The 288,358-nt window shown below is 40.7% G+C and overlaps 7 protein-coding genes and 1 non-coding gene across 12 annotated transcripts; 7 read left to right on the forward strand and 1 right to left on the reverse strand.

Moving 5' to 3' along the window:
• The first annotated feature begins 9,685 nt into the window (after positions 1-9,685).
• On the forward strand, positions 9,686-114,934 carry AGK (acylglycerol kinase). Its single transcript, XM_003270821.4, has 16 exons — positions 9,686-9,785; positions 13,965-14,079; positions 51,360-51,399; positions 54,767-54,846; positions 60,464-60,539; positions 70,652-70,744; positions 73,602-73,634; positions 74,923-75,017; positions 81,148-81,217; positions 93,325-93,404; positions 96,389-96,446; positions 101,003-101,153; positions 101,568-101,665; positions 109,020-109,090; positions 111,286-111,370; positions 112,539-114,934. The coding sequence occupies exons 2-16, from the start codon at positions 13,979-13,981 to the stop codon at positions 112,674-112,676; spliced, it is 1,269 nt and encodes a 422-aa protein (XP_003270869.1). The 5' UTR covers positions 9,686-9,785; positions 13,965-13,978; the 3' UTR covers positions 112,677-114,934.
• DENND11 (DENN domain containing 11) lies at positions 112,138-163,758 on the reverse strand. Its single transcript, XM_030825899.1, has 10 exons — positions 163,387-163,758; positions 146,126-146,225; positions 145,025-145,183; positions 133,403-133,556; positions 125,895-126,033; positions 124,808-124,939; positions 124,525-124,675; positions 123,791-123,859; positions 116,222-122,494; positions 112,138-112,635 (listed from the first exon to the last, which is right to left on the reverse strand). The coding sequence occupies exons 1-9, from the start codon at positions 163,652-163,654 to the stop codon at positions 122,299-122,301; spliced, it is 1,368 nt and encodes a 455-aa protein (XP_030681759.1). The 5' UTR covers positions 163,655-163,758; the 3' UTR covers positions 112,138-112,635; positions 116,222-122,298.
• A 12,339-nt stretch (positions 163,759-176,097) lies between these two features.
• WEE2 (WEE2 oocyte meiosis inhibiting kinase) lies at positions 176,098-199,327 on the forward strand. Its single transcript, XM_030826141.1, has 12 exons — positions 176,098-176,852; positions 181,877-182,073; positions 183,878-183,923; positions 187,110-187,282; positions 188,965-189,086; positions 191,188-191,334; positions 192,001-192,108; positions 192,254-192,339; positions 193,091-193,261; positions 195,349-195,491; positions 197,578-197,720; positions 198,347-199,327. Exons 1-12 carry the CDS (start codon positions 176,511-176,513, stop codon positions 198,370-198,372), a joined length of 1,704 nt encoding a protein of 567 aa, XP_030682001.1. The 5' UTR covers positions 176,098-176,510; the 3' UTR covers positions 198,373-199,327.
• On the forward strand, positions 196,023-196,187 carry LOC115838168. The gene has a single exon (XR_004033207.1). It is a non-coding gene; the product is annotated as a U1 spliceosomal RNA (small nuclear RNA).
• Positions 199,328-207,727: 8,400 nt separating the features above from the next.
• On the forward strand, positions 207,728-220,489 carry SSBP1 (single stranded DNA binding protein 1). 5 transcript variants are annotated; one of them, XM_003270822.4, is made up of 7 exons: positions 207,728-207,910; positions 208,986-209,052; positions 212,033-212,093; positions 213,595-213,735; positions 213,935-214,022; positions 215,522-215,610; positions 220,339-220,483. In XM_003270822.4, the coding sequence occupies exons 2-7, from the start codon at positions 209,029-209,031 to the stop codon at positions 220,380-220,382; spliced, it is 447 nt and encodes a 148-aa protein (XP_003270870.1). In that variant the 5' UTR covers positions 207,728-207,910; positions 208,986-209,028; the 3' UTR covers positions 220,383-220,483. The 5 variants fall into 5 exon arrangements, with proteins under 5 accessions (XP_003270870.1, XP_003270871.1, XP_030681984.1 ...); XM_003270823.3 differs by having other exon boundaries at positions 207,736-207,817; positions 220,339-220,489; XM_003270826.3 differs by lacking the exon at positions 207,728-207,910 and adding an exon at positions 208,016-208,401 and having other exon boundaries at positions 220,339-220,489.
• A 13,596-nt stretch (positions 220,490-234,085) lies between these two features.
• TAS2R3 (taste 2 receptor member 3) lies at positions 234,086-235,174 on the forward strand. Its single transcript, XM_003270828.3, has one exon. It carries the CDS (start codon positions 234,142-234,144, stop codon positions 235,090-235,092), a length of 951 nt encoding a protein of 316 aa, XP_003270876.1. The 5' UTR covers positions 234,086-234,141; the 3' UTR covers positions 235,093-235,174.
• Positions 235,175-245,211: 10,037 nt separating this feature from the next.
• TAS2R4 (taste 2 receptor member 4) lies at positions 245,212-247,602 on the forward strand. Its single transcript, XM_030825900.1, has one exon. The coding sequence runs from the start codon at positions 245,253-245,255 to the stop codon at positions 246,150-246,152; it is 900 nt and encodes a 299-aa protein (XP_030681760.1). The 5' UTR covers positions 245,212-245,252; the 3' UTR covers positions 246,153-247,602.
• A 9,287-nt stretch (positions 247,603-256,889) lies between these two features.
• TAS2R5 (taste 2 receptor member 5) lies at positions 256,890-258,028 on the forward strand. The gene has a single exon (XM_003270829.4). It carries the CDS (start codon positions 257,029-257,031, stop codon positions 257,926-257,928), a length of 900 nt encoding a protein of 299 aa, XP_003270877.1. The 5' UTR covers positions 256,890-257,028; the 3' UTR covers positions 257,929-258,028.
• Positions 258,029-288,358: the final 30,330 nt, after the last annotated feature.

Genomic DNA, 288,358 nt, shown 5'->3' on the forward strand with positions numbered 1-288,358 from the left:
AGCTCAGTACCACATCCTCATTTGAGCTGTCCTGCCTTTGCACTCCCCTTGCTTCACATCATCCTCCTTGGAATTGCATGTCTTAATAAAGTAACAACACATGAGCCCTAACCCACAAACTCTACTTACTGAGGAACCCAGGCTGAGACAGCTAGCAATGTGCAAGGGGCATGGGTGAGCACGCACACATATGCACACACACACACATACACACCCTGTATCATACAAATACTATTGCAATGTAAAGGAAGGTTTGTTGAGAAAAACTTACAATAGTGGCAGCAAAGGGAGGAGGAGGAAGAGAGTGCATATGACATGATCCCTTACATTCTTATTTCATATTGAGGTGTTCTTGGATTGGGCACAGCTGGTCATACTGTGGAAAGTCCTGCAGGAATGGAACCCTGTCCCTTCTTTTGATATTTCTAGGGAAGTTGGGAGACAGACAGAAACACCTGGGATACTATGTGATGCTGGGAGCACCCACACCAAGGAAATGACTAGGATCTGCTTAGCTAGGGGAGTCTGCACACCAAGCCAGAGATTTTGCATTCTTCATTGAGCTGGCTCAGTCCTACCAACTCAGCTTATAGTTAAGCCTGCTAAAGTTGGAGGGGAAGCAAGTCACCAGAGGCCCTAAGCAAAAGATTTTTTCTCATCAGGGACAATTCATCACAATTTTCAAGGGGAAATAAAGTTGCTGCTGTACAATGAGGGCAGGAAGGTGAATGCATGAAACCCAGAAGAACACGCTGGGCACCTCTTTATACTGCCATATCCAGTGCGAGTGTTAATGAAAGACGACTACATTTCCAACCAGACAGGACCCAGAACTCAATCCCCCAGGAATGAAGATCAGATCCCCCTTGCCCCCTGCAAAAACAAACCAAAACAAAAAGCCTAGCTCGAGACCAGATGCAGTGGCTCACACCTGTAATCCCAGCACTTTGGGAGGCCAAGACGGGGGAATCACTTGAGGGAGGCCGAGGAGGCAGATCACTTGAGGCCAGGAGTTCGAGCCTGGTCTGGCCAACATGGTGAAACCCCATCTCTACTAAACAAACAAACAAACAAACAAACAAACAAACAAAAAAGGCTGGCCAGCTGAGGGCTGGCCTGAGGTGAGGAGGTATGAAATGAATTACAGAGGGGCAAGTCAGAATCACAGCCACAGCCCAGCAGCAAGTGGCAGAACCAAGAACTGTAACCTCCACTCGTGTTTCCCTTTTGTAAGGTCACATGCATTTATATGTTTCCGTTTAATTTCCTTTGCTTCCCTGTAAAATTTGCCTTTAATGTTCTGCAGTTTCAGTCTGATGTATCTGCTGGGTTTGTTTGTTTGTTTTGAGACAGAGTCTTGCTCTGTCACCCAGGCTGGAGTGCAGAGGCCTGATCTCAGCTCACTGTAACCTCTGTCTCCCGGGTTCAAGGGATTCTCCTGCCTCAGCCTCCCAAGTATCTGGGATCACAGGCACCTGCCACCACGCCCAGCTAGTTTTTGTATTTTTTTAGTAGTGATGGGGTTTCACCATGTTTGGCCAGGCTGGTCTCAAACTCCTGACCTTGAGTGATCTGCTCGCCTCAGCTTTCCAAAGTGCTGGGATTATAGGCATGAGCCACTGCACCCGGCCTGCTGTTATATTTTGAATACTGCCTCTTCCCATCTCTCTACTCTTTCATTCTAGAGCTCCTATTAGACATCTATTGGATTACATTCTGTCTTCCAGCACCTTAACTCTTATTTATATTTTGCCTCTCTTTTTTCTCTTCCTGCTGTATTTGGCTAATATCCTCACATCTGTCTTCTAGTTCAATAATTTTCTCATCAGCTATATTTAATCTGTTTCACTTATCACTGAATTTTTAATTTTAGTAACTATGCATTTTAAAAATTTCTGGGTGTTAGTTCTTTTACAAATTTGCTGTTTTGCTTTTCTTTGTGCCTTGTATTCTTCTTAAGATTAAAATTTTTTTTTAGTAATGATTTTGATCATTTTGAACTATTTTATTTCAAACTATAATTCAATTATTTTAAGTATGTGGGGCTCTAATTCTCCTATGGGTTTTTTTTCCTCACTTACTCAAAGTAAATCATTTTTTCATGTATTTTGTGATTTTTTAAAATTGTGACATCTTTAGAAAGGTTTTTTAAAAAATAGGAAAATCCTTTTTGGCCTGGTATGGGAGCATTCCCCCAGAGGCCTTTGTGTTTGCTTCTGTCAGACACCCAAAGCTATTATCAGTCTGGGACCAATTTTTATATTAACTTTCCCAGTTTTGAGACTTCTGTACCACTGAGATAACATGTATTCAAATCAGAAACCCACCCTAGGCACAGATTTGGTGTTATCACTTATTTGGGGACTCTTTTTCCACCTAGACCTCAGGCTGGGACACACCACTTCCTTGTCATCTTCCTACATTGGTGAGTAGATTTTTAAAAATTTTTTTCCCTAGTGATGTAGTCAGAGGTTTTACTTCCAGCTCCCTGACTTTGGAGGACCCAAGTTCTCATGTCTTGTGCTGAGACACAGCTCCTGGATTGTTGAGCCAGAACCCTCAAGCCAGGCAATGACATCATCGGCTCATATATTTCCATTTTAGCTTTCAGGTCCTGCTTATTTTCTGGCCCCATGGGATGAAGCTTCCTTTACAGCAAGTTCAGTTACGCCCTATGAATCCTCTTGTTATGTTTTAACCAGAATTTCTAGGTATTGGAATAGGGAGACTTTTCAGGTCTATTACCTTGCCAGAACCAAAATTCCAAAAAAGTCTTATAATGGTGGTGAGTGCCTGTTGTTCTCCAGTGTCCTATACTTAGAGCAATTCATGTTCTCACTCATAGGTGGGAATTGAACAACGAGAACATATAGACACAGAAAGGGGAACATCACATACCAGGGTCTGTTGTGGGGTGGGGGGAGGGGGGAAGATAGCATTAGGAGATATACCTAATGCAAATGACAAGTTAATGGGTGCAGCACACCAACATGGCACATGTATACATATGTAACAAACCTGTACGTTGTGCACATGTACCCTAAAACTTAAAGTATAATAAAAAAAAAGAAAATTCAGTTTTTATTATATGGTAACATATTAGGATGACACTACCATAATTACTGTTTTGTTTGAAATTTGGTTTCCTAAAAAAAAAAAAAAAAAAAAATTAAAAAAAAAACTGCTGGACTCCATGCTCCCGGAAATGAAAAAATGAATTACCAAAGTAAAAAACTGAAAATTCTTTCCATGTAGAATTTCCCTTTTCTTGTTCCAGGGTACTTAGAATTTGGGTTACTCCTGAAAACTAAAATTTGCAAAACAATGTTGGAGACCTGGCTCCATACAATCGATGTGAGCCCTACCTTTGTTCCCACTCACTGTCATATTAAACAGGCAGCTGGGAAGTGCCGACCAGGGCCTAGCTGGAGTCAGGAGGAATAAGTGGCAAAGGATGACAAGAGAAGTTACATTCAGGAAAAGGCAGGGCCCATATAGATCGTGGGTAACAATGGGCAGCACAGAGGGTTCTTATAAAACCTCATGCATTAATGTGAAAAAATATTCTCTCTCCTAGGAACCTGTTGGTTTCTTGAAAGGCCTCATTTACATGTTTCCAATCTGGTAGCAATAGATTCAGTGGATATTAAAGGTCATAATAAGGAAAGGATTTTAAGCATAAATATCACAAGAACACCATTTCATATTTTTTTCCTTAGGGGAAACAAAGTAGTCTAAAGAAGTATCTATACGCAAAAAATGAGCAAATAAACCAAGATAAGTGTTGAAAGAACTTGTACATAATTTTCCATGATCAAAGTACTGACCCTGGGGAGCATCTGTTCCCACAAGCAGGTTTCATTTGCGATGCTACATAGTAAGGTTACTAATGGTGATAAGGACACTATATCATTTTTTTGAACTTTTAACTCTATTTTAGTGTGAATGAATCTACAGAAAAAGAGCATAGCACAGGTCCAAGGTCCAGGGAAATGACTGGAGGATGATTTTAGGAAAAACCAAAGGTTAAGCATCCCATTGATGTCAACTTGCTTTCTTCTGTCATCGATTTTCACCCTTAAAACCTTGCCATAGGCCAGTGTTGTGGCTCACACCTGTAATCCCAGCACTTTGGGAGGCTGAGGCGGGTGAATCACAAGGTCAGGAGTTCGAGAGCAGCCTGGCCAATATGGTGAAACCAGTCTCTACTAAAATACAAAAATTAGCTGGACTTGGTGGCCCATGCCTGTAGTCCCAGCTGCTCAGGAGGCTGAGGCAGGAGAATCACTTGAACCCGGGAGGTGGAGGTTGCAGTGGGCAGAGATCATGCCACTGCACTCCAGCTTGGGCGACAGAGCAAGACTCCGTAAACAACAACAACAACAAAAATCACACAAAAAAACCTTGCCATCTTTTTTTTTTAAAAAATCACTGTCCTCGTGTTTCCTATCCACCAATATAGCCTATGGCTTGCAGTTTATCAAGTTGGGGCTCATGGCTCCAGGGAACAGAAAACCCTGACTCCACCCTAAACAATAAGGGGATTTATTATTTCACATAATAGGATGTCCCAGAGTTTGGGCAAACTCCAGACCTAGTACAACCATTTGGTTCCATGATGTCATTGAGGACCTGGGCTCTTTATCTTTTTCCTCTGACATTCTCTGTGAGTTGGCTTTGCCCCAGGGCTGGCTCCCTTCATGGATGAAGAATGACTATAGCAGCTTCAGGCATTACGTACACATGTATGATCCTATAGGAGAAAAGTGCGACCATCTCTTTCTCTTTTTTAGAAAACAGCTTTATGGAGATATAATCCACATACCATACGATTTTCCTACTTAAGCTTTATGTTTCACTGATTTTTAGTAGATTCATAGAGTTGTCCTACAACCACCACCATCAATTTTAGAACATTTTCATCTCCCTAAAAATAAATCCCATACCCATTAGCAATCATTTGCCATTTCTCCCCAACCTCCCCCCAACTGTAGTCGTAGACAACCTCTAATCCATGTTCCATTTTCATGCATCTGCCACTTCTGGTGGTTTCATGTAAGTGGAGTCATACACTATGTGGTCTTTTGTGACTGGCCTATTTCACCTAGCCTAATTTTTTTTTTTTTTTTTTTGAGATGGAATCTCACTCTGACACCCAGGCTGGAGTGCAGTGGCATGACCTTGGCTTACTGCAGCCTCCGCCTCCCGGGTTCTGGCGATTCTCCTGCCTCAGCCTCCAGGTGGCTGGGATTACAGGCATGCACCCCTGTGCCCAGCTAATTTTTGTATTTTCAGTAGAAATGAGGTTTCACTGTGATGGCTAGGCTGGCCTCAAACTCCTGACCTCAGGTTATCCTCCTGCCTCAGCCTCCCAAAGTGCTGGGATTACAGGTGTGAGCCACTGCACCCGGCCCACCTAGCCTAATGTTTTTAATGTTGATTGCCATTTCTTTCTTGAATTCTCCCTTTTAAGAAGGAAACCTTCCCTAGAGATCTCTCAGCAGACTTCCTTTTAAGACTGTTCTAAATCGAGTGACATGATCTATTCCTAATCTAATCATTGGAGATGGAAGAGGAATGACTGTGATTACCTAAAGTGACTGTAAACTAACCCTTGGCAAAGGGGATGGGGTTATCTAGTCACCTGCTTTGTAGTTACAGGCAAACAGGGGCTGGGAAGGTGAAGAGTGGATGTCTGAACAAAATTTAATTCCTGTTAGGAAAGAAGAAAGGGGCAATGGATGTTAGGTAAGGAGATAAAATGTACAATATACTTTAATGATACAACATAACAGTTAAGAAAGAAGCTAAGAATGGTGAAGGGGGCTCCACTTACCTTTGGTTTATTTATTCCACCAGTCTTCCTCCCTTCCTTTTTGTTTTTACACCTGTAAGCTTCAGACTCTAGAGTGGTGGGTTCACCAACCACTCCAAATCCTACCCCTGCAATGGATTTTATTATTCCACCAGGTTGAGTGAAGCTGACCAACTTTAGGGGCTTCAGGGAGGTGGCAAAGGCAGGGAGGGGGTAACTGAGAGGTGAGAGCCACACAATACCCACTTTCTAGGTAATCAATTGACAGCAATTCAGCATGCCATCATTGCTGTTCTAGCTGTATGTAGTTGATGTACACAACTGAGAGGGAGGTTGCAAGTATGAGAATTTTTTTATATACGTATAAAAAATTATATATCTCTATATATCTTGTCAATGAGCAAAAAACTGAAATGTGAGACTACCTTAAACCTCGATTCTTTCTCTCTTGTCTTATGTTCTTGAACACTCTTCCACAGTAGGGGGCAATCTGACTTGAGAGTGAAATACTCTTTCTTGTTGAATGACCATGGCACTCCTGTCTTAGTTTCTTCTCACCCTATTACTAGGCCAAGGTCATTTCCCTGTAACAGCCTTAATAACAGATTCTGAGCCACGACCAGGCACGGTGGCTCACGCCTGTAATCCCAGCACTTTGGGAGGCTGAGACAGGCGGATCACCTGAGGTCAGGAATTTGACACCAGCCTGGCCAACATGGTGAAACCCCATCTCTACTAAAAATACAAAAATTAGCCAGGCATGATGGTAGGCTCCTGTAATCCCAGCTACTTGGGAGGCTGAGGGAGGAGAATTGCTTGAACCCAGGAGGTGGAGGTTGCAGTGAGCTGAGATCATGCCATTGCATTCAGGCCTGGGTGACAAGAGTGAAACTCTGTCTCAAAAAACAGACAAACAAAACAAAACAGATTCTGAGCCAAGAGAATGTAACCTCAGGATTGGTTCTGGACTAATGAGAAGCTACGGGGATGGTCAGCCACCATATTTGGAAAATGCTAGAGATCTTGAGTTGTAAGTAAGAATCTTCCATTCCTGGGAGCTACTGGATGTCAGTCAGTACATTTGCCCTCAAGGGAACATAAATTCATTTTGTAAGCAACTGGGGCCCATACTTTCAATGTGTCGCTTATTTCAATATGCAAAAAGTATAGTATTATATGTGGCAATGTGTTAGATGTGAAAAGAGACACAAGCCCCTATCCTTGACAGTGCAAAATGTTCTTCTCTGAAGATCCCAGGCAAGAGCTGAAGACCCAGGCAAATTCCAAATAGCTGCTTGGGATGACTTTTCTGCTCCTTGGGAACCTCACTTAGCTGTTAGCGATAGTGAACAAAGAACATGGAAAAGGGAGTACATAAGCCAAGCCCTTCTCTCTGGCTGTGTGCATTTGGATCTGTCTTTGGTCCTCTCTGTGGCATGAATGTGCCATTGAGCCTCAGGGACTGTGCCCGAGGCACTGTTCCAGGCCTCTAAGGGCCAGAGTGTCAGGCCTGAGTCTTCTCTGGCATCTCAGATCCTTAACATGGATCAGCAAAGGAAGGTCTCCAGGACTCTCTTTGACTGAGAGGAAACTTGTGTTAGTCCTTGACTAAGAGTTTTGTTTTGTTTTGTTTTGTTTTTTTGTTTTTTTGAGAGGTAGTTTTGCTCTTCTTGCCCAGGCTAGAGTGCAATGGTGCGATATCGGCTCACTGCAACCTCTGCCTCCCAGGTTCAAGCAATTATCTTGTCTCAGTCTCCCATGTAGCTGGGATTACAGACACCTGCCACCACGCTTGGCTAATTTTTGTATTTTTAGTAGAGATGGTTTCACCATGTTGGCCAGGCTGGTCTCGACCTCCTGACCTCAGGCAATCCACCCATCTTGGCCTCCCAAAGTGCTGGGATTACAGGCTTGAGCCACCGCGCCCAGCCTAACAGAAGTTCTTGGGGCTGCCTAAGTCAGAGTGTCAGGTTCCTGTTGGGCTGCAGGAACCCATTCAGGGCTGGCTAGAGCTTGTGCCTGATTATTCTGGAATCTGAATTCATCCTAGTAAAATGGGATTTGGAAGAGAGTAGAACTGGTATATGTCTCCAAAACTCCAACCTACACATCTGCCTGCAGGTGTGTATTCAGATTTCCTTAATCTCCTATATTTCCATCCTTCTTCATCCTTCATCAAAGCTGACCTTTTCTTATTTGGGGAACCACTTTCATGCTGAAGCCCTAAAGCATATGCTGAGTCTGACCCTTGGAACATCAGCATCAAGTCTCAGATTTTTCTAGCCTGCAGGTGAGCAGTTCAGCAGCTTATTTCCAAACACAAATGCTTTAGATAGTTGGAAAAGAAGAACTGAAAATAATGGTCTTCCATACCCTATGACAACATTTTAGAACTAGAAGGGTTTTTTTTAATGGTAATGTTCTCAGTCCCTTAGTTTACAGGTGGAGACTCAGGAGAGAGGGCTAGAAAGTTCTTGCTACTAAATAGTGTGGCCCAATGGATTGGTGCACCCTGGCATAAGGAATATGTTTACTGCACCATAGCACCATAGCCTCATTGAATGTCCCTGCCCCTGCGTTTTTTTTTTTGTTGTTGTTGTTTTTTTAAGCATTCACCTAGGGGGACATAGGTAGGATGCATGTCTACACGTAGGAAATGCGCAGACTAGATAGCAAGCTCCATGGGGCAGGAACCATGCAGGGTGTTGTACCTGAGCATACCCCCAGTGCCTGTTGCAGGGCCTAGCGCACACTCAAATGTTGGTTGGCTGGCCAGGTGCAATGGCTCATGCCTATAGTCCTAGCACTTTGGGAGGCCAAGGCGGGCAGATCGATGAGTTCAAGAGTTCGAGACCAGCCTGGCCAACATGACAAACCCCCGTCTCTACTAAAAATGCAAAAAAATTTAGCTGGGCCTGGTGGCACACACCTGTAATCCCAGTTACTCGGGAGGCTGAGGAACAAGAATTGCTTGAACCTGGGAAGCAGAGGTTGCAGTGAGCTGAGATTGCACCACTGCACTAGAGCCTGAGCAACAGAGTGAGACCCTGTCTTAAAAAAAAAAAAAAAAAGTTGGCTGACTGAGTGCTGGAAGGAAGAAGGACCGAAGGACCTGGCTTTGTCCCCACACCAATCTGGGGGGCGAGTACAGAGTGTAAACTGTCTGGAGGTTGGCATTGGCTTAGCTTCTCCGTTGCTCTCTTGTTCTCTAGAATCCAATCAAGCACCTGTGGCCAGAGAGATGTGTGAGATGGAAACCAGTCCCACCAGCCCCTGATTGCACCCCCTCAATGCCTTCTCGCCCTGTTTAATGTCATGTCCAAACTCCTGGCCGCCGTGGCCTGTCTCCACCTCTCCCGCTTCCTCGCTGGCCTTTCTCCTTAGCTCTCTCTGCCTCATCCACACCGGCCTGCAACTCGCCAGAGTGCCCCAGGCTTTTGAGCTTTTGCACAGGCCCTTCCCTCTCCAGGCTCTCTCCCCTGGATCTTTGCTTCAGCTGCTCCCTCTTGACATTCAGGTCTCAGACCAATGGCCCCTTACTCAGAAGGCCTAGCACAGGCCGCCTAATTTCACACAGTTCTCCCCCTACCCGCCCTGCCTTCCATCACCCCGTTTCATTTTCTTCGTGGCACGGAGCACCATCTCCACTGGCCTTGTTCATTTCGTTAATTTTCCGACTTAGTTCCAGGTGCTAAAACAGTGTTATCTTGGCAGGCTTCCCATCAAATATTGTTGCGCAAAGGATGGATGGATGAAAGGAAGAGTGAGCCAATAAACGAGGGAACGCGGGGAAAGGCAGCCTCAAGGCGGAGGGCCCTGCCACCCCCACCGTCCCTGAGCATCCGAGCCGGTTCCCGCTAGCAGCCCCGCGGCGGAACCCGAGGGCGGCGGCAGCGGTTTCCCTTGAACGAGCCGGGGAATCTGGAGAGAGCACACAGGAAAGGCAGAGCCGCGAGCTGGACCAGCCGTGGTGAGTGCAGCGGCGCCCAGGCGGGGAGCGGAGTGCGGGGCGCTGGCACTGGGCGCGCGAGCGGGGCGGGAGTCGGGATGGAGGCCCGGGGCGCTGGGCGGAGGCTCTGGAGTCGCGCTGGGCCGAGAGCCGCGGGGACCCAAGCATCAGGGGTCGTGGGTGCAGGCGGCGGCGCGGCTTGAGGGTAGGGGGTGCGGGCCTGGCCGGCGCGGCGAGGGAGGGCCTCGCACGGATCCCATGGTCACTGCGGGAGTCAGCTGTCCTGGGTTCGAGTCCCAGAGCTGTCGCTAACTTGTGGACCCTCCCTCACTCCGTCCCTTGGGCTTCAGCATAGTCCTTTGCAAAATGGGGCCAATAGTATCCGATCCATTTGATGGGTTGGTTGGTTCATTCATTCTGGCTCTTTACTAGGTTCTGGTGCTGCAGATGGATAGACAGAACTTGCCCATGAGGGGTTCACTATCTAGTAAGAAAAACATTTCCACCTGGATGCTCCACAGGCGTGTCAAATTCAGTATCTCCTAAACCGCACTACTTTTCTCCACAAACCTACCACTCAAATCTAAATGACTGAAATCACTATTCAACCAGTCACCCAAGCACAAAAACCTGGCTTGGTTCCTCCTCTCTCACTTACTACAGTCAATGGACCACCAGCTGCTGCCAATTTCTACTTTCTAAAGCTTTCCAAATCCATCCTTTATCTTGGTTTGTTCTTTTAGGTGCCTAGAGATTATGGCAATAACTTCCTCATGGTTCTTTTTAGCTTTAATTTTAGCTTCTTCCAGTTCATTTTTCATTCTGCTATAAAGTGGTCTTTTAACAGTTCAAATATGATTATATCACCCACCTGCTTAAAGCCCATTAAAGGTTTTTCATTGTCTTCAAAATAATAGCCAAAGTCCTTAGTGTGGGTTCAAGGTCTTTTCTAATCCCGCCTGGTCCTCAGTCCTTTATCTCTAAACCACTGTTTCTCAAAGTCTGGTATAGTGGTGACCTCCATTACAACCAACATGGGAGTACTTGTTAACAAGTGAAGATGACAGCTTAATTCCAGAACAAATGAGACTCTTGGGGGAGGGGGCAGTTCCCAGGATTCTGTGTTTTTAACAAGTTCTGCACTAAAGGTTGAGAACCCCTGTTCTAGACACTCCAATTTTTACTCCGCTGTTGATGGAATTCAGGACACACTGCCCCAAAATATGACTTGTTGGCATTAGAGGAAACAACTGAAGCAGGAAAGTCACTTTGTGGCTTCCCACTTTTCTCCCCTGAAGCAGGCCATAAAAGAATTCTTTGACCTTCTTCTGTATAAGACCCTCCGGTGAGAGGTGCTTATCCTGTAAGTATAGGATCGAGGAAAGGAATGCCCTTATCTTTGAAGACACAGGTACACAGAGAAGGATCTGAACAAACGGGCCTTGCTAAGTTCTCCCCAGCGTATTACTGTTAGATCATACCCCCTTTTTCCAGTCATACTTCTCCATGGCTGTCCACTCTGCATCAAACCTAGCATAAAAATACACGAATTTACCTGTTTCTGGGTATTCATTTTCTTATGAAGGTTCCTGTGTCACCTGAAACTTAGGTTAAATAAATATGTATGCTTTTCTCTTGTTAATCTCTCTCGTTATAGGGGTCTCAGGCATGAACCTAATTCTCCCCTCAACTATCTATGTATGTTTCTCTCAACACACTTTACTGTCTTTTATGCCTTTGTACACTCTCAGTTTGGGCTACTGTAAAAAATAATACCAAAATCTGGGTGGCTTAAACAACGGAAATTTAATTCTCACAGTTCGGGAGGCTGGAAGTCCAAAGTTAAGGTGCCAGCATGGTTGAGTGCGTGGTGATAGCCCTCTTCCTCGGTTTGCAGAGATCTGTCTTCTTGCTGTATCCTCACAATGCAGAGAGACCATCTCTGTAGTGTCTATTCTTATAAGGACACTAATCCCTTTCATGGGAGCCACTCTCATGACCCAATTATCTCCCGAAGGCTGTATCTCCTAATACCATCTCACTGGGGATAGGGCTTCCACATCACCATTTTTGGGTAACACAGCATTCGGACAATAGCATCCACAAAACTCCTTCATTACTTTAGTGACTCCTCCTCATTCTTCAAGGCTCAGGGAAGACTTCATTGACTGTGCATCACCCCCTCAGCCCTAGACCAGGTTAGGTTCATTCTTGCAGACTCTCACAAAGCCTTGTGCTGACTCCTCGACATTTATCCCACTGTACTGCAATCATAATTGTATAATTGTGTTAGCATTGTGGGTTTGACAGTTGTGAGCACTTGAGAGAACGCATGAGACCCATTCTTCTCTGCCCTCACACCCAGCACAGAGCCTACCATATAGGTGTTTATTAAAGGGCTCTTGAATGAAGGAGTGATTTAGGGCCAGATGGAGAGGAGTTCAAGAATTAGTTGGGCCTTTGGAATCATGTGTCAGCCTGACAGTGTATGGGATTCACAGGAAGATGGTCTCCCTGGCACTGGCTTCACTGGTGCTTTCAATTAGGATGTTTCTTCCCTTGAGAGGAATTTTAACCAATGAGATTTAAAGGGAGTCATAAAAGAACTGGACTTTTAAGTGGAAACAGTTTTTTTTTTCTTGGTCTATATACCTCACTAACAGATAGTCATAAAAAATTTTGCTTAAATTTTTGTTTATCTAGAAAATAAGTTCATTTTCAAAAACTTAGAAAGTACATTGCGATTTTAAAAATAAACATCACCCACCATTCCACAACCTAGAGGGATCTACTTTAAAATTTTGTTTTTGAGCCAGGTGCAGTGGCTGGCGTCTGTAATCCCAGCGATTTGGATGGCCAAGGCGGGAGGATTGCTTGAGGCCAGGAGTTTGAGCCCAGCCTGGGCAACATAGTGAGACCTTGTCTCTAACAAAAAAAGGAAAGAAAAAAATTAGCCAAGTGTAGTGGTATGTGCCTGTGGTTCCAGCTACTTGGGAGGCTGAGGCAGGAGATTTTTTTGGGCCCAGAAGTTATAGTGAGCTACGATTGTGCCACTGGACTCCATCCTAGGTGACAGAGTGAGACCCTGTCTAAAAAAAAAAAAAAATTGTTTTTGTTTAATTGTATTGGTTTTTTTTTAAAATTTATACTCATGCTTGAACATAATTGGGATAATGCCAATTATATATGGCCTTTTATCCTGCTAATATTACTTAACATTATGTTTTGGGTTTTTTCCCCGTAAGTAAAAATTTTGGGTAAAAAAATATTTAATTGCTATTTAACTTATTCATTGAACAAATTTCTTAAACAGCTATTGTGTGCCAGATCTTACTTTAGGCATGGGATACAGCAGTGACCAGAACTCTGTCCTTACTCTCATGGAGTTTACATTCCAGTAGGATTAGGCTAATAAACGAGCAAATGAATATAAGCATCATCAAATAATAAATGTCATGAAGAATAAAGATATTCTATAATGTCACTCTGTTTTTTAGTAAAGTCTTCCTAATTTACCTTCTTTAAAGGAGTGTATGAGTGTCTATCATTTTATTGTGTCATCTGTGAATATGATCATTTAAAAATTTATTTTGGTCAATAATGGTAGTTCTTTGTAATATGCATGTCTTTGATTATTCAGGAAGTTGAACATTTTTAGATAGCCATGTACATTGCCTCTTCATTGAGTTTTCTATCCATGTTTTCTGTTTCTTTTCCTATTGAGGACCTGGTATTTTCTTCTATTTTGAACTCGCCCTTCGTATTATTATTTTTTGGGACATTTACATTATGATGGATAGACAAATGTATACTCTTAAACAGTGGTACAGTGAGGCTGTAAGGAGTTAGAAAAACCAGAGGAAGCCTGGAATTCCCTTCGTGTCTTTCTGCCCCTCCCTCTTCCTTCTATTGCAATGAAGAAAAAGTGATCAGAGAGGGAAGAAGTATAGGTTAGGTGGAAATACGTGAAGGAAGAAAGAAAGGTGGGTGGATGTGTGGGTGGATGAGAAGATGAAGATGATGGGAAAAGAAGGGAGAAGATGAGCTGAGGCCAGAGGAGAAGTGGTAAGGAGGAAGAGGAGTGAGTGGGAAAAAAAGGAGTGAGAGAGGATAAAAGAATGGAAGACAGAGTAATAGGGACATTACATGAAGACCATGGATAAATTATATTTTTTTCTTTTTCCGCCTCTACTAACCTAGCAAATCTCTAGAAGATGACGGTGTTCTTTAAAACGCTTCGAAATCATTGGAAGAAAACTACAGCTGGGCTCTGCCTGCTGACCTGGGGAGGCCATTGGCTCTATGGAAAACACTGGTAACTATCTGACAGCCCAATCCCACCTTTGCACCTGCAGCAAAACAGCCCCAAAGGGCCTCAGGTTAAAATCTTGCTCAGCTGTGCTTATCCCTATAAAACATGTGGTGTAAAAGAAAAATAAATGTTATTCAAAGCAAAAACAAAGACTTCTTGTAATCAGAGCTGGAACTACATGCATACTCATATCCAGTGGATAGAGAATAAAGTAAAGAGATCAGAAAGGAAGCTATTTTTATTCATTATATTTACAGTTGAAGAAATTAAGACATCCTAGAGAAAGATAAGTCCTTTCCCAAGTTAGTAGTGTGAACCCCCAAAATCTGACACAGGTCTTAGTCAATTTAGTAAATTTATTTTGCCAAAGTTAAGGATGTGCGCCTGCGACACAGCCTCAGGAGGTTCTGACATGTGCCCAAGGTGGTCTGAGCACAGCTTGGTTTTATACGTTTTAGGGAGATATGACACATCAATCAATATATGTAAGATGAACATCGGTTTTGGTCTGGAAAGGTGGGACAACTTGAAACAAAGGCGAGACAACTGGAAGTAGGGAGGGAGCTTCCAGGTCATACGTAGATAAGAGACAAATGGTTGCATTCTTTTGAGTTTCTGATTGGCCTCTCCAAAGTAGGCAATCAGATATGTATTTATCTCAGTGAGCAGAGGAGTGACTTTGAATAGAATGGGAGGCGGTGGGGCATGGTGGCTCATGCCTGTAATCCCAGCACTTTGGGAGGCTCAGGCAGGTGGATCATTTAAGGTCAGGAGACCAGCCTGGCCAACATGGTGAAACCCGTCTCTACTAAAAATACAAAAATTAGCCAGGCAGTAGTGGTGTGCACTTGTAGTCCCAGCTACTTGGGAGGCTGAGGCAGGAGAATCACTTGAGCCTGGGAGGCGGAGGTTGTGGTGAGCCGAGATCGGGCCACTGCACTCTAGCCTGGGTGAGGGAGTGAGACCCTGTCTCAAAAAAAAAAAAAAAAAAAAGAATGGGAGGCAGGTTTGCCCCAAGCAGTTCCCAGCTTGACTTTCTTTAGCTTAGTGATTTTGGGGCCCCAAGATTTATTTTCCTTTCCCAGTAGTAAGCAAGGACTGGAACTCATGTCTCACTGGCATTTTATTCCTTCCGTTTCTTACTATAGTCTCTTGATCTGTCATCAAGGGACACTTGCTGAATTTGTTCTTCCATCCCCTGTGACTATCCTCATCTATCCCATTAGCCTACATTAATTTAAATGAGAAGCAGACTTTCAAACCTTTTGTTTAAATAAAGAATTCAGAGGAGTCATGGATTTTATTAGTCTTCATGCATGGAGGGAGAAGAAAGTGCCAGAGCTCCTCTTCTAGTTTAATATGGTAATAAGATTTAAATACACAGAGAAGTTTTTGTATAAAAACTATACAAATTATGAAGACAGCCAATCAAATTGCAGTCTTTTGGAGATTAAGGACTACATTTTAAATATGTAGCAACACTGAAATCCAGATGTCTTAAATGACTGCTTTGTTGAACAGAAAACAGAACAGTTACTCTTTGAATTAGAAGTCTCCACATTGGAAAAGAGATTCATATTGATATTTTGTGAACACTCTCAATTCACTGTGAGAATAACTTTGATACAACATGATGTCTGCTTTTTTTGCAGCTGTGGAAAAATTGCAATATATTCCCCTTCTTTTCTTTCTAAGTATTGTCAAGGCCAGGCACTCAAATTCCATTAGCCAGCATCTAAGGAAAAAAGCAGACCTAAGAAGCTTAAAATTTGTAATTAAGAAAAGGGTGGAGCAGATATTTTAACAAATGGAGCATGGAATGTTTGGCTTCTCCTTTTTCTAACTACACTTCAGTCCTCAAGGCCCCTTTGCAGGAGCATCCAATCTAGGCCATGGCTAGGTCAGTCGGGGGAAACTCCCACCCACTGAGGATTACTGCTGTTTCTACGACTAGGTGAAGATTTGAGGAACTGTGTACTCTGTTCAGGATGTCTTTAGAGGAACCATGATAAGTTCTTGCCCATGTAGCCTTGAGACTTTAAAGAAGGACCATTAAGTCTTCAGGACTAACGGAGGCCTTGTTCTAAATTGGATCTGAAACAGCTTGAGCCAGAAGTGTGGTGGCAGCCTGGAGGCCTCATTTTGCTCTGTCTCCACCCTTGACATTCAGTGTTACTGCCCCAAATGCAAACTCCTGTGGTCCTATTGCTCTTCTTTTTCTCAGACTGTTCTCTTGCATGATTTGATACTATTTAGCCTTTTTAAAAAATTGTGAAAAAACACAGGACGTAAACATTTTCACCTTAACCATTTGTAAATCTGCAGTTCGATGGTGTTAAGTATATTCACATTGTTGTTCAACAGATCTCTAGAACTTTTTCATCTTGCAAAACTGAAACTCTGTACTCATTGAACAACTGTCCATTCCCGCCCCACCCCAGCTGTCCTTGGCAACCACTATTCTACTTTCTGTTTCTAGGAATTTGACCACTTTATATTTTGTGTCAGTGAGTCATATAGTATTTGTATTTTTGTGGTTGGCTTATTTCACTTATAATGTCCATAATGTTTATATTATCTTTACCTTTTCTTTTTTTTTTTTTTTTTGAGATGGAGTCCTGCTCTGTCACCCAGGCTGGAGTGCAGTGGTGTGATCTTGGCTCACTGCAACCTCTGCCTCCCAGGTTCAAGTGATTCTCCTGCCTCAGCCTCCCAAGCAGCTGGGACTACAGGCGTGTGCACCATGCCTGGCTAATTTTTCCATTTTTAGTAGAGACAGTTTTTTTTTTTGTTTTTGTTTTTTGTTTTTTGTTTTTTGTTTTTAACCATGTTGGCCAGGCTGGTCTCAAACTCCTGACCTCAGGTGATCTGCCCGCCTTGGCCTCTGAAAGTGCTGGGATTACAGGTGTGAGCCACCATGCCTGGCCTATATTATCTCTAAATGTAAAGATATATTCTTTACGTTTAAAGAGGTATGGCCTTTACATCTGTCAATGGACATTTTGGTTGCTTTCACCTCTTGACTATTGTGAAACATGCTACAATTAACTTGAGTGTACAGATACTTCTTGGAGATCCTGTTTTTAATTATTTTGGATATATGCCCAGAAGTGGGATTGCTAGATCATATGGTAGTCTATTTTTAATTTTTTGAAGAGCCTTCATACTGTTTTCCATTGTGGCTCATCATTTTACAATCCCACAAACAGTGTACAAGGTTTTCAGTTTCTCCACGCCCTCATCAACACTTGTTATTTTCTGTTTCTTTGATATGGGCTATCCTTATGGGTGTGAGGTGATATGTCATTGTGGTTTTGGTTTGCATTTTTCTAATGATTAAGGAAGTCAAGCATCTTTTCACATGCATGTTGGCCATTTAAAAATCTTTGGAGAAATGTCTGTTCAAGTCCTTTTTCCATTTTTAATTGAGTTTTGTTGTTGTTGTTGGCTTGTAGGGGTTCTTTATGGATTCCAGATACTAATCCCTTGTGAGATATAGAATTTGGAATATATTGTCTCCTATTCTGTAGCTGGCCTTTTTACACTATTGATCATGTCCTTTGATATATATTGTTTTTAGTTTGGTTAAGGCCCATTTGTCTACTTTTGCTTTTATTTGCCTCTGCTTTTGGTGTTATATTCAAGAAACCATTGCTAAATCCAGTGTCATTAAGCTTTTCCCTATGTTTTCTTCTAGGAGTTTTATATTGGGTCTTACATTTAGGTCTTTAACAGATTTTGAGTTAACTTTTTTATATGGTATAAGGTAGGGGTTCAGCTTCATTATTTTCCATATGGATATCTAGTTTTTCCAATACCATTTGTTGAAGAGACTGTCCTTTCCCCATTGCGTGGTCTTGGCATCCCTATTGAAGATCATTTGACCATATAGATGAGGATTTATTTCTGGGCTTTCTGTTGTTCATTAGTCTATATAACTGTATTTATGCCAATACCACACTGTTTTGATTACTGTTGCTTTGTAATATATTTTAAATTCAGTACGTATGAGGCTTCCATCCTTGTTCTTTTTCAAGATTGTTTTGGATATTTGGGGATTTCTTGAGATTCCATATTAATTTTGGGATAGTTTTTTCTATTTTTGCAAAAAATGCCATTGGGATATTGGGATTGCATTGAATCTGTACATTGTTTTGTAGAACAGACATTTTAACAATATGAAGTCTTCTAATTTATGAACATGGGATGTCTTTTTATTTAATTGTACTCTTTAATTTCTTTCAGCAGTGTTTTGTAGTTTTTAGCATTTAAGTCTTTTACCTACCTGCTTAAGTTTATTCCTAAGTATTTTATTCTTTTGATGCAATTGTCAATAGGATTGTGTTCTTAATTTCCTTTTCAGATTGTTCATTCTTAGGATATAAATATATAACTGATTTTTGTGTGTTGTGTATCCTACAACTTTGCTGAATTTATTAGTTCTAACAGCTTTTTTTTTTTTTTTTTTTTGGTGTAGAATCTTTAGGGTTTCTACATATAAGATCGTGTCATCTGTGAATAGAGATAATTTTACTTCTTCCTTTCCAGCTTGGATGCCTTTATTTCTTTTTCTTGCCTCATTGCTCTGGCTAGAACTTCCTGTGCTATGTTGAGTAGAAGTGATGAGTGGACATCTTTGTCTTATTCCTGATCTTAGAAGAAAAACTTCCAGTATTTCAAAATTGGGTATGATGTTAGCTGTGGACTCATCATAAATGGCCTTTATTAAGCTGTGATACTTTTCCTTTTGTTGCCCTCCCCCCATTTTTTTTTTTGCCTATATATCTCCAGCCTTTTCACAGAACAGTGCTCACATTCTTTATACCAAACTTGTTTTTACCCTGAGAAAATCTTACCCTGTAGTCTTCTTGAGTGGAAGCTGCCTTGTCCTTTCTTTCTTCTTCTTTTTTTTTTCCCCCATCAGGTCATTTTATTATGGTTTTTTACAAATTTTGTTTTATTTTAATAGTTTTTGGGGAACAGGTGGTGGTTTTTGGTTACATAGATAAGTTCTTTAGTGGTGATTTCTGAGATATTGGTGCACCCATTACCCAAGCAGTGTACACTGTACCCAGTGTGTAGTCTTTTATTCCTTACCCCACTCCCACCTTTCCCCGAGTCCCCAAAGTCCCTTATATCATTCTCATGCCTTTGTGTCCTCATAGCTTAGCTCTCACTTATAAATGAGAATATATGATATTTGGCTTTCCATTCCTGAGTTACTTCACTTAGAGTAATGGTCTCCAACTCCATCTAGGTTGCTGCAAGTGTCATTATTTCATTTTATTTTATGGCTGAGTAGAATTCCATGGTGTATATATACCACATTTTCTTTAGCCACTCGTTGGTTGATGGGCATTTAGGTTGGTTCCGTATTTCTGCAATTGCAAATTATGCTGCTATAAACATGCATATGCAAGTGTCTTTTTCATATAATGACTTCTTTTCCTTTGGGTAGATACCCAGTAGTGGGATTGCTGGACTTAATGGTAGTTCTGCTTTTAGTTATTTAAGGAATCTCCATACTGTTTCCCATAGTGGTTGTACTAATTTACATTCCCACCAGCAGCGTAAGTGTTCCCTTTTCACCATATCCATGCCAACATCTGTTATTTTTTAACTTTTTAATTGTGGCCATTCTTGCAGGAGTAAGGTGGTATCTCATTGTTTTTTTAATTTGCACTTCCCTGATGATTAGTGATACTGAGATTTTTTCATATACTTGTTGGCCATCTGTATATCTTTTGAGAATTGTCTATTCATGTCCTTAGGCCACTTTTTGATGGAATTATTTGTTTTTTTCTTGCTGATTTGTTTGAGTTCCTCTGTGGTGGAGTGCCAGTAGGGAACAAGGACCTCTTCTCCAAGGCCCTATGTGATCACAGAGGCTGCCTGCCTGTTGGGGTTTAGGTGCAACTTTCCCTACTGTGTCCAGTGCTGCAATTTTGTCTCTGCTGTGAGAAACTACCCACAAGCAGAAGGATCTGGAACTCAAGGCCTGCTCTTCAGATTCTTTTGTCCCATGAGGTGATTCCTTGATGTGGTGCTCTCCTGCTCCTCCTAGGGATGGGGCTTCCTGAGAACCAAAGTGCAGTGATTGTTACCGGTCTTCTGGATCTAGCCATCTAGCAGGGATAGCGGGCTCTAGGCTGGTGCTGGGGAATGTCTGCAAAGAGTCCTGTGATGTAATCCATATTCAGGTCTCTCAGCCATGGGTACCAGCACCTGCTGTGGTGGAGGTGGCAGGGGAATGATGTAGCCTCTGTGAGGATCCTTGGCTGAAGATAGGTTTAGTGTGCTGGCTTTCTCGAATGCTGGTTATGCAAGCGGTGAAGTTGTCACATGGATAGACTCAGGACGTTTGGTTAGCCAGGATGTTGCAGGCAGTGGTATTAGCTGTTGTTTTCTCCTTCTTGGGAGCAGTGTTACTCTGTCATGAGTTGCGGTAATGGCCTGAGTTGGTTAGCCTTCAGCCGGGAGGTGGCACTTGCAAGAGAACACCAGCTGCGGTAGTAATAGTGGGATTTGAACTTGCCCTAAGTTGGGGCAAGTATTCTGGTTTCTCAGGCGATGGGTGGGGTCATAAAGCTCCCAAGAGTTTCTATATTTTGTGTTCAGCTACCAGGGCTCGTAGAGAAATACCTTCAGGTGGGGGCAGGGTTAGGTGGGTCTGAGCTAAGACTCTCCTTGGGGAGGGCTTGCTGTGGCCACTGTGGGGTATGGGGAGGTGGTTCTCAGGCCAGTGGGGTTATGTTCCAGAGGGCATTATGGCTGCTTCTGTTGTGCCGTATAGTTCACCAGGGAAGTAGGAGATAACTGGTAGTGAAAGGCCTCATCCAGCTCCCACGCATTTAGTGAGGCTGGTCTCATTTCCAGAGTGCTCTGCTAACAGTGCCAAGTTTAGATCCAGGCAGCCTGCGCACAGAACTCAGACCTGCCCCAGGTCATAAGCTTCCCCGCTGAGAAAGCAGGCAAGGCTTTCAGGCCACGCTTCTCCCTGTCTGCTCACAATGTTGGTGGCTCCTGCAAGATATAGTCAGGGATCGCATCTTTGGGCTTGAGCTGGAAACTGTGTGCCTACAAGGTTCTGCCCGCTGCTGCTTCTACTTTTTTATTTCACAGAGTTCCCTAAATTTGTTCCAGCTCTAGGTAAGGTTAAATCCTTCTCCCATGATCTGGATTTTCAAATTCCCCAGTGGGGATATGTGTTCAGAGGCGGGTTTTCCCCCCTCACACTTTGGGGAATCACAGTTTTTTGTCTGTCTTGCAGCATTTGCAACAGTGTGTCGCTTCTTTCAAAGGATCTGTGAATTCTTTCAGTTTTCCTGGTACATTCCTGTGGTGGTTCTTGGAAAAAAAGATCACAGTGTGATTCTCCACACTGTTCTGTCTGTCCAGGTGGGAGATGCAATGCACATTAGCCCTGCCTTTTATCTGTCATCTTGCTCCCATCTCTGTCCTTTCAAATGGGATCAGGGTGTAAGGATGTTGGGATTCTCCTGGCCCTTCAGTAGCTATTCCAAACCATTTATCTTCCATCTTATACATCTTCCATCCTTCAAGACTTTTATCTGGCTATCTAATAAAACTAAATCTTCCAGCCTTCTGGGATCTCAGTTACATTCAGCTTAGGCTTTGGCGCCTGGCTTATCACTGTCATTTTCTTTCTAAGTCCTGTTATCTTCCTGGACACTGTGAGTGTCCATGTGGATGACCTACCTAACAACCTGCCCCCACTTTCCTTGACTTCTTCTGTATCTGTGACTTTGACTCACTACTCCACCTTCTTCCAACTTCACCCCCTTCTCATTGGTTGAATGCTAAACTTTACCATCACTTGCCCCTGTTCCACTTCTGAAATATGGAACTTCGGTATCCCATTCTGTCATTACGACCTTCTATTATTCCAGTTTTTTCATTCCATTACTTCTGCTCTTCAGTGTTATTAGGATTTCTTGTCCCTTGGCTCCTCTGTTTTCTTCCCAATCTATCACTCTTCCTTGCTTTTCATCTTTTTCATATCGTAGATTCCTTCATCCAACACATCATACGTTCCTCAACTCTATTTTTCACATGTCATTCTTGGGCTTTTTAAGCTCTCATTTCCTCTCGTTTTCACAACTAAAGGTTTGTTTTTGTTGTTGTTGTGTTTAGAGATGGGATCTCACTCTGCCACCCAGGCTGGAGTGCAGTGGTGTGATCATAACTCACTGCAGCCTCAAAATCCTGGGCTCAAGTGATCTTCCCACTTCAGCTGCCTGAGAAGCTGAGACTATAGGTGCATCACAGCACACCCTGCTGATTAAACTTTTTGAATAGGTTCTCTCTGCTTTCCTATCTCCCACTCATGCCACATCCTCTCCAATTTTCATTATAATTATTTTCAGCAGTTTTATTTTGCATTCCTCTTGACCACTGTATTAGTCTGTTCTCATGCTGCTAATAAAGATACCTGAGACTGGGTAACTTATAAAGGAAAGAGGTTTAATTGACTCATAGTTCCACATGGCTGGGGAGGCCTCAGGAAACTTACAGTCATGGCAAAAGGGGAAGCAAACACATCCTCCTTCACATGATGACAGCAAGGAGAAGTGCTGAGCAAAAGGGGGAAAGCCCCTTTACAAAACCATCAGATGTTGTGAGAACTCACTTTCGTGAGCACAGCATGGAGGTAACCACCCCCATGATTCAGGTACCTTCCATTGGGCCCCTCCCATGACACATAGGGATTATGGGAACTGTAGTTCAGGATGAGATTTGGTGGGGACACAGCCAAACCATATCAACCACTCAGGTTTAGACACAGTTGACTGTCCTCGAAATGCTTCATTTCTTTGTCTTTTGACTCCCAAATTCCTGTTTTTTTCTCCTCTGTCTCTGGCTGTTTCTTCTTCTTCTCCTTTGTTCCTTTTTTTTTTTTTTTGAGATGGAGTTTCGCTCTTGTTGCCCAGGCTGGAGTGCAGTGGCACGATCTCGGCTCACCACAACCTCTGCCTTCCGGGTTCAAGTGATTCTCCTGCCTCAACCTCCTGAGTAGCTGGGATTACAGGCATGTGCCACCATGCCCGGCTAATTTTGTATTTAGTAGAGATGGGGTTTCTCCATGTTGGTCAGGCTGGTCTTGAACTCCCAACCTCAGGTGATCCACCCACCTCAGCCTCCCAAAGTGCCGGGATTACAGGCGTGAGCCACTGCGCCTGGCCTCCTTTGTTACTCTTCTCTGCCCTTCTACTCAGGCATTAGAGGAGTAGTTCTCTAGGACTCTGCCCTAGGCCTTCTTCTCACATTATATCCTCTTCCTGCATGATCTCATCACTCATGATGTCTTCAGTTACCAGCAATATGAAGCCATATCCCAGATTTTTGTCTCTATACAGACCTCTTTTGAATTCCAGACCTGTATATACATTCAGCTACTTGTCTATTTGGATGGTTCACAGGTGCCTCAAACTTAACAGATGAAAAATAAAAAGTTTTCCTGCCAAACCTGTTCCTTCTCAGTAATTGGTACCACTCACCATCCAATTTCCCAAACCAGGCCAGGCTTGGTGGCTCACACCTGTAATCCCAGCACTTTGGGAGGCTGAGGCGGGCAGATCAACTAAGGTCAGGAGTTCAAGACCAGCCTGGCCAACATGGCAAAACCCTATCTCTACTAAAAATATAAAAGTTAGCTGGGTGTGGTGGTGCATGCTGTAATCGGGAGGCTGAGGCAGGAGAATCTCGTGAACCCAGGAGGCGGAGGTTGCAGTGAGCCGAGATCGTACCACTGCACTGCACACTCCAGCCTGGGTGACAAAGAGAGACTCCGTCTCAAAAAAAAAAAAAAAAAAATTCCCAAACTAGGAATTTAAGCATCATCCTTTATCCTCCTTCATTCCTTGCATCCAGATCATACATTCTAAAGGATGTTGCTCCCTCTACATCTCTTAATGTATTGAGTTTCTTTTTCCTGTCCTCGCTGTCATGGCTTTTGTCCATACTACTATTGTTGCCTGCCTGGGTTCTTAATAATAGCCTCCTCACTGTTCTGGCACCTACTTTTGCCTGTTCCTAATCTATTTTGGACACCGTTTCTAGAGTGATCCTTTGTAAGTACAGATTGCTATTGCTTTGGGACTCAAGCACAATATTCTTACCATTTCTACATGTGCTTGGCCCCTGCCTACATTTCTAGACTTGCCACATTTTATGCTTTAACACGTGGACCTTTCCGATCTTCCAAAGTGACATATTCTTTCTGTTTCAGGATTTCTTGGAATGTCCTTGCACATGTTCTCTGCAGAACATTCTGATTTTCTCTTCTTCCTTAGGCAACTATCATTTCTCCAAGTCTCAAATGTTATTTCTTTAAGCAAGCCTTCCTTGTCCCCTCTAGTCAGGATTAGGCAATCGTCTTACATTTTCTCCATAGTACTATGAACTCTTCCTATATATTATTCACTGCTATTGTTATTTTCTGTTGTTTGTTTCTTCTGTTATATCATAAGACTCTACAGGCAGGGGTGCTGTTTGTCTTGCTCAGTGTTGTCCTGCAGGCCCAGTACACAGAAGACATTTGACACACATTTTATTTATGAAAGATGGAACAAACAAGAGAATGAAAGGATGAGTGTGCAGAGGGCAAATATCAACCTTATTGATTGACCATCAGGAATTCACAAACCTAGGCTGTTGAGTCCTTCTGAAGGAAATTATGCCCTAAATTCATAGGTTACTCTTTCAATTTCTACAAAATTTATTTTGAAATACTCATGAATTTCCTTACCCACTCTATCTTCTCTATACTTATTCTTAGACAGCCTAACTCCTAGTTCAAAGAGAATATAAAAAACATGGGCAGTTACCCCAGAGTGCATATTGACATTCTTTCTCTCTGTCTCAGTGGCTGAGGCTGCCATCCTCCTGGTCAGCCCCTCTGACTCTCATCCCATTCTTTCACCTCCCGTTGGTTGTCCATTTCCTCACTTGTATCTTTAGTCTCAGACTTTCAGTTTCTCTCTCCCCTATTTGTCAGAATCTTGCTCATACATCTTCACTCAAGTCTGTATTCCCATGTGTTTGGTGACCTGCTCTCATTTTCCATTGACACCATCCTCAGAAGTGTACCTCACACTTGCAGTCCTACCTCCGTTTTAGAATAAGCTTAGTAAAATGACTTGTATCCCATCATCTGATTGAACCTGCTCTTGATGAGGTCATTAATGGCCTCTTAGTTGTTAAATTAAAGGGATACTTTTCATACCACATTTGATTTTCTTGGCCCTTATCCTTTTAGGTACCTTTAGATATCTTCCTGCTTTGTTTGTGCCTTGAATGTCAGTGTCCCTCATGTTCCATTCTCATTCTACACACTCTGTAAGGGATCACAACCACACGGTTGTTTTCAGGTATGATATATGGATTTTGGAGTCATCATATTTTTCTAGCCCAGATACTGCTTCTCTTGACATTTTGTATGAATAGAAGACAAATATTTTTTGGTAACAGATTTGTGAAAAATTGCATATTTTAATTTCTTTTTATCTGACCCCTTTTGATTACTGCTCTTAGTTTGTCTTTTGATATCAGATATTATTTATTTGGAGGTTCTACTCCATTTTTACTTATTGATAATTTTTTTTCTCCATTGAGAATTCCACCCCCTTCTTTTTCTCCCTTCCCCCACGTTTCAAAGAAAAAAACGTCTGTGATATTTTTCCCCTCTGCATAATTTCCCCACAGCAGGTTGCAGCAGTTGACAGGAGCAGCAGGGACTGCTCTCAACTCGAGAAGAGCAATTGCAGAGGAGAAAATGACCCTGTTTGCTGAAAGTAAAGACAGTTTAAGGATTGCTCATTCCTCTTCAACTGCTTTTACCAAGCTTTCCAGCTTCCCTGGGGAAGATTATGTTCCAGGTTGTTCGGTTTATCATGTCAGCAGTTTACCTGCAATAGTCTTTCACTCATTTCTGGTCCTTTTAGTAGCAAAGAGTCTGCTAATAAAAAGTATCATAAGAAAGGAGGCAGTGGAGTATAAAAGTTGTCTCTGGAGTCAGACTGAACTGACGCTTCCTAGCAATGTGACCCTGCGCTCTCTAAGCCTTAGGTTCTTCATCTGTAAAATGGGGATAATAATAATATCTCATTGGGTCACTGAAGGATTGATTAAGTGATGTAACTGGAAAGCTGTTAGCATCCTGTCTGCTAGATTTAAGGATTCAATAAATGCTAGTAATTGTGAGTAAACTTGATATAATACATATTCAGCCCTGTGGAAGTTAAAACCAAGTGCTGCTGGTGACTGGGTTGTGAGTGACTTGAGAGACCGCCAGTGGGAAGGGAGATGTGGATCTGCCAGGTGGTCTAAGGTCTGAGCCTTTTATTTATTTCGCCTTTCATATGTAACAAGACAGCTTGGAAAAGTATAGTTTCAAGACTGACCCAACATAACGACAAAAGAGGCCTGCCATACGTGGTTAAAAGCAGCAAGCCGTGTCGGAAGCCTTTTCCATCTGATTTGGGCTCAGATTACTCCTGCATCACTGGGGACCTTGTCCTCGCTCTTCCCAGCTCTGGTCTGTCTCCCCATAATTTTGGCTGGTGAGCTTTGGCACAACTCCCCAACTAACTCCCTTGGCTGAGCAGTTAACAATAGCTTGGCTCCTGCTTAGTTCTGGCACATGGTTCTCAGTTTACTCCTTTGGCTCAGTGCTTCTGACACCAGTTCTGCTACCCACCTCGGCCTGTGACCCAGGGCCATCCCATTTCTTTTTTTTTTTTTGAGACAGAGTCTCACTCTGTCACCCAGGCTGGAGTGCAGTGGCACGATCTTGGCTCACTGCAACCTCCACCTCCCAGGTTCAAGCAATTCTCTTGCCTCAGCCTCCTGAGTAGCTGGGACTACATGTGTGTGCCACCATGTCCGGCTAATTTTTTTTGTATTTTTAGTAGAGACGGGGTTTCACCATGTTGGCCAGGCTGGTCTTGAACTGCTAACCTCAAGTGATCCAGCCTCCTCGGCCTCCCAAAGTGCTGGGATTACAGGCATGAGCCACCATGCTCGGCACCTCCCATTTATTTCTATGGAGCATCTAGCTTCTCAGCTTAGGATCCTGGTACTTTCCTTTCCTGGAGATTTTAAAATCCACAGACACCATAAATTCCTTGACATTAAGCTTGCAGAGCAAGTGTGCTACTATAGCAATGGTCCTGGTCCTTGTGTTTAAGGGTTTTAATTAATATTGGAGTTTTCTTTCTCCAAACATAGGAACATTAATTTTGATTACTGTATATTGGCTTTTCTAAGCATTGGTGCAAGCCACCTTTCAAGTTCTATGGTCAAAAATAGTTTCTTAGAAGCAGTAAAAATAAATGGTTATGAGTTTGCCTGAGGGATGTGTTCAGTGTGATTTGATTTTATTGAGAATATACTACTAATAATAATGATAGGCTGGGTGCGGTGGCTCACACCTGTAGTCCCAGCACTTTGGGAGGCTGAGGCGGGCAGATCACGAGGTCAGGAGATCAAGACCATCCTGGCCAACATGGTGAAACCCCATCTCTACTGAAAATACAAAAATTAGCTGGGCGTGGCAGTGTGCACCTGTAGTCCCAGCTACTCAGGAGGTTGAGGCAGGAGAATTGCTTGAACCTGGGAGGCGGAGGCTGCAGTGAGCCAAGATCATGCCACTGCACTCCAGCCTGGGCAACAGAGCAAGACTCCCTCTCAAAAATAAAATAATAATAGCTAATACTTAATCAGTGATTGCCATGTGCCAGGCACAGTTCTGAGCACTTTACATTTATTAACTCATTTCATCTTCCTTATAACTCTATGAGATGGTTATTAATCTCATACTCATGTGAGATTCATAGCCCTATATAGATTAAGAAACTTAGGGGCAGCAAGATGAAGTAATTTACTCAAGGTCACGCAGCTGGTGTCAGAGCCATCATACAAAGCCAGACAGTCCTGATCCTAACCTCTCAAAATGGCCACTGTGTCTTAGGACCGTGAGAGAGATGAAGAACTGTAAGCTGCGATTACCTTCTATCATAAAACCCATTTGGAATAAGAGCAATTGTTATACCATAGTGCTTCAGAGGGTGAGCTTCTGAGCCAGGGGGGTCTGGGTTTCAGTCTTGCCTTTGCCACTTTCTGGATGTGTGATACTGGGCAAGTTATTTCATCTGTTAAACTTCACTTTTATTTACCTGTGCAATATGTCACAATATTAATGTGACACTAACCACTGCTCCTGGCACATATTAAAAATAGTACCTACTTTAGGCCAGGTGTGGTGGCTCACACCTGTAATCCCAACACTTTGGGAGGCTGAGGCAGGCAGATCACGAGGTCAGGAGTTCGAGACCAGCCTGGCCAACATAATGAAGCCACGTCTTTACTAAAAATACAACAAATTAGCTGGACATGGTGGTGGGCACCTGTAATTCCAGCTACTCGGGAGGCTGAGGCAGCAGAATCGCTTGAACCCGGGAGGTGGAGGTTGCAGTGAGCCGAGATCGCGCCATTGCACTCCAGCCTGGGTGACAGAGTGAGATTCTGTCTCAAAAAAAAAAAAAAAAAAAAAAAAGTACCTATTTTTATTAGAGATACATAAGGCACTATGTTCTATGTTCTGTTTGAGGGGTACAAAGTAAATGTTAAGGGTGCCTAAAGAAGAAAAAAGATTAATTTAAAAAACTTTTTACTATGAAAATCTTAAGCATATAAAAATTAGAGAATAGTATAGTGAATCCCCAAGTAACATTACTCAGCTATAGCAGATATCAATATTTCACTAATTTTGTTTCATCTATGACCTCTACTGTTTTTTTTTTTTTTACTGGAGTAGTTTAAAGTAAACACAGATATTATATCATTTTACCCATAAATACTGCAGTACCTTACTCCAATAGGTAAGGACTTAAAAAAAATCAGTGTCATTATGATTATCATGAACTTGAAAAAAACAAAAATAATAATTTTATCTAATATTCAGTCTGTGTTTCTATTTTTCTTATTGTCCCCAAATTGTTTTACAGTACATTTTGTTCAAATCAGTATCAAAATGAGTTTCTGTCTCTTAAGTCTCTTAAAGTATAACTCCCCTTCTTTTGATAATATTTACATGTTTTAGAAACTAGGTCTATGTTTGCCCTGTAGAATTTTTCATACCCTTGACTGGGCAGATAGCTTCTGCATAGCTGTGCAGAGCCATATGGGAGCCTGAGGCAAGAAGAAAAACCAGTGATACTGGCCCTGACTTTATTTAAAATTATGTTATTATATTCATTATAACTTTTTTGCATTCATTTTTGATTTTGGAAAATACATATTAAAATATTTATCTCCATTACTGTATTTTTTGGCACACCCTTAAATGGTGCCCTTGAGGCAAGTGCCTCATCACTGTGTTCTAGCCCCAGCCATGTGTTGCTTAATTTGTTCCTCTATCCCTCCTGTGTCTTGTCAGCTGGTGATTAGATCCACATTCTGGAGCTTTGCTATTTGCAGTGTGGTCCTGCAGCATAAGCATCTCCCAGGAGCTTCTTAGAAATACAGACTCTTAGGCCCCATCCTGAACCTACTGAGTCAGAATCTGCTTTTTAACCAGATCCCTAGATGATGCGTTTGCTCATTAAAGTTTGAGAAGCACTGAGTGGAGCCATAATTAGATTCCAGTGCAGTTTATTTGGCAAGGATGCTTATAGGCCTGTGGTGAATTGCTTACTTGTATAACTTGAAGAGGCATATATTGTCTAGGTGTCCTGTTTTTGGTGATGCTAAGATTGATCAGTAGATTCTCATGTGATCAGCTTGACCCATCCATGAAAGTTAAGAAGGATCACTTCTTAGAGTTCACTAGGGCAAAATGGTTAAGAAAGGGGGCTCTAGAGCCCAATAGTATGGATTTGAATCTTGACTTTACACAGCAAAGCAACCCTGGATAGTTACTTAACTGCTCTATGTTTCAAGTCTCTATCTGTAAACTGGAGATAATAGTAGTATCCATTTCATTGGTCATGCAGATTTTTTTTAGAACAATGCCTGACACAAAGAAAGCTCTCAAGCAGAAATAACACTTCTTTTCTTCTACTTCTTTAGTCTTTTCTCTCCTCGTCACAGAAAGCATCCTTACAAAGATATCATTTGAGTTGAGCCCTGCAGAATGAGTTGGACAGTATTCTAGGTGATATTAATTACCTAATTATAAGCAGGAAATGGGAATTCACTCCATATTTTTGGAGAGTGGGAAAGAATTAGACTTGACTGTAAAGTTGCATGGTTTCAAGAGGATGGGGGAAAATCCAGCTGATGGAAGCCTTTGGCTATAGGAAGTCTGTAGTATTTGGGGAACAGTGAAAATTTTTAGGGGAAGAGAATGTCATGAACAAAGTAGCGTTCAAGAAGTTTAATGCAGCACACCTGTGCAGGATACATTTGAAGGAAAAAATTCTGAAGGTTAAGAGTGCATTTAAATAGTTTACACAAAAGGTAATAAAGGCCTAAACCAGAGTGATGGCATTACTAATGGAAGAACTTATGGGTGGATGTGAGATCGTGGTAGTGTGAATAATACATGAGCACGGGTGCCAAAGGCAGGGGGTGTCTCTGCTTTGAGTTTTGCTGCTTACTAGCTATGTGGCCTTTATCAAATTAACCACCTGAACCTCTGAGCCTCAGATTCCTTATAAGTGTAATGGGAATAATTACACCTGTTTGGCAGATTAGTTGCAAGGATTAAATAGGTATGTCAAGTGCCTGGTACTGTGCTCAGCTTATAGTTAGCCCTCAATAAATGCTAGTTATTATTATTACTAGGTAGTTGACTGGGCATGTGGTTGAAGGAAAGGAAGGTAGTAGAAATGATTTTTTGGCTTCAAGACTAGGATAACTGGTGATATAGAAATAAAAAAGTTGCCAGGGAGAATTGGTTTAAGGAGGAGATTTTATATTCTGTTTTAGATATGTTGAGTTTGAAACCCCAACAGGCTATCCAGGGGGAAATGTGTTGGATGCCAGGGGTAAATTATGCATGAGCCACACTTGACTAGACTCATAGATTTACTTTTGGTGCAGATTATGGTTTCAATAATGGTTTGTGCTCCGTTTTTCAGTATCTTTGGGGTTTCTGACAAAGCAGATGTCTTACCTTGACATCAGTTCAGATTGGACTCTGACTTTGCAGTCAATGGTCTGGGGCCTAGCTGCTTCATCCACAGCTGAAGGTAGGGAGGTTTTGTTCCCCGTCATGGTTTTTCCTCATTTCAGATTCTGCTGACATTTTAAGAAAGCAGTTTGTTTTGCTTTTTAGCCATTTCAAAGTTTATCTTTTTCTCTCTGTGCACAGGCTGATGCTGAAATTGGGGTATTAATGGGTGCTATTTAAAGAAGCTCATTTATGGGCAATTAAATAACATGCCTGTCAGCCCAGATTTGATAAGGAATAGGGGAACCTTTTTAAATTTTTATTTTAAGTACAATGAAGTTTAATTATATTTCCTTTCTTTCAACTCTTTTGTTAGATTATCCAGAAAACAGATTTCTTTAAAAAAAAAAATCTATATATTTATTTTGCTTCCTCCTCTCTGTCTTGGGAGTGGTGGGCTGAGATGGGCAGCCAGTATATTTAATTTATATTCTGTTTTGTTGATTTCACATAATTTTAAGGGAGTTTTATATCAGTGGTTTTACATGTTCCAAGCGTTACAGAGAGAATAATCCAGCTGATGCTAAAACTAGCCCCTCTGTAGGTAGTAACTGACATCTCAAACATTTCATGTCCCAGAACAGCAAAAAGATTGACAGTAGTAGCTGCTAACTTATGTGTTTATAGGCCGGAAGTTGTCCAGATCTGTCATGTATTCCGGAACCCAAAGTAAATATCATTTCATGCACGCTATTTATAGAGAACAACTTGTGAGGCAGAGGGACGTAGGGACATAGGGACTCTCTCATTCTATTCTTTCTTCTGGAGTAGCTGTCAAGATCTCTATGCAATCTGTTTTCTCTCCTTTTTTTTTTTTAATATAAATAGATTTGGGTACCTTATATGTAATTGAGTCTCATTATATATATTTGTTTATAATTGCATATGCAAATATATAATGGCTGATGGCACAACAAGAACTAGTAATTTCGTTGCCCAGTAAAGATAATGTTACACAGTATATGGAAGAACAGTATATGGCATAAAGTATTTAAATTGGAGTGTTGGATGGAAGCAAATAAATGAAAAAAAGAGCAGAAAAATGGAAGAAGTGACTGGACTGTGAAAGAATGTCAGTGCTTATGATAATTAGGGGTAGAAATCATTGAAAAAATGGCTGGTGGTAGAAGCTCAGAGAAGGATGCCCATTAGTGGTACCCAGAGCTTTGCCTGATGGTGGTACAGTCTGGACTTCAGCATAAACATAGCAGCCAGTCAGAGGCAGAACTTTTTCCCCAGTGCCCACAGAACTCAGCTGACTAACGTGGGCTCCTGTGAATATTAGGAACAGAAATTGGTATCTCGTGGAGACCTGAGGCTAGGATAAGAGAGTGAAAATAGAAAAATTTCATGTTCTAACAGGAGAAAAAGTGAGCTATGAAGACAGGCTTCCTCCACTTCCATTTCTCTTGGTCAATAGAATAAGGGGATAAACTGCAGAACTATCCTTTGGTTAATGAAAAATTCTGCAGAGCAGACCAAAATGATTAGCTTAGTTATGTGAGAGAAGCCTCCAGGCAATACCATTTTTCATTAAGTCATTTCCCATCCCGAACTGGAGAGGGAACAAATTGTGTAGAGAAAATCTGAGAAATTAGAAGGTACTTGAAGTATTCACAAGTAGTAGCTTGTTCCACTTGAGTGCATAGAAGTGTAGAGTACAGTGGTTGGGATTTGATAAGAAGGGAAGATGTGGTTTTGGGATTTCTATACTGTATTTCAGGGAGCGAGAAAGAATAGGTACCAAACTGGAGCTTCACTGCAGCCTTTAGCTGTTATTTCAGGTGAGGTTATTAGGTTATTTAGGTTATTTTAGGTGAGGCTTCCCATGGAGGGCAGATGTGGTGTTTTGGCTAATAAGTGTTCTTGAATTAATGAATTCAAGTGGGGTTAGGTTTAGCTGGGCTTTTTCCTAGACCCACTTGCAGGAAAGAAAAATAGTAGTAATCACTATAGTGATAAATCATAAATTGAGGTGACCGTAAGTGTGGCATTTGCCAGTACATATGGCGAAACAGTGGACAGTGCTTTCTTGATTGCATTTTTGTCATTTGAGAATGTCTGTAGAGAACAGAAGAGAAGCAGAGTATTGAGGGGGAACATGCCATGTTGAGAAGCAGGAGACTTCAGTTCTAGGCCTAAACCTTTTAATAACTTCTGTCCAAGTGGGCAAATCACCAGGCCAGATGCTTTTACAGACTAGGTCAATTAGTTATTTTCTGGGAGCTCTAAGGAGATGACAGTATCCTGCTTAAGTGAACATATCAGAATCACTTGGCACTTAGAGACCTGAGCTTATAGAATTCCATGTGCTCAGTGTGTGTGCCCAAATGAGAATAATTGCTGTATTGAACTTTGTTACTAATGGGATATTGTCATATATTTGTTTCAGGGGTTTCAGGGTGTGTGGAGAGGTTGACAAGCATTGGACTAGATAATTTCTAAGGACTCTTCCAATCTGAAAAATTTAGATTTCCAGGAAATGGAAATTGGGCTTAGATGCCTTTTACAAAGGCCTTTTTTTTTTTTTTTTTGGCCTGGCTGCTTGTAGGGCTTTCAAACTTTCACAAAAAATAAAAATAATGATAGTAAAAACAGGGATTTTAGACCTGAAAATTGCTGTAAATATTTGGAGGCCATGGTTAAACAGTGGGCAAATTCATATCTCTGGGGTGAATCACAATCTCATGTAATGAGGTAAAACATATTTTGGCAAAAGGCTGCTGGGAGGATTGACTTTATTGAGACACAACATGCTGCAGCCCTGTTTGTGTTGGTTCATTCCTCATTCCTTGGAATAGCTATTTTGTCAATTTAAATGCTGAATTAAACAATTAACTTGCTAACTATGAACTTGAGTTCCTCCCTTCTTTCCTTAATGCCTCCCCACTTCTTGGAATAAAAATGCTCTTGGCTTGCTTTGTATTAATATTAAATATGTTGATCCTTGCCTTGTTAAATATACCACTAACTAAAGAACTTCATTCAGAGGAGCCATTTGTAAACCAAAAATATATAAATAAATTTTCAGTGCCATCAAAGAAATAGCACTGGAACATACATTTAATTTTCTCAGCAAGGCAATTTTTACTTCTATAGAAGGGTATGATTTGTGGATGGAGCAATGGTGAGAGCACACCTGAACAAGGGAGGAGAAGGGGTTCTTATTCCTGACGCAGGTAGCCCCTACTGCTGTGTCATTCCCCTGTTGTCTAGGGTTGGACCACACAGTCTAAGCTAATTCCGATCCGCTATTTTAAAGAGAGCAAGGGTACCAGCCAGAGTGGCAGGGTGAGTAGTTTGGCGGGAAGGGCAGTTACAGAACAGGAGACTCAGGATGAGTCAGGATGGAGCAGGTGACCAGGGGTAACTCAGGTCAAAGCAGATGACCAGGGGAACAGATTTGAACTACTGATTAGAACTGGCGGGATACTAGATACTAGATACTGGATACTAGAGTAGAGACAAGGGGCCGAAGAGAACCAGGAAATTAAACCTTAAAATGGAGAATCAAAGAATAAGGAGCTGAACATACTGACATACTGATTCTTTGAAGAGAAACTTGGAGTTCACTATATCTAAAAAAAAAATAAAATTCAGGCCAGGCATGGAGGCTCACGCCTGTAATCCCAGCACTTTGGGAGGCCAAGGCAGGCAGAGCACAAGGTCAGGAGATCGAGACCATCCTCGCTAACATGGTGAAACCCTGTCTCTACTAAAAATACAAAAAAATTAGCCGGGTATGGTGGTGGGCGCCTGTAGTCCCATCTACTCGGGAGGCTGAGGCAGGAGAATGGTGTGAACCCGGAAGGCGGAACTTGCAGTGAGCCAGGATCACGCCACTGCACGCCAGCCTGGGCAACAGGGCGAGAATCCATCTCAAAAAAATAAAATAAAATAAAATAAAATTCAAAGGTCTCCCCAGCCCCCTCAACTATCTAAGTGGACTCCCTCCTCAGCCAGGGCACACTGAAATTTAACCTGAAAGACTGGTTGGGGCCATGAAAGGAAGAGTAGGGGTCGGAGGGACAGGCCTCATTCTGTCTTTCCAGGGTTAACATCATTGCCAACCTTAAGGCTGATAAGAAACATTTACAATCCATTTTCTTTGAAGCTTGCTACCTGGAGGCTTCATGTGCATGATAAAACCTTGGTCTTCACAATCCCTTATCTTAATTCAGACATTGCTTTCTACTGATAACTTTCAACCAATTGCCAATCAGACTATATTTAAATCTACCTGTGACCTAGAACCACCCCCCAGTTCTGTTGACTTTTCCTTAGTTCAGCTAAAGACAGGGTCCTTGTCACTTGACCACAAAAAATTAGGCTTGCAGACAATTTGAAGGGTGAGAAAAATGGAATTTATTGGGCAAAAAGGCAAAAATAAAAGGAAACAGGGACTGTCAGCAGAGTGAGAGTCCTGCTACCGTAGCCTTCTTGCCTTGCAGACTGAATTCCAGGTTCCACCCCAGAACAGGAGAGGCCAGTCTCCTCCTTGCAAAAGGCAGGAACTTCCGGAGGCTCCACCCCAGTATGTACTCCGCCCAGTGCACAGGCCAATTGGGGTTTCTTGGGGACCCCTTTATACTTGGCTGTCTCAATTCAAGTTGTCCTGCCCTTCCAGATCGAATACCCCAACATAAATCTTTTTTTTTTTTTTTGAAACAGAGCCTCACTCTGTCACCCGGGCTGGCATGCAGTGGTGTGATCTCTGCTCACTGCAACCTCCCAGGTTCAAGCTATTCTCCTGCATCAGCCTCCCAAGTAGCTGGGACTACAGGTGCATGCCACCAGGACCAGCTAATTTTTTTGGAATTTTTAGTAGAGATGGGGTTTCACTATGTTGGCCAGGCTGGTCTCGAACTCCTGACTTCAAGTGATCTGCCTGCCTTGGCCTCAGTGTCACACATGTCCATGTGAAGAGACCACCAAACAAGCTTTGTGTGAGCAATAAAGCTTTTTAATCACCTGGGTGCAGGCGGGCTGAGTCCAAAAAGAGTCAGTGAAGGGAGATAGGGGTGGGGCCATTTTATAAGATTTGGGTAGGTAGTGGAAAATTATAGTCAAAGGGGGTTGTTCTCTGGCTGGCAGGGGTGGGGGTCACAAGGTGCTCAGTGGGGGAGCTTTTGAGCCAGGATGAACCAGGAGAAGGAATTTCACAAGGTAATGTCATCAGTTAAGTCAGGGACCAGCCATTTTCACTTCTTTTGTGGTGGAATGTCATCAGTTAAGGCAGGGATTGGCCCTTTTTCACTTCTTTTATGATTCTTCACTTGCTTCAGGCCATCTGGACGTATGTGTGCAGGTCACAGGGGATACGATGGCTTAGCTTGGACTCAGAGGCCTGATATTCCTGCTTTCTTATATTAATAAGAAAAATAACATAAAATAGTATTGAAGTGTTGGGGCAGCAAAAATTTTTTGGGGGGTGGCATGGAGAGATAATGGGTGATGTTTCTCAGGACTGCTTCGAGCAGGATTAGGGGCGGTGTGGGAACCTAGAGTGGGAGAGGTCAAGTTGAAGGAGGATTTTGTAGTAAGGGGTGATATTGTGGGGTTGTTAGAAGGAGCATTTGTCATATAGAATGATTGGTGATGGCCTGGATGCAGTTTTGTATGAGTTGAAAAACTAAACGGAAGACATAAGGTCTGAATAAGAGAAGAAAAACAGCTATTAAAGGACTAAGAATTGGGAAGGTCCAGGGCATCCAATTAGAGAGTGCCCAAGGAGGTTCAGCATAGCCCTGCCAGCAAAGATTATTTGTTTACTTTAAGGGGGAGTTAAGAGTGGCAGTTTGGGAATAGCACCAGGAGATATCAGCTGTGATGGTGTGGAGAAACAGTGTAAACTGGCAGCATAAACAAGAGCAGGGCATTTACGAGTAGTTGAGAACGGTGAATAGGAGTATGACTAGACAGAAGATAGTAGGGATGACAAGTTTTTGGGGCACAGTCCAAGTTGGGCTGGTGTCTGGAATGCAACTGGGGCCTAATAAAAAAGGAGCATCCTTATAGGAGCTCAAATGGGCTGTGCCCTGTGGCATTCCAAGGATGGGCCCAAATTCTGAGAAGGGAAAGTGGTAAAAGTATTGTCCGGTCCTTTTTAAATTGGTGGCTGAGCTTGGTGAGGTGTGTTTTTAAAAGACCATTAGTCCGTTCTACCTTTTCTGAAGATTGAGGTTGGTGAGGGGTATGAGGGTTTCACTGAATAACAAGAGCCTGAGAAACTGCTTGGGTGATTTGACTAGTAAAGGCTGGTCCGTTATTGGACTGTATAGAGGTGGGAAGGCCAAACCGAGGAATTAAGTCTTACAGGAGGGAAGAAATGATCACGGTGGGCTTCTCAGTCCCTATGGGAAAGGCCTCTACCCATCTAGTGGAAGTGTCTACCCAGACCAAGAGGTATTTTAGTTTCCCGACTCAAGGCATGTGAGTAAAGTTAATTTGCCAGTCCTGGGCAGGCGCAAATCCCCGAGCTTGATGTGTAGGGAAGGGAGGGGGCCTGAACAATCCCTGAGGAGTAGTAGAATAGCAGATGGAACACTGAGAATTGATTTCCTTGAGGATAGATTTCCATGATGGAAAGGAAATGAGAGGTTCTAAGAGACAGGCTTGCGGCTTATAACCTACATGGAAGAGGCTATGAAATGACAACAAAATAGAATGGGCCTGTGAGGCTGGAAGGAGGTATTTTCCTTGGTCTAAGAACCATTTGCCTTGTGTAGGAAGAGACTGACAGGTGGAAGTTTCAGTAGGGGAGTAGGTGGGAGTGACCAATGAGAAGGAGAAAAACTGGCTGTGAGGGACAGAAGTTGGAATGCTAGTGGCTTTTTTAGCTACCTTATCAGCATAAGCGTTGCCCTAAGCAATGGGATCTGACGCCTTTTGACAGCCCTTGCAGTGAATGACACCAGCTTCCTTTGGAAGTAAAGTGGCCTTGAGAAGAGTTTTTATTAAAGAAGAATTAATGATGGAGGACACTTGCGTAGTGAGGAAACCTCTTTTTGCCCATATAACAGCATGGTGGTGCAGGATATGGAAGGCATATTTAGAGTCAGTATAAATATTGATGCGTAGTCCTTTTGCAAGAGTGAGGGCCTGAGTTAAGGCAATGAGTTTGGCTTGCTGAGAGGTAGTGGAGGGGGGGCAGAGTGGTAGCCTCAATGATAGCTGTGGAAGATACTATAGCGTAGCCTGCCTTTGCTGGTGAGTGGCAATTAGGCCTGGTGGAACTGCCATCAATAAACCAGATGTGATCAGGGTGAGGAACAGGAAAGAAGGAAATATGGGCAAATGGGGTGAAAGTCAGGTGGATCAGAGAGATACTGTCATGGGGGTCAGGTGTGGTATCTGGAATAATGTGGGAACCCAGAATGAAGTCCAGGCCAGAAACAATGGTAATTGTGGGAGACTCAACAAAGAGTGAGTATAGCTGAAGAAGCCAGGGAGCAGAATATGTGTCAGGTGTGAGGAAGACAATAGATTTTGGAAGTTATGAGAGCTGTAGAGAGTGAGTTGAGCATAGTTTGTGATTTTGAGGGCCTCTAAAAGTATTAAGGCAGCAGCAGCCGCTGCACGGAGACATGAGGGCTAGGCTAAAACAGTAAGGTCAAGTTGTTTGGATAAAAAGGCCACAGGGCACGATCCTGGTCCTTGTGTAAGAATTTCGACCACACAGCCCTGCACTTCAGCTGTATGTAATGAAAAGGGAGTGAGTGATGAGTTAGGGAGAGCTAGTGTGGGAGAAGCTTCTAAAGCTGTCTTCAAGGAATGGAAAGAGGAATGGGGAAAGGATTTAGGATCTATGGAGTCAGCTAGGTTTCCTTTTGTGAGTTTATATAATGGTTTTGTTAGGATGGCAAAACCAGGTATCCAAAGGCAAAAGTGTCCAACCATGCCCAGGAAGGAAAGGAGTTGTTTTGTAGAAGGGGTTGGGGTTTGAGAGATCAGTCGGACACAATCAGCAGGGAGAGCACGTGTGTTTTTATGAAGAATTATGCCGATATAGGTAACAGATGAAGAAATTTGGGCTTGACTGAAGTAATGGGGGCTGTCTGTGAAGTCTTGTGGCAGTACAGCCCAGGTAATTTGCTGAGCCTGATGGGTATCAGGGTCAGTCCAAGTGAAAGCGAAGAGAGGCTGGGATGAAGGGTGCAAAGGAATAGTAAAGAAAGCATGTTTGAGATCCAGAACAGAATAATGGGTTGTGGAGGGAGGTATTGAGGATAGGAGAGTATATGGGTTTGGCACCACAGGGTGGATAGGCAAAACAATTTGGTTGATAAGGCGCAGATCCTGAACTAACCTGTAACACTTGTCCGGTTTTTGGACAGGTAAAATGGGGGAATTGTAAGGAGAGTTTATAGGCTTTAAAAGGCCATGCTGTAACAGGCAAGTGATAACAGGCTTTAATCCTTTTAAAGCATGCTGTGGGATAGGATATTGGCATTGAGCAGGGTAAGGGTGATTAGATTTTAATGGGATGGTAAGGGGTGCGTGATCGGTCACCAAGGAGGGAGTAGAGGTATCCTATACTTGTGGATTAAGGTGGGGAGATACAGAGGGAGGATGTGAAGGAGGCTTTGAACTGGGGAGAAGGGTGGCAATGAGGTGTGGCTCTAGCCTAGGAATAGTCAGAGGCAGATAATTTAGTTAAAATGCCTAGACCTAATAAGGGAGCTGGGCAGGTGGGGATAACTGAAAAGAGTGCATAAAAGAATGTTGTCCAAGTTGGCACCAGAGTTGGGGAGTTTTAAGGGGTTTTGAAGCTTGGCTGTCAATACCCACAACAGTTATGGGGGCAAGGGAAACAGGCCCTTGAAAAGAAGGTAATGTGGAGTGGGTAGCCTCCGTATTGATTAAGAAGGGGACAGACTTACCGTCCACTGTAAGAGTTACCCAAAGCATCTGTGATGGTCCAGGAAGCTTCCGAGGCGATTGGGCAGCGTCACTCTTCAGCTGCTAAGTCAAGAAGATCTGGGAAGGACTCAGTCAGAGCCTTGGGCTGGTTGGACAGTCCAATTTCCAGTGGGGTCCTGTACAGATGGGACATGGCTTAGGAGGAATCCCAGGCTGCGGACATTCCTTGGCCCAGTGACCAGATTTCTGGCACTTGAAGCAAGTTCCTGAAGGGGTGGTCCTGGAAGAATGCCTGGCCGCTGCGATTTAGGCATTTGGAAGTTCTTGTGTGCTGGAGATGTGGCTGGGGTTTCTCTCACAGTGGAGGCAAGGAATTGCAATTCAGAAATATGTTGCTACTTGGCTGCCTCTACTCTATTATTGTACACCTTGAAGGCAAGGTTAATTAAGTTCTGTTGTGGGGTTTGAGGGCCAGAATTTAATTTTTGGAGTTTTATTTAATGTTGGGAGCCAATTGGGTAATACATTGTATACTGAGAATAAGACAGGCTTCTGACCTTTCAGGGTCTAGGGCTGTAAAGCATCTAAGGGTTGTTGCCAAATGGGCCATGAACTCGGTTTTTTATATTTGATGAAAAAGAGCCTAAATGCTGACCAATTTGGGAGAGGTCGGTTAAATAAAAAGGAGTATTAACCTTGACTATGCCTTTAGCTCCAGCCACCTTTTTAAGAGGAAATTGCTGGGCAGGTGGGGGAGGACTAGCCATGGAACGAAACTGTAAGCCAGACCAGGTATGAGGAGGGGAGGTGATAAAAGGATTATAGGGTTGGGGAGCAGAGGCTGAGGAAGAATTGGGACCTGGATCAGCCTGGGGAGGAGGGGAGAGGTCAGATTGGTCCATAAAAAAGGAAGATTGGAAAGACTCAGCAATACTTGGGGTTGGGACTGAGGGGACAGGCGGGAGGGAAAGAAGGAAGATTTGGGACAAGTTGCATTGGGAACAGAGACAAGGGAGGGACCGATGTGTAAAAGAATGCCTGGACATCAGGCATCTCAGACCATTTGCCCATTTTACGACAAGAATTATCTAGATCTTGTGGGATGGAGAAATTGAAAGTGCCATTTTCTGGCTATTTGGAACCATTGTCGAGTTTGTGTTGGGGTCAAGCGGTATTGCAGAAGAAAATAAGGCATTTAGGTTTTAGGTCAGGTGTGAGTTGAAGACGTTTTAAGTTCTTGAGAACACAGGCTAAGGGAGAAGAAGGAGGAATGGAGGGTGGAAGATTGCCTATAGTGAAGGAGGCAAGCCTAGAGAAAAGAGATGGTAGAGACATGGAGAGAAGGGGTGAGGGTGCTTGCCCCCCAGGAAAGTGGAGAGGAAAGAAAGGGTAGAGACACAGAGAGAAGGGGTGGGGGGTGCTTGCCCCCCAAGAAAGTGGAGAGAAAAGAGAGGGTAGAGACACAAAGAGAAGGGGTGGGGGGTGCTTGCCCCCCAGGAAGGTAGAAAAGAGAGGGTAGAGACATGGAGAGAAGGGGTGGGGGTTGCTTGCCCCCCAAAAAGTGGTGCTTGCCACTAAGGGTGAAGGATCAAGGCAGGCGTCCCCACGGTGATCAGACACCTCTGAAACATGGGTGAATAATCAAGCAGGCGTCCCCGCAGTGATTAAACACCAAGGGAAGACTGTCTTCCTGCGTCCATCACCAGCGCCGGAGTTTTGGGTTCATGGATAAAACATGTCTCCTTTGTCTCTACCAGAAAAGGAAAGGAACCGAAATTAAGAGAAGGGAGAGATTGAAAGATGGCACCAAGATTGAAAGGAGAAAGAGGTTGACGGATAATGAGAGAGGTTGGAGAAGAGTAAAAAGAGGCCGCTTACCTGATTTAAAATTGGTAAGATGTTCCTTGGGCTGGTTGGTCTGAAGACCCGAGGTTGTAGGTGGATCTTTCTCACGGAGCAAAGAGCAGAAGGATGGGATTGATCTCCCAAGGGAGGTCACCTGATCTGAGTCATGGCACCAAATTTCACTTGTGTCCATGTGAAGAGACCACCAAACAGGCTTTGTGTGAGCAATAAAGCTTTTTAGTCACCTTGGTGCAGGTGGGCTGAGTCCAAAAAGAGAGTCAGTGAAGGGAGATAGGGGTGGGGCCATTTTATAAGATTTGGGTAGGTAGTGGAAAATTATAGTCAAAGGGGGTTGTTCCCTGGCTGACAGGGGTGAGGGTCACAAGGTGTTCAGTGGGGGAGCTTTTGAGCCAGGATGAGCCAGGAGAAGGAATTTCACAAGGTAATGTCATCAGTTAAGGCAGGGACCAGCCATTTTCACTTCTTTTGTGGTGGAATATCATCAGTTAAGGCAGGGACTGGCCCTTTTCACTTCTTTTGTGATTCTTCACTTGCTTCAGGCCATCTGGATGTATGTGTGCAGGTCACAGAGGATACAATGGCTTAGTTTGGGCTCAGAGGCCTGACACTCAGTGTAAATCTTTAATGTATTGACTGCTGTTATTATGTCTCCCTAAAATGTATAAAAGCAAACTGTACCCCGACCATTTGGGGCACAAGTCCTCAGGACCTCTTGAAGCTGTGTCATGGCTGTGTCCTTAACCTTGGCAAAATAAACTTTCTACATTGAATGAGACCTGTCTCACATATTTTGGGTTCACACATTTGACCTAAAAATTCCTGAACGCAAGTTGATATACTTTTTAGTAGTATAGGAGACAGTGCTGTACATTTGTCCTTTGCATTTGATAGTAGAATTTTTAGCTGTTTTTCTTTTGCTGAACTTTTCACCATCAGCAATGCAGATGTTGAAATTTTAATGCAATTGCCTCTGTGGCCCTTATTTTCACTCACATCTTCTAAGCACTCTAAGGGGCATTGAAATGAAGACAGCCACCACTTAATATATGGTTGTCAATAGGATTTCTTCCTGACCCTTTATGCTTTCATGACATTAGGAAACTCCTTTGTTGCACTGGGCTTGGGAGAGGAAGAAGATACAAATTTCTTTGGTAGCAGGTAGTACATGATGGTGTGGTTTGGAGAACAAGAAGAGATAACCTTCTTTGGTTAAATGGGGAAGACCAGACTGGTAGGCCCTAAAATCCTTTTAAAAATCATTAACATTTTCATTGTTCCCTTGGTTTTCTGACCTGTTACACTGCGTACCTTCTATCCAAATGGAGATTCTGTTGGCCCAGAAGATCAAGCATTCTCCCTTAGCAAGATGCATTTCCTCCTGCTGGATCAGCTGTCTTTCTGTCAGAAAGGCAGAGCTGGTCACTATTTTCCCACATATGATAGAGGTTCAGTGCAGCCATTATCTGTTTGGGTAGGGAGTCCGGGATATGGGGAGAGCTATGCAATATATAGTTTAGAAAAGCTGTCTCTCTCTGCACATACTTCTGAGATTCATTTTTGTCTTTGCTTCCATTTCTTTCATTCCTGTTGCTTCATGAGCAACCATGGGCACAGCCACTGGCAATATCATGATTAATTATTCTAGGAAGCCTGGATAAATTGAAGTGGTTGTTATAAACATCTAAACTTGGAATCTATTTTGTTTAAAGCAAAGACTGTGTTTGCATGCACCAAGGGAAAAGCTGGTGGTAGAAATTGCTGTACAGTTTGCCTCTAGACTGTAGTGGGAAATATTCTTTTTGGGAAATAGGATGGATCAATGTGGTTTTCCTCTCCATGTAAAGTTGCTATTGGAATAACAACTTATCTTATTTTGCAGTCCTAAAGTAATAAATAAAACATTTATGGCTTAGAATAAATTGAGAGCATCCCATTACCTATAGTAGCAGGCATGTTCTTATTCTTTTCAAGCCTCAGGCAGAGTGACATCAGTAGATTTTTTTTCATTTTCTAATCCAGAGCCTTCTAATTTCTTTCTGTCAAAGAACCTGCATTTTAATACTGAGCAGATCTGCAGGGACCCTTTTTGATATGACTACGTTTTGTAGCACCTCTTTTAAATTGTATTTAACTTCAGTTCTCAGAAGACAGCATGGTGTAGTGGAAAGAACATGGGCTTAGAATTTATAGAGTGTACTTTTCTTTTTGGTTGGCTTGGAAATGAGGTCTTCAGTTCACATTCAGATTCTTGACTCATTAGTAATCTGGAATTTTCTGATGTCCACACTCAGAGTTCTTCTAACTACAGGGCCAGTTCTTGTGGTGCTTCTTGGTGTGTCAAAAGGAACTCCCTGCTTAGCCTCTTTAGAGGGTACTACTTCCATTACACTCTACACACCCACACACCCTGGGAGCTTCTTGATCTGGTAACGTTTTTGTGCGTTTGGAATTTTTTAGTTTTTCATCCTGTACTACACCATAATGACTCTTACCCTTGCCCTTTGGTGATCATCACACTGGAGAACCATCCCCGCTCATCTGTGCTTTCAGAATGCCAAATCCTCATACAAAGAATAACCTTCAGTTTCTCCTGCAGGACAAAGCATGCCTGTCTGAGCACAGTGAGTCAATCTCTCCTGTTCAAACATTTGCCACTTATTTATTAAACAAGTATTTACCAAGTACCCTCTATCTACAAGAGTGTGCTGTGGGCTGTGGATGAGAAAATGGTGAATTATCCATGATTTCAAGAAGTCTATAATCTAGGAAGGAAGATAAGGAAAACAGTTTTTGTGTGGTGGGGTAAGGGCATGGGTTGTATTGTGCTTGGCCTTTTTTTAAAAGGGAAGGGATAAAATGATCAAATCCTTGAAGATGTAAAGTTTGTTGTGTCTCTTAAGAACAGCAAAACATGCAGTTTACGAAGAGCAGAAGCAGCATCAAGGGGGAATGGTGGAAGATAAGGAAAATTTTTCCTCAGTTATCTACCTGATTTTTCCTTTGACTTTCAAATGAAGTACAGGGTCATTTTATTTGAAATTCATTTGGTATTCTCTGTCAACTGTCCATGATCAGGGTATCTCTTCCTCCTACTTCTCACCCTACTCATATAGATCATCATATCCACTCTCATTCCTTCTATCAACATATAGCTAAGATTGCTATATGGAACTTCAGACCTGCATTTCCAGCTGTGGCCTAGACACCTCCACCTAGGTTCTCACCCCATCTCGGATAGACAGACCCAGAACTAAGCTCAGTTTCCTCTCTCTCACACCTGCACTTTCTACTTCATTCCATCTCTGTGAATAGTACTGCCTTCCACCAATTGCTTAATGCAGGATGTGGGCCCTATCTTTGACCCCTCACCTTTTCTTTAATTCCCACCAGCCATCCCTCAAGTTTACCTCCTGAATATCTGCTGAATCTGTCCTCTTCTCTGCGTCCCCTCTGCCACCATCCTAGTTCCAGTCATCATCACTGACTGTCACTGAGGGAGCCTCTGAAGTTTCACTAGATTCAGTCTTACCTCTGACCAATGCCTTCTTCACACACTGCAGCCAGAATAATCCCTCCAAAATGTAAACCTGGTCACATCAATTCTCTTAAAACCTGTTAATGGCTCCTTATGGCCCTTAGGATAAAATCCAAATTACTTAAATAGCTGAAAATGTCCTTGGTGACCTGGCCTTTACTGGCTCCTCCCACGGCGTGTGGCCTCCAGCTGTCCCGAACTACTTTCTCTTTCCTAAATTGGCCATGTTCTAGCACTTGCAGGCTTTGACATGCTGTTTCTCTTGCCTAGATTCTACTCCCTATTTTTGCCTGGCTACTTTTTATTTTTCCCCTAGATCTCAGCTTCAATGTCATATCCTGTAAAAAGCCTCTGATTCTCTCAAAACTAGGTTAGATGCCCCCATTATGTGCCCCTTTTATGGATTACCTAAAAGTGAAATTGCATCATGATTACCTGTTGAATTGTCATCGTTCCCTACTAAACTATAAACTTCACTAGGACAGGGAATGTTGGGCTTATTCACCAGCGTGTCCAAGACACCCAGCACAGTGCCTGGCATATTATTTATCAAGAAACACGTTTTACTATGCCACCAATATTTACCAAGAGCTGTTCTTCTTTGCCACTTGATTCTAAGCTTCTTCAGGGCAGGACTAAATCATATTTGTGTGCCATAGGCAGCACTTTGTGTTAAATGAGTTTGTTTCAACAAGTACCTTCAGAAGCATTATTGCACCTGACCTTTTAAAAAATATTATGTGAATATAAATTGAAAAATTTAAATAAGATGAGACTATGCAATTTAAAAAATGTGCTATAAAACATACAACTACATGAATAATTGCCCGTTGAGTATTGTCTGAAGTTTAGAAGAAAAAGCATCTGCTTAGGGCCAGGCTAGCATGGGTCTGAATTCCGACTCTACTGTTAGCAGAAAGGGGTCCCAATCCAGACCCCAGGAGAGGGTTCTTAGATCTTGCACAAGAAAGAATTCAGGGCGACTCCATAGAGTGAAGTGAAAGCAAGTTTATTAAGATAGTAGGCCAGGCACAGTGGCCACACCTGTAATCCCAGCACTTCGGGAGGACAAGGCAGGCAGATCATGAGGTCAGGAGTTCAGTTCAAGACCAGCCTGGCCAACATGGTGAAACCAGTATAAAAATTAGCTGGGTGTGGTGGTGCACACCTGTAATCCCAGCTACTCAGGAGGCTGAGGCAGGAGAATCACTTGAACCTGGGAGGTGGAGGTTTCAGTGAGCTGAGACAGTGCTACTGCACTCCAGCCTGGGGGACAGAGTGATACTTTGCCTCGGGAAAAAAAAAAAAAAAGAAAGTAAAAGATTAAAAGGTTGACTACTCCATAGGCAGAGCAGCAGCATGGACCACTCAGGTGCTTATACTTGTTACTTCTTGATTATATGCTAAACAAGGGGTGGATTATTCATGAGTTTTTTCAGAAAGGGATGGGCAATTCCCAGAACTGAGGATTCCTCCCCTTTTTAGACCATATAGCATAACTTCCGGATGTTGCCATGGCATTTGTAAACTGTCATGGTGCTGGTAGGAGTGTCTTTTAGCATGCTAATGTATTCTAATTAACATATAATGGGCAGCGAGGACACCAGAGATCACTCTCATCGCCATCTTGGTTTTGCTGGATTTTGGTCGGCGTCTTTACTGCAGGTTGTTTTGTCAGCAAGGTCATTATGAGCTGTATCGTATGCCGCCCTCCTATCTCATCCTGTGACTTAGAATGCCCAACCTCCTGGGAATGCAGCCCAGTAGGTCTCAGCCTCTTTTTACCCAGCCCCTATTCAAGATGGAGTCACTCTGGTTCAAACACCTCTGACACTACCACTTAGTAACTCCGTGTTTTTGGGCACTTCACTTTCCTTCTGAGTCTTGGCTTCCTGATCTGTAAAATGAGAATATTTTCTGTTACCTGATAATGCCTACCTTGCAAGGTTGTTACAAAGATTAAAGGTTTATGAAAACAACTGCCGTAGTACTTGGTACAAGGTAGTTGCTCTATGAATTTTAAGTTTTGTCTTTTATTCTGACAATGCTGATATTACTGAAATATTTTTGGAATTTCTTTGCTGAGATAGTTTTCAGAGCTTGCTGTAGATCATCAGACTATCTCAATGGGAGAAATCTTTTTTCTTTGAGGATGTGTTTGATTTTTAGGAATAGTCGGGTTCAGATAGCAAGATCAAGATGGTTAACACCATTTTTGATATTAAACAAAGTTAAGTATGATTTTTTTTTTTTTTTTTTGAGACAGAGTTTCGCTCTTGTTGCCCAGGCTGGAATGCAATGATGCGATCTCGGCTCATTGCAACCTCCACCTCCTGGCTTCAAGCGATTCTCTTGCCTCAGCCTCCCAAGTAGCTGGTATTATAGGCATGTGCCACCATGCCTGGATAATTTTGTATTTTTAGTAGAGATGAGGTTTCACCATGTTGGTCAAGCTGGTCTCGAACTCCCGGCCTCAGGTGATCCGCCCACCTCGGCATCCCAAAGTGCTGGGATTACAAGCGTGAGCCACCGTGCCCGACCCAAAGTTAAGTATGATTATAATGAGATTTTCTTTTGTAATATCAAAATTGGTACATATTCTGGCTCTCTTACAGGTGGCATTGACAGGATATTCCATTTGGCACATTAAATTCAGGGAATTAACTATCACAAAATCTTTTTATTTTGAATAGTATTCTGATAAATTAATCAAAATTAATAAACTCAGGAGAGCTGAAATCTCTAATAATATATGTAATCACAAGCTAATAATCAGAATTTTACTTCTAGCAACAAAGAACTTAGGGAAAAAAATGATCTAAGGTGCTACCCCATATTCTTGTGCATATTCAGGGCTATTGTCTTTTCAGCTAGGTCCGTGGAAATCAGTGTGGCTGAGCTGTGGCAAGGGTGATGTTCTTTACTAATCACCCAGGGGAGCCTGTTGCCTTTCGGAGACCTGTCCTTCAGTAGAGGAGGAGCCTGGAAATGGGCAGGATATAGAGATGGGATTGCAGCTTTTACAGAAGCATAGAGGGCTTGTGCAGAAAAATCCACAGGGTGAGTTTGTAGGAGAGATTGGAGGTACAAGGTAATTAGTCTACTAAAGGAAAGCATTGAAAGCAGTGGCAGGTGGGAGCACAGTCCGGAGAGGCTGGAAGCTGCGTTCCCAGGGCCTGTGCAAGTTGGACTAGGGGTCAGCACAGTCCAGGGGGAGGGTCAGTGACAACGCCCAGGTTACTATGAGGAACCTCATATTATTTTGTTATCCAGAGGTTACTGTGGGTTCAATGTTTTACCACTTCGTTGTATATAAGGTCATAAATGCAAATTATCCAATAAGCTATAAGGAGTTAGTGACATGTTAATTATTTTCAAGATATTTCGCTAGTTTCTACCCTGAATTTACCTCATCTTGTACTATATTTTTGTTGTTGTTACTGATGTTAGAATGATTCAGTGAGAGCATTTGATTGGGAGGGATGCAAGAAGAAAAGTGAAACATGAATATCTGTTATTTCCTGTGGGGAGTCATTCAAAAAAACTTGAATATTTGTGAATACTGGGTGCGGAGGAAGAGAAGGTTGCACAACACTCTTTGCCACCTGGGCACAGGGGAGCAGAGTCACTTAAGCCAGTAGGGACTGGGCTGACTTGCGCTGGATTTCACAAGCGGTGAGTCTCCTAAAAATCTTTGTTATCGAACAACATCAGCTTTTGGGGTACTGATGTCATGATAATTTCAGTAAAACATTGTTCTTAGGTTTTTTTTGTTTTGTTTTGTTTTGAGACAGAGCCTCGCTCTGTAGCCCAGGCTGGAGCGCAATGGCGTGATCTTGGCTCAATGCAACCTCCGCCTCCTGGATTCAGGCAATTCTCCTGCCTCAGCCTCCCGAGTAGCTGGGATTACAGGCATGCACCAGCATGCCCGGCTAATTTTTGTATTTTTAGTAGAGACGGGGTCTCACCATGTTGGCCAGGCCGGTCACGAACTCCTGACCCCAAGTGATCTGCCCACCTTGTCCTCCCAAAGTGCTAAGATTACAGGCGTGAGCCACTGTGCCCTGCGGTTCTTAGGTTTCAGATTTCAGATTCACAGCATCCATACTTCCCCGTGGATGGTGTTCTCTTAGTGAAGCCGCCTGCTTTGTGAACTTCAGGGGTTGTTCGGCAGCCTGGCTATGGAATCACTGAGCAGCAGCCTTTGACAGCAACTCTGGCAAAAGCAAAGCTTGCTTATTGTTTTTCATTCACTGTAAATGTCAAATCACCCAGAGGAGGCTGTTGCCTTTTGAATTACTGTGAAAATGCAAAATTTAAAGTTTTCAATGTTATTTAAAAAGTCTAGAAAGAGAATATAAGCAAAATAACCTTTTTTCAAGTTTTTCTAGAGATTGGTTATTGTTCATCTTTTCTGGGTGTTTGATTTCTTAACTTTTGTTAACCACGTTGAAGTTACTATCTTAGCAGTGCCAGCAATGTGCATTTGCACAAGCTCTTAGATGAAGATTCTAGAGCCCCGTAGGTGACTGGAGCCATTTAAAATGCTTTTATGGTAGAAACCTATTTTAGAGACCTTGATGTTAAATAGGTGATCACATTCTGACAGAATGCTTTCATTTTTGGAAGCCAAAATTTTGCCTCATGACAAAATTCTCCATTTATGTTTTATTGTCTGACAGTGATATAAAAAACAAGTGATTTAGATAAGACAGTAGCAGAAGAAACTGAACATCAAATTTACTTGTGGCAAATGACCTAATTTCCACTGGGTAAGAAAAATGCAGGATATGTATATTAGTTTTCTGTTGTTACCTTAACAAATTACCACAAATTTAGTGGTTCAACACACCACAAATTTCTTGTCTTGCATTCTGTGAATTAGAAGCCCAAAGCAGCTCTCACTGGGCTAAGACAAAGTGTGGAAAGGGCTATGTTCCTTCTGGAGGCTCTAGGGGAGAATCCTTTTGCTTTTCCAGCTTCTAGAGGCCACCACATTCCTTGACTCTTCAGAGCCTTCTTCCATCTTCACAGCTGGCAAGGTTGCATTTTTCTGACTATTCTTCCATGATCACATCTGCCTCTGATCACAACCGGGAAACTCTCTGTTTTGGGACCTTTGTGGTTAGATTGGGCCCATCTGGATGATCCAGGACGATCTCCCATGTCAGGGTCCTAAGTTTAATCATGTCTGTAAAATCCCTCTTGCCATGTAAAGTAACATATCCTCAAGTTCTGAGGATTCAGATGTGGAAATTTTGGGGGGATGTGGCATTATTCTGGTTACCATAATATGGAAATATTTAACACAAACTTTTATTCAGAGGGTGTATTTTTCAAATGTGATGATAACTTGTTATCAGGTTTTTTTTGTTTTTTTGTTTTGTTTTGTTTTTTTTCAGCAGAGTCTCGCTCTGTCGCCCGGGCTGGAGTGCAATGGCATGATCTCAGCTCACTGCAACCTCTGCCTCCCAGGTTCAAGCGATTCTCCTGCCTCAGCCTCCTGAGTAGTTGGGATTACGGGCACCCACCACCATGCCCGGCTAATTTTTGTATTTTTAGTAGAGAGGCGGTTTCACCATGTTGGCCAGGCTGGTCTCGAACTCCTGACCTCAGGTGATCTGCCCACCTCAGCCTCCCAAAGTGCTGGGATTACAGGCGTGAGCCACCACGCCTGGCCTGTTATCAGGTTTTTAAGGAAATTTCACTAGGGTGTTTTTAGAGAAGAGGTAGGTGCCTATATTAAAAAATTAAAAAGCTCACAAATTTTGTTTGGATCATAATCTATTAAAGCTAATGATTATTCTCTTTTCCTTCCTTTGATAGTGATAACCTACTAAGGAGAGCAGCCTGTCAAGAAGCTCAGGTAATACTATTTAATGTGATAAAATTAAGCCCCTCCTTATCTTCATTGTGCAGAAAACTTAAGCTCTTTCAGGGGACTCGCACAGCGTCTTGCATCTGTGCAGTTTGGCTATTTTTTTAGCACTATCAGGATGAATCACACTGGGAGCCAACTCTGTGTAGAACTCCAGGAAGTTAACCATCTGTTGAAGAGCAGTTCTGACGCCCACCCCTGTAGACTGTTTGTTTCTGGATTGGTCCCAAGAACACAGAACTGGACTGGTAGAAGCTCTGGGAATTTGTGTCTGCAGTTGTCTTTGTAGATTTGGCTAACCCCTGAATCATCCCTGATCCGAATAACTCCCAAGGATATCAGTTCAGAACAAGTGTTACCTCTAAAAGTCAAATCTTCTTAAAATTGTTTATTCATATTTTTAAAGCTCATCTCCAAGTTCAACTGATCCATATCATGTACACTGTTATATTCCATGAGATTTTACTTAAATATTCATTTATATGGCTAATTATAGCTGGATTATAAATCCTTTCAAATATAAGACAGCATTTTTGCTCCCCCCACTGCAAAAATGTACATTACACCTTGCAGGTGAAATTCTGAGACTGAGTTTCCTTTTTGTTTTGTATCATTTGAGCTTATGATGTCAGAAATACCAAAATAGAAACATGAAAATCAAAAGTGGCAAATGTGTGAAGCATTTAGTAATAGAAGTAGGTGGCAGACCTCATGTTTGTTTCTGAAATGTTTTAATGGATGACAGTGACAATAGATACTATAAATTAATTCCTCTCTTTAGCGATTGTTACAATAGATACTATAAATTAATTCCTCTCTTTAGCAATTGTTACAGTATATACTATAATTCTTCTTTTTAGCGATTATTATCTAGCTGTTCTAAACCTGTGTTTTACGAATTTGGTTACTTCTTTGTTTAAATGTATTATCTTTCATATGCCTCTAAGTTGCTTTAGAAATCAATTCAAATAAACTTTAATATTAAATTAAAGGTGATCCCCGTCCCAAGCCAGTCATTAGTGACTGGAAAATCCTCCTGGAGTACAGTGGTGTGATCTCGGCTCACTGCAACCTCTGCCTCCTGGGTTCAAGTGATTCTCCTGCCTCAGCCTCTTGAGTAGCTGGGACTACAGGCGCACACCACCATGCCCAGCTAATTTTTGTATTTTTAGTAGAGATGGGGGTTCTCCATGTTGACCAGGACGGTCTCGATCTCAACCTTGTGTTCCACCTGCCTTGGTCTCCCAGAGTGCTGGGATTACAGGTGTGAGCCACCACACCTGGCCCCTTTCTTTCTCTCTTTAAGGAAGAGTAGACCTGTGTGATTGTAGGGCCCTCCCTTTCTTGTTGAAAATAAATGCCTCCACCTCTGTTCTCAATTCTCTCTCCTCATACTTTTTCAGGGATGATGTTCCTTTAGTTATTTTCTCCTTCTCATGTATTTCTTTCTTTCTTTTTTTTAGATGGAGTCTCGCTCTGTTGCCCAGGCTGGAGTGCAGTGGCGCAATCTCAGCTCATTGCAACCTCCGCCTCCCAGGTTCAAGTGATTCTCTTGCCTCAGCCTCCTGAGTAGCTGGAATTACAGGCACATGCCACCAAGCCTGGCTAATTTTTGTATTTTTAGTAGAGACGGGGTTTCACCATGTTGGTCAGGCTGGTCTCGAACTCCTGACCTTGTGATCCACTCGCCTTGGCCTCCCAAAGTGCTGCAATTACAGGTGTGAGCCACCTTGCCAGGCCTTATTTCTTTCTATTCTAATTCTCCACTTCCCCTGCATGTTTAGTTCCTTCCATCTCACAAATGGAAGTGGATTTGTCCTTATAGCCTCTGCTAGCTAATTTTCCTATCTGTGTACTTCCTTTTACAGTCTAAATTCTTGAAAATATGATATTTAATAACAAATCTCACATAAACTTAATGTAGTCTCACATAAACTCCTTAGCTCACTGCGAATCTGAGATTTGAGTTGCAAGTAGGAACAAACTTTAGACACTAAGAAACGAGGGCAAGGAGGAATAATCTTACTACCATAGGTGTGGAATCTGGTAGGCCAGAGAGAATGGTTAGTGATATCATTTCTGCCACATTCCAGAAATAGTATAGATAGAAAAAGGAAAAATTATAGTACTTGCAGATTTAGCAGCAAAATATTAAAGTCTAAGTAAGAATGAAAACAGAATAGAAATTATAATGTTCCAGAAACTTTTACAAAGAAATAGTGTGTCTTTTTCTCTACTTCAGAAAAAAAGTATTTTTGTTTTTGTTTTTGTTTTTAAAGCAAGCAATAGACAATAATAAGAAAGGCTCCAAAATGAACTGTCAGGGACATAGCAGATTTAGAGTAAGTTATTCAATAAAAAATATTTGCATTACTTTTTTTCCTCCTCCTAGCTTTACTTTGTACTTCCATACTAGAATTCTGCTTTCTTGGTTCAGGCCTACTTCCACCATTCAAGACCCCAAGTTTTGCCCATTTTGGTACTTTCCTATTCTTATTCTTTTTGTTGACCATCATTTCCAATTCAGACATAATAGCAAGAGTTCCCATTCATTTCTCATTTAGACTCCTCACATCTAGTCCTCTGCCTTTTAATTCTACCTCATCCTTGATCCTCTCTTTAGAGCTTAGAAAGGCTTTGGAATTAGAAGATGTAATATTCCAGGCTTGTAATTGATCAACTTTGTGACTTTCAGGAACTTAATCTTCCTGATTCTGGGCTTTCTAATCGGAAAACGGATTATTTTATACCTCCTTGGTTTCTGAGAACTAAGAATAATGTGTGTAAAAATGTCAAATAAAAGGTGCTTGGTATATATTAGTTACGTTTCTTTTCCCCTGCCAGTTGCTGCTATTTAGTTATCATACAGGGTTGCAAAGAAGAGAAGGCAAATAGAGTATTCGGTTTATTTTGTATGTGTGTAAACATATGAAGATTAACTGGTAACACAAAGATTCTTCATGAACAGATTTTAGTGATGACCTGGAGAGAATATTGTACTCTGAAAACTGAAGACATAGATTAAACTTCTCTCCTGACAGACTATGGCCTTACTAATTATATGTTATAATAAACCTAGCTATATCTTATAGAGAAAATAAATGTTATTTGCCTCTAGTAGATAAAGCAGGATTTTTTTATTCCAATACAAAATACAGCTTATTGTCATTAAATAATGTTACTTTTTGTTGTTGTTGATGGCGTTTTCGTTAATATGAGATCATGAAAGAATATTTTTCCCCAAGGGTAGACACCGTATGTGCTGCAAGTACATATTTTTTGGAATGAAAGAATACATGTGACATTTACCAAATAAATGGACTTTTACTGAAAACTTTGCTCTTTTCTTTTTTAGGTGTTTGGCAATCAACTCATTCCTCCCAATGCACAAGTGAAGAAGGCCACTGTTTTTCTCAATCCTGCAGCTTGCAAAGGGTAGTTCCGTTTGTGACTTGTTATATACTTGGTTTTTCTAAGGGGGAAAGAAATAACAGACTATCAGGCAGCTAGTGAGATTGTGTGGAATTGGAAGAATTAGGTTTAGTACTCTTCTAGCAATAAGATTCATTTGTAATGTAGAAATAACAGTTAAATGAGAAATAACTATAAAACTAATGGATGCTTAGCAAACTTGTCTAATTGAAGTTTAATAATCATTCCAGGATTAACACCTACAAAGATGTCTTATTTGCTTGGAAGTAGTCCCCTTGGGAGCGACTGCTGTACTGCTAGGGCGTAAATCCTTAGGCCATCTCTGTCCACAGGATGTTCAGAAATGGCCAAGAATACTGTGGGCTTGGGAGATCAGAAATGTTCTTTCCAAAAGGGATGATCCTTGAGCTAGGCCTGGGAGGAAGCAGGCAGGAGAAGACTACCCATTCTTCTCAGCTGAGGAAACGGCCCATGGGGCAGGGGCCTGGAGACAGGAGTGACCTAGTTATGGCTTTGTTATAACACAGGACAGCCTTTAACTGATCTGGCTGGCCTGGAAATGTCATGTCGGAATTGTGGGAATTAAGGTGTGAAGAATAGTTGAGACTTGGGTGTATAATGATTTGATCATGGCAGTTCATTGATTATACAAATGAACCACACTAAAACGTGGGGAGGCTGTATGTGGGGGTGGGGAGTGGGTGTGTGGAGACTCAAAGTCTGTTAAGGAAAAATAGGCAAAACTTTTTTTTTTACAATGTTAGATGTAACTGTTATTCAATTGGAAAGGTGAATACAAAGACTTTGATGGCTTTAGAATAAATAATTAACATTTTATTTTGAAAAAAATAGAATTAAAGGGTTGAGTGTTAAAAAGTGATATTTCTTATGTCCCTAATGTCCAGAACAATTCTTTTTGGCTTTTTGGGAATCAGAAAATTAGTAGGCTGGGTGCAGTGGTTCACACCTGTAATCGCAGCACTTTGAGAGCCTGAGGTGGGCAGATCACTTGAGCCCAGGAGTTTGAGACCAGCCTGGGTAACATGGTGAAACTCTGTCTCTACAAAAACACAAAAATTAGCTGGAAAAAATACAAAAATTAGACACACATGGTAGCATTTACCTGTAGTTGCAGCTACTTAGGAGGCTGAGGTGGGAGGATCACCTAAGCCTGGGAGGTCGAGGCTGTAGTGAGCCATGATCACGCAACTGCAGTCCAGCCTGGGCAATAGAGTGAGACCCTGTCTCAAAAAAAAAAAAAAAAAAAAAAAGAAAGAAAATTAGTAAGTATGTATTAAATTGGATTCTATAAGATCTAAGTAAAATGACATTAAGGTAATAAGAACAACAACAAGAAAGATAGTTTGGGCTAATTGTAAGTGGTAGGCATAATATTGTCTGGAGTAAAACACAGGGTCTCTGAAGTCAGTTTTTCTAGTCATTTATTGAGAGGCAGTGAGTGTGACTTCACAGACAGGAGGACACATCCTGCTTTATTTCTTTGTAATTCAGCGGTTTAATTCAGATTGTCTAAACAGACTATTCTGCCTAACTGAATCATATCTGCTGGGCTTTGTTAGAGCCGCTTCCCTCCCCCATAAACGCACCAGTCATAATGCCTATTGATCATTTTTGTTTAATATCAATACTAAATCATACCAACAAATCAACAAGCCCTAATATAACACAGTCAAAATACCCAAGATAAGTAAATTGTCAGTGGTGGCCTGTGGCTGAAGATAACAGAGAACTCTGCCTGGGTCTGGGAGTTTGAGGAACCTGGTCTGTTTACTGTTTTGCTGCTTACTAGCTCTGTGATATTGTGGGAGTTAATTCACTTCTTAAATCCCCAGTTTACTCATCTGTAAAATCAGAAAGGCAATAGTACATACTTTAAAAATTATTATGTGGAATAGGGACCTTTGGTATTAAATGAGATAATGCTTATTAGGCACAATTTCCATTTCATAATAAGCGCACAATGTAAGAAATATAAACTGCTGAAATTGTTACTCTTGACCATGGGTTAGGTTCAGAACAGTCTTCACTTCACTATCTCATCCTTCCCATAAGCTCTTGTACCTCTCCTTTGGCCTACTTCAGTGTAACTGTTCTATTCCTTAAGAGACCTAATAAATTAACAACTTGCCAATTTCTTTTTTTTTTTTTTTATTACTCAGACTTTTTTTTTTTTTTTATACTTTAGGTTTTAGGGTACATGTGCACAATGTGCAGGTTTGTTACATATGTATCCATGTGCCATGTTGATTTCCTGCACCCATTAACTCGTCATTTAGCATTAGGTATATCTCCTAATGCTGTTCCTCCCCCCTCCCCCCACCCCACAACAGTCCCCGGAATGTGATGTTCCCCTTCCTGCGTCCATGAGTTCTCATTGTTCAATTCCCACCTATGAGTGAGAACATGCGGTGTTTGGTTTTTTGTCCTTGCGATAGTTTACTGAGAATGATGTTTTCCAGTTTCATCCATGTCCCTACAAAGGACACGAACTCATCCTTTTTTATGGCTGCATAGTATTCCATGGTGTATATGTGCCACATTTTCTTAATCCAGTCTATCGTTGTTGGACATTTGGGTTGGTTCCAACTCTTTGCTATTGTGAATAGTGCCGCAATAAACATACGTGTGCATGTGTCTTTATAGCGGCATGATTTATAGTCCTTTGGGTATATACCCAGTAATGAGATGGCTGGGTCAAATGGTATTTCTAGTTCTAGATCCCTGAGGAATCGCCACACTGACTTCCACAATGGTTGAACTAGTTTACAGTCCCACCAACGTGTAAAAGTGTTCCTATTTCTCCACATCCTCTCCAGCACCTGTTGTTTCCTGATTTTTTAATGATGGCCATTCTAACTGGTGTGAGATGGTATCTCACTGTGGTTTTGATTTGCATTTCTCTGATGGCCAGTGATGATGAGCATTTCTTCATGTGTTTTTTGGCTGCATAAATGTCTTCTTTTGAGAAGTGTCTGTTCATGTCCTTTGCCCACTTTTTGATGGGGTTGTTTGTTTTTTTCTTGTAAATTTGTTTGAGTTCATTGTAGATTCTGGATATTAGCCCTTTGTCAGATGAGTAGGTTGCAAAAATTTTCTCCCATTCTGTAGGTTGCCTGTTCACTCTGATGGTAGTTTCTTTTGCTGTGCAGAAGCTCTTTAGTTTAATTAGATCCCATTTGTCAATTTTGGCTTTTGAACAACTTGCCAATTTCTGATGAAACATGGCAATTCGTTTAAGCAATAGCCAGTTATTTTGAGTTCCTGCTTCTAAGAAGTATCTACATTTTTAAAATTAATAAGCAAATTTTTCAGAGGAATTTTAGGTTCTTTTTACATATAAATATATTTGCATTTTTAAAGGTAGATTCTTGTTTAAAACTATAACATCTTTATCTAAAGGTAAGCTAAAATACTGCCACTGAAGGAAAGTCTTTTCTAAAGGCGTTGTCTCCTTTAGCAAGGTGAATCCCTGCGTGCTTCTAGGAAAGTCTGAAACTCTCCAGCATCCTTTTTTTTTTTTTCTTTTAAAAGCTTTCACTATTTAATTGCACTATTTTTGTCATCATGGCTCTGTCCTGACACATAATTTATAATTTATCATGTAGCTATTTCATTATGTAGTACTGGTTTAAAACTACGTAAGAGCTTTAAGAAATAAGATAACTATGTATTTAGCATTAATAAATAATACATAAAAGAGTAATTATTTTTCATGTGTGCCTGAGTCTGGAAATTGCTATAAGTACCTAAGGTTTTTATTTAGCCTCGGTGCTATCTCACCCTTAATTATGTAATAAATAATTTATTTCTTACTAGTAACACTTGTTTTTCAATCTTTTATATAGAACATTAGAAGGAAAAAAGTCTTCACCTTCATTTTAAAGGTTTTCTGAACTCATAACATCATATAAAGATGTGAATAAAGACCCAAATATTCTAACCTGATTTCTTAAACTAACTCAGAGGAGGTTACAGATTGGTTGTGATTGATATGGCAGATTGAGACTTCTTCAGAATTTTGCTTTTAGGAAATAGATCTGATCCACTTCCAACTGATCCTTTCCTACCAATCTAGTAATGAAAGGAACCCTGGAAGGAGAATTGTTTGCAGTATCACTAGCTCAGTGCTTTAATGTTGGGTTAAGCCCCCAGAAGTGGTGAGCTGGAAAGGAGAAATTATCATTTACCCTTTTATGTTCATTCTAATAATCATTCAGAGCAGTAGAAAGGTAGAAAATATTTAATTTGCTTATAATACACTCAAGCCCTTGGTTTGAGATATTCTTTTGGATGGTTCTTATGAAAATTTGTGCAAGCCTCTCAATTTCTATTTTAATTCATAATAAGAAATGATTTGTGTTCTATATGCCATTTGGTGGTTCTTTTTAGTTTAAACAATATTGAGTTTGGCCTGTGCGTAACTATACGTGTTCCTCATTAGCTGCCTTTGTAGCTAAATATACAATGTCTGTTCTATAAAATATCCTTAAGTTCTTATATAAAGTATCCTTAAGGTCAAAGGATACATCTTTAGTTTAAAAATAAGAAAGAGGACTGAGTAAATGTGGATATAAAAGTTAGGTGTTTGACATTCATTGAAAGTACTGGATTTTTTTTCTCCTTATGTAATAGTTGAAATACTTGAGTAAAAGACAGGTCAACTAATTGGTATGTTTCAACATTAGTTTGACTTTGAGACTGTGCCATTGGTGGAAGAGACTGTTTTGCAACTTCTGCATCCCTAGATTCCTAGACTGTGTTTTTGAATTCTGACCTGAATTGGACAAGAGTTCACTGTCAGAATGATATGCATAATACTTTTGAAATATGCAAACACTTTGAAGGCTGTTTTTTCTCCTTATAAGACATCATGTTGTTTCCTTTTCTTTAGAATTTACATGTCTACATTTGGGGCAGTTTTATTCATTCATTTGTGCATTAATTCATCAGATAGTTAGTACTTTCTGAGTATGCCATACATAATCCTAGAGGTCAGGAGATTCAAGGATTAATAAGATTTGGTATTTATTTTTGGAAAGCTTCCAGTCTAGCCCTGACAACAGTCTTGGAAGTCTCTAATCACCATACAGTGTGAAAGTCACTAACAGAGATGTGTATAAGGTACTAGAGGAGCACAGAGAGGGCATGACAGTGCCTGGGAGTTTCAGACAAGCTTCTCGTGAATTAGTAGTTTTGTCTGCTTTGTCATGTTGTATTCCTAGCTCCTCCACCTGTGTCTGTCACACAGTAGGTGCTCAATGAATACTTGAGTGAATCAAGCATTGTTGCCTGAATGGAACCATATCTAGTGTTTGTTCTTCCCCTAGAGGAACTGCAGTGTGAACTATAAGCCTCCCAAATGGATAAGAGCTTATTGCATTAGATAAACGGCAAATTCTCAGAGGCCCCAGAGTTTAAGGTTCTATTTTTCCATTCATATTAACTCATTACTTGTTGTTAAACTTTCTGTACTTGAACAAATAAAGGAAACCCGTATTGTATAGTCTTTCTTATTCTGCCCTGAAGAAGATTGTAAGGCTTTTTGTTCTTCCTCTTGATAACCTGTGTTAAAATGTTTGTATTTTTTCCTTTCTTACAGAAAAGCCAGGACTCTATTTGAAAAAAATGCTGCCCCGATTTTACATTTATCCGGCATGGATGTGACTATTGTTAAGGTAAGAATGGCTCCTGAATGTTTATTTCACCCAAACAGCTGCCTCTTATAACAACCTCTTCTCTTGGCTTCTTAGCAAAAATTGCTCATCACAAGAGCAAAGAAATTAATGTTATATCCTGTTCTGACGATTAATAAATGTAGTTTTGTTTTTTTCCAAATAGTGTCAGCTTTTCATTTTCAGAATAGGATTGGATGGAGGCTTGGAGAACTTGATACCTTTCATCTGAGAGATAGGATGTGGAATTACATCTCTTGGAAGATGAAAGTTGTTATAGCTGTAAGAATTCTTTTTCCTGAAAATACACAACCTTCAAGTTTGAGTAATTAATTTAATTTCTCAGTAGTTTGACAAACAGGTAAACCATTTTCTCTCTGGTAAGGAATTATCTTTGGTGAAGAATTTTAAATGGTAAAGCTTTAGAATTTGTGAGATTTAGTTAAGAAGAAAAGGAGGCAAGCATAAATTACAAGGAATTGTACTATTTCAAAGATGCAGGACTCTACTTGTTGAATTTTAAATGAGATATATGTGGGTAAGTACATACATGTGTATATAGTGAAAACCTCTCTTACTGTGGTTATAAGTCTGTTGACCAATTTCTAATATTGTACACTTCCAGGAAATCATAGAAGTTAAAAAGGATCATTTAGTCTAGTTTACCATGCAATGTTGAACCCTCTTTTCCAACTTTTCTGTCATGATTTTCCAGTTGTTTGCCCCTGGGGATAGGAGAAAGGGGAAGAAAACTAACATATATTTGAGTACCTGTAATGTGGTAGGTATGAGAGACCCTAGTATGGTTATGTGAGACTGATGTTTGTTTCTCTAATGATTGGTGAAACTCACAGGTAAAACCATCTGGATCTGGAGCTTTCCTTGAGGGGAGATTTTCGTGTGTGTGTGTGTGTGTGTGTGTGTGTGTGTGTGTGTGTGTGTGTGTCTGTGTGTGTGTGTAGAGACAGGATCTCACTATGTTGCCAAGGCTGGTCTCAAACTCCTGGACTCAAGCGATCCCCGCTCCTTGGCTTCCCAAAGTACTGGGATTATAGGTGGAAGCTACCATGCCTAGCCTTTTTTATCTTTTTTTAATTTTCTTTGTACATTAAATTTCTTTAACAGTTCTAGAAGTACTCAGGTTTTATTCTTGACTTAGTTTTTGTAAGGTAAATTCTTCAAGGAATTTGTTTCATCTAAATTTTCAAATTAATTGACATCAGGTTGTTCATAATATCTTCTATTTAACTTTTAAATTTCTATAGCATATGTAATGTCTTATTTTCATTCTCAATATTGTTTATTTGTACCCTCTCTTTTTCCCCTCAGTAATCTTGTGGGAGGTTTGTCAATTTAGCCCTCGCCAAGAACCATTTTTTGGCTTATTGATCCTCTTATTTATATTTCATTCATTTCTGATTTTTTTATTGTTTCAGTCATTCTACTTTTTAAAAAAATCTTTTCTGCTGTGCTTTTTCTGACATTTTAACGTCATCACTTATTTCATTTTTACCTTTCTTTCTTATTGTATGTATTTAAGCTACAGATCCACTCTACTGCTTCAGCTACTTTTTGATGCATAATATTTTTATTATTTATTTTTAAATATTTTCAAATTTTGCTTGTGATTTTTCTTGATCTATGTGTTTTTGAATTTCCAAATCTAAAGTTTTTCTGATTGTCTTTGTTAATGATTTCAGACTTAATTGCATTTTGGCCAAAAAATGTAGTCTATGAAATTCTAGCATTTTAAAGTTTGTTGAAATTTGTTTTATGGTCTAACATGTGCTCTGTTTTCATAAATGTTGTATCTATGCCTAAAAATAGTATATATCAGTTATTGGGCACTATGTTCTATATAAGTTCATTAAGTCAAGTCTGTTAATTGTGTGGGTTCAAATCTTCTATGTCCTTACTGAGTTTTTCTACTGTTTTAACTATATAAATTATCAAGAGGGGGTGTTAGAAATCTCCCACTATAATTGTGGATTTGTCTATTTCACTACATAGATTTGTCCATTTTTGCATTTTGTATTTTGAGACTATGTTATTAGATGCACTAAAGTTTCAGATTATTTCATTTTTCTTACATTTTGACCCCGTCATAGAATGACTATTTTTAGCACAAATACTGCCTTTTGTGATAGTCTATCTTATCTAGTATTATTGGTAATTTACACTAGCTTGCTTATTTTAGTTTTTGCCTGGTATAATTTTTATATCCCTTTATTTTCATCTTTTTTCTCTCCTGAGATTTTAGATGTATTGTTGATAAAAGCATGAAAGCAGGATATTGTAAAGGCCATTTTCTCATCTTTTGACTTGACTGTTTAATTCATTCCAACATTCTGTACCAATTATCTATTGCTACAGAACAAACGGCCTCACTGTTTTTCTGCTTATGATTCCATTGGTCAGCAGTCTCGCCTGGGCTCATAGTGGCGTGGCTGAAGAAGGGTGGTCTTCGATGGCTTTACTTACATGTCTCCAAGTTGATGCTGGCTGTCCCCTGGCTCATGTGGTCTCCACTATGTATCTTCACATGGTAGCTCCGTTCCCTGAAGTCAGTTACAGATATCCTCTAATTTTATCCCTAAATACTTTTATGTGTATTTTTAAACAAATAAGAATACTTTTATATTTATCTACAGTGCCATTTTCATACTTAGCAAAAGTAATGATTCTCTTTTATCATCTTACACTATCTAACCCCATCTTATACTATCAAATGTCCTGTGACTCATGTATTTGTGATTTTTTCCAATTTAAGATACTTATCAATTATATGCAAGTACTAATATGTACATTACGTATACAAAAAATAGACATTTAAAAGGATGAGATTAAAAAATAAATAGAAATATTAATGTTTACTTTTTATGCCTCAGTAGAAACCACTACTCTTTACAGAGTCTTCTTTCTTTTGGATTAGCTTTTATTTTGAAATAATCTCAAACTTATAAAAAATGTACAGAAATATTCAAATTCCCATATCACTTCACCCAAACTCCTCAAATACTGCATTAACATTTTACCATGTTTACACATGCTCTCTCTTTACATGTATGTGTGTGTATATGTATGAATGTGTGTGTATATATACATACACACACATGTGTGTATATATATATACATATATATGTATGTACACATATATATACACACACACACACGTTATTTTCTGGCTTGTTTGAGAGTAAGTTGCAGAAAAAATGTCCCTTTATCTCTAAATATCTATATCCTAAAAACAAGGGCACTCTGTTATATAACTGCAAGAACAGTTATCAAAATCAAGAAATTATCATTGATGTACTATTATCTTGTAGAATTTTTTTTTTTTTTTTTTTTGAAACGGAGTCTCACTCTGTCACCAGGCTAGAGTGCAGTGGCACGATCTCAGCTCACTGCATCCTCTGCCTCCCGGGTTCAAGCAATTCTCCTGCCTCAGCCTCATGAGTAGCTGGGATTACAGGAGCACGCCACCACACCCAGCTAATTTTTGTATTTTTAATAGAGACTGAGTTTCACCATGTTGGCCAGGATGGTCTCGATCTCTTGACCTCGTGATCTGCCTGCCTCAGCCTCCAATTGTTCCATGAATGCCATTTATAACAAAAGAAAAAACACTTTTTCTTGTTCTGCATCCAATCTGGGATCACATATTGTATTTAGTTGTGATATTTGTTTAGGCAACTTAAAAAAATTCCTCAATTTTTTTTTTTAAGAACATCCTTCAGTTTGGGTTTATCTACTGTTTTGTTATAATTAGATTCAGATTATGTAGTTTAGCGGAAGTACCACAGAATGTTGTGTCTTTCTCAATGCATAATTTATGTAAGAGTCCTGTGAACTCTTTAAATTAAATTTTTAGCTTGAGATTTTTCAGATTATCCAGGTAGCATGCATTTGGGTTACTTATGTAAGCACTAGCCTAAAGTTGTGGATTCTCAGGGAAGATGTTTATCCCTTCATTTAGCACCAAATTTCAGAAAGACGAAGGTTTTTTTGCAGTGCCCTGGGAATAGTCTAGGAGTATGAGTGAGTCAACCTTGTTTTTATTCTCTCTAAACTGCACATGCAGTCTTTTGGGTCCTGGTTTATAGTGGGGTGTGGTTCTGTACTAGATTCACTAATCTTGAGCAGGTCCTGGGATTTTTGTTTGCTTTTCCTAGAACCTGGTGAAACTTTGAAAACCAACATTCAGATCTACCTGGTTTACTAGATGCCCTCAAAACATTTACTGTGTAGGTGCTAGTTTTATATTTAGTGTTCCTTACTTTATTCTCGTTTATTGATGCATCAAAGATGTTTTCATTATTTTACTCAGTAGCTTTAATTCTCATTGGCAGGGTACCTAGCCTACCATTCTTTTAGAAATGGAATTGTAGCACTTCACATAGCTGGTTTTATTGAAGTCACATAAAGCTCGGTGAAGTTGAGTGTTATCATCTTTATTTTGTGAATGAGGAAATTGAAGATACAAACATCCAGAAACCTTCCCTGTTATACAATTAGTAGTGACAGAACTGATTTAAACCCAGGTCTATCGACTCTAAGGCATGTGCTTTCTACCTTTGGCTTTGTCTCCTATTTGACCTGAAACCTCCAAGACAACCTGTTTTCATCCTTAGGACAGCACTATTAGAATATTCTTCCTAATTTTGAGAAGAAATCTGTTGCCCAAGAGTTTTTACACATAGGTCAGTGGTTTTCAACTCTGGCTGAATATCAAATTACCTAGAAATGTTTAAAAATATAAGTTGTACCCAGGTCACACTCCCTAGATATAACTAATGTGAAGTGGAGTCTGTATTTACAAAATAATTTCATTCATTCATTCACTTGCTCATTTGTTTATTCATTCCCAGGTGATTATAATGTGTGGTTGGATTGAGAATCATTGACTTCAGGCTTGGTTCTATCCCATGGGTTCATGTGAAACAAGCCTAATCTTTCTTCTGCAAAATAGTCTTTGGAATAGTAAAGAATGTTATCCTGATGCTCCCTTGAGCCTTCTGTGGTTTAAACATTTCCAGTTTCTTCCCAGGGGTAATGGTTTCAAATCTGTCACATTCCTGATTGTTCTCTTAGATATTCTCCAGTAGTACCCAGAAATGAGGTATGGGCTATCTAAGGAAGAGTAAAGCAAGACCACCAAGTCTCTTGTTCCACATACTATTCTTTCAAACAGCTCAAGCTCAGACTCTTTTGTTGTTGTTGATATATCATATTTTGAGTCATATTGGACTCATTATTTTGTTTGCTATGTACCATCAGGCCACTTTATAAAAAAGTAGACTTTATTTTTTAGAGCAGTTTTAGGTTTAAGGAAGAATTCAAGAGAAATCACAGAATACCTATATTCCTTCTCTCCCCCGCCCACAATTTCCTGTATTATTAACATCTTGCATTAGTGTTATACATTTCCTACAATTGATGAGCCATTATTGATGTATTATTATTAACTCAAGTCCATAGTTTTCATTTGCATTTGCTCTTTTCATTTACATAGTTTTCATTTGCATTTGTGTTGCACAGTTCTATGGGTTTTGACAAATGCATAATGCATTGTGTTCACTATTATATTATCAGACAGATTAATTTCACTGCCCTAAAAATCCTCTCTGTTCTTCTGCTGTACCTATTCATCCTTCCCTCCACAGCTGTTTTTACTGTCACCATACTTTGCTATTTTTAAAATGTCATATAGTTGGAATCATACAATATGCAGTCTTTTCAGATTGGCTTCTTTCACTTAGCAATATGCATTTTAGGTTTCTCCATTGTGTTTTCATGGCTTGTTAGCTCATTTCTTTGCTGAGCAATAGTCTATTGTCTGAATGTGCTACAGTTTATCCATTCACCTACTGAAGTACGTCTTGGACCCTTCCATTTTAGCAACTATGAATAAAATTGCTATAAACATTAATGTACAGGTTCTTGGGTGGACATAAATAAGTTTTCTAGTCATTTGGGTAAATGCCTAGGAGTGCTTTTGCTGGATAATATGGTAAGACTATGTTTGGTTTTATCGGAAACTGCCACTCAAAGTGGCTGTACCATTTTGTATTGTTACCACTAGTGAACCAGAGTTCCTGTTGTTCCATATCCTCGTCAGTCTTTGCTATTGTCAGTGTTTTGGATTTTAGCCATTGAAATAAATGTATAATGAAGTCTCGTTGTTTTAATTTGCAATTCCCTAATGACATATAATGTTGAGTGTATTTCTGTATGCTTATTATCCATCTGTAGATCTTTGGTGAGGTGTCTATTCAGATCTTTGCCCTTTTAATTGGGCTGGTTTCTTTTTGTTGAGTTTTAAGAGTTATTGATATATTTTAGATGCAAGGTGTTTGCTATGCATTTTGCATATATTCTCTCTCAGGCTGTGGCTTGTCTTTTTATCCTTATAATAGTGTTTTTCATAGAGCAGAAGTTTTAAATTTTACTGAATTTTAATTTATCAATTTTTTTTCTTTCATGGATCTTGCTTTTGGTGATGTATCTAAAAACTCATCACCAACCCCAAGATCACTTAAATTCCCTCCTGTGTTATTTTACCTTTAGGCCTATGATCCATTTTGAGTTAGTTTTTTGAAAAGTGTAAGGTTAGTGTCTAGTTTTTTTTCTGGGAGGGGGCAACTGTTAGGCCACTTTTTTATCCTTCCTCTTTTAGTGCATTTGGGATTTTTTTCCTAAGATCAGAGCCTCAAATATATTAATATTATCTCTATTAATCTTTGAAATTATGGTCTGTCAAATCTGTCAAGATCTTTTAAAATTTTTATTCTTTTATTCATGTACCTTTTCACATTTATTAATTTGTTTTTACAAATATTTATTTAGTGCCCACTATGAGCTAAGCCTTGTTCTAGGTATTGGGGATATAGTCTTAACAAAATAAATTCCCTATCTGTCCTTAAAGAGCTTCATTTCAAGGTTTGAAAGCAAGAATGCAGGTGAGAAACAAATATATCAGTAAACATATAATTTGTCAGATGGCGATGAGTGCTAAGAAGAAAGATTAAGCAGGGTAAGGAGACAAAGGCTAATAGGGGTGTTATTTTACTGCAGGTGGTCAAGGAAGGTGGGTCTGACAAGATGAGCTTTGAACAGACACCCAAAGGAAATGAGTTAGTCATGTAGATGCTTGAGGAAGAAGTATCACGGTATCATGAGCTGTGATACTGCATATCCAAAGGTCCTGAGGCATGTGTGTATTTGACATATTTGAAGCATGGTAAAGAGGCCAGTGTAATTGGAGTGAAATGAGCAAAGGGTGAGAGTAAGAGAGGATGAGGTTAGAGAAGTAAGGAGGAGCAAATGTCAGCTTTGTATCATTTATGTATCTAGTAAATTACCTTTCACTTCCATTGTTGACAAAGTATTGCCTAAGAAAAGGCTGAAGGGGGACCCTTAATGAAATGTCCTAGGAATCTTCCAGCAATTTGACATCATTCCAATGAGCATCACATTTTGGACATAGATATTCAATTGGTAGCTCATCCACTTACTTGTTTTCTAGCATGTTGTTTCCACATTTCTTCACTTTGACCACAGGGATATCATCAAGTGACTTGCCAGGCGTCTTGCTAAAGACCTGATGTAATGTGTCTGTTTAATTTCCAAGATCTACTGATGTAGCTAATCTGTCAAAGAAGGAAATGAGGACAGTATGAAATCACTTGGCCTTAGTGAGAACACAGGCTAATTCCTCATGATCACTTATTTCTGGGTGTTCATGAACCATCCTTTTCATCAGGATTGACATATATACATTTTTTTAAAGTCAAATATTTGCGAATATGTAACTATAAATCCCATAATTTTATTTTTAGAATAAAAGTGGAACTATTCATCCTAAAATTAGATGGTAGTATTTTAAGGAGGCTTCCTTTTTCCTGTGTGTTCACTGTGAATTAATGTCATATAGGACTTACTGGCTCAGATACTGGAGTCTTTTCTCGCACTAGTTGGATGTCCAACAATTCAATTCAATTTGATTCAATTCAATTCTGACACCAACGCCTGGAGTTAGTGCAGACTCCAAGGGGTTAAGGGCTCAGTTTCACAAGACTGTCCACACTTCAGGCACCAGTCTCACATCCTGGGGAAATGGTCACCTGTTCTTCTGACCTGCCAACTACAAGTCGAGGGTTCTCCCAACCCCCTCCTCAGGTTCGGTAACTCAAACTCAGGAAAGCACTTTGCTTAGTTTACCAGTATATTATAAAGGATACTACTCAGGAACAACAAATGGAAAGATACATAGGGCAAGGTATGGGGGCAGAGGGATTGGCATAGAGCTTCTATACCCTCTGTAGGTATGCCTCCTCTCAATACTTCAATGTTGAGGTATTTGCTTCCAGCCTGGAAGCTCCCCACACTCCATTGCTTAGGAAGGTTCCCTTAAGCAGGCATGATCAATTAAATCTTTGGCTATTGGTGAGTAAACTCAATCTCAGGCCCCTCGCTCCTCCCTGGAGGTTAGGGATGGGGCTAAAAGTTCCAACCCTCTAATCACCTTGCTGGTCCTTCTGGTGACCAGCTCCCATCTTGAAGCTATTCAGGGGCCCACCAATCACCTCATTAGCACAAACTGGCAAGATTGAGAGGGCCTTGCCATGAATAACAAAAGACATTTTTATCACTCAGGAAATTCCAGGGGTTTTAGGAGCTCTGTGCCAGGAACCAAGAACAGAGACCAGATATATATATATATATATATATATATATATATATATATATATATACACACACACACACGTATATATGTACATATATATATACACACACGTATATATGTACATATATATATACACGTATATATATATGTACATATATACGTGTATATATCTATATATATGTATGTATGGTTTTTTGTTTGTTTGTTTGTTTGTTTTCCTGAGACAGAGTCTCGCTCTGTTGCCCAGGCTGGAGTGCAGTGGTGTGATCTCAGTTCACTGCAATCTCCACCTCCCAGGTTCAAGCGATTATCCTGCCTCAGCCTCCTGAGTAGCTAGGATTACAGGCGTGCATCACCATGCCCGGCTAATTTTTGTATTTTTAGTACAGATGGGGTTTCACCATGTTGGCCAGGCTGGTCTTCATCTCCTGACCTTGTGATCCACCTGCCTTGGCCTCCCAAAGTGCTGGGATTACAGGCGTGAGCCACTGCGCCTGGCCCAGATATATATATATTTTTTTATTATGCCATAGGTGCTTAAGCCCATCTGAAATCCAGATATTTAATTTTTATCTATTAGTATGTATAGTGTGATATCAATTGGAGGGAGTGTTTCCTATTTTAATATTAGTTGCATTATGTCTATTGAAATTTAGTGTTTAGTTTTAGAAGTATACATATTATTGGTGGCTTAAATGGTTCATTTAAGTCTATGTATGTATCTGAAATAAAATGGTATCAATAAAAATGGTAAGTCTTAGGCATTGTTTTGTGACTACTTTGAATCATACCTGTATTTCTTTATGTATGGTCATAACAAAACAATAATAACCTCCTTTTATTTAGTGCAATACCAGTTATGAACAGTTACCTTACCAGTTGCTTTACATACTGCTTTACAACTGTTTTACAGAGAAGCTATCATTATTCCCTCCCTCAACACACATAATTTCAGTGATGAGGAAATTAAGATCCATAGAATTTAAGGTCACTCAGCTAAAAAGTAGCAGAGTTGAGATTTAATCCGGGTTTCTTGGGCTCTGACATCTGTGCTCTTGTTATTACATCTGCTTGTCCCTATTTGCATGTACACTTGATTTCCTATAAAGGATGTAATAGAATGTGCACTGGACTGGAAATGATGCCTTTGACTAGCTAGCTGTGTAGCAGGCAAATTATTGGGTTTGAATTTTATTTTCAAAGTATGGAGCTGATTAGATGGTTTCTGAGGTCCCTCTGGCTCTAAAAGTGTAAAACTGTAACAACTATACATAATTGCTTTGATAGCTATTTTTTCATGTCTATCAATTATGTAAAATTTACGAAGACAGTCAATGTAAAACTTTAAAGAAGATATCCCACATTTTTAAACCTTTAACCTTGTGGCTCTAGGTTGATAAACTCACCAAAGGCTTCCTTGGTATTTCAGACAGATTATGAGGGACAAGCCAAGAAACTCCTGGAACTGATGGAAAACACAGATGTGATCATTGTTGCAGGAGGAGATGGGACACTGCAGGAGGTATGACTGTTTTTCTCTTTGAAACTATCTTGAAGGTGAGAAAAATGGAAATTAAATCCTAGAGCAATGGTATGTTGTAATTTAAAGAAATTTTTTATTTTAATTCATTATTTTAGGATTGTTGCTCTCTAAAGCTAGTATAGCTTTAAATTTTTCTCATGCACTTCCATTTCATTGCTTTTTGTAAACCCTCTACCCGGCATATAGAAGGATTTTTGTATTATCATATTTAAGTTTGATAATATTGAATATAACAGAAGATAAAATGGTGGTGGATGGGATAATCTTGTTATATTTTGGAGACTCTTATGAAGTAGCCCTGTTTGTAATGGAATCATAGTTTCTATCAATAGGTATGTTTCTTATAAAATAAACAAATAGATATTCAGCTATCCATTCTCATGTCATTTCCATTACATATAATATTATACTACATTAATAGGAAGAGGTATACATGTTAAGATACATGCATCTGCTTTTGTTTTAATATTGCATCTTCTCAATGAGATACCACTATGCACCTATTAGAATGGCCAAATTTCAGAACACTGGCAATATTAAATGCTGGCAAAGATGTGGAGCAACAGGAACTCTCATTGTTGGTAGGAATGCAAAATGGTACAGCCACTTTGGAACAGCTGGGTGTTTTCTTACAAAACTGAACACACTGTTAACATACAATCCAGCAATTATGCTCCTTGGTATTTACCAAAGGAGTTGAAATCCTGTGTCCACACGATTGCACATGTAGCAGCATTATTCATAGTTGCCAAATCTTGGAAGCAGCCAAGATGTCCTTTAGTAGGTGAGTGGATAAGTAAAGTGAGATATATTCAGACAATAGCTATTATTCAGCACTAAAAAGAAGTGAGCTATCAAGCCATGAAAAGACATGGGGGAAACCTAAATGTATGTTACTAAGTGAAAGAGGATAGTCTGAAAAGACTACATACTGTGTGATTCCGACAATCTAATATCTGGAGAAGGCAAAACTATGGAGGCAGTGAAAATGTCAGAGGTTATCAGACGTTGAAGAGAGGGATGAATAGGCAGAGTACAGAGGATTGGTAGGGCAGTGAAACTATTCATTATGATACTGTAAGGGTGAATACATTTGTGTTATACACAAATTTGTTTAACACAAATTTTGTGTGTGTGTATATTTGTTATACACAAATGTATAAGTGTTATACATTTGTGGAAACCCGTGGATGTACAACACCAAGAGGGAACCCTAATGTAAACGATGGACTTTGGGTGATGATAATGTGTCAATGTAGGTCCATCAGTTGTAACAAATGTGCCACTCTGGTGAAGGATGTTGATAATGGGCAGAAGGTTCACGTATAGGGGGCCAGAGGGACATGGGAAATCTCTGTATTCCTCTCAATTTTGCTGTGAACCTAAAACTACTATTAAAACATAAAATTTATTAATAAAGATACCCTTAATGCTTACTTTGGTCCATTACGGGCAGTAAGTATGTTACCCTGCAAGTACTCTTCTTTTCTAGCAGCAGAGTAGTGCATTCATTATATTTTGGAAACCCCTAAAGAGCCCAATGCAGGTGATCCCACGCACTGCTTAATTATTCAATCCTGTATACTATAATTCATATTCGTACCTCATTTCTGATTGCCTGTTGTCCCCATTTGTTGGTTTTACCAGTGTTCAGGGATCAGAAGCTAACAGCAGAGTACTGTCCTATGTTTGACTTAGTCATTACGTGAGCCTTAGTAAGCTTCTTTTAAAAAGGCTGTGCTAATGATGTTGTAATTGTTTTTATGGCTTTTTAATGAAGTGTGAAGAATATTGATAGCATGCCTACAAAGAAGGAAGTAGACATCTCAACAGCCCCATTTATTCCTGAAATTCAGTGAGGCAGGAGAAGATGAAGGGAGGAGACCTGGGTCAGGTTTTACTTTACAAAATGTTTTCAAAGAAATTGTGTATTTGGTATAATTACAGTCATACAAAAATATGCACTGATTAGAAAAAGGATTGGAGGGAAAATATCAAATATAAACAAGGGATTAATAATTGGTTATCTGGGGCCGGGTGCGGTGGCTCATGCCTGTAATCCCAGCACTGGGAGGCCAAGGTGGGCGGATCATCTGAGGTCCAGAGTTTGAAACCCGTCTAACCAACATGGCGAAACCCCGTCTCTACTAAAAATACAAAATTAGCCGGGCATGATGGTGGGCGCCTGTAATCCCAACTACTTGGGAGGCTGAGGCAGGAGAATTGCTTGAACCTGGAAAGCAGAGGTTGTAGTGAGCCGAGATCATGCCATTGCACTCCAGCCTGGGTGACAGAGCAAGATTCCATTGCAAAAGAAAAACAAAATAATAATAATAATAGTTGGTTATCTGGCATGGTGGAATTATGAGAAATTTTTTTTAATTTAGGTATTTTTCACAGTTTTTACAGAATGCTATCCTTCTTCATATTTGTCAATAAGAACGATTTGTTAAGTGCACACTCTGAGTGTAGCAAAGTGCTTTTTTCCTGTATGTGTACTTTATAGTAGTAAACTAGGGTTTTCTGTATAATTGATGTGTACGTCATATTTGTACCCATTTTATAGAACTTAAAACATATTTTTACCAATACAACTTGGAGTTTTTATAATTATTTTATCTTAGCCTTTATTGTATTGTTGATCCTAGGTCAAAATCTAATTTAGCTCTGATTGTATTGGAGAATACTATATATTTTAAGATCCAGTGCATCTTTTAACAGAGCTTCTAAGAAGAAAATAGGACTAAGTTTATGGTCTATGAAAATTGAATCCAATTCTTTTATTGTAAAGGAAATACATATTATTTATAAAAATGTTTTATTATTACATTTGTAGGTTGTTACTGGAGTTCTTCGACGAACAGATGAGGTAAGCATTAAAGAGTAATTGCATTTTAACTTTTATTTTTGTTCTTTTTTATTGCTTTTCTTTCTTTTTTTTCCATTTTATATTTTAAAACGGGTACAAATTGTGCTTTCTTGGATTTTAGAAAAGAAAATACTGCTACCCATGTCATAGAACACATATATTAACACATGGGGACTTTTCTGGTTTGGTAATTGATGGTATCCAATAACTTTGACAATGGTTATTTAAAATTTTGTTATGGAATCTTTTTTTCAAAGAACTTTTTCATAAAGAAATTGTGGCATATTCATATAGTGGGAATCATCTAACAGTTAAAATGAATGAACTAAATGTATAAATATCTACATGGTTAAATCTCAAAAGTTTTGAATAAAAAAAAAAGCAGGTTGCCCAGATATGTTATGCATTTCTACAATGTTTTAAAATTCAGAAAACAATATTATGTATTGTTAATGGATGCTTAGATATGTAGCAAAAGAATAATAATGTGGATGAAAAGGAATCACACCAACCTCAGGATAATGGTCTCCTCTGGGAAGGGAGAGAGGAGAATAGTTTTAGAAGGAACTTTCATTGTATCTCTATCGTTTTATTTCTTGAAACATATGAGGCAAAAAGGTAAATGTTAACATTTGTTAAATATAGGTTGTGGGCACATGGGTGTTTTTGTAACATTATTTTATGCACTTTTCTACAATAGCTAGAAGATCCTTCTCAGTCCCTTTGGTAATAGTACATTGTGCTCAGAATTGTTTTGAACTTTATAGTATCTATTGTATGTGTGGCATTTAATTAAGTTAACTACTATGCCAGTACCATCTGTTACTTGAACTTGTTTATTCTCTTTGCCTTATTTGTACTTGAGATAGTTTATAAAGCACCTTCACCTGTCGTTGGTCACTGTATAAATGGTAGACATTTTTAGTTGAATTTTATCTGCAACTTTATCAAATAGTATGACAACATAATACAGTCTCTGTTGCACTAGTCCATTGATCTATTATCTTCAAAACCCTCATTATCTTAACCAAATTTCTTTCAAACAGTTGTCATTAATGAGTACTAAAATATTTCTTCCAAATTTTGAGTCATTTTGTTTTCATTGACTGCCTTGTTTTAGAAATCACCCACCTAGCTTTATTTGATTACTGGTCTAGGGATGTGGAAAAGAGATGGGGAGGCAGATACAGGGTCAGTTATTTGTCATAGTGGACACACCTGTGCTTCTCCATTAAGCCTGATTTTCTGATCATAACAATAAAACTTTCCTCTTCTTTTTTCCCCCCAGGCTACCTTCAGTAAGATTCCCATTGGATTTATCCCACTGGGAGAGACCAGTAGTTTGAGTCATACCCTCTTTGCCGAAAGTGGAAACAAAGTCCAGTAGGTTGTCAATGTGGGGAATTAGCATTTGTGGGTGAGCGAGCCTGGGAATGAAAAATTTATGTGTGTATGCTATAACTTTCTTGAGTTTTGATAGCCTGAAACTTCAAATAATTAAGAGGAGGGCCTAGATCAGAGTTCAACCTTTCAGTTCATTGGGAAGTTTCCCAACTTGGTTGTGGGACTTTTATAATAAGTCTCCAGGTCAGGTAGGGAGGTGAATACTTGATGTCCTTTTGTCGGTTATGAAGATAATATCCCTGACCCAAACCGTTTTTGTGCTTGTACATTATAAGATTCTTTAGTGAAGACAGATTTGTGCTGATCATTTGTTTGCTTTAAGTATACGCAATGACAAATAACAAGTCCCTTGTGAAGACTAAACTAGTAGCCTGGCTTCATGATCTTGATATTAAAAATAGCTAAAACAAGTAAATATAGCCACATCCTTTTGGGAATACTAAAGTGGTAGGCAGTGTAGACAAAGTAGACAGGGAAAGCAGTGTTGCTCTGACATCTAAATTAAATTGCTGTGAGTCTCACAGTGTTTTCGAGAGTCAAGCAAATTGTTGGTATTATTGTTCTTTTTTTGCTTGAAGGCATATGTAAACAAAGCTCTGCTCTTTCAAGAAGATAGAAATCTTGAATTTGAGCTTTGACAGTGATTAATAACATCATTTTGAGCAAATAGTTGTCAAGAAAACCCAAATAAATGGAGAGATAGCTGAGAGATCAGTTGCCTATGGTTAACATAAGCTTTGTGACACATTGGAGGAAGTCAATAAGTAAATATTTGTTGCATGATTTAATGAAAATTTTCTCGTGATTTTTCTGGTTATAATCTTCTAGAATAAATAATAATAATACCCAAATGATTTTCTGTTTTGGTTAAGGATTTTTTTTTCTGCTTTGGAATTCTTTGATAAGGCTGGCTTTTGTGAATTTATTTTTGCTATTGTAATTTTAGGAGTCAACTGTATCTCTTTTGACAATTCTATATTTTAATAAGCATCTTAGTCCAGTTTTCAAAACACTAGGCATACACACATATATATATATATGTCAGATCTTCATTCAAACTTCTTTCGTATTTCAAACCTTAATATAATGGGGATTATTCAGCTATTCATTAGCCATTCTGAGGCCTAACTACAGGAGAGGCCATTTCAGTTGGCCATCCTTTTTTTTTTTTTTTTTTTGAGACGGAGTCTCGCTCTGTAGCCCAGGCTGGAGTTTAGTGGCGCGAACTCGGCTCACTGCAAGCTCTGTCTCCCGGGTTCACGCCATTCTCTTGCCTCAGCCTCCGAGTAGCTGGGACTGCAGGCACCTGCCACCATGCCCGGCTAATTTTTTGTATTTTTAGTACAGATGGGGTTTCACTGTGTTAGCCAGGATGGTCTCGATCTCCTGACCTCGTGATCTGCCCACCTTGGCCCCCCAAAGTCAGTTGGCCATACTTTTTATTCCCAGTTTAGAATTTCTGAGGGACAGTGGATAATGACAGTTAATTGCTCATATTTTTGCTTCTCCAAGATGAATCCTGTCTGATTCAGGTATTGGTTACATTAGAGAGCTTGTCTTGCGCTTGTGTCAGTGCAGATTTTTTGAATTGCTTTAGCGAGTATTCCAAATAGCGTATGTCATTGATCTAAGGGTAGACCATTTTCCTTGGAGACCCCTTGCCTGTCCAAAAGCTAATTTACACAGTGTGTGGCAACCCCCAGGGTCTGCGAGAGTAACTGATTTTCCCTTGTAGTTAAACTACTGTTGTTGCTGCTGCTATTTATAATTTAAAAAATTATAAAACAATTTATAAGCATGCCCCAGGGCTCTTAGGTAATCAAGGAAGTCTGTCCTGAGTTCAGAGTTCTGTAGGCCTCATAAAATGGCAGAAGCCTAAGGCTATTTAAAAAGAACAAGGCTTTGCTTTTTGCACTGCTGTCAAGATTTGTTGTACCATAGTTACTACAGAGGAAAAAAGAATTTTGAATTTGGAATGTTGCAAGTAAATAATCCGAAAAGTGCTATTCCATGCTACAGTGCTGCTTTATTTAGAACTTTTAGTTATTGGCAGGAGAATGATAAATTATAGGTTGCAATTTTAGCTGTCTTCTGCCAAGCAATTTAGGAAAAAAATTTAATATAAAAAGACTTTTTGAGTTACAACAATTTTTTTTTTAAGGTCAGCCTCTCAAAGGCATTTACTAAATCTCTCAGTGTGTTAAATACTGTTCAGAGTAAGTACAGTGCTTTAGGATCCTTTCTGATAGCTTTTTTCAGAATTAATATATTCATATCAAATTAACTTAAACTTGTGAGCATGCTGCTTACTTTCTCCTAAACTGAAACTCATATTCCAAACTGCTGCCTACTTCCCAAGTAGCATCTATATTGGAGAGAAAAAAATGGTGTAAAAATGAGTTGATAGAGAAACATGAGAAAATATAATAGTTTCAGCTAGAGTTTAATCCAAGCATTTGAGTTAATGTGTATATCTTGGGATTTTAAAGTATCTTAAGTTGTACCTAACTGTTAGAAACACTGGTTTAGGTGGATTTGATTCCTTAGGTGTTTACATTTAGTCCTGAGCACATTGATGGGGAGGCCTGTAGAGCACCCAGATTTTAGATGTGGATTTTTTCTTTGGGAATCCATTGATATCCATTTGATACCTCCAAAGCAGCCTTACAGGTTGTGTTAGCACATCTTTGGAGACAAATTTCATTTTGTGACATGCTGGCTCTGTCCTCTTGGTAATTTCATTCAATCTCTCTGAACCTCAATTTCTCTTACATGTGTTTATCAAATGCACACTAGTAGTACATACTTCAGAAAATTGTTAAAAAGCTAAAATAGGTCTAGTTAGGTAAGTGTAATTATGCCTAGTAAAGTGGACTTTATTCATGTTTATTAAAAATTCATTTAGGGGGGACAAACAGTAAATAAATAGGTTGACTACAATTACTGATTCTAGATTCTATAATTAAAACAAATATAAATCAAAACAGATAAGCCTCTATATTCCATTGCTAACTGCTTCACCTAGAAAAGTTTTGTTTGTTTGTTTGTTTAAAAAAAGAAAGAATGTTTTGTAGTCATTCAAATCAGTTACCATGGGACGGCAACAATTTCTATGAAATTCACAGTATCAACCAGTTCTGCACATAGCAGAATAGATTAGGAGGGGCCCTGTTTGGTTAGGAACTGCCCTTTTTTGAATGGACATTAAAGTACTTTGTAAATGACTTCTACTTGTAGTTGTACTTAAACTCCAGACTTTTTTTACTTTATTAATAATAATTACCATATTTATTTTTCCAAAATATAGCTATGTAACAATAGAGGCAATAGGACACTAACACTGATAAACCTTTACAAAAACATGAAATACATATGGATAAATCTAACAAAATATGTGTAAGATTTATATGATGGAAACTACAAATCAGTGAAGAGAGAAATCAAGAAGACCTAAGTAAATAGAGATACTTCTGTGTTCATGGATTGTGAGGCTCAGTACTGAGATGTCATTCTCTCCAAAACTGATCTATAAATTCAATACAATCCCAATCAATGTTTCATAAAGCTTTTTGTAGAAATTGACAAACTGATTCTAAAATTTATATAGAAAAAATAAAGTAGAATAATCAAAATAATTTTGAAAAAGAACAAAGTTTAAGGATTTACCCTATCTAATTCTAATACTTATCTAAAGCTACAGTGATCAAAACAGTGTGGTGCTGGCAAAACAAGAGACATAAATCAGTAGAAGAAAGAGTCCAGAATTAGACCCACACATATATGGACAATTGATTTTTCAACAAGGGCACTAAAGCCATTCGATGTATAATAGAAAAGACAGTTTTTTTCAACAAACAATATTGGAACAGTTGAACATATGCAAAAAGTAAACTTCAACCCGTACCTCACACTATATCTAAAAATTAGCATAAAATGGATTGTAAACCTGTATATAAAACCTAAAACTATAAAGCTTCTAGAAGAAAATCTTTAGTCATTAGAGAAATGCAAATTAAATCTACCATGAGATGCCACTATGCATCTATTAGGACAGCATAAGCAAGAAAAAAAAAGCAAACAAAAACCCATCAAATAAATGCAGCAACTGAAACTCTTGGATATCATTGGTGCAAATACGAAATGGTAGCCACTTTAGAAAATGGTTTGGCAGTTTCTTATAAAATTAAACATATACCTACCATATGAGCAGCAATCACACTTATAGGTACTTATTCAAAAGAAATGAAGATATATTTCCGTACAAAAACCTATACATGAATATTTATAGTAGCTTTATTCCTAACTGCCAAAAACTGGGAACAAAGCCAATGTCCATCAACTGGTGAATGGATAAACAAATTCCAGTACATCCATACAATCGAATATGGATAGTCTATTGATACATCCATTCATAAACAATAGTGTAAATGAATTTCAAGCTCATGCTAAGAGAAAAAAGCTGAACTGGAAAGGCTCCATACTTTTCAATTCTATTTTATGACATTCTGGGAAAGGCAAAACTCTAGACACAGAAAACATAGTAATTGTCAGGAGCTGAAGGTGCAGGGAGTGGGTTGGCTACAGAGGGTTATGAAGGAACTTTTTGGGATGTTGAAAATGTTATGTATATTTGTCATGGTGGTAGTTATATGACTGCAGCGTTTGTCAAAATTTGTAAAACAGTGTACCTAAAAGTATGAATTTTACTGTGTATATATCATACCCCAATAAATCTAACTTCATAAAAGAAGTTATACTTCCAGTTTCCAGTTCCACATGTAAGGAGCTTGGAAGTTGTCACTCTGTCCTAACAATAAATGAAAAGCTGAACAACCTGAAAACTCAGCAACTCTTCTTGTATCTGAAGGAGAAGGTAGGACATAGAGCAAACTGCTGCCCCCAGGATTGGAGAGACAGGGGAATACAGGGGATTTTGACTTAACGAAGACACACACTGGTAACTACTTTGGAAACCAGTGCCAGGGTAGGAAAACCTGACCTGTAATTGATACATTGCTGAAGCTCAGTGCTATTAGCTCTGAGAGGAGTCCCAGTCTACTGGGATCCAGTCATAAGGAGTCCCCCACAATATTGTGAGATATACCTCCAGGAACTCAACCAGGAGCTCACAATAAATATCAGAAAAATCGCCTTATACTTCTGGCACTGGTGGGGAAAAGGAACCATTTTGAAATATGCCACAGTATTCTGTTCTTCTTAACAAGGCCTGTCCTCAGGAGAAACAAGTTAACCCGAGCCCACCCTGCTGGATTATTATCAAGGTTTAACTGGGGAAGGGAAATACTTAATTCTAGTCAGCTCCAGCCTTGCATGTGGGAGAAGGGAAAAAGCCAATTCCAGCCCACTCTAGCCATTCTGTCCCACCTAAGGGAAGAGAAAAAACTGAGAAACATTTGTGAAGTTCAAAGTCCAGAGACAGGCTCATTAAAGCCTGAGACCTAATCATTGAACCTAATCATTGCTTCCCCTCCCTTCACATGCTACATGGATGTCAATAGTACATGCCTTTTGATGATACTTTTTTTAACCTATAGACTTTCCAAATGACTCTCAGAATGTAGATAAGAATGGTCTGTGTTCAAAAGAATCAGCAATTAAAATGAAGCGCATCCTAGTAGTCCTGGAAAATAAGAGAAATATGTCTCAGGTTCCAGATTATATTTTGCTAAGACAACTGTAACAAATTCTGCCCTTTAGTTACCCTTCTGGCTGTTAGAGCAAGAATAAATATTGTTTTTAGAAATGCCTGAGTTTTTTACAATGAATAAAAAAGTTATTTAAGTATCATATTTTCCAATGGTAAATAGGAGTCAGGCACAATGTAGAGACTCAGTAAATGTTAAATGAATAAATGAGCAGTGCCTTGTATGAACTTCTCCTAGCCAAAGCTTTCTCTTTGAGTCCCTATAAACTACTAGTACTTTGGGCAGGAGAGAGGGAGACAGGGAGGGAGGGGGAGAGAGAGAGAGAGACAGAATGAGAGAGAATGTGTGTGTGTGTGTGTGTTTGTGCATGAGTGCATGTGGCAGTGTGGTGGGGGAGGTGTTGCCTATTTTTCATAATATGATAATCTCCTTTTCTCTTTTAGACATATTACTAATGCCACACTTGCCATTGTGAAAGGAGAGACAGTTCCACTTGATGTGTTGCAGATCAAGGTAAATCTTTTCATCACATATTGAAAAAATTGTGAAAGTAATACTTGCTTACATGTTAAAGAAAATAAAATGTAGCAGTTCAAATGAGGTTGTAATGAAAGCAATAGTTGCTCTTCCATTCCTACCCCAAGTATTAGTCCCCAGAGGAAATAATTTTACCTGTTAATTCTAGTTGCTATCACTAATTAATATGATTTTGCTCCTATTTTTAAAATGTGGCTAAAAACATAGTATTTACCATTGTAGTCATTTTTAAGTATACAGTTCAGTAATGTTAAGTATACTTAAGGACTTTTTTTTTTTTTGAAAAGGAGTCTTGGTCTGTCTCCCAGGCTGGAGTGCAGTGGCACAATCTCAGCTCACTGCAGCCTCTGCCTCCTGGGTTTAAGTGATTCTCCTGCCTCAGCCTCCCAAGTAGCTGAAATTACAGGCACCCACCTCCACAACTGGCTAATTTTAACTACTTTTTGATTTATCGGTTTTAGACCTTATCTTTGACCTCTTTGTTATACAGGCATACCTCATTTTATTACACTTCGCCTGATTGCATTTCACAGATATTGTGCTTTTTACAAATTGAACGTCTGTGGCAACCCTGCCCCAAGCAAGTCTACCAGTGTCATTTTTCCAACAGCATGTGTTCACTTCATGACTATTTGTCACATTTTGGTAATCCTCACAATACCTCAAACTTTTTCATCATTACTATATTGTTATGGTGATCTGTTATCGGTGATCTTTGATGTTACTATAGTAATTGGGGCACCATGAATTGTGCCCACATAAAATGGCAAACTTAATTAAATGTGTGTTGACTGCTGCACCAACCAGCCATTTCCCTACCTTTCTCTGTTCCCTGTGACACAACAATATTGAAATTAGGCCAATTAATAATCCTACTTGGCCTCTAAGTGTTCACATAAAGAAGAGACACCTGTCTCTCACTTTAAATCAAAAGCTAGAGATGAGGCCAGGTGCGGTGGCTCATGCCTGAAATTCCAGGACTTTGGGAGGTCCAGGCAGGTGGATCACTTGAGGTCAGGAGTTCAAGACCAGCCTGGCCAACATGGCGAAATACCACCTCTACTAAAAATACAAAAATTAGCTGGGCATTTTAAAAAAAAGAAAAAAAGCTAGAAATAGGTATGCTTAGTGAGAAAGGCATGTTAAAAGTTGAGATAGGCTGAAAACTAGGCCTTATGCCATACAGCTAAGTTGTGAATGCAAAGGAAAAGTTTTTGAAGGAACTTAAATGTGCTACTACAGTGAGCATATGAATGATAAGAAAGTGTGGCCCGGTGCCGTGGCTCACACCTGTAATCCCAGCAGTTTGGGAGGCCGAGGTGGGTGGATCACTTGACGTCGGGAGTTTGAGACCAGCCTGACCAACATGGAGAAACCCCATCTCTACTAAAAATACAAAATTACTGGGTGTGGTGGCTCATGCCTGTAATCTCAGGTACTTGGGAGGCTGAGGCAGGAGATCACTTGAACCCGAAAGGCAGAGGTTGCGGTGAGCTGAGATTGTGCCATTGCACGCCAGCCTGGGCAACAAGAACAAAACTTTTTCTCAAAAAAAAAAAAGAAGAAGAAAAGAAAGTGAAGCAGCCATGTTGCTGATAGGGAGAAAGTTTTAGTGGTCTGGATAGAAGACCAAATCAGCCACACATTCCCTTAAGCCACATCCTAATCCAGGGCAAGGCCCTAACTCTCTTCAATTTTATGAAGGCTGAGAGAAGTAAAGAGGCTGCAGAAGAAACGTTTGAACCTAACAGAGGCTGGTTCATGAGGTTTAAGGAAAGAAGCCCTCCTCCTAACATAAAGTGCAAGGTGGAGCAGCAATTAGCTGATGGAGAAGGTGCTGCAAGTTATCCAGAAGATCTAGCTAAGATCATTGACGGAGGTACCCGTACTAAACCACAGATTTTCTGTATAGACAAAATAGCCTTTTATTGGAAGAATGTGCCATCTCAGACTTCAATAGCTAGAGACGGGAAGTCAATGCCTGGCTTCAAAGTTTGGGACAGGCTGACTCTCATGTTAAAAACTGCTGCAGCTGGTGACTTTAAGTTCAAGCCAATGCTCATTTACCATTCCAAAAGTCCTAGGGCCTTTAAAAATTATGCTACATCTACTCTGCTTGTGCTGCATAACTGGCAAAACAAATCCTGGGTGATAGCACATCTGTTTACAGCATAGTTTACTGAATATTTTAAGCCCACTGTTGAGACCCACTGCTCAGAAAAAACAATTCCTATCAAAATATTACTGCTTATTAACAATGCACCCGACCACCCGAGAGCCCTGATGGATATGTACAAGGAGATTAATGTTGTTTTCTTGCCTGCTAACAGACATTCATCCTGCATCCCACGGATCAAGGAATAATTTCGACTTTCAAGTTTTATTATTTAATAAATAAATTGTGGACCAAAGGTCATCAATAGATGAACTACAGTCTTGGCGACAAAGTGAGACCCCATTTATACAAAAAAATTTTGTAAAAAAATTAGACAGGCATGGTGGTGTGGGCCTATAGTCCCAGCTGTCATAGATAGTGATTCCTCTGATGGATCTGGGCAAAGTAAATTGAAAACCTTCTGGAAACGATTCAGCATTCTAGATGCCATTAAGAACATTCATGATTCATGGGAGGAGGTCAAAATAACAATGTTAACAGAAGTTCGGAAGAAGTTGATTCCAACCCTCATGGATGACTTTAAGGGGTTCAAGATTTCAGTGAAGGAAGGAACTGCAGATGTAGTAGAATTAACAAGAGAACTGGAATTAGAAGTGGAACCTGAAGATGTGATTGAAATGCTGCAATCTTATAAAATTTGAATGGATGAGGAGTTGTTTCTTATGGATGAGCAAAGAAAGTGATTTCTTGACATGGAATGTTATCCTGGTGAGGATGCCATGAACCTTGTTGAAATGACAAAAAAAGGATTTAAAACATTACATAAATTTAGTTGACAAAGTATTGGCAGGGATTGAGAAGACTGACTCCAACTTTGAGAGAATTTCTGCTATAGGTCACATGCTATCGAACTGCATACATGCTGCAGATAAATTCATGAAAGGATGAGTCAATAGATACTGCAAACTTCATTGCTGTCTTATTTTAAGAAATTGTCACATCCACCCCAACCTTCAGCAACCACCACCCTGATCAGTCAGCAGCTATCAGCATGGAGGCAAGATACTCTACAGCAAAGATTATGACTCGCTAAAGGCTCAGATAATTGCTAGCATTTTTTAATTTAGCATTTAATGTTAGCATTTTTTTTAAGTTAAGGTGCATATTTTTTTTGACATAATGCTGTTGCACACTCAATAGACTGTAGTATAATATAAACATAACTTTTCTATGCACTGGAAAACCAAAAAGTTTTTGTGACTCATTGTGATACTCACTTTATTGCAGTGGTCTGGAACCGAACCCACAACATCTGTGAGGTATATAGGAATTGCTCTCTATCTCCTCTCAATATAATTGAAATGCTGTTTTTGGTTCCTTTATTTTATTTATTTATTTTTTTTGGACAGGATCTCACTCTGTCACTGAGGCTGGAGTGCAGTGGCACAATCATAGCTCATTGCAACCTCAAAGCTCAAGGGATCTTCCTGCTTCAGCCTCCTTAAGCAGCTGGGACTACAGGCCCATACCACCATGCCTAATTTTTTACAAAGTTTTTTTGTATAGATGGGGTCTCACTTTGTTGCCTAGGCTGTAGTTCATCTATTGATGACCTTTGGTCAACAAGTAATTCATCCACCTCATATGGTTGTTTTGAATATTAAAAGAGTAAATAAATATAAAATACTTAGGACAGTGATTTTTACCTGTGTGTATGGTGGCCACCTCTTCCTCTCATGCCCTGCCAACTATTCTCATATCTCATCACTATTAGAGTAGCTTGTCTTTTTTTGAATTCAGGTTATTTGGTCATCTTGTAATCTTAGCTCTCTGATGAGCTTTTTTAAAGTTATGATTTTGTGGATTATCTGGCTTTTTCTCATTTTTAGGGTGGGACAACGTTCTTTGTACTTTCCTACATGCTAGGTGGGAATAGAATTTCCCATTTTTCTTATTGTGTAATGTTTTCTTACTGATTTATACATGAACTGATGAATTATTTTAGAAATATATTTTTAAAAAAGACTTAGAAGCAATGATACCTAATAGCAGTGATCATACCTGGCACCCAGAAGGTGGTTTTAAATACCATTCCCAATAAAAATAACCAAGGTTCTGTGAAGGGATGGCTTTCGCAGGGCAATAACAAGGCAAGAAAGTACTCAAATGCTGATGGAGATATCACAAAAGATGTAGCCTGCAGGTGTCCCACTCGCCAATTTTGGGACTCTTTGAATATTACAAAGAACAATAATGATGGATCATAATGCCTTAAAAATGAAGAATCCATGAGTTTCCAGTGACATTTCAGGATTGCCAGCTTGTAAACACAGAAGGAATGATAGAAAATCGCCATATTTTAAATCACCTGCATAATAATTGATCCAGGTAGAGATCATCAGTGAATACTGAAACCACTGGATAAAAGATTGTTGGGAAACAAAGCCCACAGTCTCAAAGTATCTCGGATTACTTAATAATTTAAAAGGGAAAAATATACTTTGATAATGGAGAAATCTAGCATACGTCACTTTAACCAAGTGATGAAACTTAGCATCACGAATAATGGATAAACTGACATTGTCTGCCTCCCAAAGTGACATATTGAGAAGGATATAACATCACCTATGTATTTTGTTGCATAAAGTGTTAACTAACTGAATATAATCATGAATAATTAGACATCCAAATTCTAAAAGCAAAAATTGGACTCATCAAAAAATGTCAATGTCATGAAATCCAAAAGAAGGTAGATAGTCTGTTCAGGATTAAGGAATACTAAAGAAATAACTAACTGCAGTACAAAAGCCTGAATTGGAAAAATGAGAAACAATGGCAATCATAAAAGGCATTATTGGAACAATTAGAGAAATTGTTCCAATAATACATAATATCTTAAATATTATGTATTGATGTTAGATGTCTTGAGAGGGACAGTGGTGTTATGGTTATGTCTGTGTATGTTCTTGTTCTTAGGAGATGCAAGATGAAATATTTAGTGGTAAAGGGTCATGAAGTCTGCAATTTATTAGCAAATTTAACATCACTGGAGAACATATACACACAGATAAAGCTAATGTGGAGTAAATGTTGGCAGTTGGTGAATCTGGGTGAAAGGTATAAATGGTGTTCATTGTACCATTTAAAAATTGTTTTGGTTTGACACTTTTCCAAAATAACCTTGAGGGTAAGAAGGTCCAGTAGCTATTGTCAATTCTTGATCAGGGTTCTCTATTAAAAAATAATTTAATTCTTAGAAAACAGATATTCTCACTTGGATAGTAGTTACATAGCGATTCCTTTTTCATCTAAATTCGTTTATTTTTCTGGAAAGGGCAAATTCCTAGGAAGGGAGAACTGCGAAGTTAAATAACCCTATAAATAGTGAGCCCCATGTTCTTAGATTTGGCCTTAAAATGTACCAGCTACATTCAGGACGAACATCTTATATTCATTCAGGTTCCCTGATATTTGTGAAAGAAGGGTCCTCACTGTGTCATGATTCCAAACTTCAATCCTAAAAAGTTGCTGTTAGTTACATAGAGCTTGCTATATGTATATTTACAATTGGTGAACCCATGAGCTTGCCTTTTATTTTATTTTCTTCTCGTGCACTGATGTCTGGACTTTTCACTATGATGTCATTGATCATGATAAAAGTGATTTAAATTGCAGTTGATCTTTTAGCATATAATAAAGCTAACTTGTTTTCACAAAATGGGATGGCTATGCTGAAATTTCAGCCTAGGAAAGGTACTACAGATTGTTATCTATAGATATATTATTTAAAATACTGTTATTACCAAAGGAGGTGCATCAGGATACATCTCTTAATAACTGAGTGATTTATTCTTTCTTATATGTGTGTTAGAAGTAATCCATCCCAGAGTATCTGAGATTTAACTGGAAATTCTTGCTGTGCTTTTATTTATTTATTTATTGAGACAGAGTCTCACTCTGTCACCCAGGCTGAAGTGCAGTGGCACAATCTTGGCTCACTGCAACCTCCACCTCCCTTCAAGCCATTCTCCTGCCTCAGCCTCCTGAGTAACTGGGGCTACAGGCACGTGCCACCACACTCAGCTAATTTTTGTATTTTTAGTAGAGACGGGGTTTCACCATATTGGTCAGGCTTGTCTTGAACTCCTGGCCTCATGATACACCCACCTCGGCCTCCCAAAGTGCTGGGATTACAGGCGTGAGCCACTGTGCCCGGACTGTGCTTATATTTAAATGTCTCTTGTCTCCTTTAGGTTTTTCTTTGAAATATACTGATTTTGTGAATTGATGAAACCAGTATCAAGTTTACCACAGGCTCTGTGTATTGATGACACAACCCAGAAAGAAAATTCTGAAAAGCATTTCCTAGAAAACGTGGTACAACAGTCTCTACTCTGGTTTCTAAGGAACCCAACTAAGTTGGATACATTTTCTCTTTTTTCCTTATTTCTGAAAATTAATTTCAGAATATGGGGAAAAAGATTATAGACAAAGCCTTGTACTATAAGCATTATAGATAAAGCCTGATACGACATTTTTCTTCTTTTAAAGAACAATCCAACCCTATTAAACATATGTCTGACGATTCTCCAAAGATAAAAGAAATGGTTCTTGGAACAATAATGCCTTATCTTTAGCTTTTTAGATTGTTCAGTCTATGTTCACATTTCACTTGAATCTCCCACTCAGTGAGGAAGTCGAGGTGAGATTGGTATCCTCATTTGACAGGTTAGGGAAAAAAAGAATCCTTTGATTATGACGAGTTGTGCTGGAGATGTAACTAGAATTTAGATTTTCTTTCTCATAGTCTGTTGGTTTTTCCACTTAACTGCTTTGTCCAGGTGGCATCATACTTGAAACCATTCCATGATTTTTGAAGGGCAGTTTTTCCCATATAGACATCTATAATGCCTGATAACTTGACTTTAATTACTGGGAAGGTTTATAGAATTCTTTCTAGCTTTTTCTTTTTGTTTTTTCAACTAGATTCTTAAGACCCTGCCAACCCAGAACCAAATAAGGCATAGAGGGGAGTTCATGGGGAGTCAGAACCTTTCCCTTTTCCCTATTTGCCATTCCTGGCTAATTACATGGACTCCTTTTTAGACCCTGGCTTTGATCATTCTCTTAAGATGATGCTTGAAGCTGCTTCAGAACTCCTTTAGAACACCTTCTACTTTGTTTCTTTCTCTTTATCTAGGATCCCTGAAATTTCCAGATTAGGCATCTATCTAGTTTATAGGACTTGTTTTCTTTTCAGTGTTCCTTAAGCGTTTATTCCAACCCGCTCGCTCCATTATTTTCTTCCACAAACCCTAGGCCATTTTCTCCCAGGGATTTACTCTTTCTAGGGGAGTCTGTGAATTGGGGCAGCACATCTCCTTTGCTGTGAAGATCTGACTGTTTGTTTGTCTTTCTTTTTGTTTTTGTTTACTGACCCAACCATCTCAAAATTTGACTGCTTACCCAGACTTTTAGTGGGTTAAGATACAGTGGGACTTTGTCTATTATTGGCTTCTACTTTGTCCATCTGACCTTGCATGCTTTTTCTGTGTTCATGTGTACCCCGACAGGGACTAGTCTCTCCATGACTGGTCCTCAGGGCTCTTCTGAATCCTGACAGTCCTATGCCCATCTGGAATACTAATTATTCTCTAGATCTGCTCACACATATTCTTTCTTGCTAGCTCATTTCCTGTTGTGAAGAGCCATTCTCACCTTTTGCTAGGACACAGCACTCCACATCAGTGGAACTTTGGGGTGACAAGGCTTTTTATTTAATTCTAATGGAATGTTCCTAAAAATTCTTCCCCTGAGATGAAGAAAGAGAAAACAGGGTTAGAGGATCAGTCAGCAACCCTCAGTACTTATCTCAGCACTTCTTGCCTACACTACATGCTTTAGAACAGCATTTACCACGAAATATTAATTATGCAAAAATGTCCTCCCAAAGAAGGACTGCACAGTTAACAACTCAGGGAAGCTGTATATTGCGCTTCCTCTTTTGGAAATGTGTAATGTACGTTAACATATTAAAGACTCTAAGAAGAACTGCAGTAAACATAACTTGCTTCAAACCAAGTAAGTTTGGTATTTTCCAATTTATTTCACCATGGAATCTTCTATCATCATCATCAGCAGCAGCAGCAGCATCCTCAGACATAACAGTTGTTAGCATGTTATGAAACATTTGGGGAAATGATGCTATAGACATATACTGTTATTTCCCTCCCTTAGACTAGAATCACTTTCTTCTCTCCTTTCTCTTCTTTCCAGTTCTTTCCAACCTCCCCTAATCTAGGTACCTTGTTTTTTAAATGCAGGCCAAGTAGTGCAAAGTTGCAGTTAGATAGGAGGAATAAGTTTTGAGATCTATTGCACAGCAGGATGACTATAGTTGATAATAATGTATATTTAAACATAACTAAGAGAATAAACTTCAAATGTCTCACCACAAAAAAGGATAAGTAAATGAGGTGATGAATATTTAATTAGCTTGATTTAATCATCCCACATTGCATACACATGTCAATTACATTGTACCCCCATAAACATATACAAGTGTGATTTATCAATTAAAAATAATAATTTACATTTTGTTTTAAAATCTATATTTTCCTTGGCCATCCATCTCCTTAGCTCCCCCCACCCATTGTACAGTTGTACCTACTTCCCTGATACTCAATAGGTATCTCAATATAAATCAGAAGCCTGGTGTATGAAAACTTACCACACTATTATACTTAGCAATTTTGTTAAGGTGAAGGCATTAAGTGGGATTTAATTTAGACAATTTTTAGATTCAGTTCTAGATGACAGAATTAAGAGGGACACTGACAAACAACAGAGGGGTTTGGGTAAACAAGATAATGAGGCTGTTAAAATCATGGTGGAACAATGGAAAGACTAGACGTTTAGCTTGGAGAGCATAAAGGCTAGGGAGGGAATCTAAGTGCTTTGAGGCAGGGAGTATGTTAGTGTGTTCACCATTGTGTCCTCAACTCCCAGCACCATGCTTGGCTGAGTAGGAGTTCCGTCAATACTGAGTGGATGAGTGAAAACATATCTGTCTTCAGATACGTCAGAGGTGACATTTGTGAAATTCCAGTGAGGGTAGGGATATTTTTGGCTCACGTAAAAGCTTTATGAGGTTATTCTGTCACCTCATTTTATGACTAAATATAGTAATTTTTAAATTTTATGTATTTATTTATTATAAATTTTATTTACTATTGGCCACTCACTGCTAGCAGGTGAGGTTACAGTGGTGACAGACCCTTTATACACTCATAGGAGATAATGTAGAGAAGGTTGTTTAAGCAAAAGATGACCCTGTTTTCAGAGGTAGAAGCCAGTGTTCAAAAGTTAAGTGACTTGCCTAGGATCACTTAGGTATTCTGTGAGGATTCTCACTTTAAAACAATTGGTCTACGTTATTATACCATTTTGTAAATCTTTAGTGGTCAGCATGTAACATTCCTAAGAAATAATATAGTCTTTAAATGATCACTTATACTTTGATAAAATCATCACTTATTACACCCCAAAATTCTGGAGTCATCTTTGACTCCCCCATTCAGGGCAAGAAGTCATGTTGGCTCTATCTTCAAAATATATCCAAAATCAAGCATTTCTTCTTGCCACTCTGTTCTTACCACTCTGGTCCCAGCTGCCTTCATCTTTTATCCGGATCATTCCAGGAGTCCTCAAACTCTTATCATTCCCTCTCCCCTTGCCTCCCTACAGTCTGTTGTCAGCACAACAGCCAGTGTGTGGTCAGGAGTTAGAGCATGTCACTTCTCTGCGCAGAGCCCATCAACAGCTTCCCATCCCCGAATAACACTGAAGTCATTCAAAGGCCTTCAAGGCCAAACACAGTCCAGTCCCTGTGACCTCTCCAGCCTCATTTGGATTTCTCATGTACTTCAGGTCTCTGTTCAAATGTTACTGTATCATTGATATCCTCCATCACCTCCTTATATTAATAAGCAATCCTGGGCATGGTGGCTCACACCTGTAATCCCAGCACTTTGGGAGGCTGAGGCAGGTGGATCATCTGAGGTCAGTAGTTGGAGACCAGCCTGGTCAACATGGTGAAACCCCGTCTCTACTAAAAGAATACAAAAATTAGCTGGGCGTGGTGGCGTGCACCTGTAATCCCAGCTACTCAGGAGGCTGAGGCAGGATAATCACTTGAACCTGGGAGGCGGAGGTCGCAATTAGCCAAGATCGTGCCACTGCACTCCAGCCTGGGCAACAAGAATGAAACTCCGTCTAAAAAAGAAACAAAAAACAAAACAAAATTTAAAAATCCTCCTTACCCTCAATGTCTGGGCTGTTTTTTCATCCCACTCTCTCTGCTTTCTACTATTTCTAGCTCCTTTATTGTTGGTACATAAAGGAATGATTAGAGAAAAGTCTTTTTCCTTACCATTCCCTCTTGGTTGCTGATGCCCCTGTGCTGGCTGTCTTATGGGTTCATGTGTGAATTCTTTGGCATTCCTCCCCATGGCGTACATAGTTTTCTGATGTTAGAGATGTGTTCTAGCTCCACCTTTTTCAGCTTCCTGTGGAGAGCATCCAGGCTTGGCTCTCTCCACAGTTTCTCACTGCTTGGATACTATCATCCCTGGGCTAGGCTCTTAGATGGGGTATTGTCAAGATGACTCAAAGCCCTGTTATCTTCCACAATATCCACTGGCACCCAGAAAACTAATATGTCCTTACTGTACCAGCCACTGAGTTGCTGCACCTTCTCCTTTTTTTCTCTGCCATTTCTCTCTGGTTCCCTTGTCCCTTACTAAAGCAGGTACAGAGAGTGAAGATGCAAGTCTACTGCACGAGCAGATACTCGACAAAGGGATGAGAGGCCAGCATCCTTTCCTTGCAGGCTTCTTTTATTGTGTTTGATTCTCCTAGAAATTTCTCTGATTCTCCTAGTTATTCCAAAGCAAATGACTTGCTTTTGGCGTAGTGGAAAGAGGAGTGAAAGTGGTGTTGGGGGAAGCACTCTTACCCTTGCAGAGAGGACAGCATGCTTTCTCTAGGCAGCGGAGAGGACAGCATGCTTTCTCTAGGCAGCGACTTGCACTGCCAAGGATTTGCCTCCAGTTCCTACTCTTCTGCTTGCCCTGGCTGTGGTGGGAATCAAGCTGGTTCTGCCCGCTTTTAGCAACTTCTGTGGAGTCTTATGTAGCATTTGGTAGCTCTCTTTAGAGTGTGGGGGCACTGGGTGCCTGTCAGTTTTCAGCTCTTAGACTTTAGATGAAATTCTGAGCTACAGGAAAAATTCCATTTAGAATCCTGGTACCTAGATTATTTATAATTTTTAAGGAAGGTTCAGGGTGGAGTATAAACTCTTAGGGACATTGGCTGTATTGTGTATTTTTTCTACATATTGCTTAATTCACTGATTTATTAGAAACTCACTGATTATAATATGCAGTATTTGGCCATAAAGCATTGGACTAAATCCAAATCACTTTTTATTTCGACTTTTTGTAACACGTATTTGACTGTATTTTCAGATATTCAGGTGAAACATTCTAGAGTACCAGGATTCTGATCTGACTTGAGAGCTCTTGATCCTATAAGGAAAATGCAGGCTTAAGTTATCTTTGCCTTGGACAAGTACATGAAAGAAAAGAAATTCTAGCTGACCTGACTACTGACTGGCTCGAGAGGTAGCATAGTTACTCTCAAATTTACAGTCCAAAGTATGACAGTATGTTCCCCTGCCAGCAGATTCATGAAATCTGATGTGTAAAAATTACCTTCATATTACAGTGTGGCTTATTCAAGTATTTTTACTAAGCACTCACAGGGTTAATGTCTTTAATGTTTGAGCAGACTTTCTAGAATTTGGGTTTGATGAAAAGTAGGCCATGAACATTTGTTGAGTACTTACATGTAAAGAGTTCCAAGTGATTGTAATAATGAATTTAAATGAAATGTATTTAACTTCCAGGGTGAAAAGGAACAGCCTGTGTTTGCAATGACCGGCCTTCGATGGGGATCTTTCAGAGATGCTGGCGTCAAAGTTAGCAAGTAAAGGATTACTATATTGATGTGTGATGTTTTTTAAAAAAATCTTATTCTGTCCCTGCCTTTCAGGTTTTAACTCACAGTGATCTTCTGGGAATAAATTTGGTGGGCCTGGAAGCTGAATTATGTGTGAATAATGGAGGTAGGAACAATCAGGTAGAGGTTTATGTCCTATATGCAGAAAGGCTGGGGAAAGTTGCAGCTTCCTCAATACTAGCTGGGCAGTAGCTGAAGAGGAGAAGGGTATGTCTCTATTTTTAGACACACTATTTGAGCATAGGTTAGGCTCAAGCTAGGCTGTAGGGAGAACTGGATTGCCTATCATTCTGCAGCTGCTTAGCTGGGTACCAAGTGGAAGGGACTGCCTGGGCTACAGCCTTACGGAGCTGTTGCAGTCAGACGACATTTCCTGAGAGGTATTTTTGTGAAGGCCTCGCAGATTGGGAGACCACAGGCCGCTGCTCTTAGAGGAGGAAGAAAGGCGGCGCCTGGCTGTGCTGTGAGATGGGAGAAACAGGCCTATTGAGGAGCTAATTAGAGGGCCAGCATTGACTTTTCATGGGAATTGACTTATTTTTGGAGAATCCATTGTATGCAATGAAACTCTTGGCTTGGAGAGAGGGTGTGTCGTGTTCCATTTGCTGTGGAGAGGTAAAGTAGGCAAGGGCTTGCTGAGCAGGACCGAAGGGGACACCATGAGAGATTCGCTTCATACCTGGTAGGTGGTGGTGTTTTCTCTTTACTTTTTCTTAAAATCAAGGGCTTACAGTTTGAGTATAGTTTAAATGAATTGTGGCTGATCTCACACATAGCTCTCAAGAAATTTCTCTTTCACTTCATAGGCCAGCCTGCCATGCTTTTTTTTTTTTTTAACAGAAATTTCTCTCACTTGTTTCACTTTATTATTCTTGCTAATGAGATTCCTGACAGTGGAATGTCAAAAGAGAGACATTACCATATTATATTACACTTTGCATTCTGAAGTATTTCATATCTTTTTATTTGCAAGTGTGCCATGATTATGGGATTCCACAAATTACCTTGTGTTTGATCTGAAATCTCAAATCCAGCAGCTCACCAAGAGAAACTGCTTAGCTTTCCCTAAAAAAGTCTGGTTAGGACAAATTGCTTTCCAAAATGTGGTAATTAACAATAAAGCACAGTACAGGTCAATGCCTTCAGGACTACTTTATATACTTGCCCCATATCTCGATTGGTTTCTGAACAAAGAATTTTAAAATTCTGATTGTCATTATGTGCTACCTTGGCTAGGCCCATCCACAGAGTTGCTCTTTGTATTAAGAAAGAAATGGTAGAGATATGAGAAATCATTTCCTAGCTGGCTATAGGAAGACTACAAAGACAGTGGCAAAATGTACTATTGGTAGAGATGAAGGAAACTGAGGAAACTTTAGAAGGTAACTGCCTGAGTTGAGATGACCTTCTACTTGGCTAACTAGGGAAAGAAGCAAACTATAAAGTAAATTTTAAAAAACACTAACACAAAAAATCAGATGATCAAGGGCCTCATTAGTAGTAGCACAATATCAACCTGAGTAATAATTTAGAATGTTTCTGCATTCCCTCTTGGATTATATCTAAGCTCTTTGTCTGTTATTCCAGGCCCAACTTACTCTGTCATCACCCCTAATTATATAATTATGTATCTTTACTTCTAAGCTTTTCCCTCTTTCTCTGGCTGTTATCCTATTTCCCATACTCTAAGTTTTGTACCCTGACTTTATTCTGTGCCATTCATTTTATAGGCATGGCTGCTCCAATGATTTTAGGCCCTTAATGATTTTTTGGCTCTTTTTGATTCCCCTTACCAATAAGCAGTGATCAGTTTATGCTTTTCCATATAGTCATTCATTGTTTGCTTTTACTTATTTGGGTCTTATTTTCTCAAATCATAAGCTCTCAAAGGTGGGAAATTTATACTTTATATTTCTTCTGTTTCCTCCACATTCATAGTGGGTGCTAAATAAATGTATATGATCAGAATCAATAGAGAGCAGTTAATGTTGAATGATTTGTTAACAGAGATAAGTTTTAAGAGAAGAATCTATTTTATGCTGTTTTCTAATTCTGATTAGGTGTCTTCCTCTCTCCAGTAGCTTTTACGTATTTAGCAATATGCAATAGATTCTTGTTATTCCCAGATTTAACATTTGCCATTTTAGAGCTATATAACATGAGTAATGTGAAATTATGCTGGTTTACACGTTTTTAATTGAGTGTGCCTATGTGCATTTGTGTGTGTGAGAGGACATGGTGTACAGGATCTAGTCGTTTAGCTTGGGATCAGCACATCAGAGCATGCAGTGTTTGCATCTTAGTATGGCTGCATCATCCTTTACTCATAGCTCTTTTGAACGTACACTTGACCCATTGTATGCAGAGATATAAACAAATGCAGATAGAGAATATTTGGGGGAAAAAAAATTCCACAAAATTCCAAAAAGCAAAACTGGAATTGGCTGCACACCGAGTACTGTGTTGAATCCGTGCAAATAAAGTGATGTGTAGGCATTCTGTTAAGTGTTATAAGCAATGTAGAGATGATTTAAAATATACAAGAGAATGTACATAGGTTATGTGCAAATATGCCATTTTATATCAGGGACTTGAACATCTGCAGACTTTGGACTGAGGGACAACTCTATACCGAACTGTATTCTATGGCTTAAGGGATGTGTTTAAAGGATGTTGTGAATTTAGTGACTCAAGGAGCCTGGTTATATATCTCTCATAAATTGCAAGAATCTTTACTGCATAACTAATTACATATAGCTTGACAAGGCATCGAAATGTGGATTTAAAATTGAATGTAATACTCTTTTATACTAAGCCATAACCTCCTAGCTACCAGAATAGCCACTCATAGCAGAGATGTAATTCTAATGTATTGTCTGCTGTGAATGGTATCTATCATATGATAGTTCTTTTGATATTCTTATCAGATTTTTATCTTGGTCTTTTCACAGGTACTGGTATCTTGGGCCTCTAAAAATCAAAGCAGCCCACTTTTTCAGCACTCTTAAGGTAAATGTGATTTACAGTGTAGAAATTTGCTGTGTTATTTTGTTGTTTCTCTGTAATGCATATATTTGGTATTTTTTTTTAATTCCTTGCTACAGATGAATGTGGCATGCTTCAACACTAAAACAGGGCATGTTTGATTAAATACAATTACAAAATGCATTCCTGTTTTGATAAGCAATCACCCTTCATCTACCAATTCATTCCCTCTACTACCAAACCCATATTTAATCTCTCTTAAGCATTCTACTTCCCTTTGCTATTAATTCACTCTCTTGCCCGACAGACCTTGAACATAATGACATATATCTCACTGATTATTTGTATGCTTGTCTATGTTAGTACCTGGAAATGAATTGAAGATTTGTATCTGAATATATAATATCTAATTGTACAGGTTTGTGTTTATATCAGTAGGTTTCAAACTATACTAGCTAAATATGGGTGGTGGTTACTGTATTGGAGAGTATAGATATGGAACATTTCCATGATCAGAAAAAGTTTTGTTGGGCAGTGCTACTCTGTACGATACAATAAAAAATACTGGCATAGAGAAAAGCCTAACAACTTTTATTAGTGAAAATGCTAATAGAAAAGTCATCTTTAACTGTGGACTACAGACTACATTCAGCTTTTATGCAAATCAAAGTGGTATATTGATAGCTTGGCTGGCCAGTCTGAAAATTGGCAGATGGGGTTTGGATGTAGTGAGAAGGTTGGTTCCAATGTTAATATTCAGAGGTACTGAGTGTTTTTCTAATTATAAAAGTAATACATGTTCCTTGCAAAACATTTGGAAAACATAGCTTCCTTTACCTTTTAAAAAAATTCTGACTGGATTAAAAAATTAAATGTAAAACCCTAAAATCACTGAACTACTAGAAGTAAATGTATAAGATTTTAAAAATGAACTTGGCAGGGCAAGGTCTTTATATACAAAGGGCAAACTGGATTAGTAAAATCGGTTATTCCTCGAGGGAATAATTTCATTGGTGGAGTTGTGAGTGCATTTAGGAAGAAACAGAGTAGCTACATATTTAAATGGAATATAAACTGTTTCCACTATTTATTCAGCAAACAATAGTTGATATATGCTTGGGATACAAAGTCAAATGGGAAAGGTTTCCTGCCCTCAAGAAGTATTCAGATGCTGGGAGGGAAGTGTAAGTAAATCAGCAGTTTGGCAAGCACTGTGAGAGAAAGATAGAAAGACTAAGAAGGGAGCAGAGAGGAGGGGCATCCAAATCTAATGAGGGTCAGAAAATCTTCCCAGTGGAGGTGACAATTACACTAAATTTTGAAACATTTAAAGGCTATGTGAAGTCACAGTGGTGTGACATGGCCCTTAATTATGATTAATGCAGTAAAATGGCAGGAAGTGAAGCCAGTGGGTTAGGTAAGGGCAGGTTATGGCGGGTTTTGATGTGCAATTTGACTTTTATCCTCAAAGCAATGGGGAGTTATTGAGTCTTAAGCAGAGGCATGACATGAGCAGATTTGCATCTTAGAAAAATTGTTTTTTTCTAAACAGAAAAACAGGATGTGGGTAGCTCAAGGCAAGGACATGAGATAGAAGATTGTTAAAGTAGTCAGGTGGGAAGTGACATATAGACTAAGGAGGTAACAGTGAGTATTGACAATAGAAGACAGATTAAAGAACTGTTAAGTTAGAACCTCAAAAGTCAGAAGAATGTAGGTTTATCAGATTTCTGGTATGAGGGACTAGAGTTTGGTAACTGGAGTTTTCCACTGATATTGATAATACTAGAGTAAATCAAGTTTGTGAAGAGAGATGAAATTTTCAGTTTAATCTATGTAGAGTTTAACATACCTGTGGTACAGACAAGCAAAGATACAATTGTGATTTAGGTCTGGAATTCAGCAGAGAGGTCTGGACTAAAGAAACAGATTCAAATGTCATAAGCGTGTGAGCGGTGTTGAAACCATGGGTTGGGTGAAATTACCGTTGAGTACAGATGGCCTGCAATATCCCTAAGGGACATAAACATTTAAAGAACCACCAAAAATGACTGAGAAGTGCTAAGAGAAAATGCAGGAAAGAATACTAACATAGAAGCCAGTAGAAGAGAGAATTTCAAGAAAAAAGTAAGAGTTTCGAGAAGCAAAAGCAAAGACTTTAAATATACAGACGAGAGTATCCATCGAATTTGGCAGCCTCCAAACGCTGGGCAGCCTCCAAAGTGTGGTGGCTGAAGCCAGATTGAAGAAAGTCAAGAAGTAAAAGTGATGTAAAGAAGTGGAGACAGCAAGGACAGGCTACTCCTTCAAGAAACCTGACTTTGAAGAGAAGGAGATAGGGAAGGCAAAAGCTGAGAGAAACATGGGGTCAATATGGAGTTTTTAAAAGTGGAGAATATCCATGTGTTTCTAGACTGAAGAAAAAGAAAATAATGTGAGGAGGTGAGAAGGGAGACAGAAAGCATGACTGAAGGGCCGGGCGCAGTGGCTCACGCTTGTAATCCCAGCACTTTGGGAGGCCGAGGTGGGCGGATCACGAGGTCAGGAGATCGAGACCACTGTGAAACCCCGTCTCTACTAAAAATACAAAAAAAAAAAAAAAAAAATTAGCCGGGCGTGGTGGCGGGCGCCTGTAGTCCCAGCTACTCGGAGAGGCTGAGGCAGGAGAATGGCGTGAACCCGGGAGGCGGAGCTTGCAGTGAGCCGAGATCGGGCCACTGCACTCCAGCCTGGGTGACAGAGCAAGACTCCATCTCAAAAAAAAAAAAAAAGCATGACTGAATTGGCAAAATCCAAGAGCAGGTAGAAGGGTGTGGGATCTAGAGTACTGGATTGTTCCTGGACAGGACAAGAGACACCTTTTTTCATTGATACAGGAGAGGAGTAAAAGGGTAGGTCCAGATGAAAATGAGATTAGAGAAAGTTAAGGTATTCTCACTGATGTCCCTGATGTTCTCACTGAAGTGTAGGAAGCAAAGTGATCCTGGCAGAAAGGCGGTGGGTAGTGGTATGGGGTATCCTGAAGAAAGATGAATGTGGGAGGAGGCTTAGGATTATCAAGTAGCACTGAAGACCTGAGGCTAACAATTTGTAGACATGAATGCTCCTTTGGGTGACTGCTTTTCCCTGTATTAATACTTAGCAGGAGTATCATTTTCTCCTCTAGTAATACTGAGCCATGATGTAAGAGTACAGGAACTTAGTGACAAGGCTGATCCAGAATTGGGGCTTTTTAGGACATATTGTAGAAGAATAAAGACACAGGAAAGCCAAGAGTAAGTGGAAAAAGAAAGCGATTGAAAGTAACTGACTATCAGTTTGGCACTGAGGGAAAAAGAGTGGTCAGGGAGCAGAATCCTCAATGTGATTGAAAACTTGGTGCAGTTAGGTCTTCAGGGGCCCACAATAAAACCCCTCTCTTCCTCTTTTTAGTTTGAACCAAGGTATGAAAACAAATGCAGGAACTAGGCAGATGAAGGTCAAAATGTCATCTTTATAAATGTCAGCAGGAGTGGAGGACAAAGCACAGATATGTGGTCTCTATCTGGTCTCCTAACACTGTGAACTAAAGGTGTACATTGAAACAGCTCCTTCAGGGCAGAGACCACCAGAAGAAGCTAATTTTCACCACATGAAAATTAGAAGAAGCAGTGAACGTTTGAGACAAGGACAGCTGCTGTCAGAGAGAAAGGAAAGGGCTGGATCCATGCACTGGTCCTTCTAGACTTGGGGAGGAGTCAGTGGTGGAGTGAGAGAAGCCAGTATTGCTACTGCTTTGTAATTCACCACCTGGAAACTTGAGAATAGGGAAGCATTTCACCCTAAGAGACATAATGGGCACAAAAGAATCAACCAGAAGAATATGAGATGTGATTAGAGAGTAGGATCTCAGGGTTTTAAATTTCCAAAGTGAAATAGTTCTGGGTGACATTAGGGGCCAGGATGTGGCCATGGAAATGGGTGGATGTGGTGAATCAGAGGTGATGTCAAGGCTTGAGAGGCTGGGGTAGGGTTTTAATTATTCTTGCGGTCAGGATGTGATCCAGGATGACACTGGACTTGGGATGCCAGGATGTAGAAGACAAAAAAAATTAAGAGTGTGAAGGTGATGGGCTTTGAAGCAGAAGTGAGAAGCCTTGGGCTGGATTGTGAGCCTGGGCTAAACCATTCTGGCCTGTGTGTGGAATAAGATTCCAGAAGTGAGGTAGGTACTTGATGCAGCTGGATTTCCTCAGTTTCATTTTGCATCACCATCTGTAAGCCAAAGATAAATTTATTATGGATGACCCTATGTTCATTCACCCTCTTTTTGGACAAGTGTAAATGGTGGTGGTTAGCCCATTTTAGGGGGAGCAATGGAGGCAGTACTTGCTGACTTCATCGTTTTTAAGATGTAGCTTTAAGAGGAAAAGAAAGCTTGAGGATTCCATGCTCCAAACTAGCATTCCGTCCAGTAAGAGGAGATTATTAGTTCACTTTCTAGCAGGTATAGGTAGACAAATAAATAACTTTTGCAGAGAGAAACTCCCAGAGTGGAATTATATATGCATAACAAAATTTTTCTCTCTCCACATTAAAAGGAGTGGCCTCAGACTCATCAAGCCTCTATCTCATACACGGGACCTACAGAGAGACCTCCCAGTGAACCAGAGGAGACCCCTGTACAAAGGCCTTCTTTGTACAGGAGAATATTACGAAGGCTTGCATCCTACTGGGCACAACCACAGGATGGTGAGCAATGTGGCGACTGAAGATTGGAGGGCCCTGGGCAGTTCAGAAGTGCCCTCCCTAAAGTAGACCTCCAAAATCAGTTTTAGAGACTTAACTAGAGCAGGAGAAGCCTTTCAGGGATCACTGAATTCATCCTTCTGTGTGCCACCAGAGCAGGCCCAAGCAATGTACCATCAACGGGCATAGCAGTCTCTGCACAGTCTTTCTGTTAATGTGACTGCTTTTGGTAGTGATGTTTTAGGCACAGAGATGGCATTTTTACCTCTATATAAGAAGCACGAAATAAATAAAATGAAGGCAAAGAGTCAGCAGAAAGGTTGAGAAGCTGAGCTGAGCAGCTAGCAGCTAGCCGTCTGTGGTGGGTGGTGAAATGTTAATGGAATAAACTGACCTGTATCTAATGGATTCCCACAGCCCTATCCCAAGAGGTGAGCCCAGAGGTCTGGAAAGATGTGCAGCTGTCCACCATTGAACTGTCCATCACAACACGGAACAATCAGCTTGACCCGACAGTAAGTGTGCTTTTTTATTAGAAAAGCATTTGGTACCTAAGAAAAGTGACAATAGCTATAGTCCTCTCCCACTAATTCAGTTATTTTTATTTTTACCCTGTGAAGATAGAGAGGGCAGGGAGAGGAGAAAGAGGATGTGGTGTGCCTTTAAGGAATAACAGCAATGAGGAGAAGCTGTCACCTGCAGGAGTGGCATAAATGCTTCTGGGGCTCTGATCACATGTTCTGCTCATTGCTTAATTGGCATTCAGAGAACTTAGGGCAAGAGAGCTTTAGAAATGAAAATTAGCTATTCCCATTTGTCACTGGAAAAAAATTGTGGAACTTTTACTTGAGTAAATATCCACGGTTTTTGCGACTACACTAAATATGTCAAATTAGATCCTCAGGAGAAAAATACCCACACACATACATCTGTATCTATATCTACATATGATTTATTTAGGCCCAATCTATAGGTATGCACTATTCCATATGGTAGCTATTAGCCACATGTGGCTAGTTAAATTTAGATTAATTAGAATTAAATAAAATTCAAAACTTAGTTCCTAAGTCACACTCACCACATGTCAAGTGTTCAACAGCCATATGGCTAGTAGCCACCATATTGGAAAGCACAGGTATACAGCCTGTCCGTCAGTGCAGAAGGTTCTGTTGGGTGGTGCTACTATAGACGATACACCCAAAAGTATTGAAATAAAGCAGGCATTGGCAAACTGGTCTGCCACCTGTTTTTGTATAGCCCAGAAGCCAAGAATCTTCTAATTTTAAATGATACAAAGAAAATCAAAAGAATAATTTTTGTGAACAGAAAAATATGTAAAATTCAAATTTCAGTATCCATAAATAAAGTTTTATTGGAGCACAGCCATATTCATTCACAAATATATTGTCTGTGGCTGCCTTTGTGCTACAGGGGAGAGCTGAGTAGTTGTGACAGATTGTATGGCCCAAAGCCTAAAATGTTTATTATCTGGTCACTTACAGAAAAAGTTTACTGACCCTAGTATAGAGAAAACCTTGGTAATTTATATCAATGAGAATGCCAATAGGAAAGTAATTGTTAACTGTGGACTAATTACATTCAGCTTGTATGCAAATTAGTCTGTTCAGTTGTCTAGGCCAGTCTGAAAATTAGCAGAAGGAGTTGGAATGTCGTGAAAAGTTTGATTCCAATATTAATAGAGTGATAAGTTTGATTCTAATATTAATATTCAGAGTACTGAGATGTTTTCTAACTATGAAAACAATGCATGTCCATTGCAAAACATTTGGAAAACATAGCTCCCTTCACCCTATAAAAAAATTCTAGTTTGATTAAAGAACTAAATGTAAAATAATAAAATCATTAAAGTATTAGGGTAAATGGCACATGTTTATACCTATGTAACAAGGCTGCACATCCTGTGTATGTACCCCTGAACTTAAAATAGAAGTTCAAAGTTAAAAAAAAGTATTAGGGTAAAATCTAAGTGATTATCAGTATAAAATTAAGGAGGACCAGGCTCTCTAAGCATGACATTTAAGGCAAAAATCATATTGATGCATTTGTCTTTTTATTTAAAACGACATTCTAAACAAACTTTTAAATGACATATTGGGAAAAATATTAGCATGTGATAGACCAGGAATTCACTTTCCTTATAACAAGCTCTTAGGATAAAGCAATGAGAAATGGGCAAAGGACTAATATAAAAAGTGAGCAAGGGGTAAGAATAGAAAATTCATAAAAGAAATAAGCATATGAAAAAATAGCTTATATTTGCTGACTATTTACTACATGTGAGGCACTGTCCTAAGAATTTTACATAATATTATGTAATCCTTATAGGGTAGATATCTGTATCTGCATTTTGTAGGTAAGGAGACAGTGATTTCAGCAAAGAAATGCAAATTAAAATAGTAACATTGAATTGTCATGACTAAAAAGCATGTTACAGATTAAAAGCTTAGTGGTCTCTGTCTCAAAAAAAAAAAGAAAAAAGCTTAGTGGTGGTGTGTGTTTCTGATGGGAATATAGATTGGAACATCCTGTCTCAGCAATTTGGTATAGTATACATGAGGTGTCTAAAATATATGCATACCTTCGGCCCTATTAACTGTATTTCTAGGAATTTATCCTACTGAAATAACCTGATGAATATATAATGTAGGCAGTCCTTTTTTACATAATGGAAATCTGAAAAACACTGGTGAAAGTGGATATGTGAATGCTAAAAAAAAAAAAAAAAAGATTCTGTTCCAGAGGAATTTAAAAGAGAAAGATAACATTTGTAATTATACATCTCCTTTATACCAAGTCTTTAATAATATGTATTCCGAGTATTTTGTTCATGTTCTTTACCATTGTTCTTTTCTCTGATGACTGAGTACCAGTGAATGGATTAAGTTCAGTGAGCATGTGATTTCGCTCAAGATTAGCCACACTCACAATGCCAAGTGCTTTTTATCTTTGTGCCTATTATAAAAGTATACAATACTGTGCTGCTTATCACTAGTAGCAGCAAATTCATTTGTTTCTTTTTTGCACAACTCTTTATAAAAATAAAAGCAAATGCAATACAATAAAGGCAATGTAGCTGCCGTGTAATAGCTCAAAATGTTCACTTATTAAAAGCAGCACATTCAGTGTATGAAAGAAGCTGTAGGAGTGTAGAATGTGTGAAAATTAGGATCTCTTATACAACTATGCTCACTGTATAATAGTAAAATATTTGCAATGAACTAATCAGACTGAATAAATTTTGGTACATTTATTAAAAATCATATCTATTTTATATATGTATTATTTTTTGTCTATTGACATGGGAAAAATAGGTGAAAAGATTTGCAACATAGTTCCATTTTTCTTTAAAAAGGAAATACCGCCACTTATAAGTGAGTTTTGTGAATGATGCAGGAAAAGCTCCCATTTTATGTTCTTTCCAAATAGAAAGCCAGTTGTCCACGCACCATTTATTGAAATCTCCATTTTCCCCTATTGATCTTCAATAAACCTCTGCCGTATATCATGTCTATATACATGTAAATGTTTCTAGTCTCTTTCTTCTATTGTTGTTCCATTTTCTCATATTTATACTAATACTCTGCTTCTCTTATTTTCGTTTTATAATAAGTTCTGTTTTTCTCTTTTTTTACACAGTCTCTTGGCTGTTCTTAGCTCATTTGAGTTCTATAAATATTTTAGAATGTTTATTTTATTAAATTCCACATAAAAATGTTATAATATTGATCTCACTGCATTGTACCCATAGATCAATTTGGAGAGAAATGACATTTCTACAATATTGACTCCTCTAGCATATGAACGGGGTATATCTCTTCATTTATTTAGGTCTTCAGTGTCTTTCAATGAAGTTTTATAGTTTTCTCTGGAATATCCTGTCTTTTGCTGGATATATTCCCAGTTATCTTAATTTTTATGCTATTCTAAATAATATCTCTTAAAATTTCATTGTCTATCTGATTTAGTAGATGGACATACAATTGATTTTTTACATCAATGCTGAATCAGCAACCTAATTAAATTATTATTAATTATTCTAACTTTCTTTCAATGAATTCTTTCAAATTTTCTACAGATTTAGTCATGGCCAATGCAAATAGTGCAAGTTTTGTTTTCTCTCTTCAAATACTTATCCTTACAATCCTTCATTTTACTTAGATCACTGGCTAGGACCTCAGTACATGGTTAAATAGAAGTAGCAATAACAGGAGTCCCCATCGTCTTTTCTTATTTCTGATTTAGAGAGAAAGTCTTCATTGTTTCATTCTTGTATTTAATGTGTTTTCTTTTTTTATAGATACCCTTTATCAGATTAAGGAAGTTCCTTTCTATTCCCAGTTTGCTAAGCATTTTTATCTTTCATGTTAAATATCTTAGATATTTAATTTTATCAAGTACTCTTCCAGCATCTATTGAGATAATAAAGTTTCCTCATTTAATCTGTCAAAGCAATATGATTTTTGAATGTTAATGTGAGACTTTTGGCCAAGATGTAGCAAAAAGCACCAGCTTTATACCTTAAACACCTTAAAAATTGGACAAAATCTATGAAACAACTATATGAGACATTGGTATGAGACAAGCAGCATAGGACAGTGAGTCCAGAGAGCAAGGAATTGAACACGGTGAGCCTGACGCTTGCCCCAGGTGACTGCTGGAGAGAGGCCACAGCCTGTTGAGAGGGAGCCCACACAGAGCCCATGCCCCACCTCAGTTGAGGGGTCTTTGAGAATTTTGAGAAATCAAGGCAGCTAGAATTGCAAGGCAGGATACAAGAGAGCCACATGGAGAGGAGAGCTGCACCCAGAACCAAGCTAGAGGTTTACGGAGGTTTCCTCTGGAATCTTCAGCTGAGTACTGACAGGTGCATGCATGTGAGAAACCACCACCCAAGATGCAGGTTGAGTTACCAGTGAGCAGGCGGGACAGTCTCAGGAGAGTCAGTCCTCTCACAAAGCCAGGAATAGTTCGTGTTCAAACCAATTAGAGTAGAAAATCCACTTCAGACATGGGGCATTGGGTAGTGTCCTCGGAAAGGTATTGCCTCACTAGTGAGTCAAAATTAATTCTAGACTAAAGGCTGCCCTGTTCCCTGTTAACAAAGCTAAAGGCTCACCTCCAAAGAACCACAGTTTCTTTATAGGTAACTTAATTGTGCCTCCAGAACAAAGCTTTAGAACAGGGGTCAGCAAAGGACAACCCACAGGCCCGACTATCCTGCTGCCTGTATTTGTACAGCCTTGAAGCTAACAATGTTTTTTACATTTTTAAATCATTGAAAAAAATCAAAAGAAGATTATTTTTCTGTTACGTGTAGAAATTGTCTTCAAATTTCAGTGTCTTTAAGTCAAATTTTACTGGAACACAGGCATGCTAATTCATTTGAGTGTAGTCTCTGGTTGCTTTCAGCCACCATGGCTGAGTTGAATAGCTGTGAGAGAGACCTCGTGGTCTGCAAGCCTACAGTGTTCACTCTCTGGCTCTTTACAGAAAATGTTTCCCGACTCTGTTCTAGCTGAAGCGTGGCTCTCCCCTGGGCGCTGCCTTTCCCACAGCCTTTAAGCAGTGGCTGTGTTTTCTTTCTTTTCCTCCCCTTGTATGCTGGGCCTGGTGACTTGGTGGTTGTCCTGACTCGTCACTGCTTTAACCCATTCTTCCTCCTCCTCTCTAACTACCCCCCAGCCCTACCTCTCAATGTCCTGTTGTCAGAGCAGATCATTGCTCCTGGGAGCTCCTGAACCCTGGATCATTCTTACACATTTATCTATAATGTTAATTCCTAGCCCACTGTCTCCCTCTCCAATACTACTCCTGTCTTAATTCTCAACACAGCAGCCAGAGTGATCCTACTGAAATGAAGCCAGAACATATTTCCCTCCTTAGAACCCTCCAGTGGCTGATTCATTCAGCCTAAAAGCCAGCTTCCTCGCCATGGTCTATGAGGCTCTGCTGATGTAGCTCCTCTCTTCCTTGTCTTCACTTGTTGTCCCTGTCACTCGCTCTGCTCCAGCCACACGGGCTTCCTTGCTGTTCCCTGCCGTCAGACATGTTCCCCCACCATCACCTGAAGGCCTCTGCCCCAGTAGTTCCCCTTGTGTGGACTGCTCATCCCCGGATTAGGGGTTCTCAAAGTCTGGTCCTTAGATCAGCACATCAGTGTCACATGGAAGTTGCTCGAGATGAAAATTCATGGGCCTCACCCCAGATCTACTGAACCAGAAACTTGGGATGGGGCCAGAGTCTGAGTTTAAAAAAATTATTTTTATTGATTGATTGAGATGGAGTTTCACTCGTCACCCAGGCTGGAGTGCAATAGCGTGATATTGGCTCACTGCAATCTCTGCCTCCCGGGTTCTAGCAATTCTCCTGCCTCAGCCTCCCGAGTAGCTGGGATTACAGGCGCCTGCCACCACACCTGGCTAATATTTGTACTTTTAGTAGAGATGGGGTTTCACCATGTTGGCCAAGCTGGTCTCGAACTCCTGACCTCAGCTGATCGGCCCACCTCGGCCTCCCAAAGTGCTGAGATCACAGGTGTGAGCCACTGCGCCTGGCCAAAAATTATTTTAGTTGACAAACAAAAACCAGAGTCTGAGTGTTACCTGCTCTACAGTGACACTTGCTGAAGTTTGAGAACCACTGCCCTGGATGGCCAAATCGCTGACTCCCTCACCTCCTTCAGGTCTCTTCTCCAAGGCTTCTCCACGGGACCCCCTTTTTTATAATGCAGCCACTGCCATCAGCGCCACCTCATGTTCCTTGCTCTGCTTCTTTGATCTTATTTTCTAATGAACTCTAATATAGTTTTGGCATCCTTATCTTCTAACAGAGTTTATAATTTACTGTTTTACTATGATCGATCTATTCCCTCCAGTCTCTACAGTAGAAAGTAAGTTCTTTGTAGGCAGAAATTCATGTGGGTTTTGTTCATTGGTGTAACCCAAGCTCCGTGGGTTCATGGTGCATGATTGGCACTCAGTAAGTAGTTAAATAAAAGGTGAACTTTCAAAGTCATCCACTTTAAGTTTTGTAATTCTTAGTTGACAGTTCTTTGTTAGTTACCCTTTAATCTTAGGCAAAGGCTTTAAGGCTCTCAGAGGCCTCAAATCCTGGGCCTGAAGATCTTGAACCTACCCCAAAAGAAACAAGACCTCTATTTGAAGCTGACATAGAAGTTGTGGGATTGATTTACAGAGGGCTAGGTTTGTATGGCTAGTCACTGACTGATAGCAAATTATGGGAAGTGGTCCAAGAACCAAGTCTGTTTTTATAGCCATTTTGTCGTAGCTCAAATCATCCAGAGCTTTCTGTGGCTGGAAATGGAAAGTTTTTAAACATTACCATAGAATAAATGGATTGCTGTTTTTCAACTCTGGTTACACACCCAATTTGTATGTAGAGCATTAAAGGAGCACAGGCACTTCGGCTCTCCACACCAAGCAGATGATTCCACGCTGTGATGTGAAGCTGATGTACAGTGAACACTGAGATTGCTGGGATGGGCTGAAAGCTTGGCCTGCAAGGGAAGTAATCCTAGCGACTAGAACAGCTAATAATTACTAGTGAGTGACAGAACGTCCAGAACCTCCCACTCTGAGTTTTCTGTTTGCTTATGTAGTAAAAAAAGCCAAGCAATGGAGATGAATTTTCTATAAATTATACCTCAGTAAAGCTCTTAGTGAAAAAAAAAAAAAAAAGACTGAAAATAGGTTTGGAATTAAATCACTACAAGTAGAGTCCCCTATCTATACATAGCTTCAAACTATGAACCATCAAAGCTGAGGATGACAACAGGCTGCATTAGCCAAATTTTAAGAGTAATGACGTTAGTGTTCTTAACCTTTTTAGAGCAAAGAAGATTTTCTGAATATCTGCATTGAACCCGACACCATCAGCAAAGGAGACTTTATAACTATAGGGTAAGTGGACTGGGGTTCACAGGAAATGAGGCTTGTGATTTTCTCAGATTTTACTATTCAGAGTGCCCCATGAAGTCTAAGACAGAAATCCAGCCAAAGCCTTGTCTTGTTTGGGAATTTCGATGTTATTTCTTTCCTATGGGCTGACATGTATAGTGCCCCTCTCCTATGCTGCCCATCATTGTTCATTTTGTGGGGATCAGAATGTAAGAGCAGTCTTTGTTTTTCAATTGAAACCAAAGAATTCAATGGAGCGTGACACAGCATCAAGAACTTTGGTTTCGGGGTCAAAGAGCTGAATGCAAATTTTGATTCTGCCACTTACCCAGTCATGACTCGGATCATTTAGCGTCTCTGAATCCTTTCCCTGTCTACAGAATGAAATAATCATCTCTGCCGATCTCAGGACTGGCTTTCAGCCTTGAGTAAGAGAATGTGTGTCAAGCCTTTTTATATTTTGAAGCACTTCACAGTATCCATTACTATTTATGTCAGTTCACCATGTCCTCCTATTCCCAGGGCCTTCATGAAAAACTGGAAAAGGTATTGAGTACCTTGGACATTTCCCAGGCCTTTTTCCCTTTTCCAATACAGAATACCCTTCCAAGTCCTGTGATTTGTTAAGTCCTACCTCTGCCAGAATTTATTGGTTAAGAACACTATAAATCCTCCTTCAGAGCATCTGAGGAGCTGGTGTGTTCCCATGCCAACTGGTAATCTGCTCAGCTCTGCTTTTCTGTGCTTTGTCTCAGAGCTCCCTCTCGTGCCCATTTAGGGATCACACATTTCTGCTGCAGCGGCCTGGTCTCCATGGCTACTTCATTATCTACATGGGCACATTAAGTTTGTTGTTCTCGCCTTTGGCATAAATTCTTCAGAGACTGAATAGCTGATTCTGCAGCCTTTGATTTTCTTGCTGTATCTATAGGAAAAAGAAGGGAAAATCCTGTTCCTTCTACGGAATGTCCAGAAATCACACAATCTTCACTGACAGTCTGGCCAGTGAGACCAGCAATATTCAAATCTCCTTTATGATACTGGTATCCAGAAATAGAGACCCCAATTCTATTGCTAAGGTTAGGCGAAGTGACTATGTTCTGCATTGTTAGCACCAGTGGCAGCCAGTGTCCTTCTGTTCTCTACAGGAAGTGAAATCAAGTAATGTCTGTTTCCTCTGGATATCTGAAGAGAACATTGTGAAGTTGCGTTAGAAAACTCTGATACCGTTTCGTAGAGTTACTGTTGTTAATAAATGATAAATAATAGACTGATTTACTTGGATTAGCTTTTATTGTATTTCCACTACCTAAAAGATATATCTGCATGAGGTGGAGTGTGTGTCTGTATATGCGCTGGAAATTTTACTCCATAGTCACTCAGTCAAGGTAGATATGGTATGCCAAGTAGACCGTGTTATAAATACAGTCATCCCACGGTATCCTTGGGGGATTAGTTCCAGGACCTCCCTCAGATACCGAAATCCACAGGTTGTCAAGTGCCTTCTATATAGTGGCATGGTATTCGCATAGACTTAGGCACGTCCTCCCTATGCACCTTAAATCATCTCTAGATTATTTATAATACTCAATATAATGTAAATGCTATGTGGATGGTTGCTGTACTGTATTCTCTAGGGGATAAGATAGTCTGTACGGATTCAGGACAGGTGCAAAAATATGTATTTTCTATCCTCAGTTGGTTGAATCCACAGGAGTGGGACCCACAGATAGGAAGGGTTATCAGAACTTCTAAGACTAGTTGTTCATATACATAAAAGAAATATCTACATTAAAGTAAAAATATTTTCTCCAAGTAATCACAGGAAGTACCAAATACCAGAAGTTTAGTACTTTTCCTAAAGAATTTCATTCTGATTTTTAAATTTGAGACTAACAATCTATGAATTAGGTGCATGTGGAAGGATTGTTTTTAAATCAATCCATTTTTAAATCAAATTAAGAGCATTTCGGAGAAAGTCATAACTTCATGCCCAGTTCTCTACATTCAGTCTAGAACGTATCACAATGCTAAGCAAGAATCGCTGTTGGAAAAATTATTTACAGAACTCTATGGCTTAATAGACCATCTGTCCACTTATGTAAGCTCATAAAAAGGGGGAAAGAAGTTGCTACATTGTTGCAATCTAGTGCAGTTGCCATCACTGGTCTTAGGCTTGCTTTTTCCTGTGCCCACAGAAGTCGAAAGGTGAGAAACCCCAAGCTGCACGCCGAGGGCACGGAGTGTCTCCAAGCCAGCCAGTGCACTTTGCTTATCCCGGAGGTGAGTGGGGAAGGAGTCGGTAGTCACAGCATTTGATTTGTTCGTCGTCGGCCTGCCCCTCTGCGGTGTCCCATCCTTCCTGTTAGCTGACCCACACTTAGGCACGTATTGTGTGCCAAGCATTTTGCCAGGCTCTGGGTCATAGTAGCGGGGAGCCGAAAAGGATGGCAGAATCCCCTTCGGAGTCATGGATTTAGAGTTGGACTTCTGAAGACTCCCATCGTTTTCAAAGCAAGGTTCTTCCCTAAAGTGAGTTTTAGGTCTCTTTTTATTTTTCTATATGTAAATAATGCAGGTTACTACATTAAGACATATAGAGAATTGTCTAGCTGGCAAATGTTAATAGTGGCTTTTACTTTAACATTTTTTATGAAGGATCTGGAAGCAGTTTCCAGTTCAACACTGAATTTTTCTGTATTATGAAATGCCATGCTTAGAATAACCTATGTAAGCGAAAAAAATTGGAAATAGAATCTGGAATTGGGAGGTTATTCAATTGGCAATACAGAAAAAAAGGAAGCTCTTCATGCCTTTGAAGACATGTGGCCATGATATTACTGTATTCAGACAAGACTATAGGTAAACAGAAGGTATCCCCATAGTGACTGGCATCACAGTTTCGATATAAATATTGAATTAAATGCATGAGTTATGGAAGGGTTTCATAGACTCTGTAATGATATTAATGATGATATACCTTAGGTATATCAAGCTAAGCAAGTCTTAGAGAATGATGAAAATGATCCAGCAGATATAATAGCTTGTCATAAGAGAATCAGCTGTCTTTATTTTTATTTGAGAAGGATTAGCATAATACAGGACTATGTATATGAGTTCCTTAAAAGACATGGCAGGACCCTTGCCTTTTAATACATATTTGAAAATTATAACCATGTTGTTCAAATCCCAAAATACTCTGGGAGGAGATAGGGGCCAAAAAGAGAAAATAAATCCTTTTTCATGGATGGTAGAATTAGGATGTTTCCAGAACCAGCACTGTGCCCATCATAGTAGGCACTGAATTTTTTTTTGTAAAAGAACATTAGGATGACTCTTCAAGAGAGGATGTTGCTTTCCATGAACTTCTTCTGGTGCTGCTGTGAGACCTCCAACTCCAGTAGGCCACTGATGTGGGTTTGAGCTGTTCTGAATATTCTCTTCTCCCCAGGGAGCAGGGGGCTCTTTTAGCATTGACAGTGAGGAGTATGAAGCAATGCCTGTGGAGGTGAAACTGCTCCCCAGGAAGCTGCAGTTCTTCTGTGATCCTAGGAAGAGAGAACAGATGCTCACAAGCCCCACCCAGTGAGCAGCAGAAGACAAGCTCTGAGACCACACTTTAGGCCACCGGTGGGACCAAAAGGGAACAGGTGCCTCAGCCATCCCAACAGTGTCGTCAGAGGGTCCCCAGGGCATTTTCATGGCAAGTACCCCTCTGCCCCGACTCCAGCAGTGCTTCCCAAAGTGTGCTCTGTCACCTGCTTTGCAATCAGCTTCCTTTAGCGCATGTTTTATTTTGGTGTGACGGTCGGCCCTCCTAAACACGGACTTTTCTCAGGCTGGTTCAAGATGGAAATGGACTTTCTTGTTTTATTCCAAAGTACAACCACAGTGGGGAGCCCACAGTGGGCTTGGCCTGCCTAGGCCCTTCCATTTCTGTTCTTTGACCGTGCTAGGAATTCCAGGAAAGTGCATTCCTTCCCTGGTGACCTTTTCCTATTTCTAGGCTCCTCCACGGGTGCTGCTGTTTTGTGAGCTCTGGCTCCTGTTTAGCTTTTGTTTCAGTTCTATCCTCAGTCCAGAAACGTATGTGAGGTTGTTTCCCTCTTCAACCATGGCTACAATACTGGAAAATGCTAGTTTTTATTTTTTTAAGCAGTGCTTCCTAAATGGTTTGCATGAGAGCCACCTGGGGTACGTGTTGAAAATTGGTTTATTTGGGGTCCACCCCAAACCAAATAACCCAAATTTGGGGATGGGACCCAGGAATATGCATTTTTAAAGTCACCCACCCTTCCCAAGTGATTCTGTAAGTTGTCCCTCAACCGTACTTGGAGAAATAAGTTTTAAAGCAGTGGCCCACAAAGCATTCTGCTCTTGTGCCCCCAAAAGTATTTTGAAAAATCATGTATCCCCTCACCCATCTAAGTTGACATCTAAAATTTTTCATGGAAAGTTAAATAGTTGACAAAGTATGTATTTGCTGGTGTCGTGTAAATATTGGTATTTTAAAATAAAAACTGTTACATCACTATTTTAAACATATCCAGTACAATTTAAATATCACAACAATTTGACACCCTTCATTCATTTCTAAAAATAAATGAGCTAGTTCTGTAGTAGTTGAACATTTCAAATTGGCTTTTCTCCTTCTGTATTTCCATACCACCTCTCAGCCAAGAATCCTATCATAATGTAATCTATTATGCCTGACATCTTTTAATCATTCACCCCATTATCTTGTCAACAAAAAATATAAATGGAATAAGTTTTTTTTAGCTCTTAAGTGTTTGTTAGCTCAGTCCAGAACCAATGTTATCGTAATTACTGGTATATAATGAAAACGGTATTAATATAATTCTTTGATGATTAAAAGTTGTTTTATTAGAATGTTCTTTATCCTAATTAGTTCATTTATCCTAGAATACATGAATGTGATTTACAGCTGAGATGGGGTTCAACCTCAGCTGTATTCCTTGTTTCATTTCTTTATAAATATAAGCACATAAATTCCATGGAATCAAATTACGTTAACAATGTTATACAGTTCTTTGGATTCCTTTGGAATTTTGACAAAGATCACAGTGCTCTGTCATCAAGAATTATTAATGATGATCTATCAACTAACAACTTGATTAGATTATCCTTTAGTCTGTTGAAAGCAGAGAACTAAAATCCACCTGATTTGCCAAGGCTTTGCCAGCCAGTCACTTTTACTACCGCTGATATTTTCCTTTGTTCAGTGCCCCTGAGGTTCTTACACTCTAGGGGGCAGTGCACCACAGGAAGATCAATGAGGGAGGATTGCGAGGGGGATGGAAGCAGAGCTGGCAGGCCTTAGCTACAGGCTCACTCTCAGGCAGATCCCTTTTAAGATAGAGTACATACACCATGCCCACACATCCCATGGAGAGAGACCAATGCTTTAGTAGATTACAGAACAGCTATGAAAAGTCCATGAATGAAGATCACAAAAAGGAAGGCTTATTTCACACTGTATTCTTCAAGGTGGTAAAAAGTTCTGCTTTTAGTAAAAACATAACAGATGGTTCCAAACATCAGCATAAAGATCACTCCTCCCATACCACCCACAGGTAGGGAGGAAGGATGCTGTGGTATATGAAAACAAGTTTTCACCTGAGCTGAGAGCATTTAGCATATCCTGGTTCTGTAACAGTATCAAGGACCAGTGCAGAATCTGGCTTTGTGCTCTGATAGGCTACCAGTGTGTGTTTATGTGTGCTCATTTTGTGGTTCTAATCATAATGGTACATATAATTAGGGAAGGATATGGAAGCCACTTTAGAATCTTATTCATTTTTAAATATAAATAGGCCTTGTTTCAAACTTTGTTTTCTTGATTCAGGCTCTTTCCTATGAGGGCTTGGTTTCCTTATTGTTGACTGCTTTGTTCTTTGCCTTGTCCTTCCCTATAAAGCCTGCATTGAAGACGTTTAATAGTGCAACTAAAAGAGAGTCGGCTGAGTGAGGCTTGTCAGCCAAAGCTGGAATGCTGAGCTATCTGGAGGAGAACCTAATAACCCAATTTGGGGATGGGGCCCAGGAATCTGCATTGGGAAGTCAGCCACCCTTCCCAGGTGATTGTTTAGTACAAACTTTTTGACAGATTAATTTCACTCAAATGCAAAGATTAATCCCAGCACTTTGGGAGGCCGAGGCAGGTGGATCACCTGAAGTCAGGAGTTCGAGACCAGCCTGGCCAACATGGTGAAATCCGATCTCTACTAAAATTACAAAAATTAGCTGGGCATGGTGGCATGCGCCTATAGTCCCAGCTACTCTGGAGGCTGAGGCAGGAGAATCGCTTGAACCCGGGAAGCAGAGGTTGCAGTGAGCCGGGATCACACCATTGCACTCCAGCCTGGGTAACAGAGCAAGACTCCGTCTCAAAAAAAAAAAAAAAAAAATACCGTAGTTGCTTTCTATGAGATAGGGTTTAAAATAAAGCTTTTTTCCTTTCCCTCACAGCTGTTTTGCACATATTTGGATGCAGTTATATTTCCTAAGTGCCAGTGCTTCACATATGTAACTGATGCATCAGTTCTCACAACAACCCTAGGAAGTAGCTACAGGTTGAGCATCCCTAATCTGAAAAGGTGAAATCTGAAATGCTCCAAAATCCGAGTTTTTGAGTGCCACCATGATGCTTAAAGGAAGTGCCCAGTGAAACATTTTGGGTTTTGGATTTATAATGCAAAGATTCTAAAATCCTAAAACGTCTGAAATCTGAAAATACTTCTAAGTCCCAAGCATTTCGAATAAGGGATACTCAGCCTGTAATAATATATGGTTACATAGCACAGAAAATAGGAACCTGGCTTTGAATCCAGGCCATTTGATTTAGAGAGCCGCCGATAGCAATGTACTCTATACCGGTTCTAAATACATACTGTAACTCCCCAAGAGGTTAAAAATGAAATAAAAGTTTAGAATATACACACACACCAAATATATACCAAATACATAGTTTTAAACTGAACTTTGATAAGAGAGTTTGTAAAGTAAAAGGGTGGTGGTCTCTGTGGGATTCTAGAAGTTTCCTGATATAATTAAGGGTACACAGCCCTGGCTCTTCTGGGTGGCACAGTTATTCCCAACTTTGTTTCCCATTACCTGGAGAAAGTTTGTCCAGACCGTGGCTTCTAGAAGGACAGGTAGCAGCTCCCCAGTCTCCTCCATCAGGCTCTGCTCATGGGGTGGGTCACCATTCCTTTCTACCACAAACCACATTTCTTGGACTGGAGAAGGTATTGCAGCACGCTTGTTCATGTTAAAATGTGAACTTTAATTGTAAAAATCATTTTCTGTAAATATAGTTATATCAACCTCTCTGCACACAACTTGGTTCAGATATATACAGATATGATATTCAAAGATGTTATTTGTACCACAGAACAAAATCAATTCAAGAAACATTTACTCTTAGCTTCAGGATTAACCCCAGCTTTCTTTAGGCCTTAAAATTACCACCACTGGAAACAGAGAGAGAGCACGGCATACCTAGGCACACCAGTATTCAGGGCAAAATTTATGAAGTGTCTTACTAGTTTCATAATATGAGGTAAAGACCCAAAACAAAAATAGATTCAGTCTCTCGTATTGCTATAACTCTTAGGCTGGGGTATTAATCAAAATAGGATTTTTACATTTAAGGCGACAGGGAGGCTATGCTGATTCTAACTCAGAAAGAAATGGGAAAACAGTTTTTCTAAGGCTACAACTATTTGTTTAGGCTTATTTTCCCGGACCTATACAAAAATTCAGTCAACAAGCTTTGGGTAAATAAAGAAAATTCATTTTGCTTTCCTCTGCTCTGTCCCTGAAGTCACTCATCCAGGTTGGCTGCTCAAACGCCAAGAATCTCCACCATTCTTCACTTGACAGTCTTCGTGGACAAGTTAGAACCAAACTTTTTTTTGTATAACACCATCTTAAAATTTTTTAGTATACTTTATCTTTCTTTAGTTTACCCAAAGGAAGGAGTTTTCACTCTAATGTCAATATATTTGCAACCATCCAATTCAATGACCTCTGTGTGGACTATTCACTTTGTGGATCATCTCTGGCTAATTTAAAACCTCCTGCCTCATCCCCACATTCGCTGACTAGCCTTAGAAAGCAAAGTAAATTTATTATTAGTCTAAATAAGCATTCTACAGCAAACATAAGTAATTCACACCTGGCCTACTATGAAAATTAAATTTTCTGAATTTAGATCATATTAGCTCTAAAGGCCCCACAGTATGCTAAAAGTCGAAAATAAATTCTAAAAAGAGGAAAGCAAGGCTTTTTTCTCCATCATCATTTCTTTATATAGCAATAGAAAATTCTTATTCCCCTTCTAAATTTGCAATTTCATCCAACTGCCCCTAAATTCTAGTTCCAAAAACAAATTAAAGTGCCAGTTATAACACTACCTCCCACTCCCACCTCTCTCAAGAAAGAGGCCTAAAAATAAGAATGATGACATTTACCCTTTTTTGTACTAGAGCTTTACTGAAGGTTGGTATTTTTATGTCAACCTTCCTAGGACTGTCAAGACTGCCTCCTAAAGAATGCTGTCAAGATTTCATAGCACAGTCTCCTTATTCACTCTCCAAATTATTTACATAGTAAAACTTCTATGGGGTCTCAGCCACCACCAAATTACAAAACTGCCCATTTCTTCTAGAATAATAGTTTTAAAATTTCCTTCCATTTCAGTATCTGCATACTCAGTTCATCACATAGTAATATCAATAAAAAAATAAACTTCCATTTCTTATAAGAAAAACATTAACTTAATTCACAGTTAGCCTTTTCCCACAACACTCAATACTCCAGTAGCTTCTAGGAAGAGAGGTATATTAGTAATAAAAATGGAATATTAAAAATTCATGACTTGGGAGTAAATGGAGCCCTTAACTCCTCCTCTCCCCCTACCTGAATCACAAAAGGGTTTTCCTGAAATGAGAGGGGACGGGACTGGGGTCAGCAGGATTCTCACCTTGGTCTAACTACAAGGTACGGGGAGAAGACAGGAGGGCTGGCCATTTGGCAGAATCCAAGCCTACTAGCTTGGGATCTATTAGGGAGATAAAAGCCCATGCCTGGCATATTGGTCCCCATTCTAATTGTCTTGCCCATGTTAGACCTGTCATCACACTAAGGCAAGTTCACTGCCAAGCTGAGCATTATCCTATTTTATTCATCCACCTGCCCCTCCTCCTTTACCTCTGCAAGGATGACCTATACAGGGACTAGAGAAAGCATCTCAATCCATTCCCTGGGCTATGCAGTTTCAAAGGGAAATAAATGGTCCCTCGGGTCTCTGCCTCTTCTTGGAGGGTTGATGTCTTACAACTGAAAGCCTAATTCATTACTGTCCTTTACAAAAGCTTCCCTGAAGGCCTCAGTTTAAAGGTGAGTGATTTCATCTTTTATTGTGTTTGAAGGGCTTTCAGTGTATCAAGACTGAGAGCAAATTCATCCTCATAGCCACCAGAACGAAAAACAATGATTTAGCTAAGATTTAATTTATCTTCTAGCTAAAGTATCATCGGTAGTCATATGATCAACAAATGTTTACATGTGGCATCTGGAAGCATGTGCACCTGTGTGCTATCTTAACTTTCTTGTCTTGACTTCAAAGTGGAACAAAACAAGGTAAGTTATAGATGCAAGTTCCTATGCTATATTACTTCTATTGATACATCAATGATTTCAGCTTCCCTCCCCCTAACCAGACGGAAGCACAGATGCTATAATGGATGATGGATATGGAAGGCAAAAGCCTTCTAATTCATTGCAATCATAATATACTGAGGACTGTACAGGTCCCAGGTGGGACACTGACACTGGAATGGTCTCTACCAGGCATAAGGAATGTTTCATGTTTAAAGGCCAAGCAAATTATAAACACTTTAATTTGGGCCATACTTTTAGTCTGGTAGGGGATAAGCCCTACCATTTCAAACTCCTTGTGGAGAGTCCTAAGCCGGGGCCAACTGGACATTTTCCCAAAGGCTGGGTAGTATCATCTGCTGAGCCTACAGAATTGAAAACACCCTCTTGAACAGGCCTTTGTCATATTTTACATGGATACCAATGAGCCCCAAACCTGAATTCTACTCCCACCTGGAATTTCTTCTGACTTATTCATGAACAACAGGGCGGCCCAGCCAGCATCTCAGGTCAGCAATTATTTCCAAACTGGCACATGGTTCATTTCACAGTGTGGCATGAGATCAGGCTGAAAGCTTCACAAGAGAACTAGGCCTGCTCAGGCAGGCGAGGGCTGAGGCCCGGCAGGAGATAGTGGCAGAAGGTGTCACGCCACAGGTTTCTAACCCTCCTCCAGGAGGCCAATGGTAATCATAATGCCCGCCCCTAAAGAGCGTACAGACCTAGAAGTCTGTGAACGATGTTCAGCACTTTCTTCTGAACAAAAGCAGATGGTTTCTCAGAAAGTATTTCAAGACTGGCAGAAAAGCAGGTCCACATGGCTCCTAGCTTCTGTTGCCACTGTGGGATTCCCTAGTAAAGAACTGGTAGCAAAGGATCCTGGGTTGTGCCTGTTAATTTCTCATGTTGGGGAGCAGAATCTGGCACAGAGCAAGGCTTCAAAAGGTGATTTCCAAGGCCACAGGCTCCACTTCATGGCCCAGGCAAGACATACTCTGAGGATGCTCAACAGTGGCAAAGGTAACCGAAGAGATAACGCACACGCTGTTCAGCCAAGCAGAGGCTCTGCGCAAGATTTCTGATCCTATGAAGAAGCTGGCAAGGTAGGGAAGAACCGATTTATTGGAATCTCTCTTAAAGGGAGAAGTTCTGCGTTGGGGTCAGCTGAGCCCAACGCCCCTATGACCTGAAACATGGCACTGCCTCACTGGCACATTCTCCTCTGGGGCCCCCCATACCCTGGCCCTCCACATGAGCAAGAGGGTGGACATGTGGATATGTGAGACAGAAAGCTACCGAGACAAGCACAAAGTTAAGGGAACCCAGAAGCCCTGACTCACCATTCAAAGGAAAATACAGGAACTTCATTCTCACCCTGCTACGTTTACAGCAGCACTTCTGAGCTTGCAGCTAAAACTGCAGTGTTTGCATATAGAAGGCTCAGAGCAGAAATGCCTAAAACAGCTCCTTCCGGCAGATTCCCTAATTCCAGAAAAAGGAGGTCTTCTTGTGTCCTCTAGGAGAATCAGACCTTTCCTTTCACTTCTACTCCTGCCTCTAACCACCTACCCCCAGCTTAAAACACCCTGAACCTCAGGATACCACGAAAAGTAACCATTACTTGGCCTAAGTTAGAAGGGACCCCTCAACCCTTGAGAGGCAAGAGGAGAGGGTTGCATGTAAAGGAGAAAAAAAGGTGAGGCTTCAACCTCGAAACACAGATTTTTTTTTTCTTTTGTAAACATACACATTACTGAAATGACAGCAACCCACATTGCAGAGGAGAAAAGTCTATTAGCTGTACAGTTTACATTTCAATGCCCAAACTTATTTATATATTTACATAAAGATGCTACCTTGATTAATCAATGTCTATTTGCATTTCCACATGTGAATTTCTTCAGTTTTGATATTCCATATGAAAGAGCTACAGTGAAAATACTTTTGAATAAAGCAGTGAACCCTAAGAACCTTATCTTGTGATGAGATGTGTGACCCACCATCTGAATGTTATTTCTCCCTGCTGTGTACATTATTCTGGCTGGGTCTTGGTCACAGACATGCATGCACTGACGGCTATTCCCATAACCGAGCCAGGCGGGAAGGGGGAAGAGGAAAATATTATTTGTCACCAACAACCCAGTATCCCAAGTCAAAATTCTCAACTATGGCCAAAAAGGCCTAAACTCGACCCACAGGAACTGGCTTTCTAACTGGTTGACAACACGTAAGCTGCCCTCCTGCAGAAGCCAACCAGAGAACAGGCAGGTGGCAAAAGGACCCAGCCTAGAGCAGAGCACTTCAGAAAAGAATGGATAAATCCATCAGTGATAATCAGGGCTTCCTAACCACTGTCCTGGGTGAAGGCACTGCCACATTTTCTCTCAACAAATCTGTTATGTCCCTGGATCCAATTATTTAGCCTAAGGAATGTCACCTCTGCTAAAGTGTGTTTGTGAGGGGTCCAAAATGATAAATGGTCTTGTTAGCATCATGCTCCACCCTCTGAGTTAACCAGCTCAGATCCTTGCTAGATTTTGGAATCCAGTAAATCTGTGTTGACCCAGAGGTGCTGCTGCTAATGCCTCCAGAGAACTCGTGTCCAGATGAAGAGACTTAGAGTGGCTTCTCCATCCTGCTCGAACTTCAACTGCTCTATCCTCCAGTAGCCGAAACTTCAGCCTTTAAAAAATACCCAACTTACTCCAAGAGCATATTGAACCCTTAAGAGACTAAATTGGAAAATTAATTTGCTTGCAAGCTCCAAGGCCAGCATTGGCCCTTAGCAATTTACCAATTCATCCCAAGAGGAGGGGTTCAGAGAAAGGAACATTACATTGCATGGCCACCACGAAGTTACTTTGAGGAAGGTTTCAAGGCTTCATTCTACAATTTTAGTTTTCAGCTCACTGATAAGCAACCTCTGTCATTCTGACCATAAGATAACCTCAAATTTGTTGTCACAAACATCCTTTTTTCCCTCTTTATGGTCCCTACTCAAGTAAACAGAGAAGACATAAAGTTGCCCTAATGAACAAGAAAAGGGATTTGATCCCAAGACTACAGACTCCTAGAACTACTAAAAACTTTAAAAGATCATCTGGTCTAGTTTCTGCCTTTAGGAAGATGAACATCTAAGGCCACAGGGGACAGATGGTTGTCTTATTCTTAAATACATCAAGGGACAAAGACCACAAAGACTTTCTGAAAAGTCCATCCCAGTGTTTCCAGAGCTCAGCCTACTCCTAGTGATACAACTCCCATGACGAAGCCCAAAGGACCAGCAGCTCTGGGAGAAAGTGGCAGATTCCAATATCCTAACACAGCAGGACACAAAACCAAGGCGATCTCACCTTATCTCTAGGGAAAAGGGCAGAAAGGAAATTGCAAAAATTATGTTTGTTGGAAAGTATAAACAATATTCCTTTGTGTCAACTTAATAAAAAATGAGGCCCTCTGGGGGTCTGGGGTGAACTCCAGGCTGCTGACATCCCATGTGAAGCGGCTCCCAGTCCTGTTGGCTCCTCCTATGGGCAACAGGGGTTGTCGATGACCAGCATGACATCAATGCCATAGGCCTCCAGCAGGTCCAGGAGAAAGCTCCGGTCTCCTTGGGGGTCTAGGCCCATGCCCCGGGCATGCTCTGCTGTCAGAGTTTTGTCCTGACTGGCAGACACCTCCAACAAAGTCTGAAATATCCGGTTGTTTTGTTCTAGGAAAAACCTGCATTTGGAAGACAAGACACAGGAAAGGAAGCGGGGGGGAAATAAAGCTCACCAGGTAATCCACATATGGGGAACCAAAACTATACTGTTTTGTTTAATGTACTTTTCAGTGGATTCGCAGGTATCTTTTAAAAGAAGAAAAGAGTAAAAGTTAAACAATTATTCAAGTGCCACTAAGGTTAGCAAAGAAACCATTTGGCATTAATTATGGTGTGATTAGGGAAATCTCTAAGCAGGATGGCCTGTCAAAATCCATTTTCCTGTTGAGGGAAGTGACCGGGGTTTAAACACAGCCTGAGAAGAGGCCCCCACACACTGCTTATCTTTCTGCTTAGTCCTAGGAGGAAGCAAAAATTCAACAACAACAAAATGAACCTGAGCCAACGTTACCCTTGGGTGTTTGCTCTCCCTTGATGACTCTGTGGGAGGAGTGAGATTATGCACAGATCAAGATTTAAAACTCACTGCTTTAGAGTGCTTTATGAACAAACAAGCCCCGTTCAGGACAGAGTCCAGGCCCATACAGCTCTCAGGTCGGCAAAGTGCCTGGTGCCTGTAGCGGCCCTGGGTGCTCAGGAATTTCAGACACAGTGGCACATGTCATACCTGGATGAGACTGTGGCTGTGCTCAAGTCTCACATACCTTCCACCTAAACAGGATGTAGGTTTTAGGAAGTCCACTATTAGAATCGAGGTGCTGCACCTTTGTAGAAATGCCCACATTAAGTTTTCAACATCAAACCACAACCTCACCCCTGGAAGACCAAACAGGAAGCTGGGAGAATTCAGTTGATGCCACAGAAGGCTGCTTCACCCAGCTGTCTAGGAATGAAAACAGTACTGTGAGGTGGAAAGGCCCTGGCTTCTGCACCTACGGGGCAAAGAGATTTCATTTGATTCAAGAATCAAAATTTCAGATTATCCCATAATATTCAGTGCAAGGAACTACTCTATTCAAAGGAGGCAATGGAAATGAGAAGTCCCTGAGTCCTGAGGGACAGACAGAGCTTCCAGGCGGTGGACATCCTCGATGTAAAAGCCCAACAAGGAAAGAAATACTAAGACTTCTGTTTTCTCTTAAGGGCCCTGCTTCCTTCCCTAAGTCCTCTGGGTTCCCCCTAATGGCATTTCAGGGCTCAGGTTTGCCTCTGTAAAGAGCCCGGCTCTAAGTACCCTTGGCAGCAATAAAGGGCATCCCTGGCCCGCAGTGGGTGACATGGGAGGGATGCAGGTCACTCAGTTAGTGCTGAAGGGATCCTCAGGGAGACCCCACGCCCACGGCCCCAGGACTCACAGCACGAAGAGGTCCTCTTCACAAGGGTTGTAGTCTTCTTCTACTTCCTGGGAGTACAACAGCATCTGCCTGTCGGGAAGGAGATCACCGTTGAGACTCTGGTGCAGGTACCAGGACCCCAGTCACAGGTGAGGCCTCAGCCAGGCATCTTCAATGGGCCACCTCCTCCCAGGAAGCAGCACCAGCCAGGAAAGGGATCAACAGGGTTTGGACTCAAAATCCCTGGGGTCCAGGGCCAGTTCTGCCCCTGGTAATCTTAGGCAAGTAACAATCTTTCCTAGTTGTCTATCAGAAGGAGATGATGATGATGATAACATTTCATAGGATCACCAGATTATTGAGAATGGCATCAGATACATATAAGCAAGCTTCTAATACAGCAACCAACACAATAAAGGTGCTCAGTCAAGCTGCTTCTAAGCCGCACACACAGGTACATCTAAAGGTCACGTGGAGAGCATGTGGCAGCTAAGGTAATTTCCACAGATTCCAAAGTCCATGAGAAGAAAGAAACCAGCACCGTGGATCTACTCCCCTCCTATCAGGGCAGCATACAGGGAGCCTGGCCTCTTCCACTGCGGGGCTTCCCTTCATTTCCATCTCCATCCCAGGCAGCATGGAGACTGGGAGAAATGTGGCAGGGAAGGGGCAGAAGACAGGCTTGGCAGAGACCCCCAGGCTGGAGCTGCCCTAAGGAGGGTGGAGCCCCTGGTTCTCCCCTTAGCTGCCGCGACCTCTGCTCGTTGAGCCGGCGGTACTTCTCCCTGTCAGCACTGTTGATCTTCAGCAGCGGCTGCAGGTGGTCATGGTGTGTCTTCACATTCTGGTTATCCACGTAGACGTCATACAGCTCCCGCTTCTCCTCGAATATCTTCTCTGTGGTGCCTGTGGAACCCGGGGTTAGAGAGGTGGGAACCCACCCAACCCCACTGGGAAACAAGGCGCCCACAAGCCCCATGTCTGGGAGGAGCAGGGCTGGGACCTGACGGCAAGATGAGGGGAGGGCCCCGTACTCACAGGCCACATAGGACACCTCTACCTCCAGGCTCTCGATGTCAGCCACGTTCACGTAGAAGAAAGGCTTGGACTCAGGAATGGTGCCCCCGATGCCAGGCAGTGAAACGTTGGCCAAGCAGCAGCAGCAGTACACTGTGGGGACAGAGGAGGTGAGCGGGGAGGGTGTGCCCCTCCACAGCCCTTCCTCCCTCGGAGCCTGCGGCTCAACACCTCGGCTCCAGGCTATCTGGTGCTTCAAGAACCAGGTGGTCCTGGCATTCTGAGGAGACTGGAGGTGGCAAGCCTTTTGGGGTCCCATGGCAGAAACTGACCCCTCAAGGTGACGTCAGCAACGTGCTTCCCAAACCCAATAAACATTTCTCAGTCTTCTCTAGCTGTTCTTGCTTAGAATTTGACCTTGTCAGAACTCCGGCCTCTGTAACCCTTGTGTCTTCTGGTTCCCCCTTCTGCCTGTCCCTCCCTAGTCCTTTCTGTCCTTCCACTTTTCTGGTCCACCTCCTGTGCCTGGAACGCCCCTCCACACTTGTACTTTCCTCAGGTAATGCTGTCCCTCCCGGATATGAGTGCAGAAATAATCTACCACCCTCAAATCTTTATCTCCAGCTCAAACGCCCACACGTCCTGACCCAGCTATGCAGGGTGGGCAGACACTCCTGCTGTGAAGGTCTCAAGGCAGCACACCCTCATCACATCCCACACTAACCTTATCAAGCCAGCCCCCGGCTCCTCCTCAGTCCCCCATCTGGTGGCCCCACCACCCTTGTTATCCTTGACTCTTCTTCCACTGCAACCTCACACACATCAGAACCTTTACAACCCAACCAGACAAGAAGTTTTGTCCAGTTTCTCTTAAATACATCTAGAATGCATCTCCTCTGCTTTAATCCAGCCCTAATCTTTGGCCAGGCCACTGATGTGTCATCCAACCCATCTTCTACATTGTCACCCACGTTCACAGCCAATCAGGTCACTCCTGGGCTTAAAACCCCATCCCCTGGATGTGGCCCAAGCTCTTCCAAACTTGGGCAGTGACAGAAAGACTCAAGTGGTTTCTGCTCCAGGGCCCCTGACTCTGGCTTCTGGTTACCTCTATAGCACACCACGCCCACAGGTGGGGGAGAAAATATCAAAATGCGCTTTCGAAGTAAGGCAAATTTCCAGAGGATGAGGATCTGTTCTCCAAAGAACTTTATAAACTGAGACATGCAGCCAGCTGGGTGTGTGATCTGAAAAAATTGAGGGGAATAGGGAGGAGAAAGAGTGAGGAACAGCTTGTTAGAAATACAGCAAAAGGTATCTAATCTCTCCCTCCGAAATTCTAAAGTCCATCCAAACAGATACATTAAAGGATGCTTATTTCCACACACAATGATGTTTTTCACTTTAAAAGTCTTGCCTTTAAACTGGATTTCTATAATACAACAGCTCCCTGATACACTGATGTCTGAGTTGAGAGATCATTATTTTACTCAGGAGAAGAATACAAAGGAAACAAAGCTAAATTTAAATTTTAAAAAATCAGAATAAAAGCATCACTGAAGACACATTCCGCTTCAATAAGAAAACTCAACTTGAAAACATTACTAAGCACTGTTAAGTAATAACATGATGAGCAACCAGTCCCCAGTCAGATCCCAAATCTATGGGGGCTGCTACTGTGCAAAGTGGGGTGTCTACAGAAGTCACAGGTAGGAAGGAGCCCCTGGCATAATCCCTGCTGCACTTCACCTCTGACCACTCTTCCTTCTTTTTTTGAGATGGAGTCTGACTCACTCTGTCACCCAGGTTGGAGTGCTGTGGCATGATCTTGGCTCACTGCAACCTCCACCTCCTGGGTTCAATTTTCCTACCTCAGCCTCCCAAGTAGCTGGGATTACAGGCATGCACCACCATGCCCGGCTAATTTTTGTATTTTTAGTACAGACAGGGTTTCACCATGTTGGCCAGGCTGGCTTTGAACTCCTGACCTCAAGTGATTCGCCCACCTTGGCCTCCCAAAGTGCTGGGATTACAGGCGTGAGCCACCACAACTGGCCCCACTCTTCCTTCTGACACTAACTGGCAACCCCTGAATTGCCTTCTAGGAACACTGAGCCAAGGAGTATCATAGGGGTTAAGAGCATAAGCTCTGATCCCAGGAAGAGCTGAATTCCAATCCTGGCCCTGCCATTTACTAACAGGGAGATCTGGGGAAAGTTAGCTAATGTTTCCGGTTCACTATCCTTAACTGTGAAATACGGAATCATCACCTACCTCGTAGGGTTATAAGGACCGCCTGAGACAAAACATGAAATAGCACATAAAAATAGCACATAAAAATAGCCAATATGGGGTGGCCACTACTGTTGCTTTGAAAAACAGAAAGGCTTCAAACCCTGGCCTTGTGAGCTTTGTGAAAGGTCATTTCCATGCCAAAGTGCCAGAAGAAAGAGCTCATCACCCATCAGGGAGGCAGGCAGGAGCACTTCTGAGAGAGGCACCGACTCTCAGGCAGCGTGCTAGGGTTTAACAACTACTAGCCTTCAGGGGCACCTACACCCGAGCCTCAGGGCAGCCTCTGCACTCTGCCTGTCCAAGCCAGGGCTATCCTGGGCCCTCCGAAGCTGCGTCTGCACTACCCCGAGAGGATTCCCCTTTCTAAGGCATCACTCCTGCACTGATACCATTCCCCTATCCCATGCCAGGATAAAGGCAACCCTGCACTGAACATGTCCTGTTTGCCACCCATGCCTACTCCTCTGCCACCACATCCCAAATCATGAGGAGGAGAGGCACCAATTAACCAAGACTGGTTGCTTCCCTCCAATCACTACTTCTCATCAAAGTCTAACAGCAACCAGATAGGAAAGGGTGCCAAAGCACGCCCCAGTTCCTCCCAGCTTTCCCACTGGTTATCTTCAAGCTCTCAACTTGTTCTTCCACCACACAGAGGCCAGGCGGGGCTTGCCCAATGTATATTTTATAGGCTACTGGGAGAAACAGGTAAACAAGCAATTAAAATATAGCCTGACGGGAGCCATGATGGGAGGAGAATGGGGGTTGGTGGAGCAAACTGGAGGGTGCCTGATCCCACTCTAGGAGAGACAGAAAAGACTTCCTGGGGGAAGTGATGTTGAAGCTTCGACATAAAGATCAATCTGAGGCCGGGCGCCGTGACTCATGCCTGTAATCCCAGCACTTTGGGAGGCTGAGGTGGGTGGATCACAAGGTTAGGAGTTCAAGACCAGCCTGGTCAACATGGTGAAACCCCATTTCTACTAAAAATACAAAAAATTAGCTGGGTGTGGTGTCGCGTGCCTGTAATCCCAGCTACTCGGGAGGTTGAGGCAGGAGAATCGCTTGAATCTGGGAGGCGGAGGTTGCAGTCAGTTGAGATTACACCACTGCCCTCCAGCCTGGGCGACAATGTGAGACTGTCTCAAAACAAACAAACAAACAAAAACAAAAACAGATGAATCTGAGGGAAGGTGTTCACATACAGAGGCCTGCAGGTAAGAGGGAACATGGCCCTTCTTGGGACCTGCAAGTAGTTCAGGTCCTGTGCCCAGGCCCATGCCAGGGAAGCACTGCCCACAGGGCCACCTCCTTTCTTCTAAAAGAGTCAGCTCTAGAGACTTCTCACACCTCCTCACTTTACCAGGCTCACTGCACATGCAAAAGAAATTTCTCCTGCTTTCACTGAAATCTCTTTCCCTTTTTCCAGCCTTGTTTCTCTGTGGCTTTTACAGAGAAGCCTCTTTTCTTGATGTCTCCAGTGCGTACCTTCCTGTTTTCCCTCCAACCTTTCAAGTCCATACTCCATCCTCTTTTCCCTCCAATTTCTTTTTACTCCCTAACCACTGTCAGTTCAGTCTCCATAGCAGGCTCTGATACACCCATGCCTGCCACTAGGGAAGCCCTCCACTCCTGGGGCCCAACCCCCCTCCCCTATATCCCTCTCCCACTCCCTCATTTTCCTAAGGGAAGCATTTAGCAGCCACATCTGGACCTCTCAGAGAGGTCTTCCTCTTCCCTCTGCTTCCTTTCCAGTTTATTTTTTTCCCTCTGAAACAGTCCTATATCTGACTCCTACATTAAAAGCTTACTTCTTTAAAGTTTTTTTTTTTTTTTTTTTTGAGAGGGGGTCTCGCCCTGTGGCCCAGGCTGGAGTGCAGTTGCGCTATCTCAGCTCACTGCAACCTCCGCCTCCTGGGTTCATGCAATTATCCTGCCTCAGCCTCCCAAGTAGCTGGGATTACAGGCGCATGCCACCATGCCTGGCTAATTTTTCCATTTTTAGTAGAGATGGGGTTTCACCATGTTGGCTAGGCTGGTTTCGAACTCCTGATCCCATGATCCACCCTCCTTGGCCTCCCAAAGTGCTGGGATTACAGGCATGAGCTGCCATGCCCAGACTAAAGCTTTTCTTTATACGTGTGTTCACGTTGTAAAAATTCATTGAATTATATACATATGATTTTTGAACTTATTTCTATAAAGTTTTATACTTCAATAAAAAGCTTAAAGATATATATATATTATTTTCCATACATGACAAGTATTATATCATATATACTATTTTTGAACTTATTCCTATAAAATGTTATATTTCAATAAAAACTGACAGATATATTACGTTATTTTCCATCCATGACAAGTATTCTTATATCATATATGCTATTTTTAAGTGCTGTCATTTTTTTTCCTGGTCCCTGCCTTTTTTATATGTGTAAGCCTTGCCCTACCGCATCCCATACTTTACCTCATCCAGGGAATACATATCTTAATAAGCTCATATACACCCATCAATACTTTCCATGTTTATGTCTGGGTGTGTGTGTCTCTATCTAGACAGACACTGTGATTGTTTAACAACAGTGTAATCGTATCACATGTACAGTCGGCCAGACCTCTGTATCCCGATACCATACTCTCAGATTCAACCAACTGCATGCAGATCAAAAATATTTGGAAAAATAAAGAATAACAATAAGAAAATTTAATACGTGTAAAAACCAACACGGTATAACAACTATGTGTGTAGCATTTCCACTGTATGAGGTATTATAAGTAACCTAGAGATGATTTAAAGCACAGAAGGTCCCTGATTTACCATGATTCAACTTACCAAGTTTTCAACTGTATGACGGGTTTATTAGGATGTAGCCCCACGTTAAGTCAAGAAGCTCCTTAAGACTTTGATGGGATTATGGCTTCTACTGAATGCGCATTGCTTCCGCACCATCATAAGGTCGAAAAATCACACATTAAGTGGACCCATAGTAAGTCAGGGACTATCGGCTGCATTGCCAGCATTAAATGCACTTTTGACTTACAATGTTTTCAACTTACAATGGGGGTGTAACCCCACAGTAAGTTGAGGAGTATCTGTATATGGGAGGATGTGCATAGGTTATATGCACATACTACACCCTACTATATGGGGACTTGGGCATCTGCAGATTTGGCTATCTGAGGGAGGGTGCCTAGAACCAAGGCCCTGCAGATACCAAGGGATGATGAGTTTTCTGCACCTTGCTATTCTCACACAAATGAGATCTGGTGGTCCTTCCATGTCACCTCCTTATGCTCTAATTCACTATTCACTGCGGCTTTCTAGTTTTCTACCACTGTGAACAATGTTGAATTAAATATTGTTACACATACGTCATTCTGGTGGATAGATCCTGAGGAGTAACATGGCTGAAACAAAAGCCACATATTTTATTTATTTATTTATTTAGAGAAGTCTCACTCTTGCCCAGGTTGAAGTGCAGTGGTGCGATGTTGGCTCACTGCAACTTCTGCCTCCCGGGTTCAAGCAGTTCTCCTGCCTCAGCCTCCCGAGTATGTGGGATTACAGGCGCCCACCACCAAGCCTGGCTAATTTTTGTATTTTTAGTAGAGATGGGGTTTCACCATGTTGGCCAGGCTGGTCTCAAACTCTTGACCTCAAGTGATCTGCCCGCCTTGGCCTCCCAAAGTGCTGGGATTACAGGCCTAAGCCACCATGCCTGGCTGTGTTTTTTATTTTGATGTGCTGACATACTGTTTTGTAAAAAGAAGACACTCCACATTTGTATCTGCAACTGTGACAGTACCCTCTTCCCTGCATCTCCTAGGGTCTAACAGTTATGTTAATGAGCTGCCCTCAAAAGTATGGGCCATTTTCTTTTTTCTCTCTTAGTCCCTCATCCCTGGACTCTTATGGGGAAGAATACGAGTACATTTAGGTCAGATACTGGTCACCTCTCTGTGGATTTGGAGATAATTCCAACAGAAATTGGACTCTGAAGGAAAAAATGGGTCTAAGTTATGAGCAGACAGAAAGAGAACAGGACTCAGCTCAGTGCAAGCCCAGAGTACCTCTAATGGCCTTCTGACCATTTCTTAATGATTGTCTCTCAGCCTATGCCACGGGGTTGGGAAACCTGCAAACGACAATTCCTAAACTCATATGCCAATTGGCTTCCTGTTAGAGTTCTTCAATGGAGAGCATGGACTGTAGATTGAAAGGCAGAAGGAAATCTCTTCCGTTTCTTGCTCCAGCTAGTATTTCTCCAGCAGCAGAAGATACCTATGACTCCAGCCTCCAGCTTTCCTTAGCACGCACAGCACAGGTGGAGCCACACCTCCTGAGAGGTCCCAGGATAGATGCGCAGTGCCTCCCTCAGAGATCTGAGCACTGGCTGTGTGGGGACCCCTCCTGCAGGCTCCCATGGTTTTGATCATTCTGCTTCTCTTACTTTGTTACCCTAGCCCTAGGGAAGGGTGGCAGGCAGCCTCTAAGATAGTCCCCAGTGATCCCCACCTCTTGGTATTTACAGCCTTATGCAATCCCCTCTTGCTCTTGAGTAATTTGCTTCTAAGAAAATATGGTGACATTGCAGGGCTGTCACTTCCACGATTAGGTTACAAAGGGTTCTGACTTCCATCCTGCTAGTACACTCTCTTACTGGCTTAGATAAAGCAAGCTTGCATAGTGGAGAGACCCACATGGCTAAGAACTGAGGGGAGCCCCCAACTAACAGCCAGCAAGGTACTGAGGTCTTCAGTTCAAAACAGCCCTCAAGAAATTCGATCCTGGCAACACCCACATGATCTTAGAGGTGGATACCTCCCCAGTCAAACCTTCAGATGAGCCCCTAACCCTGGCTGATACCAACTCATGAGAGATCATGACATAGAGAATCTCGTTAAGCCATGCTGGGATTCCTGACTTACAGAAGCTGTGAAATAATAAATATGTAGTGTTTTAAACCATTAATTTGGGGATTTCTTCCATAGCAATAGATCACTAATATAGGGTGTTGGTCAGGCTATTATCTATAATTACTAAATATAGGTTACCTATTCCTTTTCTACTCCTTCAGCCTTCCAACTCCTATATTACTGATTTCCTGTATTAAATTAGTTTGAAATACTCACACGGTCTCTTTTCCCAGTTAAGTCCCTAATTGGTACTTATTAGGATTCAAGTTCCAAGGTCTACTATTTAAGGCTCTCTACAAGCTAATTTCAGCCGAAATAGTATTTCTCCAATCACTTCCCTCATGCCAGCTGACAAACATTTAATCCCAGCCAAACTAGTTTGCTCATGTCCCATGAACTTGTCTTGCATTTTTCCATGTCCACATCTCTGCAAAGACAATGAAGTGGGGCAGGAAACATGCACTGGCTGTGGCACTAGACCTGTTTAAATCTTAGCTCTAACTCCTATTAGCTATAAGACCTAAAGCAAGTCACTAGCCCTTTATAAGCCTCGGTTGCTTTTGCTGGAAAACAAGGATTTAAAAAAAAAACAAAAAACAAAACCATTTACTTTTATTTTAGCGAATGCTGCAACAGGTATAGATAAATAGCTGGCACAATGCACAACTCCCAGAAGGTGCTGAGAAAGTGACAGACCATGGTTCTCACTGCCGCTCACACCTTTCCTGGTTCTGGAATCAGCATTCCTCACTTTCCACCTAGCCAAATACTCGGGGACCGCGTCCTCTCCCAAGGCATCTTCCCAGAGTTCTCCCTTGGACTTTTGGCTTAATTTCTCTACCAGGGGAGCCCTAGGTTTCCACGGAAATATCCTGTGACCAACCACAGGGGACAGAGAGGGAAGAGAAAGAGGAGATTCATGTTCTTAGTCATATTTGCACCCTTCCAACACCTAACGCTTCGCTGGGTGTTTTGCTAACTGTAAATAGGCATATTCTAGTACCAAAGCCAAAATACTTCAGGAACAAATACAGAACGAAGTAACATCAAAAGTGTCTTAACTAAGAAATGTCATACTTCTTCATCAGACTCTTCATCTTTAGTTCAAATGTCTAGTGTTAAAATATCAGAAGCAATCAACAGAATTAAATCTATCTTTTCACAACTAGCCTATCACACACGCCTTTATACTATGATTACAGAAGTGTCTAGAAAGCATATTGTTTAAGATAACTTGCCTTATGTTTTAAACAAACCAAATGCTTATGTTGCAACTCTGTTCTATCAAAAGTAGACATTTTTTATGATCCAAAGACAAATTTTTTATTCATTAAAAATTAATCAGCAGCTACTATTCCCAGATACAGATCCAGTATCGTGTAAGAAAAGCAGGGCTAACCTCACCTTCATCTCAGGGTACATGTATCGGTGGATGGAAGGCAGCCAGTAGACAGGGGGCAGGCTGCTGCCTCTGCCGGGACCAGCATGGAGCACCCCCTTTTTGTCCTCATAGAAGGCAGCCAGATGAGAGTAATGTCCTGGCATCTCCAGCTGGTGCCTGCAGAAAAACACACACACACACGCATGCATACACACACACACACACACACACACACACACACACACACACACACACACACAGTGAGAACAGCCCTGATCACAGCTCTGCTACCACTCCTACCCCCGCCCACCTCAAGGGCTGTAACACTCAGGGCCAAAGGCCCTGACATACTCCAAAACCCGATTTGGAGGTTGCTTAGGTCACCTCCTTTGATGTTACAGAAGATCCTTAGGAAAAGTTCAAACATGGGCCTGAAACTCCCTGACAGCACCATGGAACACATTCTTTTTCTCATGGGAAACAGACAGAATTAACAGACTATGACTAATGTCTATTGTTTTTGAGCAAGGTACGCCGGAGACTGGGTGCCACTTCCCAGAGAATGGCTGCTTCCTGTGAGAAGGGCCAGCTTGGAAGCCTAAAATTCCCTGCTTAAAGCCGCTCTTTGTTTAGAGAACTCACGCTTGCCTGCTTGCTTTGTTGTTACGGAAGAATACAGAGAAGCTTACCCCCAATGTCTCAAATAAGGGAAAACAATTATTATTGGATGTCACCAGGGCTCATAATTTCTGCATCAAGTGTAATAATAAAGAAATAAAAAGCATCAGAATCTCGTCTCTGCCCGCCCCACCGGCTCGGGTCGCAGAGCCTGGCTGTGGCTGGCCCTGCTGGCCAACCCCAGACCCCAGAACCCAGAAGGCAGCACCGACGCCCTGGGCCATTTCAACAGTGGAGAAACCTGCCCCCCAGTGGAGCGCAGGAGCACTGTTTGTCACTGTATTTAATGGGGGTGTTATAGGTTGAATTTTGTCCCCACAAAAAAGATGGGGCCCCAGCACCTCACTCAGAATGGGACCTTATTTGGATAGCATCTTTACATAGGTAATCAAGTTAAAATGAAGTTACTGGAGTGGGCCCTGGTCCAATATGAATGCTGTCCTTATAGAAAGGGGACTTTTGGACACATAGACAGACACATACAGCAAACAGCGGGTGAACGGGAAGACAGAGACTGGGATGATGCATCTACAAGCCAAGGAACCCCAAAGATCGCCAGCATCCACCAGCAGCTCAGGGAGAGTCCTGGAACGGATTCTCCCTCATAGCCCCAGAGGGAACTCACACTGCTGAGACCTTGACTTTGGGCTTCCAGCCTCTAGAACTGTGAGACAGTATGTTTCCGCTGTTTTAAGCCACCCAGTTTTTGGCACTTTGTTATGCAGCCCCGGAAAAGCCCTAATTGAGGGAGGAATAAAAGGCGCCAAAATCCTCTTAGCCCATCTTTATTCTCTCAGTGTCCTACAATTTCCACCAATCAATGAACAAAAAGCAAAATATAGCTTCACTGAGCAAGGGAAACATCCCTAATTATGGTTGGCCCTGGAACAGCAGTGATTAAAAATAGGCACTCCCTGCTGCCACACCGCCTCTGCAAACTGCCACAGTGGCTTACCCCAAACTATGACACAGACCGTTCAGAATCAAGATTTTCATCAACCAACTATAGCCTTCTATTCTCCAACCATCTCCACTCCAGAGTGACTTACAGCTCTTATGTCAACATGATGACAAGAGACCTTCAGACAAATTTATATTTTAAAAAGGAAAAAAATCATCACTATATTCATATAATGATTACTAATGTAAGATGGATGCTAGCTCCAATTTCAGGGCTTCTATACGTTTTAAGTTTTGACAAGGAGGTAGTCCTACTGTAACAAATATAGTCCTCCTAGTTGGGAGGAGGTTGCTTATAATCACTTAGCTCACTTTTACAAATGTTCATGAGCTAGACAGGAAACCCATGGTCTAAGCTGTGTCTGACTATTCTGAGAAGATGGCAGATTTCAGATACTTTTTAGGGGAGTTTGTCAAACTGATGAAAGCCTGATTCACAGAAAATCATACAAAGTCAACTATGTTCAAAGTTGTTTTTATTAGTATGGAATTTCCCTAAAAAGAACACTGAGAATCATTTTATTTTAATACTGTATTTTCTGTGTTATAGGGGGCTGTGTCAAGGGTAATTTATATTTTTTCATTCAAAGGTGTTTCATTAGGATCAAATTTCCCCAAAAAGAATACTGAGAATCATTTTATTATATTTTTAATACTATATTTTCTGTGTTAAAGGGGGCTGTGTCAAGGGTAATATTTTTTCATTTTCTAGGTTTATTGTTTGCTGATTTGCTGCTCAATTGTCTTTTCTGTTTGACTACATTAAACTATATACTTGAACCACGATTCTAAAGAAAAGTTCAGTACAAAAGTTAGAGTCCTTTAGACAAAGAACTAATATGAGGATTCTGTCCTTTGATTGCCTCAGGTATTACTGACTGATGGGACAGAACAAGGCAATAATATGGAATCTGAACATAGACACAAATATAAATCGGCAGTTCCTGGATGAATCTAAGCAACTGTTGTATGAAAGACTCAAAATTTAAACACACTATAGATTTTGCAACAAACAAGATTGTCAAACCACAATATCACGAAAAACCGAAAAGTACTGACACAAGGCTCAGAGTGCTGGATGATAAGTTAGTCTTCAAAGATGATGTCAAAGGAGCCCTTCCTGGTGAACTCACCTACAAGAATGCAGAAATTGAGAAACCACCACACCGAAATGTATGCCAAACCACCTATGGAAACTGTCCAAGAGCCGTGACACTGCAAAAACTACAGAATAACCGGCTCAATATATATTATCAATCTGAAGCCATAGGCTGCTGGGCCAGAGACACTGGGATTCTCCTTAAGCCCACAGCTCCTTCACTGATAAAACACAGCCATATGTGGCCATGCAGATGCCCAGGACAACTGACCCTGCCTGTCCCTACCACACTGGCAATAATTCATCCACAATCAGAATCAGAGATGCCTTTGTGCAACAATTACACTTCATCACTCTGGTGTGTTAATTATTGGTCTGAACAGGCCAGGCGTGGTGGCTCACGCCTGTAATCCCAGCACTTTGGGAGGCTGAGGTGGGCGTATTGCTTGGGGCCAGAAGTTCGAGACCAGCCTGGCCAACATGGTGAAACCTGTCTCTACTAAATATCCCAGCTACTCGGGAGGCTGAGGCACGAGAATTGCTTGAACCCAGGAGGAGGAGGTTGCAGTGAACCGAGAGAGATCACGCCATTGCATCCAGCCTGGGTGACAGAGCGAGACTCTGTCTCAAAAAAAAAATATATATATATATATATGTGTGTGTGTGTGTATTTACATATGTGTATATATATTTATATTTATGTGTGTGTATATATATATATGTATATATATATCTGTCTGAACAAATCGTCTTCTAGCTCCTGGCTTTGCAAATGCAGAAAAATAAGCACTCCCATTTACTGCGGGTGCAGGGATACTATGGCACCACCTTCTGAAGGGTAACTTACAGCTTGTATTAAATTGTACATTGTATACATCCTCTGATCCAATGATTCCCTTTCTTGAAGTGAGGCCTAAAGAACTATTTCTAGATGTGAACAGTCATTTACTCACAAAGATGCTGATGTTCACAGTGGTGAAAAAAACAAGGAACACCCTAAAAGCCCAATAACAGTGAAACAGTTAAATAAATTGTGATGTATCTATATATTGAAATGCTGTGAAACCACAATAACGTTGAGGACATAATTCATGATACACCAGAAAGGTTAATATACTAAGTTACAAAATTTACATATTGAATGACCTTAATAATCCTTTTTTTTTTCCTTTTGGAGATGGAGTCTCGCTCTGTTGCCCAGGCTGGAGTGCTGTGGTGCGATCTCAGCTCACTGCAACCTCCGCCTCTGGGTTCAAGCGATTCTCCTGCCTCGGCCTCCCAAGTAGCTGGGACTACAGGCACATGCTGCCATGCCCAGCTAAGTTTTTGTATTTTAGTAGAGACAGGGTTTCACCGTTGTTGCTCAGGCTGGTCTTGAACTCCTGAGCTCAGGCAATCCGCCTGCCTCGGCCTCCCAAAGTGCTAGGATTACAGGCATGAGCCACCGTACCCGGCCAATAATCCTTTTTAAAAAAAATAAATAAAACGTATATGTATAATATATATTTGCACATGGGAAAAGACTAGAATGGTATAAAACGAAATGTTAACAGTAGATATGTCTGGCTGGTGAGATCATTTTTTTCTTTGAGCTTTTCTCTATTTTTTAGTTTCCTATAATAACTATATGTTAATTTTATACTTAGTCATTTTAAACTTTTCACTATGAACATTTTCAAACATATACACAAAATGTAGAAAGAGGAGAATGAACCCCATGTATTTATCATCTAGCTTCAATAATATTTGATCCATATGGTTATATCTATACCCTATACGCTACCATCACCACTTCTTTCCTAGAATGTCTTAAACAAAATCCCACCTCATAACATTTCATTGATAAGTGCTTTGTAAGGCATCTCTAACTGACAAAGTCTGTTTAACGTAACACGTAATCACCATGCCTTTATCTCATTTAACAATAATAATGCCTTAATATAAATATCCAGTCCACATTCAAAATACAGCCACTGTCCCCCAAATGCTATTTTACAGTTGGTTTGTTTGAATTGAGATTGGAGCAAGGTAAAATGTGGTTATGAGTCGTAGGTCCCTTTATTCAATAACAGTCCCTCTTCCCTCTAATTTAATTTTTTAAATTATGAAACAGTTCTCCAATATCTTCTGATTAAGAAATAATCTTTAAAAAGACTCTTTAGAGAGATACTGAGGGCAAAAGTTGTAGATGAAATACAAGTAAATAGGTCTGGAACATCAGAAGTCAGAAGAAATATAAAACACAGATTAAGTGTTACAGAAATGAAGACTAGTGAATTTATGTAAAAGTTGCTGCTGTATTCAAGTATTATCCTAACCTAGACCTAAGCTTATCTAACTGTGCTTCTTTCTTTTCCTCATACTCTGTCATACAAGTCTCTTCTCTTATGTTACCTATAGCCCTCTTTAATCACCAAGCTGCAAAACCTTTCCAGCTATGACTCAAAATCTAGAAGCCATAAAAAGATGAATTCAAAGAAAAACACCTACATGACAAGAGGGTAATGTTAAAAGACAAATGATAAAGTGGTAAAATATTTTCAATTTATACAACAAAGAAAAAATTTCCCTATTGTACAAACTCCTAGAAATTAATAAGAAAAGGCAGGACATGGTGGCTCATGCCTGTAATCCCAGCACTTTGGGAGGTTGAGGCGGGTAGATCACCCAAGGTCAGGAGTTAGAGACCACTCGGACCAACATGGAGAAACCCCATCTCCACTAAAAATACAGAATTAGCCAGGCGTGGTGACACATGCGTATAAACCCAGCTACTCTGGAGGCTGAGGCAGGAGAATTGTTTGAACCCGGGAGGCGGAGGTTGCGATGAGCTGAGATCACACCATTGCACTCCAGCCTGGGAAACAAGAGCGAAACTCTTTTTTTAAAAAAAAAAAAAAGTAAAAGAAATTAGTAAGAAAACAACAAAATGTAGCAAAGGCTAGAAATGGTTCACAGAAAAGGAAATACAAATGACTCAAACATATATAAAGGTGCTTAACCTCACTTATAAGAAAAATACAAATTAAAACTATACTGATGTACTGTTCTTTTATCCATCAGGTTAGAATGTTCAAACTTTCATTTTGTCTTGGCAATGTTGAGATGAAACAGGCATTCTCTTGCATTACTACTGGGCATGCAAATGGCACAACCTCTATGGGAAGCAATTTGACAGAATCTATTAAAATTACATATACATATATCCTTTGAGCCATTAATTTCATTTCTAAAAATTTAATATACAGATACACCCCTCACGTGTGAAATGCATGATATTCAATACAGCATCATTTGTAGCAGGAAATGGACTGGAAAAAACCAAATGTCTATTAATAATGAACTTGATAAATGCTATAATTCTATAGAAGGCATATGACACAGCTGAAAACAAGGAAGAAACTCTCAACGTACTGATAAGAGATCTTTCATACTGTTGAATGAAAAAGGCTAGGTGCAAAACAACACGAATAACATGCTATCTTTTGCAAGAAAAGGGAGACAGTAAGAATATACATTTGTATTTGTGTATATATACACACACACACACACTTTGGGATGATACATGAGAAATGAATTGTGATTACTGAGATTATTTGAATGGATATGGGAACTGGGTGAAGATTTTTCACTTTATGTGAGTGGTAGTCTGCCACACTCTTCTTCCTTCAGTAATAGAACCTTCCAAATTTTAGATGGACACATGGACACCCAGCTAAAGGCCACATTTCCCAGATTCCCTTGCTACTATGTGTGCCTAGTAACCAAGAACTGGTCAATGGAATATGAGCAGAGGTGGTGTGTTCAACTTCCAGATCCCTCAAATTCCAGATCTCGGAAGTTGAACACACCACCTCTGCTCACATTCCATGGAGTCAAGGTCTTTCCCTCTTTCTACATGCTGGAAAATGACAATGTAATGGGGAGACAGCTTCTACCATGTGGATGAGGACAACACTCTAGAAAATGACATAATGTAAGACTGAATGACTCAGGTCCAAGAATGACCAGTGGAACAGAACCACCTACCCACAATGAATTACTACAACTGCCATGCTGGAAAAGCTGTAATTCTATCTTACTGTGTCACTGTATTGGGGGTCTCTTCTTCATTACAGCAACTTAGCCTATCCTCTAAAAGCCAAAAACGATACCTGGAAATGAGTTACTACAGTATCAAAAACCATATAGAGACACTGGCTTTGTTGCTGGAAGGGGAGGGTGGCGAGAAAATAGATATTGCAGACTAGAAAGCTGGCAACCCTTGTTACACCTGTAGCAAAACATCTGCTAAAACTTCAATAACTTGGGAGACCCTGTGTCATCTGAATTTGTAGCTTTACGGGAAGCAGTTGGAAATACAATGCTGGTGTGTGTTGACTGCCCCTTGTATGCTTTTAGTGAGCTACTATAAGAATAAGATAAAAACAAACAAGAACTGGCTGGTTTGCAAGGAAAAATGGAATAAAATACAGCCTACTAAGGGTCATGTGTTCTAAATTTGGCAATATAAATCCATTGAGATTCCAACAATTTAGGACCCCACAGGGCTAGAAAAGCCAATGCTACCGTACCCCAAAAGCAGGAGACAGGAGTCTCTCTCAGGGCGTCTATGAAAGTCTCCACTTTAGTATTCGTGGGCAGACAAGGGAGTCAGCTTATTTACAAAGATCAGATTTAGGGAATCACCTCAAGGAAGTCATTATGAAAATGAGGGAGAAAGAGAAGGGCCAAAAAGAGAGGCTGGTAACTATAATCTAGTCTGCTAATTAAAAACCATGACCCAAAGAAGATCTTTGGCCATGGATACTTTTACCTGGAACTGACTGGAAGCAAACAAACCAGAAGTCAATTTAGTTTTTGAGGGACATGTATTGCCACATGCTTGGCTTATAAAAGCCTGTGACTTCTTGACCCCTTAAGGAACCACTAGACCTCCAAATCCATACCAGCAGGAAAGGTGTGCTAAAGCTGTACAGCCCCAAGAACGGCATGTTCTCCAATGCCCACTGCAGATGTGGTTATGGAGGAAAATGAAGAAAGAATCTTCTAGAAGACAAAGTCAAGTGCCATGGAGGAAAATGGACAAGGGATTCTACACAACAGAACCAAAGTTGAGCCAAGAACATACTGACTCTGCAATTCCTGCTCAGCAGAATTTCACTGTTGTTATGAACTAGTGACCATCTGTATTTCTCATTCTTCCCTTTTCCAAACAGAAGCTTGTATTGTGGTTCCTACTTTACCTCCTATATTGCATTTGGGAGGTAGGGAGTAGAGGGACTTGTCTATTCTTTTTTAAGTTTTCATGGTAAGGAGAACCATGCCCTGGCCTAATGTAAAGGACTACTGCACACCACAGAGAAATCCTAGATTTTAGACTGGAAGCATGAACTGAGTGAGACTCTATGATGTCTCCTTTGGGGTGGGAGGAATGGCCTCTACAAGTGGGAAGAAGAGTATACATGGATACCTGAGTGGCCAGAGGGGTAAACTGAAGCAGAAGCTGCTTTTTCTCAAAGTCTTCCCTTCTTCCTGTTTGTAACCAATGCCCCAGAGTTCTAACTGGTCACAGGGTCACCCACCAAGTAGTGATGCCTCCCAGTCTACTTTGCTGTTGGGTGTGTCTCTGTGATTGAGAACTTGACAATGGAATATGAGAAGTGAGATATGTAAATTCTAGTGTTTCCTTCTTCCCTATGGGCTGAAATGCAAAGATAATAGTAGTGAGCAGCTTTTAACATTTGGGAAAGAGCACCTTACAATACAAAACCATTCTTAGGATATGGTGGAATAACAAGAGATGAATGTGGGTCCCGGAACAATTGTATGGAACAGAGCAGGCTACCCAACTTGACCACTTGCCTAACTCTACGCTATGACATGAGCAATAATCTTTTATCTTAATCAGGCCACAGTAATTTTGGGCCTCTGTTCTTGCCTTTTAGCCAGGACCCTATCTAATATAATACCACCTTAAAATTTTTGGATTTTGAACCATGAGACTGTATTGCCTACTTGGAAAATTTGCTTTTTTTTTTTTTTTTTTTTTTTTTGAGACGGAGTCTCGCTCTCTCGCCCAGGCTGGAGTGCAGTGGTGCAATCTCGGCTCACTGCAAGCTCTGCCTCCCGGGGTTCACGCCATTCTCCTGCCTCAGCCTCTCCAAGTAGCTGGGACTACAGGCGCCCGCCACCACGCCCAGCTAATTTTTTTTGTCTTTTTAGTAGAGACGGGGTTTCACCGTGGTCTCGATCTCCTGACCTCATGATCCACCCGCCTCGGCCTCCCAAAGTGCTGGGATTACAAGCGTGAGCCACCGCGCCCGGCCGGAAAATTTGCTTTTTAAAACGAATAATATTGTTTTAAAAGTGTCAAAATCCCAATAAAATGGTCTTTTTTAGAACTTCATAATATTACTTCTGAGACAAAAAAAAACTGAGGAAATATTTTGAGTACAGAAAAAGATATATGTGCAAATGTATTTTCCACAGCTCCAAAAGGTAGAGGAGCAGCTAAAAAAATAAACAGTAAACAGAAACATGCTGCATATTCAGCCACAGAGAATAACCAAGTAAATGTATGGGACAGCTCCAGCAATGAAGCGCTATTAAAATAATCATCGAAATAACAAACAGGAAAGACAATGGGGGGAAAACATATGCATAATGGGTATTCCTGGAGAAGAAAAAAACAGAATGCAAAAGTTAAATATTGTATTACAGAAGAAAAGTTTCCTAAAATTAAAAATAAAAGACCTATCTATTGAGCAAAGGGGACAAACTATCCCACAACATTTGGCAAGTTCAGGCCAGGCGCAGTGGCTCATGCCTGTAATCCCAGAACTCTGGGGGGTCAAGGCGGGCAGATCATGAGGTCAGGAGTTTAAGACTAGCCTGATCAACATGGTGAAACCCTGTCTTTACTAAAAAAGTAATAATAAATTAGCCGGGCGTGGTGGTGGGCCCCTGTAATCCCAGCTACTCAGGAGTCTGAGGCAGGAGAATTGCTTGAACCCAAGAGGCAGAGGTTGCAGTGAGCCAAGATCGCACCACTGCACTCCAGCCTGGGTGACAGATCGAGACTCCATCTCAAAAAACAAAAGCAACAAAAACAAAACAAAACATTTGGCAAGTTCAGAAACAGCACAAAGACAGACTCTATAGGTATCTGGATGGAGAAACTTCTCCAAAACGACTAATTTCAGATAACAGTAGAACAACATCTATAGCATCCTGAGGGGAAGAAGAAAGCATTCAAGAATTGTAGGACCAGCTGAGGATAAAGGGAACAGGCCAATAGTATTAATCATACAAGATCCTTTCAAAGAAAGAAAAGTGCTTGATGGTAAAATTCAACCATTCAAGAATTTTTTTTATTTTTTATTTATTTTTTATTTTTTAAACAGCGCCTTGCTCTGTCACTGAGGCTGGCGTAAAATGATGCAATCATAGCTCACTGCAGCATTGAACTTCTGGGCTCAAGCCATCCTCTCACCTCAGCCTCCTAAGTAGCTAGGACTACAGGTGCACACCACCATGCCTGGCTAATTTTTTTGTTTTTGTAGAGTTGGAATCTTGCTTTGTTGCCCAGGCTGGTCTTGAATTCCTGGCTTCAACTGATCCTCCTAAATTGATCCTCCTTGGCCTCCTAAAGTGCTGGGATTACAGGCATGAGCCACCATTCCTGATCAGTTTTAATGTTTATATATTGTTTCTCAGTAAAGTACTGACACCATATTGTCACATTTTTCATAATCTTTTTTCTTAATTTTGGAGGAATATTTCAAGGAATAATATATCTGTGAAAAAATATTTACTTGAAGTTATAAGTAAAATTATGTTTAATATATTTCATTAACACAGCCTGCTATTTGAGAAAATTAAATCCGTAAAATATTAATCCTATTTTTGTAAAGATATTTGTATTCTAGAGTCACATTCATGGAATACTGTCAATGGATATCTGTGAGTGTTAATATATGAGAGGATTTTTTAAAATCCTTTGTACTTTCATATAAATTTTTAAATAATAAACATGTGTTTTCCACAAACAATAAAGTTCATGCTTTCAAAGCTGAAGATCACAATTATGTTGCATAAAAATGTTTAAACAGTGATAAATTTTAAAAGTATAGACTATAAAAGAGGATATATATTGCATGATGCCAAATATATATTTTAAACGTATACACATACACAGAAAAGAAGTGATAACATTTTATCAGTGCTTCAGGGATTAGGGATAAATTTGCCCCTCAAAATCTGCAATATAATTAGGTTACTTGCATGATGAAAAAAATGTAAAGTAACTAATCGTTTTGCGGCTTCTGTTAGAAATTCTCTTCCTATGCCAGGCACCTTGGCTCACGCCTATAATCTCAGCTCTTTGGCAGGCTGAGGCAGGAGGATCACTTGACTCTAGGAGTTCAGGACCAGCCTGGGCAATATAGTAAGAGCCTGTCTCTACCAAAAAAATATATATATATATTTTTTTAAGTTCTCTTTCTATTATCCCAATCATAGTAAGAATCCCAGTAATAAAAGGAGTAGGCTTTTAAAAAGTTTAGGATTTCTTTGCCTACTTGGGGCAAGGAGGTAACTATTGTGGCTCTGCATAAACAAAGATCATGTACCTGTCAACGAATGACTTAATGTTAAAAAGTGATGGCAGTATTAAATCCAAACTGAAGGCAGAATATACCCCAGCTTTCATTATAAAGTGAAGACTCATCATGCAGGACGTTGGCTGAAACGAAAGGACACCACCCGAGGCGTGAAACATCGCCATGGATGTTCTTGGAAAGACATCTGCTGCTCTGGCACGCAAGTGCTGTCTCCGAGGGCTCGTGCCATATGCACCAGCTGGTGGATCCTGCTGCCTCCCTGCACATGTACGGAAGCCACGTACCGAACCTGGTTCTCCAAGAAGTGCATGTAGCGGTAAAGCAGTGTGTAGGAGGGAGACAGGATGCCCACAGATTTCATCCGCGCGCCACGTTCCAGCTCGCTCTCCACTGGCATGTTGGCAAAGCAGGCCAGGCCGAAGAAGGGCCCCTTTCGGAAATAGCTAGAAGAGACCAAATACGTAGTGTGGTTCAAGATCAGAGAGGAATTTTGAGATGCAATCCTAAACAAAACAAATGAACTGTGTTTGGGGCTGTCAATGACAAAGCTCAGCCTCAAGAAAACAAGTGGGCCAAGCCACGTGACCTCACTGATGAGACAAGCAAGGCTTGATTACAGAACTTGCCAAGGGTCACCCAGCTGGAGCTGGGACTTAGTCTCCGGCAAGCCTGCCGCTCAGCTACCCACGATCATGGACACATCTCTTCTCTCCTGCACCACAAATAATGACTTGGATGGCAGAAGCAGAACCAACATTCCTCTTCAGGCTCCTCTGGAACTAGGACTCTCTTTCGTAGCATAAACTGCAGTGATTCTTCCCTTACTTCCTGAGGCTCTGATATTTTTCACTGAGCTGCCATTTCATTTCCTCCTCTTCATTTCCTCCTCTTTCTCACACTTGTATCAGTCATGAATTCAGCCCCATGAGGAGATTAAAGCCACTTCATTGCCCTTAAGCTCTTTCCATTGTTCCTTCTCACAAAACTCTCTGAATGCCCCACTACACAGGACTAAAAAATGGCCTTACTTAAAGCTGGAATTTCAAGGTTGAACACATAGATGTTCTCAGTTAACTCACACGGGGCTGAAACTGTGCACTTCCATTAAAACCAGACCTCAAGTGAGGTCCATGTAATTTCTGAGAAAGTGAGAGAACCTCTACGGGTAGGGATTCTTAAGATTTGCAGGTCATGAAGCCCATTGAGAATCTGATGAAAGCTAGCCATCTCACTAGAAAAATGATGTAAACACAAAACTATCCATGCATTTTCAAGGCATTTACACATAGCACATGAAGACCTCCTAATAAGAGCCCTTCTGCTTTGGGGAAAGTGTGGAGGTGGGGGGAATGGTACGAAGAAGACTCCAGTTCAGAAGTACTTACATGAAATCAGATTGGATTTTATGGGACCCACTGGCCATTGACTTGAACTCAACACCTTCAAGGTCAATATCTTGAGGTAAGCACCATTCTACCATGTTTCCTGTAGGAAAAGGAAGGTGCAAGTTAAAAGAAACAATATCATTCAAAGAAAATGGCTTAGTACAGGGCTTAGCACACATGGCTTCTCAATAAGCCGACTGCTGACTCAGGCTGACACAGACCAGCGAGATGTTCACAGCTCAACTTCTCCATCACCCACAGGGGTGATGCCGGAGGACTTGGAGATGGACACCGAAGGAATCTCCCATCTCTGCCCCCAAACACTGTTCTCCCTCCTGAGGATGCTGCCTTTGATTCTGTCATTCTGCTCAACCACTTCCAAATCTGCCTTTCGCGGCCTCACTTCTCCGCATGTTTTTTTAACCTTCCGCCCTCATTTCCTTATCTTGTGTTCTTTCCTTAATCCCTTGAGATCTTGATTCTATCTATAGCCACTAATGACTGGGAAAAATCCCAAAACATTTTTTAAATTCTCATTCTCGTTTACCTCTAGGTAGCATTTGCTAATTCCTCACACATTCCTCCTCCTTTTCCTAGATTTCCATGATAGAATACTATTTTAGTGCTTTTCCTACCTCTCTGACCAATGTAACTCTGTTTCCCTCCCTCTCTCTCTCCTCTCTAAGTGAGGTCCTTCTTCAAGGGCCAATGATATTTGCTTCCAGAATTTTGGGACTCATTCACTCATCATTAATTATTCAGTTTCTCCCGAGCTAGACGCTGGAGATACAAAGTCCCTGACCTCAGTGAGATTAGATTCCAGAGAGAAATGAGGAGAGCTAGAGGAGATCAGCAGTTACAGTGCAGGGGGATCAATGTTATGACAAAGGATCAGGTGGGATTTTTTTTTTTTTTTTTGAGACAGAGTCTCACTTTGTCGCCCAGGCTGGAGTGCAGTGGCGCAATCTCGGGTCACTGCAAGCTCCACCTCCCAGGTTCAAGGCGATTCTCCTGCCTCAGCCTCCCGAGTAGCTGGGACTACAGGCGCATACCAGCACACTCGGTTATTTTTTTTTTTTTTTTTTTTGAGACGGAGTCTCGCTCTTGTCGCCCAGGCTGGAGTACAGTGATGCGATCTCGGCTCACTGCAAGCTCCGCCTCCCGGGTTCATACCATTCTCCCGCCTCAGCCTCCCCAGTAGCTGGGACTACAGGCGCCCGCCACCACACCCAGCTAATTTTTTTGTATTTTTAGTAGAGACGGGGTTTCATGGTGTTAGCCAGGATGGTCTCAATCTCCTGACCTCGTGATCCACCCACCTCAGCCTCCCAAAGTGCTGGGATTACAGGCGTGAGCCACCGAGCCCGGCCACGCCCAACTAATTTTTTTTTTTTTTTTTTGTATTTTTGGTGGAGATGGGGTTTCGCCATGTGGCCCAGGCTGGTCTCCAACTCCTGACCTCAGGTGATCCACCTGCCTCAGCCTCCCAAAGTGTTGAGATTACAGGCATGAGCCACCGCTCCAGGCCAAAGTAAGATTTTAAAAGTATAAGCATGCCTCAGGCTGCGGGAATCAGGGAACTACACAATAGCAGTGTTATCTGGAGTCTTGAGAGAACACTATAGAATACTCCCTGTTGTTTTCATGCATATTCAAAAGGGTTTAAAGCAAAACACTAAGCCACTTGTGAGATTTCATTTCAGAACAAACTTCTTATTAACACTCCAAATCCTAATTTGCTAGGCATTAGAAAAACCGTCAATAATCTCAGCCAAACAATGCTTTCAGATAATTGTTCAGGGCATCAGGGAATATACAATCTAGTCTCAGGATATGGTAGATATCATAGAGCATTGTCGAATCTCACACTCAACAGCCCAAGGCACTTTCAAATAGTTTATTTTCAAAAGAGGAATGATGATTCTGATCATCTAGTCAATTCACTAAAGTGAAAAGCATGAAAAAGGAATTAAGAGTTCATAAAACAGAAAGCCTTGAACAATGTCATGTTTGTCAGGGTCAAAGATAAGAAAAAGCACTCAGAAAGAAAGAGGGGTAACCTTGGGGATAAGATGAGTCTTTTAAGCACCAAGTTCCCCCACGCTTTCCTATATTCTCCCCTACCATCCATGTCTATTACCTTCACAGGCCAGTGTTTTTTTCCTGTGGAATGCATCAGGACAGCTAGGGAGCTTTAAAAGGTGCCAGGGGCTACCCTAGGTCTACAGAATCACCATCTTCCCTGCCCTGCCACAGGGTGATTCTGCTGCTGCATGCCAGCAATAAGAGCCCCTGCTTGGGCCTCTGTATACACGCTCCTAACGCGTAACAGCGGCAGTATACGGTCAGCAGTGGCAGTACACAGTCTGGGACAGAGCTACAATGACCCTCAATAGGCTCTGTCCTCCTCATACTCAACCAACCTGCTTCTTCTAATACTTACTGCCTTGTTTACCCACACGCCACACATTACGGGGTTCAGCTAGCTCAAACTTAGCTTCTTTCCTCCAACCCAGCCTGCCCATGACTACTCAAGTGTCTTAAAACTTTATTTACCGAAATGTTATATTGAAGTATAGCATAAGTATAGAAAAGTGCAAAGATGTTTATTGCAGCACTATTCACAATAGCAAAGACATGGAATCAACCCAAATGCCTATCAATGGTAGACTGGATGAAGAAAACATGGTACATATACACCGTAGAATACTATGCAGCCATAAAAAGGAACGAGATCATGTCCTTTGCAGGGACATGGATGGAGCTGGAAGCCATTATCCTCAGCAAACTAACATGGGAACAGAAACCCAAACACTGCATGTTCTCACTCATAAGTGGGAGCTGAACAATGAGAACACATGGACACAGGGAAGGGAACAACACACACCAGAGCCTGTCGGTGGGGAAGGGGAAGAAAAAGCATCAGAATAAATAGCTAACGCATGCAGGGCTTCATACCTAGGTGACAGGTTGAGAGGTGCAGCAAACCACCATTGCACACGTTTACCTATGTAACAAATGTGCACATCCTGCACATGTATCCTGGAACTTAAAATTTTAAAAAAAGAAAAGTGCACAAAGTACAACTCAATGGATTTTCCCAAAGTAAACATATTTGTGTAAGTAACACCCAGATCAAGAAGCTGAAAGAATATTATTTGTACATCAGAAACCTCCGTCATAGAGCCTCCAAATCATTAACCCTCTCTCATGAATTAGCTTAGCCTCTTCTGAGTTTCCACAAATGTAATTATAGTTTGTATTCTTTTATGTCTTTTATGTCATGCATGCTGATGTGTGTAGCAATAGTTTGTTCATCTATTACTTCTATCATATGCATGTAGCAGTTTACCTGCTTAACTGGTGATGCACACTTAGGTTACTTCCAATCTGAAGTTACAGCAACGGGCACTGCTGTAAACAATCCTGTATTTGCCATCTGCTGAAATAGTGTAAAGTGGCATTGTAATGCATTGACCTCGTTGGGCTGAACTATCCTTCTCGGAATTCCCTTCTTTGTATGTTTCCAGCTGAGATTTGGAAGTGAATCAGTAGCCATGTTATGTTTGCATCTGTAAGGTCAGTGCAGAAGGTCTACTGCATAGTTACTTCTCTGCAGGCTTACTACAGTGGTGAGGGGCAGCAGCCAGCCCTGATGATGCTGCAGCCACCATCCCTTGATCTTCCTTCAGTTTCTCTGACTCCTAAGCCAGGTATGTGTTTAGTTCCATAATAAAGGGCATCAGCTTCTCTTTAGGACACCCACATCACCAAAGCTGGATACAGTAACAGCCTGATCCACGTTCCCATCTATCCTCATGAGTTTCAGCTTCTTATTCTTCCTTTTCCTCCTCCTTCTACTCTTCTTCACAAGTTTACTCTTTTCCTTCATAACTGTCTGCCCAGTAGACTTCAAACTCCAACATCAGACACAAAGAACAGCCTTATATAGATTGTCTAACAGCTCCCACAGTTGCATAAAACCAAATCCCTGCAACAAATTCCTTTATGTATCTCCTAGTTTTTCTGTTTCTGATTGAACTTTGACCAACACAATATGCACATTTCTACTGACTACATCCCTAGGAATAGAATTGCTTTAAAAATGTTTGCATCACTGCAAACTAAGACACTTTAAATGATTCCCAAAGTAGTATTTCCCAAGCTTATGTTAATAGGGCTTCTGCAAAAACGAAAACAAAATTTTGTGAAATGTGTGTGTTTTTGGCCAAATTAGCTTAAACAAAGCTAGACACATTCCTTTATTGCAGAACTTCTCAGAGCCTTTCATCTGCCACTCTGCATCGTGAATCTCCATGAGAGCAATACAGTGCTTAATGTTTCCCCAAATTGTCTTTTTTAAAGGAGTATCTTAAATCTTTTTTCAAGGAGTATCTTAAGAGACTAATTACATAGAAGGCATTTTTTTTATTATTATACTTTAAGTTTTAGGGTACATACGCACAACATGCAGGTTTGTTACATATGTATACATGTGCCATGTTGGTGTGCTGCATCCATTAACTCATCATTTAGCATTAGGTATATCTCCTAATGCTATCCCTCCCCCCTCCCACCACCCCACAACAGTCCCTGGTGTGTGATGTTCCCGGAAGGCATTTTTTTAAAAACAGAAATACATTTGGGTTCGTTCCAAGTCTTTGCTATGGTGAATAGTGCCGCAATAAACATACGTGTGCATGTGTCTTTATGGCAGCATGATTTATAGTCCTTTGGGTATATACCCAGTAATGGGATGGCTGGGTCAAATGGTATTTCTAGTTCTAGATCCCTGAGGAATCACCACACTGACTTCCACAATGGTTGAACTAGTTTACAGTCCCACCAACAGTGTAAAAGTGTTCCTATTTCTCCACATCCTCTCCAGCACCTGTTGTTTCCTGACTTTTTAATAATGGCCATTCTAACTGGTGTGAGATGGTATCTCACTGTGGTTTTGATTTGCATTTCTCTGATGGCCAGTGATGATGAGCATTTTTTCATGTGTTTTTTGGCTGCATAAATGTCTTCTTTTGAGAAGTGTCTGTTCATGTCCTCTGCCCACTTTTTGATGGGGTTGTTTTTTTCTTGTAAATTTGTTTGAGTTCATTGTAGATTCTGGATATTAGCCCTTTGTCAGATGAGTACGTTGCAAAAATTTTCTCCCATTCTGTAGGTTGCCTGTTCACTCCGATGGTAGTTTCTTTTGCTGTGCAGAAGCTCTTTAGTTTAATTAGATCCCATTTGTCAATTTTGGCTTTTGTTGCCATTGCTTTTGGTGTTTTAGACATGAAGTCCTTGCCCATGCCTATGTCCTGAATGGTATTGCCTAGGTTTTCTTGTAGGATTTTAATGGTTTTAGGTCTAACATGTAAGTCTTTAATCCATCTTGAATTAATTTTTGTATAAGCTGTAAGGAAGGGATCCAGTTTCAGCTTTCTACATATGGCTAGCCAGTTTTCCCAGCACCATTTATTAAATAGGGAATCCTTTCCCCATTTCTTGTTTTTGTCAGGTTTGTCAAAGATCAGACAGTTGTAGATATGTAGCATCATTTCTGAGGGCTCTGTTCTGTTCCATTGATCTATGTCTCTGTTGTGGTACCAGTACCATGCTGTTTTGGTTACTGTAGCCTTGTAGTATAGTTTGAAGTCAGGTAGCATGATGCCTCCAGCTTTGTTCTTTTGGCTTAGGATTGACTTGGTGATGCGGGCTCTTTTTTGGTTCTGTATGAACTTTAAAGTAGTTTTTTCCAATTCTGTGAAGAAGGTCATTGGTAGCTTGATGGGGATGGCATTGAATCTATAAACAACCCAAATGTCCGACAATGATAGACTGGATTAAGAAAATGTGGCACATATACACCACGGAATACTATGCAGCCATAAAAAATGAGTTCATGTCCTTTGTAGGGACATGGATGAAACTGGAAAACATCATTCTCAGTAAACTATCGCAAGGACAAAACACCAAACACTGCATGTTCTCACTCATAGGTGGGAATTGAACAATGAGAACTCATGGACACAGGAAGGGGAACATCACACTCCGGGGACTGTTGTGGGGTGGGGGGAGGAGGGAGGGACAGCATTAGGAGATATACCTAATGCTAAGTGACGAGTTAATGGGTGCAGCAAAACAACGTGGATACATATGTAACAAACCTGCACATTGTGCACATGTACCCTAAAACCTAAAGTATAATAATAAAAAAAAAAAAAAAAAGAAATACAGGTATATCAGGTGTGCAAGCTGTCCTTCCATATCCACTCTTCCCTTCTTATATGAATCAGAACCTGCTATTTTTAGCTTGGTGCATGGCCTTCCAAATGAAGGCTATGTTTCTCAGTACCTTCATGAGTGAATTCTGGTCAGTGTCATGTGGACAGAAATGAGGTGAATCACTTCCAGAAGGTGCCTGAAAGGCAAGGAGCACACTGCCCCTTTCTCCACCCTGCTACCTGGAACGTGGATGTAGCATCGTATCACGGAGGGGATGCTGGAGCCATCGATCAACGTGGGTCTTGGTCCCTGGATGACCCTGGAGATTTGGGCCAATGTTCCAGCCCTAGGCTGCTATCACCTGATTGTTACATGAAAAAGAAATAGACTCCTATCTTGATTATGCCACTGTTGATTTGGGCTTCCAGTATTCATGTCCAGCCTATGTCCTACTTAGTACAGCTGACCTAGAAGATAAAGTCCCCATTCCTTAGCCTGGTTCTCAAACCCTCTTCCTTGCTCCTCTGGGCCTACCAAATCTAATTGCACAGAAATGGAAAGGAACAGAGGGAGCGAATGACATACTGTTAGTTACATCCTTCACTTCTAGGTGGACATAAGCCCATCTGGGCTGGGAAGGTCCATTAGAGGCTGGCAAATCAAAGAATGGGGCACAGGTTCCAGAACACCACTCTAGGGAGAGGTATCCTTATCCCATGGCAAGCACATTCCTGCTGACAACTCCTTGAATGAAAGGAAAGTAGACAGAGCTACTATGGCCCTTATCTCTACATATCATAATCATGTCTTCCATGTCTGTCTCCGCAGGAGTCTGTGAACTTTTACAAGGTGGGAATTTTCCTTGTCTTCACATTTCTATATAGTATCACGCCTTGCACAGGACAGAATGGGTATTTTAAAAAAAACAGATTTATTAAGGGCACGCATGTGTTTAAAAAAACTGATGAATTAGTGTTAATTACCTTAGAAATAGTAATAATATTGTAGTTACACAGGAAAATGTTCTTATCCTTAGAAGGTTTATACTCAAACATGTAGGAGTGACATCATATCTGTGACTTACTTTCAAATGGTTCAGGAAAAAAAGGCATATCCATATCTGTATATAGTCAGTTCTACTTTTATCACTTACTGGATTTATGTCAATGCAACAGATGTACTCGAGAGCAATTTGAGCACAGGGAATTTCACATTCACTTATGCTATAGACTCAATGCAATCCCAATCAAAATCCCAGCAAATTATTTTGTGTATATTGACAAGTTAATTCCAAAGCTTCATGGAAAGGCAAAAGACCCCAAATAGCCAACATAATACTGAAGAACAATAAAATTGGAAGACGAACAGTGCACCCAACTTCGAGACTTACATAAAATTAATCAAGAGAGTAAGTATTGCTGAAATATCAGACAAATAGATTAATGGAACAGAATAGAGAGCCTTGAAACAGACCCACACAAATTAATCACGAAATCTTGCCAAAGGAACAAACGCAATACAATGGAGAAAAGATAGTCTTTACAATAAATGGTGCTGAAACAAGTGGACATCTACATGCAAAGAAATGACAGTAGACACCTACTTTATCCCTTTCACAAAAATTTATTCAATATGGAAAGTAGCTAGCCTAGGTAACAGAGCAAGACCCTGTCTCTACAAAAAATTTAAAAAAAAAAATTAGCCAGGCATGGTGGTGTGTGCCTGTCGTCCTAGCTACTTGGGAGGCTGGGCTGGGAGGATCACTTGAGCCTAGGAGTTCAAGGCTGCAAGGAGCTATGCTCAATCCACTGTATCCCAACCCGGGCAAAAGAGTGAGACCCTGTCTCTAAAATAATAATAATTTTTTAAAATATGTAAACCAAATGTAAAATGCAGAATTATAAAACTTCTGGAAGATAACACAGGAGAAAAATCTGGGTGACTTTGGGTTTAGCAGTGAGTTTCTAGATATAACACTAACAGCACATTTCATGAAGGAAAAATGGATACACTGGACTTCATTAAAATTTAAAACTTCTGATCTATGAGAGACACTATTAAGGGAATGAAAACACAAGCCACAGACTGAGAGAAGATATTTGCAAAGCACATATCTGATAAAGGACTGTTATCTAAAATATACAAAGAACTCATAAAACTCAACAATAAGAAAACAATCCAACTTTTTAAAAGGGTAAAAGATCTGAACAGACACCTGATCAAGGAAGATACACAGATGGCAAATGACATATGATGTTGAATACTTTTTTATATGCTCATTACGCAATTGCAAATTAAAATAACAATGAGATATCATGACACACATATCAGAATGGCTAACATTCAAAACACCAAAAACACCAAATGCTGATGAGGATGTGGGACAGCAGGAATTCATTGCTGGTGGGAATATAAAATGGCACAACCACTTTGAAAGACAGTTTGGCAGTTTTTTACAAAACTAACATATTATTATCATATGACCCAGCAACGATGCACCTTTGTATTTATCCAAATGAGCTGAAAACTGACATCCACACAAAACCTGCACACAGATGTTTGCAGCAGCTTTATTCACAATGGCCCCAAACTAGAAAACCACCACGATGTCCTTCATAGGTGAATGGATAAAGAAAACGTGAGACATCCATACACTGAAATACTCTTTAGCGATACAGAGAAATGAGCTATCAAGCCATGAAGAGACATGGAGGAACTTTAAATGCATGTCGCTAAATAAGAAAAGCCAGCCTGAAAGGGCTACATACTGTATGATTTCAACTATGTGACATTCTGGGAAAGGCAAAATTATACAGACAATAAAAAGATCAATAGGAAGGGAGAGATGAATAGGTCAAGCATAGGATCTTTAGGGCAGTGAAACTATTCTGTATGATACTGTTATGGTGGATACACAACATCGTGCATTTTTCAAAACCCATTGAACTGTACAACAGTGAATCTTAATGCAAACTATGGATTTAAATAAACAATAATGTATCAATATTAGTTCATCAATTATAACAAATATACAACACTAATGAAAGATGTTAATAAAGGGAAATTATATGTGTATGAGTGAGGGGGAGGTAGTATATGGGAACTCTGTACTTTCTGCTCAATTTTCCTGTAAAACTAAAATGGCTCTAAAAAATAAAATATATTATTTAAAAAACCCTAATTGATGAATTAACCTAAATTAACTGTCCTAAGAGTGGCAATGATACTATGGTGATGTAGAAAAACAGCCTTATTCTTAGATTTATACTGAAGTATTTTTATTTTATTTTATTAAGAGACAGGGTTGCCCAGGCTGGAGTGCGGTGGCCCAATCATAGCTCACTATAACCTCTCACTCCAGGGCTCAAACGATCCTCCCATCTCAACCTCCCAAACAGCTGGGACTACCGGCATGCGCCACCACACCTGGCTAATTTTTTAAATTTTTGTAGGGCTGAGGTCTCGCCATGTTGCCCAGGCTAGTCTTGAACTCCTGGCCTCAAGAAATCCTTCCACCTCGGTCTTCCAAAGTGTTGACATTACAGGCGTTGGTATACATATTCACGCCCAGCCCATACTGAAGAATTTAGAAATGAAATGCCATGACATCCACAACTTACTTTCAAATAGTTCAGCAAAAAAAGAAAAGTCTATTTATATCTCTACACACAGTCAGTTCTGCTATAATGCTTGTTGAATCTGTTCCAAAGCAATCGATGTATTAGGGAATTTGACATTTGCTTATGCACGATTTCAATCACGAAAAACACAAAGTCAATGTGGAAAACTACACCCAGCTGAATCAAGCCATGTCGGAATATACAAAACATACCCACCTTAAGCTTCTACCTGCTACCTGAGGTCACCTCGTTCTGGGCCATGCCACGCACCTCTAGCGTCACAGTTTTGCCTCTGATTTCAGACAGCCCCCGTCCCACCACACATAGTAATTCACGGACTCAATCCTTTCAGCACTCACTTCCAGATACAAACACCAGGTCTTTTAAAGGTACAGTTCCATATTTACTGAGTATGTATTTCTTAACCATTTATCATATGCAAAACTGTCCTATAGTTTTTGGTAGGTTCCTATCTTTAAAAAAAAAAAAAAGTGCCATTGACAAAGTTTTTCTCATAAGGCCTATAATTTTTACTTCATTTTTTTTGCCACACAGTGATTGATTTTTGGAACACACATTTCATGTTATAGGGGAAGTGACTATGTAAGAACAAAGCAAATGGGGCAAAATGTCAATAAACGGGGACTCTAAGTGAAAGACATACAGGTTTTCACTGTACTATTCTTTCAACTTTTCAAAACATTTCAGCTTACAAACTGGGGAAAATAATTGAAATAATAGCAATGTGAAAAAACCTAAGGAGAGCATAAAGGCCTTTGCAAAAGCCAAAAATAATTGAGGCAATATACCACAGATAATAGGGAATGAAGCGCTATCAGGGCTTGAGGCTATCCTACAGAAACATTACAAATGAAAACCAGCTTACATATGGAATTTGAGGAGGCTTAATGGAAAATGATTTTGCATAATTAGTAATCCTTATGGGATGCCATTTAATACCAGAAAGAAACTCATCCTGACTGCTACTTATCCCAGGCTCAGTCTTCACATTCCATGCTTTTAGGTTTGCCAAATATCCTCACTGCATTAAGAACTCAGCCAGGGAGCTGGGGCCTGGAAGATTCAACAAAAGAGGTCATCTCATGGCAAGTCCATCAAAGAGAGGAATTGCCACTGACAAGTGCCTTTTTCTCCCCTAACTTGCTCTCCTTCCATCTCTGTGTCCTTTCTCATCTTGGACCATGACTTGGGCCTATTACAGGTACTTACAGGCACTTCCTGGCCTCTACTGCAAAGAGAACTTCTGAGGAGGGATTCACATGACCACGGGAGGCACAAATGTGGCAATATGCATTGTGTACATTCAGCTGGTCATTGAACAAATATTGGTGGAGCACAACTTGGCAGCATGGTGCCTGCCAGGTGCTGAGCTCATGAAAAGGCAAATATGTCTGTGTTTAAAGGAACTTGGACTAACCGACTATGAGGCTGGCAGCTCAAGTTACCCAGGGAAAGCCAGAAGGCCAGTGTCGCGCCTGGCTGAGGACATACAGATGGTCTGAACCCTGCTACTCCACAGCTCTGAAGGTCAGCCTGACAGCTCTGTGCACCAGGGCCTCCCAGAGCTGGGGTTTTATAAGCCCATGGGCTAGGCCAGATGTAGGCTGTCCTATCTAGGTTGACTACTGCCTCTGTCTTCCAAAACTAGTTCTGTTTAAATGAGAAATGACCAAACCCCCAGATGTCTTAAAATTCATCACTATTTCCTAGGGAGATTGGACATTAACTGCAGTAACTGCTGCCTGCTAGAAAGTTCACCTCAAAATATTTAAAATAGAGAAAGCAATGATCTTGAACCAAAACAATCTCTTTTTAATAGGAAATATGTGAATTTCTTCTTCCTCCTCTATTAGATGGCTCCCAAGCAAGCACTTCCTTCTGAGCTCGTCATTTCCTATCCAGAGACTGCCTCAGCTGGAGATCCTCTTCCAGCTCCTTTGACCTCAGGGGTGCAACGCCCACCCCAGCAGGTGCCTGAGGTTTTACTCTTTCCACGGGCATCTTCCCATCTGTGTATACATATGGCCTGATTCTAATCAGGAAGTCAAAACAAATCCTGTTTCAGGAATAAAGGCATGAATCAGAGTATTCTAGGTCCCAACAATACATTCCCTTCACATAACCACCTAAAGGGGCCACCAGATCCCACAGGTGGAAACCTCCAAAGAGTATTTGGTTCAGACCCTAACACCAGAAAAGTAAATAACCCATGTGAGTTGACTCTGAGTCTTACACGGTTTGAAAACAGTCTTAAAACCACCTAGGCTGAGAGCACATCCAAAGCAAAGAGAAAAGCATCAGGATAAAGAATCCTGAGTCAGGAAGAAGCTAATCCTGCTGATTTAAAGTCAGCTATATGCCAATCCATGGCTAAATTCCAATGCATTCACTTTACAAAGAAAGACCTTCCATTTCACAGATCCCATATCATTCTCCACTGGGTAGTGGTGTGGTGTGGATAAGGGGTGCAGGTAGACTTGGGCTCTGGCCCTAACTTTAGACAACTTAATGGCTCTGTGCAGCTGTTTTTCTCATGATTATGGTGAAGCCTGTTGGAAGGATCAGAGGCAGGTCATTGAAACATGTGGCACAGTCCTTGGCACACTGCAGGCACTCAGGAGGTGGTGGGTATTACAATTACCATTTTTATTTTCCCCTCAATTTTCAAGAGAAGAAACTGACTTCACAGCAGATGGCTACAAACTGATTTCTCCCTGAAAACCACAAGCAGGTGAATCACCAACAGCCTAGGAAAGATTCTGCCAGGGTGGGATTAAGCAAATGAACCACAGTTGTATTCCACTGGCATTTGGTGGAAATACAGGGGAAGGATGGCGACATGAGAGAGTTTCTCTTCCTGCGAGACTTTCTGGCCGGATATCAGAACAGGCTTTTTCTTTGCCTGCATTTGAGCTGTCCATGCTTACAACTGCTCTTTGCATCTTAAAATCGTCCTCCAAATTTTCCATTCGCATTCTACTTTGTCACTTTCCCACCCATTGCTGGAGCCACTTATTATTTGCCACGAATCAGATGACCTGGGCAGCGCTCCAAGTGGTGCCTCAGACACCAGACCTAGCCCTATTCTCACTGGGCCTCCATCATCTCCATTGTTTAAAAAAAAATGCTTATGTTTCATAGACTATACAGGGAATCTACAGAGATTAAAATTAGTGTGTGTGATTTTAAATATACTCATCTGACATAAAGATAGAAGCGCTCAGATACATTAAATTAAATAGGCGTTTAGATGTAATCTGGGCTCTGGCTAGAGGCTGAGGGAGGAAGAGGTAGAAATTCATTCCCAAGAAGAAAGGCAGAAACATCTTGAAAACCTCAGCAGGTGATCTGCCTCTCACCTTACCCCTCCTCTTGCAAGCTGCCCCAATACAAACACAGGGAGCACAGGAATTTCTCCCAGACACCCACAATAAAACTCTAAACGCAGCAGTGTAAAGTGAGTCTCTTATAAACAAACAGTCTAATGAGGCAGATGCAAAGATGTCCAGACATTGTATGTCAAAGCTCGTTCAGCAGTGATCTGCCTTCACTACCTCTCTTGCAAGCTGCCCAATACAAACACAGGGAGCACAGGAATTTCTCCCAGACACCCACAATAAAACTCTAAACGCAGCAGTGTAAAGTGAGTCTCTTATAAACAAACAGTCTAATGAGGCAGATGCAAAGATGTCCAGACATTGTATGTTCAAAGCTTTGTCGGCCTCCATCCTGCCCACACACAAGTCCTCAACCACACAGTGATACCGCTCTTGCCACCATCTGGGGGCAGGGGTGTTCCCCAAGTGTGACGATATCCTATCCTTTAATTAAGCTGACTAAGAACATTTTACTAGAAGCCCAAATAACGAAGCAAAATTAAAATCAAGGCTCTAAATCATGGGGCTGAACAAAATGAAATAGCAATATTCTGGCTTCCAACATCTTCCACCCAGCTTGCAGAGTTAGCATCCGGGGTCTGGTTTCAATAGCAGCTTTGTGGCCCAGATGATCAGCACCACCATCCTAGGGCCCCCTGCTCCAGATGAGGACTGAGTGTATGTGTAAGCCTCACTTTGAACCTGAAGCCCCTAGTTCTTAAGTCATCTGTAGACTCAACAACCATAATTTTCAATCCATGAGTCTGATGGAAATAAGCTTTAAGACTCTTTCTCTGATTCTTCCCACAGATGGCCAGCCTAGCTTTCCAAAACTTGTATCTAAAAGTGCAAAAGGATTACTCTTATTTCCACACCTTAGAGAATCACTGCATATATTCCTGCTCAAACACATACACACACACCCTTTCTAACAAGAATCCGCCCGTCCTTTTCCCTCTTACTCTACTTCCTAACGAATGTACCACAGCTATGAATTCTCTTCTCCCTCTTTCACACTCTCCCTTCTCTCTCATGCACACGATTTGGACACATGCCAACAGTTACTCACATTACGTGGGAAGATGCACAAAATGCCATGGCCTGGGCAGTAAGTGATGGGGTGGGGGTGGGTTGAGGTGGGTGTGGGGTGGGGGGAGGAAGGATCTCCTAGGAGTGGAAACCGAGGACACAGGTGGGAGAGACATGGGGAAGTGGCTAAGCAGGCAGGCCAGCGAGAGAAACTAAACAGCAGACAAATCACACTTATGTAAGAACTTCTACAGTATGCTCTAATTTTGGTAAATAAGTCAATAGTCACTTTACCGCTTTTGGCAACACAGGTGAAGGAGGGGCAAAAGTCTGGGTGGGCCAATATTAAATAGTAACAAATAGCGGATCTGCCTCGGCAATAAAGAGGGGAAAATGCTGGGCCAGTGATGCCTCCAGCTCACTGTGCCACTGTGGGCCTTACTCCACTGGAACCATCACAGAAAGGGTACATCAGGCACTCTCTGAGGGCCCTGTCCTAGTGCTAACCTTGAGGCCCTCAGAAGCTCAGTAGCATTCATTCACTACATCTCCTATGTTTAAAATAAAATTATATGGTACAAGGTCTATCAGAGTATTTTTACAGGATGCAAAGTGCCATTTAGGAGTAGGATAGATGACAAAAGAGACAAACACATTTATGGGCAGGAAAGGACTGCTTCCCCCACCCCACCCCCCCAAAAAAAAAAACAAAGTTACAAGTGCTCCCTCTCACACTGCACTCTCTCTTCCTCCCTCCATCCCTGGATAAGGATCAGATGAGAGGGAGCAGGGGTTCAGACAGTATAGTATACTAGAAAGACAACGGGACTTACAGTCAAGTATGTATTGGCTACTTAATATTCCCAAATTACCTAACCATCCCTGGTATGTTCCCTCATTTATAAATTGGGTATAAATGATCATCAAATTACAGAGCAGTGACCAGAATAAATCAAACAGCATTATAGTAAAATGCCTGCACAAACTGTCTAAGTATCTGTTACAACCCCTTCTTTGCACAGTAGCCTTGGTCTGAAAACCATCTCTCACACACACACACACACACTCCATATACACAAATTCACAAAGCCATGCTCACTGCCTGTAACTGACAAGGAATGGGGGCAGGTACTAGTCCTCTGATGCTTTTATCAATTGATAAATATCAATTGGCCAATATCAATAATTGATCAATTATCATTATCCACTCTGTCTGTGATTAGTATAAAACTTCCTTTTCTCTTTCCCTTCCCTAAGACCCTGCCACTGGAGCTACCAATACTAAATCTGACCGTGTGAATGTGCTCTTTCCATTCCTTCTAGCTACTCTGAAATATTTCCCAGGGTGAGTCAAATGCTGGTAGCTGTTTACCTGTAAATGATGGGGTATGGTATAAGCAATATGATTAGTTACAAAGTATTGGTTTTTGTCTAGCATTACAGGTTACTTTGGTCAAAAAAGACCAATATTTTTCAAACTACTGGTATCTAGGAATCTCAAATGCGAGTCAACCAGCATGTGTGATGAACACTTAAAAAAAAGAGAAAAGAGCCACTGCATTCCAGCCTACGCGACAGAGTGAGACTGTCTCAAAAAAAAAAAAAAAAAAAAAACGAGAGAGAGAGAAAAGAATGCATTACACGTAGGAGTCAGCACTACTTCATGAAATGTCTGTTTCAGTTACATAAGTACTGTATGTATGTGAGCATATTGGTTGTGATGTAAAATTAACTTCACATGATAGGTCAGTCAAAAAAGTTTGAAAGCCATGGAAATGGGGCAAAGGAACAAGCAGAAGTCACAAAGGCCTGAATTGTCCCCACAAATTCTGTCCCTGCAAATGGAGCTCCACAGTGAATCCCACATTCTTCCTGTGTCCTACAGCTGAGAACCCCAAAGTTACCGGCCCGGAACCCATCATCAGCTGCCATACCGGATTCCCCTTCTCCAGATCCTAACCCCTTTTTTTCCCCACTCCATCCCACCTCATCCCAGAAAGCAGCCAATATTTTCCTGCACGAACAGGCACTCCACACTCCAGCAGCTGCCCTGGAGACATTGACAGTCACACCTGGGTTTCCTCAAGCCCTGACACCACGACTCCTGCGATAACACTTCCTTCCCCCAACACCGAACAGCAGAGCCGCTCTCAGAGTCAGAAGTCCCCAGCTGACCCTCCAAGGCTTCCTGGGCGCGCAGGGTCGTTCTTCCACTTTCTATCCCCCGTGGAATCTCACCTGGAAAACTAATCACCTGCCGGGTGGTTAGGCTAAGATTATGTGGGATAAGACTTTAATTCTCCAAGCATCTCCGAAAGACAGCCTATCCGGGGAGGCTTCTCCTTTAATCAGCCTTCAGCTGAATCCCTCAGCCCCATCCCTTAATGCTGTCGGCGTTAATTCCTCAAAATAATGCAGTCAGAGAAAGTGAACTTGGCCGCTAGGAAAGTTACCCCAGAGGAAGCGACGGGGAACTAGGGCGAGCGGGTAGCGGGGGACAGGGCGAGCGGGGGACGGGGAGACCAGGGGTGGGGCCCGGGGAGCTCAGGGCGCTCGCCCGGGGCGGGGCGGGGGGGTTTCCTCCGCTCAATGTGAAAAATCTTCTAGCCCCCAAGAAAAGAAAACAAAACCCAACGTGACCACAAACCGGATCCCCTGTCACTGGAGAAGTACGAACACCACAATGGGGATGGGACTCAGAGGAGAGGAGAAGAGAGCAGAGGGGAGGGGAGAGGAGGTCAGCGGGGCTGGAACAAAGCCCTCCGGGCCACTCCGAGAGGCCGCGCGCCAGCACCCAGCTGCGCCCCGAGGGAGAGAGCTGAGGACTGGGCGACCCCCGCCCTTCCCCGAGCCCGGGAGCCCGGGGCCGGCGCTGGTGCCGGGTGCGGGGCCAGGAGGGCAGGTGCGCGCGCAGCGAGCCCCTCCCCCGCGTCCCCAAAGCCCGGGGGCACCCCGACCCTCCCCGCGCGCCTGGCCCCGGCGCGGCCCTCACCCGAGCGGGGGTCGAAGGTGACCACGAACACGGCCACCACCTGGTCCTCCTCCACGTCGCCCAGCTCCAGGCGCCCGGGCTGCAGCAGCACCTCCGGGGCGGCCGGCTCCTCGGGCTCCCGCCTCCGGGGCGGCTCCGCGGCCGGCCGGGCGCCCCCGCCGCCGCCCCGGCCCCAGCCTCCCGCCTGCGGCTCCGGGGCCTGCGGCAGGGAGACGGCGGGGCCCTCGGCCCAGCGCAGCAGCGGCGCCGCGTCTCCCTGCTCCACCATGGCGAGGCGAGGCGGAGCCGCGGGTGCGAGGGGCGGGGCGGGCGGGCTGCCGGAACCCCCCTCGCCTGGCGGCTCCAACGCCGCCGCAGCCCGCCTGGTCTGGCGCTGCCCGGGGCCCCGCCGTGGAGGCGCTTTTCCCACGGAGCCAAAGCAGGCGTCCGCGGAACCGGCTTCGGGAACCGCGAGCCTGTTCGGAGGCGCCCGTCTGCACGTCCGTGTGTGGGACGCGTGCGGCCGGAACGTCCATCCTTGGGTCCATACACCTGTGTGCGGGTGGAGGTGCCTTCTCACCTAGGGTTCCGTGGTATAGCTACCACTGTGAGTTTTTATGTCACCATTATTTTTTAAAGTCCCCTGGTCCTGTGGACCGTGACAGATATGTATTACATAATCCTGGATATGTGGCAGAAGCTGCTTCTAAGTAGCGGAGTGAAGTAGAGGGGCCCTGGCTACCCAGGTGTTTGCAATATAATCATCTATAAACACTGAAAGGCCATAGGGTTAAGGTTTGAGAATTTTGCTCTTCCTTTTCTATTACAAACTGATTAGGATGGAGATTATGAGTTTATTTTCTGGTATATATACAACTTGAGGGTATTAAATTAGGAGGTGCTGGAGCATTTGTGGGGTGAGGGATATTCCCTCGGAAGATCAGGAAAAGGAAGTTGCTTAGGGGAGAAAGAGGAATGTCAGCTCTAAAGCTGATCGCTTTGGAAATTGATTAGGGGTTTTCTATGAACCTCCATTTTATATTTAAAAATAAAATTTAAATGCCTCAATCCTTGAGGTAAATCTAGCAACTAAGTAACTCTTTAAGAGGAGATGTGTATAAAAATAGGAATAGCTGTTAAAATAGTAAGAAAGAAGGAGGTGGCAAGAGAAGGAGGTACACAGTTCATCCAGGGTTCAGCAAGGCTCCACGGTTTGCCCGTTCGCAAAAGGACCCAGTAGAGCTATGTGTTGGGTGTTACTCCAGGGGATGTTTATGAACCTCCGTGTCCTACACGCCAGCAGTGCAATGATAATGTGATTTAACCCCTATCCCTAAGGAGAAAATCAATGACTGCCCTAGGCTGCCACTTCTAGTCTAAAATCTATGATATAACAATAAAGAATGTACTTATGCAGCATTTTACCCCCAAGAACACGGTCTACTTTCATTATTTACATATTTAGTTCAGCCTTTCCCCGACCTTACAAGGGCAAGTCTATAAGGGCAAGTAAGTGACCATTCAGCGCTCACTCCCTGGAGTATGTAGACAGTCACTGAAATAGATGGGGAGCCCCAGGCATGGTCCAGCCAACACCAGGGCCGGGGCATTATCTGGCTCATTCAAAGGCGCACCAGACTGGACTATATCCAAACTACTCCAAGCCGGATTCCAAAGCCCGCTACTTCAGAAGAGCAGGCCATAGCCAAAGCTTTTCAGGTTGTGGCATTCAGAATTTTATTTTTAAATATGAAGTAGAAGTTCATAGAGAATAAACAATTTCTAAAGCCATTGGCTTTAGGGCTGATGGACTTTCTCTTTCTCCCTGGAGGGACTTCCTTGTCCTGATCTTTTGTAGGAATAGCCATCTTCCACCGCCCCCACCCCCCAGCACATCCTAGATTTAATACCCTCAAGCTGTGTATATACCAGGAAATAAGCTCATAATTCCCCTCCCAATCAGTTTTTTATATAAACAGAAAAGCAGAATTTCCAAACCTTAAGCCTATGGCCTTCTCCAGTCTTCATTTGTGTGTATATCCTGGCTCATGAACCACAATGTCTATCTTTAAATTCCTAGTGCATAATAAGTGCCCAAAAATACTTGTCAATTAAATATATGAATGAAAGTAGAGACAATTCTGTGCAATGGGCCCTCTTGTCAGGCTTTATCTAATATCTTGGACATAGTAGGTGTTCAAAAATGTTAATGACAGTGATGACATCCCTCTTAGCACATGCATTCACAGTCTGATTGAGGTAGTATACCTGACCATCAGAGTTATCTCCTCTTTGATGACTGAATTTCACAAGATGATAAGGAGGGAACTAATTGAATTTAGCTATTAGAATAGCTCTGCTGTTGACGAAAAGAAGAGAGGAAGGGGCAATCATACTCAGGGACCCTAGTCTGATGTAATATTTCAAAATGATTTCACCTAGGACACCATATGTGTAAAACTGAAAATTTATTTTACTTCCCCAAATACTAAATATTTTTGTTATATAAAATACAGAAAAATACCTTTCATCTATAATCTCACCACTGAGTTGGCCACTGTTAAGATTTTGCTGATTCTATTTCATCAATTCTAGGATGCAAAAATTTTTAGTTTTTAATGTTGCCATAGTGACTCACGATCGCTGCTGGTCCCCACTGAGGTCTAGTTCTCACAGAGGACATTTTGACTTGCTTTTGTCAGCCATCTGGAGGCACCACCAACCTGAGACTGCTTTGAATAATTCTCCACTGAGGTTCATTCAACCATGCAACCTAGCTTCAATACTGACTTGTAGTTCACATTCTTGGGCACGACTTTATTCTCCTTTCATCTAGTGACCCAGTTGAGACAAGCACGTTTTCTTGCTTGTCAAATCTCTCCGTGTGGGAGGTTTACTTGCCACAGTTTATTCATGGCACCCCTATTAGACTTCTCACTTTTTTATTCTGAAGGCACATAAATATAATAGAACAGTCGGCTCTACACCTTCACAGGTTCATCATCGGTGGTAATGTTACCTTGTTGCTGACATGTACCATGTAGTTAGGCCTAGGAAGGTTGCATCTGCACTGAACATACGCAGATTTTTCTCGTCATTTTTCCCTAAATAATACAGTAGAATGACTGTTTACATTGTATTAGGTGTTCTAAGTAGTCTAGAGATTATTTAAAGTATATAGGACGATGTGCCTAGATTACATGTTAATACTATGCCATTTTATATCAAGGCCTTGAGTATCCATGGATTTTGGTATCCATGGAAGTCCTGGAACCAGTCCCCATAGATACTGAGGAAGGACTGTATATCTTAAAATAGATATATTTATGTTTACATGTTGAATTTATGTTCTATATCCATTTTGTGTTCTTTTTACCCTTAACATCAGAATATGAACATTTTGAGATCCAATTTAGAAACTTTTTATATGCATTCTTTTTTTTTGAGATGGAGTTTCCTGCATCATTCTTATGTATGTTTTCCATTGTATGTGTGTTTGATATTTTACTTAGCCATCTTTCATTGCTAGATAGTCAAGACCCTCCCTTTTTGTTATGCCTAAAGTTTTGACCAAATATCATTCTTACTAAGCCCTGTGGTACTAAGCCCTGTGCATAGCACTGGGACAGCTGGGAAGAAAACAGATGCTCCTTCTCATCAGGCTCACAGCCAGGCAGGGAAGACAGCTTCAAGGCAAGAAATGAAATATAGAACGAGGGGTGACAGGTAGGGCAAATGTGATCTGCCATTCAGGTGGCTGGCTTATGATAGCTTGCTAAAGGTGGCAATGCTGGGTTAAAATGCGTTCACAATTTTAAGGTTCTCTTGATTGTGCTGCCAAAATTGTTGATCCACCAGTGTATATGAGTATCAATTTCATTTCACCCTTGTCTAAATGAGGTATTGCCACTTAAAATTCTTTTTGCCAATTTGTCAGATGAAAATAACATTTTGTTTCATGTTTATGTTTTGTAATTAAATCTCTAATCATGTTTTCAAACTACATGCTGGCGAATTGTGATTCCTCTTCAGTGCACTGTCTGTCTGTGATGCCCTTTGCTCGCTTGTCCTTTGCCCATTTGCACCATCTGTCTGTGATGCCCAATACTCATTACCAATTTGTATGAGTTCTTTATGCATAAGAATATTAATCTTTTATCTGGCATAATACTTAATATTATTTAATTGTTAATATAATGTGTTGTATGTTTCCAATGCCATTTATTTGCTACATAATCAGTTTTTTTGTGACTTTTTATGTTGCTTTGACATTTAGAAAGTTGGTCCCCCACCAAAAATTTGATCAACATTCACTTTATTTTTATTTTTTATGTTTTTTCGACAGAGTCTTGTTCTGTTGCCCAGGCTGGAGTGCAGTGGCACAATCTCGGCTCACTGCAACCTCTGCATGCTGGGTTCAAGCGATTCTCCTGCCTTAGCCTCCCTAGTAGCTGGGATTACAGGTGCACGCCACCACGTCTGGCTAATTTTTGTATTTTTAGCAGAGACGGGGTTTCACAATGTTGGCCAGGCTGGTCTTGAACTCCTGAGCTCAAGTGATCTGCCCGCCTCAGCCTCCCAAAGTGCTGGGATTATAGGTGTGAGCCACCATGCCCGGCCCACTTTTTAAATTTTTTTTTGGTTATTTATAAATTGATTTCCTACATTTAATTTCTTAATCTATTCAATGCCTATATTGATATGTGGTAAGAGGTGAGACTAACAATTTTGCATTGAACAGTTAATCAATAATTCCTACATGACCTATTGAATAGCTATTTCACTTCCTATGACTTATAATTCTCCTTTAAGTACAATAGTAAATTCCTGTATGTATCACTCACCATTGACCTGTCTGTTCTTACACTAGTACCACACTAATTGCTATACATTTTAAACTTTTATTTCCAGGACAAGTAGTCTTGTTCCTTTACTCTCTTTTTTAAAAAAATTATTCAGCTATTCTTTGACTATTATTTTTCCATGTGAACTTTAAAATCGTTTTATCTAATTTCTCAAAAAAGTGAGTTTTCATTCAAATTGCATGAGAAATATATATTTACTGTATGTAAAGAAGGAAGAAACAGCATCTTTCTATCATTGAGTCATTTTGTTCTATCTTGCAGGAACAGTGTTCCATAGAGGTAAGGAATAGGTAGCTCTGCATTCATAATTAATATGCATAATTAGTTGAGCAAGACAAATACTGGTGATCCAGACAGGAATCCAAATTGTGAGACAAGCCAAGGTGTTGCAGGGATGAAATTAAGAATGGACAAGATGAAGAAAATAATCTTTGTAGTGGTCTAAGGAATATCTATACCCTTATCTGTCCTGTGAATTGAAGTTCCACAGTCAGATTCTGAGAGGACCCAAAGCCCAGTGCATCCAGGGACATCCTGGGTGCATCTGCTCCAGTCTCCCTGTTTCCTAACATCTACTTTATACATTAGACCACACTAGTTGTAATATCAGCCCTGTCTGCACTAGTATTTCCTTCCCAAGTCATCTGTGCTACAGGTGCTTGTTGGTGTGGCCCAAATTTAAAGCACAGTAAATCATATCCCGCAGAGCTTACATTCAAGTTGTGCCAGAAATGGTATAGAGATTCATAAAATGATGTAGATTTTAAAAATTAACACATTATTTAAAATCAGGACATCCCTCCCTTTTAGTCCTTTTAAATTTGTATTGGGGATGAAAATTAAGTTTGAAACCTCATAAAAGCTATCCATTCTGCAGTGGTGTCCATCATGGGGATAGATAGAATATATAACGTACTTGATTCACTCTGGATGTATTTATTGAGTCTACTGTGTGCCAAGACTTGATCCAGGTAATGGAAATAGAGCATCGAATAAGAGTAAAGCCCCTCTCCTCATGGAATTTAGATTCTATTGGGGGTGGAGTGAGGGAGACAGACAATATTAAAAATGAACCATTAAATATATAATGCATGATTTAAGGATTCTTGCTGTGAAGGGACGTGACACAGGACAAGGGGCCAGTGAATGAGTGTGGGCATTCTTCAGGGTTATCAGGGAAGACCTCTCTGACAAGTGACCTTTGAGCACACACCTGCAGGAAGGGATGGGGCGAGTGAGATTTGGAGAAAGGGCATGCCAGCAGGAGCAAAGGTTCTGGGGCAAAAAGGATTTTGGCATCTGAAGGAATAGTGAGAAGACTAGAGCAGAATGCCTGATGGGGAAGATGGCAGGAGTCAGACAGGCTGGAGATGGACCATGTGGCCCATGGGCCTTGGTGTGGGGGCTGGCTCTGTCTTCTGAGTGAATTGGGAGGCACTGGAGGATTGGAGCCAGGAATGTCAGCATCTGGCTTACCTTTTATTTTTATTATTTAGTTATTTCATAATAATAATTATTATTATTATTTTTGAGACAGAGTCTCAGGATATCACCCAGGCTGGAGTGCAGTGCCGCCACTTCAGCTCACTGCAACCTCTGCCTCCCAGGTTCAAGCAATTTTCGTGCCTCAGCCTCCCCAGTAGCTGGGATTGCAGGTATTCACCACCATGCCCGGCTAATTTTTGTATTTTTAGTAGAGACAGGGTTTCACCATGTTGGCCAGGCTGGTCTCAAACTCCTGACCTCAAGTGATCTGCCTGCCTCAGCCTCCCAAAGTGCTGAGATTACAGGTATGAGCCACCGCACCTGGCCTTGGCTTACTGTTTAAAAGGATTCCACTGGTTACTAGGTGTGGAATAGAAAGCAACAAGGCAAGGGGAAGAGCAGGGGATGCCCATGAAGAGGAGGCTGTTGCCTTCAGAGGCAGGAGAGGACTGAAAGGATCTCTTATGGATCTGATGTGGGGTTGCAGAGAAAGAGAGGAGTACTCACTTGTTTCCATTTCCTGACACAGTAAACATCACAGGAGGAGTGGATGTGATGGGGACATTTTGGACATGTTAAGACTGAAGCCTTGTTAGACGTCCAGAGGCAATTTGATAAGGCAGTTGCAAATCTGAAGTGTAAGTTAAAGTTCTGTGACTTGGATACAAATTCAGAGGTTACCAGCTTACGGTTGGTGTTTCAAGCTGTGGGCTGAGTGATATCCCAAGACAGAGAGTGCATACAGAGAAGAGGAAAATTTGGGGGAACTGAGCTCAGAGGCCTCCAGAGTTTAGAGGTCAGGAAATGAAGATGAGGGAGCAAAAAGATTCAAGCACTTTATTCACCAGTTTAAAAAAAATGTGCATTTCTGTGTTTGCTTGATTACATTTAAAAAGTTTATTTTAAACATTTTAATGAGTATGTATTTATGGCAAAAAGTTAAATGATCAAATTGCACGCAAGACACACTGTGCAGCAACCACCTCCTCTAACCCCGCCATCCCTTTCTCCATCCTTAGAAACAGCCACTTTTGACAGTTTATCTTCAGTTTCTAGTAGTTACCTCCTGCGGAAGAGCTTAAATTCTTCTTTACCACATTTCAAAAAAATCACAAAATGTTTTATGAAGGTAGAACTTCAGTGTAGGAATCTCTTGATTGGATCAGAAGGATGAAGAAGTAGCTGGGGATGTTTGACCAAGTTACTGGTGACCTCCAGAGCTCATCCCTTGGAGCACTGACAGCAAATAAGTCAAGACTGAGCACAGTACAGATCCATCTCTGGGAATGTCTCTTCCATACCTGCTCATTTCTTCCCAGCGAGGCGGTGTGTGTGTGTGTGTGTGTGTGTGTGTGTGTGTGTGTGTGATGTGGGAGAGGCAGAAACAGACATACACACATACATACACAGGGACAGAGAGAGAGATCTTATTTCTGTGGCCGGGGGCGGTGGGGCTGGCCTTGGTGCAGGTCACAAAGGTGACCCATTACCTGTTCTAATCTTAGGGAATGTGGGAATGACCACAGCCCAACTGTGACTAACAGAAAAAAGGTCAGACTAGTGGGTCTGTACCATCGTTTTAAAATGTCTGCTCCTCAAAGTATCGGTAGGATATCATCAATCTCTAAATTACTGGGACATCAAATCAGAGATCTATTCCTATTCTAAGTATGCTATGTCTTGTGTGAGCAGACAAGTGGTGTGTTTCTACTGTCACAGCTATTTTGATGAATAATCTCTAGTTCTAGCAAATGGGAAACTTTGGCAAGAGAAGCAATTTGTTAAAATCTGTTTGATTTATTCATCAGATAGATTTATAGTAGATTTCAAATTAATAGAATAACCTAGGGGTTTTTATTAATGGCACCAAAGTATCCTTGGGTAAAATATGTTGTCACTGATTTGCTTCAGAATACCCCAGCACTCACCCTCAATGAAGTTGCAGTTATGAACTAAACAAGACTGTAAAGCCATACATAATTTTTGAAGCTAGGTTACGGATACATGAGGACTCATTATAATATTTTCTCTATTTTTGGTATGTTTGAACATTTCCATAAGAAAAAGTTAAACAAAAAGGAGGAAAGTGTTAATAACAAGACTCCTAAGCTTTAAAGCAGCCTCCAGGCTTTATTTACTTAGCCCATAATCTTCCTTGGAATTCTGTTGTGCCGGCAGCACCACCCATGAGATATAATTTTACGAGCACTTTGAAATGAGAAATGTGATGGGCACATATCAAGTATTGTTAATGATTTATGTAATTATCATTGGATTCATCGCAGCTGACAGGTGGCTGCTTCTGTACACTCTCTCAGCAGGCAGGGAGGAGATTAGGAGAAGGTCCCCCTTCAAGGTTGCTGGCTTTGCTGACCATCCTTGTCATAGGAACAGAGCTGTGAGGAGTCAGGAGCACTGGAGACCCCTGGTTTCAATGGATTCACATCCACTGCAGCGGATTTGTCCAGGGAGCCGGAGAACATATGCTGGTGATTAAAATAATGTTTTCTCTAAGTTACTGCAAACTTTCTCCTGTGTAGTTGAGGCAACACTTGCAGTTGTGGTGAGAGATTGAACAAAAGAAAAAGCATACAATGTTAAAGCTGGCAGGACCTTAAAGACACTGCCTAGCCCTCTCACTCAGCAGTGAGTAGTAGATGACTCCTCCAGATCTTGATGAGGCCCACAGGCCCTTAAGAAGGTCGCTTGCTGCTTGCTTTGTTGCTTCTATGGGGCACATTCTGGTGATAAAGGCCAGCTGTTTTTCTCCACCAGCCTGGAGTTATCTCAACTTTGTTTCTGGTTTTTAGAGTCCCTGGCCAATTGTCTGGAGGCCCAGAGAGACACTGTTAGTCTAAGGTCACTTCATAAATAAGGGTAATCCCGGTCCTGGATTCTGCCAGATTCCTAGAAAGATTGACAGTGAAAGTGTCATTTCTTGCTTGGGAAACCAGACTTCACAATGGTTTTCAATAGGGCAGTCCCATCAAATATATAAGAATCCAACAACACTCTTTTTTCAGAGTTAGAATGACTCAGTCCTGACTCAGTCTTAAACAAATAATGTGCTGGACTTTTACTTAGGCCTGTTTAATTGTTTTTTACAATTCTCTCTCCTGACTTGGGGGACAATTAGGCCAGCATGTTCTTCCTTGGAGTGACAGACTCTCAAATAGCTCATTTTCCATGGCCTTAGCTTTACTTTGACAAAGGAACAGTCTATCCAGGAAGGTGAATAAAAGTTTCCACCTCTTGCAAATTTGAATAGATAGATGTTCCTGCCTCTGTTCTTCCCATCAACATTTCATAGGCCTCAGAACCAAGTCTGGTCAGAGTGGAGTCTAGGCGCTTCCTTAACACTCAGCAGTGTGTCAACAAGGGGAGAACTTCCCTCAAGCACACAGTTTAGGGAACTCAGCCCTGAGATGGAAGGTTGCCTCCTTCTTGCACATCTTATTCCTGGGAACTTCGCTTTCCCCCTGTGCAGCAACTCCTGACACATTAAGAAAAAAATTCAAACTTTTTTTAAAAAAGTCAAATATGGAGTATTTTAAACATGATTGAAATATATTAATTTATTTCCCCAAATTCATCCTAAAACAATTTATTGAACACCTACTATATGTTAGGCATTAAGGGGAAAACCCTCCCCTTTTCCTCTTATTGCCACAGATTACATGGGTCCCCCTTTTGACACATCATCTCAACTATGACCTGAAGCTTTGTGCCAGGATGGATGCCTGTGGATTAACATATACTGAAGCAGAGATGAAAGTTTTCATAATGGGCCGGGCACGGTGGCTCACGCTTGTAATCCCAGCACTTTGGGAGGCTGAGGCGGGCGGATCACGAGGTCAGGAGATCAAGACCACGGTGAAACCCCATCTCTACTAAAAATACAAAAAAAAATTAGCCGGGCGTGGTGGCGGGTGCCTGTAGTCCCAGCTACTCGGAGAGGCTGAGGCAGGAGAATGGCGTGAACCCGGGAGGCAGAGCTTGCAGTGAGCCGAGATTGTGCCACTGCACTCCAGCCTGGGCGACAGAGCGAGACTCCGTCTCAAAAAAAAAAAAAAAAAAAAGAAGAAAAGAAAGTTTTCATAATGGAAAGAGGCTAAAAATGAAGAAAAGGCTACAACATGACCAAAAAAATAGTGAGGCCATGGGCCAGAGGCCATAGGTAGCACCTCTAGGGATTCCCTTGGGTCATCCAGATCAGCAACTATGCAATTCTTATTATTTAGTTGTCCAAATTTGGGATATCTTTTTGTACTCATTGTTATACCTTTCTTATTCTGAAGACTTAGCCACAATCATTATCTTCTGAGTGATGATACATGAAAAGGTGAATGATGCAAGTTTCTAACAGTATTACTGCCGATAACATGAGACCTCAACCATTGCAATGGCATAGCTGCCTCCCTAGGCAAACAATGTAGTCATAAATAAGGGTAATCAAGAGTTATAGCAAGGGAGAGAGAAAAAGCAGCAGGTGATAGAAAAAAAAAAAAAAAGAAAATCTGGTCTACTTGGGAAATACCTAATAAACCAGCCCCTGTGCCCTGTCTCTAGGATAATAATATAGCCAGTGTTTTGAGTCAGTCCTGTTTTACTGAGAGCAAAGCCAGCCTCTAGCTGGCCTGGAGAGGCAAGAATGACAAGCCATGGAATGTGAGGGGAAATTCAACAACATCAAGGCTGTAGAAAAGAAATCCTATTATCTGGCTTGCTGATTTGTAAACAAGACACTCCTAGGCTGAGAATCCCAGTTGCTAATAATTGCATTACTGGTAACCTACGAGTTATCCTTTTTCTTTGATGATTCTGTTTTTATTGGCCCCTGTGGGATACTGAATCTCTGACAAAGGTGGGCAGTGAGTTACTGCATTTTGTGAGCAATATTTTACTCCCTGTTGAATTATCTGGGATAGTTTGTGTGGGTGGGAGGCTGTAGGGAAGGGCCAAGGAAGGATGAATTGGTGTGCCCACCTACAAAGGGCTGGAGCATGAGAAGGCTTTGGGCTGAAAAAACACTTTGAAGTCTCCCCAGTTAGTTTTCATCTGGATTACCCTCGTCAGGAGTTCTGGTTGGGAATGGGGAAGGAATTAGGAGAAAGTGGTGGAGAGATCTGTGAAGAGAGGGAAGTGGAAGAGGGGTGACAGGTAGCAAAGACTATAAAGAGAAAGGAAATAACATTTGTCTCCAACTCATCAAGCTGGCCTTGGTTCCTGTCTCTCTTTGGGTCCATGTTTACCATATAAATAATTCCTCATTTGCGGTCCCTCTGAAGCCTCCTTGAGGGGCATGAGTGTATTATTTTCCTTTTTCATGGACTGCCTCTCACATAGTTTTCTTCTATAATGTGATATCAGTGAGGCCTTTTTCCTTTGATATACCTATATATTGTGTAATGGTTACCAAAAAATTACCACACCCATACGCACCCATGCTGTACATCAGGTCCCCAGAATTGTTCATCTTATACCTGAAAGTGTGTACCCTTTGATCAGCATCTCCCCATTTCCCCTGCCTTTCCAGATCCTGGTAACCACCATTCTACTCCCTCCCTCTAGGAATTCAACTGTTTTTGATTCCACATATAAGTAAGATCATGTAATATCTGTCTTTCTGTGCCTGGCTTATTTCACTTAATATCCCCCTGGTTCATCCATGCTATCACAAACGGCAGGCTTTCCTTTTTTATGACTGAGTAATATTCTATTGTGTGTGTGTGTTTCCACCACATTTTCTTTATTCATCTGTTCATGGATATTTAGGTGGTTTCCATATCTTGGCTGTTGTGGATAATGCTGCAATGAACATGGGTGTGTTGGTATTTTTTTGAGATAGTGATTTTATTTCCTTTGGCTATATAACTGGAAGAGAAGAGGGACAGCTTGAGTGTGTAATAGTTGTTTTTTTCTTCAAAGAGTTTTTCATCCTTCTCATAGGGGCTTCTCTGAGAAAGAAATTAAATAATGTGTACTAAAGATATTAAAAAGCATTTTACAATATAAGGCATTTTTGGCAGAAGCCATTGCTGTTTTCCCATGATCAATATCTGTTTCTACGGGTTGCTGATCTTTCTAGGCTTTGTTTTGTCAGTTTAAATTTTTGTTCAATTCCCTAGAAGCTTTAACTGCTAAGAGCTAACAGCTGCAGGAGGGAGATGCCTGAATTAGGGCAGGTGTGTTTGGCACAGAGCTAAGCTGTGTCTGTCAGGGATATAAACTCCAGTCAAGATATGTTAGAGGCTGTTTAAGGATCATTATGATAGCCAGGTGATGCTAAATTGTAATTACCTGCTGTTAGCTATTGGGTGGGTGGGGAGGAGAAGGGAGGAGAGGGTGATATTTATAAATGGCAGGTGTAAGGAGTGAAAATAATTTCTTTTCAATATGAGCTTATTCCCAAATTGGCTGATGGGTATTTTTAAAGCCATGCTAAATTAAAGGAATCCAATTTTCTCACTAGTATTTGGTAACACATGGGTTCAGGGAGACTATGTGTCATATCCAGAAGAGTTCTGTACATGAACTGCATTTAATTGCTCCGAGAGTCACTGGAGCTTTCTTTAATCAGAATGGAAATCAGGATAAGCTGAGGTCTTATAGATTGGTGGTACTTAAGGCAGAAAATTAACACCGTGTCTTGTAGCTGTTAGTTGGTAGAGGGAAATTCAGGCTACCGTCGCGAAACCTGCAGGTTAAGTTATTCTCTCCTCCCTGCTTCTGTAGATTCCCAGTGTTCCCTTCTGATAGAGCTTTTTGTCTGTGTTGTAAAGCTCTTTGGCTGAGATGGATGACAAAGATATTGACAAAGAACTAAGGCAGAAATTAAACTTTTCCTATTGTGAGGAGACTGAGATTGAAGGGCAGAAGAAAGCAGAAGAAAGCAGGGAAGCTTCAAGCCAAACCCCAGAGAAGGGTGAAGTGCAGGATTCAGAGGCAAAGGGTACACCACCTCGGACTCCCCTTAGCAACGTGCATGAGCTCGACACATCTTTGGAAAAAGACAAAGAAAGTCCAGATCAGATTTTGAGGACTCCAGTGTCACACCCTCTCAAATGTCCTGAGACACCAGCCCAACCAGACAGCAAGAGCAAGCTGCTGCCCAGTGACAGCCCCTCTACTCCCAAAGTAAGTAAGGGGTGGGGGAAAAAGGGACGCAGGTCGCCAAGCTCTGCTTTCCTGTAGTTTAGCTGATAGAGTGGATACATGTGTGTATGACAGTCACCTCCAGGTTGTGTATATCCTCAAATACACATTTATTGATGAAAATGAAGAAATTAAAATTACCAGGAAATGGACAGAATTAAATGGTTTGTCAGTTGTCTTCTCAAAACCACTGGTGCCAGTAACTATTGGCTATTGACCACAAACAAATCTTGGATAGAAAAAAGTTCCTAGTTAAAGAATATTGGAACTGGAAGGAATATTGAGATTTAGAGCCCCAGCTGTGCAGTTTACATATGAGAAAATGAAGGACCCAAGACAGAAACTGTCTCATAGCTCAGCCAATGTTAGAGACAGGACTAGAAACCTGATCTTTTTGGCCTAGTCTATTGTTCTTTCCATTACGCCAACTGGCTCTATTTTTGTGTGATTATTTACCAATACTTTCTAATATAAGAATATCCACACTCACTGTTTGAACACAGTCATATCTCTTTGCTGCTGCTCCTCCCAGAAGAAACTCCTCTCCCCTCCTTGGTCTAATGAAATACAGGTTCTTCTATTATATGTCAGCAAAGAGGAAACTTGTTGATACTTCTTCATAGGCTGAGGATGGCAAATAAGCAAGAGTCCCTAGTAGCATATTCCTTTATTCTCGTTGTGATTGGTGTCCTGTTGCATCGTTCATGTTATTAAAGCCATAGTTGGGGCAGGGTTACCTCTAATCAACTCTGGTGCCATGGTGTGTGAGTCCTAGGATTGGTATTAGCTCGGCTTCCTGCTGGCTCAGCTTGAGGCACTTAAGATCATCATAATAACATCTGTGATCCTGACTGTGGCACAGTTGCTTTCAGCAGGTCTCTTTAGTACCTGCTGGGTGTGGGTACCATGTATACCAGGAAATTCTAAGCTGCTTGTTTGAATTGTAGAAAAACTAATATGCTCCGATGTCTATGTCTGGGTTTTTCAATGGTCACAGCACCAACCAATTAATCACTCATTTATTCTTTGAGAATTCCCTGTAGGTAAGGAGCATATAATACAGTCTCTGCCCTCAAAAAGCTTACAGTCTAGCAGACAGAGAGGAGTTATGCCAATAGGCACTATGTGATAAGTGTGGTCACAACCCGCTGGACAGATTCTCAGTGCAGTGATCAGGAAAGAAAGGTATAGAAGGGCAATGAAAGTTGGTCCAGTTTTGATATATGGGGGAGAATGGGCTGAGAGAATGTGGCTTTGAGTAAGAATACACAGGGAAGAAAACAAGACATTCATTTGATCATTCACAGCTTAACTGAACACCTTGATGTGTTAGCAGACCCTCTGCTGGCAAAACCCATTCACTGCCTTCAAAAAGAGCCCACAAAATGAATAAAGATGAAACAATAAAGTTCAAACCATGTGTACTAGAGGAATGGTTGAGCATGATGAGAAGGAATTAGGAATTAAATCTCTATCAGGGAAGACTTTCCAAAGAAAGTAATGTTTGAGAGATGTCTTAAAGGATATTTGGAGTTAGCCAGGCAAAGAGGGGAATAGGAATTCTAGGCAAAGGGAAAAGCATCCACCAAGTTATGGAGGGGAAGGAGCTGCTACACTTGGAAAACAGCGTGTTATTCAGTGTGAGAGGGGCCTGTGTATGAGAGAGTGCAAGAGATGAGGCCAGTGTAGGTGGGCAGAAGCTAGATCAAGATTTTAATCCTGAGAGTGTTGAGAGAGCCATTACCATGGTTTTGAGTAGAGGGATTTTTTTAGAAAAATCATGACCTTTGTACATATGATGGGATGGAGCATGAGAGAGCCTGGAGGTAGAGCAGTATTTAGAATAGCGCTGTTGAACAGAGAAGAGCCTGGACTAGGAGAGACAGTAAAAAATTAAGAGATGACTTGATGGAGGGGTTGAGGGAAAACGAAAACAATCTGATGACTGAGGTTTCTTGCTTGGTTCAGTAGACAGAATCAAGATAGATGACACTAAGGGATATATGGGTTTGGAGAAAAGCAGAGATGTGGTATAAAAAGTTGGGTAACTGGGTCTGGGGCACAAGAAAACAATGAAAATTGGAAATCAGTATTTAGATATCTACAGCATTTAGGAAGTAGGTGAGGCCATGGGTAGAGATAAGGTCACATAGCCTGAGTGCCAGAGTAAGGAGAGAAGTGGCCCAGTTAGAAATCTTGGATAATGCATTTAAGGGACAGGCAGAGAACAGGGCTTGGGAGCAAAACTGAAATGCAACTGGGAAAGTACATACTTTATGAAAACATAGTTTGCGTTAGAGGAAAGAGGCTTGGCGGCTGATCATTGTTATGCAGAAGACAAAGCTGCATGGGAAAGGAGGATTGGCTTAGTCAGTCTTGTCCAAGGGATTGAATGAGAAATCATATGAAATTCAGTTCACTGTAAGGACTTCCTGACAGAATCATCTAGAGATAGAAGAGCATGCCTAGGAGGTGTATGCTCCCTGTGGCTAAAAGCATAGAACACTCATTGATGACCATTTGGTAGGAATACTGCAGAAGGGATTTGTTAGTCTGTTTGCCTTGCTTCAAAAGAATACCTGAGACTGGGTAAATTATAAAGAAAAGAGGTTTATTTGGCTTACAGTTCTGCAGGCTGTACAGTAAGCATAGTGCCTGTATCTGCTTCTGGTGAGGGCCTCAGGAAGTTGACAATCATGGCAGAAGGTGGACAGAAATAAGGCAGCTTGTTACATGGTGAGAGAAAAAGTGAGAGGGTGGAAGCAAGACAGGAAGGAAGTGTCAGGCTCTTTTAAACAACCAGATCTGGTGTGAACTAACAAAGTGAGAACTGGCTCATTATCATGAGGATGGCACCAAGGAATCCACCTCTGTAATCCAAATGCCACCCACCAGGCCCCACCTCCAGCACTAGGGATTATATTTCAACATGATATCCAAATGATATCAGGATTCAAGCATCAGGGGACTAATCATATTGACCGGGCCTTTAAAACATCCAAACATCCCAATAATATCAGAATTCAAGCATCAAGGGACTAATCATATTGACTGGGCCTTTAAAATCCTTCTCTGTCCCAAGATACTATGTTTGTTTTTGTGAGAGGTTGCCTTCTCTTCTCATCATCTTCGTAAGTCAAGTAGCTATCCCCCAAATTTCCCTTATCTCCCTCAATCATCTGTGCTAGAGCTATTCCTTATGGAATTATTTGCCCTCTCTGGAGCACATTTTATACTCTCAACCTGTGTCATCTTTCAATAAATTTTCAAATTCCTCTACTTCCAAGCAGAAGTTCTTTTCATATGTCTTATCTCAAACTATGTTATTTGAGATTTTGAAAGGGTTACTCATAATTCTACTATTCCAGCAATAACGACTATACTAACATAATATCCTTCCCTACATCATAAGTGGCGCTCACAAATTCTCTTGGCTCTCATATTTCCTGACTGGAAATTCCAATATTGTCTTCCCTGATATGAATAATTTTTATCTGAGTATTTTCTAGGCCCCTTATATTTTCCTTGAGATGTGGCAACTAGAATTATGTGCTGCATTCCAGGTGTGGCTACCCACTGTTTCATATGTAATAGATGCATTTTACTTTCCATATGATAATCAGCATTACAAAAAACTAATTCTCAGAATGACTTACTACAAAATTCTAGGTTCATTTTGTAAATCACATTGATAACTGAGAAATATCATTATAGTTTCACTTATTTTGAACCAATGCTCAGTCTTCATGATAAACACGCAGGAAAGCTGTGAGTCTGTCAACGAGGGCTTGTCTGCCCCCTGGATTCTTCAAGTAGCCCTATGAACTCCAAGATATGAGAAACACTTGACTCTGGCAATGATGTCATTTTTCTTCACTTAAAAAAAAAGGCTAGGTTACTGTGTGTATTCCATAGCTTCCTTCATTCCTGCTTATTCAATCATTTATTTAGTATTTACAATAGATCCAGTATTCATTTTTTGTAGACTCACATTCTTTAATGAATCACGCAATCTGGCTCCTGCCTCTACACTAAAATATCAAGGGCAGAGATGATCAGAACTGTAGAAGTCTTTTAGAAAGAGCCTCACAGTACAGTGCTTATACTGTGGCCCCTGTGTGTGCTGCCATCCTCCTGAAGATCCATAACACAGCTACTTCTCTGGCCCCTGACATCAGGTCAGCATTCTGCCTTGGAATTCTTTGGCTTTTCCCTTTGCCCTTTGGTTTCATTCTGGTTAGGTTTAGGCTGATGTTCTCTTCTTGTATCCCACTTGGAGTGGTAAGTCCTGCACATTTGCCTATTTGTTGGTAGCTGGTTGTAGCCACTGCAAATATCTGAATCTTAAGGGCTTAGAGTACTAATTTTCAATCTCATTACCCCACTTCATGAAGCACTTCTCAGTTAATGCTGTATTTTAAGTGAAATTAAGAACTTTTTTCATGTTTAAATAGTCTATGAAATCTTTTCCTTACAAGGTGATTATTTCTGAAACACTGATGGACTGCTGAATAATGAACTATATATTCCTTAAGATTTAGAATTCACTTCTGTACCACTTGGCATCTAACCCAGCATCTGCTACATATTAGGCACCAAACAAATATTTGGATGAATAATTGAGGGGAAGTTAAAGCATAAGCTCTGAGTATATAGAGTCATTTTTATTTGTCTAAACTTAATGTCCTTGTCTTTAAAAACTGGAGATAGGACTACAACTGGTTTTCATAGCCAGCTAACAGACTTGCCCAGGGGAAGGGGTTGGAGCTTGACTAAAGTACAGATTCCTGTGTTGACTTCATGAATCAGAATATCTAGAGGTAGAGACTGGGATTCTATAGTTTTCATAAGAGGAGCAGTTACAGTGCAACCAGTTCACATGGAACCAGATAATCTCTAAGGCCCCTTCAGCAAAAGCATTCTTAGATTCAAATATTAACTAGCTAACTGATAAGGAATGTCTTCACTAATGCTATTATGACTTGCCTTTTGTCATCCTCATTCAGAGCATGCTGAGCCGGTTGGCGATTTCTCCAACAGGGAAGCTTCCTTCCAGAGGCCCTAAGCATTTGAAGCTCACACCTGCTCCCCTCAAGGATGAGATGACCTCATTGGCTCTGGTCAATATTAATCCCTTCACTCCAGAGTCCTATAAAAAATTATTTCTTCAATCTGGTGGCAAGAGGAAAATGCGAGGAGATCTGTAAGTGCTCTATTACTTATGACTTTTGAGAACTGACCCTACTACAGTCAAGCAATAAGAAATGAGTGTTAAAGTAAGATTAGGAACGAGAACTCTATTTGAATGAAATGTGTATGTTTACATATTCTCCCCTCCCTAGATATCAGTGCTGGTTTTACTTGCTTTATCACAGAGATTCCAACATCTTTCCATTCCGATGTGTACTGTAGATGCTTTCTCTATAAAAGGATAAGACAGAATAAGCAATAGATCTCTGGCTTCTATTAGGAAGTTGAGTGGGCTATGGAATTGCATTCAAGGGCCTCATGAGGCTGGCAGTTGGGGAAGGTGTAGTTCAAACTTCAAAGAGTATGTTGCTGCTTTGAGTCTTGTGTGACTAGTGATGAAAGCTATAGAGCAAGGATTTGAACTTCTCTGTGGGTGATGGAAGATTGGCTGAAGCAAAAAAGCATTGCTTTCAGAGCTGCTAAAGAACAGAAAGCCAAACTACACTATTCCATAAAGGGCCCTGAATGACAGAAATCATCCAAATAAGGATTGTGCATATTACTCAGGAACATTACTATGTCTCTTCAAGGCTTTTTTATAGAATGGAATCACCTCCAAAGTGGGGCAGTCATTTATGTTCATATGTACTCAGCGAAATAAATGGACAGCTAACAATGTAAACTTTGCAGAGCATTTAATGTGCTATGTCAAATTGTTTCTTTGGAATCAATGAGTATGTGTTAATCAGTCTTTGACCAGGATAGCTTCTCTCAACACTATCTCCTTCTTACTTAAATAAACAGGACTTCAGCACAAGTCCACCCACCTACTTTGGCTACCAAGAATTCGATTGGTTTTAGTTCTTTAGGAGTCTCTGTAAATCATTACACTCTCACTGAAGCCAGCAACAAAGACAGCTAATTTGAAATCCTGACACTTTTGTAGCGTCATTTGGTGCTTCTAAGAGAGTATTTTTCCTTATTTTTATAATTTATAAACACTTCATAAAGTATTACAATGTGGTACTAAATCACAAATACCAAGCATCGATTTATTTCCATGAATGTAGTGCCTTCCATTTGCCATTTCTACCTTGTGTTTCTCCAAAAGAAAAATCTATAGCTAGTTGAAATCTTGCTTAAGGATCCAGAATACAAGTATGCATGGCAAAGAGGATGTCTGCTGGTCACTTAGCTTGTTGAAGAGTAATTGAAAATATCTCATCCCAGGTTAGAGCAGATTTTGCCCTACTTGTAATCTACCTGTGAACCGATTACAAAGCCAGATTCTGGGGGAGGGGTGGGTATTGGAAGGAGAGTGTGGTGTGGCAGTGAGGAGCAAATGCTTTGGCGTCAGACCTGGCTCCAAGTCCCCCAGTTCTGCCACTTGCCAATTGTTTGACCTAGAGTTATTTAACCTCTCTCTGTCTTGGTTTCCTAGTTTGGGGATAATGATATCCATTTAACAGTTGCACATATGTTCTGTGCTCTCTTGCTCCAGCACATGGTGTTCTACCTGCTGAAAACCTCACTCTTTTCCCTTAGGTAGTTCCTACTCATTCCCAGAATCTTGGCATATATATTCTCTCTTCTGGGAAAGCTTTTCACTCTTGAAATAATTGAGTGCTGTCCATGGTATCCTTGTTATCTAACCTGGTTCTAGGTTCTTGTATTGAAATTTCCTGGTTATCCCTGACTCCACATATAAATCGAAGAGAAATGAATTGTCTTATTTACTCTTACATCCCTAGAACCTAGCATAGTTCAGGCTCAATAAATATTAATTATATATTGACAAACTTTTTTTATTCTTTAAGTGAGGAAGCTGGTCCAGAGGAAGGCAAGGGAGGGCTGCCTGCCAAGGTAAGCGTGGTTCTTTGTCCCAGCTGCCACAATATAGGCAGCTTATCCTATTCTCTCTCTTCTTCCCCTCCCCTTCTCCCTCTCTCTCCTCCCTCCTCCCTTCTTGCCTACCTTCCCTTTTCTCCTTCCTCACCCTCCCCTCCTCTCCTTCACCCTGCACCCTCCCTCCCCTTCTCCTATCTTCCCCTTCTGCCCTTCTTCTGCACTCTCTTCCCCAATCTCCCCTCCTCCCCTCCTTTCTCCTACTCTCCTTCTCTCCTCCCCTCCCCACCTCACCCCATCTCACACTCCAGCTTTGTAACTGTGCTTTGCAGCTGAATTTATCTGGACCCTAGTCAGGGTCTATGTTCTCAGCTAGTTGTAACTTTGCCAGGCAGTGTCTGATATGTATATGCTGAATCGTTACTTTAGAGTATTTTAAAATTAAATATTTCTGCTACTGTCTTTAATCTGGAGAAAAATTCTACACTCATGGGGTAGAGAAGTGAAGGGAAAATTAAGATATTTTTGGTCTCAAAATAGAAAAAGATAATGGAAAAAAGTGGCATAGAGCCAGAGATTTATATGTAAAATTTTAGCTATTAAAGGTATCAATATTTGATTTTATAATGTTCACAATCTTTGATCTATCCCTCATTTGATAAACTAACCTAAGAAAATAATACTGTAAACATTATCCTTAGAGATGTTTATTGTAACAGCAAAAAAGGGGGGAGACCAAATGCCTGATAATAGAAAAATGGCAAAGCTAATTACAGTTTTAAGTCAGTGAAATATTAAATTGCCATTAAGATGTTTATAACACCTTGAAAACATGCATATGTTTAATGTTTAGTGTGCAAAAGACTCAAAATTTTATATGCTGAATGACCATAACTATCTATTGCACATTAATCACAGGGAGAATGAAATGGAGCTCTAACCACTGCTATTTCAACATTTTTGAATGGTGGAAACTTAATATTTGTTTTTCCTTTAAATTTTTTAAAGTTTTCTGAAGCAAGTTTTATTTGTGTAAATAAATATGTTAATATGTTAAAATGTTAGCACTTGGCTATTGTAAACATCATAGAAAAGAAGGTCACTGGCACAAGCGTTCCTTCATATGCAAATGTTTCTGACTTATGCCTCCATTATTTTACTCTTGGATTTTATTCCTCACTTATTTTATAATTTATCTCTTGATTTCAGATAGAAATTCTAATATTTATTGAACATTAAATAAGTGCAAAGCATTGTATTTAGTTAGATCCTTTAAGGAAAAACATCTGCCCAAACAGGAGTTAAAACCTTTGAAATTTCAAAACAATCTATACGTAAATAAGAAACTATGAGCTATGTGTATTTGTGTATATGTGTATGTACATATATGCAATGTGAATATACATATGTATGTATATATTTAAAATCTAGAAGGGGTTAGTAAATACTTCTATGAAATAGGACCTGGGTAGGAAAAGATTGTATATTAAGATAATTTTAGGCTAAAGAAGCAAATAACTTTTAATGCTATCAAGGCAGGAGAACAGAGTTCATGTGTAAGAGGGGTACAGTAGGTGGGGAGTGGTCAGGGATAGATGCAGGTGGTACACTGGCTTTGTTGGTATCTAGGGGGCGGGTAGTCAAGTAGTGAGTGTGCAGTTGGTAGAAGGTCTTGAGGCTTTCTTATCAGGAGTTTGAATTTCTCATGGGAAACAATTAGGCATCTCTGATTCCATGGTATCATTTTGCAAAAATAACTCTTACTATTAGAAGAGTTGAAGAGAGGGCTGGTAGCTGTAGCAAATCCAGACAAGAAGGGAACAGAGCTTGAGACTGGCTAAGGGTAATGAAAATTAAGAGATCCTGCTGATGAAAGTGATTGGAATTAGATGATGAAAATGAGGAAGTAGTAAAACCCAAGATGTTTCAAACTCATAAAGTTGGAGAAAAATTCTTCAGGATTGGGACACTGAGAAAAGATGACTTTGGGAGATAAATCGGCTTGGATTTAGACTCATATAAATTTATGGAGATTTTTGGTCACAATAGTTTAATGAGAATTTACTATATACTTGACACTATCCTAAGATATGTGTTACTTATAATATATGTAATACTGTATATTCTCATGTAATATTTAAAAGAACCCTGAAGAGTAGTTGCCATGATCTTCATCCTACAGATGGGAAAACTGAAAGGAGTTAGATTGGTCTGGGATTATTTACTACCTGGGCAATGAGTGATGTTGCTAGTTGGCCAGTAGTGGGAGTGGTTGCTAGACCTGAGCACATAGTCTGAACTAACCAAAATTGTCAAAGTTTGACAATTTTGACAAAATCATCAAAGTTTGACAATTTTGACAAAATCATTTCTCCAGGCTAGTATTTTTGGGAAAAGAAACAGAAAGCAAGTTTGCTTATTCAGCTTGAGATGGAAACATTAGCATTCAGACGCTGAGACACGTAAAGAAGGGCAGGGGGGGTCTTTCATTTCTTTCTTTTTTTTTTTTTTTTTTTTTTTTTTTTTTTTTTTTTTTTTTTTTTTTATGAGACAGAATGTTGCTCCGTCACCCAGGCTGGAGTGCAGTGGCACGATCTCAGCTCACTGCAAGCTCTGCCTCCCGGCTTCATGCCATTCTCCTGCCTCAGCCTCCCGAGTAGCTGGGACTACAGATGCCCGCCACCACGCCTGGCTAATTTTTTTGTATTTTTAGTAGAGACGGGGTTTCACCGTGTTAGCCAGGATGGTCTCGATCTCCCAACCTCATGATCCTCCTGCCTCGGCCTCCCAAAGTGCTGGGATTACAGGTGTGAGCCACCGCGCCTGGCCTCATTTCTTTTAATTTGCTCCACCCAGGTCCCAGCTATTCTTTGAACTAAGGGCAGTAGCTCTGGGTGTGAGAAGTTGTCTCCCCTTAGGAACATGTAGAAAAGAACAGTATGCCCAGATAGAGAAAAGACTATTGAAAAATAAGTGAGAATTGTCAGTATAGGGTTGTACAGAAGTTTACAAAGAAAACAAAGAAGATAGTCAGCAATTGGGGAGTTCTTGCTACCATGAATATTGACCCAGGTAGAATTCATTGCAATCACCTCAAAAGTCTTTTTGAAAACTTGGGGCAATTTAGGACTGTAATATTGTTTAATTTTATTGCTTACAACATGTTAAAATTACTCTAATTTCCTTTTTATTAAAATACTTTAGAGATGTGTTTTACGAGAAACCAACATGGCTTCCCGCTATGAAAAAGAATTCTTGGAGGTCGAAAAAATTGGGGTTGGCGAATTTGGTACAGTCTACAAGTGCATTAAGAGGCTGGATGGATGTGTTTATGCAATAAAGCGCTCTATGAAAACTTTTACAGAATTATCAAATAAGTGAGTACCTTTTAAATGCACTAGAAGTATAAACTTAGATTTGGAGAGCTGTTTCTTGACAAATTATTTTAAATTATAGCACTGATGTCATTAAAAATCATTTGTGTTTTAAAATCACCCCACATTATATGTTGTCTCATATTCATAACCTTTCTGAGTTTTCCAGCTCAGAGAGGTTACTTCCTAAAATATAACATGATCATTTTAGATCATGATGTGTTTCTGTTTGTTTGTTTTCTGTGACAGAGTCTCGCTCTGTCACCAGGCTAGAGTGCAGTGGTGCGATCTTGGCTCACTGCAATCTCCACCTCCCGGGTTCAAGTGATTCTCCTGCTTCAGCCTCCTGAGTAGCTGGGACTACAGGCACGCACCACCACACCCGGCTAATTTTTGTATTTTTAGTAGAGACGGAGTTTCACCATGTTGGCCAGGATTGTCTCAATCTCTTGACCTTGTAATCTGCCTGCAAAGTGCTGGGATTACAGGCGTGAGCCACCGCACCTGGCCAATCATGATGTGGCTTTTTTTTTTTTTTTTTTTTTTTTTTTTTTTTTTTTGTGGCTTTTACTTTCTACTGCTGGTCTTTCTGACTTTTAAAAAAATGAATAGATTTGTGGAATTGTCCTCTGGTGTCTGTTTCATTTATCAGAAATATTACCAAATACAAAGTTATTATAAACTCACTGGTTTATCTTTACTTTATGTTAACAATGAATGCAATAGTAAAGTTTCAGAGACTACATGCATGGGAAAATAAAAGTTTGTTTGATTCCCAGAACTGTTCAAAAGTTCTTCCTTAATCACAAGGAAAACACATATTTTCAGATCAGCCAAGGCTTTTTATGAACTGTGAGGATATACTTAACATGCAGAATCTAGAATTACAGGTTTTAGAATTCCTCTTTTTTTTTTTTTTTTCTTTTTTGAGATGGAATCTAGCTCTGTTGCCCAGGCTGGAATGCAGTGGCACCATCTTGGCTCACTGCAACCTCCGCCTCCCAGGTTGAAGTGATTCTCCTGCCTTAGCTTCCCAAGTAGCTGGGACTATAGGCATGTGCCACCACACCTGGCTAGTTCTTCATTTTTATACTGAGATTCATCAAGTACTCTCTTGCTTAATTTGTGTTGGGATTTTCTATTCCATAAGGAATATCTCTCCCCAAGGCTATTCCTGTGAGTATATCATATTGGCTGAGGCTAACATTCACTCTAATGACTGCCTAGGCTTTATAGAGATGAATCGAAGGCCCATTACAATATCCACAATCTGGTGTACAGTGGCCTTCTCGTTAAGCCCATTAAAATGTTTTGATTGTGATAGGATGAAATGAAGACCTGACGCACATCTGCCATTGAGGCATAACCATTTAAAGCTTCTCTTTACATATGCCATGTTAAAATCAAAAAACAATGGACTTTGGCACCAGGCTGATCAAGGTTCTGCTCTTAAGTCTACTATTACCAGTTCGACTTTGGGCCACTTAACTTTCAAGAACCTTCATCCTTTCCACTGTATATTACCAAATGATTTTTAAGATTCAATGAGATAAAATAGTAAGCAAGCAGTGAGCTCTCAATAAATATTCTGCCATTGCTAATAAAGCCTCATATTTTTAAGAAACATTTTTGTGTACATTATCTTGATTGATGTTTTTATTCCTCAATGCTTTTCTGTCTTGTAGGAATTCGGCTTTGCATGAAGTTTATGCTCACGCGGTGCTTGGACATCACCCCCATGTGGTACGTTACTATTCCTCATGGGCAGAAGATGACCACATGATCATTCAGAATGAATACTGTGATGGTAAGTAGTATATAGATGAATATCTACGAAGAGGGAGATGAACTTTATAAGCCTTCAGAAATAAACTTTCCATCTTCCTCATAGTTCATTCCACGGATAGCAGACATACCTAAAAAGTCTACACCATATATTATAGTCTTGCTTGGAAGCACAGAGCTTCTATACCTCTTAAAGGGGTCCTCGACTTATTCTTTCTTTCCCTTCTGTTGTCAGGATAATCATTCAGTTCAGAAAATATTTATTCCATGCTAGACCTTGGGCAAGTGAAGATGAGTTAGATGTGCTCCCTCCCCTTAAGCAACATCCAGGCTGGTAGAGAAACCAGAGCTTTGGTGGTTACAGCCCTCCTCCTCACTGGTAGCACCTCATGACCTCACCTACACACTTTGTCTTGGAGTGACTTCATTTTTTTTTTTTTTTTTTTTTTTTTTTTTTTTTTTTGAGATGGAGTTTTGCTCTTGTTGCCTAGGCTGGAGTGCAATGGTGCGATCTCGGCTCACCGCAACCTCCGCCTCCTGGGTTCAAGCGATTCTCCTGCCTCAGTCTCCCGAGTAGCTGGGATTACAGACACCTGTCACCATGCCTGGCTAATTTTTTGTATTTTTTTTTTAATAGAGACGGGGTTTCTCCATGTTGGTCATGCTGGTCTTGAACTCCCAACCTCAGGTGACCCACCTGCCTCGGCCTCCCAAAGTGCTGGGATTACAGGCGTGAGCCCCCGCATCTAGCCGAGTGACTTCATTTTTAACAAGCTCCAAAATGCTCTCTTTCCTTACTTATTATTAATAAGTCATATATAGTGTATAAATTCTAAGAAGACTCACAAAAAGTAAAAAACTTTACTTTAGCCCTCCTTGTGTTTCTGAAAGGAGCTAAATTTTTCTCCCTTCTGAACTTACATATCATGCTAAAATAATTCTTTAAATTCAATTTTACACAGAATGCATTTAAATATGAATTCCCTCAAATTCCATGACTATCTCAGAGCTCAATGAGTGGAGCTATGGTCTTTGTAACTGCCAGTTAGAGCTAGGTCTCTATAGTTTGAAGAACCTGCCAATGAACACTAACTAATAGTGTTCAGAGGCCAGGCGCAATGGCTCATGTCTGTAATCCCAGCACTTTGGGAGGCTGAGGCAGGCGGATCATGAGGTCGGGAGTTCGAGACCAGCCTGGCCAAATATAGTGAAATCCCGTCTCTACTAAAAATACAAAAATTAGCCGGGTGTGGTGGCATGCACCTTTAGTCCCAGCTACTGGGGATGCTGAAGCAGGAGAATCGCTTGAACCCGGGAGGCGGACGTTGCAGTGAGCTGAGACCATGCCATTGTACTCCAGCCTGGGTGGCAGAGTGAGACTCCGTCTCAAAAAAAAAAAAAAAAAAAAAAAGTGTTCAGAAGCATTCTAATACCTTAGAATCAAGATCAGATAGCTATATGAATCCAGGCCTTTTATTTAATTGATAACAATAAATCGAGTACAGTTGATGTACAAATACTGTGGCTCAAATAAGATTTAGGTGTATAGGCAGCTTTTATATTTTCCTTGGGTTGGCAGTCATCAAATATTTTATGATGTATTTCTAATGAAATTAGACTTAGACTCAATTAATTAAAATTACTGATGGCCTATAACTACTAGCCTGACACTGACAAGGAGCTAATCATTGACACCAATAGTAGCTATATGACTATGCCTGATTGATCTTCTAGTTAATAATTAGGTAAAACTTTTAAAATGTTAGCTGGTAAATACTTGAATCAATGGGGCCGTACACTGGATACCTGAGATACTGGCATTTTCTTTTCCTCTTTGGAAAGCCCTGTAATTCTCCTTTCCAACATGTCTGTGGTATAAATGGGGCAGATATGCTTTGCACTGACACTGAAGTAATCTATTTGTTGGACTGAAGCCATTCATGAGGAATGTATTGATCATAGTACTATGCCATTTTATACAAGGCTCTTGGGCATTTGGGGCTTTGATATCTGCAGGAGGTCCTGGAACTAATACCCTGAGGATATGGGAGGCCAATTGTATTTACTATGCTTTCATCTATAAGACTCATACTGTGGGGCTATTCTCTGTTGTTCTTTCCCAGGTGGGAGTTTGCAAGCTGCTATATCTGAAAACACTAAGTCTGGCAATCATTTTGAAGAGCCAAAACTCAAGGACATCCTTCTACAGATTTCCCTTGGCCTTAATTACATCCACAACTCTAGCATGGTACACCTGGACATCAAACCTAGTCAGTGTGATTCCCTTCTGCCACTTCTACCGTATTTTGTTCTTTCTATGCTATCATCAAAATCTAGGTCTGTATGTCTATCAAGTGTCAAAGACAGTGTTTGCTGGCAGAACCCCTTTCTTCCATTTGTGTTCCTTAAAAAAAAATCAGTTAAGTAGCTTTATTCTCCCCTAGGCCCAATGGACATAGAAAAAAAGACACTTACCCATATAGTAGTAAGGCCAAAAAAGTAAAATTAGGTATTTAATTTACTACAAAGGCAAGTGACAGCATATCAGCTACATTCTGATTGTGTTTATGACTAGGGCTATACGCATTCTAACTCTGCACTGATTAAGGAGAAATGAGTAACTGTCACTCATTAATGTGAAACTCAAGGACAAGTTCTTACTAATTTTTTATTTTGGGGACAATAGTACTCTGATACCAGCCCCTTCAGAGAATGGAGAATATATGAGGTCAGTTCAACTTAAATAGGTATTATCAATCACTAGTTGTTCAGAAGTGATGTGAGATTTCATAGAAAAAAAAAAAAAACCTTAGTAGTCTTGCTATGTCCACACAAAAGAAGAAAGAGAAGCTGAATTGTCAAATACAGAAAAGAATCTTTGAGAGGAAAAAGCTTAGAAATCATTACTTACATCTATCCTGTCTTTATTTTTTCAGGTAATATCTTCATTTGTCACAAGATGCAAAGTGAATCCTCTGGAGTCATAGAAGAAGTTGAAAATGAAGCTGATTGGTTTCTCTCTGCCAATGTGATATATAAAATTGGTTAGTCTGCCTTATAGTCTTACCAGTTACCATTATCCTTTAAAATTTATACTGGTGACTCAATTTATTCATTTTAAGAAAGACATGCTTTTAAAGCTCTTTTGTTCTATTTTATTCTTTTTTCCTTTTTTCTATCTTTTTTTAGGTGACCTGGGCCATGCAACATCAATAAACAAACCCAAAGTAGAAGAAGGAGATAGTCGCTTCCTGGCTAATGAGATTTTGCAAGAGGTATAGATTAGGGAAATGAGGGTATTTTATAATCCGTTGAATCTTTGACTCTCAAATGGAGGATCTCAGTGCAAAAAATTAAAACTGTATATTTATCATTATAGTACCTCTCTTCCCATTCAGAATGGAGACCAAAGATAGGAGAGAAACTCTTCCAAAAAAGTGAGGAAAGCTGGCTCAATCAAGGATGTATCAGTATTCAGACTATTGTTTCTAAATGTCCTTTACTGTTTCCCAATATTTCTTAGACTTCCTAACCTCACGGATTGCCTACTAAGAAGGAAGCCTTTTCCTCAAGCCCATATTGGTCCAATCAATCTTTATCATGCCATTATTGTTCTGATAGCACCATCAGTTTTGGTTATTGAAATGACGTTTAGTCATTGCCCATCTTCTCCAATGTCTGTTGAGTCAGGCCTAGTAAGGATATAACTTCTTCCTGGGTGATAATCAGGTAAAAATGAGTATTTCCTTCCTGTGATCAGCCAAGTTATGTAGCAAGCCTTTCTGAGCCTGACAGCAAAATGGCAGTAAGTTTCTGCCTTGGACTCCTCAGGGCACAGCAGTGTTAATCAGGTAGGTTTATGTTCTCTCTTCTCTAGAAATCACTAACTACAGTGAATGTACCTTTGACCATCCTGTCTGTTTAGACCTTATATGCACTCGAATGAACCTTTCCTACCAGTTGTATTTTAATCTAGACTCACTCTGCTTGGCATAGTAACTGGCTTTCCTGTCTTCTGTTTTGAAGGATTACCGGCACCTTCCCAAAGCAGACATATTTGCCTTGGGATTAACAATTGCAGTGGCTGCAGGAGCAGAGTCATTGCCCACCAATGGTGCTGCATGGCACCATATCCGCAAGGGTAACTTTCCGGACGTTCCTCAGGAGCTCTCAGAAAGCTTTTCCAGTCTGCTCAAGGTGATATCTCTTACGAGATGAACAGAAGATGCAATATCTTTTTTTTAATGTGATGGCAAGTAGTTGGGCAAAGAAAAATGGAGATGCTGGTAGTGTCACTAACAGAAAAAGGAACGTGACTAGAAGTCCAGAAAAAATAAGGGGTGGGGCCAGGCGCGGTGGCTCAAGTCTGTAATCTCAGCAATTTGGGAGGCCGAGGAGGGTGGACCACAAGGTCATAAGATGAGACCATCCTGGCTAACATGGTGAAACCCTGTCTCTACTAAAAATACAAAAAATTAGCCGGGCATGGTGGCAGGCGCCTGTAGTCCCAGCTACTTGGGTGGCTGAGGCAGAAGAATGTCTTGAACCCGGGAGACAGAGCTTGCAGTGAGCTGAGATCATGCCACTGCACTCCAGCCTGGGTGACAGAGCAAGACTCCATCTCAAAAAAAAAAAAAAAAAAAAAAAAGCAGGCGGCGGAGGGGGTGTGGATCTAAAATTTCTTAAGGAAACTCGGAGGATATTGTAAAATCTTTTCATCCTTAGTTTAAAAATCCTGTTACAAACATTTTTTCATTTGCCCTTTCTAACAATGCTATAAGGTAGACAGGTGGCATCTTATCCTGCAATTGAGGAAACCATGGCTCAGGGCAGCTCCTTGACACCTGTAGTCACAATGAATGACTGGCTAACTCCAAAATCAAATCTGGTCCTTTAGCTCCTACTTCAGGGTTTTAACTATTGTTAGTGATAACAGTGATAGTACTAAAAGAATGAATTTCTGTTATGTAAGAAGGTATAAGACTACTTTATTGATAATTGATAATACCAATTATTTGAGCTAGTAGAAAAAAGGCATAATGTCAATTCAAAAATCTATGTTTTACTTGTACTTAATGACATCTGAGTAGTGTTGGGACAAGAAAAGAAAGATACTATGTTGAAATAGACACAAAAAGCTTATACTGTCAAGAAGCTTAATCATGTCAAGAAAAATGTATATATGAACTTCAAATCATGTCTTAAGGAACAGGATTGGTTAGGATTCCCAAAACAGCCTTAGAAATATCTACTTCCTTGGAGATTAGATATTTTTTTTGGGGGGACAGGGTCTTATTCTGTTGCCTAGACTGGAGTGCAGTGGCACAATCATAGCTTACTGCAGCCTTGAACTCCTGGGCTGGAGCAATCCTCTTGCCTCAGCTTCCTGAGTAGCTGGACTACAGGTGTCGGAGATTAGTTTCACAGTTTACCTGCAAACTTCAAATGTATTTACAAATCTGTCCTTCTTCCTGACTTCTTTTGCTTCCCTGAAAGGAGGCAAACTCTTCCTGCTTCCTTTTGTTCAGTCTAATCACCTATTTCCATGTGTAAACCACTTTTGCATTTAGTTGATATTTCAGTACCTAAATGCTGGCCCTATACTAGATAATACATATAATAATTCATTAAATTCTAAAAATAGTTGAAGAAAGTAAATATAATTATCCCAAATTTCAGGTAAGGGAAATGGAGCTTCAGCAAAGTTTATACAACAAATGGTGGAGTTGGCTCTGAATTTGGTCTGAATTTGGTTCAGTGTTTTCTTCATTATATGACAGTGTCAGTTGCTGTATATAATTAGGTATTTTCTACTATATTCAAATCATGGTAGGTTACATCTTCTACCTTAAAATAAATGCTTCAGGAATACTGTCATGTTGGGTTATTAATACTAAGTGAAAAAGCAACATGATGTGGTAGAAAGTAAACTGGAGTAAGAGTTGGGCAAACTGGGTTTTGGTCTTGGCCATTCCAGTAATTTGGATAATTTTTATCGAGGGTCTCAGTTTTTCTGCTTTAAAACTAAGGCAATAGACTAGTTAGCCAGCCAGCTCCAAAATATGATTAAAGACAAATCAAAGGTGTGGACAACTGGTGCTACCAGACATGGACAATCCTCCTGCCCAAGATGGAGCTCAGTTTTCATTTCTTTCCTCTGCACAAAGCAGAAGCAATGTCTTATAAAATCCACCAGGAGAAGCTGGGTTGGAGTTGGCTTGAGTGGGAAGATTTTTCCCAATAGTGAAGCTTCTGTTTCTTTCCTCTTGGTCCTATATCATCAGAACATGATCCACCCTGATGCTGAACAGAGACCTTCTGCAGCAGCTCTGGCCAGAAATAGAGTTCTTCGGCCTTCCCTGGGAAAAACAGAAGAGCTCCAGCAGCAGCTGAATTTGGAAAAGTTCAAGACTGCCACACTGGAAAGGTATATTTTTGGATGATGGGGGGTCAAGAAAGAATCTGAGCACTACTCACAATGGTAATAACTAGTCTACTGTGTCTTCTCTGTGGATTCAAGTATAAATCTATTCACCATTATAATACATAGGTCCCTGCCCACAAGGAAACTGGCCGCATGCAGCTCTTTGTAGCATCAGGCTGGGAGCCTCTGTGATTAGGTTGCTTGAGAGAGAAAATTCCAGTTAATGCAAACAAAGGAAGCAAGAGTGAGGAATATAAGGAAATACCAGTAAAGAAAACTTACGATTCTAAGTGACAGTGGGTATCTTAGTAACTGGTCGGTGATCACCTAATATAAGATAACCACAGGTAAGATGGATAAGACCTATTTTAGAAACCCATTAAATTTCAGGGGCAGGCAGGTAGACAGTATGGTACACATTCGGAAGGATTATTTTTCTGAGCAAAGAAAACAATCTGTTCCCCTACTCATTTTGGCTTGTATTTATGCATATATTTACCTGTTAATCCATTCCTTCAATAAATGAGAATTTGAATACTCACCTGGCAGGGAAGATACCATGATCACGAAGGTGGTTTTTCTCAGGGTGAGGCTCATCGATTGCACTCCGGATGTGCTGACCCCTGCGATGTCCCCAAATGTGGAAAACTCGACTGCATAATTTGTGGTAGTGGGGGACTGCATTCATGCTTTTCCCTGAAAAACGAAAAAAAAAATAGGAATTTGATGGAGTAGGGTTGGAGATGAGCAGTGTTCTGAAGGCATTTTTGAGTAATTATTACATATACTGTACACTGTTGAAAATACAAAAGAAGAAAATGAAAAACTGTCCTTGCTTAAAATAAGCTTAGAAGTCCAGCTTCTCTTGGCTATACAGTCATCCATCTTGGCAAGATTAGCTTTGAAGCATCCCTAACCTGATTTCTTAGTATTAATAATAACTTGTAGAGACTCTTGGCCTTTAGTCAGGTAAATCTTCCTAATAAGCCACTTAATATTTTTCTGTTCTAGTTTTGAATTCCATTGTCCCAGCTAATAAAGTACAAAGTACAAAGTACTATACTTACATATGTTACTCACAAGAATATAAGTACCTCTTAAGGTGTGGTGTATACATTCTGGGAAGCCAGCTATGGAGACACAGGTGACTATCATCAGCCAGTACCAGTGATGGGCACCTATCATAGAGATGGGGCAGACAGCATCTTGAAATTGTCTAGACCAGGGGTCCCCAGCCTCTGGGCCATGGACCAGTACCAGTCTGTGGCCTGTTAGGAACTGGGCTGCATGGCAGGAGGTGAGCAGTGGGTGAGTGAGCACTACCGCCTGAGCTCTGCCTCCCAACACATCAGTGGCAGCATTAAATTCTTACAGCACAAACCCTATTGTAAACTGTGCATGTGAGGGATCTAGGTTGTGCACTCCTTCAATAATCTAATACCTGATGATCTGAGGTGAACAGTTTCATCCTGAAACCATCTCCTCCCCCGACTCCCCACCCATGGAAAAACTGTCTTCCTTGAAATCAGTCCCTAGTTGGGGACATCCAAAAAGGTTGGGGACCACTGGTCTAGACCAAGTGTTGGAAAACTTGTTCTGTGAAGGGCTAGAGAGTAAATATTTTATACTTTGTGGGCCATATGCTTTCTGCTGGAATGATTTCAACTCTGCTGTTATATGTTGTCAATGGCTGTTTTTACACTATAAATGAGTGGCTGTGTTCCAATAAGACTTTATTTATAAATACAGATGATAGGCCAGGTTTGACTCAGAAGTTGTGGTTTGTTGACCCTGGTACCTTTCATATGTAGCCTGAAGAGCTGCTCACTTAATTTAAAACTTTTACAGATCATTTATACTCCGATCAGCAGAGCCTGGGGAGCTAAACCTACCATGTCATATGACATGTGTGTGTCAACCATTTTTTATGACAACCATAGTAACTGAATTTTCTATTTTGTACATAGCTCAGGCTTTTTGTTTCTGTAAATGCTGAAACAAAAAGAAAAACATTTATATATTAGCTTTGATCATACATATCTCTGATTGGAGATCAAGTAGCCTTTGCTTTTCCCCCCTTGCACTTCAGGGAACTGAGAGAAGCCCAGCAGGCCCAGTCACCCCAGGGAGATACCCATCATGGTGACACTGGGGTCTCTGGGACCCACACAGGATCAAGAAGCACAAAACGCCTGGTGGGAGGAAAGAGTGCAAGGTCTTCAAGCTTCACCTGTGAGTAATCTTCCCCTTAAGAACTCATTTTGCAGTTGGGCGCGGTGGCTCACACCTGTAATCCCAACACTTTGGGAGGCCGAGGCGGGCGGATCATGAGGTCAGGAGATCGAAAACATCCTGGCTAACGCGGTGAAACCTCGTCTCTACTAAAAATACAAAAAATTAGCAGGGCGAGGTGGCAGGGGCCTGTAGTCCCAGCTACTCAGGAGGCTGAGGAAGGAGAATCGCTTGAACCTGGGAGGTGGAGCTTGCAGTGAGCTGAGATCACGCCACTGCACTCCAGCTTGCACGACAGAGCGAGACTCTGTATCTAAAAAAAAAAAAAAAAAAAAAAAAAAACTCCTTCTGCACCAGCCAACCTTTTACTGTAGAACCTCTGTAAACAGATATCAGCTGTCCCAACCTTCCTCTTATAAAAGGAAAAAGTTAGCCAACTTGAATGCCCAAGGATTTCAAAAGCTACTACTAATTTACCATTTATAGCCAAGATCCTAAAGCTAGTAAGGCTTTGTATTCACAAGGGTCCCAGATACAATAATTGGAAGCCATTTCTCTTCTCTATTGTTATATTCCCAATGCCACTGATCAATAACGTATTTACTTCTCACACTTTTGATGAACAGCAGGAGAGCGTGAGCCTCTGCATTGAAGGAAGAAAAGGAAACAGCCCTTGGTTTGGCCTATGGATTACGAGGTTGCTGTTGCCGATTCCCCACCAAGGATCCCAGGGACTCATTGTACATAGAAAGGAATAGAATTTAGTTTAGAGTTGAAGTCACAGCTTACAGAAAATGTGCCTGGATTTCCACAGTGCTTCCCAGGTTATATGATGCTGTTCCTAAGAGAGAATTCCCAGCTTCTTTAAGGAAGTGGGTCTCCTAATGTATACCCTTTCTGATAGTGTATTTATTAAATAAATGGTTTCACCATTATGTGAGGTGGGTAAAAGTTAGACTGTATGCAACTTGGACATCTCTAAGCTGGTTGTTAACTTGCAGAACAAAAATGCTGTGGGGAGAGGCTTCAGGGAAAACTTGATGTGCCTGTGGTTGTTCTCAATCTATTTGCCCTGCCTCTCTTCTGGCTGTTCTGGTTGGTTTGATATTCTGGGTCTCACCAATTTCTCTTGATTTTTGTGAGAATTTGGCTTTGTTTCCTGTTTTTTAAAATCATATTTTATCTAAATCCTTTTTCTGGACACATTTTTAAAGGAAGAGAATACTGTATTTTTAAATAAAGGTTTTTATCTTGTCCAAAGCCTAATTACAGGTAAAATATCCTTTGTAAAATGTAACTAACAAAGAATGGGAAATTTATGTTGGAGAACATTTTATGAATAAAAGGGTAAGAGAATTCAGTGGGTTAGTAGTAACAGGTCTTGGTGGCAAGTCTCAGCTTCACAGATCCAACAGTTAATAATGGTCAGGATCTGCTAGAAAATTATGTTGGTCATAAAGGTATTTGATAAGCTCTGTTTGTGTCATCTTAGTGAATGCAACCTGTTAATGATAATGGCTTTTTTGCTGCTTGATTTTCTTCCTTTCCCCTCATTTTTAAAAGCTAATTAAGTTTTTTTAATTGAATAAACCCTAATACTATTCTTTGTTCTGCTTTGGAGTAGCAATTCTTTCCATGCAATTAAGTGTGGTGGTGGTCTTCCTATAGCCCATTGCCATTTTTCTTTACTAGGCTCTATTCAAAATTATAAAATGGGGTTAGTTTATCTCTTGCCACCTCCCCCTCAACAACACACACACACCAGGCCATGTTCCTCATAGTATAGTACAAGGTCAACCACAATTTGTGATTTAGAAACAGGGAAATTATTAAGTACATCCAATGTATAGATGAGAATTGTTTGGTTATACTAGTCTTCTCAGGCATTGATAACTATGACTATTTGGGTCTACAGCCTCTTCTCTACTGTGTTCCTCAGCCTAGCTTCGCACCTGAATGGACCTGGTGCCAGGTCCATTCACTCTGGCTCTCTGGCTCTGGCTCTCTTGCTCTGGCCCCCTCGCGCTCTCTCTGGCCTGCCCGCACTCTCTCTGGCTCTCTCTCTCTCTCTCTCCCTGGCTCTCTCTCTGGCTCGCTCTCTCTCTCTGGCTCGCTCTCTCTCCCTGGCTCTCTCTCTCTCCCTGGCTCTCTCTCTCTGGCTCTCTCTCTCTCTCTGGCTCTCTCTCTGCTTCTCTCTCTCTCTGGCTCTCTCTCTCTCTCTGGCTCTCTCTCTCTCTCTGGCTCTCTCTCTCTCTGGCTCTCTCTCTCTCTGGCTCGCTTGCTCTCTCTCTGGCTCTCTCTCTCTCTCTGGCTCTCTCTCTCTCTCTCTGGCTCTCTCTCTCTCTCTAGCTCACTCTCTCTCTCTAGCTCGCTCTCTCTCTGGCTCGCTCTCTCTGGCTCTCTCTCTCTCTCTGGCTCTCTCTCTCTCTCTAGCTCGCTCTCTCTCTCTGGCTCGCTCTCTCTCTCTGGCTCGCTCTCTCTCTCTCTGGCTCGCTCTCTCTCTCTGGCTCTCTCTCTCTCTCTGGCTCTCTCTCTCTCTCTCTCTGGCTCTCTCTCTCTCTCTCTGGCTCCTCTCTCTCTCTGGCTCTCTCTCTCTCTCTCTGGCTCTCTCTCTCTCTCTCTGGCTCTCTCTCTCTGGCTCTCTCTCTCTCTCTGGCTCTCTCTCTCTCTCTGGCTCTCTCTCTCTGGCTCTCTCTCTCTCTCTGGCTCTCTCTCTCTCCTCTCTCTCTCTCTGGCTCTCTCTCTCTCTCTGGCTCTCTCTCTCTCTCTGGCTCTCTCTCTCTCTCTGGCTCTCTCTCTCTCTGGCTCTCTCTCTCTCTGCTCCTCTCTCTAGCTCACTCTCTCTAGCTCGCTCTCTCTCTGGCTCGCTCTCTCTCTGGCTCGCTCTCTCTCTCTGGCTCCTCTCTCTCTCTCTGGCTCTCTCTCTCTCTCTCTCTGGCTCTCTCTCTCTCTGGCTCTCTCTCTCTCTGGCTCTCTCTCTCTCTGGCTCTCTCTCTCTCTGCTCCTCTCTCTCTCTGGCTCCTCTCTCTCTCTGGCTCTCTCTCTCTCTCTCTCTCTCTCTCTGGCTCTCTCTCTCTCTCTCTGGCTCTCTCTCTCTGGCTCGCTCTCTCTCTCTGGCTCGCTCTCTCTCTCTCTCTGGCTCTCTCTCTCTCTCTGGCTTTCTCTGGCTCTCTCTCTCTCTCTCTCTGGCTCTCTCTCTCTCTGGCTCGCTCTCTCTCTCTGGCTCGCTCTCTCTCTCTGGCTCGCTCTCTCTCGCTGGCTCTCTCTCTCTCTCTGGCTCCTCTCTCTCTCTGGCTCTCTCTCTCTCTGGCTCTCTCTCTCTCTGGCTCTCTCTCTCTCCCTGGCTCTCTCTCTCTCCCTGGCTCTCTCTCTCTCCCTGGCTCTCTCTCCCTGGCTCTCTCTCTCTCCCTGGCTCTCTCCCTGGCTCTCTCTCTCTCCCTGGCTCTCTCTCTGGCTCGCTCTCTCTCCCTGGCTCTCTCTCTGGCTCGCTCTCTCTCTCTCTGGCTCGCTCTCTCTCTCTCTGGCTCGCTCGCTCTCTCTCTGGCTCGCTTGCTCTCTCTCTGGCTCGCTTGCTCTCTCTCTCTGTCTCTGGCTGGCTTTCTCTCTCTTTCTCTCTCTCTCTCTGGCTCTGCAATAGCAGGATGTCACCAAAATAGTATGTATCTGCATAGATACTACTGAGTGTGAGGGACTGGGTCTTCACTGGCCTTGGCGTTTCATCCCTTCCATTTCAGTTAGAGGCTTATTTCTTACCTCAGTAAGTTTTGTTTTTGCACAGAGATCATTATATAACTTGGAAACTAATTATCCCAATTATTTCATTAACATCATTGGGCTGGTAACATTAAAGAAGTTAAATTAAAATACTTTAGAAAATATGTTACTTCTCTATGGATGTATTCTAAATGTCAACACTCACATTAAGGTACCAACAGATAATCTTGAGATCTAGAGGAACACTATTGCGCTCTACTGGTCTAATAAGCTCTAACACATGTACCAGTTTAGGGAGGCCATTTACTGAAAGTTGTAGAAAGATGAATATTGAAAGGTATGAACCTTTCAGCCTGAACAACTAAGGCTTTTTATCTCTAGATGAACCATATTTTCAATCTTGAATCAGATAAAAATTGTCAGGTTTTTGTTTTAAATTAAAAAATAGCCATAATAACTAAGTATTGCTAAAATTGCTTTCAAACCATTCTAAAATATATGCAAGTAATCAGTGTAGGTAATAAGTGCTGCAATTTTTCAGCAGTTATGAGGCTTTAGAGAAGCTGATTTAAAATCAAAGTAAAAACCTGATTAAAATTTCTTTAAAAATGGATAATTTACAGCAAAACTGTCCAAGGCTTCCTATTTATGATAAAGTATTGCCAGTCTTGGTCTCTACCAATGGATGCCTATAGCTGGAACCTTTTTAATTTAGGGAGAAATAAGTCAGGCCAAAGGTGACTTTGCACCCCTGGGCATTTATGATACACATTTCTTTCTCATTCATCTTTGCAAATGATAAAAAGCCCTGTGTCAGTCTACTACTGCCAGGCATTAAAGCTGATTAAAGCCATAATGCTACCTGTCACCACTTCACAGCATTGGGAAGGCCATCTCTGGGTCCATGGATGAACTACAGAAAGGGTATGTGTATCCTATGGAGAGGTTTCAGGGCTTCCTCATCAAAATGCAAAATTTAGGTTTCTGAAGGGGTATCTCTGATACAAAAATATATTGGAATCACTATTCTAAGTCCTCGATTAAAAAATAATTTTAAGGCTCTTTGAGTATTCTTCTGGATTCTTCCTAGAAATAAGAATGCTTATTTGAGCATCCCTTCTGGATTCTTATTTCCATACCCTGGCCTGTGACCTGGGCCCTACTAGCCTGTCCTTGTTTTAAAGTATAATGTGAACTGGATATTTACAAGTTCCCTGACCTCTAAGAGCTCACAGTTAACAGGAGGGATGAGGTAGCTTTGTGATCATTTGTTATAAGATGGACTGACTGAGGAAAGAAAATGAAATGGGAGAACAGAAAGGAAGGACCGTTTGAGTAGAGAAGTCTGAAAGTGTGAGGGGAGTGCAATTCAGATCCTGAGGATGGAGCAATGCAACAGAAGCATTTGTTGTGTTAGGAAGAGGGATCCATTTGATAATAGAAGAAAATGCTTTAACTTCTCCATGACATTTTACATCTAAAAAACTGTGTACATTTTATCATGCTTTTCTTTGTCAAACAAAAAACAACTGAAGTAGCAGCACTGTGACGCTCTCCAGCCAGCAATCTCGGGAGAATGTGTATTGGCAATTCCTGTCTGAGAATTCAGAGTACTCCAGACTCTCCACTAACTTTATAAATAACTCTCCATGTTATTTATAAAGTTGTAAGAGTTTGCTCAAGGTTGTCTGTTTTCAATTTGCATGGTGCTTTCTGCATTTTTCTTTATACAACTTCTCCCACAATCCTTAATCCAAAGTATGCAAATAGAAAGGGAGATATTAGTGGCATCATGAAGAAAGAAGTTTTAGGGCCAAGTGATTGGATACAGGTGAACGGATGTGGTTGGTCAGAGTGAGATGAAGATGATTACAAAGTTCAAGTCTGGGAGAATCTTGGTACCATTAAACAAGGAGCTTAGAAGGGAGAAACTGACTGGGCAAAAGGGTGAATTTAGTTTTCCATTTGACTCTACCCCTCAAGTGTAAGCAGGATTTTTAAAGAGAAAATCACTGGAAGTCATTGACAGTAGTAACATAGCAGGTGGGGTGTGGGATTACTAATTCTTGTGCAAGGCTCGAAGGCAGTATAACATGGTATGTTTTAGGAGCTCAACATTGTGAAGATGCCAGTAAAATGGAGGTAAGCATCTAGAAATACAGTATACCAACTGGTGAGCAAGACCTTCAGGAGTGGGTTAAAGTGTGTGTGTTGGAAGCTATCTTAAGATTTTATCCCTAAATGGGAAAAATGGGCAGATGAAAGGTTTTAGGTAGAGGCCTGAGGAGGTGATTTGCCTGTTAGAACAATATGGTACCTTCTTTCTCCACAGTCTGGATAGTGCCAGGACCAGGAGAAGGAGTGGAAGGGGCAGCCCCCGCTGGTGTGGGTTCTGCAATTTATGGGGCTCCATACATCCTTTTTCCCACTAGGCCCAGGATTAGCGTGAATGAGATGGAATTTAAGGGGCACCAAGGAACTCAGCAATCAAGATTTGTGATACTTTAATGAAATATTCTTAAAATATTAAAACTAATGAAAAAAATTCATGATGAATAAAATACCAAAATTTTAAATAAAGACAAGATCAGTAAGCTGAAGTTAATTAAAATTATTTAAGATTGTTACTTGGTCAAGAAAAATTGTGAAGGCATGGCAATTCTCTCAAAACAAGATAAGCAAAGTAGATTTGAAAACATTGCTGATCAGTTTACTTCCATTAAAAGTAAAGTTATATTACATCCATCTTGGCATAAATAAAATATTTAAACTTAAAACAATGTTGCGAATTTTAATACACCTGTAGTGTAACAGGTCCACCCCCACCCCGGGTTACTAAAGAGTGTATGTCCACTGCCCGAATCCTGAAGGCCAGGCCATGTGTCAAGGCCATGATGACCAGCCAAAGAGCAGGTGTTTCTGAGAAGCCAAACATCCCAGAGAATATCTGAGAACCTACTAAAGAAAACAGCTCCATCACACACAGTAGGCTAAAAGCCAGAAAATTCGCTTACAAGTAGCTTAGGGATGGGAGGCCAGGTGGGTCTCTACAGCTGTCCTGCTGCCATCCAGCAGTGCCTTGTATGGAAGTTTATCAACTCCTCTACTCGCCAAGCTGGACTTGTCCGGGTCAATCTTTGGTTTCTCGGCTTCCTCTCAGTTTGGGGGAAGGTTTTTATTAATGCAATTCTGGGTTTTTCTTGTTACAATACCTACTTTAAAAATTTTCAGTATTCTTCAACTACTTTAATGTTCTGGAAATATATGTGTATATAGATACATAACACATATACGTATATATTGATATATATACACATATATACATACATATATTTTGTGTGATGATATATATATACCGTCTCAAAAAATATGTGTATATATATTGATATATATATACACACATATTTCATTGATATATATTGATATATATACACATATATACACACATATATATATTTTTTGAGACAGCGTCTCACTCTGTTGCACAGGCTGGAGTGTAGTGGTGTGATCATGGCTCACTGAAGCCTCAACTTCCCAGGCTCAAGCGATCCTCCCACTTCAGTAGCTGGGACTATAAGCACATACCATATGCCTGGCTAATTTTTTTTTTTTTTTTTTTTTATGAGACGGAGTCTCCCACTGTCGCCCAGGCTGGAGTGCAGGGGCGCGATCTCAGCTCACTGCAAGCTCTGTCTCCCAGGCTCTCGCCATTCTCCTGCCTCAGCCTCCCGAGTAGCTGGGACTATAGGCGCCCGCCACTGCACCCAGCTAATTTTTTGTATTTTTAGGTAGAGACGGGGTTTCACCGTGTTAGCCAGGATGGTCTCAATCTCCTGACCTCGTGATCGTCCCGCCTCGGCCTCCCAAAGTGCTGGGATTATGGGCGTGAGCCACCGCGCCTGGCCGCCTGGCTAATTTTTGTATTTTTTATAGAGACAGGGTTTTGCCATGTTGCTCAAGCTGGTCTTGAACTCCTGGGCTCAAGTGATCCACCCCCTTAACCTCCCAAAGTGCTGGGATTACAAACATGAGCTACTGGGCCTGGCCAAAATTTTTTTAATTAAAATTTTTTTTTGTTTTTGTGTTTTATTTTTAATTTTTGTGGGTTCAAAGGAAGTGTATTTATGGGGTACATGAGATATTTTGATACAGGCATGCAACGTGAAATAAGCACATCATGGGGGATGGGGTATCCTCTTAATCATTTATCCTTTGAGTTACACACAATCCAGTAACACTCTTATTTTAAAATGTACAATTAAGTAATTATTGACTATAGTCAACCTACTGTGCCATCGAAAATAGTAGGTCTTATTCGTTCTATTTTTTTGTACCCATTAACCATCCCCACCTTCCCTCCAGCCCCCCACTAACCTTCCTAGCCCCAATTTTTAAAAATACATAAGCTCACATATATACAAGGGTGCATATTCTTCCTTGTGCCTCAGGCTCCAATCTGGCTTGGATCCTGTATTCAGTTAAAATTTTAATACAGTCATGCACTTCATAATGATGTTTTGGAAAAAGACAGACTGCATACACAACAGTGCATAAACAAAGGTGGTCCCATAAGATTACAATGGAGTTGAAAAATTCCTATCGTCTAGTGACATCATACCTGCTAATACATCAGAATGCAATGTATTACTCGTGTTACTTGATATTAATAATGACTATGTCACTGGTTTATGTATTTACTATACTTTTTATTATATTATTATTTAACTTATTTTTTAAAAGTTAACTGTAAAACAGCCTCAGGCAGGTCCTTCAGGAGGGATTCCAGAAGAAGGCATTGTTATAGGAGATGACAGCTCCCTGTGTGTCACTGCTTCTGAAGACCTTCCAGTGGGACAAGATGTGGAAGTGGAAGGCTGAGATTGATTATAATGACCCTGTGTAGGCCTAGGCTAATGTGTGTGTTTATGTCTTAGTTTTTTAAAAAAATGGCTAAAAAGTTAAAAAAAAAAAAGCAAAGGTAGAAAAAAGCTTGTAGAATAAGGATATAAGAAAAATATTTTTGTACAGTGGTACAGTGTGTGTTTTAAGCTAATTGTTACTATAAAACAGTTAAAACGTAAAAAAAATGAAAGATTTATAAAGTTATAGTAAGCGAAAGTTTACTGAAGGAAGAAAAGTATTTTTTCTAAACTGAGTGTAGCCTAAGTGTACAGTGTTTATGAAGTGTTTAGTGGGTACAATAATGTCCTAGACCTTCATGTTGGGCCACCACTCACTCACTTACTCATCCACAGCAACTTCCAGTTCCGCAAGCTCCATTCATGGTAAGCGCCCCATGCAGGTGTGCCATTTTTATCTTTTATACTGCATTTGTACTGTACCTTTTCCATGTTTACATATGTTTAGACACACAGATACTTACCATCAATTACAATGGTCTGCGGTATTCAGTACAGCCCCATGCTGTAAGGTTTGCAGCCTGGAAGCAACAGGCCACATCACACAGCCGAGGTGTGTCCAGGCTCTACCATCTAGGTCGTCAAAGTACATTCTATGGTGTTCGCACAGCAACAAAATCGCCTAATGACGCAATCCTCAGACCTTTCCCTGTTGTTAAGCTACACATGGCTCTTATTTTGTTCCTCCCGGATTTCCTGCATTAATTTTTACCTTTTAAAATATTACATTAATATATTATTTGATTGCCAGTTTTTCTGGTGCTCCCTTAAATTTCACAGCCTGTCAGCCCTTCCCCGGCTCCCCTTTCTTTTTCTGCTTTTCTTAGTGCTTTAACAGACCTGGGACGTTCTCTTTTTCTTTTTTTTCTTTAATTTTCTGCTTTTTTTGTTTTGTTTTGTTTTGAGATAGAGTCTCGCTCTGTTGCCCAGGCTGGAATGCAGTGGTGCGTTCACGGCTCCATGCAGCAACGACCTCCAGGGCTCAGGCGATCCCCCGACCTCAGCCTCCCGGGAAGCTTGGACCACAGGGGCGCGCCACCACGCCCAGCTAATTTTATATTTTTTGTAGAGACAGGTCTCACTATGTCGCCTAGGCTGGTCACAAATCTTTTTGCTTTTTTTTCCCCCAGGCAGAGCTAGTCTCTGTTTTGCCTACCTCGCCCCCTCCCGGGCCCAGTTAGAAACCTCACCACATAATTTCATTTCTTTCCAAACTTGAAACCTTCCAAACTTTAAACCTACCAAACTCACCACTTGGCGGCGTTGATCCATCCGCACGCGCACAAAGAGACGATCGCGGAACTTCAGAGTTAAGGGGAGGCGTTTCCCGCAGCGCTAGCCGGCAGTATTTCCAAGGCGCAAGTTGCGGAGTTTCTGTTTCCTTTTTCCTCTAGCGAGCTTTGCGTTTCCTGTGCACCGGAAGTGATCCCCTGCGTGGCTGGGCTGCTCGGGTTAGAGCGTCAGGTGAGGGAGGAAGGGATAGCCAGCGCGAAGGAAGTGCTGGAGTCGTGTGTTTTGGCTGCGCGTGATCCTGCGTGGGTCGGGAGGTGTTTTTGTGTAGGTGTCTGGCCCTTTCATCAATCGTGCGGAGGACCGCGTGATCTCCTTCCAGTTCTCGGTTTTCGGGTGGTGGCGCCACCTTCGGTAAAGGGTGCCCACCTCTCCCTACGGTGTGGCTGGGTAGCGCGGGGGTCTCTACGCTGCTTGGTCTTTGCTAACGGAGATGAAGGCAGTAATTTTTCAGCAACAGGTTTCAGATATAAGTCCCTTGGTGATGCTAATATGTATTGAGCCCTTACTATGCATTAAGAACTTTTTTAGAAGTTTAGAAATGGCAGTGAATAAAGCAGATAAAAATCTCTGCCCTAAGGGAGCTTGCATTGTAATGAAATTTGAGAAGACAGTGGATTGGAAGTGGAATCAACTCAGAATCAAAATTTTGTCTATGGGTTGGAGGAAGAGGAAGTTATTTGGGGCCAAAAAGACATACAGGTGTGAGTTTATTTGGGAGGGAGGAAGGAATCCTCATCAGATATGCAGGAATGTTGGTATGTGATGGTTTTCATGCGCGTCCGTGTGACGAGACCACCAAACAGGCTTTGTGTGAGCAACATGGCTGTTTATTTCACCTGGGTGCAGGCAGGCTGAGTCGGAAGAGTCAGCAAAGGGTGGTGGATTATCATTAGTTCTTACAGGTTTTGGGATAGGCGGTGAAGTTAAGAGCAATGTTTTGCAGGTAGGGGTGGATCTCACAAAGTACATTCTCAAGGGTGGGGAGAATTACAAAGAACCTTCTTAAGGATTGGGGAGATTACAAAGTACCTTCTTAAGGGTGGGGGAGATTACAAAGTACATTGATCAGTTAGGGTGGGGCAGAAACAAATCACAATGGTGGAATGTCATTTAAGGCTATTTTTACTTCTTTTGTGGATCTTCAGTTACTTCGGGCCATCTGGATGTATACATGCAAGTCACAGGGGATGCGATGGCTTGGCTTGAGCTCAGAGGCCTGACAGTGGTCACAAAATTGAAGTGCATAAAAATTATGAATACAGTTAGGAATTTAAGACCAGTGAGTTGTACTTTTGCCATAAGAAGTAATGCTTTTTCTTATTTTGTTTTTTTCCTTCAGGAAGAGCCTAAAGATTAGACTGTAAGAAAAGAAAATAGAAGCCATGTTTCGAAGACCTGTATTACAGGTAGTCACTTGTCTGTATTAATACTGAGATGTATTACTATCAGCCACAGTGATCAGAAGACTTCTTTAGGCTTTTAACTACAGGGGCAAAAGACCTTTGAGCTCACCCACGCACCTCTGTACTCATTTGATATGGAGGATTGGGGATGATTTTGCCAGTGTAAATTATGTTCACTAAAACAAAAAAAAAGTTCAGGTTTATTCACACATGTAATAGGAATCATTAATTTTTAAAACGTGTGTGTGTTGCTTGAATTTAACCAGTGAGAGGACATTAAAGGTCTTTAGTGACCTAAAGACTGTAGGAATCATTGTTCCAACTTTTTTCTTAAGGCATGTGGTTGCTTTTTTGGCCATCTACCTCCTGTGTTGCTAAACGGTCCTCTTCCCGCATGTTTCCACACTGAAGAGAGCAGCTCAAGTCTCAGTGGTCACCACAGATTTCACTATGTAGAAAATGCCTTCTCATTCCACTTAGTATGGCTCCTCACTTTTCCAGTCACTCTAGCCCACCTTGAACCAGCTTAGACTACCATTTTTCCTCACTTACCACATTCGGGCACCAACTCCTGTAGATTCTTCTTTGGCTCTCCTACTCCCCATCCTCCTCTGAATACCGATGAAGAATCGGTTCCTCCATGACTCTGTCATTTTCCCCGCCTTCATCCTATATTCTTGGATCCCCACTTTAACCTGTATGTATCTTTAATCTATTTTTTTCTGTATTGAAATGTGAAACATGAAAAAGTTATTACTTCTTAATAACACTAATGTTAAAGTATGAAAATGTCTTTAAATAAGAGTTAAAAGTTTAATTTAAAAAATTTTCCAAGTTAAATAATCCTTTCCTAATCTTCTCCAGTAGGTCTTGATTTTTGTGTGCCCCAAATGAGACATTGTTATTATAAATCTCTGTGTAAGATTTATGAGCTCTAGCTTGTCTGAGCACTCAAATGAGTACATTTCCAGAATCATGACACAGGTTCTCATTAGCAGTTTGATTCTATAGTATGTTGTACTCATATCTTTATTTTCTTATCCACCCTCTGCTCCTAAGTTTAGTGATAGGATTAGATAGCCAACAGCACCCTGGGAATTGGTGTTTGTTTGGTTGGTGGACTTAACAGTACTGCCACTTCAAAAATGTTTCTCTGATAGAATGGCTAGCTCTCTGAACTCTGAATTCAGTGATGTGTACTCCCATCTTTACAGTAGCTCTTGAAATTAAGGAGGCAGCAGAGGGCTTTGGGAAAGCAGTAGCATTGGTGTCAAAGGGCCCTGGGTCCTTGAGATCACTTGCCACATACTTCCTGCAGGATCTTGGGCAGGTTATGCAGTCTCTCTGAGGCTGTTTTCTCAGCTCTAAATGGGAATAATTTTACATAACTTGTAGATTTAGTTTTAGAATTGATAATAGATAAATCCCTTAGCTGATACTCAGTAATGAATGCTGCTATTATGTGGTAGTGACTACCTTTTCCGACAATGATGTGACTTTGACTTGGACAGTCGAGTCTTTGTGTTTAATCAAAGAACCAAATTTATTAGACCTTTTTTGATGCACTGAAAACATGAAATTTCCCATGAAATATTTATAAAAACTGTATTAGGCTAAGCTCACTACTGAAGCTGTTTAATTTTTGCAATAGCCTTGTGAAGTAGATATTATGTATCATAATTTTTGCTTATTTTAAAATGAAACACTTTAGATTAATCATATTAGGTATCCTAATTCCTTTTAAGGTCTGAAGGAGCAACTAGGGGAAGGCAGTTTCATAGACACAGGGAATCTGACTTTGGAGTATGTTCCTTTTGCTGTGTCAGAAAGTCATTCATGTGATTAGTTTAAGAATGTATTGTTTTGTTGGAATTTAACCTATTTCTTGTTCTCTAAACCAGCAGACCCCAACCTTTTTGGCACCAATAACTGGTTTCATGGAAGACAATTTTTCCATGGAGGATGGGGGTGCCGCGGGGATGGTTTCAGGATGAAACTGTTCCACCTCAGATCATCAGGCATTAGTTAGATTCTCATTTAAGGAGTGCACAACCTAGATCCCTCGAATGAGCAGTTTATAATGGGGTTCTGCTCCTGTGAGAATCTAATGCCACTGCTGATCTGACAGGAGGCGGATCTCGGTCTGTAATGCTTGCTCGCTGCTTACTGCTCACCTCTTGCTGTGCAGCCAGGTTCCTAACAGGCCACAGACCTCTACTAGTCCTCGGCCCTGGAGGTTGGGGACTCTTCTCTAACTGGCTGTTCATTATGCCTGAGAGTGAGGCTTTGCATTTATTCCACACCTCCTGACACTTGTTTGATCATTGCATATGTTATTAATGAATCTACTTATTAAATTATTAATTATAAAACATCTCTTTTAACTCTCCTTTGGTCTAATGATGGATTAAATCAGTACCCATGTTGGATCTAAATTTCTTAATTTCTAAAGTCTACTGTAACCAAAATATAGTAATAATATACCAGTTGTTTATACTAAAAAAAAAATTAGAGGATATATATATTGGATATATGTAGTACTTTTTGTCTCTTTTTGTCTCTCCAGCTAATGAAAGCTGGATTTTGAAAATACTTGGCAGCAACTCTTAGGTACAGGTTGGATTTACAAATATTATCATACTCTGTAATGTTAAAGTGATACTATTTTGATTTTTCCTTTTGTGTGCAAACACAGAAGTGCCGTAATCAAGGAGATTGTCGCAAAATAAACGGGAATACTATAACTTAACTCTTGAGCATGCCTTCTAGTACCTTCCTTGTACCTTTGGGCTTCTGCAGTAGGCTGCTCTTGAAGTGTTTCCTGGGGCCTTCTGGCACTCTGTTGGGAGAACATGAGAAGAGCTTCTCTTCTCTTCTGGAATTTACAGGAACTACTGACTATGTGGTGAATGAACGTGAGTAATTCTTCTGTTTGCATTTGCTTTTCCTAGAAAAGCCACGTTACTCATTTCTTCTTCTTTAGGTACTTCGTCAGTTTGTAAGACATGAGTCTGAAACAACTACCAGTTTGGTTCTTGAAAGATGTAAGTAGCTAATTTCCAAGTTTAAAATGTTATTTTTAGTAATTTGCCAATCTCAAATGTGTTGTAGAAGAGGTATGCTGCTTGGGTTAGCCATGTTGTCATTGTGGTTTTAGCTCATGTTTGCTCTTCAGATCTTAGCCTTGACCCATCAGGCTGTGGAGACATAGTATAAACTGAGCCCCTATTCTCCTTATCAGCCAGTTACTACTCATTCTCATCAACACTGTTCTGCATAAGAATTTCCTTGAGTCGGGGGCGGTGGTCAGTGATCCGCATTTGGGGGGGGGGGGGGGGGGGAGGGTCGGGGGTCTCTACTGGGGGGGGGGGGGGGGGGGGGGGGGGGGGGGGGGGGGAGCTGGTGAGGGATCGGCATGCCAGCTGGGGCAGAGCAGATCGTTCAAAAAAAAAAAAGAATTTCCTTGAGTCATATTTAGTTATCTGAGTCTTCCCAGGTTATGTTGTATTAGGCTGAGATTGTAAAAGATACTGTTTCTTCACAGAAATATTCCCTTGTGTTTATAAAGATTTTCAGATCTCAGATTTGTTCTTTTAGCTCCACAGTCAGTTAAAAAAGATATCTTAATGAAGAATTTAAGATCTAGAGCTTACAGTTTGTTTTGTGGGGCTGCTTTCTATATGACTATTTTCTTCTTTCTTGCCAACTCTCTTTTCTCTCGCAACCTCTCCTTATTCATTCCTTAACTTATTTTCTGATCTTCCAGAACTTGGGTTTTACTTATTACAGTCATATTTATAGCATTTCTTCTGGGTGTGGATTTCTCAATCTTGGGTGTGGATTTCTTTTTTTTGAGACAGAGTCTCACTCTGTCGCCTATGCTGGAGTGCAGTGGCGCGGTTTCTGCTCACTGCAAACTCCGCCTCCCGGGTTCACACCATTCTCCTGCCTCAGCCTCCCAAGTAGCTGGGACTACAGGCACCCGCCACCATGCCCAGCTAATTTTTTGTATTTTAGTAGAGACAGGGTTTCACCGTGTTAGCCAGGATGGTCTCGATCTCCTGACCTCATGATCCGCCCGCCTCGGCCTCCCAAAGTGCTGGGATTACAGGCACGAGCCACCGCGCCCGGCCAGGTGTGGATTTCTTTAATGGTCAGCTTAGAGGCTGCTATAAAAAAATACCATAGACCCGGTGGCTTCACCAACAGCATTTATTTCTCACAGTTCTGGAGGCTAAAAATCCAAGATTCGTGTGCCAGTATGATTGAGCTCTTGGTGAGGGCTGTCTTCCTGGCTTGCAGGTGGTTGCCTTCTCACCGTGTCTTCACATGGTAGAGACAGAAAGTTCTGAACTCTTCCTATTCCTATAGAGACACCTCGCCCTCATGACGTCATCTAAGCCTAATTACCTTTTAAGGACCCCACTTCCAAATACCATTACATTGAGGGTTAGAGCTTCAACATACAAATTTTGGGGGAAGGGGCACAAATATTCAGTCTATAGCAGGTTGTCTGTCTCATTTGGTCTTGATGTTGCATTTCAGCCTTGAATCGTGTGCAGTTACTTGGGCGAGTGGGTCAGGACCCTGTCTTGAGACAGGTGGAAGGAAAAAATCCAGTCACAATATTTTCTCTAGCAACTAATGAGATGTGGCGATCAGGGGACAGTGAAGTTTACCAATTGGGTGAGTAGAAAATACTGGGGTTTAATTTTATCAGCAATAAATAGATATTATTTATTGCCAGTTATCTGATTTAGAGATAAACCACTTTAAACAAGATCTGTCTTTCATTCTGTTTGTTCTCTTAGAAATTGTGACATTGGTTTTCCTGGACATGTTGTCTGTTGGCATTTGTAACCAATTTCCTATTTTTATTATTTAGGTGATATCAGTCAAAAGACAACATGGCACAGAATATCAGTATTCCGGCCAGGCCTCAGAGACGTGGCATATCAGTATGTGAAAAAGGGGTAAGTTGAAGGAAGGATCTTATGGATTGAATGGTTTAAAGAACTGATAAGAAGTGTTCTCATGGCAAGGAGTGTGTAATCTCTTAAATCCCTGAGTACTACTAATGACTGTATTAATGTAAGAAGTATTTACTAAGTCCTTGATACTATAGGCGTGGCATGTTGCCATGTGTGACTAATTTGAAGGTGTATAAAACATAGTTTTAGCTTTCTAAGAACTTACAGTTTAGGGCAAACAGGGTGTGTACATAAATAGAAATAGATGAGGCAGGAGAGAAGGCAAAGTGTATCAAAAAGCATTTGAGCAAGTCAAACATCTGCTTTGAGGAATTCCTGTGCCTCTGTGGCCGGGGATGCTGAGGGTGGCTTCTTGCCTGTTGGCTGCCACATGGCGTTTCCAGCAGAGGATCTGGAATGTCTGAAGCCTGACACACCAACTTCATCTTCATGGCAGTTATTTTATATTTGATGATTTTCTATAGGCTTAATAGTTCCCTTTTGGAAGGCTTGGATTGAGTATGTATAAAAAGTATGTTTTCCAAACCCATAGAAGGACAAAATGGTGTGTGTAACAGCAGTTGTATTGATAGTTAATATGTTTAGAAATGTACTTGTTTTGTAGAAATGAAACATATTTTATGAAAAATAGTTTAGCAATCACTAAAATTTTTCTTTTCAATAACTGTATAGCTTTTCTTCCTATGTATCTTCATTGCCCTTTATGTATGTATTTATGAATATGTGCACATACACACACAAACACATATAAGGTATTTCAAGGGAAGTGTCTGCACTCCCGCTTACTGATAGATGGGTGTGTGTGGGGGGTGGGGAGCACCTGACATTTCACGAGTCTTTCTGTGTTGTACTTTTTTGGTGATGGTAGACTCTCAAAACTGGTGCTATTGTCATCTTTCCACTCTTGAAAATCATGGTTAGGTTTGTTATCGAGTTTAGCCTTCTAGATAGTGTAGAAGTAGTCTTAGTAATTACCTCTAAGTGGTATACTAAGCTGATACAGTGTAGAAATAGTCTTAGTAATTAACTCAAGGTAATATTACACTAAGCTATAAATCCATATTTTGAATTTTAATTATCTAAGTTTCAAAGATCATAGAAAAGAATTGATAAATAAGTGAAAAATCAAGTCTGTTAGGGACTCCAAAATCAAAGGTCAAGGAAAATGATACATTGGAAATTATTCCTAGAGATTTAAAGGTTGCCACTAAATTGCCCTTTGAACTGTTTTGTTTTATTTTTTAACTTCCATAAGAGAAATAGCTGACAGATGAAAACATTGTTTTACCTAGATGTTACCAAGTCTGTTTGTATACTCTGTTTCAGTACTCCTAATCCTGAACCTTGAGAAGTGGTAGCAAAAATTAGCTTATGTATGATTATATATTTCATCCTTGTGATATACTCAGTACCACCCCGACCTGACTCTTATAAAGCATATTAGGATCTCAACTAAAAACTGTACATTTTATTTATATCAGGTCTCGAATTTATTTGGAAGGGAAAATAGACTATGGTGAATACATGGATAAAAATAATGTGAGGCGACAAGCAACAACAATCATAGCTGGTAAGAAGCTTGTGAAAATATCTGTTTTTTCTTTTTCTCCTTTTCTTTTTTAAAAGCTTGGCTATATTGTAACTAACTAACTAGGGTTGAGAGTACTAGTACTTACGAGGTAAGGCAACTCACTAGAAGATGTCCATGACTCTGATTTCTCTACTTGCTAAGAGTTTCTACATTTACCCATTCCTTTAAAAAATTATTTTTATACTCACAGTTTTAGTCACAAGTAACTTTTGAATAAAGCCTAAAACTGAATTGTCCATCCCAGTACTTATTGTTGAGAATTACAAAAACTGAATGTATTGTGTTTTGGAAGGATCTAGCCCTAACCAGGAAGAAGCGTATGCCAAGATAAGAATTACACTAATGTGAGTGTGCAGATTTATTTGGAAACTCTTTGGCACTTAGTATGCGAAATTTCTATTTGAAATTAAGATTTTTTAAATTTTATTTTATTTTATTTTATTTTATTTTATTTTATTTATTTTTTTTGAGACGGAGTCTCGCTCTGTCACCCAGGCTGGAGTGCAGTGGTGTGATCTCGGCTCACTGCAAGCTCTGCCTCCCGAGTTCACACCATTCTCCTGCCTCAGCCTCTCCGAGTAGCTGGGACTACAGGCGCCCGCCACCACGCCCGGCTAATTTTTTGTATTTTTAGTAGAGACGGGGTTTCACCATGGTCTCGATCTCCTGACCTCGTGATCCGCCCGCCTCAGCCTCCCAAAGTGCTGGGATTACAAGCGTGAGCCACCGCACCCGGCCTCTTTTTTTTGAGACAGAATCTCACTCTGTCGCCCAGGCTGGAGTGCAATGGCATGATCTCACCTCGTTGCAACTTCTGTCTCCTGGGTTCAAGTGATTCTCCTCCCTCAGCCTCCTGAGTAGCTAGGATTATAGGTGTGTGCCACACCGCCTGGCTAATTTTTGTAATTTTCGTAGAGGCGGGGTTTCACCCTGTTGGTCAGGCTGGTCTTGAACTCCTGACCTCAGGTGATCCATCCGCCTCGGCCTCCCAAAGTTGTGAGATTACAGGCATGAGCCACTGCGCCCAGCCAAGAAGTTTTTAATGTTCTCTTTTTTGGTTTTTGTTTTGAGACAGGGTCTCCCTCTGTCAACCAGGCTGGAGTGCAGTGGCGTGATCACAGCTTACTGCAGCCTCTACCTCCCCAGGCTCAGGTGATCTTCCCACCTCAGCCTTCTCCCGAGTAGCTGGGACTACAGGTGTACACCACCATGCCTGGCTAATTTGTCCATTTTTTTGTAGAGATGAGGTTTCACCACGTTGCCCAGGCTGGTCTCAAACTGCTGGGCTCAAATGATCCTCCCACCTTAGCCTCCCCAAATACTGGAATTACAGGCATGAGCCATTATGCTCGGCCTAATATTCTTTTTAAATGAAATACAATACAACATAGAAAAGATGTACACGTAAAGGTTAAAGAAGATTAAGAAGATATCCCTTAGGAAAGAATTTTTAAACTTTTGAAAATGCTATAAGAATTTTGAAAATAATTTACCCCTCTGGATGTCTGCAAGCGACATTAAGAAATTTTTTTCAATATAAAATTGTGTTATTTTTAAATGTATCAGTGGAATCTAAATAGCATAGCAATGTGATACCTACTATCCTGTAAAAAAATACCGATAAAGCATTTGGAAATTTTACATTATTCTTTTTTCTTTGAACTTGTTTTACTGTTTTTATTTTCCCCCCAGAAGTGTCTCTTAATAATATATGGTATAGTTAAGAATTTTTTATTACCCTATGTGTAACAAAAATGCATGCATAAAAGAAACTTTAAAATATTTAAAAGAATTCTATGACAAATTCTCCTCAATTGACTTATCATTAAAGTTGTTTTTAGTACCTAATTGACCAAAACAATTTTAATGTATTTAAATTATATTGGAAATCTGTCTTTAAATGAGATAGATGGTGCTTTTTTCACTTCTTGAGTAAATTGCTAAAATTAGACATTGTGAATTTTGTGTTTTTGTTTGCTTTTATGGATATAAATACTAAGAAAGCTTGTTAAAATAAATACATGGCAATAAACTAAATTTTACTATAGTAATGTCTCTGTGTTTACAAACTTCTGAGATATGCCCAAATTAGATAATACTTTTAAAAATTAATTTTTGGGCTGGGTGCAGTGGCTCACGCCTGTAATCCCAGCCCTTTGGGAGGCTGAGGTGGGTGGATCATTTGAAGTCAAGAGTTCAAGACCAGCCTGGGAACGTAGTGAAACCCTGTCTCTACACAAAATGCAGAAAGTAGCCAGGTCTGGTGATGCGTGTCTGTAGGCCCAGCTACTCAGGAGGCTGAGTCATGAGAATTGCTTGAACCCAGGAGGCAGTGTTTGTAGCGAATTGAGATCATACCACTGCACTCCAGCCTGGGCAACAGAGCAAGACTTGTCTCCAACAAAAGAAAAAAAAATTTTTTTTTTTACTATGGAAAATGTCAAACGTATATAAGAGCAGAAAGAATGGTAAAATGAACTCCTACCATTTTGCTTCAGTATCAGCTGATGGACAGTGTTTTATATCCATGTCTCCAGCGACTTGTCCTACACCTGGATTATTTTGAAACAGATGCTAGACATAAGTTTATTCATAAATTTCCATAGGAATCTCTAAAAGATAAGGTGTCTTTCTGAAAATGTAACTACCATGCTGTTATCACACCTAATATTAATGAATTACTGTTAATTTTGTTACTAAATATCATAGTGTTCAAATTTCCTTGATAACTTCATAAACATTCATACATTATATTACATGATTTCTACCTTAAGTCTCTTAGATTTTCCTTTTATCTTTCTTCTTTCCTTTGCTCCAGAGTTCATGTCTTAACCACCATACCTTATTAATAATTTATAATTTGTTGTATAGAATGCTCACATGTTTTCTTACTGCTAAGTTTCTTTGAAAGTGTATTGACCTTGAAAAGCAGTGTAGGTATTTTCCTACCCTCCTGTGGGTCCCAATATAAACCAAGAGTGTGGGCAAACTTTAGATTGTTCGGATTATTGAGTTGTTACTAATCAAGCCAAATGGAAGCATTTCAGATGATCTCCTGTTTCGTTTTTTTTTCCTTGTCACTAGGTTCCACTAGCACAGTCAGTTTACTTTAGGTTTATGTCTAATGGTAAAATTGAAGAGCTCTTCAGTGACATTTGAATTGAAGAAAATAGAGTTTATTGGTTGATCTGTTTTATTGGTGTTTTTTTTTCTCCTAGGGATCCTATCTGTAACTAAAAAACCACCACCAGTGGATGGCACTCTTGGCTTTTTCCACAGTGATATTAATTCAAATAGTCTCTTCTGAAGTAACTGTTCTAGACCAAAACATTCTAGTTTTTGGAAGACTATGGTCATGAACAAATATTCAGTCCTTGGTGGATAATTTTATAGTTACAAGAATCTTTTGGAATTATAAAGGAAATGCAGTCATTCCTCCATGTCCCTCGTTTCTGCATCTGTGGATTCAACCAAGCACAAATTGAATATATTTGAAAAAAAGAAACCAATAAAAATAATACAACAACAACAAAAATACAAGCAAAACAATACAGTGTAACAGCTGTTAACATAGCATTTACCTTGTATTAGATATTGTGAGTCATCGAGATGATTTAAAGTATACAAGGGGAAGTACATGGGTTATATGTGATTACTATGTCATTTTATATCAGGGACTTGAGCGTTGTGGATTTTGGTATCCATGGGGTCCTGGAACCAGTCTCCCAATGGATACTGAAGGATGACTACTACTTGCCTCTGTTCTTTTGTTTATCTTTAGCTAACTCCCTCTGGAATAGCGTTTTAAGAGCAACATCTGATATTTTTGGATAAAAATGCTAACTCTGTGATGTTGATTCATAAAATATTCCCAAGAATTGGTATATTAAAATTATTCTGGGCCAGGTGTGGTGCTCACGCCTGTAATCCCAGCACTTTGGGAGGCCAAGGCGGGCAGATCACTTGAGGTCAAGAGTTCAAGACCAGCCTGGCCAACATGGTGAAACCCTGTCTCTATTAAAAATACAAAAATTAGCCGGGCATGGTGGTGCACACCTGTAATCCCAGCTACTGGAGAGGCTGAGGCAGGAGAATCGCTTGAACCCAGGAGGCAGAGGTTGCAGTAAGCTGAGAATGCACCGCTTCACTCCAGCCTGGGTGACAGAGACTCCATCTCCAAAGGAAAAATAAAAAGTTATTCTGTTTTATAATTTAAAAATAAAATTTCTTCTATTTGAATTTTTAAAGTTAAAAACATAAATCCTATCATTGCTAACAGGGCCGCATATGGACTCTTAACTCTTTCCTCTAGACCTCCAGAGTGTAGAATGTGATACACTTTTGTCCTTTTCTCTGAGGATGTGCTGCCTAGTGTCATGGAATCTGCCTGACCATTACAAGCATCCAATTTTGTGACCAGTTCTTTTGCAGGAAATTGTTTCTGAGAAGACTGGAAGACAAGAAATAACCCACCTCTTCTAACAAGATCTGAATTGTTCAAAAAGCAGCCAGTGCCTAACTTGTAGCTCCACTTATGCCAACTGTATCTATACCTCTCGTGAGCATAGCAAGTTATTTAATATTTTGAAAATATGTCTAAAATCCTTTTAATGAACAGCACTAAAGTTGTATGTATTAGAGGAGAATTATTGAATGAGATGGAGAAAGAGTTCTGAAATTAATATTTACATTTTGGCTTTTTTACAGATAACATTATATTTCTGAGTGACCAGACGAAAGAGAAGGAGTAGAAAGGATGATTCTTCTTTGGCCATCATTTGGTACAGTCTCATTTCCAAGTCATGTATAATCTTTATCGCTCCCAAGGACAAGAATTAAAATACTCTTTTACATAAAATGAGTGATAATCTTTTTTCTGACTGTCGTTCTCGCTCTCCTTTTTGTGATATAATCTTGGTAGCTACTATCTGTTATGGCATTTACTAGTTGTTTATTCTTTTGGGGTGGTTTCTATGTACAAGTATACAAAATAGTAAACTTTCAGGCTCATTTGTGTTATGGCAAAGGGATAAATACGCTTTGGGAAGGTCTCCTGGTTTTTGTATACACTTCTATTACAATGTTGATTTGTCCACTCAATGAATTTACTGAGCATCACTGTATGTGAGACATTTATCCCATGTTTGTAAATATTGATTTTCTTACCGTTTTGCTCTGTAGACATGAAGGCAAGGACTGAATCTTCTGTTTGCCTGCACTTTAAACAGTGCTTTACATAGAATAGCCACTCAGTAAGCATTGATAGATGAATCATCCCAGTGGGATTCTAAGCTTCAGCTCAAATTGAAGGGAGTTGCTGAGCAGTGGTTAGTGTCTAACCTAAACATCTTTAAGACTAACCTACCTTCTTCATATCTTTTGTTTTCAGACAGTTTCACTAGTAGAATTGATGAAACATAGTTTACCAGCAATAAGGACCTGAAATATAATTAGAGATGAAATTGTTCATCTCCAGGTGATGCCACAGGAGCTCTGGTTCTATTCTTTCTCTGCCCCTCTTATCTGTGGGGAAAAGAGAGAGATCTGACTGTTACTGTGTCTATGTAGAAAGAAGTAGACATAAGAGACTCCGTTTTGTTCTGTACTAAGAAAAATTCTTTTGCCTTGAGATGCTGTTAATCTGTAACCCTACCCCCAGCCCTGTGCTTGCAGAAACATATGCTGTGTTGACTCAAGGTTTAATGGATTTAGGGCTATGCAGGATGTGCTTTGTTAAACAAATGCTTGAAGGCAGCATGCTTGTTAAAAGTAATCACCACTCCCTAATCTCAAGTACCTAGAGACACAAAACACTGTGGAAGGCCGCAGGGACCTCTGCCTAGGAAAGCCAAGTATTGTCCGAGGTTTTTCCCCATGTGATAGTCTGAAATATGGCCTCGTGGGAAGGAAAAGACCTGACCGTCCCCCAGCTCGCCACCCATAAAGGGTCTGTGCTGAGGAGGATTAGTAAAAGAGGAAGGCCTCTTTGCAGTTGAGATAAGAGGAAGGCATCTGTCTCCTGCTCGTCCCTGGGCAATGGAACATCTCAGTGTAAAACCTGATTGTATATTCCATCTACTGAGATAGGAGAAAACCGCCTTAGGGCTGGAGGTGAGACATGCTGGCAGCAATACTGCTCTTTAAGGCATTGAGATGTTTATGTATGTGCACATCGAAAGCACAGCACCTTTTTCTTTACCTTGTTTATGATGCAGAGACAGTTGTTCACATGTTTTCCTGCTGACCCTCTCTCCACTATACCCTATTGTCCTGCCACATCCCCCTCTCCGAGATGGTAGAGATAATGATCAATAAATACTGAGGGAACTCAGAGACTGGTGCTGGCGCGGGTCCTCCATATGCTGAGCGCCGGTCCCCTGGGCCCACTTTTCTTTCTCTATACTTTGTGTCTGTGTCTCTTTCTTTTCTCAAGTCTCTCGTTCCACCTGATGAGAAACACCCACAGGTGTGGAGGGGCAGGCCACCCCTTCATCTGGTGCCCAACCTGGGTCTAAGGGATCTATTCTATTTATTTGTGCTGACTGGATTTTTTCTTCCACTAATTTAATTTCTTTTGTTGCCTCTGGGGTTAATATTCTTTTACTGTTTAAGTCTGGGTCTCCCTTAAGATAGAGAACAAATTTGACATGGCATAAGTAGGAATGCCTAAAGTTGGCTGAATGCAATTAATATCTCCTAGCAATTTTTGAAAATCATTTAATGTTTTTAATGTGTCTTTTTTTATTTCTATTTTTTGTGGCTTAATTTTTCTATTTTCTATCTGCATCCCTAAATAATGAAAAGGAGTAGAGGTTTGAATCTTATCAGATGCCATTGCCAGTCCTGCGTTGGCAACCTCTGCTTACAGAAATGTGTAACAGTCAGTTAATTTGTCTCATTTCTGCAGCACATAAAATATCATCAGCATAATGAATGATATAACAATCTGAAAACTTGTCTCTAACTGGTTGAAGAGCTCGACCTACGAAAGTCTGACAAATAGTTGGACCATTAAGCATTCCCTGAGGTAACACTTTCCACTGAAATCTGGTGGCTGGTTATTATTTATGGCTGGTATAGTAAAGGCAAATTTTTCACAATCCTGCTCCACCAGAGGAATGGTAAAAAAGCAGTCCTTCAGATCAATTATAATTAAAGGCCAGTCTTTTGGGATCATGGCTGGAGAGGGCAACCTGGTTTGGATAGGTCGCATGGATTGAATTATGGCATTTACAGCCCTTAAGTCCGTTAACATACACCATCTGCCGGATTTTTTCTGAATTACAAACACAGGAGAATTCCAAGGCGAGAATGAAGGCTCAGTATGTCCCTTTTCTAATTGTTCATTTGCTAATACATGTAAAACCTCCAGTGTTTGTTTTGGTAGCAGCCACTGATTTATCTATACGGGTTTTTCTGTTTTCCAAGTTAATGGAATGGGTTTAGGAGGCTCTACAGTGGTATCCTAAAAAGGATACCCTATTCCTTTTCTTTCTTGATTTCTTTCAGTCTCAATTGGGACTTTAATGCCATTTTCATTTTTTCCTAGTCCCTTTCCTGGTATATATCCCATCTTAGTCATGATTTTTTGACTCGTGGGGCTGTGTAATGGAGTGGGCATAGTGATTTCCGCACCCCATTGTTATAATAAATCTCGACCCCACAGATTAACAGGAATTGAAGTAATCATTGGCTGAACAGTACTTTCTTGATTGTCTGGCCCTAAACAATGTAAAATCATAGTACTTTGATGCACTTCTGAGGCTGTTCCTACGCCACCAAGTCCTGTAACAGCCTTTTGTTTAGGTCAATTTTTTGGCCACTGATTTAAAGCAATGATAGAGACATCTGCTCCAGTATCTCCTAACTCTTCAAACTGTTTTCCTTGAATAATGGCCTTACACACAGGTCTGCTCTCTGAGACCTGACTTGCCCAATATGCAGCCTTTCCTGTCGGATCAGTGCTTCCAAACCCTCCTGTTCTTTTTATCTCACTGTTTCCAACCTTAATATAAGGCAGGAGTAATAACTGAGCAATCCTGTCTCCTGGACTGGCACTCCAAGGAATTGAAGAGCTAATAACCAGTTGAATTTCACCTTTATAGTCTGAATCAACCATACCAGTATGAATTTGAACTCCCTTTAGATTTAGACTTGATCTTCCTAAGATTAGTCCTACAGTCCCCTCAGGCAGTGAGCCATATACCCCTGTGGGGATTTTTTGTGGGGGCTCCCCTGGAAGGAGAGAGACTGCTTGTATAGTACATAAATCTACTGCTGCGCTGCCGCTTGTGGTGGGGGACAATTGTTGTATTGGGGTAACTGGCTCATTCCCTGAGGCACTTGGGACAGTGGGAGTAGTTGTCCCCGAAATCCCTGAGGAACAAAGGGCTGAACTGGGAATGCCTCAGTTTGTTGCGGGGCCTGAGGCTGCCACCTTTTCTCATTTTCCGACAATGGTTACCCATTTCTATCAAATTTAGAACGACATTGACTAGCCCAATGTTTTCCTTTTTTACATCTTGGACATAAGTCAGGTGGCTCTGTATCTGTTGTAGTAGTAGCTTGAATAGTTATATTTTGTTTATTTGAGACTGGGCAATTCTTTTTTAGATGACCAATTTGACCACAATTATAACATTTCCCCCAAATGTTCTAACTTGTTTTCCTAAAGCAACTCCCGTTATTGCTTGAGCCACGAGCATAGCTTTATGCATAGCTCCTCCTCAATCACAGGCTTTTACATACTCTGAGATTACATCTGATCCCGTGGGAACCTTGTTTTTAATGGCTTAATGGCTGATTGACACTCAGGATTGGCGTTTTTGTATGTCATCAACTCCACCCTGACCTTACGGGCATTCTCATCGGTAATTGACTTTTGAGCAACATCTTGGAGCCTTGCCACAAAATCAGGGTAGGGCTCTTTAGAGCCTTGCGTGTCTTATTGTATTGAATGAGGGGCAGGCAGTTCCTGGGTCTTGGATTTTTTCCTTGGCCCTAAGGCAGATAGCTCTAACTTGCTCAATGGCCTCATTTTGCATTAACGCTTGTTGACTAGTAGTGCTTCAATTTTGACCTGTTCCTAATAGTTGATCTGCATCTATGTTAACTGGAGGATTTTGGCAGCCCTATTTCTTTGGACCGACCTGTTGTTGTGCCCCATCAATCCACCAAGTCTTAAATTGTAAAAATTGAGAGGGTGAGAGAGACGATTTGGCCAGAACTCCCAATCATAAGGAATGAGTCTATGTCCATGAGCAATGGAATCTAATAATGTCCTCATATAAGGGGAGTTGGGTCCATACTGTTTTACTCCCTCTTTCATATCTTTTAGCATTTTTATAGAAAAAGACTCATATCTGGCCTCAGCTAGGGGAGGCTCTCCCTCTTGGGCCCCTTCTCCAGGTGGTATCGGTTCTAATATTACTGGGAATTGCCACGCCTCAATATCTCCTTGTTTTCTTGCCTCATCAATAATTTTATGTAATGCGCCACCCTGCCCACTAGGTGGTGCTGTAGGATTAAGTCTCATAGTGGGCGGCTGAGGGTATGGCGCCCTGCCCTGTGGTGCTGGGAACATTCTCGGTTGTCCATACTGATTTTCTGGGGGCGGCCGATACTTAAGTTCGGCTGGCGGCCAGTATTGATAGGCTAGTGGCAGTTGGGTCTTATTTTCTACCGGCTGATATTGTGGATACTGTATTTGGATTGGTATTACCGTGATAGAGACTCTGTCTTTCTCTATTTGATATTCTCTTGGGGTTTGTACTTGTCTAACTTGCATTTGAGGTTGCAATGTTACAGGCACCTGAACTGCTGGAAGAGGAGTTGGCCCTCGTGGTTTAGACTCTGATGGCCCCGCTAATTCTGGACCTTTTTCTTCTAATTTTAACATTTCAGTATATATCACCTCCTGTAATTGATTATAGTCAACATTTTGTGTTGACTGAGCCTTTACCGGCTCTGCTACATATTCACAATGTAAACTTTCCTTTCCTTTCCGAGATTTTATCCCTGCCTCTTCTTTACAATCTATTACATAGCTTTCAGGGGCATCAGAAACTGAAACGCTATATTCTTCTGTTTGAAATGGTTCTAAAGCTAATAATGACCCAATCCTTCCATACTGTAAGTGGGAAGATTTTACCCTCCCTACTTGCTTGTTTTAATTCTTTGCCAATTTTTTCCCAATCTTTTAGATCTAAAGTTCCCTGTTCTAGAAACCATGGGCAAAATTTTCTATTGTTTGAAATAATGTGATTAGATTTTTTTTGTAGAAACTCTAACTCCCCCTTTTTTTAAAAGAATTTTAATAGAGTTGAGATGAGAGGCGTATTTACTTTTAATTTGCCCCATTGTGGCTTTTTCCGAGCGCACAAGCTTACCGCAAGGCTGACTGTAGACGTACTTGGGAATCTCTCGTTGACTTGTCCTCAATGACCACGCTCGAGCGTACCTTCACCCTAGAGAAAAGCACCCACGTTGGGCACCAGGTGAAGGGGTGGCCTGCCCCTCCACACCTGTGGATGGGGCATTGATAGATGAATCATCCCAATGGGATTCTAAGCTTCAGCTCAAATTGAAGGGGGTTGCTGAGCAGTGGTTCGTGTCTAACCTAAACATCTTTAAGACTAACCTACCTTCTTCGTATCTTTTGTTTTTGGACAGTTTCACTAGTAGCATTGATGAAACGTAGTTTACTAGCAATAAGGACCTAAAATATAACAGAAATGAAATCGTTCATCTCCAGGTGATGCCACAAGAGCTGCGGTTCTATTCTATCTTTCTTTGCCCCTCTTATCTATCCTTTTAGAGTCTTCTTCAGAACTCTTGGGGAAGGTAGAAGAGGATCCTCTTAACCACCTCTGTCAGTGCCTCCCTTAGAGCCTTAGGTCCTACATTTTCCTTTTATTTTTCCACATGGATCATTATGTACATCATGTAATCTTACTTTTTATTACAAGATTCAGGAAATTTTAGAATACTAATAATTTACCAATAAAGATGAAACAGTAACTCAGTTTTTCAGTGCATCTTTTGCTCTTTAAAGTTTGCGTCAGCCCTCTCAAGATCTGCTTGCCAGTTTGCTGCTGTATCCCAGAGGTTGGCTGCCACTGTGCAGGTTGTTCTGTTCAAATGGTAGAAGTCTCTCATACTGTCTAGGCCACTCTGTCTCCAGTTTGGCCTCTGACCCAGCCTATATATTTGCTCCCCAGCCTACATGTTCTGTCCTCTCTGCCTGAGAGTACGAGTACAGTGCTAACTGCAGCTTAGGTCATATTGGACTTTATTAGGTTCAGAATTCACAAGCTATGTTATAGGTCCGTGACTTTTTTGTTTTAAGGTATTTTCTGCACACGAGTAGCTTTTTTATACTTACAATGCATTTTGGTTGAGGAAAGATGGAATTTTTTAGCTTTATCCTCTCCTTGCTCAGAACAGTAGAAAATTCATTGCTGTTTTCTCCTGCCAGCCATCTTTCTTTCTCCTGCAGCTGGGACAGTTAATCAGCATATTAACTCTGCTCTCTTAAGTTCACACATTAAAACTGCCTGGTGATGTAGTCTTTATTCCTTTATGCCACCTTCCTTAAGCAAAATTGGGAAGTGTATAAAATTTATCTTTTGAGCAACTCTATTTCTTCCATCAGCGCAGCAGCTTTTATACTCCTTAAATGTTGTGAGAAATTATGCAGATTAACTGTCCTGTTTAAGCAGGGTGATAAATCTCTGCTTTGGGAAAATGACATGGTGAACAAAACAGCTTAATTACCAACCTGGAGCAGTTTCTCAGTCCAGAATGCAGGGGTGGAAGAGGATGCTGTGCTGGATCACTGTGAGCCCAGGGGCTCTGCTTTAAACTCTCCCCTGGAGGTTGCCTCTTCTCTCGATGCCTCTGAAAGGCTGTGGAGCCGAAGCAGTGGTCCTTTATCAGACTTAGGTGTATAGCATGCAGTCCTCAGCATGCGTATGATTCCAGCAGAATGATTCTCGCCTCAAGTCAGTCAGACTTGCTAGGGAAACTTTGCCCACCCCTGGGAAGCCCTATCTGCTGAGAAACTTTCTTTCTGCTCCCTAGCTGGTCTAGGAAGAGCGCATTTGGAAATATGATAGCAGTAAATAGCACTAAAAGACTAGGGATCTTCTAAACCAAGTTTTGGGTCTTGCATTTCCCTTTTTGATGTCATAGTGTCAGGGAATAAACCTCAGAAAACTGCACTGTGACCTCGATTTGGAGGTTTCCTGTTAAATGGTAAGATGAATAGTATACCTAGAAGAATGGGAGAAAAAGTTTCAAACAGTATGTCTAGGGTATCCCATTTTTGAAAAAGAAGTTGTAATGAAGATAGGCTTAATGTCTGCAGGGAGAAACATGAGGATGTTGTTATCTCTAGAGAGGGTGATTATACGTGATTTTCCTTGTTTCTTTGCAGTTTTATATATATATATATATTTTAGCATTGAACATATTTTACTTTTATAATAAGAAAAAAATAAAACTTTTTATTTGGGGAAAAAAATCTTTCCATTATTTCTGAGCCAGACTTACTTTACTCATTCACTTTTAGTGAGTACCACTTCACTGGATATGAACAAGAAAATCATTTATATATTTTCCCCCCACCATCTGTATTTTAGCATCTCATGCTTTTATAATTCATTCATCTGTTAATACGTGTACACAGCCCAAAATGATTTACTTTAAACACCAACCTAGCCAGGCGCGGTGGCTCATGCCTCTAATCCCAGCACTTTGGGAGGCCGAGGTGGGTGGATGACGAGGTTGGGAGATCGAGACCATCCTGGCTAACACGGTGAAACCCCATCTCTACTGAAAATACAAAAAATTAGCTGGGTGTGGTGGTGGGCGCCTGTAGTCCCAGCTACTCAGGAGGCTGAGGTGGGAGAATGGCGTGAACTCTGGAGGCGGAGCTTGCAGTGAGCTGAGATCATGCCACTGCACTCCAGCTTGGGTGGCAGAGCCAGACTCCATTTCAAAAACAAAACAAAAAAACAAAAAAAACCCAACCTATATGAGATCTACTTTTTGCTGCCTTTACAGTTCTCAAAGAATCAATCATTTCTTAAAACACACTGGACATTTAATTCAAAGATAATCCAAAAACACCAAAGATATATTTCTGTGGCAGTTTTGGCAATAGAGTATACATTTCTTTAGGAATTACTTGTTATTGCAATGTGGATTACAGCCTAACTTTTGCAGCCAAATTAGGAGAAATTAGTGCTGTTTTCACTTTGTTCCCAAATGAGATCATGGCAATTCTTGAAGGCAGGGTTTTCTTTTACTAAAGCCACCCTTTTTCCCCAATCTAACTCAGCCTCGCACAGTGACGTGGAGATTGATAAATGTTTGTCATTCAGTTAGGTGGGACTTGAAAAGAAAATGAGGGCAGGATCACTTTGCTATTTTTCTGTTAGAGTTTGCATAATATTCTGTGAAGATTTGTGGGAGTGACAGCAAGAAAATCTTTGTGGAAAATGAGAGGCAAGTCCAAGGTTAATGAATTACAGGGAAATCTCTTAAAGATGTAACAATAATCATATTAATGACTGTCATTTCTCTTCTGATTACTATGTGCTGAGCACTAAGTTAAGTACTTTTTATCATTGTCTCATTTAGCCATTATCCTAAGAAGAAGGTACAATAATCCCATTTTACAGGTGAGGAAACCCAAAACTGAGAGAGGATAAATAACTTGTCAAAGTCATGCATCTTCCAAGATGCACACCTGGAGTTTGAACTCAGGTATGTGAAGTTTGCATTTTGCTTTCTGCCCAATGCCTGCCTCCACTTGCATTCATTCTCCACTGGCCCTCCATATCCACAAATTCCCACAACCAACTGTATTTGTCTGTTTTCACACTGCTATGAAGATACTACCTGAGACTGGGTAATTTATAAACAAGAGAGGTTTAATTAACTCACAGTTCCACGTGGCTGGGGAGGCATCAGGAAATTTATGGTCATGGCGAAAGGTGAAGGGGAAGCAGGCACCTTCTTCACAAGGTGGCAGGAGAGAGAGGGCACAGGGGAAACTGCTACTTTTAAAACCATCAGATCTGGGGAGAATTCTCTCACTATCAGGACAACAGCATGGGGGAAACCACCTCCATGATCCAGTCACTTACCAGGTCCCTACCTTGACACGTAGGGATTACAGTTCAAGATGAGATTTGGGTGGGGACATAACCAAACCATATCATCTTGCCCCAGCCCCTCCCAAATCTCATGTCCTTTTCACATTTCAAAACCAATCATGCCTTCTCAACAGTCCCCCAAAGTCTTAACTCATTCCAGCATTAACTCAAAAGACCAAGTCCAAAGTCTCATCTGAGACAAGCCAAGTCCCTTCCACCTATGAGCCTGTAAAATAAAATTAGTTACTTCTAAGATACAATGAGGGTACAGGCATTGGGCAAATGTTTCCAGTCCAAATGGGAGAAATTGACCAAAATAAAGGGGCTACAGGCCTCATGCAAGTCTGAAACCCGGCAGAGCAGTCATTAAATCTTAAAACTCTGAAATCATCTCCTTTGATTCCATGTCTCACATATAGGCCACCCCAGGGCATGCTGATGCAAGAGGTGGGCTCCCACAGTCTTGGTCCTGGGCAGCTGCCCCTGCATTCCTGTGGCTCAGCAAGGTACAGGCCCTGCGTCCGCTTTCACGGGCTGGTGTTGAATGCCTGCAGCACTTCCAGGCACATGGTGCAAGCTGTCAGTGGATCTACCTTTCTGGGGTCTGGAGGATGGGTGCCCTCTTCTCACAGCTCCACTAGGCAATGCCCCAGTGGGGACTCTATTCGGGGGCTACAACTCCACATTTTCCTTCCACACTGCTGTAGCAGAGGTTCTCCTTGAGGGCTCCTTTTAGCCATGGCTGGTGCTGGATCCCCTGGGATGTGTGGAACGAAGTCCCCAGGCTGCATAGAGCAGATGGGCCCTGGGCCTGTGATAGGAGGGGCTGCCGTGAAGGTCTCTGACATGCCCTAGAGACATTTCCCCATTGTCTTGACCATTAATATTTGGCTCCTTGTTACTTATGCAAATTTCTTCAACCAGCTTGAATTCCTCCTCAGAAAGTTGGTTTTTCTTTTCTACCACATGGTCAGGCTGCACATTTTCCAAACCTTTATGCTCTGCTTCTCTTAAACATAACGTTCCATTGGGCATCTGCTGCTATATGTCATGCACCCATATAGGACCTGAATGTAGGGATGAATATAACAGGATTCCTGCACTGAAGGAATTCACAATTAAGCTTATGGGGGGTTAGGGAGGATAAGCAGAAACTTTCGTAGCTAAGAGTGATAGGTGTGAGGAATAGCTAAGAAGAGAATAGATAGGTTAGCTCTCAGCAGAGGAAACAGCATGAGCAAAGATCCAGAAACAAAAGTTTATGAAACAAAGGTGAGGCATGGAAAGTGGGTTGGGACTAGATAGTAAAGGGCCTTGAAAGCTTTCAGAGAACTTTGGCAATGGGGAGCAATAGAAGGTTTGAAAACAAGGACATCTTATCAGAATTGTGCTTTAGAAGAACAACAAAGACAGAGTGAAGGGCTAGAAGGAGAAAGCCTAGAGGCAGTTAGGAAGCTCTGTAATAAGCCTAGAAAGGTTAGCAAGAGTGGGGAGGAGAGGTGAGGGGCGTTTGGGATTCAAACTGATTTGACAAATAGTAATTGTGTACCAATTTTGTGCCAGACCCTGTGCTAGGCTCTGTGTTAGAGATACTGCAGAGAATCACTTACAGCTTCTGCCCAAGATGTAGTGGGGACACAACCACTATTGCTAAGAGGAAATGCAATTCAGAGGTGGTTCTGAGGTTCCTGCATGGAGACGTGTGGATAGTAGCACTTCATTTCTGAGTTTATGGAACATGGATGTGGGAGCAGAGTTGAGAGGGGGAAAGATAATGAGCTTAGTTTTGAATATGGTTTATCTGTAGACTTTCTAACTGCTCCTTGGCAGAGTATTAATTATATTAGTCTGGAGTTTGGAGGAGAAGTTGAGACAGGAGTGATTATTCTTTTTCTTCTGCCAAACACATTATAAACTGGTTTATGAGGTAACTTATTTTCTTTGTTTTTTATTTTTTAATTTAATTTATTTATCCTTTATTTATAACATATGTATGTATGTTGGAGTCTCGCTCTGTCGCCCAGGCTGGAGTGCAGTGGTGCGATCATAGCTCACTGCAGCCTCAAACTCATGGGTGCAAGTGATGCTCTCACCTTGGCCTCCTGGGTCGCTGGGATGATAAGCATGAGCTACCATGCCTGGCTGCGAGATAACTTTAAAGCATTCTAGCTTTCTGTTGTAGATTCTAGCTTTCTGTTATAGAAAACCATATCATAGAAAAGATTTCCAGTTGCCTACCTGTTTTATGATGCACCTGGGACTTTGCCTTAATCATGTATGGTAGGAGACAACTGCTTTAATCATGTCACACAGACAACTGCTTTGAAAAAAGAGTCTTTTATTTCACAGTTCCCAATAGGAGGTGGCATGCTATGCCATGCAAGGCAGCTCAGGGATGCACTGGAGTTAGTCAGGAGGAAGAAGGAGAGGGGAAAACATGAGCCAGAGCCTTTGTTGTGCTTTTCATAGGGAAGCAATGAGTAAGGCACTGGTGGAATGCTGAGCAAGTTTAGGATCGGGTAGTTTGAATAATTTCAGCAGGCTGCAGGCTCTCAAGATGGTCCCTAGTTATCAGGTGCCTGGCCCTGGGGTGATTGAAGGCAAGGTCATAGTGTCCTGGGCTCATCATTTTCTACCTCCTAAGCAAAGGAGATAGACAGGAGGGGCAGTATGGATTCAGGATTGGCTGGTTTGCTTATCAAAGGTGTTTTCTCAGGCAGGTTGTTTGCTAACTCTAGGAATTAGCTAACCTTGGGAGGGCATGCCCTCTCTGGGTCTGCAAGGTCCAAAAGTGTCAAAGCATAAAATACAGAAAATAAACATGATTAATGCACTACCCAGTATCTATTGTCCCTTCTGTATTTATAGAACCCAGATGTGACAGGGCGCACAGCACATGTACTGCATTCCTGTTCTTTTCACTTAGGGGTTGCCAAGGGGCTATAGGCAGAAGTCACTTGGTGATGCTCTCAGGGAACTTTTTATATGAGTTACTATTGAGAGGTGTATCCTGTGTGCTTCCCCAGACTCTCGTCCTACAGCATTTTCTTTTTTGTCTGAAATGTGGACATTTCATGGCTGGATTTCCAGTTGCCATCTTGGACCATGAGGCCATCTTCAGAATGGAAGATAGAAGAAGCTGGGATCTGCGATCACCATGCAACCACCATACCAGCCTGGACAGTTTGCCTCTGGACTGCTTTGGGAGACAAAAATATACCTCTCCTCTAAGCCACTTATTTGTGTTGTGTACTTAAACCTAATTCTTTCTTATTCATACATTGTTGACTTTATCTCCATATACATGAGCAACTCTTTACTCTTATCTTTCTCTTACATGACCTTTCACGGCAAGTAGAAGTAAAATCTTTTCTTTATTCCCACAATCCTTTAGGTTTTAAACTAATGTCTCATTAAATTTAGGGAAGGGAGTGGGACATAAAAAGTACACAAACCTTAGCAATTAGCTTTAAAAAGAGTCAACATAAGCATACTTTAATATAAGCTACGTACTGTTTAATTCTGCATATAGTCCTGAATGAAGATCCTTAATTAATAGCCCCTTGTTAAATAGAGGAGCTCTTAGGTTAAGAACAGAAGTATTGTTCTTATGCCTCCCTTGGCAGTATTGTAGAAGACTAGCAATCCAGAGTGGGTCTGAGACTTCCACTGCAAGTCCAAGATCGGGATGTAAGCTTGGCCACTTTCTGGTGAGGCTTCTCTTGCTAGCTTGTAGCTTACCACCATCTCTCTGCATGTAAGCCAGGCTCCAAGGGGCATGCCTTTTAATTCTAATCCATGATCAATGGCACTGAACTTTTACAATTTTATGCACTTAAACCTCACTCCAGGTGGATAGTGGCTCCTGGTGGAATTCCTTTTCTGTATCTCTGAGTCCTCCCTCCTGAGGAATGAGACTTTTTACTCTTCTGAGTAATTCCGAGCCTCTTCCATTTGGTGCCGCTCATATTTTGTTTTGGGTGACTCAGAGCCCTACACCCTTTGAAACTGAGTCCAAGTCCTCCATCATCTTTGTGACCTAGATCTCTTCCTTCTCTATGTGACACTGGACACTACTCATTTGCATTTTAGCAAAGCGCTGCAAAGTTTAGGTTCATAGATGGAATGTGACAATCCATATCATCTGTGAAGAGGACAGATTAATCTGAAAGAGCCAGAGAGGATTCCCTAAATTGTGCTCTACGACAGACTAAATTGGGCAGAGACAAGAGACAGGTACAGTGAAGCAACAGGTAGAAGAGTAGATCAACGAGAAAAATATCGAATCAGTGAGGAGATTCTATATATCAAGAGAAAGAACAAAGATCAGGGCTGCCTAATTGCTGACATGATGGGACTCACCGAGGGGGTGTTCCTGATTCTGTCTGGCACTCAGTTCACACTGGGAATTCTGGTCAATTGTTTCATTGGGTTGGTCAATGGTAGCAGCTGGTTCAAGACCAAGAGAATGTCTTTGTCTGACTTCATCATCACCACCCTGGCACTCTTGAGGATCTTTCTGCTGTGTATTATCTTGACTGATAGTTTTTTAATAGAATTCTCTCCCAACGCACATGATTCAGGGATAATAATGCAAATTGTTGATGTTTCCTGGACATTTACAAACCATCTGAGCATTTGGCTTGCCACTTGTCTTGGTGTCCTCTACTGCCTGAAAATCGCCAGTTTCTCTCACCCCACATTCCTCTGGCTCAAGTGGAGAGTTTCTAGGGTGATGGAATGGATGCTGTTGGGTGCACTGCTCTTATCCTGTGGTAGTACCGCGTCTCTGATCAATGAGTTTAAGCTCTATTCTGTCTTTAGGGGAATAGAGGCCACCAGGAATGTGACTGAACACTTCAGAAAGAAGAGGAGTGAGTATTATCTGATCCATGTTCTTGGGACTCTGTGGTACCTGCCTGCCTTAATTGTGTCCCTGGCCTCCTACTTTTTGCTCATCTTCTCTCTGGGGAGGCACACACGGCAGATGCTGCAAAATGGTACAAGCTCCAGAGATCCAAGCACTGAGGCCCACAAGAGGGCCATCAGAATCATCCTTTCCTTCTTCTTTCTCTTCTTACTTTACTTTCTTGCTTTTTTAATTGCGACATTTGGTAATTTCCTACCAAAAACCAAGATGGCTAAGATGACTGGTGAAGTAATGACAATGTTTTATCCTGCTGGCCACTCATTTATGCTCATTCTGGGGAACAGCAAGCTGAAGCAGACATTTGTAGAGATGCTCCGGTGTGAGTCTGGTCATCTGAAGCCTGGATCCAAGGGACCCATTTTCTCTTAGAGTAACAGAGGGCATGGGGTGGAGACTGTGAGCCTTTTGGCCTGGCTCAAGACTATAGGACTCTTCCTGACCCTCCTGTGATACCAGTTCCATAACATCACTAGGAGAGAAACACTGACTGCTTTGCCCCTGGTCCCTGGGACCTGTTCCAAGGTGAAAGCCATGCTTCTCACGGCCTCTCTCTGTATGGTGGTTGTGGAGGTGGGGAGGGTGCAGGAATAGTAGTCTTGGAAATGACAATGTTGTAAGAACACTCTCACTATAAACACACGGTGCTGTATTTTAATAATCATCAGCTCAACATAATGAGTCTGATTACTAGTTTCAGCTTAAATTAGATACTAACAGTGATAAACATAAAATTACATAGTAGACTTGAAGGAAAGAGCAAAAGCTTTGCGGTCCTATAGACGTGGGTTTGAATTCTGATTCTGGCCAAGGTTTTTGGCCTCCGGTGAGTTACTTTAATTACCTGTCTGATCCCCTCTTCTGATCCCTACTGGCCATTTTAGCACAGTGTGTTATGTACAGTACTCAGTAAGTGAAGGCTATTATTGTGCTAATATTGGATTGTGCAGCAACAGCAATTTCCATATGATTCCAGTTCCCACAAACCCGTTGTGTAATGATGAAAACAGTGGAAAGAAAATCAAGACCTTTAGATTCTAGATTCCAATTCAATCTTGCCTTTCATGATCATTTTGCTAAAGTACATTTTTTTTTTTTTTTTTTTTTTTTTTTTTTTTTTTTTTTGAGACGGAGTCTCGCTCTGTCGCCCAGGCTGGAGTGCAGTGGCGCAATCTCGGCTCACTGCAAGCTCCGCCTCCCGGGTTCACGCCATTCTCCTGCCTCAGCCTCTCCGAGTAGCTGGACACAGGCGCCGCCACACGCCGGCTAATTTTTGTTTTTTAGTGGAGACGGGTTTCACCATGGTCTCGATCTCCTGACCTCGTGATCCGCCCGCCTCGGCCTCCCAAAGTGCTGGGATTACAAGCGTGAGCCACCGCGCCCGGCCGCTAAAGTACATTTTCAAGTAATTATTTTGTAGATTGGGCAAAAGACCAAGTATTTTTGTTTTTATTTTTGACCAAGATGCCTACCTGGTTTTAAAATTACAGTTTTATCAAATGTAATGTAAGTAAATTTTGTAAGTTTAATCACTTTTATTTAAATAGAAGTATACAGGCATTGATTTACTTCCTGTTATTTACAATTTTGACATGTCAGTGAAAAGATATTGCTTAATATCCTGAAGAATTCTCAAATTTGTAAACATATTCAGTTAATACACATGGCATTATTCAGAAATGTGGATTTCTAGCCCTAATGGGACTCTCAGAAGTGTACTGTTGTGGCTAAGAATGTGGACAGCCTGAAATTAGACAACCTGTGTTTAAATCTGGCTTTGGCCCTTTTGAACTGGGTGACCTTGGGGAAACTTCTTAACCAGTCTCTATTTAACTTTCTTCACTTATAAAATAGAAATAGTAATTTGTGTGTGTGTGTGTGTGTGTGTGTGTTGGGATAAAGCTGTTGGAAGGAATGAGTGAATTAACACATGGAAAGTGCTTAGAGTCCTACATGGAGTAAACACACAATAAAACTGCTATTGTTGTTGTTATTTTGTGAAAAGGAGCATACTTTGACATAACAAAAAGGAGTATATTTGGACATAGCATGAATGTCCATTACATTACTGGACATTTAGTCATATGTAACCAGAAATTAACGTTAGGGTCGTTCTGGGATTTATATGTTAATTTCTAAAATGATGGGAATAAAATTTCCTTTGGTCTGCACAGTTTGCATTATCCCATTGGATTAAACACCTCCACAACCAGCAGGTGGGGGTTCGGGAGAAAAACCATATTGTTGATAGATAAAATAAAGAACTGACTTGTTTTCAGCACATTTGAGCTTGTAGAGTGAGTAAATTTTGTTAGCCCCACTATCATTAAATTGTCATTGTGACTTGGTGGAGCTGGGCCAACGGTCTGAGCAAGATTTCCAGGTTAACTCTGAAATACATATTTTCAGGAGTTGATGAGTGGAGTTTCTTGGCCATGTTCTGTCTGGCCTCAATTTCCATTTGTGGCCAGACAGTGTATTCACAGCCAGAGAGGAAAGATTTCTGAATTGTCCTTGGCTTTCCAGGCTTCTCCCCTTATGCCCAGCTAGCAGATCCCCTTGAGAAAGGGATGAGTTCTTCCTAGCTTCTGGATGTTGCTGTAATATTCCAGGAATGAATACATTGCTCACTTCATTTTGATTCTGGCTAACCTTGATTCCAGTTCATTCCTTCCTGCCACATTTATTTAACACTTATTGTACACCAAGCACTGTACGAGACCAAGCACCGTACGAGACCAAGCACTGTACGAGACGCTTGTTCCTTGAACACTGTTCTGTTCTCAAAAACATTACTTAGTGTGTAATATAGACACAGAAACAAGTATTTAATTGCTGCGTCACTGAAACAGGTGCTTCAGGTACAATAAAGGGATCATCCTATCTTGAGGGTCCTGGTGCAGGTGATCTTTGTGTCTAGACCCCTTTTGTGGCAGCCTTGAAAATGTGCGCTCAGATCTCTGCTGTGGAGTCACAATTGGCTGATGGCTCCAGCTTTGGAGATCCACCACCTTGAGGCCACGTCTCCTGCAGGCTTCTCCCAGCCAGTGGTGGAGCACTGTGGAGTACAAAGGCAGGTCTGTTTTGCTGAGACATGGGACTGCTCTAACAGGCAATTTTGGCCAAGGACTCTGCATCAGCTTGGTCGAAGTTTTCTTGGACCTCTACTGCACTTTAGAACTCTCTCTACCCAATTATTCCATACCCCCCTTTACCTCTTCCCCCCTTTTATAGCTGTCAGACCTACATTGCTATCTGAATACTCTGCTCACTTCTTCTGGCTCCCACCCACCTAACATCTCTTGCACATCGAATCTTTTTTAAGCCTCTGCCTCTTGGCAGACCTCTCATATAAGTAATCTCTTTATTAAAAAGCTAGTGCAGATGATAAAGATACTCACTGAAAGACATATAAGTGTATGTGCATGTGTGTGTGTGTGTGTTCTAAGTGCACCAGAATTCTAGAAATCATTCCAGATTCTGCCTTCTTCTACAGCCTCAATATCCATTTAGTTGCCAGATCCTGTTGGTTGTACTTCAAAACATTTCTCTCAAATGTTCCCTGGTCTCCATTTCCACTCTTTTCAGCCCATCAGAGTGATTGCAACAGGATTCTAACTAGTTTCCTGTTTCCAGCTCCATCCCCTTCCAACAAAGCCTTTCCTCATTACTTGGATTGTGTTCTTCATACAGTGAAAATATGACAGTAATGCTCCCCTCTTAAAAGTCTCGCAATGGCTCTCCATTGCTTCGGGTAAAGTCCAAACTACTTAGTTTACAGCATAAAGTCAGTCATCACTTGGTCTCTGTTTTCTTCTTTTTAGTTTCATCTTCTTGTTCCTTGCTTTTCCAAAAGAACTTTGAACTACTTCTAGTTCCCAAATATGCCATACTCTTCTTGCTGCTATGCTTTTCCATGTGCTGCTTTCTATGCCTAGAATTATCTTTCTTATCAGCTGTGCCAACTTCTCTTATTCTTCAAGACCTCCCTCCTCTGGGAAACTTTCTCTGACTCTTTTAGGTGAAGCTAAGCACTTATTCTGTGTGTTTTTCTAATGTTGTACATGCCTCTGATCACATTAGTATAATAATTATGTCCAAATTCTGTACCTACTATGGCACAGATACTTCCTGATTTATCTTTCCAGTTTCATCTCCCACTACTTCTCTTCCTGTCCTTGTACCCCTCCCCTCTTCTGTTTTCTGAACCCACCACACACTATCACCTCTTAGTCTGCGTGTAGAGTTCTCTGTTTCCAATATCCTTCTTTCTCCCTACCTTAGTTTTTTTTGGATAATCTCTTTACATCCTTTAAAACTTAATTTATATGTCTTCTCAGTTCCTGAACTGCCAAAACTGGATCAAGTGTGCCTCCTGAACACTCATGTTGTGCTCCTTATGTTTCCTTATTATGGCATCTAAAACTCTCAGCTCTGTCTATTCATCTGTCTTTTTTTTTTTTTTTTTTTTACCATTTTGTATATTCTTTAAAGGCGGGATGTGCTGTGGGTGATTCTTCTCTATTTCCCCAGCACCTAACAGTGTCTGGCTGATAATAACAGTTTATAGAATGAAGGAACCAGTGAGGGGAAGTCTAGTGTAGTAGAAAGAGCTCAGTCTCAGACCTTTCAGCTTAGCCACTCGTTTGCTGCTATGGTTTGGATGTCCCCTCCAAAACTCATGACAGAATGTAATTGTGCCCTTGTAACAGTGTTGAGAGGTAGAGCCTTTAAGAGGTGATTGGGTCATGAGGGCTTTGCCCTCATGAATGGATTAATGCAGGAGTGGGTTTGTTATTGCAGGAGTTTGGCCCCCTTTTCCTGTCTTGTTCTCATGTACACATTCTTGCCCTCTGCCATGTATGCCCTCTCATACTAAGTAGGCCCTCATTAGATGCCAAGCTGATGCCAGCACCATGCTCTTGGACTTCCCAGCTTCCAGAACTGTGAGCCAACTAGATTTCTTTTCTTTATAAATTACCCAATGTGTGGTTTTCTGTTATAGCAGCAGAAAATGGGCTAAGGCATTTGCTCTGGTATTAGGCAGTCACTTATTTTCCCTGATCTTCATTTTGCTCACTCATAAATAGGGATAACCATATACTCCTCCTAGGATGCCTGATGCACTGCTGGGAACATAGCAAGCGTTTAAAAAAACCACAAGTAATGGAAGTTTTCTTTTCTCTCCTAAGTGCCATGTATTACTTTTTTGAAAAGATCTCTTTTTTTTTCTTATTTTAAATTTAATCACCTTCCATCTGGAAACTGAGAAGGAGAAGTTTAGCTACTATTTCATATAAATTAATATTGACAGAACACTAAATTTCTTTGAAGAGAATTTTTAAAAAGTAAATAAAAGTAAAAAATCTGAAAATGTTTACATTACTTCCTTAAAACTTCTGAAATATTAGCTAATCACAAAAGAATCTTCATGCCAATTTTGATTTTAGATTATCAATAACTTTTAACTTAGGGTCTCCTTAAAAAGTCTCATTTATAGAAATCATTGCTACAAGAAGCTTAAGGTAGGGTGTATTTTTTTTGCCACAACTTTTTTCTTTTTATTATACTTTAAGTTTTAGGGTACATGTGCACAACATGCAGGTTTGTTACATATGTATACATGTGCCATGTTGGTGTGCTGCACCCATTAACTCATCATTTAACATTAGGTATATCCCCTAATGCTATCCCTCCCCCCTCCCCCCTCCCCACAACAGGCCCCGGTGTGTGATGTTCCCCTTCCTGTGTCCATGTGTTCTCATTATTGAATTCCCAGCTATGAGTGAGAACATGCGGTGTTTGGTTTTTTGTCCTTGCGATAGTTTGCTGAGAATGATAGTTTCCAGCTTCATCCATGTCCCTACAAAGGGCATGAATTCATTTTTTATGGTTGCATAGTATTCCATGGTGTATATGTGCCACATTTTTTTCATCCAGTCTGTCACTGTTGGACATTTGACTTCGTTCCAAGTCTTTACTATTGTGAATAGTGCCTCAATAAGCATACATGTGCATGTGTCTTTATAGCAGCATGATTTATAATCCTTTGGGTATATACCCAGTAATGGGATGGCTGGGTCAAATGGTATTTCTAGTTCTAGATCCCTGAGGAATCGCCACACTGTCTTCCAAAATGGTTGAACTAGTTTACAGTCCCACCAACGTGTAAAAGTGTTCCTATTTCTTCACATCCTCTCCAGCACCTGTTGTTTCCTGAGTTTTTAGTGATCACCATTCTAACTGGTGTGAGATGGTATCTCATTGTGGTTTTGATTTGAATTTCTCTGATGGCCAGTGATGATGAGCATTTTTTCATGTGTCTTTTGGCTGCATAAATGTCTTTTTTTGAGAAGTGTCTGTTCATATCCTTCGCCCACTTGTTAATGGAGTTGTTTTCTTCTTGTAAATTTGTGGGTAACCCGACCTTTCTCTCTGGCTGCCCTTAACATTTTTTCCTTCATTTCAACTTTGGTGAATCTGACAATTATGTGTCTTGGAGTTGCTCTTCTCGAGGAGTATCTTTGTGGCGTTCTCTGTATTTCCTGAATGTGAATGTTGGCCTGCCTTGCTAGACTGGGGAAGTTCTCCTGGGTAATATCCTGCAGAGTGTTTTCCAACTTGGTTCCATTCTCCCTGTCACTTTCAGGTACACCAATCAGACGTAGATTTGGTCTTTTCACATAGTCCTATATTTCTTGAAGGCTTTGTTCATTTCTTTTTATTCTTTTTCCTCTAAACTTCTCTTCTTGCTTCATTTCATTCATTTGATCTTCCATCACTGATACCCTTTCTTCCAGTTGATCGAATCAGCTACTGAGGCTTGTGCACTCGTCACATAGTTCTTGTGCTGTGGTTTTCAGCTCCATCAGGTCCTTTAAGGACTTCTCTGCATTGGTTATTCTAGTTAGCCATTCGTCTAATTTTTTTTCAAGGTTTTTAACTTATTTGCCATGGGTTCGAACTTCCTCCTTTAGCTTGGAGTAGTTTGATCGTCTGAAGCCTTCTTCTCTCAACTCGTCAAAGTCATTCTCCATCCAGCTTTGTTCCGTTGCTGGTAAGGAGCTGCGTCCCTTTGGAGGAGGAGAAGTGCTCTGATTTTTAGAGTTTCCAGTTTTTCTTCTCTGTTTTTTCCCCATCTTTGGTTTTATCTACCTTTGGTCTTTGATGATGGTGACGTACAGATGGGGTTTTGGTGTCGATGTCCTTTCTGTTTGTTAGTTTTCCTTCTAACAGTCAGGACCCTCAGCTGCAGGTCTGTTGGAGTTTGCTGGAGGTCCACTCCAGACCCTGTTTGCCTGGGTATCAGCAGCGGAGGCTGCAGAACAGTGGATATTGGTGAACAGCAAATTTTGCTGCCTGATTGTTCCTCTGGAAGTTTTGTCTCAGAGGAGTACCCAGCCTTGTGAGGTGTCAGTCTGCCCCTACTGGGGGGTGCCTCCCAGTTAGGCTACTCGGGGGTCAGGGACCCACTTGAAGAGGCAGTCTGTTCGTTCTCAGATCTCCAGCTGTGTGCTGGGAGAACCACTACTCTCTTCAAAGCTGTCAGACAGGGACATTTAAGTCTGCAGAGGTTTCTGCTGCCTTTTGTTTGGCTATGCCCTGCCTCCAGAGGTGGAGTCTACAGAGGCAGCCAGGCCTCCGTGTGCTGCCGTGGGCTCCACCCAATTCGAGCTTCCCAGCCACTTTGTTTACCTCCTTGAGCCTTGGCAATGGCAGGCGCCCCTCCCCCAGCCTCGCTGCCACCTTGTAGTTTGATCTCAGACTGCTGTGCTAGCAATGAGCAAGGCTCTGTGGGCGTAGGACCGTCCGAGCCAGGCATGGGATATAATCTCCTGGTGTGCTGTTTGCTAAGACCATTGGAAAAGCGCAGTATTAGGGTGGGAGTGACCTGATTTTCCAGGTGCCGTCTGTCACGCCCTTCTTTGACTAGGAAAGAGGATTCCCTGACCCCTTGTGGTTCCCGGGTGAGGCTATGCCTCGCCCTGCTTTGGCTCACGCTTGGTGCATGGCACCCACTGTCGTGTACCCACTGTCTGACACTCCCCAGTGAGATGAACCCAGTACCTCAGTTGGAAATGCAGAAATCACCTGTCTCCTGCGTCTCTCACGCTGGGAGCTGTAGACTGGAGCTATTCCTATTTGGCCATCTTGGCTCCACCTGAAAAAATTTCAAACTTTTAAATTCCTGTTTCTTCATGACTGACCTTATTCTTCAGAGCCATCATCAAATAAGTTAAGTGCCATTCATTTGCTTTGACTATTTGCCCTAAAGCCTTCCTTACAGACCTGTCAAGAAGCAGAGTTTGGATCCATGACTGCAATGCCTGCTGGTTGGTCTTCTTGGGCTCTAGTAAATAATCAAACTGATAAGACTGTCTTAGGCTACTGTGGTACCAGCCTACTCAGATGGATATAGTTGAGGGACCCGACTTACCAGCAGGGCAGTGTCAGGCCTTCCTCTTTTGCAGAGTTTGGTGCAGGCCATACAGTTCAGGTACAGAAATAAGAGATCCACGTTAGGGTAAGGGTAGGAGCTGCTGCAAATTAAAAGCTTCGTGTCCCAAAAGATCCAATTTATCTTGTGATAATTTTGTAGACAAAGCTTCTAGGGTTGAGTCAAGGTACAGGCACATGGGAAGGAAGCCCAATGCATGTAGTCTCCATAAGATACTTATTACAGTTCACTTATAGTTCCTTCCAGTCAAGATGCAATTTGCCAATCAAGAGTCTTTTTTTTTTTTTTTTTGGTCTAGAAACATAGTTGATGTTCTTACCCTTATCAGGTTGATAAGGAAAACAGCTAGGAAGTTTAACCATAGGTCAAATTTTCATGCAGAGAGAGAAAGGGTTCTGTTAACACTTTTCCTATACTGACTCTTGTGGAAATAACTTCTAACTGAATGAGCTCATTCATTGATTGTGCTAGCCAACCTTATCACATCTTAATTATAGCACTTCCTCCTACAGAGAACCCAACAATTTGGTATAGTACATTCTAGATAGAGTCTGTTACTATCTAATTCTGGGATTCCTGCTCTTTTGGCCACATTTATCTCTTATGGCTTACTCTATATTATTTATTCTATTTAAATGTGATGTTAGTAATATTTCAACTTCATCACTTTAATGCAGCCATCTATGGATAATTAATTGGAAATCTGTGCTATAATTTTCCTTTTAGTCATCGTCTTCCTGGCTCGTTCTGTTTGCCTACTCAACTGATGTGGGCATGCCTCTATCAGTGCCTGTTAGTTTTGAATAAAAAGCTTCTGTAAGCACCTGGGCACCCGGTCAGAGAATTTCTCCAGGCTTGCCTTCCTGTCATCTGTCTTAAAGGGCCTCATGAATGTATTCCCCTCTTCTGGACCTGATTATCATTAAATCTTAGCTCCTTTTTCTTGTCTATTTCTATTTGGACTTGGCAGTAGGACTTTGTGCTGTACCTTGATGCTACTTTGGTAACGTATGTGGCTGCATCCAGGATTGCACCTTGGTTTCATTCAGCTGCTAGAGTAGATAAGAGATGCCATACTCTTACATTCACCTATGGTCCTCCATAATATCATTTGCCAGGGATATTGTGCCATTTCCCATCTGAGCAAGTACAGAGAAATCCAGCAATGAGATGCCTAGCTGTTTGGCTCACCAAACTACAACTAATGCATTACTGTGTATCTCATTCCAGGGTACCTGGATTGACAGTTAAATGCCTAAGAGAAAATAGCCACATATGATCTAAACATAAACCCAGATTTATAAAGGAAACACCTACAAGGGCTGACTTAATTTTTCTAAGAAAAACCAGCACATAGCAAATGGTTATGGCACAAATGTATGTATGTAGATAGAGAATGCAAAGCAAAGGGCGTCAGAAGGAATGGGATTAATCGAGAAATGTTTTCTCAAGGAGGTATTGGGTCTTTGAACTTGATCTATTAGATCACTGTAAATCGCTATAGGTGAATCACTAAGGTTGAAAGAGTGGCATTGGCATGGCCAATTGGTGAAACTGGTTGTGGCAGCAACAGATTAGAGGGGAGAGAGAAATTGGATTCTGGTCATCCATGAATATGTGGCTAGAAGGTGGATGGGTAGGAGTGAGGAATTAGGATTTCTGCCATATTCTGGCATTTTTATGAAGAAAAACTTTACCGTAAAACAGTGACAGAAACATTGCTGGACTCAAGCTCTCTGATTTGGATTCTCAGTTTTTGGAGCCTGCTGTGACTCTTCCCTCTTGCCCTCCTGCTCTTGGAGGAGTGGACTCCCAGCATCACCTAGGCTTGCTGTAATTAGGCATTTCTAAGGAGAACAGGATACTAATGAAGAAATAGTAATGTAATCCTTGGAAGATTTGCATCTCAGTAAAAGCAGCTGGCCCTTGATCATGAATGGCTCATTTGCCATGCTGGGAAAAATTAAAAAGGAGATGTCCTTCCTGGCTGGATACTGGTGTCTGCTTATACATTTTGGTATTTCTCCTGCCTCCACTATCAGCACCATAACTGCTGAATCCTCAATGAGTAAAGATGCTTCGGTTATTCTATTTCTCTGCTATTATTGCCTCGGTTATTTTAAATTTTGTAGGAATCATTATGAATCTGTTTATTACAGTGGTCAATTGCAAAACTTGGATCAAAAGCCATAGAATCTCCTCTTCTGATAGGATCCTGTTCAGCCTGGGCATCACCAGGTTTCTTATGCTGGGACTATTTCTGGTGAACACCATCTACTTCGTCTCTTCAAATACGGAAAGGTCAGTCTACCTGTCTGCTTTTTTTGTGTTGTGTTTCATGTTTTTGGACTCGAGCAGTCTCTGGTTTGTGACCTTGCTCAATATCTTGTACTGTGTGAAGATTACTAACTTCCAACACTCAGTGTTTCTCCTGCTGAAGCGGAATATCTCCCCAAAGATCCCCAGGCTGCTGCTGGCCTGTGTGCTGATTTCTGCTTTCACCACTTGCCTGTACATCACGCTTAGCCAGGCATCACCTTTTCCTGAACTTGTGAATACAAGAAATAACACATCATTTAATATCAATGAGGGCATCTTGTCTTTAGTGGTTTCTTTGGTCTTGAGCTCATCTCTCCAGTTAATCATTAATGTGACTTCTGCTTCCTTGCTAATACACTCCTTGAGGAGACATATACAGAAGATGCAGAAAAATGCCACTGGTTTCTGGAATCCCCAGACGAAAGCTCATGTAGGTGCTATGAAGCTGATGATCTATTTCCTCATCCTCTACATTCCATATTCAGTTGCTACACTGGTCCAGTATCTCCCCTTTTATGTAGGGATGGATATGGGGACCAAATCCATTTGTCTGATTTTTGCCACCCTTTACTCTCCAGGACATTCTGTTCTCATTATTATCACACATCCTAAACTGAAAACAACAGCAAAGAAGATTCTTTGTTTCAAAAAATAGTGGAATTTCGGTAAACCATACCTAGATTCATCTGATGGTTTGGGGGCAAGATTTTCTGTTTGCAGTTTTCCCAGTAGTCTGAGGAATTCAGTTTTGTGATTGCTGATCTGACATCGTAGGCTTTTGAGTGCCTGAATTTCAGTTTATTCTGTAATTTTTTTTTTTTGGTATGTAAGTATTTTAAAATAAGGCACATTCTGTAAGAAACTGTTTTGAGGCATTATTTGTCATGTATTTTGCATGACCATTGAATCCATGGATAATGGAAATCATCACATTGTTTCATTGTCTATTAAAGTATAATGGGAAATTCTTCCAAATTACAGAATACATTGGGGTGCACGTGATGAGTTAAATGTTTGTGGTTTAGCTGAGGAGGCCTGAGTAAGGGCTCAGCAGTGGATAGGTGGTCACTGGGAGCCACTGGACTGACGAAAAGCAGAGGAAGGGGGTTCAGTGCAAAGAGAAAAGGAAAAAAGGAAGGTTTCAGAGAGAAAAGAAGGAAAGAGAAAGGTGAAAAGAAATAGGCATACACTGGGCTGGGCACGGTGGCTCAAGCTTGTAATCCCAGCACTTTGGGAGGCTGAGGGAGGCGAATCACGAGGTCAGGAGATCGAGACCATCCTGGCCAACACGGTGAAACCCCCTCTCTACTAAAAATACAAAAAAATTAGCTGGGCGTGGTGGCAGGCACCTGTAGTCCCAGCTACTTGGGAGGCTGAGGCAGGAGAATGGCGTAAACGCGGGAGGTGGAGCTTGCAGTGAGATGAGATCACGCCACTGCACTCCAGCCTGGGCAAAAGAGTGAGAATCCGTCTCAAAAAAAAAAAAAAAAAGAAAAGAAAAAGGAATAGGCGTACACTCTGGGACAAGACAGAAAAAGTGTCCTCACACTTGCTGGGTAATAGTAACTGAGCTATTCCTATCAAGAAACCCTAAGGTTTCTAGGCTTGTTCTGGAAAAGAGGATATTGCCAGAGTTGGTAAATAGAGGGAAGTCATTAGTATTTAAGAAACTGAATCAAGAATGGTTCCAAAAATCTTAAAATCCAGAGAAGCCAGCCTAAGGTCAAAGGCAAGTGCTAGATAATGAAATTAACACCATATGAACACAAATTTACAAAATACTGTACCTCACCATAGGCTATGGAACTCAGTGGAAAGCCAAAGAAGCACTGGACAGGTAGTGGGAGTGCTTGACTTGTGGTGAATTTATTTCATCTGCTTACACATTTGTGCACAGCACAGTTCTTCTCCAGAATGTTGTTTCTGTGGTCGGGACAACAGGACTGTGGCTCCAAAAGAACAAGAGTCTGAAGATGGGATGTTGACAAGTTTTGGAATGTGAATTGGGGAATCATAATTTGTATTTATTTAGGTTTTTTTGGTGTTCATAAAATGCTTATGTAATATTTACATATGTCAAATAAGTCTTAAAATTTTATAAATTACATGACTTTTCTCATTCTGGCCACCAGAATCTTGACTGCAATATTCAGTAAAAATTACCCAAGCCAATGTTTTGTGCTATGAAACCTGGAGGTATTCATCATGTTAAATCCTAAGAGAGATAAAAGGATTACTGAGAGTGATTAAATGCACACTATGTCTTAAGAACTCTAAATGAGTGGCAGAAACCCTCATTGGTCCCTCAGTATCTGTTCTTTCTCCTCTCTTCCATAGTAATCAAATCATTAGCTGTTCAGAATTTTGGCAGCAAATTTCATTATTGCCATGGATGTGAGCAGAAAAGATGTATATAGTTTCTAGGTGGTGCTTCAGAGCAGTCCTGCCTTCCCTTCTTTAATCTTTTCTTCGTTACTCCCTCCATGAGCTGGAATGCTGACATCATGATTGTCTACCTTGGACAATGCAGATGAGGTGAATGCTTGGGATAGTGGAGTAATTCTGCATCCTAGAGCTGGCTCCATGGTTCTTCACACTGTGGACTTGTAACACCAGCTCTGGACTGCTCAAGCCTGAACTCCAGGACTGTTGATGAGAAATCAGTGTCTCCATTCTTTCAGGTGCTGGATTTTTGGTCTCTGTTACCTTAGTCAAATAACCTATGCTATACTTGAAATACATACAATAATATATATCTTTATGATGAAATAGTGTGTATTTACCATCTTATAGCCAAAGAACATTTTTATATGACCTACCAGGTGAAGTTGAAATAAAACCTGCACATGTGGTATAATACCATTTTTTTGATAAAAATGTGTACATATGAAGAAAAGTGTAAAAGGAAATGTATAAAAATGTAAACAGTAATTATTTTAGGTGAGAGGAATCAAGAAATTTTTTTGTATATTCCAAGTTTTCCATAATGAACATTTTTATATAATCAAAAATATTTTAAAATATATAATGTATATACAGTCTGTCTGTCTGTCTGTCTGCCTGCCTGTCCGTCCGTTCGTCCATCCATCCACCCACCCACCTCCCTAACTACCTACCTACCTACCTACCTAAAAGACAGAGAGGGAGTTCTGAGGTCAACATCCAGTTTCTCCTCACTAAGAAAGGTAAATGAATTGTTTTGCTTTGTCTGGATTCTTTTTATTGTATTGGCAAAGTTCTGCCAATTTGTCTCCTGTTTGTCCTACACTGTCTTCAATTTTCCCCTCTCTGGGTTGGATGTGTTGTCTTTGTGTTAGGACTATTTTTGCTGTTTGAAGAAAGTCTTCGGTCTTTGCTTAGGCACTTGCCCAAAGTCTCCCTTGGGCACAGTTTTTAAGAATGCTGTATGTTTAGAGTTTTGCTGGTTCTAATATGCTCTGCTAAATACCCACCACTGAGTACTTATTAACCAAGGATTTAAAACAATTTGGTTTTTGGTTTGATTTTTTCAAGACACATAACTTAGAGGCTCTCTAATAAAAATAATATCCCGCATACCCCTCCCTTTCCTGCAGGAGGCAGAGCATAGAGGGAAGTTAAAAACTCTTTCTTAAGAAGTCACTTTCTGAAGTGGAGGGCAGGTGTCAGGACAGTGTACAACCTCATGAAACACCCACCGTGGTAACCAGAACTCAGGGTCATTGCCATTTAACTTTTAACTGCTACACGCCCAATACTGTATGAGCTACATTTCCACATGTTATTATTTTAGTTGGTCATAACCTCCTCTTTGGTAAGGTAGCTATTATTGTCTCCATTATATAGTTGAGAAAATTAAAGCCCAAATAAGCCATATGAATGGTTCATAATAGCAGAACTAGGAAGGAATAGATCCAGAGCTCCCAGTGTAGTCTCTGAAAGTATGAAATTATTGTGGCTGCTTAGTTTCCTTAGCTGAAATGAATGTCATGGTGTCATATAGACTCTGGGCTATTAGGCCTTGATATTTATATGAGATATGTTTTTAGATGAAAAAGTAGTAACATTAAAGAAGAAAAAATGATTAGATTTCTTTTGAATATTGCTACTTGGGAAGGAATGGGCCAACAGAAATGTAATGAGAAGGTAGATACAATTTCTGTAAGAAGTAAATGAAATTCTTAAAAATTTCAAGGATTTTGAAAGTTTGTTTATATCGCTTAAATTTCACTTAAACATTTCTAAACATGTCTGGCTTTGGGTTTCCCTGATCTTTGTTACTAGCATTCTGTTGATGAACCATTTTCAATTGTTAAAAAAAAGGGAAAAAATTACTGGAAAGGAGTCTTTTAAAGCATGAACGGAATGTAACTTTTAAGGTAGCGTCAAAAGCTACAGTCTTCAGGTGAAATTGATGCTTACTGAAGGCATTTAAAATAAATTTTCCAATAATATAATTTTTTTTACAAGTTAAAGCTGGAGATGGATCATCTAGTCTAGTTCACTGGTTCTCAAAGAGGGCCGGGAGGGTGAGAAGTATGTCAGAGTCCATTGGGAATTTTTATTTTTCACATCTTATATACAGTGTCTTCATTCCTTCTGGGTGTGGGAGTGGAAGGGGGAAGTGGAATTTGACAAAACTTCCTAGGGATTTGGATATTGTGGTCTAAGGAAAGGCACAGATATACGTTTATTTCCGCCTCTAAGAGAAGACCCCCAAGGTCAGTTTTACTCCATGAGGAAAAAAGTGTGAAAAGAAATTCCATGTTTGTATAAGAATTTGCCTGGCATAGAAATTAACAAGAGAGTGATATGGGTTAATGGGGGTGGGAGAAGAGGAGAGGAAAGGGGAGACACGAGGGTAAGGTCAACAGCAGGAGAAGGGGTGCAGTCTGTACACCCTCCCCTCCATGCCTGGCAGAGGTGTGAGTCAACATGACTTCACCACGGTGTGATTGTCCTCTGTGTTATGTCTGTGTGGATATATGGGGTCTGTGAAATGGAGTGACTGTAACTCTGCCTTGAGTCAGCAGGAAGGAGCCAGGAGCCCTGGGCAAATGACTGGGTGTGTGCACAGCTAGCTTGCAAATGAGACATCTAAACACAGGTGCATACTTGATTGGCCTGACAACATTTCTGACTTATTTTAAATATGGAAAAAGTATTTGTCTCAATTTTGCTGCTTCCACAGATGGCACAATGACTGTGGTTATAATGATCTGAACTCCAGGTACCTCAAGAGAAGAAATAGCTAAACACTGATATTACTCAGAAAAGACCTCTCCTAACTCCCACCCACCCCTTTACGTCTTTGACTTCTATGTGTTTTAAAGGCCTGGATTAATCAGTCTCTCATCTTTATTCATGCTTTCCAGACATTCTGGGATTGTGCAGAACTGGACACCTGTGTCTAGAATCAGTAGCTCAGTTCATCCTGGATTTGCATACTGTGAATAACAGACTTCAGGTGCTTTCTGACTTTATTGAAAGTAGTAGTTAGGGAGAGAAATCACCAGGGAAGGAAAGAAAAGTAACAGTAATTAGACTATTTGGGAAGCAACAGGCTAGGTAATTTGTTTTATCATCACAATAGCTCTGTGAGGTAAACATTATTATCATCATTTTTATAGAGGGGGAACTGAAGCTCAGAGGGGCTAATTGGCTTGTCTAAGGACCTAGCTGCTAACTGGTTGAGTTGGGAACACCCCTAAATCTGTCTGACTTCAAAACACATTGCCTTTCTCTGCATGGCCACAAGTGCCCCATTGATTAATACATCTAACAGAAAGCTAATCTTGAGGCCTGTGTCGCATTGAGAGCTGGTACTAGCATGAACATGTGAACTCTTTGCCTTGGATGGGCAGGCACCCAGAAAGCCCTGTCTGTAGCCTGTGCTGCTTGACCTTTTCCTTAGCTTGATTTTGCAATACTATGGGAACGTCTCAGTGTCTTCTGGATATGTACAATTCTCATTGCTAAATGCTAAAAATGTAATTATTATATCTGAGTTTTATTTAAATTTTTTAAATGTTTTATTTCATTTTGTTTTCTAATATTTTATAGAAAAGTTGCAGAATGAGTACAGAGAGTTCAACTATCATCCTCACCCAGTTTCTGCTAATATTTATATCTTACCATAACCATGGTACAGTTGCATTTAGTATCTCTAGTCTGTGTTGGTTTCTCAGCTCCATTTAAAATTACCTTGCCAGTTTTAAAGATTACTATTCAGGCATTTTGTAGAATGTCCCTCAATTTGGGTTTGTCTGATATTTTTCTCTGTTAGACTGAGGTAAAGTGCCCTACTCATCACGTTAGGAGTTCTGTGATATTAACATGACTGGTCACTGGTGATGTTAACCTTGATCACTTGGTGAAGGTGGTGTCTGCCAGGAACATTGTAAAGTTACTATTTTTTCCCCCATTTCCACACTTTGTTCATTGGGAGCAAGTCATTATGTCCAGTACAAACTCAGAGGGAGGGGAATTATGTGCACCTCCTGGAGGGTTCCCCACATTTTGCCTGCTATAGTTAAAAATTCTCAGCTCTCCAAATTTCATATTCATAAAAGCACACAAAAATAACTCCCCGGGCCAGGTGCGATGGCTCACGCCTGTAATCCCAGCACGTTAGGAGGCCGAGGCGGGTGGATCACGAGGTCAGGAAATCGAGACCATCCTGGCTAACACGGTGAAACCCCGTCTCTACTAAAAATACAAAAACTTAGCTGGGCGTGGTGGCGGGCGCCTGTAGTCCCAGCTACTCGGGAGCTGAGGCAGGAGAATGGCGTGAACCCGGGAGGCGGAGCTTGCAGTGAGCCGAGATCGCACCACTGCACTCCAGCCTGGGCGACAGAGCGAGACTCCGTCTCAAAATAAATAAATAAATAAAATAATAAAAAAATAACTCCCCCTCTTTCATCTGCAGTTCCCTCACTAGCCCGCTTTTACTCTATTCACTCTCCTGCCCTGAATAACGTTGCCGATGCTGGTCATCTTCCTCGGGGTTGTGATCTTTGCTGCATACAGCAGCCTCAGTGTAGTTTGTGCCTCCTCCTCTCTCCGAACGCCTAAATTGCGGCACCAAAGAGGCCGCAATGACTGGTGAGCAAGACTCCTCTTCCTCATGTTTTGTGAGGAAGGAAGCTGGCAAGACTATGAATTTGTGTACATTTATAAATTGTGTTCCTGTTACACATGCTTATTAAAAACATGCTTGATCTGTTCAGTTTCTGAATATCTGAACTAATTCAGCTCATTAAGGGAATTTGTATACTTAGGTCAAGAGCTTCTACAGAGGCGTTGCCTTGACGCCATCTAGTGGCAATATAGGCACAATTCTGAGAAGCATTTAAAAAAGTCTTGAGTACAGGAATACAGGTTTGCAAGAGAGATGTAGAATAGGGGATGGAAGATGGAACTGAACTGAGTCTGGTGGCAGGACAGGGTGATTTTTTGGGTGAAAGTGCCATGTTTTGGAAACCAATGCTTGTTCTTTGTTTCATTCTTTTTAATATTCTTATTATAGACTGCTCTGTTGACGCTGAGTGTAAAGCCATAACTTGCCCCTGTGAGCGTCTCTTTGGATGCTCGCATCCCGCTTGATCTTTCATCAGCTTTCTTTTCTTGGTTCAGGTACTGCTAAAGTAGCTGAGGGCTCAGAGTAGTGGGGAATAGGAGCATGAATACGATAGACTTTGGTAGAAAGAGTTATGGTAGTATTATGGCAGACACGTTTTGGTTGTGTCAAAAGTAAAAACCATACTGTTGCTCTGGTGAAGTGGATGGCACTGAGGCTGTCACTCTCCACATACACCCCTTCATTGCAGCTCTTGGTGTGGATGCCGATAGGCTGAACAGTTCTGTGTGGAGATGAAGTAGCAGTCGTGGTTCACAGATTTCTCTCCTGCCTCACCTCTCCTAGAATTTATTATTCAGCAGTTGATATTTATTCTGTCTTCTCCTTATTTTTGCTTGTTTGCTCACCCTATCCTTCCCTTTGTTTTCATTGTCATTGCAATAAGCCTTTGCATAGGTGTAAATATGGCTCTCATGTTTATATATTCAAATTTCAAACATATTGAAACCATTGATTATTTGCCTTGCCCACCAGAACATAAGCTGCATGAGAGCAGCAACTTTGTTTCTTTCCATTGTATCCCAAGAGTTTGGAACAGAGGACTGGCACATAGCAGTCATTAATAAATATTGGTGAAATAATTGATAAATGTCATACTTTCCCTTTTTTTTTTTTTTTTTTTTTTTTTGAGATGGAGTCTTGCTCTGTCACCCAGACTGGAGTGTAATGGCACGATCTCGGCTCACTGCCATCTCCACCTCTCGGGTTCAAGTGATTCTCCTGCCTCAGCCTCCTGAGTAGCTGGGACTACAGGTGTGTGCCACCATGCCCAGCTAATCTTTGTATTTTTAGTAGAGACAGGGTTTCACCATGTTGGCCAGGCTGGTCTCGAATTCCTAACCTCAAGTGATCCACCCGCCTCGGCCTCCCAAAGTGCTGGGATTATAGGCGTGAGCCACCGCGCCCGGCCCATGCTTTCCCTTTTTATAACATGAGGTGCCTTGCATTTGCCACTGTTTAAATTCTCAGACTGTCTTACTTAGGTTTTGTGGAGTTAGGTCGGGTGGAAGTAGGATTTCAGGAGACTGTGCTCTAGGCTGTCTGGATTTTAGTTCTTTCCTTCGGAAGGCCATTCTGTAATTGTGTCTGTACCTAATCTCAGATCCCAGGCCAGTGTCAGGTAGATGTAACTGAAGGTGGGACTGTTACCTTCAGGAACGTTTCTTCTGGTCACAGCTGTAACATCTTTACCAGAGAAGGGATTTCAGACAGTAACAAAACGGAGTGGTGAGAAGTGAAATGCTCTGCCATAATACTGATACCATCCTCAGGGATTCTGACACAGCCAGGAGCAGGACATGTTCATCAGCACTGAAGCAGGGCACCTCCTGATTCAGCAGTGAGACCCTCCCCTCCCCAGCCATGCTGGCGGCTGCCCTGGGATTGCTGATGCCCATTGCAGTGGCTGAATTTCTCATCCGCCTGGTTGGAAATGGAGTCCCTGTGGTCTGCAGTTTTAGAGGATGGGTCAAAAAAACGTAAGGAGTCCCTATAAATCCTCATGATTCTGGTAAGTAGCCACTTTCTCCTACTCAGGCTGATCATGTTGGACATAAGTCTGTTTCCACTTTCCCAGAGCAGTGGTTGGCTTTACTATCTGAATGTCTTCGAGTCCTGGTAAGCCAGGCCAACATGTGGTTTGCCATTTTCTTCAGTGGGTTCTGCTGCATGGAGATCATGACCTTTGTCCCGCTGACTTCTTGTAGCTGAAAAGGCTGGGTTTTTGTTTTTTGCTAGTGTCTTTCAAGATCACTTTTTATTTCTCAGCTCTTGTTGGCTGGAACCTTTAAAAACCATTAACAGGAAACAGCAACATCCTGCATCCCATTTTAAATCTGTTATTTTTATAGATTGCAGTCTAGTGAAGGAAACTGATTGCTATTTGTGATGTTTCTGTTCCACTTGTCTTTTTGTATAGACATCACAGGAAGATGGAGGACCACACAGCTGTAAGGAGGTAGCTCAAACCAAGGTGCTCATCGCTCTGAACTTCCCCCTTTACAGGGTTTCTGCCTTGGCCAGCCACTTTTCCATGACCTTCTAATCTCCCTCTGATCTCACCATTCTTGCCATCTCTGCAACGCTCATGGCTGTTTATACTTCACTTCCATCTATTGTAATGGTTATGAGGAATCAGACTTGTCAGAGAATTCTGTAGGAGATGATATGTACATGGAAATCCTAGAGGCCGTGACTTTGGAGAAGGATCTAATCAGGCCCTTAACTGTATCACTGACAACAGTAAAAATAACTGTAGATTTTAGAAAAATGAAATTTTTATTCTCAATTCTTCTCATTTCTTCTTTGATTTTGAAACAAAATGAAAGGGTTACATGAAAAACAGGCTAGAAACTGGAGCTTATTGCTCTCTAAGCAATGCAAATCACATCATTTTAATAAACTACAGAAGTCAAAACCAAGTTTTCATATTTTGCATGGAAAGTATCACATTTTAAAAAATTACTGCAGATAATCCAGTTTTCTTTGCCAATATGCTATGTTTTTGATAAAAGGAAGTAGAAAATAACTATAGTTTGAAAATAATGTATTTTAAAAAGAGGTGAGCTTGTATATTTTTTAGGCAAGCACTTTTCTTAGGGGAATTCACTAAATTATTACCTCAATTTTCTATGCAGTTTAGCCTCTCAACACCGGTAGTAAAGTAGTCAAAAACCTATCTTTAGACTTCTGGATACTTTGTTTTTTTTTGATGCCAGACTAGCTTTCTGGAAACATGTCAGTTGGCTACCAGGATTGGTGGCAAATTCCACTGCCAGGCTAGATTGGGGCAGGTGGGGAGAGACAGGCACTATGTCTCTATCAGAAAGTCGCCGAAGAAACACTGTTTTTGGACTAGTTCTAGCCTCATCTAGATTTTTAGGCCAGTAGAAGATCGTGACCTTCTCTGCCCCTCCATAGCCTACAGCCAGAGTTTTAGAGTACCAGGCCTTGCAGCTGGGTGGAGATGATGTACGATGAATGCTACCTGGAGGCAGGGACTGTGTATTATAATGGCGCTGTCCCCTGTGCCTAGTACACTGTAGTTTGACACGAAATAAGCACTCTGTAAATTTAACCCGAAGGAATGGAAATCTAGTCCTACAATCCATTCAGTTATTAATAGAGCAACTGAGGCCCAGAGAGGGGCAGTGGCCTGCCTGCCTACAGCTTCGTAGAGAGTTCTCAGCATGCTTACTTTTTTTTTTTTTTGAGATGGAGTCTTGCTCTGTTGCCCAGGCTGGAGTGCAGTGGCGCAATCTTGGCCCACTGCAGCTTCCATCTCCTGGGTTCAAGTGATTCTCCCGCCTCAGCCTCCTGAGTAGCTGGGACTACAGGAGCCACCACCACACCAGGATAATTTTTTTATTTTTAGTAGAGATGGGGTTTCACTATGTTGGCCAGGCTGGTCTCGAACTCCTGGCCTCAGGTGATCCACCCACCTTGGCCTCTCAAAGTGTTGGGATTACAGGTGTGAGCCATCATGCCTGGCCCAATGTTCTTTTTATGACAATAAAGTTTATTTTTTTATATAGCATATGAGCTTATAACTGGCACTGTATAGCACCTGAGCATGTTTTGATTTGGTCTTTCTTGTTGAGGGGACTTGTTACATTATATCCTGGTGTCTAGACTTTGGCCCAAAACCTTTGAGATGGAGAGCCAATGTCTGTGGTACTGTTTGCAATCTCTGGTTCTACACTCAGGGTTCATTCATGTAGATGCAAATACGGATGGTATCATAACTTCCAACCTCTCTGTTCCTCGTCACAGCTGTTCAGTCTCACTTGAAGACAGTTTACAGAAGAACGAGGCCAAATCCAGATTTTGTGGTGTGCAAATTTACCCTGGTGTGTTATCGCTACCAGGGGATCTGACCTCAGCCAGGAGCAGTGACAGCCTCCTCTCCCCAGCCATGCTGAGCGCTGGCCTAGGACTGCTGATGCTGGTGGCAGTGGTTGAATTTCTCATCGGTTTAATTGGAAATGGAGTCCTTGTGGTCTGGAGTTTTAGAGAATGGATCAAAAAATTCAACTGGTCCTCATATAACCTCATTATCCTGGGCCTGGCTGGCTGCCGATTTCTCCTGCAGTGGCTGATCATTTTGGACTTATGCTTGTTTCCACTTTTCCAGAGCAGCCTTTGGCTTCGCTATCTTAGTATCTTCTGGGTCCTGGTAAGCCAGGCCAGCTTATGGTTTGCCACCTTCCTCAGTGTCTTCTATTGCAAGAAGATCACGACCTTTGATCGCCCGGCCTACTTGTGGCTGAAGCAGAGGGCCTATAACCTGAGTCTCTGGTGCCTTCTGGGCTACTTTATAATCAATTTGTTACTTACAGTCCAAATTGGCTTAACGTTCTGTCATCCTCGCCAAGGAAACAGCAGCATTTGGTATCTCTTTGAAAGCTGGCAGTACCTGTATGCATTTCGGCTCAATTCAGGAAATTATTTGCCTTTAATGGTGTTTCTTGTTTCCTCTGGGATGCTGATTGTCTCTTTGTATACACACCACAAGAAGATGAAGGTCCATTTAGCTGGTAGGAGGGATGCCCGGGCCAAGGCTCACATCACTGCCCTGAAGTCCTTGGGCTGCTTCCTCTTACTTCACCTGGTTTATATCATGGCCAGCCCCTTCTCCATCACCTCCAAGACTTATCCTCCTGATCTCACCAGTGTCTTCATCTGGGAGACACTCATGGCGGCCTATCCTTCTCTTCATTCTCTCGTATTGATCATGGGTATCCCTAGGGTGAAGCAGACTTGTCAGAAGATCCTGTGGAAGACAGTGCGTGCTCGGAGATGCTGGGGCCCATGATCTGGGAAGAAAAGTGTGGTCAGGGCACTCTTGGGACGCTCTTTTGATAGCTCTCTATAAGGGAGCTGCCTTCCATGTCTTTTAAGATTTTCCTTCTTTTACACCAACTTAATGAATGAGCAACAGAAAATACGGATCAAAACCCAATACTATTTCTCTTTTGGCAATGCAAAGTGCATTTTTTTAAATGTACCACAGAATTCAAGGCTAGGGTTTCATGTTTGGTAAAAGGTATTATATTCTCTCTACATATAGCAAATAATTCATATATAAATCATGTTTTTCCTATTATAGAAAACAGAGATTAGGAACAATTCTGTCTACATATAGCAAAAATTCATAGATAAATTGTGTTTTTCCTAGTATAGAAAACAGAGATTAGGAACAATTATAGTGATCATTAATTTTTATGAAATTTTACCTATACATTAATGTTAGTCATTTTAGATATGCTTTTTAAAAAGTATCAAATAATCTCCCCATTTCTCTGCTGTAATGAATCTAATTATCTAATTGAAAAACAAAACAAAACATCTTTATATTTCTGGAAGTTTCTTTGAGCCCTAGCCTTGGCTTTCAGAACAGAAGTCAGCTCACGCCTGTAATCCCAGCACTTTGGGAGGCTGAGGCGGGCGGATCACGAGGTCAAGAGACCTCCTGGCTAATATGATTAAACCCCGTCTCTACCAAAAATACAAAAAATTAGCCTGGTGTGTTGGCGGGCACCTGTAGTCCCAGCTACTCGGGAGGCTGAGGCGGGAGAATGGCATGAACCCGGGAGGTGGAGCTGGCAGTGAGCCGAGACTGCACCACTGCACTCCAGCCTGGGCAACAGAGCGAGACTCCATCTCAAAAAAAAAAAAAAAAAAGCAGAATAAAAGTCAGTTGGATGCCATGATCTGTATTAAGCTCCAAGGCCCAGGAAGTGGAGTGGGGCAATATGAGAGTGAGGGGCACTTGCTTCTGCTTAAAAAAAATAGACTGCTTTTGAAGAGGTCATGCTGTCTGCTCTTCAGTCATTTAGACATTTTGCCTGTCTACTGTGGCCTCACCACAGCCTACAGTCAGAGTTCTAATGTGCCAGGTCTTTGAGTTGGAGGGAGATCATTTAGAATGCCAGATCCATGGCAGCAGGAACTGTGTCTGTTTTTATTTTCTCCCATGTCTCTGTGACTAGAACACTGCCTATCGCATAATAAACGCTTAATAAATGTTTTGTAAATGATTGAGTAGCTGCGCTAACTGGTTTTACAATGCCTCCTTTGTAATATAGGTAGAGAGACTGACACCCAGAGAGGGGCAGTGGCCTGCCCAGGGTTTCATAGAGAGCCTGTGGCAGTGCTGGGACTAGAGCTGTTTCTTGACTCCAGGTCCAGGGCTCTTTCCTTTACAACATGCTACTTTCCTAATGAGCTAGCTTTGTCCTTCCCTCCTTGGAACCCCATGCCTCTTTCTACAGACCCTTCTACACACCTCTTTCTCTACCTTCTTTCTAGCCTTCTTTGTTTCAGTTCCAGGGGGATCTGAAATCCAAAGGACAACACTTGATGTTCTTAAACATTTTTTTTTTCACTTCCTATGGATCATACTAACCTACTTTCGTTAATCTATTCTCTCAAACATATCTTTTTCTTACCTGAAGCTGAGAATTGAGGTACATGCTAGGCACATGTGGATATTAGTCATCACACAGGGGGAGACTGGTTCCACTGTCACTGTGAGTTGTGTGAGGTCAAGTACCATATTTTGTGTCCTGGGAAGGATCATATTCATTCTTTTTAAATAGAAAGGTGCTTCTGCTTGGTTATATTTTTGTTAGTAGGATGAATTTTCATTATGCCATTTCTTTTTACAGATGTCCTTTGTGACCAATTGTTGTAATAGTGACAATAGTATTTAACATTTGTATTGGGCTTTACATTTTACCAGACAATCTCATATTTAGTCCATTATCTCATTTGATTTTAATAGCAACTCTATGCAGTTAGCAATTTTATCCCCAATTCACAAGTGACAAAACTCAGGCTGGAGTGATGATTTGCCCAAGATCATGAACTTGTAAATAATGCAGATGGAGCAGACCCAAATTTTTTGACTCTGAGTCTTGTGCTCTTTCCAGTAAATCCTAAGTATCTCATTGTTCATACTTGTAAGACTTCAAACTAGGATTAGCCTGTGGAACTTCCCTCAAGTTTATGAGTATTTTTACACACATGCAATAAGCAACTAATCTTTCAAATTTGGTATTGATGGGATGCCTGGGTGCTAAGATCCAAAATCACAACAGATCAAAGTTTATGATCTGCTTTTCTTAGTGTCAAGGTATGGAATCAACCTAAGTGTCCATCAACACATGAATAGATAAGGAAAATGCAGTGTATACATGTATGTGTATCTGTTTCATTTTCTACTTTTCCGTACTGTTCAAATTGTTTTTAGCTATGCTCAAATATCACATTTTAACATTTGAGCAGATAAAATGTAGTGCACATATGTATGTGTATATATGTATACATACACACAATGGAATATCATTCAGCTTTAAAAAAGAAGGAAATCCTGTCATTTGAAAAAATGTGGATGAACCTAGAGGACCATTATGCTAACTGAAATAAGCCACATACAGAAAGACAAATACTGTAAGATCTCACAGACATGTGGAATTTCAAAAAGCCAAACTCACAGAAGCAGAGTAGGATGGTGGTTGCCAGGGCCTGGGACGTGGGGGAAATGGGGAGCTGTTTGGTTTCTGTTAGGCAGAATGAATAAGCTCTGGAGATCTAATGTACAGCATAGTGACTATAGTTAATAGAACCATATTACATACTTGAAATTTGCGAAGAGAGTAGATGTTAAATGTTTTCACTAACAACAACACAAAGATAATTGTGAGGTGGTGGATATGTTAATTTGATTGTGGTAATCATTTCACAGTGTATACATACGTCAAAACATCATGCTGTGTACTGTAGATATATACCATTTTTGTCAATCATTCCTCAATAAAGCAGAAAAAATTATTGTGTTTTCCACATCACCTTTTGGGATTTGATTTCCTTCTTTTTCTGTACACAATTTACCTTATGGTGTGTATGAGACTGCTTTGTGTTTTAGCAAAGAAACAAATCCGAAGGCAAATATATACTCTTGATGGAGTCCTATGTAATTGAATCTTTTATAATTTGCATTCTTAGAGTTGCAGCTGGATCCATGTGTGCATGTGTGTGTGTGTGTGTGTGTGTAGATATTAATGGCCTTACATTTAATTATGTGATATACTTTGTGGTGGTGTAGCTGAGAGGAGATGTGAAATGTTAGAATGTGATATATAAGCATGGCTAAAAGTGATTTGAACAGGACAGAAAGGTAGAAAATGAACAGCAATGTTTTTCCCTCCCACCTTCCATTATTAGTCCCACTGCCTTAATTGTATCTTATCACTTGTGTTAGTTCTTTCAGTGGTTATTTTTTACGACTCTAAATAGTAAGATTTTGGCTCTCTTACTTGTCTTATCAGCTGTAAACTGGAGCCTTTGGGTCCCATTCATCAGGTTTGGGGATTATCTCATTTTACCCCTGATCCATTTTCCTCTCCTAAATTTGATTAGTTTTATTTTGTCATTCTAACAGTCGTTACTTTTACAATTGTAAGTAATATATTTTCTTCACTGCTTTTTTTTTTTGAGACAGAGTCCCGCTCTTTCGCCCAGGCCGGACTACAGTGGCTCTATCTCGGCTCACTGCAAGCTCTGCCTCCCGGGTTCATGCCATTCTCCTGCCTCAGCCTCCTGAGCAGCTGGGATTACAGGCACCCGCCAGTGCGCCCGGCTAATTTTTTTGTATTTTTAGTAGAGATGGGGTTTCACTGTGTTAGCCAAGATGGTCTCGATCTCCTGACCTCGTGATCCACCCGCCTCGGCCTCCCAAAGTGCTGGGATTACAGGCATGAGCCACCGTGCCCGGACTACACTGCTTTTTTGAACCATGCCTTATGACGGTATCCACAGAGTCCCGATTACGTAGGAGGAAGAAATTAGTGCTTCACCTGTCCTGCACTTCTCCCATATCCCAACTTCTGTCACCTCTGGTATCAGTTATAAACAACACAGTCCAATTTCTTATGACTTCAGGAGAAAATACACTTAACCAAAAGGAAATTGGCTAGATTATAGGACCAAGGAGAAGGCTGGAGAATCAACCTCAGAATGGGAACCAAGAGGGGTTAAATAAACAAGAACACAATCAAGTCACGCTACAGGGACTGAGGCTGGCACCACCTCTCCTGTTCAGCTGTCAACATTGTATTCTTGACACTGCCACTGCCTCTGAAACTGTGTCTCTTTGAGCCATCCTGGGTGGGATTTTTGGCTGGCTGATTCTAGATCATAGGCCTAATCTAGCTGACAGGCCCTGGGGTGAGGAAAAGCCTGGTTTCCCTTTGGCTTCTGAAATTTGCATTTTAAATTAGGTGAAATAAATTATTCCACCATTGAATTAAGCAGCAGAATGGGTACAGCTCCTGGTGTGGAATTGATGCACTGGAAGGCCAGCTCTAGAACTCTCGCAGGAGATATGGTGAAGTAATAAAGATATGGGAAATTTGAAAGCAAAGCAATATGGCACACAGAAATAAAAGGACACTCATAGTTATGATTGGAGCCCCAGAAGGAGATGGAAAAAATGAGCACAAGGAATGAAATATTTGAAGAATTAATGAACAATAATTGCATTAACAATGAAAAAAGACTAAAAGGGATCAAGGGGTGTCAAAGAAGACAGATAAAGTGGGAGGAATTCATCACACTTAAACACATTGTAGAGATTTAAGAATATTGAAGACAAAGGAAATTTTACAAAATTTTGAAAGAACAGGTCAAGAATCAGATTGACATTTCTCAGGAGAATACAGAACAAGATTTTGCATGACATTTTATTCTAGTAAATATTTTATTCTTATTTTCAAGTAACACCAAGAAGAAAAGTTTAGAAATATTTTTCTGGCTAGGAACATATATTAATTATAAATGGAGAGTTAAGTCTAAAAATGTCAGTGAAGGCTCAGTGGTTGATTATCATAAGGTTAGTGAGCAAATTCTGAAATATTTGAACAATCAAAGAAAATCTTGAAACTAAAGGATTTGGAGAGATTGTGATGTCAATACTCACAAATGAATTAAAGGAGTCAATGTGGCATAGAATTGGAGATGACTCTGGAGGGAAAAAAATAGCACAAATAATTGCCAGTGCATCAGAATTTGTTAGAATGCAGTAAAGAAAACAGGAAAAATTAAGCATTTCAACTGAATACAAAAGAAACAAACAGGGCTGGGTGCGGTGGCTCACGCCCGTAATCCCAGCACTTTGGGAGGCCGAGGCGGGAGGACCAGAAGGTCAGGAGATCGAGACCATCCTGGCTAACATGGTGAAACCCCGTCTCTACTAAAAATACAAAAAAATTAGCTGGGCGTGGTGGCAGGTGCCTGTAGTCCCAGCTACTGGGGAGGCTGAGGCAGGAGAATGGCGTGAACCCAGGAGGTGGAGCTTGCAGTGAGCCAAGATCACACCACCGCACTCCAGCCTGGGCGAAAGAGCGAGAATCCGTCTCAAAAAGAAAAAAAAAAAAAAGAAACAAATAGGGTAAACTTTCTTCCAATTAAAGAGAAAGCCTTAGCAATATATGAGCATCTTAAGGAAGAAGCTGAAAACATTGCTGCAGTGATCTCCCTTAGTGGAAGCTACTGGAGTGGCTTCAAGGACCTCCACATTCTACACATCTGTTGAGTTTTTGGTGAAACTGAGTGAAGATTAAACAGCAGCAAAAACATTCCTCCTGTGTTTTAAAAAGTGTATTGATAGACACAGTTGTACTCTGGTTCAGATTTTAAATTTTACCTTTTATAGTTGACAAATAGTAATTGTATATATTCATGGGGTACTTAGTGATGTTTTGATACACATAATGTATTGTGATCACATCAGGGGAATGAGCACATCTGTCATCTCAAACATTTATTATTTCTTTGTGTTGGAAACATTCAATAGCCTCCTAGCTATGTGAAACAACGTAATGCCTTATTGTTAACTATAGTCATCCTACACTGGTTCAGATTTTTAATTGTAAAGAAATTAGTCTCTAAAAATTAATTCCCTCAAAGATCTATACTTTGAAAGAAACATAAGCCCCAGTATAAAGGCTGTGAATGATTGATTGACAGATGTTGAGTGCAAAGGCTATAGAGATATATCATTTTAGGATTTTTATTAGGGTTCTTTTTATTTCAGTTAGTGCTCTGGTTATAAAGTTACATTGGTTTTCAATAGTCTTTTCCAACCTTATTCTGTCCTACCCCAAAATACATTCATATTTTGTGTATGATTTTGCAGAATTTAAAGTTTTACAAGAACATATATATCACTTTATGAAGGAAGGCCTGTATATACCTCATAGGTTGTCATGAAGATTAAATGAATTAATAGATGTAAAGGGCTTACAAGAGTACCCGGTATATAATAATGGATATAATTTTTTATCCTTAATATTATTATCATACTACTATTTAGGAAAAATAATTTTTACTTTTGACAAATTATAATAATGTAAATTACGGGGTACACAGTGATAGTGATGTTATACATAAACAGTGTGGAATGATTGAATCAAGCTAATTAATATATCTATCACCTTAAATACTTATTTATTCCACTTGTGTAACTTAACTGCAACAATCTACTCTTTGATCAACATCTCCTGATTCCATCCATCCCCCAGCCTCTGGTAACTAACATCCTACACTCTGCTTCTATGAGTTTGATTGTTTTAGATTCCACATGTAAGTGAGATCATTAGGTGTTTGTCTTTCTGTGCTTGGCGTATTTCACTTAGCATAATGTCCTCGGGTCCATTCATATGTCAGAAATGACAGGATTTACAAGAAATAATTTTTTTTTTTTTTTTTTTTTTTGAGACGGAGTCTCGCTCTTTCACCCAGGCTAGAGTGCAGTGGCGCTATCTTGGCTCACTGCAAGCTCCGCCTCCCGGGCTCACGCCATTTTCCTGCCTCAGCCTCCAGAGTAGCTGGGACTACAGGAGCCCGCCACTGCACCCGGGTAATTTTTTTTTTTTTTTTTTTTTTTTTGTATTTTTAGTGGAGACGGGGTTTCACCGTGTTAGCTAGGATGGTCTCGATCTCCTGACCTCGTGATCCACCTGCCTCGGCTTCCCAAACTGCTGGGATTACAGGCCTGAGCCACTGCACCCGACCTAGAAGAAATAATTTTAAATATTTGCACTTGCAAAGAATAATTAAAAGATAAAGAAAATACAATTGAAACACCAGATAAATATGTAAATTTAGCAGGTGATAAATGTGGTCTTCTTTTCAAAAAGGATTATTCAATAAATGCTGCTGAAACAAGTGGCTAACCATTTAGGATACAGTAAGACTAGATTTTTACTTCACATTATCTTTACTAAATTTGAGGTAAAGAATAAAGTGTAAGCAATGAAACCATAAAAGCTCAAAGAAAATATAGATGAATAAATTGTTGGGGTATGAAAGAAATTTCTAATTATGCTATCAAGGACAAGAATCATCCAAAAATTATTAGCATATATGATCACATAAACAATTAAAACTTTATGTCACAAGCAACATCCATATAAATTTACATAGCAATGGATAAATGGAGGAAAAAATTGCAACTAAGCATATATAACCAGAAGGAATTATTAATTATTACAAAATTATTAAAAAGAACCATAACATTCCAACAGAAAAATGAGAAAGGCGTTGGAGGCAATTAAAAAAATGAATCAATATAAATGGTTTATAAACACATTGTTATTTCTCACTAGTCATAAAAAAGTGATTTTTTGTAATACCATTTGCGTTTATCCAGGTAGCAAAGATTAAAAAATGAAAGATAATGGTTTTATGAGAATACAGGGAAAGGATATTCTTATGTATTGAAGATGGATGCGTTAATTGGTATCATATTCTGATGGATAATTTGGCAGCATATTTTAACACACATGTATATATCTTGATATAGCAATTATGCTTTGTAAATATATTTCTATTAAAGATCTATGTAAAGTTGCTTTTACAAAGATGTTCATCACACAGTTATTTATAAAACTGAAAAATTGGAAGCATTCTAAATGCTAAACTGAATAGGATTGATACAATAAATTGTGGGTTCAGGGCAAAACATGGGTGATCAGCAAAATTTCAAACTAAAAAGTTAATTTTCAATGGCCTTGGACTAAGGACTAGAGGGAACGAGATAATAAAGATATGGAAGAAATCAATGGGAAATATAAATAAAATTTCAAATTATTTTGATTCCTTTAATCCTTCCCAAGCACTCACAAATTATTTATGAAATTTTCTTCATTTATTTCTTCAAGTGTGTTGTTTTTCTGACTGATATATATGAAAAAACCAAAAGTTTGTTCTTTGAAAAGAGTAATGAAGTAGAAAAAAAACTCATTTGGTATAGGCTGAATGTGTCCCCCCAAAATTTGTATATTGAAACCTAATCCTCAACGTGATGGTATTTGGAGGTGGGATTTTGGGGATGCTGTCAGGTCCTGAGGGTAGAGCCTTCATGAATGGGATTAGTGCCTGATATGGTTTGGCTGCGTCCCCACCCAAATTGCATCTTGAATTCCCACGTGTTATGAGTGGGAGGTAATTGAATCATGGGGACAGGTCTTTCCCATGCTGTTCTCGTGATAGTGAAAAGTCTCATGAGATCTGATGGTTATAAAAAGGGGAGTTTCACTGCACAAGTGCTCCTCTCTTTGCCTGCTGCCATCCGGGTACTATGTGACTTGCTCTTCCTTGCCTTCCACCTTGATTGTGAGGCTTCCCCAGCCACGTGGAACTGTAAGTCCAATTAAACCTCTTTCTTTTGTAAATTGCCCAGTCTTGGGTATGTCTTTATCAGCAGTGTGAAAACAGACTAATACAGTGCCCTTATAAAAGAGGCCCTAGAGAGCTCCTTTGCCCTTAGGGAAAAGATGGCTGTCTAGCCACAAAGAAGTGGGCCCTCATCAGATGAATCTGCCGGTGCCTAGATCTTGGACTTTGCAGCATCTAATACTGTGAGAAATATATTTATGTTGTTTATAAGCTACCCAGTTCATGGTATTTTGTTATGGCATCCTGAGCAGACTAAGAAACCACTGATAAAATAAATTAGGAATAGAAGACGCTAAATAATATGAATGCAGAATGGTCCTTAGCTACAGATACAGAAAATATTAGAATATTAAAAAAATACTATACATAACTTTGCTTCAGTAAATTTGAAAACTTAGATGAAATTGCAAATTTCTAGAAAAATACAATTTACCAACACTGATTTAGGAATAAGAATCTGGCTACTTATTTAATTTAATAAATTGAAACAGTAGTAGTTAAAATATTTTCACATAGAAAACAAGCTTAGGTATTTTTGCAGGTAAATTTTACCAAACTGTAACTTAATATTAAACAAACTCTTCCAGAGAATAGGAATAAAAAGGGCAGATACTCTTTAAGCTTTACTCTGAGGTCAATATAACTTTGATGCCAAAACCAGACAGAAATAAACAAAAAGTGAAAAGCACAGGCCCGCTTAACATATAAATATAGAAGTAAATGTTTAAAATAAAAATTATTAAATCATTTAAAACCAGAATTCAATAGTTAGTAGAAACAATTAGACACCACGATGAAGTTGTTTATCCCAAGAAAGCAGGGATGGCTTACCATTAAGACTATATAAACACCAATTGCTCCAGGAACACAATAAAGAATAAAAGCCATATGATTCACAGACTACCAAAATTGAATCAAAAAGAAATAGAAGTTCTGAACAGACCTACAAAAATATACTGGATTTTTAATTTAAAAGACAAAAATTTCCTGCAAAGAAAAGTCCGGGGCCAGATGGCTTCAGTGGTCAATTCTACCAAACATTTACAGGATTAATACCAACTTTTGGTAAACTCCTCCAAAAAATAGAAAAGGAAGGAAGGCTTCCCAACTAATTCAATGAGGCCAGTTTTACCTTGGTAACAAAACCAGAGACGTGGCAATACAAACCAATATCTCCTATGAATATAGATGCAAAAATCCTCAACAGAATACTAGCAAACCGAATTCAGCAACATGTACTGCAAACAGGTGGGATTTTCTCAAGTAATACAAGGTTGTTGATTCTTTGTGACCAAAGAATCAGAATAAATGTTGATGTAAGATAGGGTCAAACCCACCAGCAGGATCAAAAAACAGTAGTGTTGAGGTTACAGTCAGTTAATAGTATGGTAATGCCGGCGGCTAGGACTGGGAGAGAAGGGAGTAGAAGGATTGCCGTAATGAGGACTGATCACACAAAAAGGGGTGTTTTGATACTGGGATATGGCTGGGGGTTTTATATTAATAATTGTGGTAATAAAATTAATGGCCCTTAAAATAGAAGAAATACCTGCTAGATGGAGTGACAAAATGGTTAGCTGCACAGAGGCTCCTGCATGTGTTAGGCTTCCTGCTAAAGGCGGGGTATACTGTTCAGCTGGTCCCGTGCCGGCTTCTACTATTGATGATGCAAGCAGGAGTAGGAAAGGGGAGGAGGGGAGGTCAGAAGCTTGTATTTTTTATCCGGGGGCATGCCATATCGGGTGCACCAATTATCAGAGGGACTAGTCAGTTGCCAAACCCCCAATTATGATTAGTATTACCATAAAGGTTATGACGAATGCGTGGGTGGTAACAATAACGTTCTACATCTGATCATCTCCTAGCAGAGTTCCTGATTGGCCTAATTCTGCTCCAATGAGAAGGCTTAGGGGCGGTGCCCACTAATCCCCGCTCATGCGCCCAATAGCAGGTAGAATGTTCCGGTATCTTTATGGTTAGTTGAAAACAATCAACGATTGATGAACATAAGTGGAAAAAAAGGTAAAATGGCTGAGTAAGCATTAGACTGTAAATCTAAAGACAGAGGTCAAGGCCTCTTTTTACCAGTCCCGAGGTGATTTGTCACGTTGAATTGCAAATTCAAAGGAGCAGCTTCAATCCTGCCGGGAGAGGGAGGCTTCTCCTGCCTTTCTGCCCGCAATGGCGGGAGAAGTAGATTGAAGCCAGTTGATTAGGGTGTTTAGCTGTTAACTAAATTTTCGTGGGTTTGAATTCCACCAATCTAGCAAGGGTTTAGCTTAATTAAAGTGGTTGATTTGCATTCAATTGATGCAGAATAGAGTCTGGCAGTCCTCGGGTCAGTTACGGAAGTTAAATACAATTTACTTACTAAGGGCTTTGAAGGTCCTTGGTCTTATGTAACCTAAATTTCTACGTTGTAGTCAGTATCAGTGGAGAGATAGGTAAAAGGAGGGTAGAAAAGATGATAAGTGGGGGGGAGAGAAATATGGTTTTTGTATTTTCGAATTGTCATTTTATTTTCATATTATTAGATGTGGGGAATATTGTTACTGAGATGGAATAAATTAGGCCTATGTGAAAGTACAGGTTGAGTAGGGTTATGATAGCTATAATGGTAGGGGTAATAGGACTATTGTTTTTTTTGTAAATTCTTGAATGATGGTTCCTTTAAGCAGAAATCCTGTTAATGGGGGTAAGCCTCCTAGGGATAGTAAAATTAGTGGAATTATAGGTGTTAACCATGTTAATTTGTTTCAGGCGTGAGACAGTGACAGCGTTGTGCTTATACTTAGGTTGGGTGCTAGAAATGTGGCAGTTGTTAAATAATCAGGTTTAGAATGGTAATGTTTGTGTTACAAATTATTACTTCTATTATTCAACTTAGGTGAGTAATTGAGGAGTAGGCTATGATTTTATGCAGTTGTGTTTGATTAAGTCCTCAGCTGCCTACTCTAATGGATAGGATTGTGATAGATAGAAGGATGTTCGTGTTTATTGATGGGAAAATTTGATATATGATCGAGATAGGGGCTAGTTTTTGTCATGTGAGGAGAAGTATGCCAGACATCAGAGAGGTTCCTTGAGTTACTTCTGGGACTCAGAAGTGAAAGGGGGCTATTCCTAGTTTTATTACTAGGGCCGTTATTGTTATTAAGGATGAAAATTGATGAATAGTGTTTATTATTGTTCACTGTCCAGAGGCCAGATTATTGGAAAGGATACCTATTATGGGAATTATAGATGTGGTTGCTTGTGTAAGGAAATATTTGTGGCTGCTTCTGTAGAGCAGGGATTTTTTTTTTTAAATTAAGATTGGGGTAGGAGCTAGTATGTTTATTTCTAGGCTTGTTCAGTTGAGAAATCGGTGTGAAGTTAGCATTGTGATAAGAGTTCCTGTGAAAATAGTGAGATAGTAAGCTGAGCTAATGGATTAATTAGTACGGGAAAGATATAACCAACATTTTTGGGGTATGGGCCCGATAGCATATTTAGCTGACCTTACTTTAGGACGTGGTATAGTAGGTAGCACGGAGAATGTTGGATTCTCAGGGGTAGGTTCAATTCCTATAGTTCTAGAAATAACAGGATTTTAACCTCTATTGTTTACTCTATCAAAGTAATTATTTCGTCAGACATATTTCCTATGTTTGGGGTGGAATGCTGGAAATTAGGACAGGCATTGAGATATATGACATGCAAAATGCTAGTGTAAGTGATAGGAAATTTTTTCATAGAAGATATGAGTTGGTCATAGCAGAATCGGGGGTATGCTGTTTGAATTCATAAAAGCAGGGTGGTTAAAAGGGGGTCTTGGTAATGAAATTTGTGGAATAGAGTTCTGGTGAATATCTAGTGTGCAGTGCTCCTAGGAAAATAGTAGTAGTTAGGGCATTTATTATGATAATATTCATATATTCTGCTATAAAGAATAGAGCAAATGAACCTGTGGCATATTCAATGTTGAAGCCTGAGACTAACTCTGACTCTCCTTCTGTTAGATCAAAAGGTGCTCGGATAGTTTCTGCTAATGTGGAAATAAATCATATCATGGCTAGCGGCCATGATGGTAGAAGCAGTCAGAGGGATTCTTGCATTGTGATGAGTGCATATAAATTAAATGAGCCACTTATCAGTAGGACTGATAGGAGGATAATGGCTAGGGTGACCTCATATGAAATTGTCTGGGCCACAGCTTGTAATGCGTCGATTAGTGCATAATTTGAATTAGATGCTCATCCTGATCATAGAATAGAGTAGACGGCTAGGCTTGATGTGGCTAGTATAAATAGGAGGCCTATATTAAAATTCATTAGGGGATTTGGTATAGGGAGGGGACTTCACAGAGGAGAGCAATACAAAGGGCCAGGGTTGAAGCAATAATATAAAGGGTGATAGTAGATGTGGATGTTGAGGTCTGTAAGGGTTCTTGGATGAAAAGTTTTATTGCGTCAGCGAATGGTTGAAGCAGTCCACAGGTACCTACAATGTTAGGTCCTTTGCGTAGGTGTATATAGCCTAAGATTTTTCGTTCAATGAGTGTAAGGAATGCTATAGCAATTAGAGGGGGAATGATAAGTAGGAGAAGATTAATTATAGGCATATTGTTAAGAAGAGGAGGCCGGGCGTGGTGGCTCATGCCTGTAATCCCAGCACTTTGCGAGGTCGAGACGGGTGGATCACTAGGTCAGGAGATCAAGACCATCCTGGCTAACACGGTGAAACCCCGTTTCTACTAAAAATATAAAAAATTAGCCGGGCATGGTGGTGGGTGCCTGTAGTCCCAGCTACTTGGGAGGCTGAGGCAGGAGAATGGCATGAACCCAGGAGGTGGAGCTTGCAGTGAGTGGAGATCAGGTCACTGCACTCCAGCCTGGGTGACAGAGTGAGACTCTATCTCAAAAAAGAAGAGGAGTTGAAGCTCTGGTTATAAAGTTTTAAGTTTTATGCAATTGCTGGGCTCTGCCATCTTAACAAACCCTGTTCTTGGGTAGGGTGTGTGGTGATTTGTTAGATTGAGATAGAATCATCTACGGGGTGAGGGCACTTTATGAAGTGGGCCCTATCTCTCTTGTCCTTTTGTACTAGGAGAAATGTTAAATAGAAAGAAACCAGCCCGCATTATTCCAGTATGAACTCAGATCATGTAGGACTTTAATTGTTGAACAAATGAACCCTTAATAGTGGCTATACCATTAGGATGTCCTGATCCAACATCGAGGTTGTAAACCCTATTGTCAATATGGACTCTAGAATAGGATTGTGCTGTTATCCCTAGGGTACCTTATTCCATTGATCAAATTATTGGGTCAAGGTGTGTTAAGCCGCTTAGACTAGTGAGGTCTTAGTTTAGGTTGTTCAGAGGTTGAGTTATGCTCCGAGGTCACCTCAACCAAAATTTTTAATGCAGGCATAGTAGGCTAAGGCCTGTAGGCTATTTTGAGTTTTTATTTGCATTAATGAATTTGGTCAAGGTTGTTTCAACATCTGAAAATTAATGTAATATACTATATTAATAAAATAAAGGGCACACATTCATATGATCATCTCAATAGATGTAAAAAAAATCTGACAAGGTACAACACCCTTTCATGATAAAACCATTCAACAAACTAGGTATAAAAGGTGATATGGTTTGGCTGTGTCCCCACCCAAATCTCCTCTTAACTGTAGTTCCCATAATCCCCACATGTGGTGGGAGGGACCAGGTGGGAGGTAATTGAATCATGGGGGCAGTTTCTCCCATGCTATTTGATTTGGTTTGGCTGTGTCCCCACCCAAATCTTATATTGAATTGTAGCTCCCATAATCCCCACATGTCATGGGAGGGACCTGGGGGGAGGTAATTGAATCATAGAGGGTGGGTTTTTCACATGCTATTCTTGTGATAGTGAATGGTTTTATAAAGGGCAGTTCCCCTGCACATGACTCTTGCCTGCCATTGTGTAAGATGTGCCTTTGCTCCTCCTTCACCTTCTGCCGTGATTTTGAGGCTCCCCTAGCCATGTGGAACTGTAAGTCCATTAAACCTATTTTTCTTTATAAATTACCCAGTCTTAGGTATTTCTTTACAGCAGTATGAAAATGGACTAATACACTCTTCTTGTGATATTAAGTAAGTTCGCATGAGATCTGATGGTTTTGTAAGGGGCTTCCCCCTTTACTCAGCTCTCATTCTTCTCCTTCTTGCTACCATGTAAACAAGGACATGTTTGCTTCCCCTTCTGCCATGATTGTAGGTTTTCTGAGGCCCCCCACCCCAGACTTGTGGAACTGTGAGTTAATTAAACCTCTTTTCTTTATAAATTACCCAGTCTTGGGCAGTTCTCTATAGCAGCATGAGAATGGACTAATACAGAAGGGAACTTTTGTAACCGGATAGGAGGTATCTACAAAATGCATATACTTAATGGTGAGAGACTAATGCTTTTCCCCTAAGATCAGGAACAAGGCAAGGATATCTGCTCTTGCCACTTCTATTCAAGATCATACTGGAAATTCTAGCCAGGATGATCAGGCAAGGAAAAGAAATAAAAGTCATGCAGATTAGGAAGGAAGAAATAAAATTCTTTTAACTTGTAGATTATGTGATCTTGTTTATAGAAAATCCTAAGGAATCTATACTAAAAAGCCATTAAAAGTAATAAATGGCTTCAGTAAGTAATAAAAGACTCACACATTTCCTCTGGTGGATGCTAAGGTTTAGAAAAAAAAATTACTTGCAGAATACAAGATCAGTATACAAAAATCAATTGTATGCGCATACACTAGCAATGAACAATTCAAAAATAAAATTAAAAAAACACTTCCCTTTACAGTAGCATTAAAAAGAATAAAATATTTAGAAATAAATTTAAGAAAAGTGCAAGACTTAACACTAAAAAACCAAATAGCATTGCTGAAAGAAATCAGAAAAGACATAAATAAATGGAACTATATCTAATGTTCATGAATTGGAATGATTAATATTGTTTAGATATCAATACTCCCCAAATTGATCAATGCAATCCCTATGTAAATCCCAGCTGGCTTTTTTTGTTGTTGCAGAAATTGACAAGCTGGTTCTAAAATGTACATAGTATTATAAGAGAGCTATAGTAACCAAAACAATTTCGAATAAGAAGAAAAAATTTTTGAGAGCTCACACTTCTCAGTTTCAAAAACTTACTACAAAACTACAATAATCAAGACACTGTGGTACTGGCATAGAGATAACATATGAATCACTGAAACAGAATTGAAAGTCCAGAATTAAACCTTCACATTTGTGGTCAAATGATTTTAGTCAAGGGTGCCAAGACAATTCAATGGTTAATAAGCTTTTCAACAAATGGTGCTGGATCAACTGGATATTTACATGCAAAAGAATGAAGTTGGATTATTATTATTATTATTATTATTATTATTATTTTGTGAGTCAGGGTCTTGCTCTGTTGCCCAGGCTGGAGAGCAGTGGCACAGTCATGGCTCACTGCAGCCTCGACCTCCTAGGCTGAAGCTATCCTCCCACCTCAGCCTCCCTCCCAAGTAGCTGGGACCACAGGTTCATGTCACCATGCCTGGCTAATTGTTTACTTTTTTTTTTTTTTTTTTTTTTTTTTAGAGATGGGGTCTCATTGTGTTACTCAGGTTGGTTTTGAACTCCTGAGCGCAAATGATCCTCTCATGACATCCTCTCAAAATGCTGAGATTACAGGTGTGAGCCACTGTGCCTGGCTTGATGTTGGATTCTTACTTCATACCATATATAAAAATTGACTGAACTTGGATCATAGATGTAAATGTAATACCTAAAAGTATGCAACTCTTTTTTTTTTTGAAACGTAGTCTCGCTCTGTCGCCCAGGCTGGGGTGCAGTGGCGCAATCTTGGCTCACTGCAAGCTCCGCCTCCCAGGTTCATGCCATTCTCCTGCCTCAGCCTCCCGAGTAGCTGGGATTACAGGCGCCCGCCACCAAGCCCGGCTAATTTTTTGTATTTTTAGTAGAGACGGGGTTTCACCGTGTTAGCCAGGATGGTCTCAATCTCCTGACCTGGTGATCCGCCCGCCTTGGCCTCCCAAAGTGCTGGGATTACAGGCGTGAGTCACTGCACTCGGCCAAACCTATGCAACTCTTAACAAGAAAACTTACAGGAGTAAATCTTTGTGACCATCGGTAATCGTTTCTTAGATATGACACCAAAAGCATAAGCAAAAACAACAAAATAGATAAACTGGACTTAATTAATTTCAAAAACGTTTGTGTCTCAAAGGACGCCAAGAAAGTGAAGAACGAATTATAGAATGGTAGAAAACATTTGCAAATAATGTATCTGATAAGGGACTGGAATCCAAGATACATAAAGACTTCTTACAACTCTCTAGTAAAGAGACAATACAAGTAAGAAAGGGGGAAAGGGTTTGAATAGGTATTTTTCCAAAGAAAATATCCAGATGGCCAATAAGCATATAAAAAGATGGTCAACAACCTTAATCATCAGGGAAATGTAAATCAAAACCACAATGAGGTACTACTTCACACCCACCAGGATGGCCAAAGGAAAAAAGACAATAATGCATACTGATGGAGATTTGGAGAGATTGGAATTCTCATTCATTACTGGTGGGAATATAAACTAGTGAGCCCCTTTGGAAAACAGTTTGGCAGTGCCTCAAAATGTTAAATACAGAGTTACCCTATAACCCAGGAATTCCATTTATAGGTATATAGCCAAGAGAAATGAAAATACATAGCCATACAAAAATTTGTGCACAAATATTCATGGCAACGTTATTCATAGCAGCCAATGTTCATAATCTGATGAATGGACTAAAAAAAAGGTGGTATATCCATACAATGGAATATTATCCAGTCATAAAAAGGAATGAAGTACATAGATGAACCTTGAAGACATTATGCTAAGTGAAAGATGCTGTCACAAAACACTATGTATTATATCATTCCACTTATATAAAAGGCCCAGAACAGGCAAATCCATAGAGATAGAAATTAGATTAGTGGTTGCTAGGGGCTGGTGGATAAGAGGAATGGATAATTAATGCTTATGGGTATAGCATTTCTTTTTGGGTCATGAAAATTTTCTAAAATTAAATAGCGGTGATCATTGCATAACTCTATTAATACATAAAACCCACTGAACTGTATATTTTAAAAGGGTGGGTTTTATGGTATCTGAGTTTTATCCAAATAAAGCTGTTATTAAAAACCACATACTCGTCTAAAAAATACAAAACAAACATTTGATGAGATTCACTAGTCATTTGTGATAACTTTTTTTTAAGTAAACCAAGAATGGAAAGGAGCTTCCTTAAGTTGATAAGCATAACAAAAAAATCACAAACATTATTCTAAGTGAGGAAATGGTAGAAGCTGTTCCTTTACACTGAGGAACAAGACAGAAATGCCAACTATCACCTTTGCTATTCAGCATTATACTGGTAGTGATAGACAGAAATAAGATTAGAAAAATAAAGGAAAAGAAGAAATAAAACTATCAGTCACGGTTCTCCAGAGGGACAGAACTAATAGGATATATGCATATATGAAAGGGAGTTTATTAAGAAGAACTGACTCAGAGGATCACAAGGTGAAGCCCCATGATAGGCCATCTGCAAGCTGAGGAGCAAGGAAGCCAGTAGTGACTCCGTCCCAGTCCCAAAGCCTCAAAAGTAGGGAAGCTGACAGTGCAGGCTTCAGTCTGTGGCTGAAGGCCGGAGAGCCCGTGGCAAACCACTGGTGTAAATCCAAGAGTCTAAAGGCCAGAGAACCTGGAGTCTGATGTTCAAGGGCAGGAAGCGTCCAGCATGGGAGAAAGATGAAAGCCAGAAGACTCAGCAAACCAGTTTATTCCACCTTCTGCCTGCTTTTTCTACTGACACTGGCAGGCGATTGGATGCTGCCCACCCACATTGAGGGTCTTACATACTAGGTCTTACATACTTTTTCTAATTATTTTTGTATTCAACCATTCCCTTGTCCCCCTTTCCAGTCTCTAGTAACCATCTTTCTACTCTCTAACTCCATGAGTTCAATTGTTTTAATTTATATCTCCCATAGATAAGTGATGACATGTGATATTTGTCTTTTTGTGCCTGTCTTATTTCACTTAACATAATTATCTCCAGTTTCATCCATGTTGTTGCAAATGGCAGATCTCATTCTTTTTATGGCTGAGTAGTACTCTATTGTGTATATGTATCACATTTTTTAAATCTATTCATCATTGATGGGCTCTCAGATTGCTTCCAAATCTTGGATATGGTGAATAGTGCTGCAACCAACATTGGAATTCAGACATCTCTTTAATATACTGATTTCCTTTCTTTTGAGTATATACCTAGGAATAGTGGCTCTATTGGTAGTTTTCTGAGGAAGCTTCAGGTTGTTCTCCATAGTGGTTGCACTAATTTACATGTCCACCAACAGTCTATGAGGGTTCTCTTTTCTCCATATTCTTGCCAGCATTTGCTATTGCGTGTCTTGGGTATCAGCCATTTTAACTGAGGTGAGATAATATCTCATTGTAATTTTGATTTGCATTTCTCTGATGACCAGTGATGTTGAGCACCTTTTCATATGCATGTTTTGCATTTGTGTCTTCTTTTGAGAAATGTCTATTCACATTTTTTGCCCATTTCTTAATGGGATGATTAGATTTTTTTTCCTCTAGAGTTCTTCAAGCTCCTTATATGTTCTGGTTATTAATTCCTTGTCAGATGGATAGTTTGCAAATATTTTCTCCCATTATATTTGTTGTCTCTTCGCTTTGTTAATTTTCTTTTTTCTGTGCAGAAGCTTTTTGACTTGATGTGATCCCATTTGTCTATTTTTGCTTTGGTTGACTGTGCTTATGGGGTATTACTCAAGAAATTTTTGCCCAGGCCAATATTCTGGAGAGTTTCCCCAATGTTTTCTTGTAGTTTTATAATTTGAGATCTTAGATTTAAGTGTTTATTCCACTTTTATTTGATTTTTGGATATGGTGAGAAATAGGAGTCTAGTTTTATTTTTCTGCATATAGATATCCAGTTCCCCTGCACCATTTTTTGAAGAGACTGTCTTTTCTCCAGTGTATATTCTTGACGCCTTTGTTGAAAATGAGTTCTCTGTAGGTGTGTGCATTTGTTTCTGGGTTCTATATTCAGTTCCATTGGTCTATGTATCTGTTTTGATGCCCGTACCATGCTGTTTTGGTTACTATAGCTCTGTAGTATAATTTGAAGTCAGGTAATATGATTACTCCAGTTTTTTTCTTTTTGCTTAGGATAGCTTTGGCTATTCTGGGTCTTTTGTGGTTCTATATAAATTTTAGGATTGTTTTCTCTATTTCTCTGAAGAATGTCATTGGTATTTTGATAGGGATTACACTGAATCTGTAAATTTCTTTGGGTAGTATGAACATTTTAACAATATTGCTTCTTCCAATCCATGAACATGGAATACTTTCCACTTTTTGGTGTTCTATTAAATTTCTTTCATCAGTGTTTTATAGTTTTCATTATAGAGATATTTCACTTTGATGGTTAATTCCTAGATATTTTCTTTTATTTGTGTATATTGTAATTGGGATTACTTTTTTGATTTCTTTTTCAGTTTGTTCACTGTTGGCATATTGAAATGCTGTTGATTTTTGTATGTTTGTTTTGTATCCTGCAACTTTACTGAATTTGTTAATCAGTCTTAATAGTTTTTTTTGTGAAGTCTTTAGGTTTTTCCAAATGTGTATTATATCATCTGCAAACAAGGATAATTTGACCTCTTCCATTCCAATTTGGATATCCTTTATTTTTTCTCTTGTCTGATTGCTCTAGCTAGGACTTCTAGTAGTCTGTTGAATAACAGTTGTGAAAGTGGGCATCCTTGTCATGTTCTAGATCTTAGAGGAAAGGCTTTCAGTTTCAGTTTTTCCTCATTTAATATGATACTAGCTGTGGGCCTATCATATATGACTTTTATTATGTTGAAGCATGTTCCTTCTATATCCAGTTTTCCAAAAGTTTTTTTATCATGAAGGGATGTTGAATTTTATTAATTGAATTTTCAACATTAATTGAAATGATTAAATGGTTTTTGTCCTTCCTTCTGTTGATATGATATATCACATTGATTGATTTGCATATGTGGAACCATCCTTGTATTCCAGTGATACATCCCACTTGGTCATGATGAATGATCTTTTTAATGTGTTGTTGAATTTACGTTGTTAGCATTTTGTTAAATATTTTTGCATCTATATTCATCAGTGATGTTGGCTTGTAGTTTTCTGTTTTTGATGTATCTTTGTCTGATTTTGATATCAGGGTAATACCAGCCTCATTCCCTCTTTCTTTATTTTTTGGAATAGTTTGAGTAGGATTGGTATTAGTTCTTCTTTAAATGTTTGGTAGAATTCAGCAGTGAAGCCATCAGGTCCTGGGCTTTTCTTTACTGGAAGCCTTTTTACTAAGGCTTCAATCTTGTTGCTTGTTATTGATCTGTTCAGGTTTTTTATTTTTTCGTGCTGCAATCATGGTAGGTTGGATGCATCTAGAAATTTGTCAGTTTCTTCTAGGTTTTCTAACTTATTGGCACATAATTGCTCATAATAGCTACTAATGATCTTTTAAATTTCTGTGCTATCAATTGTAATGTCTCCCTTTACATCTCTGATTTTATTTATTTGAATCTTCTTTTTTCTTAGTCTGGCTAAAAGTTTGTCAATTCTGTTTAACTTTTCAAAAAACTAACTTTTGGTTTCATTCCTCTTCTGTATTTTTTTTTCATTTCAATTTCATTTATTTCTGCTGTGATCTTTATTATTTTTTTCCCCTCTACTAATTTTGGATGTAGTTCATTCTTGCTTTTCTAGCTCTTTAAGAGACATTATTAGGTGGTTTATTTCAAGTTGTTCTTTTCTGATATAGGAACTTATAGCGATAAACATCCCTCTTAGTACTGCTTTTGTTGTACCATAAGCTTTTGTATTTTGTGTTTCCATTATTATTTGTTTCAAGAAATTTTACATTTCCTTTTTAATTTCTTCATTGACCCATTGGTTATTCAGGAGCATATTGTTTAATTTTCATGTATTTGTTTTTTTTTTTATTTTTTTATTTTTTTATTTTTTTTGAGACAGAGTCTCGCTGTCACCCAGGCTGGAGTGCAATGGCGCGATCTCAGCTCACTGCAGGCTCCACCCCCCGGGGTTCACACCATTCTCCTGCCTTAGCCTCCCAAGTAGCTGGGACTACAGTCGTCCGCCACCTTGCCTGGCTAATTTTTTTTTTTTTTTGTATTTTTAGTAGAGACGGGGTTTCACTGTGTTAGCCAGGATGGTCTCGATCTCCTGACCTTGTGATCTGCCCGTCTTGGCCTCCCAAAGTGCTGGGATTACAGGCATGAGCCACCGCGCCCGGCCAATTTTCATGTGTTTGTATAGTTTCCAAATTCCTCTTGGTGCTGATTTCTAGGTTTATTCCATTGTGGTCAGAGAAAATATTTATTAATATTTCATTTTCTTGAATGTTTTAGGACTTGTTCTGTGACCTAACATATGGTCTATCCTTGAGAATGATCCATATCCTGAGGAAAAAAATATGTATTCTGTAGCTGTTAAATGAAATGTTCTACAAATATCTAGTAAGTTCATTTGGTCTATAGTGAAAATTTAGTCTGGTGTTTCTTTGTTGATTTTCTGGGAAGATCTGTCCAATGCTGAAAGTGGGGTGTTGAAGTCTCCAGCTATTATTGTATTGGAGTCTATCTCTCTCTTTAGCTCTAATAATATTTGCTTTATATATTTGGGTGCTCCAGTGTTGGGTGCATATATATTTGAAATTGTTATACCCTCTCACTGAATTGACCCCTGTTTCATTATATAGTGACCTTCTTTGTCTCTTACAGTTTTTGTCTTGAATTCTATTTTGTCTGATATAAGTATAGCTACTCCTACTCTTTTGTTTTCCATTGGTATGTTATATTTTTCCATCTCTAAGTTTTTAGTTTATATGTCTCTTTACAGATGAAGTGTGTTTCTTTTGTTTGTTTGTTTTTTTAATTATACTTTGAGTTCTGGGGTACACATGCAGAATGTGCAGTTTTGTCACAGATGTATACACATGCCATGGTGGTTTGCTGCACCTATCAACCTGTCATCTACATTAGGTATTTCTCCTAATGCTATCCCTCCCCTTGTCTCCAATCCCCCCAACAGGCCCCAGTGTGTGATGTTCCCCTTCCTGTGTCCATGTGTTCTCACTGTTCAACTCTTACTTATGAGTGAGAACATACAGTGTTTGGTTTTCTGTTCTTGTGTTAGTTTACTGAGAATGATGGTTTCCAGCTTCATCCATGTCCCTGCAAAGAACAGGAACTCATCCTTTTTTATGGCTGCATAGTATTCCATGGTGTATATGTGCCACATTTTCTTTATCCAGTCTATCATTGATGGGCATTTGGGTTGGTACCAAGTCTTTGCTATTGTGAATAGTGCCGCAATAAACATATGCATGCATGTGTCTTTATAGTAGAATGATTTATAATCCTTTGGGTATATACCCAGGAATAGGATTGCTGGGTCAAATGGTATTTCTAGTTCTAGATCCTTGAGGAATTGACACACTGTCTTCCACAATGGTTGAACTAATTAACTCTCCCACCAACAGTGTAAATGTGTTCCTATTTCTCCACATCCTCTCCAGCATCTGTTGCTTCCCTGACTTTTTAATGATTGCCATTCTAAGTGGCACAAGATGGTATCTCATTGTGATTTTGATTTGCATTTCTCTAATGACCAGTGATGATGAGCATTTTTTTCATGTTTGTTGGCTGCATAAATGTCTTCTTTTGAGAAGTATCTGTTCATATCTTTTGCCCACTTTTTGATGGGGTTGTTTGTTTTTTTCTTGTAAATTTGTTTACATTCTTTGTAGATTCTGGACATTAGCTCTTTGTCAGATGGATAGATTGCAAAAATTTTCTCCCATTCTGTAGGTTGTCTGTTCACTCTGATGGTAGTTTCTTTTGCTGTGCAGAAGCTCTTTAGCTTAATTAGATCCCATTTGCTTATTTTGGCTTTTCTGTGTTTCTTTTAGGAAATAGATCATTGGATCTTATTTCCTTAATGCATTCAGCAACTCTATGTCCTTTGATTGGAGAGTTTAGTCCATTTACATTCAACGTTATTATTGATAAGTAAGCACCTACTCCTGCCATTTTGTTATTTGTTTTGTGGTCTTCTCTTTCTTATTTTCTTCCTTCCTTTCTTCCTTTTAGTTAAGGTGATTTTTTGATGGTACGATTTAAATTCTTGCTTTTTATTTTGTGTGCATTTCTTGTATGTTTTTTGATTTGGGGTTATCATGAGGCTTGCAAATATTATGTTATAACCCATTATTTTAAACTAATAACAACTTAATACTGTTTTCATAAAATAACAAACAAGCAAAAATAAAACTAATAAATAATTTTGGATGGAAATATTCCCTTTAGCATTTCTTCTAGGACATGTCTGGAGTTGATGAAGTCCCTCAGCTATTGGTTTTGGGAAAGCTTTTATTTCTCTTTTTTGTATGAAGGATATTTTTGACAAATATACTATTCCAGGGTAAAATATTTTTTCCTTCAGCACTTGAAATATGTCATGCTACTCTTACGTGCTTGTAAATTTTCCACTGAAAAGTCTGCTGCCAGTTGTATTGCAGCTCCATGGTATTTTTTTTGTTTCTTTCCTCTTGCTGCTTTTAGGATCCTTTCTTTTATCATTGATCTTCGGGAGTTTGATTATTAAATGCCTTGAGTTAGTCTTCTTTGAGTTAAATCTGCTAGGTGTTCTATACCCTTGTACTTGGATATTGATATCTTTTTTTAGGCTTGGGAATTTCTCTGTTATTTTCCCTTTGGGTAAACTTTCTAATCCTACCTCCTCTTTAAGGCCAATAACTCTTAGATTTGCCCTTTTAAGGCTATTTTCTAGATCCGGTAGGCGTGTTCCATTGATTTTTTTATTCTTTTTTCTTTTGTCTCTTCTGATTTTGGATTTTCAAATATCCTGTCCTCAAGCTCACTAATTCTTCCTTCTGCTTGATCGGTTCTGCTACTAAGAGACTCTGATGCATTCTCAATATATCAGTTGCATTTTTCAGCTCCAGAATTTCTGCCTGATTCTTTTAAATTGTTTCAATATCTTTGTTAAATTTCTCTGGTAGCATTCTTAATTTATTCTCTGTGTTATCTTGAATTGATTCGAGTTTTCTCAACACAGCTATTTTGAATTCTCTATCTGAAAGGTCACATATCTCTGTTTCTCCAGGATTTTTCCCTGGCACCTTATTTAGTTCATTTGGTAAGGTCATGTTTTCCTGGGTGGTCTTGATACTTGCTGATGTTTGTCTGTGTCTGGGCATTGAAGAGTTCAGTGCTTATTGTCTTTGCAGTCTGGGCTTGTTTGTACCCATCCTTCTTGAGAACGCTTTCCAGGTATTCAAAGGGACTTGGGTGTTGTGATATAAGCTGTATCTTCATTAGAGGGATCCCCAAGCCCAGTAATGCTGTGGTTTTTGTAGTCTCACAGAGGTACTTCCTTGATGGTCATGGACAAGATCTGGAAGAATTCTCTGGATTACCAGGCAGAGACTTTTGTTCTGTTCCGTTACTTTCCCTCAAAAAAGGGAATCTCTCTCTCTCTCTCTATTCTGAGTCTCCTGGAGCAGGAGGTGGAGTGACACAAGCACCCCTGTGGCCACCATGAATATGAATGCACTGGGTCAAACCTGAAGCCAGCACTGCACTGGGTCTTGCTCAAGATCTGCTGCAACTACTCCCCTGCCACTGCCTTTGTTCGCTCAAAGCCCTGGAGCTCCCCAATCAGCAGGTGACACCAGCCAGGCCTATTGTCCCTCCTTTTATGGGAGTGAGTTCTCCCAGGTCCTGGGCAGGTCCAGAGGTGCCATCTGGGAGGCAGGGACTAGAGTCAAAAAGCTTAGAAGTCTACTTGGTGTTCTATTGTACTGTGGCTGAGCTGGCACTCAAATCACAAGACACAGTCTTTCCCACTCTTCCCTCCTCTTTCCAAAGGCAGGGAAGCCTCACCTTCTGACCATGACAGGACCACAAGGAGTACTGCCAGGCTAACGCTGATGTTTCCTCAAGGTTCAGGAGCTCTTCAGTCAGCTTGTGGTGAATGTTGCCTGGCCTGGTACTCACTTTTCAGGGCAGTGGGCTCCCCTCTGGCTCAGGGCAGGTCCAGAAATGCTGTCCAAGAGCCAAGGCCTTAAATCAGGGTCCTTCAAAAGTCTACTTGGTACTCTACCCCTCATGGCAGACCTGGTACTTATAGTGCAAGACAAAATCCTGTATATTTTTCCCTTCACTTTTCTCGAGCAGTAGTCTCTCCCTGTAGCCACCACAGCTAGGAATGTTCTGAGATTCACCTGAAGCCAGCAAGTCTCAGAGTCTCATGCAAGGCCCGTGATACACTATCTGGGTATTACTGCTGGTTATCCAGGGCCCAAGGGCTCTTCAGTTAGCAGGTACAAATCCTGGCAGGTCTGGGTCCTTCTCAAAGCAGTGGGTTCCCTTCTGCCTCAGGGTGTGTCTAGGAATGTCTGGGAGCTAGGGCCAGGAAAGTGGGCCTCATAATTCTGACTGGTGCCCTATACTGTGGTGGCTGAGCTGGTATTCAAGATGCAAGACAATGTCCTCCCCACAATTCTCTCTCCTCTCAAGTGGAAATAAGGGGTCTCTTTTGCAATCATAAGCTGTGAAGCCTAGGGTTAGGGGAGGCTGATGCCTGCACTCTCGTAGCTGCCCCAGCTGATGTCTCAGAAGACTTCAGCTTCTGAGATGATGTCCTCTCAATCCACTGGCTCTGAGCCTTCTTCATCACTAGGACTCACCTAGAAGTTGCAGTACTTGTTGCCTAGATTGCCTTCCAAGTTTATTTAGATCCCGATAGCACTCCAGCCTGAGGTGGCAAGGCTTGCTGGAACTCAAGTTCTGACCACTGGAATGGGCAATTCCCCTCTGGCTAGGGCTGGTTTAAATACTCCCTCTGTGGGTGGGCATCAGCTGAGTTTGGTCGTTTTGATTTCTGCTATAACAGGGTAACACTGAGATCACAGTTGTGTCACAGTTGATACACTCTCCCTCTACCAAGTGTACAAATTCTCTCTCTGAGCTCCATAGCCATCACCAGGAGGTGGGGGAGGTGAGCATCAGTGATTCAAGACTGTTTTTCCTACCACTTTATTACCTCTTTCAGCAATATGAAATTAAAACCAGGCACTGCGAATGCTCACCTGATTTTCTGTTCTTATGAAGGTGCTTTTCTTGTGTGTGTAAATAGTTGTTAAATTGGTGGGGTTGTTAGGGGGAAGATCAGTGGAGCCTTCAATTCTACCATCTTGCTTGACCCGGCCTCCTCAACCAAGAGATACAATTTTGGAGGTGTCAAATGTTCCCCTAAAGTGGCCACTGAAATTCCAGGTTGTTCTTAATAAAATTATGCCATTTAGAAGGATAAGTTCATGAAATAAGATTATACTATGAGCACATATAATAAACCAGAGTCTGTCAGGAAGTGGCATATATTTATTTTAGACAGATCCATGAGGATTAGGTCTATAGTCAGTTGGATGTGCCCACTTATGAAACTGTGTTTTGAGCTCTCCAATATAGTTAATTAAAGCTAAGGATTTTTGTTTGTTTGTTTTTGTTTTTGTTTTGTTTTTGTTTTTTTTTTTGAGAAAAGGGTCTCATTCTGTCACCTAGGCTGGAGTGCAGTGGTGCAATCTTGGCTCACTGAAACTTCTCCTGTGCTCAAGTGATTCTCCCACTTTAGCCTCCTGAGTAGGTGGGACTATAGGTGTGTGCCACTATATCTAGCTATTTTTTTTTTTTTTTTTAAGAGATAGGGTTTCACCATGTTGCCCAGGCTGGTCTCAAACTCCTGGACTCAAGTGATCCACCTACCTCTGCCTCTGCCTCTGCCTAAAGTGCTGGGATTACAGGCGTGATCCATCCTGCCTGGCAAGCTAAGAGTTCTCAAGGAAGAGGGAAGGAAAAAGACCTGGAAGGAGAAATGAGGAGGCAAATGAAGGTATCTCAGATAATTGACCAGTTCATACTTTATTCACTATTTGCTTTGTTCATTGATTTATGAAACGGATTCTCATACTTGTGCCATAGGAGTTTAATTATTGAGCTATAGAGTACATTTTACTGTTTGGTAGGACAGGGCAAACCACCTCCACTACTTATTCTTCATTATTAATGTTTTGGCTTTTCTCATAAATTCATTTTCTTGAATTGCTTTGTTAAATTAAAGAACGTTTCATGTGATTCTGCTTAGAATGTCATAAAATTGATTGTTAAATTAGGGATTGGGATACCAGTAATGTTGTGATACTAAGTTTTCTCATCTAGGAGCATGGTAGATGCTTTCAATGTGGGTGATAAAAGAAATAATGATTCAAGTCTTTTTTTATTCCACTCAAGAAGATTTTGTGCTTTTCTTTAGAGAGGTAGAGAAAAATTTCCATATGTCTATAGTTTTCGTTAATGTTATTATTACAATATTTTCCTTATATTTTAAAAGTAATTATTATGGGCTATCAGAACATATTCATTATAGATAACATTTAATTAATAAAATCAATTGGGATTTCCAATGAAGAGACTTGGCAGTTCTATTTTATGCAAAATAATGATTGTTATGTTTTGGGCTTTTTTCGTGTGTATTTTTTTCTTGTCTATTGCATTGGATAGAATTTTCAGGGCAGTGCTACTTATAAAGATCATAGACACCATCCTTATGTCTTATGTCTAGCATTTCATAGTTGGAATGGATATAGCTAAAAAGTGGTGCAACTGGGGTTTAAGTCCCTTATATGTCAAGAGCCTATGCTCTGTCCTTTTTGCTGTAATAACTTACTGTTACTGAGCATAGATAATGGAATTATTTTATTTATATTTTTAAATTTAAGTGATCCTAATTCTTTTAGGTACAGGCACTAATAAAACTTTGCCTTTTAACTCTAGCATTTCTGTATTCTTTTTGTTAACTACATAATTAATACTTGGAGAATGAATTTTATAACTAGCATTGTGGTTATAAGGTAAACACTATGGAATATTCTGTCTTCAGTTAGAAAAAGGTCACTTATTTTGTCTTCTCTAATATATTCTTATTTCTTTCTGTTTCATTGCTTCATAGTTACCCCAAAACTTAGTGACTTAAAACAATAATTTATTATTTTTCATGTTTATGTAGGTTGACTAAGTTTAACTATGTGGTTTTTGTCAGAGACACTCATGCAATTGAAGTTAGATGTTGGCTCCACTGGACTGGATGGTTCACTCACGTGCTGGGCAGTTGATGCTTACTCTTGGCTGGAGCTCGACTTCAGGGCCTCTATTGGCTTCCTCATGTGGCTTGAACTTCTCATAGTACTTTAGCTGGGTACTAAGAGGGAGTGTCCCAAAAGTGAACATTCCAAGAGGCAACAGGGGAATCTGCCAGGCCAGTTAAGTGCTATCCATGGAACTGGCACGGAATCCTTTTTACAGTGTTTTACTGACCAAGAAGTTGCAGGGTCCACCTAGATTCAAAGCACTAGAGCTGCGTTTCTCAACCAGGGACAATTTTGTTCCTCATTTTTGATTGTCGTGACTGAGAAGCAAGCTGTGCTACTGTTATCTAGTGGTAGAGATCAGGAATCCTGCTAAACATCCTATGATGCACAGTACAGCCCTCCACAACAAAGAATTAGCTTGTCCAAAATGTTAATAGTGCCAAGATTGAGAAACTCAGGTTAGAGAGAGAGATTCCACTCTTGTTATGGGAGTGGCAAGATCACATTGCAGAAGAGCTTGTGGAATGGGAGGTGTTGCTATGGCTATTGTTGGAAAATATAATCTACCACACACCTCTTCCTCCCTTTTATGGTTTCCATCCTCTTCGTATTTTATTTTTAATTTTTATTTTTTTTTTTAATAATTTCAACTTTTATTTTAGATTCAGAGATTCATGTGCAAGTTTGTTACCTGAGTATATGGTGTGATGCTGAGGTTTGGGTATGATTGATCATCATCCCAATACTGAACATAGTACTCAATAGTTAGTTTTATAACCCTTGCCACCTCCCACCCTACCTCCTCTAGTAATCTCCAGTGTCTGTTGTTGCCATCCGTATGTCCATGAGTACCCAGTGCTTAGCACCCACTTGTAAGTCAGAACATGTGGTATTTTGTTTTCTGTTTCTGCATTAGTTTGCTTAGGATTATGGCGTTCAGCTGCATCCATGTTGCTGTAAAGGATATGACTTTATTCCTTTTTATGGTTGCATAGTATTCCATGGTGAATATGTACATTTTCTTTATCCAATCCACCACTGGTGGACACCAAGATTGACTCCATGTCTTTGCTATTGTGAATAGTGCTGTGATGAATATATAAGTGAATGTGTCTTTTTGGTAGAACAATTTATATTCTTTTGGATACATACCCAGTAATATAATTGCTTGG

The sequence above is a fragment of the Nomascus leucogenys genome, chromosome 13 (assembly GCF_006542625.1).
Source record: "Nomascus leucogenys isolate Asia chromosome 13, Asia_NLE_v1, whole genome shotgun sequence".
Lineage (NCBI taxonomy): Eukaryota > Metazoa > Chordata > Mammalia > Primates > Hylobatidae > Nomascus > Nomascus leucogenys.

Excerpts from the sequence above, each read along its gene's own strand:
- AGK (XM_003270821.4), top strand. The coding sequence starts at position 13,979 with ATGACGGTGTTCTTTAAAACGCTTCGAAATCATTGGAAGAAAACTACA. Across the intron at positions 70,745-73,601 it reads GAGATGGGACACTGCAGGAG|GTTGTTACTGGAGTTCTTCG; the intron begins GTATGACTGTTT and ends TTACATTTGTAG. Across the intron at positions 75,018-81,147 it reads GAAAGTGGAAACAAAGTCCA|ACATATTACTAATGCCACAC; the intron begins GTAGGTTGTCAA and ends TTTCTCTTTTAG.
- DENND11 (XM_030825899.1), bottom strand. The coding sequence starts at position 163,654 with ATGGTGGAGCAGGGAGACGCGGCGCCGCTGCTGCGCTGGGCCGAGGGC. Across the intron at positions 126,034-133,402 it reads ACATGTACCCTGAGATGAAG|ATCACACACCCAGCTGGCTG; the intron begins GTGAGGTTAGCC and ends CAATTTTTTCAG. Across the intron at positions 124,940-125,894 it reads GGGCGTGGTGTGCTATAGAG|TGTACTGCTGCTGCTGCTTG; the intron begins GTAACCAGAAGC and ends CTGTCCCCACAG.
- WEE2 (XM_030826141.1), top strand. The coding sequence starts at position 176,511 with ATGGATGACAAAGATATTGACAAAGAACTAAGGCAGAAATTAAACTTT. Across the intron at positions 192,109-192,253 it reads CAATGTGATATATAAAATTG|GTGACCTGGGCCATGCAACA; the intron begins GTTAGTCTGCCT and ends ATCTTTTTTTAG. Across the intron at positions 193,262-195,348 it reads GCTTTTCCAGTCTGCTCAAG|AACATGATCCACCCTGATGC; the intron begins GTGATATCTCTT and ends CTATATCATCAG.
- SSBP1 (XM_030826124.1), top strand. The coding sequence starts at position 209,029 with ATGTTTCGAAGACCTGTATTACAG. Across the intron at positions 213,736-213,934 it reads CAGTGAAGTTTACCAATTGG|GTGATATCAGTCAAAAGACA; the intron begins GTGAGTAGAAAA and ends TTTATTATTTAG. Across the intron at positions 214,023-215,521 it reads TATCAGTATGTGAAAAAGGG|GTCTCGAATTTATTTGGAAG; the intron begins GTAAGTTGAAGG and ends TATTTATATCAG.
- TAS2R3 (XM_003270828.3), top strand. The coding sequence starts at position 234,142 with ATGATGGGACTCACCGAGGGGGTGTTCCTGATTCTGTCTGGCACTCAG.
- TAS2R4 (XM_030825900.1), top strand. The coding sequence starts at position 245,253 with ATGCTTCGGTTATTCTATTTCTCTGCTATTATTGCCTCGGTTATTTTA.
- TAS2R5 (XM_003270829.4), top strand. The coding sequence starts at position 257,029 with ATGCTGAGCGCTGGCCTAGGACTGCTGATGCTGGTGGCAGTGGTTGAA.